Source organism: Coenobita brevimanus, chromosome 90 (genome assembly GCF_032717465.1).
Source record: "Coenobita brevimanus isolate Jiangsu-jjx chromosome 90, ASM3271746v2, whole genome shotgun sequence".
NCBI lineage: Eukaryota > Metazoa > Arthropoda > Malacostraca > Decapoda > Coenobitidae > Coenobita > Coenobita brevimanus.
The window spans coordinates 22,804,557-23,092,914 of record NC_137043.1 but is presented as its reverse complement, the minus strand read 5'-3'; the positions used below and the strand labels follow the sequence as shown (position 1 = coordinate 23,092,914).

At 45.6% G+C, this 288,358-nt stretch overlaps 1 protein-coding gene, 1 non-coding gene and 2 pseudogenes across 2 annotated transcripts; 2 read left to right on the top strand and 2 right to left on the bottom strand.

The window, feature by feature from the left end:
* Nucleotides 1-54,239: 54,239 nt before the first annotated feature.
* On the top strand, nucleotides 54,240-230,478 carry LOC145411591 (selenoprotein F). Its single transcript, XM_080281600.1, has 5 exons — nucleotides 54,240-54,350; nucleotides 56,576-56,703; nucleotides 128,202-128,317; nucleotides 175,358-175,406; nucleotides 229,213-230,478. The coding sequence occupies exons 1-3, from the start codon at nucleotides 54,306-54,308 to the stop codon at nucleotides 128,287-128,289; spliced, it is 261 nt and encodes an 86-aa protein (XP_080137726.1). The 5' UTR covers nucleotides 54,240-54,305; the 3' UTR covers nucleotides 128,290-128,317; nucleotides 175,358-175,406; nucleotides 229,213-230,478.
* Nucleotides 56,114-56,232, bottom strand: LOC145411795 (5S ribosomal RNA; annotated as a pseudogene).
* On the top strand, nucleotides 177,064-177,182 carry LOC145411749 (5S ribosomal RNA). Its single transcript, XR_013899451.1, has one exon. It is a non-coding gene; the product is annotated as a 5S ribosomal RNA (ribosomal RNA).
* On the bottom strand, nucleotides 199,366-199,485 carry LOC145411740 (5S ribosomal RNA; annotated as a pseudogene).
* Nucleotides 230,479-288,358: the final 57,880 nt, after the last annotated feature.

Genomic DNA, 288,358 nt, shown 5'->3' with positions numbered 1-288,358 from the left:
CGCGCTCCCGGCCTGAGCCCAAAAAGTGGCCACGTATGGGTGACAATGGATGCATATGAATCTAGAAATGCGCCCAGAACACTGTCACTGCACTACACAACACTGTCGATGCACAACACTTCACTGAACACTAATCTAGAGGCCTTGTGGTGCAACGGGAGGCAAGTGGTAGGCGGGCGGTGACAGCGGTATCCCATCAACTCATCAATCACTGTGCCATGTATGGTGCTAACAGATTCGTCACCTTAGAGCAATTTCCTTATCACTAGGAGGGGACGGAAGGAAATGCGAAGTCACTTAAAGTAGGTCCTTATATTCAACTGAATGGGTACAAGATAAGGGGCCGCCACCGTAAGTCTGCACGCAGCTAGACTTGTAAACAAACTCTCATTTAGTTACATGACGCGCCGCTAGGGGTGGACAAAACATATAAGGCTAGGAATGCGTGGCCTATAGAACAAGTGTGTACACAGGCATATAGTAATGGCACACGTCAGTAATAAGTGGTACATGCATGCATTACAAATAAATTAATCACAGGCGTATGAGATCATGCATGCTATACATACAGGGCCCGGCTACTGGCTGTGGCCTGGGGGAGGGAGCAGCTACCAGCAGACCCAAGGGCACCTTCGGAGCAGCTACAGGCCATCTCCTGATTCCCCTCAGAGCGGCTACAGGCCATCTCCTTCAGGAGGCTTGAACGGCTACCGGCCGTCTCGAGAAGGGCACCTTTGGAGCGGCTACAGGCCATCTCCTTCAGGAGGCTTGAACGGCTACAGGCCATCTCGAGAAGGGCACCTTTGGAGCGGCTACAGGCCATCTCATGACGAAGGCGGGAGCAGCTACAGGCCATCTCCTGATTCCCCTCGGAGCGGCTACAGGCCGTCTCGAGAAGGGCACCTTCGGAGCGGCTACAGGCCATCTCCAGATTTCCCTCAGAGCGGCTACAGGCCGTCTCCAGATTTCCCTCAGAGCGGCTACAGGCCGTCTCCTTCAGGAGGGTTGAGCGGCTACAGGCCATCTCAGGGGTGCTGGCAGGAACTGGAGAAACCGCTCCACCCCTTAGCTGGTTGGGGAAGGCTTGCCAGGAAGGTAGTCTGGTATTCCTGCTATGGTGACGGCGGGCAAGCTCTGGGTTATAGGGGCGTGCGGCCTGGGCGGACTTATGCCGTTGTCGCTCCGAGTCCCGGCGCACTGTTGTTGCTCCTCCATAGGCTCTTTGTGGGGGTGTCAGAGCACCCCGTGTGGCATTATACTGCATTTTACCACCGTCGGCTGGGAAAAAGTCATGTCCCTGTGACTGGAGGTGGTAAACTTTGGAGTCATAGGTGTTGTAGACTGGCTGTAGGTGCTGTAGCAGGGTGTGCCAGGCTGTGGTGGCGGAGTTTACATCTTGTTGTTCGTCGCAGGTGAGGAAGAGGGTGGATGAGTTGGTGGAGGAGCAGAGGAGTTGGAGGAGGTGGTGAGGTCCTCGGACTCATTGCTTCCGTCAGGGACAGTGCCCATACAGCTCGTCGAATCTTCATGGTGCTGGTTGTTGTCCTCGGTGCAGGGATGAGTCGAATGCTGGAGATGGATGGTGAATGTGGGGTTTTATGCTGGGGTAATGCGGTCTGGTGTCTCTGGGGAGTGTAGGTGGCTGGGATTTGTGCTTGTTGTATCATGAGTGTGAGATGATTTAGGGCAGGGATAGGGGTGTGATTTTGCGGCGAGGTGGGTGGGGTGGGAGAGTGGGTGTATCGGGTGGGTGGGCGGGAGAGGCGACTGGAGCATGTGATGGCTGTTTTGAAGGTGGGTGTGGGTGGTGATGTGGGTGTGCGGGGTTGGCGTGGATGTGAGGCTGTGGGGTGGTAGGGGTGTGAGTGGCACGGCGTGGTTAGCGGGGTGCAGGGTGAGTGGGTGGTGGTGTCGTGGAGATGTGGGTGGTGCAGGTGGGGTTGGGGGTGCGTGCGGGTGGTGGGCTGGGAGTTGCGGGGGCAGTGGTGGGTGGCAGCTTGGGCGGGGGCGTGGTGGGTGTGGGGGTGTGGGCAGGACACTCGGTGCTAGGCATGGGAGAGGAGGTGGCGGATAGTGAGGAGGCGGGAGAGTGGCGAGGAGTTGGTGGTGTCGGTGGGTTGTCAGGTGGGGTGCAATGCGGCGTGACAGAAGATGAGGTGGAGGCAGCGAGGGAGGGGGAGGGAGAGAGGGAGGGGGAGGAGGAGATGTAGCAGTCATAAGTGGTAGGGAGGGTGCAGGGGTAGGGGGGGGACGGGGCATGGGGCCGGGGTGGTGGAAGCAGGAGTGCAAAATGGGCGCACATGACGGTTTCGGAGGGTGGGGAAGTACCGTGGTACTCGTTGGTTACCTGATAGAGGTTAGGGATGCGGATGATGGTGTGGGGTCCCGTGAAACGCGGCGCGAGTTTGTGAGGGGTGGGGAACTGGGCTATCATAACCGTGTCACCCAACCTATAGGGGTTGGAGGCAGTGCCAGGGTGGAGGTCCAGGTTGTTTTGGAGGTGGGTCAGGCGGCATTTGAGATGGTGTAACGGGTCTGTTGTGGGGGTTGAGGTGGGGGGTTGCAAATGCTGCTGAAGGGGCAGTAGGAGAGGTGTTTTCCCAAACACTTGTTCATATGGTGAAATGCCGTCCTCTCGAGGGCAGGAGTTGATGCCCCATTGCACAATTTTTACATGGGCGGGCCACTCGTCGTCTTTGGTGGCTTCTATCTGGGTGCGGAGCTGATTCATCAGTGTGCGATGGCTGTGCTTGCATATGGCATTTCCTTGGGGCCAGTAAGGGGACTAGTGGGAGATGTAGCCAAATATGTAGGCCAGCTCCTCCCAGATCTTACTGGTGAACTCGGATGTGTTATCTGAGTGGATCGCTTGTGGGATGCCAAAGTAGGGGAACATGTGCCGAATCAGGGCGTCAGCCACTGCGACGACGTGGTGTTCCTTTGCTGGGCAGGCCACAACTTATTTGGAGTACGTGCCGATGAAAGTTATCACATACCTGTAGTCTGACTTTGGAGGTAAGGGTACCACCACATCGATCGCCAACAGCTGCCATGGCTTGTGGGCGGTAATATGGCCTGATGGACCTGCGATACAGGTGATGTCTTTACCAAGGGCGCATGCACAGCAGGTTTGGATGGTTTCCTTGGCAAGGGCAGAAAGATTGGGTGCCCAGTAGGTGTCATTGAAGACCTGCAGTAGTTTTTTTATACCCAGGTGAATGCCGTTGGGGTGTGCAGGTGTCGTAAGACATCAAGGACGGTGTCAGGGGCTAGGAGGATATGCCCTGACAGGGTAAGTAGGTGGTCACCCTGGCGATACAGTTTCTTGAAAATGTGCTCGGGGATCCAGGGGGGTCACTCTTTGCAATGCCATTGCTGGAGGAGGTCTGGCTCCGGCTGGGCGGCGTTGATGGGGAGCCGAGAGAGGGCGTCCGCATTGCTATGGAGTTTGCCGGAGCGGTACAAGATTTCTTAGTTGAATTCCTCCAGGGTTTTGCGCCATCAGATGAGCTGGGCATTGTGGGTGTTAGACTGCAGCAACCACTGGAGGAACTGGTGATCAGTGATGATGGTGACTTGGGTCCCTCATAGATATGCCCGGAAGTGCTCAAGTGCCCAGATGATGCCTAAAGTCGTTCTGCTTTATGAAGGCAGTTTGGGTGGGGCACTCTGGGACCTCACTCTGTTAGCTCTGTTGCCACATTGTCGCCACACACGTGCTCTCTCTCTCTCTCTCTCTCTCTCTCTCTCTCTCTCTCTCATATTTATATTAACTACTACTAATTTTATTTTCTTTATTTTTCTCTTGTTTTCAACTTTTTTCCACACCACCCCTGAGGTAAAAGTCTATAGGTGCATTTTTTTTTTTTTATAGCTTCCATGGCGGGAGACTGACCGAGTACGACACGCTCACGCAGGGCTATCCCTCGTGTCACCACCTGACAACGTTGCAAAAGCAACGCTGACAAGTTTTATGAGACTTATACTATACTATAGCTTTTTTATTGAATTACATCTATACAGAGTGTTTAAAATTCATTTATAAGTAGTTACTAGCTTAAAATAGGACAGTGACAGAGAGAGAGAGAGAGAGAGAGAGAGAGAGAGAGAGAGAGAGAGGTGCACAAATAATTACACGTGTGTCGGCGGCGATGTGGCAACAGAGCAAACAGTGTGAGGTCCGAGATCGCCCCACCCAAACTGCCTTCATAAAATAGAACGACTGTAGGCAATCTATCATGGTGGCGACATATTTTTTTTTCCACCTGATTGAGGGTACGGCTGGTGTAGGCTATGATGTGCTCGTGGCCCTCTTGGACTTGCACCAGCACAGCGCCGATGGCAATTAGGGAGACATCTGTATAGAGCCAGAATGGGAGGGCATAATCGAGAAAGGCCACAATGGGGACAGAAACGAACTTATCCTTAAGCTGTTGGAAGGCGGCTCATCTCTCATCTATCCAGAGGAATGGTCCCCCCTTACAGGTCAGGTCGTGGGGCGGTTTGGCAATGTGGGTGAACCCCTTCACAAAACAGTGGTAGCAGGACGTCAGGCCGAGGAAGGCTCGGATCTCGTGAACGTCTTGTGGTGGGGGTATGTCCGCGATGGCGTGGAGTTTGTCTGGGTCAGGAGATATGCCAGCTTGGGAGATGACGTGCCCCAGGAATGAGACGGTTCTAGTGGCCAGGACGCACTTGGTGGGCCGGAGTTTGAGGCCTGCCTGTTGGATCCTGGTGAAAACCTGGCGCAGGCACTGCAGGTGGTCGGCCCAGGTCTGTCTGAAAACTATGACGTCATCCAAGTATGCGAGACATATCTCCCATGTGAGGCCGCTGAGGTCAGAATCCATTAACCTGGAGAAGGTGGCGGGGGCATTACGGAGGCCAAAAGGCAAAACATTAAACTCGTAATGTTTCCCATTGCTGGTGGAGAAGGTAGTTTTACCTCTGTCCTCCTGGCACACCGGACCTGCCAGTACCCTGACTGGAGGTCGAGGGTAGAGAACAAGGAGGCGCTGTATAGGGAATCCAGGGAGTCATCTATGCACAGGAGGTGAGTGGCTCCTTGGTGGTTACGTCGTTAAGCTGGCGGTAGTCGATGCAGAACCACATCGTGCCATCCTTTTTCTTCACGAGGACGACAGGGGAGGACCAGGGGCTGGTGGAGGGAGAGATGACTCCAGCTTCGATCATCTCCTGTACCTGGCGATCTTCCTCTTCCCGTTGTTTGGGATTCTTCCGCCGGGATGGCTGTGAAATCGGTGGACCCGTCGTATGAATCTTGTGAGCCAGGTAGGTGATGTGTCCAATGTCAGCTGGCCCTGCCATGAACAGATCCTGGAAATCCAGGAGGCGGTGGTGGAGTGTGTCTGATTGGTTAGCTGAGAGATGGTCGGGGATGGGGGGCAAGGGGGCGGGGGAGTGGGAGAGGGCGGGGGTGCAGGACTCAGCTTCCTCCATCTCTCTGATTATGAGCTCTTTAGGGAAAGTGAGGGGCGAGTTTGGCAATCCGGACTGCCGTGTGATGCGGGGTAAGGAAAGCTGGGGGCAGAAGGCAGGCCGAGAGGGTTCCACGCGGCAGGAGTGGGGAGAACAGGACAGAGGTGCCAGAGGGCCTGTTGAGGGGCATCCAGGCTTCATGGTGGGGGGGAATGGTAACGGCAGAGGAAATGGTGGCAGGAAAAGAAGGGGGGGAAGGGGCAGTGGGGGGGAAGGGGGGAGGAGGGGGGGCAGAGTCTTCCGGCTGGGGCTGTGGCATGCAGGTGTAGACGGCCCGAGGGGGGGGGGGTCGGGTGATTAACGGAACTGGAGCTGTCTGTTGCGGCAATCGATGGTGGCTCCTAACTTCTGCAGCAGGTCCAACCCCAGGTATCTGTCGTAATTGCGGCAGGAAGAGTCGAATATTATGAACTGATGCCGGGTCGACACCGGTTGATGGGTGTCGACTCGCAGGGCCCGTGTTTCCCAACGGATGGGCAAGGTTCCATCCCCCGCATCCACAAGGTGAGTACCCATTGGGCATAATGGGCCAAAGGTCGATTTGTGACGGGAGAAGTAGTTGCTATACAGGCAGGATCTGGCCGCTCCCGTATCGACCAGAAATCTGGCTTTCACCCCATTCAGCTTCATCTTGTGGTAAACTGGGGGGCGGTATTTGGGGGAAATGGCCCCTGCCACCGTGGAAAGGTGCGAAGGCGGTCCTAAAAATCCAACTGTCTGGGGCCTCCTTCTTCTTGCTCCAGCTCCTGTTCCCTGGGGTCAGTCTCCTCCACAGGTGCGGGTTCGTCCTCTGTTACCTCATCCTCTAGAGAGGAAACTTTGCGTTGGCCTAGGGTGGTGGTTTTCCGTTGTGCAGCTTTTAATTGATCTCTGATATCGTGCAGTGGGCACCTGGAGCTGCATGCGGAGAATTCCAAGGGGTTCACTAGGATGAGGTTCGGGTTCTTCTGTGGCTAGGGCGCTGGTGGGTGGGGTGTGCCCTAGGTAGATTGGGTGCTGGGGTGCGGCTGGTATGGGGCATAGGCGGACGTGGCTTGACTGGGGGAGCCGAAATCTTTGTTGGAAACTTTCTTACCACGTTGATTTGTTGGGGTGCAGGGCGGGAGGTCAGGAGGTGACGTATCAGTTGAACGTCCTTATCCATGTCTCCAGTCGGGTCATGGATCGTAAAATGTTCTTTGACTATGCTGGGGAGCACTCTCAGAAGAGTATTAAAGATGTGTTGTTCCCGGGTTTCATCGTCTGCCTCCGGGTAGGCAGCAGTGACCAGGCATCTTCCCTGGATTAAAGTATCGTCTAAGTTGCCATTGAATGTTAAACTATCCAGTTGGGATTGCACCACCACTTTACCTAGTGATGGGGTGATGGCTTGGATCACGAGTTTCGTGAAATTCTGCCAGGTGAGCCCCGGGACGATCTTGGGTGCTATATTAGCTGCCGCTTTGCCCAGTAGTGGGAGTGTGACTGCAATTTTCTGCTTGTCATCCTCGAAGCCGATATCTAGCAAATGTTTAGTGATTGCCAGGTATGTGTGAACATCATACTGTTCGGGGTCGAACTTGTAATTGCACATGCGATTTGGTTGCCATTTTTCAGTATTTCCTGATTACCTCTCTCGTATGCCCTGGTCAAGAACCACCGCTGTCTACCAGTGTAATCCTAGGTGTTTTAAGGGTCGGCTTCCCGTCCCGTAAACGCCTAGTGTGTAGCATGGCTCTTTTTAGACCGGAGCTTAGGCAAATAGGAGAGAGGTAGGACACAAAAACTTAAGGCAACAACCTTACACGTGTATTACTAAATTGGACAGGGGAACGAGTAGATGTCACTGATACAGATGCACTGGACAATTACAACCCTTATGTCTAGATATGGATTATCAGTATCGCACAGGATACTGCTCAGATCAAAATGAATAGCACTTGAGGCAGAGTATTATTACTTATAGGAAGTCCGGGCTTTATATATTCATGTAGTTGCTGATATTGTTCCTTGTTGGTATTTCTTTGGCACTGGGGTCTGGATATGGTTTTAATATTAGGAGGTATTATCTGGTGGTAGCGTATTCACTATGATAGACCCGTCTCTCACTGGGTGGCCGTATCTATGGTTACACTGTCACTGTTACTCACTCCACCACTTTGGTATTATCACTGACTTCCGTTAGAGGGTCAGCTCACTGTTCTGCCTCTTATGTTACTGGGTCACAGACACTGTATTATCACTGTCACTCCTTTCGGATCCGGGCGTCGAGGTGGTCAGGTAAAAGGTCGGTGGAGGTGTCACAACCTTACTGCTGATGGGGCTGGGTTCTGCCGGGGGTCTCTACATCCAGAGGCCATGGGATCATGCGCAGGGGCTTCCTCTCTCGTCCAGGGCTGTGTGTGGTGAAGGGCCTCGCGCTCTCGGGGCTGGGGGCGGGATTATGGCCCTCAGGGTTGGGGCCAAATAACTGCCTGAACCTTTCGCTCAGCTCATGACGGAGGATGGAGATCTCCGGCGTCAGGATGCGGGGAGTTCTCACCCGAGAGTCCTGGGGGCGGTTTGGGGTTCCCGAGGGCTGCGGTCCCCGGTTCTTGGTGGCGCCGTCAGGAAGGGGCAGTGACACCGGACTGCACTGGGGTCCATCAGGTGGGCTCTCTCCAGAGCCGGTTGCAGGGAGCAGAGGCCGGGGGTGACCACGGGGCCTCTCCAGTGCTCTTCTAGGCTCGGGACTCCCTCTGGGTCGTGGACCAGAGAACAGGAGCAGCTACAGGCTGTCTCCTGCCGTAGGGCCCAGCTACTAGCCGTGGCCTTTTATGGGCATGGCTACCAGTTGTCACCAAGGCCAAGCTACTGGCCGTGGCCTGGGGGAGGGAGCAGCTACCAGCAGATCCAAGGGTACCTTCGGAGCAGCTACAGGACGTCTCCTGACGAAAGCAAGAGCCGCTACAGGCCGTCTCCTGATTCCCTTCAGAGTGGTTACAGGCTGCCTCCTTCAGGAGGGTTGAGTGGCTACAGGCCATCTCGAGAAGGTCACTTTCAGAGCGGCTACAGGCTGTCTCCTGACGAAGGCGGGAGTGGCTACAGGCCGCCTCCTGATTCCCCTAAGAGCGGCTACAGGCCACCTCCTGATTCCCCTAAGAGCGGCTACAGGCCGTCTCCTTCAGGATGGTTGAGCGGCTACAGGCCGTCTCGAGAAGGGCACCTTCAGAGCCCCTTCAGACCGTCTCCTGATGAAGGCTGGAGCGGCTACAGGCCGCCTCCTGATTCCCCTAAGAGCAGCTACAGGCCGTCTCCTTCAGGATGGTTGAGCGGCTACAGGCCGGATCGAGAATGGCACCTTCAGAGCGCCTACAGGCCGTCTCCTGACGAAGGCTGCAGCAGCTACAGGCCGTCTCCTGACGAAGGCTGGAGCGGCTACAGGCCGTCTCCTTCAGGAGGGTTGAGTGGCTACAGGCCGTCTCCTTCAAGAGGGTTGAGCGGCTACAGGCCATCTCAGGGGTGTTGGCAGGAGCTGGAGAAACCATTCCACCCCTTAACTGGTTGGGGAAGGCTCTCCCGGAAGGTAGTGTGGTATTCCTGCTATGGTGGCGGCGGGCGAGCTCCTGGTTGCAGGGGCGCGAGGCCCGGGCGGACTTATGCCCTTGTCACTCCGAGTCCTGGCGCGCTGTCATTGCTTCTCCATAGGCTCCTTGTGGGGGTATCGGGGCGCCCCCTGTGTCATTATACTGCATTTTTGGTATAATATTTACAGAAAAAATGGCAATTACAGAGGAAAGGGTGATCAAATGCTTAAAAAAAATGAAAACTAAAAAAATATCAGGACTGGACAGAATTAAGCCAGGGATGTACAAAGCATTCCTCAACAACAAAAATAACAGGGATTGTTTAGTAATATGTTTAGAGAATGTAGTAGAAAAAGGAACAGCGCCAGAATAGTGGAAGGAAACAAAGACAGTATTGATACCAAAAAAAAGGAGACCAAAGATAGGCGAATTGAGGCCAATTGCATTAAACAATGTAGGATATAAAGTGCTGATGGCAGTCATGAGAGAGAGTACTGAAGAACATTTAATGAGAAATAATATGGGGAAAGAAACACAGGCTGCATTCACAGAGGGGGGGAGGATTGAAAATAATTTGTTAATATTGAGATATTGCATCGAAACCACATTCCACAAAAAGAAACCACTTGTAGTAATATCAGTAGATTATTCAAAAGCTTTTGATAGTGTAAAAAGAGAGAAATTAATAGACATATTAGTAGAATATAAAATAAATCCAAAAGTAATCTAATTGAAATGCGTGCTCCAGCCGCCAGACCCCACACCCTGCTACAGAGCCGCAGCCCCACCCCCACCCCAGGAGGACACCACAGTGGGCCAGGTGAGCGAGACGCTGGCCCAGAGCGAGACAGGCTCAGGTGCGCCCCGACCTTGTGTTCCTCTTCCCCTCAACTTGCCCAACCACGACATCACAGGGATGCGAGACTACTTCTCGGCCAGACCAGCCCTCGTCAGGATCGGGGTGGGGCTGCTCCAGAATTAGTCCCAGGCAGCACTGCGGTAACGACCACAGGACGTACCGGGGAGGAAACGGCCTCTGTACGTCCCTCAGCTGTTTCCCCCTGCAGCATCGTGACAACTGCCACTGTACGCATCGGGGAAGGAACAGCCACTGTACGTCCTTCTGCTGCAGCCACATCTGGAGCCCGCCTCAGTGTGACGGCCACTGTATGGACACCGACAGGCAAAGGCACGAGGAGTGGAACTGTCACAACGGCCACTGTACGCATCGGGGAGGGAACAGCCACTGTACGTCCCTCATCCACCTCCTCCTCCTCCTACGGGAGTAGCAATGCTGTAACGGCCACAGGATGTACTGGGGAGGGAATGGCCACTGTACATCCCTCAGCTACTTCTCGTCGGGCAGGCAGACCCGCGACAATGGCCACTGCACGTGCCGGAGAGGGAATGGCTGCTGTACATCCCTCATCTGCCTCTTCCCCCTTCGGGAGCAGCACCGCGGCGACGGCCACTGTACGTGCCGAGGAAGGAAACAGAGTGCTGTGTTAGTACCTAAGTTCCCAAGACTAGAGCAATATACAAGTGTGTGTCGATACCTAAGTGCAAATAGACCAGTGTACTATGCAGAGTCCAAAGGACAAAGTGTATGAACAGTGTCACCATACCTATGCGATATTCTCTTGTATAATAACTCAGTTGTAATCACAGTGTCTATGTGACGTAATGTACCAATAATAACTAACCTGTCACTATACCCATTCCACATTCAGTGTACCATTGTACGTATATTGTAAGGAAATTGGATTAAGGCAATATATGTGTTAAGTCCTCTTGCCAAGTTTTTATGCCCTGTTCCTTTGTGTTCTATTTCTGGTCTAGAAAGAGGACCCTGCTCAGTCGCTGGAGTCTTTAGAATGAGAAGTCGGTTTAAAAGCAGTGGTTCTGGATCCGATTAGAGCACGGTGGAACAAATAGGGAAATCTAGCACAGTGGCGGCCAAACCACACATCCAACTGCTTAAATTCAACCCCGAACAATACAACATCAATGTGTACTTGAATATGGTAAAACCCATACTGGACATAGAGTTTGAAAACGACAGGGAGAAAATTGCCGTCACACTGCCATACCTGGGCAAAATATTGGCAACCATAGCCACGAAAATCGTCCCCGAACTAAAATGGGTCCAATTCACACATATCGTGAAACAGGCAGTTACGCCTTCCTTGGGCAGGGTTGTCACTCACTCGCAACTAGATGCCTTCACGTATGATGGTAGCCTCGATGATACATTCATCCAGACACAGCGACTCATCACTGCCGCCTATCCCGAGGCCAACACAGCTACCCGGGATCAACATATATTCAATACCCTGTTGAGGATCCTCCTGAGCACAGTCAGGGAACACTCCACAATTTATGATCCATCGGGAGACATGGACCAAGACCTACAGCTTGTATGACGCCTCCTTGCCGCCCACCCCACACCTCAACCAATAAATGCAGTTAGCAAATTTCCCACAAACAAGGCAGCGCCGCAAAAGCAACGGAAGCCCCCACCACAACCCACTATGGAGCCGTAACCAGCCATACCCAGGCCACACCCTCCAAAGAAACGCCCCAACCCCAGAGAAAACTCCAACCTGATATTCATAAACCCGTGGGAATTCACCGCCTGCAGTCACAGCTGTCCTCTGTATGACATACGTGAGCAGCTGAAAGCTGCATGATGCAGGGCGGCCCCACAAGGGCGCCGGATGGTGTCATCCTCGGATGACGATGCACCAGAAGACAATGCTCCACCTCTGTCCTATACAGACCCCGGGGAAGTGGAGCCCGACAAGGAGAGCACCGTACAACAGATGGATTTTTAGGTCTGCCCCCGCACCTCCCCACGATGGCGGAGGCCACTTCACACAAATACAGACCCCCAGTCTACAAGATGAGGCTGAATGAGGTCTAGGCAAGACTATTGGTTGACACGGGAGGGGCCAGATCCTGCCTCTACTCACATTATTACTCCCGCCACAGCTCCGCCTTCGGCCCCCTTCTCCCCACTTCAGCCCCCCTCACAGATGCAGGGGACGGCCCCCTGCCTATCCGTGGGGAAACCTGGGACCTGCAGACTAAAACCCACTAACAAGTATCCGGAAGACACCCCTTCATCGTCTTCGATTCTAAATGCCGTGCATACGATGGCTACTTGGGGCTGGACTTCCTACAGAAATCCCACAGCAACATCGACTGCCACAAGCACCGCCTCCAGTTTCGTCCAGCCTCCCCCCCAGACCAGCCACACAACACATGCATACCTCCACCCTCGACACCACCCCTTCCTCCCCACCCTCAACCACTCTGCACGTGCGCCTCTTCTCCACCCGTGCTCCTCATTCACCCACCACTGCACCATCCCACCTCCATCCTTCTTCTTCTTCCCCTCCTACCTCCCCTCCACCTCCAACTTTTCCTGGCACCATTGCTTCTGTCGTTACCATTCCTCCACACCACGAGGCTTGGTTGCACTTAAACAGGCCCAGCGATACCTCTGTACTATTCTCCCCCAACTTACCATCCGGGGCCCTTTCATCATATTTACTCTCTCCCACAATCCTGCCTCCCCACGTCCAAGCAGTGCGAATCACCAACCTTGCTGCCACAACCTCGCTCGAGGTTTAGTAGTAGGGGATATGGAGGAAGCCGAGCCTTGTGACACACCCTACCCCTCTCCCGCCACATTACCTACTCTACCTGACCACCTTTCCACCCACCAAGCAAACAGTCTCCGACAATTCCTCCTGGACTTCCAAGACTTTTTTTCATCTGGCCCAGCGGACATTGGACACACCACCTACCTGAGCCATGAAATTCACACCAAGGGACCACCCATCCACCAACCCTCACGACGAAAGAACCCTAAGCAATGGGCAGAGGAAGACCGGCAGGTCCAGGACATGCTCGATGCTGGCGTCGTTTCCCCCTCCACCAGCTCCTGATCCTCCCCCGTCATACTCGTTAGAAAAAAGGATGGCACCATGCGGTTCTGTGTCGACTACCATAAACTCAACGATGTAACCACCAAGGACGCCACCCCCCTAGCCAGAACAGACGATTCTCTCGACTCACTACACGGCTCTTCATGGTTTTCCACCCTCGACCTACAGTGAGGGTATTGACAAGTTTCCGCCCACCCAGAGGACAAACAGAAAACAGCCTTCACCACCAGCAACGGCAAACATTATGAATTCGTCGTCCTCCCTTTCGGACTTTGCAGTGCCCTAGCCACGTTCTCCCGTCTAATGGAGTCAGTCCTCAGCGGCCTGACCTGGGAGATCTGTCTGGCGTATCTGGACGATGTCATCGGGTTCAGTCGAACCTGGGCCGACCACCTCTGCCGCCTCAAACAGGTATGCCAGGCTGGACTAAAATTCAAACTTTCAAAGTGCGTCCTAGCCGAAACATCCGTCTCCTTCCTAGGACATGTGATTGGAGGTGAGGGCATCTCTCCTGATCCTGACATATTGCTCGCCGTCGCTGACCTCCCTCTTCCCAAGGACGTCCACGAAATGTGCGCCTTCCTCGGACTGACCTCTTACTTCCGGCGTTTTGTCAAAAGTTTCACCAACATTGCCAAACCCTTGCACGACCTCACAAGGAAAGGCAAGCCTTTCGTTTGGACTGAAACCCGAGTCGCAGTCTTTAACACTCTAAAAAACAAATTTGTCTCAGCCCCGATTGTCGCTTTCCCCAGGTGCAGGACGGGCGGGAACACATCATCGCCTGTGCCAGCCGCATCCTCAACCAGGCTGAGAGAAATTACTCCGCCACTAACGCGAGTGCCTGGGCATCATTTGGACTTTAGACTATTTTCGATCATATATTTCAGGCACCCATGTAGGCATCATCACTGACCATCAATCTCTCCAGCGGCTGTGACAATCCAACACCACCAGCGCACAACTAATTCGATGGAGAGAAGTGCTAGAGGAGTTTGATTTTGAAATATCATACCGACCCGGGAAGCTGCATACAAACGCCGACGCTCTATCCCTCCTACCCATTAACTCCATCTGCAGCAACACATACTTCATCCTAATGTGGTAGGCCAAGCAACGCCCCCCATGGATATCATCGCACACCTTCGCCAAATTATACCAACACGGCAAACACCTGTTTAACCAAGACGGCCACATTGTTCTAGACCCCAACACTGCACGCAATGCCATGGTTCACCTCCACGCGAACGACGGCATCCACCTCGGCACCAAAAAACTACTACAAGTTTTCAGTTATATTTATTGGACACCCAATCCCTCCACCATTGCCAAAAACATCATCCAAACATGCCGAGCCTGCTCCTTGGGGAAGGATATAATGCGCACAGCAGGACCTGTGGGAAAAATCACCATGCACAAACCATGGCAATTACTGTCAGTCGACGTAGTCGGGCCCCTAGCACCCAAAGTAGGCTACAAGTACATCATTACTTTTGTAGATGTTTACTCCAAATTTCTCATCGCCTGCCCCACGAAAGAACACAACGCAGTGACTGTAGCTGACACATTGGTCCACCACGCTTTCCCCTTTTTCTGGATTCCCCAGGCCCTACATTCTGATAATGCACCAGAATTCACTGGGAAGGTCTGGGATGAATTAGCCACTCTATTCGGCTACCAAATATCCCACTCCTCCCCATACTGGCCCCAAGGAAATAGCGTGTGCTAGAGAAGCCAGCATTCGCTCCTCAACCAGGTATGGGCCCAAATTTTACAAACAGGTAATGAAAATTGGCCAGCCCATGTGAAAATCGTTCAGTGGGGTCTGAACATATGCCCTAGGGATGATGGGGTCACCACCCACGAGCGAGTCTTCAGGGAAGCCCTGCTCCTTCTGCCGCTCCTCCAGCACCTTCAACCCCCTTCCCCGCCCTCCATCACCAACCCCCTACATCACCTCAAGAGGCGCCTCCACCACCTCCAACAACAACAACAAGATTTACAGCCAGACACAATCACCTCCAACCCCTACAAACCAGGAGACTCTGTCATCGTGGCCCGCCTACCTACCCCAGACAAGTCATCTCCCCGATTTGAAGGCCCCTTCACCATCATCAAAGTCCCCAACCAATACCAAGTTATCATTCAGCATCATGGGCATGCACACACGTATCACAACCGACACATGCGGCCCTTCCAACCCACTGACGATAACACCCTGCCAACCCACACGCCCCACACCTCCTGCCGCGCAACGCTGCCCTCTCCTCCTTCCAAGAATCCACCCACTGACTCATACTCATACTCCTTCTCAGCTTCCCCCTCCACCTCACCCGCCACAACCCCCTCCCCCACTGCACCCTTACCTGACCCACCACCAACCTCCTCTGATTCCGGGACATCACCAGCCTCCCCACCTAGCACACCCCACACTCCCGCCTCACCATCACCTCCTCCAAGCCACAACCTTCCATCACCGACCCACGTCCCTAACAACTCACCAACAACACATCGCTCCGCAACAACTCCCGCTCTAGCCACCGCGGAAACAACCATCCGCACCACACCACCACAACACACACCCTGCCCCACCCCAGCTTTCCCCATCTCCACCTCCCACACCGCCTCACCTACGAGCTTCCCACGTGCAGCAACACCGCCCACACACCCTCACCTTCCCACCCCTTACCCACCGATTGCACCCACTATACACGCCACCTCTCACCACACACACCACCAACCCAAACCTCCCACACCCAAAACCGAACACCCACACCACCATGTGGCCTCACAGCCTCACCCCCCACGCCCATCCTCACTACCACCAACACTAGATTCGGACGCCTCTCACGCCCACCAGTCAGATACACCCCTACACCCGCTCCTACATCACCGACATCACCACACTCATCCCCACACACGACATCCCCCCCCCCCAATACTACCCCAATCACACTCAGCCTACAGCAGGCAAGGTGGAAATTTCCACCAATCCAATTCCCCAGGGGGAGCCACTGCTCCTACCCTAACCTTCCCCATAAAAGGCCGAGGACCTCACCCCTAGCCAGCATACAGCTACGAGCCCCACACTGAGGACCACCACCAGAGATGAGGGTCCAAAGCATCGTATGGCATCCCCCACACGGACCTGGACAGAGAGTACGAGGGACACATCAACTCCTCTGCAGCCTCCACCACACTTCACACACTTGCACACCCCACATTACATTCAACCCTCACCAAGAGCCAAACCACATAACTCAACACTGGACCGCCCTCCTCCAACACCTCACACCTACACACCAGACCTCCACCACAAGCACATACCACCTCCAGTCACGAGGCCGTGACTTTTTCACCACGGACGGTGGTGAAATGCGCGCTCCCACTGCCAGACCCCACACCCCGCTATGGAGCTGCAGCCCCACCCCCACCCCAGGAGGACACCACAGTGGACCAGGTGAGCGAGACGCTGGCCCAGAGCAAGACGGGCTCTGGTGCTCCCCGACCTTGTGTCCCTCTTCCCCTCAACCTGCCCAACCACAAAGTCACAGGGATGCGAGACTACTTCTCGGCCGAACCAGCCCTCGTCAGGATTGGGGTGGGACTGCTCCAGAATCAGTCCCAGGCAGCACCGTGGTAATGACCACAGGATGTACCGAGGAGAGAACGGCCATAGTCTGTCCCTCAGCTGTTTCCCCCTGTAGCACTGTGATGATGGCCACTGTATGCATTGGGGAAGGAACGGCCACTGTACGTCCTTCTGCTGCAGCCACACCTGGAGCCCGCCTCGATGTGACGGCCACTGTACGCACACCGACAGGCAAACGCAGGAGTGGAACCGCGACGATGGCCACTGTATGTGCCAGGGAGGGAACGGCCACTGTATGTCCCTCATCAGCCTCTTCCTCCTTCAGGAATAGCACCGCGGCAACGGCCACTGTACACACCGGGGAAGGAATGGCCACTGTATGTCCTTTTGCTGCTAGCCCAAGGGCCTGTGGAACCGCGACGATAGCCACTGTATGCTTCTGGAAAGGGACGGCCACTGTACGCCCTTCGTCCACAGTCCTGAGGGTTCTTCCAGGGGAGAAGGTCCCTTGCGCAGCCCACTCTCCACCCTGCGACCGCGTGGGATGTCCCTGTGTCTCTCCCTCCAGGTGTGGTTCCCCAGAGGTGCTGCCATTCCAGGAGTGGTGGCAAAACCCTGTCGCTGAAGGCGGGATCCACGCCCTCCAGCCTGCCCCTGGACGCCAGGTCCTGACGGACGCCCTGCGGGTGAGGTGCCGCAGTCAACCCCTGATGGCGCCCCAACCTAGAGGTGACTGCAGTCCCAGGCCTCCCAGGGCCAGTCCTCGGACCCCAGGCCGGGACCGCCCTGGCCCCATTCACTGTCGGTCTTCCGCCCGGAGTAAGAAGCAGCAGGCCTGACTCCTGACACTGTTTGGCCCCAATCCCAAGGGCCCCTCACCAGGTCGAGGCCCTGACAGGAAAGGGCCTCCCTACACCCCAGACCAGAAACGAGCCCGGGCTGTGATGCCCCCGAGAGCTGTCCCTTGCCTTCTGCAGGAGGGCTCACCAGTAGGGCTCCCTCCGACTCCCGGGCGCCACCTTGAATGAGCCCAGACCTGGGCAGTCCAGTCACGACACAATGAGACCCCAGTGTCGTATTAGAGACTTAACAGTGACAGTGTCTGTGTATTCTAGAAACGGTGAGACAGAAGCACCACCCGTAGAGTGTCTCTAACCCAGTGTCCTCAGAGTGCTGTGTTAGTACCTAAGTTCCCAAGACTAGAGCAATATACAAGTGTGTGTCGATACCTAAGTGCAAATAGACCAGTGTACTATGCAGAGTCCAAAGGACAAAGTGTATGAACAGTGTCACCATACCTGTGCAATATTCTCTTGTATAATAACTCATGTGTAATCACAGTGTCTATGTGACGTTATGTACCAATATTAACTAACCTGTCACTATACCCAATCCACATTCAGTGTACCATTGTATGTATATTGTAAGGAAGTTGGATTAAGGCAATTAATGTGTTAAGGTGTCTTGCCTAGTTTTTATGCCGTGTTCCTTTGTAAGTGTTCTATATCCGGTCTAGAAAGAGGAACCCGCTCAGTCGCTGGTGTCACTAGAACGAGAAGTCGGTCTAGAAACATCCAGCATAACAGTAATAGAAGAAGTTTATAAGGGTGACAGAAAAAAATTGAACTAGAGGAAAACTTTATGATGATATTACCAGTAACAAGCGGGATACGCCAGGGATGCACTGGCTCAACCACCCTATTTAAATTAGTTACACATAAAATAATGCAAAGGTTAGAAGAAATAAACAAGGGCTTTAAGGATGATAATTTTAAGATCACATCTTTATACAATGCAGATTAAGGTATACTTTTGGCAGGTAGCATTGGGGAGGCTGAAGAAGTCATCAGAGAAGTTACAATAATAAGTAGGGAATACGGATTAGAAATTAACAGACAGAAAAGCCAAGCATTGATATTTAATATGAAAAACAGACCAGAACAAATAGGAGGAATATAAATTAAAAATAAGATATAATATCTTGGAGTGGTAATAGAAGACACAAGAAACTTCTATAGAGAACAAAAGAAGATTATGATTGAAAAAACAAGAAAACTGGCTAACACAACATACTCAGTAGCCTAATTGCTAAAAGTTGTTCCAGATTACTTATTGGTAAAACTTTTTGGAAGAGTATAGTGTTACCATCAATATTATATGGAGTTGGAGTGATAGATTACAGAATATAGAAAATGGAGTTGCAAATTATGGGGACACCAAGGTATGCACAGAAGGCTGCTTTGAGGGGAGAGTATGAGAGCTAGGATAATAGAAACACAGTGGAAGTATGTAAGGCATGGTATGAAGGAGGATGGAAATGATTTGCTTAGAAGAATAACAGAGAGGATGAGGGTACAGAATGTAAGTAAATGGATGAAAGGTTTGGAGAAAAGGATTAGAATGATTGGGCACAGGGAGGAATGGATGAAAGTTACGGATGAGAAAATAAAAGAGAGAGTGCAAGACTGGGACACAAGAGAGTGGACAAGAGAGATGGAGAGCAAATCAAGTTTGAAGATCTACAGAGAGTGGAGACAAGAAATTGGAGGACAAGACAGCACATACGACAATAAGCAAGCATTATCCATACTATACAAATGCAGGACCAACACTTTGAACCTAAACGACAAGAAGAGATTTAGTGGTGAAGAAACTAAGTGCAAGATGTTTGAAGCAGAATACGAAGACCTGAAGCATTTCCTCTTATGGTGCCCAGGATACAGTGAAGAAAGAAAGAAAATTGTGAAACTACAACAACCATACGTGGAAAATGAAGATTATGTAACTGGTGATTACATATTTGATAATAACACCGAAGAAACTAAAGAGAAAGTCTATATCTTTTTGGAAAAATAGAGGAAATAAAGCAAGAAATAGGTTAAAAGAAATGGAAACTTTGTAGTTTCTGGGTAAAGCGCTAGCCAAAGCTCAAACCATAGACGGCATCAGGGAGTGCCGTTGCAAAGGCAAAACTCCCGAACACCAACTCAACTCAACCTTTCCCAACCAAGTGCGGGCTCAGATACACGAAACGGACAACGAGAATTGACCAGCACATGTTAAAATGATACAATGGGGTATAAACACCTGCCCAAGAGACGATGGGATCACTCCCCCACGAACGGGTGTTTGGAGAAACCCACTCCTCCTAACCCTCCGACACCGCCTCCAACCACCCTCCCCACCCCCCACATCCGACCCCCTTCATCACCTCGAAAGATGATTGCACCACCTGCAAAAGCATCAAGACCTACAGCCGGACGTCACAACACCCACCCCATACAAGACAGGAGACTCGGTAATGGCAGCGCCCCTACCGGATCAGTTGAGTGACGTCTGAATGATGAATGGCCATGTGAGAGTCGATGCAGGCATGAGGACTTAGTTGCTCATTTGATTGCCATAGGTGGTAAAACGCGTGAGCTGCAGCATAGAGCCCCCGGAAACTCCCCGACACCCCCACCAAGACCCCACGGAGGAGCCACAGCCGAACTGCAAGACGTGGTGCAACAACGGCACAAGTCAGCCTGGGCCGTGCGCCCCCTATGACACGCAACCGCCTCACCGTCGCCCTAGTAGACATAGGACACTACCTTCGGAGAGAGGTACCGTTGGATCAGATCGGGGTGGAGCTGTCTATCCAGCTCCAAACAGTGCCCCTCAGGAGTTGGCCTGTAGCCACTCCCGCCTACAACAGGAGTGTGCCTGTAGCCTCTCCGAAGGTGTCTTCCTCTTTGGGACGGCCGGTAGCCCCTCGTAAGGGAATCGGTGAATCACTGACCTGAAGGTAACCAGGAGACAGCCGGTAGCCTCTCCTGCTTTCGTCAGAAGGTGTTCTTCCAGGGACGGCCTGCAGCCGCCCTACACCCCCTCCTGCAGGAGTCGGCCTGTAGCCGCTCCTCCCCCTGGCAGAAGGAGACAGCCTGTAGTCGCTCCCACCTTTGTCAGACGGCCGGTAGCCGCTCCGAAGGTGTTGCCCCCGAGTCAGCCTGTAGCTGCTCCTCCCTCCAGCAGAAGAAGACGGCCTGTAGTCGCTCCCACCTTCGTCAGACGGCCGATAGCTGCTCCGAAGGTGCCCAGAGGCGCGCTGATTCCCCCACTCAGGCCACGGCCAGTAGCCGGGCCTTGGCGCCTTGGCGCCTCATAACCGTGCCCTTGGGGAGCCACGGCCAGTAGCCAGGCCCCATGGCCTGGAGACAGGTGAGAGCACTACCACCACCCCAGCGTGAGACAAGGGCCCAGACTCCCGATGCAGGGGACGCAGGAGGATTCCAGAGAGGCCCTAATGCCTCCCCTGGCCTCTGTTCCCTACACTTGGCCCTGGAGAAGACCCACCTGATGGTGGGTCCGGTGCTGCAGTCCCTCCCTGACAGCGCCCCTTGACTATGGGGGCCGCAGCCCTAGGGCACTCCAGGCCCTCCCCAGGACACCCGGGCGAGACCTCCCTACTCCGCGACGGCGGAAGACCTCCACCTCCGGCCGAGACCTGAGCCAGAGATTTCTGGACCTGTTTGGCCCCAGTCCTGAGGGCCACACCCCTGTACCCAGTCCGGAGAATATGGGCCCCTTCGCCACCTGCAGCCCCGGACGAGAGAAGACGCCCCTGTGAGTCGTCCAGTGCCCTCTTGGCACGCCCTCCCCTGGCAGTGCCCCAGTCCTGGCAGAATTGTCACCGGCGTGTCTCCCCATCACCCCCACCATATAAGTGACTCATGTTCAGTGTGATATTGCCCCAAGTTAGTGTAACACAGATATAGTGACATAGTGCACCCTGAACAACAGGTCAAGTGTTCACGAGAAGTTAGAGGGGGAATGAATGATACCATGAGGCGGACTAATAATAACGAGTGCAGAGTCTAAGTGTTGGTGAATCAGACTCACGGAGTGACCCCCTCGTATGAAATCAGTAAGACGCCCAACCCGAGAGATTCACATTAGTAAAATATCCAAATGTCCCTTGCTACCAGAAAGTAGTGAAGAGAAAGTGTTAATAATACCTTCCCTCTCATATTACTATAAACACAACGAAACTCTCAGTGCCTTACACCCTCCCTTTAAATCTCCTCTCGGCATTCGACGTGTATGTGAAAACCTGGACTAGTGTTATAATAAATTACCAAAACCCCCTTGCTACCAGAAAATAACAAGTCAAACTCCTTAACATCAATTCCCACTCGATACTACTATAACTATAATCAGACCCTAAGTGCGTCACCCCTCCCCCCCCCATGTGAGACTCACCCGGCTCCCCCACTTGCACCGTGACCCTGTGTTCTAAGTAAACCTGTACACTAAACCTAGAGTGTTAGCATCAGTGCCTGTTAAGCTAGTATCCTGCGAGATACTGATTATCTAGTTAAGGTTTTATCATCCACCAAATACTGTGTTGTATTATCTGCTGTTTTGTCCTGTGTCTGACTGAAGTAATGTACATGTAAAGGTTGTTGCCTGGAGTTTTTGTGTCCTATCTCTCTCTTATTTGTACTAATCCCTGGTCTCGAAAGAGGATCCCGCTACACGTTAGGTGTTCTAGGACCGAGGAGTCGGGCCTTTTTCACCTAGCATTACACTGGTGGCCAGAGGTGGTTCTTGACCTGGGCATAAAAGAGAGGTAGTGAGGAAATATTTGGCAAAATGGCAACAAAAGCACACGTGCAATTACCCAAGTTTGACCCCGACCAATACGATATACACACGTATCTGGCGATCATTAAACCCTTACTGGATATTGGCTTTGATAATGACAAGCAAAAAGTCGCAGTCACACTTCCACTATTGGGCAAAGCGGCGGCAAACATAGCACCAAAAGTCGTCCCGGAGCTCACCTGGCAGAACATTACAAAGTTCATTGTTCAGGGCATCACCGCATGATTAGGGAAAGTGGTGGCTCTATCCCAACTGGATAGCTTCTCATTCGACGGAGATTTAAATAATACCCTGATACAGGCAAGACGCCTAGTTACTGCTGCCTATCCGGAGGCAGATGAGGAAACCCAGGATCAGCACACGTTCAACACTCTTCTCCGAGTGCTTCCGAGTGTTGTTAAACAACACTTTACCTTCCATGACCCAACTGGAGACATGGATAGAGATGGCCAGCTCATACAGCGCCTCCTGACCGCCTGCCCTACACCCCAGCAAATTAATGTGGTGAAGAAATTTCCCCACTCAACCCCCGGCTCCCCCGATCATGCCACGTCTGCCCTTGCCTCACACCAACCCCACGCTGGCGCCGAGCCCGCCTAGGGCACACCCCTCCCACCGGCACCCCGCCCACCGGGAAAACCCGAACCTGATCCTAGTGAATCCATGGGAATTCACAGCCTGCAGCTCCCGGTGTCCCCTGCATGACCTACGGGTCCAGCTTAAAGCTGCCCACTGCAAGCCCACGGGCCTGGGTTCACGTAAGGTGTCCTTTCTGGAGGACGAGGCCCCAAACGATGAACAGGCACCCATAGAGGAGCCCCATCCTGGGGAACAGGAGCACGAGCAGGAAGATGGAAGCCCCAGACAGCTGGATTTTTAGGCCCGCCCCCACACCAACCCACGGTGGTGGGGGCCATTACCCCTAAATATCCCTCCCCAGTGTACCACAAGATGAAACTGAACGGCATGAAGGCCAGACTGTTAGTCAATACGGGAGCAAACAGATCCTGCCTTTACAGCCACTATTTCTCCCGCCATAAATCGACCTTTGGCCCACTTCGCCCCACTGCCACTCACCTTGTGGATGCGGAGGATGGCCCCCTGCCCATCCATGGGGAGACACGGGCCCTATGGGTCGACACCCATCAGCCGGTGTCAATCCAACACCAATTCATTATTTTTGACTCCTCCTGCCGGAGCTACGACGGGTACTTAGGACTAGACCTACTCCAGAAGCTAGGAGCTACAATAGACTGCCGCTACCGGCAGCTTCAGTTCCGTGCCCCGCCCAACCCCACCCAGGCCGTTTGCACCTGTAAGCCCCGGCCGGAAGATTCGCCCCCTCCTCCCCTTCCTTACCTCCCTCCTCCCCCCGTGCCCCCCTTCACCACCCCTCCTCCCTCCTTCCCCGCCACCATCTCTGCCGCCATTACCATTCTTCCCCACCATGAGGCCTGGGTGCCCCTTAACTGGCCCTCCAGTCCCTCTGTCTTATTCTCCCCCTTCCTCCCGCCGGGCGCCCTCTCCGCCTGCCTGTTATCTCCCACTTTCCTCCCCCTACATCACACCACCCTCCGCATCGCTAACCTTGCCCCTTCCCCCATGACCCTCCCAAAAGGGCTCATCATCGGAGAGATGGAGGAAGCTGAACCCTGCACCCCACCCTCCTCCCACTCCCCCGCCCCCTGCCACCCATCCCTGACCATCTCTCCGCCCAGCAGTCAGACACCCTACACCACCTTCTCCCGGATTTTCAGGATCTGTTCACAGCAGGACCAGCAGACATAGGACACACCACATACCTGTCGCACGAGATTCACATGACAGGCCCACCCATTAGACAATCTTATTGACGGAAAAATCCCCGACAAAGGGAAGAAGAGGACCACCAGGTACGCGAAATGATAGAGGCCGGCGTCATTTCCCCCTCCACCAGCCCCTGTTCCTCCCCTGTCGTTCTAGTGAAAAAGAAGGGCGGCACAATGCGATTTGGCATCGATTACCGCCACCTGAAAGACGTCACCATCAAAGACGCCACCCCCCTCCCACGAATCGACGATTCCTTAGATTCCCTTTACAGGGCGTCTTGGTTTTCCACCCTCAACGTCCAGTCTGGATATTGGCAGGTCCCCGTGCATCCAGAAGACTGAGGCAAAACGGCCTTTTCAACAAGCAACGGCAAACATTACGAATTTAATGTCCTGCCGTTCGGCCTCTGCAACACCCCCGCCACCTTCTCCAGGCTGATGGAATCTGTCCTTAGCGGCCTCACCTGGGAAATATGCCTGGCTTACTTAGACGACGTCATCGTCTTTAGCCAGACCTGGGCTGACCACCTGCAGCACCTCCGCCGAGTCTTCACTAGGATTCGCCAGGCAGGCCTCAAACTCCGGCCCTCTAAGTGCGTCCTGGCCCCTAGGACTGTCTCATTCCTTGGGACACATTATTTCCCAGGCAGGAATCTCCCCAGACCCCGACAAGCTCTGCGCCATAGTGGACATACCTCCCCCACAGGACGTCCACAACATCCGTGCCTTCCTAGGACTAACGTCCTATTACCGTTGCTTCATGAAGGGATTCGTCCACATTGCAAAGCCCCTTCACAATTTGACTAAGAAGGGCGAACCGTTCCTCTGGACGGAAGAGAGGCAAGCTGCTTTTCAACAGCTCAAAGACAAGCTCGCCTCTGCCCCCATCGTAGCCTTTCCCGATTATTCCCCTCCCTTCCGCCTCTACACCAATGTTTCCCTCACTGCCATAGGTGCCGTGTTAGCCCAGGTGCAAGCCAGCCGGGAACACATCAACGCCTGTGCCAGCAGCACCCTGAATCGAGCTGAGAGGAATTATGCCATAACCAAGCGGGAATGCCTCAGCAGTGTATGGGCTCTCCAGCACTTCAGGGCTTATCTTTCTGGGACCCAGGTCACTATCATCACGGACCACCAGTCTCTCCAGTGGTTACGTCAATCTGATTCCCATAATGCCTAACTCATCAGATGGTGCGAGACCCTGGAGGAATTTCATTACGAGATCTCCTACAGGCCCGGAAAACTCCACACTAACGCGGATGCCCTTTCCCGCCTCCTCGTCCACGCCATACAGCCGGAAACAGACCTCCTGCAACAATGGCGCCACAATGAGTGACCCTTTTGGATCCCCTCCCACCTGTTCAGCAAGCTATACTGGCAGGGTGACCACCTCCTAACCCAATCCGGTCATATCCTCCTGGCCCCCAAGATGGTGCTTGACACCTTACACCACCTTCTTGCCCAAAACGGCATCCATCGGGACACCAAGAAACTAGTGCAGGTGTTCAACAACACATACTGGGCACCAAACCCCTCCACCCTCACCAAGGAAATCATTCAAAGTTGCCGCGCCTGTGCACTGGCGAAAGATATCACCTGAACCGCAGGACCCTTGGGCCACATCACCGCCCACAAGCCCTGGCAACTCTTAGCAATTGATGTAGTGGGCCCCCTCCCTCCAAAATCAGGGTACAAGTATATGATCACATTCGTGGACACATATTCAAAATTTGTCGTAGCCTGCCCAGCCAAAGGGCATCATGCCGTCGCCATCGCTGATGCCCTCCTCCGACACTTGTTCCCTTATTTTGGCATTCCACAGGCCATCCATTCGGATAATGCCCTAGAGTTTACCGGAAAAGTCTGGGAAGAGCTCACCAAATATTTGGATACAGGATCTCCCACTCCTCTCCTTACTGGCCCCAGGGAAACACAGTGTGTGAATGTAGCCATCGCACCATCATGAATCAATTGCACACACGCATCAAGGCTACAAAAAACGACGACTGGCCTGCTCACGTAAAAATTGTTCAGTGGGGCATAAATTCCTGGCCCTGAGAAGACAGGGTTTCCCTCTACAAGAGGATATTCGGTGAAGCCCCCCTTCTATTGTCACTTCGCCAACACTTACAACCACCCACCTCTGCTCCAACCACAGACCCATTACACCATCTGAAGGGCCGACTGGTCCACCTACAGAGAAACTTAGACCTCATCCCCGACACAGCCCCCAACCCTTTCCACCCTGGCGACACCGTCGTCATCGCCCAACTCTCCACCCCACGCAAACTTGCCCCCTGCTTCACGGGACCCCATACAATCACCCACGTCCCCAACCCCTATAAAGTTGTCGTCGACTATCACAGTGCCCCACGCACCACCACATGCGCCCCTTCCACACCCCCGCCCCTGCTGCCCCAGCCTCACACCCCCAACCTCCTCCTGCCCCCGCGCCACCTGCCACTTCCACATACGATTGCTACATTTCCTCCTCACCCTCCCCTCCACCCCCCCTACCACCTCAGCCTCCCCGGCCGCCACCACCGCCCGCACCTCACCTGACATCTCACCTGCCACACCAGCTTCCCACTGCTCTCTATCACCACTTCCTCCCGCCACCCCATCCTCGCCACCCAGCCCCCCGTGTCCCGCCCACGCCACCACACCTTCACCACGCCCAACTACAACCACCTCCTGCCCATCACCCTTACAGATGCCCACTCCAACGTCGTCACACCCCACCATGCCTCCCACATGCCCAACTGCATGAACCGCTCAACTGTGCCCACCCCGCACACTCACCTCCCCACCCACTTCCACCCTCAAGACCACAATCACCCACTCGGGCCACCTCTCATGCCCACCCGCCCGATACACCCATTCCCCTACACCACCCGCCTCCCAACAACTTCACACTGTCATGCTACACCAAGCCCAGATCTCCACCACCTATATTCACCAAAGACCCTACGCCGCATTACCACGGCACAAAACCCGGCTCCTACCCTCGGTGTCCAGCATACAGCACCACACCACACCAGCAGCGACATCCACCAAGATGAAAGTGCGACGGGCAGTATGGGTGCCTACCCTCAGTAGGAACCACCGGCTCCGAGGACCACGCCACCTACTCCACCTCCTCTGCTCCTCCCCCACCACCTCCACACTCTTCCTCACCTGTGATGTGGAACAAGAAGAGAACCATGCCACCACTGCCTGGCAGGCCCTTCTCCAGGACCTCCAACCTGTATACGCCACCCATGACACTCACATCTATCACCTCCAGTCACGGGGACGTGACTTTTTTCAGGAGGAAGGTGGTAAAATGCGTGAGCTGCAGCATAGTGCCCCTGGAAACTCCCCGACATCCCCACCAGGACCCAACGGAGGAGCCGCAGCCAAACCGCAATACTCAGTGCGACAACGGCACAAGTCAGCCCAGGCCGTGCGCCCCTATGACACGCAGCCGCCTCACCGTCGCCCTAGTAGAAATAGGACACTACCTTCAGGGAGACATACTGTCGGATCAGATCGGGTTGGAGCTGTCTATCCAGCTCCAAACAGTGCCCCTCAGGAGTTGGCCTGTACCCACTCCTGCCTTCAACAGGAGTGTGCTTGTAGCCTCTAAGAAGGTGTCTTCCTCTTTGGGACAGCAGGTAGCTGCCTACCCCTCGTAAGGGAATTAGTGAATCACCGACCTGAGGGTAACCAGGAGACGGCCGGTAACTGCTACCACCTTTGTCAGAAGGTGTTCTTCCAGGGACGGCCTGCAGCCGCCCTACACCCCCTCCTGCAGGAGTCGGCCTGTAGCCGCTCCTCCCCCTGGCAGAAGAAGGCGGCATGTAGTCACTCCCACCTTCGTCAGACGACCGGTAGCCGCTCCGAAGGTGTTGCCCCCGAGTCGGCCTGTAGCCGCTCCTCCCTCTGGCAGAAGGAGACAGCCTGTAATCGCTCCCACCTTCGTCAGACGGCCGGTAGCCGATCCGAAAGTGTTGCTCCCAAGTCGGGCTGTAGCTGCTCCTCCCTCCGGCAGAAGGAGATGGCCTGTAATCGCTCTCGCTTTCGTAAGACGGCCGGTAGCCACTCCGAAGGTATTGCCCCCGAGTCGGCCTGTAATCGCTCTCGCTTTCGTAAGACGGCCGGTAGCCACTCCGAAGGTATTGCCCCCGAGTCGGCCTGTAATCGCTCTCGCTTTCGTAAGACGGCCGGTAGCCACTCCGAAGGTATTGCCCCCGAGTCGGCCTGTAGCCGCTCCTCCCCCTGGCAGAAGAAGATGGCCTGTAGTCACTCCCGCCTTTGTCAGACGACCAATAGCAGCTCCGAGGGTGCTGCCCCCGAGTCGGCCTGCAGCCGCTCCCCCTCCCTCCTGCAGGAGTTGGCCTGGAGGCGCTCCCACCTTCGTCAGACGGCCGGTAGCCGCTCCAAAGGTGCTCAGTGGCGCGCTGATTCCCCCACTCAGGCCACAGCCAGTAGCCGGGCCTTGGCACCTCATAGCCGCGCCCTTGGGGAGCCACGGCCAGTAGCCGGGCCCCATAGCCGGAGACAAGCGAGAGCAGTACCACCGCCCCAGCGTGAGATGAGGGCCTGGACTCCCAACGCAGGGGACGCAGGAGGATTCCAGAGAGGCCCTGACGCCTCCCCTGGCCTCTGTTCCCTACGCTTGGCTCTGGAGAAGAAAATCCTGACGGACCCTGATTCGGGCTGATGCTGCAGTCCCTCCCTGACGGCGCCCCTTGACTCTGGGGACCGCAGCCCTAGGGCACTCCAGGCCCTCCCCAGGACGCCTGGGCGAGACCTCCCTATGCCCCGGCGGCGGAAGACCTCCACCTCTGGCTGAGACCTGAGCCAGGGATTTCTGGACCTATTTGGCCTCAGTCCTGAGGGCCACACCCCTGTACCCTGTCCGGAGAATATGGGCCCCTTCGCCACCTGCAGCCCCGGACGACAGAAGACGCCCCTGCGAGTCGTCCCGTGCCCTCTTGGCATGCCCTCCCCTGGCGGTGCCCCAGTCCCGGCAGAATTGTCACCGGCGTGTCTCCCCGCCGCCCCCACTGTATAAGTGACTCATGTTAAGTGTGATATTGCCCCAAGTTAGTGTAACAGAGATATAGTGACATAGTGCACCCCGAACAATAGGTCAAGTGTTCACGAGAAGTTAGAGGGGGAATGAATGATACCATAAGGCGGACTAATAATAACGAGTGCAGAGTCTAAGTGCTGGTGAATCAGACTCACGGAGTGACGCCCTCGTATGAAATCAGTAAGACGCCCAACCCGAGAGATTCACATTAGTAAAATATCCAAATGTCCCTTGCTACCAGAAAATAGTGAAGAGAAAGTGTTAATAATACCCTCCCTCTCATATTACTATAAACACAACGAGACTCTAAGTGCCTTACACCCTCCCTTAGTAAAGCTTCTCTCGGCATTCGACGCATGTGTGAAAACCTGGACTAGTGTTATAATAAATTACCAAAACCCCCTTGCTACCAGAAAATAACAAGTCAAACTCCTTAACATCAATTCCCACTCGATACTACTATAACTATAATCAGACCCTCAGTGCGCCACCCCTCCCCCCCCCGTGTGAGACTCACCCCCGGCTCCCCCACTTGCACCGCGACCTTGTGTTCTAAGTAAACCTGTACACTAAACCTAGAGTGTTAGCATCAGTGCCTGTTAAGCTAGTATCCTGCGAGATACTGATTATCTAGTTAAGGTTTTATCATCCACCAAATACTGTGTTGTACTATCTGCTGTTTTGTCCTGTGTCTGACTGAAGTAATATACGTGTAAAGGTTATTGCCTGGAGTTTTTGTGTCCTACCTCTCTTATTTGCACTAAGCCCCTTTCTCGAGAGAGGACCCCGCTACACGTCAGGTGTTCTAGGACCGAGGAGTCGGGCCTTTTTCACCTAGCATTACAGGTGGCAATAGGTGAACCATTTGGTGCTATGAGGTTGAAAGCGGGGTGATTTCCGGGGGGCTGACCCGGGGCTGGGGAGATGATACTGCAGGCAGCGCCTATGTCAGTAAGGTACTGCGTCCCCGTCAGGTAGTCCCCCACCCAGAGCAATGCCCGATCCCCAGGTAACATTGCTGTGGGGTGCTCCTGGAACTTGGGGTGTTTGGAAAATGCACTCTTGTTTGGGTGTGAGGGTTTTTTCGGGGTCGCCGCTTGCGGTATTTACGGGTAATGAGGCGGGACACACTACAGGGACTGTCTCCTGTGGGCACCGTTTCCCAAGAAGATGCAGGAGGGGGTGGAGCGCCTGACCGAAGCACCTATGATAGACGCACAACGTATATTCGCTCGAGAATGGGTTTGCACTGGGGGGTAGGGCGTTGGTAGCACTGGGAAGTGTGTTAGGAGATGCATTGGGGTCGTGGTGGGGAAAACACGGAGTGGTTCACTGTGGGACTTAATCTGGGAGACACTAGGGTTAGTGGCGGTGAGGCGGTTAAGGGTACTTTCCAACTACTTAACTCTATCTGTGATTTGTTCAAGCATGGCACAGACTTCAGATACTTGACGGCTTTTCTGATTCACTGCACTAATATTGCCTTGGGAAACTGAACTAATGCCACTTACTTTCTGTACGTCTGGTATGTTGTTTTGTGTAGATACTTTGTAAAATTGCTGTGTCGTAGAGGACGTCCGCTTTCGTTACGAAGTCCCTGAGAGTTGACTCTGGTGATAGGCTGGCCAGGTGCAAACTGAATTCGAGCAGCATGAGCTGTAGAAGGTGATGACGAAGGAGGTTGTTGGACAGAGTAGTACCTACCGCCACTAGAGTTGCCTGTATTTACGCACAGAGAGCTGAAGGTCGCTGGTCCAATGGTTAGATGTTGTCCAGCTTCACCAGAAATGCCTGTTTAGATTTACCCAGAACCTGAAGCAGACTGTCTTTTAGTGCTTCATACTTGTTTGTTTCTGGCGTGTTGGTTAGGACAGGCTGTAGCAGTGCCGCAACTTGAGCTGGTATCGCTTGCAACACTGCCCTAAATTTTTGTTCGTTCTTTTTGTCCTTTGGCCAGGTTGCCTCGATGTGTGTGAACCACGTGTTAATTATATGTGAATGTGGGAAGTTTTTGCTCGATAATGGATTCCACTGTAAGTGTTATGCGGGGTGTTTTTAGTTCGACATCTCATCCTAAAAACGCCCGCGACTGAGCGGGGTCCTCATTCCGGACCAGAAGTAAAGCACCCACAAAGGAACAGGGCATAAAAACTCGGCAGTATACCTTAACACATCTATTGTATTAGTTCAACACACCTTACAATATAAGAACAGAGAGACACTGGATATGGCATAGACAGGAAGACAGAGTTGGTTTTCCAACACAAAATATACACAAATACACAAGGGTGTCAAGGGCAGAATTCATATATACACAGATGTTGATAGTTACTAGTACATGACATCGGTATTATAAGCAGTGCATAATTGTTATTTAATGTTCTGGACCGGATGCACTATGTGTGGGTGTAATAAATGGCCAGGTTGGCTAATATTTCTATACGCTTGTTATAGCGTGAGTCACGGCACCAGGAATTGTCACTTAGCCGCGGCGACACTGTTTCACTAGTTTTCTCGTTCTTTTGCCACTAGTATCCAGTCATCTTATTATGCATGTTCACTGACCCTTACTTTCTGCCTTGGTGTTCACTTATATACGGTGTCAATGCATATCATTAGCCTCACTATTTCACTGTCATTTTCATTCCTGTCTCTGGGGTCTGCACTTATGCTCGACGTACGAGATGCATTGAAGTCGCCACTAACCCCCTGGTTCCTGGGTTAGCAGAGAAGGCGCCCGGGCGTGGGAGGGGGCCCTACTGGGGAGTCCTCCTGCAGGAGGCAGTGGACCACCCGCAGGGGCGTCGTCGCCCAGGCCTGCTTTGACAGGGGGGTGCAGGGAGGCCTTCTCGTCTGAGCCTCGACCTGATGGGTGGCCTTCGTGCTGGGGCCTCATCGGTGGGGTGCAGGGAGGCCCTCCTGTCTGGGAGCCTCGACCTGGTAGGTGGCCCTCAGGACTGGGGCCAAATAACTCCAGGAGCAGGGCCTGCCACCTCTTACTCCTGGCGGAGGGCCGTGGGGGAGTGGGGCCCAGGCGGCCCTGCTCTGGGGCCTGTTGACTGGCCCTGGGGGTCCGGGTGTTGTGGTTGCCTGCAAGGCGGGGCGCCGTCAGGAGTGAGCTGCGGCACCTCTTCTGCTGGGCATCTGTCAGGGGTTGGTGTCGTCCAGGGTCCGGCTGCAGGACCGGGACAGGACCATGCCACCACTCCGGGAACGGCAGCACCTCCGGGAAACCACACCTGGAGGAAGAGAAAGAAGGGCATCCCACACAGCCGAAAGGTAGTGAGCCGGCTGTGCAAGGGACTTCCCCTCCAGGAGAACCCTAGGAACTATGGATGAAGGGCGTACGATGGCCGCTCCTTCCCCCACATGTACGATGGCCGTTGTGGCTGTTCCGCAGTTCCTAAGGGCAGCAGCTGAAGGGCATACGGTGGCCGCTCCTTCCCCCACACGTATGATGGCTGTTGTGGCAGTGCTGCTCCCGAAGGAGGATGAGGCAGATGAGGGGCATACGGTGGCCGCTCCCTCCCCTGTACGTATGATGGCCGTTACCGCAGCTCTGCCTGCCCGACGGGAAGTAACTGAATGGCATAAGGTAGCCGCTCCTTCCCCAGTATGTACGATGGGCGTTACCGCGGTGTTACTCCCGTAGGAGGAGGAGGAAGTGGATGATGGGATTTGGCTACTCCCTCCCCAAAACGTACGATGGCCGTGTTCGTGGTTCCACTTCTCCTTCCTTTGCCAGTCGGAGCGCGCTCAATAGCTGATGCTTCGAGGCTGTCTCCAGATGGATCTGTAAATGAAGGGTGTACGATGGCCGCTCCTTCCCCCACACATACAATGGCCGTTGTGGCGGTGTTACAGGGGGAAACAACTGAGGGGCGTACGATGGCCACTCCCTTGCCGGTACGTATGATGGCCGTTACCACGTGTTGTTTGGGACTGTTTCTGGGGCAATCCCACCCCGAACCTTGTGAGGGCTGCTCCGCTCGCAGGGTCATCTCTTCTTCCTGTATGGTTGTTGTTGGGTCAGTTGCACGGAAGAGGGACTCAAGGTAGGGGCGCCCCGGCACCCTTCTCGCTGTGGGTCAGTCTCACCCTGACCTGGCCTGCCATGGTGTCCTCCTGGGGTGGTGGTGGGGCTGGGAGTCGGCAGTGGGGTGGGAGGTGCGGGGTGGCTGGTCCGGTGGCAGTGGTGTGTATTTTACCACCTTCCGCGGTCGAGAAGTCACGGCCCCGTGACTGGAGGTGGTTTGTGCTGCTGGTGGACGTCTGGTGGGCCGGTTTGATGTGCTGGAGGAGTGTGGTCTAGTGGTAAGTTGTGGTGTTTGGTTCCTGGTGGGGGTTGAGGGTGAGCCGGAGCGACGAAGGTTGTGTGGTGTGGCATAGGATACAGAGGAGCTGTTGGGTTCCCGTAGTCTGATGGGTGGGCAGTCGTGGGGGCACCATAGTATCCGGTTGATTCTCATCTCTGGTGGTGGTGTTTGGTGCAGAGGTAGAGGCTGTATGCTGGCGAGGGATGAGGGTTTGGGCTTTTTATGCAGGAGGATTTGGTGGGAGGAGCGTTGTCCTTTGGGAAATTGGGAATTGGGAACTTTCCACCTTGCTTGATGGAGGGGGAGCGTGATGGGGGTGGTGTTGGAGGTATGGGTGGTATGTGTTGGGGAATGTGAGGTAGTAGGGGAGGTAGGGGTTGGTGTAGGGGTGTATCTAGATGGTCGGCATGAGAGGCGTCCTGATCTGGTGGTAGTGGTGGTGAGGGTGGGTGTTTGTGGTGAAGGTGGGGAGGCACGAGGTGGTGTGGACGTCCTATTGTGGTTGTGGGCAGTTGTGGGTGGAGGTGTGGGGTGTCGTGTGTAGTGAGAGTGGTCGGTGGGTAAGGTGTGGCCAGGAGTGGATGCATGGGTGGTGCGGTTGGCAGGTGGAGTGGGTGCACGTGGCGGGTCAGTAGGTGGTGTGGCGGGTGAGGTGGTGCGTGGAGGGGTGTGGGAGGGGTGTGGGGGTGGTTATGGTGGTGTGGCGGTGTTGGGTGAGGTTTCTGTCTGTTGATGGGGTGTGGGGTGGGTGGTGGGCACCATGGGTGGTGGTTGAGAGTTGTGTGGTGGAGATGGTGGGGTGGGTGTAGGAGAGTCATGGATAGTTGGAGGTGGTGAGGGGTCAGGATCGGAGAGAGTTGGTGGTGGGTCGAGTGTGGGCATAAGGGGCGGTGGTGTGAGGTGGGTGAGGTGGAGGGGGGGGTGAAAAGGAATAGGTGTATGAATCGGGAGGGTGATTCTCGGAAGACGCGGAGGTGGGTGGTGCGTGGCGGGAGGTGTGCGGCGCGTGGCTGAGTGTGGGTTCATTGTTGGTGGGTTGGACGGGACACACACGTCTGTTGCGTTATGTGCGTGTTTGTCCCTGGTGATCGATAGTGACCTGGTAGGGGTTAGGGACTTTGGTGATAGTGAAGGGACCGTCGAATCGGGGAGAAGTTTTGCTTGGGGTTGGCAGACGTGCCACGATGACGGAATCTCCTGGTTTGTAGGGGTTGGAGGGATGGTGTCAGGTTACAGGTCCTGTTGTGCTTGGAGGTGGTGGAGACGTCTTTTGAGGTGGTGTAGGGAGTCGGTGGTGGAGGGTGGGGCGGGGGGTTGGAGGTGTTGACGGAGGGGTAGGGGGAGCGGGGCTTCCCCGAAGACTCACTCGTGGGGGGTTATGCCGTCATCTCTGGGGCATGTGTTCAGGCCCCACTGCACAATTTTGATGTGGGCCAGCCAATCAACATTGCCCATTTGCACAATTCTGGTTCTTACCTGGTTTAGGATGGATCTATGACTTCTTTCGCAGATACCGTTTCCCTGTGGCCAGTATGGAAAGGAGTGGGAAATATAGTAACCAAAGATTGTTGCTAGTTCCTCCCAGATCTTGCCCATGAATGCTGGGGTGTTATCTGAATGTAGAGCTTGGGGAATCCCAAAGTAGGGAAAGACATGGCGGACTAAGGCGTTGGCGACTGTGACGGCATTGTGGTCTTTAGCGGGGCAGGCGATGCTGAATTTTGAATAAACATCAACGAAGGTGATGATGTATCTGTATCCCTCTTTAAGTGTACGTGGGCCGACGACATCAACTGGGAGTAGCTGCCATGGTTTTTTAGCAGACAGTTTCCCCAGTGGTCCAGATGTGCATGTGATATCCTTGCCTAAGGAACAGGCTCGGCACGCTTGAATGATGTTTTTGGCGATGGTGGAGGGGTTTAGTGTCCAATATATGTCACTGAAGACTTGTAAAAGCTTATTTGTGCCGAGGTGGATGCCATTGTCGTCGTGAAGGTGTAGCATGGCATCGTGTGCAGAGCCAGGGTCGAGGACGATGTGGGCATCTGGGTTGAAAAGTTGATTGCCATGCTGGTGTAGTTTGGCGAAGGTGCGTGGCGGAATCCAGGTGTGGCATTGCTTATTCTGCCACATTTGAATTAGGTCAGTGTTGGGGCGAATAGCGTTGATGGGGAGGCGGGAAAGGGCATCGGCATTGGTGTGTAATTTTCTGGGCTGGTATGATATTTCAAAATCGAATTCCTCTAGAGCCTCTCGCCATCGAATGAGTTGGGCGTTAGTAGTGTTAGACTGACGTAGCCATTGAAGTGACTGATGATCTGTAATGATGACCACGTGGGTGCCGGAGATGTACGAACGGAAATAGTCCAACGCCCAGATGATGCTAAGGCACTCGTGCTTGGTGGCAGTGTAATTCCATTCGGCTTGATTGAGGGTGCAGCTGGCGCAGGCGATGATGTGTTCTCGCCCATCCTGCACCTGAGCAAGTACAGCCCCTATGGCAATGAGGGAGACGTTGGTGTAAAGACGGAAGGGGAAGTTGTAGTCTGGGAAGGCTACAATGGGGGCTGAAATGAGTTTTGATTTGAGGGTGGTAAATGCTGTTTTTCTTGCATCTGTCCACACGAACGGTTCGCCCTTCTTTGTGAGGTCGTGTAGTGGTTTAGCGATGTCCACTAAGCCTTTGACGAAATGTCAGTAGTATGAGGTTAGGCCTAGGAAAGCTCGCGTTTCGTGGACGTCCTTGGGTACAGGGAGGTCGGCTATAGCGCGGAGTTTGTCGGGATCGGGAGAGATGCCCTCGGCTCTGATCACGTGTCCTATGAAGGAGACGGATCTTTTGGCTAGGACGCATTTGGAGGGTTTCAGTTTAAGTCCAGCCTGGCGTATATGTATGAAGACTTGTTTGAGGCGGTTGAGGTGGTCGGCCCAGGTATGGCTGAATACTATGACGTCATCGAGATACGCCAGGCAGATCTCCCAGGTAAGACTGCTCAGGACCGATACCATGAGACAGGAGAATGTAGCTGGGGCATTGCAGAGTCCGAAGGAGAGGACATAGTGTTTGCCGTTTGAGGTTGAGAAGGCCGTTTTTTGTTTGTCTTCTGGGTGGACGGGGACTTGCCAGTAACCCAATTGCAGGTTGAGGGTGGAAAACCATGATGAGCCGTGTAGTGAGTCGAGGGAATCGTCAATTCTGGGTAGGGATGTGGTGTCCTTGGTGGTAACATCATTGAGTTTGTGGTAATCCACACAGAACCACATTGTGCCATCCTTTTTTATAACTAGCATGACGGGGGAGGACCACGGGCTGGTGGAGTTAGAAATAACGCCGGCATTGAGCATGTCCTGGACCTGCCGGTCTTCCTCTGCTCGCTGTTTGTTTTTTTTGTGGTGTGAAGGTTGACGGATGGGTGGGCCGGTGGTGTGGATTTCGTGGTCGAGGTAGGTAGTGTGGCCGATGTCTGCTGGGCCTGATGAGAAAAGGTCTTGAAAGTCCAGGAGTAACTGTCGGAGGATGTTAGTTTGGGAGGTGAAGAGGTCGGAAGGTAGAGTAGGTAGAGTGGGATGGGTGGAGGGAGGTGATTCACAGGGCTAGGCCTCCTCCATGTCGCCTACAATCAACCCTCGTGGTAGGGTAAGTGGTGTGGCGTCGAGGTTCGCGATGCGGACCTCACAGACATGGGGGAGGAGGAAGGTTGGGGACACTAAACAGGACGAAAGGGGTCCGGTAGGTAGGACTAGGGAGAAGAGGACGGAGGTACCGGAGGGTCTGTTTAGTTGTAATCAAGCCTTGTGGTGGGGTGGAATGGTGATAGCAGAAGCGATGGTGGCAGGAAAAGTTGGAGGTGAAGGTGGTATAGGTGAGGGAGAGCGTGAGGGGTGTGGGTGAGTAGGTGAGGTGTGGGGTGATGGGATTGATGGGCTGCATGTGTAGAGTGGTTGGGGGAGATGACTGGTGGGTGATGATAGTGCGTATGTGTTGCGTGAAGGGTTATGTTGTTGCTGTGTTTTTTCTGGGGGGGTGTTGGGGGCTGGACAGAAGTGGAGGTGGCGTTGGTAACACTTGATGGTGGTGTGCAGCTTTTGTAGGAGGTCCAGCCCCAGGTACCCGTCGTATGCACGGCAGGTGGAGTCAAAGACGATGAAGGGATGTCTGGTAGATGCTTGTTGGTGAGTTTCAGTCCGCAGGGCCTGTGTTTCTCCATGGATAGGCAGGGGGCCATCCCCCACGTCTACGAGGTTGGCTGAGTACGAGGTTGGCTCCATAGTACGCTGGGTAGGTGGCGTCCTAGGCTTAGGTGGTGGAGCCTTGGTGGTTGGGAATTTGCTCACAGCGTGGATAGGCTGGGGCGTGGGGCGGGAGGCAAGGAGGCGTCGTACAAGTTGCAGATCACGGTCCATATCGCCAGAGGGATCATAGATAGTAAAATGCTACCTGACTGTGCTTGGGATTATTCTCAGCAGGGTACTGAAGGTATGTTGATCATGAGTGGCTGTGGTTGCTTCGGGATAGGCGGCGGTGATGAGTCGCCATGCCTGGATGAAAGTGTTGTCTAGGCTGCCGTCGTAGGTGAGGGCATCGAGTTGTGAAAGGGCGACAACTTTGCCCAGTGAAGGCGTGACAGCCTGTTTCACAATGTGTGAGAATTGGTCCCATGTTAATTCCGGGACGATTTTTGAGGCAACAGTAGCGATTATTTTGCCCAGGTTGGGTAGTGTGACTGCTATTTTCTCTCTGTCAGTGTCAAACCCAATATCTAAGAGAGGTTTTACCATATCCAAGTAGATGTCAATGTCATATTGTTCGGGGTTGGACCTTGGCAGTTGGATGTGAGGTTTGGCTGCCATTGTGCAAGTTTCCCTTATTGTGTTCCTCCGTGCTTTAATTGGATCCAGAACCACCGCTTGCCACCAGTGTTATGCGGGGTGTTTTTGGTTCGACATCTCGTCCTAAAAACGCCCGCGACTGAGCGGGGTCCTCTTTTCAGACCGGAAGTAAAGCACCCACAAAGGAACAAGGCATAAAAACTCGGCAGTATACCTTAACACATCTATTGTATTAGTTCAACACACCTTACAATATAAGAACAGAGAGACACTGGATATGGCATAGACGGGAAGACAGAGTTGGTTTTCCAACACAAAATATACACAAATACACAAGGGTGTCAAGGGCAGAATTCATATATACACAGATGTTGATAGTTACTAGAACATGACATCGATATTATGAGCTGTGCATAATTGTTATTTAATGTTCTGGACCGGATGCACTATGTGTGGGTGTAATAAAGGGCTAGGTTGGCTAATATTTCTATACGTTTGTTATAGCGTGAGTCACGGCACCAGGAATTGTCACTTAGCCGCAGCGACACTGTTTCACTAGTTTTCTCGTTCTTTTGCCACTAGTATCCAGTCATCCTATTATGCATGTTCACTGACCTTTACTTTCTGCCTTGGTGTTCACTTATATAGGGTGTCACTGTATATCATTTTCCTCACTGTTTCACTGTCATTCCTGTCTCTGGGGTCTGCACTTATGCACGACGTACGAGATGCATTGAAGTCGCCACTAACCCCCTGGTTCCTGGGCTAGCAGAGGTGGCGTCCAGCGTGGGAGGGGGCCCTACTGGGAAGCCCTCCTGCAGGAGGCAGTGGACCACCTGCAGGGGCGTCGTTGCCCGGGCCTGCTTCGACAGGGGGGTGCAGGTAGGCCCTCCCGTCTGGGGGCCTCGACCTGATGGGTGGCCCTCTTGCTGGAGCCTCGTCGGTGGGGTGCAGGGAGGCTCTCCTGTCTGGGGGCCTCGACCTGGTAGGTGGCCCTCAGGACTGGGGCCAAATAACTCCAGGAGCCGGGCCTGCCACCTCTTACTCCTGGCAGAGGGCCATGGGGGAGTAGGGCCCAGGCGGCCCTGCTCTGGAGCCTGTTGACTGGCCCTGGGGATCCGGGTGCTGCGGTCGCCTGCAAGGCGGGGCACTGTCAGGAGTGAGCTGCGGCACCTCTTCTGCTGGGCGTCCGTTAGGGGCCGGTGTCGTCCAGGGGCAGGCTGCGGGACCAGGACAGGACCACGCCACCACTCCAGGAACGGCAGCACCTCCGGGGAACCACACCTGGAAGGAGAGAGAAAAGGGCATCCCACACAGCCGTGAGGTAGTGAGCCGGCCGTGCAAGGGACCTTCCCCTCCAGGAGAACCCTAGGAACTACGGATGAAGGGCGTATGATGGCCGCTCCTTCCCCAAACGTACAATGGCTGTTGTGGCGGTTCCGCAGTTCCTAAGGGCAGCAGCTGAAGGACTTACGGTAGCCGCTCCTTCCCCCACACGTACGATGGCCGTTGTGGCGGTGCTGCTCCCGAAGGAGGAAGAGGCAGATGAGGGGCGTATGGTGGCCGCTCCCTCCCTGGTACTTATGATGGCCGTTATCGCGTCTCTGCCTGCCTGATGGAAAGTAACTGAAGGGCGTAGTGTGGCCGCTCCTTCCCCGGTACGTATGATGGCCGTTACCGCGGTGTTACTCCCGTAGGAGGAGGAGGAAGTGGATGAGGGGCGTACGGTGGCCGCTCCCTCCCCGACACGTATGATGGCGATGTTCTCGGTTCCACTTCTCCTTCCTTTGCCAGTCTGAGCGTGCTCAATAGCTGAAGCTCCGAGGCTGTCTCCAGATGGGTCCGTAACTGAAGGGCATATGATAGCCGCTCCTTCCCCCACACGTACGATGGCTATTGTGGTGGTGTTACAGTGGGAAACAACTGAGGGGCGTACGATGGCCACTCCCTCCCTGGTATATACGATGGCCGTTACTGCGGTGTTGTTTGGGACTGTTTCTGGAGCAGTCCCACCCCGAACCTGGTGAAGGCTGCTCCACTCGCAGGGTCGTCTCTTCTTCTTGTGTGGTTGTTGCTGGGTCGGTTGCACGGAGGAGGGACTCAAGGTAGGGGCGCCACTGCGCCCTTCTCGCTCTTGGTCAGTCCTACCCTGACCTGGCCTGCTGTGGTGTCCTCCTGGGGTGGTGGTGGGACTGGGAGTCAACAGTGGGGTGGGGGGTGGCGAGGTGGCTGGTTCGGCGGTGGCGGAGGTGTGTATTTTAGTGAGCACACTGTGGGGTGTCACCAGTGTGGCGATTGTTATTTGTGTGCTAGTTGCTTACTAGTGTATAGAGCTTTAGGTATGTGCGTTAGTTACCTGTGTAGCGCTTTAGCGAGTGTGACAATTCGCTACTTTATATGTTCGAAACTCACAATGGGGATTGATATTAAACTGAGTTTGGGAGACTGAGGAGTGTATTAACAAGATGTATTAACACTGAATCCAACACAGTCACAGTTGGTTCACAGGGGAGAAATGCATAGTGTTTGAGCTGGAGCAAGTATTGTGTGAGTTAGGTAGCCTAATTATAAGTGCTTCAGTGTCTCTGTGTCTGATGTGTATGTGTAGGCGAGGGGCACATCTGTTGCCTGGATAGGATCAGGTGTAGGAAGAAGGCCTCAGGCAACTCCTCAAGAGCTCTTACACACATGATGCTCACATAGTCCTTTAGTGCCGTGTGCACACGACTAGGTCGACTGAGATTGGGTATCTAAACCTCTGGTCACAGGCAATTGGAAGACACACCTCACGGCGTGGCTTATATGTGACCTGATTGGATTAGGTGTTATGCAGCGTGTTCTGTGTCCCGACTTCTCGGGTCCAGTCACGTGCAACTCTGGGTCCTTAATTCCTGACTGGGTCAGCACTAGCAAGGAAGGGAAACACAAACACCACGAATAAACAAATACACTAATGTATTAATAGAGAATAATTACACACACAACATTCTATGACCAGAATCGAAATTACACAATGCCTTACACTGATATTGATCTCAATCACTGTCCACCTAGTTCAGCATCTTTGTCTCACATCTGGGTTATTTCCTCACAGTATCACAGGCAATATTTCATCAATATAGCTAGTACATCAACACAGATTTACCGACAACACAACCCAGTATACCCACAGGGACAGTTCTTAAGCCTAGGAGTTTGTATGACATAGACGGGTCATCATCTTCGCGTGACATGTACGGAAGTCCCTATCTAACTTAGCCTCTATACACGCGTCACACAGGCCGAGAATATACCGTAGGTCACACTGGGGGAAGTAGGGGGGAGAGGGGCTTAATGAGAATAGGGAGAGTTTCTCTCTGTGGGGCCGGGCTAGGGGTAGGGAGGAGAGGGGGGGGAAGGATATGGCATGGAGATACACTGAGATATTGCTGTGTTACGTGAGTGATACGGGCTCGACTGTGACCATCCAAGGGGGGGTTCTCAACCCGTGGCTGGGGTTATACACTCCGCACGTGATTCACAGGAGCTCGATTCATTGGCAAGGGGGGAACACTATGAGTGGGGGGGATTGTGTGCCGCATACGGGTATAGGGGGAAGGAACACAGGAGAACAGTTCCATGGTAGTTCACTGAGGGGGGGGGGTTCACAACACCGGGGAAGTATATAATCATGAGACCTGTTACTCACAGTTCTGATGGAGAGGGGACCAAGGCCCACGGGTGAGAGGGCCTATGCAGGGAGCTCCAGGTGGCGGCCAGGCGAGGGAGGCAGGTCGTCCAGGGAGCTGTGCAGGACGGTGGGGCCATTAGAGTTGCGACTAATCTGGGTGGAATGGGGCGGCGTCTGGGGCAGCTTTCCCACTGCGTCGGCCCTGTATGAGGCAGGGCTCTTGGAACTGGGACCGAAGAGGGCCAGAAGTTGGGCTATACGCCGTTGGACCTTGGTCATCTTTGGGGTCCGAGGGAGGGCCCGGTGGAGGCCCGGGCCCAGGGTCAGCTGGGAGGAAGGTGTCACCGGGGTGGAGCAGCCTGCACTCGGTCTGGGGCGGCTGTTGGGGAAGAACTGTAGCCACTCGCATCGGAGGAGGCCCTTTGGCCATGGCAAGCACCTGGGGAGGCCCGCTGGCCCTGGGGGCTGCGGCCTCTGCTGCAGGGGGAGGCCAACAGGGTAGGGCTGCGGTCTCTGGACCAGGCGGAGCCCATCAGGATCTTGGGTGGCCCAGGCTGGAGGGACTGGATTCCGGACCTCGGGGACGCCTCGTCTGGTCCAGACTCAGGTGGAGAGCCTGTAGGGGGAGAGACTCCAGCCTTCCAAGGAGAGAGCTGGAAAGAGTGGCACCTTGCTCTAATACCAGGATGGTGGGTCGAGTCAGAGGTGACTCCTTTTGTTACGCAGCCCCATCGGGCACTGCCTGTGCTCCTACATGGATCAGGGACGCGGGGACGCTCCTGTCATAGGGCTAGGGCCTCCTGCCCTTGAGACATCAGGAGGAAGAGGTTGGACATACTCTCTCAGCTTTTGTCACAGCTCTGATGAAGCGTGCCCTCCCTTCATCGGGTCAGAGTTACCTGTCCCAGGGACGTCAGGAGGACGAGGTCAGATGAACTCTCGCGGCTTACGCCACAGCTCCGACAGAGCGTGCCCTCCTTCCGTGTGGGAAGGTCATGTGCCTGTAACATCGGGAGGAAGAGGTCAGACGTACTCTCTTGGCTTTCGCCACAGCTCCGATGGAGTGTGCCCTCCTTCAGTCTCGGCAGGGGAATAGCAACCCTAGAGGCTTCTCCTGAGTCCTCAGTCAAGTGTGGAGCCGATCCAGAGGACTCGGCATCCGAGGGTGTGCTTGGGAGCTTGCCACTGCAAGTCCCACCCCGATTCTGGCGAGCATTCCCTCTGCTGGAGAGTAGTGTACTTTTTCTGTACACTGCCGGGTGGTCTGACTGCAAGGAAGAGGGGCGCCAGTCGCGAGGGAGATGCGCCGTTGTTGCTTAGACATTGGCCCAGGTAAATTAACCCCTCCGTCATCTCCTTGCGGGGTGGATGTCACCCCTCACTCTCTCCTCCTGGGGTGGTGGTGTCGGGCTCACCCCGCTGCGCTGGTATTTCATTAGGCATGAGCGACACCCTCAGTGTGGATTTGCGGTTTTAGGGGGATGACTGGGTCACATCAGCCTTGGTGTCACAGTGCCGTGTGCAAATGTGGAGGAAATGTGGTGATTATGTATGGAGGCTGTGTGGTGCACAATAAGGCTGTGTGGTGCATGTTATGCTATGTACTCAAGGCTCAACCTCTTGCTCCCTGAGTACGAGGAAATGATCTGGGATTATTTTCAAGACCGGGTCTAGAGCATGCAACCAGAGGAACTGGGCTCAAAAACACAGGCCAACCAATCTTACATGTATATTGTCATACAAACATACATTACTGGGTGCAATACAAATGGGCAGATTATACACCCCATGGTGGACACAAAGGACAGGAGTTGTGACTACAGGTGATGGGGTAGCTGTAGGTGTCATTCAGGTGTGGGAGGGGTCCCGTCAGGCGTGTGCTCTCCGAAGGGGCAAGGGGCCACTGTCATAGGCCGGATCGTCTGGTGTGGGCTTCGGGGCGACGTAGAGGGAGGCCTTTCCCTGGGAGTGCCTTGGTGAGTGTGTCAGCCCTCAGAACTGGGGCCGAACAGATCGAGTAGGCACACTGCCTTGCGCTTACGCTTGGTGGAGGATAGCTTGCTAGCTGGTCTGGAAAGGTCTCTGCCAGGAGTCCTAGGGGCCTCCCTCGGTGACTGGGGGCTGCAGCTTCGCCTTTGTCGAGAGGCCATCAGGGGCTGCCTGCAGCATCTCTTCTTCCAGGAGTCCAGCAGTGACGGGTGACGTAGGGGCGCTGGCTGCAATGAGTGTATCCCCAGGCTCGATATGGGGCCACTCCAGATCCTCTCCAGCTGTGACTTTGCTAGGGAGCTAGCTCCACCTCATGGGGTGTGGGGAGAGTGAGAGAGGCGTCCCACTTGGCCTCTGGAGGAGTGAGGTGAGCAAGGGGCATTGCCCTCGGTGGGTGTTGCAGGGGTAGCAGACAAAGGAATTACGGTGGATGTTCCCTCCCCGGTGGGCATGGTGGGCACTGCCATGTTTCCACTAAACCCTGGGATTGCAGGTGAGAGGAGTGTGGTGGCCCTCCTCTCCCCAGGGAGCATGGTGGGCGTCGCTGCGGTCCTGCTTCCTGTGGGGGCTGCAGATGAGGGAAGTATGGTGGACGTTCCCTCCCCGACGGGCATAGTGGGCACCGTTGCGATTCTGCCTTGCCCTGGGAAGACAGGTGAAAGGAGTACGGTGGCTGTCCTCTCCCTGGCCAGCACAGTGGGCGTCACCGCTGTCCTGCTCCCAGTGGGGGCGGCAGATGAGGGAAGTATGATGGACGTTCCCTCACTGATGGGCACAGTAGGCGCCGCCAAGGTACTGCTTTGCCCTGGGACTATGGGTGAGAGGAGTACAGTGGCCATCCTCTCCCTGGTGAGCATGGTGGGCATTGCCGCAGTCCTGCTCCCACCGGAGGCTGCAGGTGAGAGAAGTACGGTGGACGTTCCCTTCCCTATGAGCATGGTGGGCGTCGTCGTGGTCCTACAGGGGGCAGTAGGCGAAAGAAGTACGGTGGACGTCCTTTCCCCGACAAGCACGGTGGGCATTGTCACGGTCTTACTTGGGACTTAGGTTACACGAGTCCCACCCCGATCCTGGCGAGTGCTGGTCTGAGTAGAGAGTAGTGCAGTGGGGTGGAGTACCTCCTGTGGGCTCTGTTGAGGAGAAGAGGGGTTCATGGTGTGGGGACGTATGCCCGTCTTGCTTGGGCCCTTTCCGAGCTTCCCTGTGGTCTCCCCTTGCTGCTGATATTTCAGTGGACAATAAGTGAGCTACAGGGTGTGTTTGATTCGCGGCTGCTGATTGACCACTAATGATATCATTGAAGTATATGGAGGCATGTATTGTAGTGCAACATGCGGACGTGGGTGTACACCATAGGGGGATACTGAAATACCCACTGTGGCAGCATAGCACCACCAGGGCATAGTGACACCCCTCTCCCCGGGAGGAGACCACAGAAGGGCTCTGATGACGCGCGTGTTGCCCAGGCAGTACGGGCCTATGTCCCCGACTACCTTGCACCCTTATTCCCAGGAACAGACCCAGCAAGGACGATGCAGTCTAGGCGCATTACTCTCCAGCCAGACTAGCTCTCACCAGGTTTTGGGTGGGGCTGATTTTTCAGTCCCAAGCAGCACCCAAGTGATGGCCATCTGCTGCACAAAACCAGTGACGGCCATCTGGCACACAAACCCAGAGATGGCCATCACCCACTCAACTGCGGTAACCCTCTCCTCCCCTGCAGAAACCAGTGACAGCCATCAGCCACACTCGGGGAGAGACAGTACCACTCCCTCTCCTTCTGCAGCTGCCTTTGGGAGCTGGACTCCGGTGACGGCAATCAGCCACGCCTGTGGACAGGTAATGGCCATCAGCTGCACCTCGCCTATGGTCCTGTCTGGAAGTAGGGCCCCAGTGATGGCCATCAGCTGCACCTCGCCTATGGTCCTGTCTGGAAGTTGGGCCCCAGTGATGGCCATCAGCTGCACCGACAGGAAAGAGACGGCCATCAGCCGCCCTTCTCCGTTGCCCACGGGACCTCAGTGACGGCCATCAGCCACGTCAGGGAGAGACACCCCACCAAACGTCCCTCATCCCCTGTGACTTCCCCTGCGGACGACGACCCTTGCCTGGCTCAATCCTCCTGTAGCTGAGCAGAATGCCTCTCCATTTCTCCCCACGGAGGCAGCCCCCAGGAGGAACTTCCCCATCTGAAGGAGGTTTGGCGTGACCCCGTGGTGACCCCAGGAGTGTGTGAAGTTCAGAGGTGCCTGGGCATGACAATCAGCTGACGGACTCCCGCCAGAGGTGACACTGCAGACTACCCCTGACGATGGCCTGACGGGAGACCGCAGCCACTGGACTCCCAGAGGTGCCCCTGCGACCCCGGGGCGTGACCTCCCCAGCCCCAGACGATGATGACTTCCTCCCCAGGGTGGGCGTAGGCAAGCGCACCTGCTCTCTCTGTTTGGCCCGAGCCCTGAGGACCAGACCCCGACCCCTCATCGAGGCCCCACGAGAGGAGGGCTTCTGACTATGCCACCCAGCAGTCCACAGAAGACGCTGCCGCCCCCGAGGATTGTCCTGCGTCCCTTGAGAGAAGGAAACACCTGACGGGACCCCTCCTACACCTGGCCGACACCTGTAGAGCCCAAGACCTCAGCAGTCCAGTTGGAGCCCTCTAGTCTACCTAGTGCCTTTGTGACTGAATAGCGTACTGTGTTGTATTCATATTGTATACTGTGTGTAGAAATTAAGATAATATACGTATAAGGTTGTTGCCCACAGTTTTTATGCCCTGTTCCTCTCGTAGTGTGTTCTAGCTCCGGTCTCGAAAGAGAACCCTGCCTCAATAGCTAGTGTTTCCAGGACGAGAGGTCGACCTGAAAACACCTAGCATAACAGATATTATGGTGCAACATGCAGACGTTGGTGAAAACCGTGGGAGGATGCAGTGCAACATGCGGACATGGGTGTACACTTTGGGTGGATAATTTACTTCAAACGTCATTCATCTTTTTGTAAATCTATATAATCAACTTTAATTTTCTTTTATAATGGTAAACTTTTCAAGCTAATTTTGACCTCTTTAGCTTCGGAAATTACTTCATATTTAAACTGGCAGCATATGCTAACGTAAGTGTTATGCTAGGTGTTTTTAGGTCGGCTTCTCGTCCTAATAACGCCTAAGGTACAGCTAGGGTCCCTTTCTAGACCGGAGCTTGGACACAGTATGAGAGGAACAGGGCATAAAAACACAGGGCAACAACTGTTATGCTAGGTGTTTAAGGGTCAGCTTCCCGTCCCTTGAACGCTTAGTGTGCTGCGAGGTTCTCTTTATAGACCGGAGCTTAGACAAATAGAGAGGCAGGACACAAAAACTCAAGGCAACAATCTTACACGTTTGTTGACTAATTCTATATGTGGAACAGGTAGATGTCACAACAACAGGAATCTGGGTAATTATAAGTCATGTACTAGTATCGTGGTATCGCACAGGATGCTATTTAGACAATAGTTCAGGATAGCAGGTGAATGGCACAATAAATAGTGTTTGTAATGTTTTGGGCAGGGGAATAGATCACTGTCACTTGGAGGGAAATATAAACTGTGTTTAGGCTGGGCAATTATTTCACTGGTCTTTCAGTGCAGAGGTTTTATTTTATGAAGACCAAGTCTGATGTTCACTGAAATCACTGCACTCTTATTAGATCTTTCTTCTTGCTCTCACCGTGTCACTGTTTGCCCAAATCATATCTATCACACATTACTAGGCCTTGGACTTATGTTCCCTGGGATAATACACTGCCTGATATTCAAGTCACTATTACATTGTCACTGCACTCTTCACTGTCACTCATTGTCGGTGGGGAAGCGGCATGGTTAGTGGGGGGCGGTGGGAGGACTCACAGCCTGACTTCTGATGGGGGCTGAGTCCCGTCAGTGGCCTCTCTACCCAGCGGCCACGGGATCACTCGTAGGGGCGTCCTCTCTCGTCCAGGGCTGTGGGTGGTGAAGGGCCCTGCACTGTCAGGGCTGGGAGTTGGAGTGCAGCCCTCAGGGCTGGGGCTGAACAGCCTCCTGAAGCGCTCACTTAGGCGTCTGACGGAGGATGAGGGTCGTCTGCGTCGGGGTGGGGAGAGGCCTCACCCGGGGATCCTGGGGGTGTCCTTGGGGGCCCAGTGGCTGCAGTTTCCTACCATCAGGAACGCTGTCAGGAGTGAGCTGCGGCGTCGGTCGTCATCGGAGTCCGTCAGGTAGGGTCCCTCTGGAGCCGGCTGGGTGGAGTACAACCCTGGGGATAGCACAGGTCCTCGGGACTGGGACCCTCCTCCTGGAGGATGTTGTGTTGTGGGGGTGTGGCAGCACCTGACGGAGGAGTGGCTGCTGGCCGTCTTCTGCCGTAGGGCCCTGCTGCTGGCCGTGGCCTTTTAGGGGTGCGGCTTCCACCCATTGCTGAGGCCCGGCTACTGGCCGTGGCCTGTGTGGGTGAGCAGCTACTGGCCGTCTCCTGAAGGAGGGGTGAGCAGCTACCGGCTGTCTCAGGGGCACGTTCGGAGCAGCTACCAGCCATCTCTGGACAAAGGCGGGAGCGGCTATCAGCCGTCTCCTGAGGGAGGGGTGAGCAGCTACCAGGTGTCTCAGGGGCACCTTCAGAGTGGCTACCGGCCATCTCCTGAAGGAGGGGTGAGCAGCTACTGGCCGTCTCCTGAAGGAGGGGTGAGCGACTACTGGCCGTCTCAAGGGCACCTTTGGAATGGCTACCGGCCGTCTCCTGATGAAGGCAGGAGTGGCTACCGGCTGTCTCCTGAAAGAGGGGTGAGCTGCTACCGGCCGTCTCCAGGGCACCTTCAGAGCGGCTGCCTGCCGTCTCCTGACGAAGGCGGGAGTGGCTACTGGCCGTCTCCTGAAGAAGGGGTGAGCAGCTGCAGGCCATCTCAAAAAGGGCGCAGCTACCAGCCGTTGCTAGGGTGCTGCCTGGACCTAGAGTAATAGCTCCACCCTGATCCTGTCAAGGGTCATCTGGCCCACAAGGTAGTCTCTGTTTCCTGCTATGGTGGCGGCGGGCGAGTTCCGGGTCATAGGGGCTCACGGCCCGAGCGGACTTACGTCCCTGTCGCCCAGAGTCAGGCCGCACTCTCTTCACCCCTCTGTAGGCTCCTCCTGGGAGTGTCATGATGCCCTCAGTGATTATTCCCCATGTTGTAGTGCTGTCCGAGATTATTCCCGACATTTTAACAACCTTACACGTATATTGCCAAGTTATGGATACAGGAAACTAAACTTTCGTCCAAAAACAAGTAACTGAAATGGACAGGTATGTATGAGTTAATGGTATCTTGCAGGATACTGACAGACAGACAAACAGCTACTGCTCTGAAGATAAGTTGTGACTACACTTTTATTATAGGGCTGCTGGTTTCTTATATTAATTCTATGATTGTATTTATATTATTTCTATGACTGTCCCACTGTATGCACTGGTAATGTCTTTCTCGCTCCTCACTATATTCAGGCTGTTTTACCACTGTCCCTGCACTAGGCACTCGGGCAGTCACTTTCACTGTCCCTGCACTAGACACTCGGGCAGTCACTTTCACTGTCCCTGCACTAGACGCTCAGGCAGTCACTTTCACTACCATTCACGGGCAGGGAGAGGGGTCACAGTCACTATAGGGATATGGGGGGCAGGGGAGTAGACCAACCAGGGGGGGGTGCTGGCAGCTCACAGGCAGCGGCCTGGTGTTGGTGGCGCTCCTTCAGGTGCACTCTCAGTGAAGGGGCCATGGGACTATCCGTGGGGGCATTGTCCTCCGGGATGGGCTGCGGTCAGGGGTGTTGAAAGGCCCTGCACTGGAGGGGCTTGGTCCTTGGGTCTTGTCCTCAGGACTGGAGCCGAAGATTCGGTGAAAGTGCTCCTGCAGGGACCCGGTGGGGGAAAGGCATCGCTCCTCCTCCAGACTGGAGAGGTCACTCCCCGGGGTGCTGGGGGCGGCATGGGGGGCACACCAGGTGCAGTCTCACTCCCACTGCTTCGCCGTCAGGGTAGGGCTGCGGTGTTGTGGGCGTCAGGAATCCGACAGGCGTCGGTCTCCCGCCTGAGCTGGCTGGATGGAGTGTAACCCTGGGGTCAAGATAGGTCCTCTCCACCGGGCCCGGATGGGGAGGTGTTCCTCCTGGAGATTGCCTCGGGTGGGTAAGCCAAGGGTGAGACTTGTTTTGCCACAGGAGGGGCTGCTTGAACAGGGGTCTCCCTTAAGTAGGGAAGTCGTAGCGGGCGAGGGGGTTTTAGGGTGCTCCTCCCTGGCACGGCTACTGGCCATCGCTGAGGTCCCTTGGGCAACGAGGGGAGGGCAGCTACAGGCTGTCCCTTTCCCGTTTTCCGTAGGTGTGGCAGCTGGCTGTCACCTGGGCCTGACGTCCAGGGTCTCCCTCGAGTTATGGAGTCACAGGGGGTGAGGGGCTTTTAAGGTGCCCCTCCTTGACGTGGCTACTGGCCATCACCGAGGTCCCTTGGGCAATGGGAGGAGGGAGGCTACAGTCCGTCCCTTTCCCGTAGGTGAAGCAGCAGGCCATCACCTGGACCCAACTCCCTGACGGGACCACAGGTGGAGTGCGGCTGCGGGGCGGCTACCGGCCATTGCCGAAGTCCTGTATGAGGGGTGACGTACAGGCGAAGAGCGGCCACAGGCTGTCTCTTGCCTGCTGGTGTGGCTACCAGCCACCAGTGTCGTGCCCCTCAAGGCAACTGCAGAAGGAGAGAGGGCATACCGTTCTCTCCCTGCATGCAGCAACTGGCCATCACGGGTTCTGCAGGGGGGGATAACAGCACTATGAGCAGCTACTGGCTGTTGCAGGGGCCCGGCTACAGGCCATGGTCTTAAGTGTGCAGCTACCAGCCATCACAGATGCACGGCTACAGGCCATTGCTTTAGAGGCACGGCTATAGGCCATTGCCTAAGATGTGCGGCTACTGGCCATCACTGGGGTGCTGCTTGGAGCTAGTTTTATAGCTCCACCCCAATCCTGATGCAGGCTAGTCCGGTGAAAAGGTAATGCACCCAGACTGATGTGTTTACACCGGGTGCATTCTGGGGAATAGGGGCTTGCGGCTCTATTGGACTTATGTTCATTTAGTATGGACGTTGCACGCGCCCTGTCTACCTCTCCATTGTCGCCTCCTGGAGGTGTCATGGTGTTGTCTGCTGTTGTCATTTCAAAGAGGAGCTGTGGATTTACATCATCGGCGGCCAATCAGCAGCTGCGAATCAAACACACCCTACTTGCCCCATACTTCTCAGCTGCACAGGTCAATCAAATAGGGCATAACTATATTTAAGTGTATTGACTAAAGAAGGTGTGTGGTAAGACCCACCACCTTTGTTATGCTGCATATACTGAGTCCCGACTTCTCATTTTCAGGTACGGTGCGACCTTGGGTTCTTTGTTCTTGACCGGGGCAATCATAGGCAAGGAAGGAAAGTCCAAACATGACTGGTCAAAGGCACACTTATATATTAACCAATAACAACTACATACACACCCGTGATCAAAACTATTGGACATATAATTACCAGATAATCTCAGAAGGCTAGCCCTTACAATAAATACTGTATCTCCACCTAGTTCAGCGAGTTTGACCTTTATGCAGTTTGCTACCTTTCCTTACATATGATAATTTCCACACAGAGTCGTACATATGGTTTACACAATACAACAGGTACGCTTGGTTTCGGATATATAACAGAGACAGTCAAGTATACCTCAATATACCCAAATGCATGACATAGACGACAGTATATACTCAAGTCCCTATACATATATTAGCATAACATAAATGGCCTCCTATGCTAGTTATATGCACCCGCGTGACATAGGCGATATCCTAGCTAGCCTTATGCTACGTGTGCATTACAAAGGACGAGAGAATATAGCACTCATACATAGGATGAGAGAATATAGCATTCATGATCTATCCGCGCGTGGGGCAGAGGGGGGGGGGGAAGCGGGAGGGGGGAGTGGTGATATAGACTTCCTTACGAGACAGGGAGATGGGAGTACACCTCTTATATCGCTTTCTATTCACTTCATATGGCCAAAGCAAAAGGAGGGGGAGGGAACGCAGCACTGATGTTGTCTGTCTGAATGTAACACTAGGTGGGGATAGTCATACATGAGGGCAGCCCGTGACCTAGCACCATGCACTCCATGCGTGAGCTTATTCTTGAGAAGTTCACTATTCCACATGGGGAGGTAACACTGGGGGTGGGGAGACACTGGGGCGAGGGGATGAGTCCACTGGGGTAAGGGCTTCCCAGACACTAGGGGACAAACAACCTCAGCGTCTTTTACTCACAGAACAGGCGGAGGGGAGTGCTTGGGCCATGGGCAGCAGGAGGCCCTGCGCCAGGAACTGCAGGCAGTGGCCGGGCATTGGGGGTGGGCAGTCCAGAGTGTATTCCAGAGGTGGGTCGCCCGTGAGGTCGCCACGAGTCCCGTAGGAGTTGATGGGTGGTGAGGTGGGTGGCCCTCTTTCTGTAGAGGCCTTGGGTGATGCAGGGTTCTCTGTACTAGGGCTGAAGAGGGCCAGGAGGCACATCACACAGCACTAGCCCTTAGTCACTGTTGAGGTACTGGAGGAGGACCTGGGGAGGCCCGGACCTAAGGTCAGCCTGGAGGAGGGCGGCACCCTGGCTGGACGACTGTCACGGATGCAGGGAGGAATTGCGGCCACCTGTGCCGGGGGAAGTCCGGCTGCCACAGCGAGCGTCTGGGGAGGCCTGCTGACTCCGGGAACTGCGGTCTCGTCTGTGGGAGGAGGTCGTCAGGGCTGGACTGTGGCCTCTTGTCCTGGCAGAGTCCATCAGCAAAGGGCCGGACACCTGGCCTCGGGGATGCCTCGCCCAGTCTGGTATCGGGTGAGATGCCTGTAGGGAAGCAATTCCTACTCTCTCAAAGAAAGACGGGGATAGGGGCACCTCGCTCTGCTGCAGGAGGGGTGGGAGGAGCAAGAGGTGTTTCCCTCAGTAGGAGCTTGGGGACTAGCAGAGGGAGGACGGCCGAGGACCAGTCCTCCTACTTGGTGGGCCTGTGAGGCACCAACGAAATTCCAGTCCGGGGTGTGTGGGGGAGGTCCGGGAGATGTTCCCGTCATCAGGCAGCCCCATTGGGCACTGCCTGTGCTCCTACGAGAGACAGGGGTGCCGAAGGAGTCGGGGGTGACTCTCCTGGACAACGCCGGCCCTGGCGGCTGGGAGTGGGCGCCTGTCGGGCTCTCCCACCCACAGCCACGGCTCCGGTGGAATCTGCACTCCTGCCGTAGGGCCTGAGACTCCTGCCCCAGCAACATCGGGAGGATGAGGTCGGACATACTCTCTCGGCTTGTGCCACAGTTCTGACAGAGCGTGACCTCCTTCTGCTGGGGTAGGGATTCCTGTCCCTGCGATGTTGGGAGGAAGAGGTTGGACGAACTCTCTCGGCTTACGCCACAGCTCTGACGGAGTGTGCCCTCTTTCCATCAGAGAAGGGTTTGTCCCAGGGACGTCAGGAGGAAGAGGTTGGACAAACTCTCTCGGCTTATGCCACAGCTCTGGCGGAGCGCGCCCTCCTTCCGTCGGGGTAGGTGGATAGCAACCCTTGAGGCTCCTCCTTAGTCCTCTGTTAAGTAGGAGGCCGATCCAGGGGACTCGGCATCCGAGGGTTTGCTTGGGACTTTGCCACTGCAAGTCCCACCCCGGCTGAAGAGTATTGTACTTTTCCGGTACACTGCTTGGTGGTCTGGCTGCAGGGAAGAGGAGCGCCGGGTCACGGGAGAGATTTGTCACTTTTGCCTGGACGATGTGCCAGGTAAGCCAGCCTCTGTGTCATCTTCTTGTGGGGTGGGTATCATCCCCTCATTCTCTCCTCTTGGGGTGGTAGTGTCGGGTTCACCCCTCCGCGCGGGTATTTCAACCTTCTTTTGTTGTATTAGCGCTGTGTACCTTTTACAAGAATAAATATTTCATTTCAAATCATGGGTGTGATATATTTTATCAACAAGTATTTTAGTGACATTAATGGTCTATAGTTTTGCTAATTCGCGTAAGTTTATCCAGTCATATAGAATAGTCACAATGGTCTGTTTGTGCTCAGCTAGGTAGCAGACGAAAATCTAAAACTCCCTCATTGTTTTCAACCAATGGGAGAACGGAGCGTGGACGGAATGTTTTCGACAGTAATAAAAATATATTTTAAATATTGCAGAAATGTGTGTAAATCTATTTTTGAAAAGACAGTTAATAATAATGAGCTTTTATAAGTTTAACAGAATTATTATATGCTGTGTACGTAGCGTCGAAGTATAGTGACCGTGTTGTTGGCTCGTTGACGTGTTTTGATGTTAACACATAGCTAGTGGCGATGGGTGATCCGGGAGGCTTGTGCCTCTTGATATTAGGGACTCTGGTAAGTTTCTCATATATATTGTATAGCTGTCTAGAACTTGGCATGACTCAAAAGGTATAAAGATAAAAATATAGCAGAAACCACAACTGGAATTCAAGTTGTGTTGTGATCTCTGTACACTTTCGCCATTTGCACTTGTATGTCGGACGTCGCCGATTAACCTCTTCCTCATGAGGTCATTAATACCTCCCAATGGGTCATGAATGACCCTCTGGGTCAATGATAACCCCAGGGATCATTTGCGACGAAGTGTCATCGAAGAAAGGCGTTAGCAAATGAGGTATCACTATACTCAGACGCCATTGTCCTGTAGGAGGTGGTCTTTTTTGAGTTGTTTTATGAGAAGGGGCGATAAACCTCCGCCAACCCAACTGCTGACACGTAGGGAACAGATATGGGTTGGTTAAATGGTTACTACCCAGCATTGTAAATGGTTTCCAGGCTTACAGGAAATCATTACACTCACTAAATGAATACCACCTGAAGTGGAGAGTAATAAAAAATGACAGGAAAGATCTGAGAAATAGGAAGAGAGAAGGGTGGATAGAAAAAAAGTGCTAAAAGTGAAGGAAGTAGGTAACACTACATCGTGAATGGATGATGGACTGAAAACTTAAAAATGCTTGAATGTCCAGCCATGGTTGTTGCTAAATATCAGAGAGAAATCCCTTGTGTGTGGATGAATGATGGTAGATCAGATGAGGTTTACCCATGTCATGTGCATGGAGTGACATGCTGGAAGTTACTGTTCCGCTCTGTGGATGTGCAGAGTGCCCTTTTGGCTGCTTTGCTGAAAGTATCCGCATGTTATCTCAAGTATTGTGCCACTGATCAACATTTTATCAAATACATGTGTCAGGAAGATAGTTGGATATCTCATCGACCAATAGGTAAGTATAGGTCGATATATATATATATATATATGGAGCCTCTGTGATACAGTGGCAAAGTGTGCGTTTTTGTACACTGAAGAACGAGGGTTTGCGCCCCGCCAGGGTAATAAACTTTGGGGGCGTTCTTCAGGCCATGTACTGCATTGGCGGACACGAGGGGTACTGTGGTTGAACCAGTGTTGCATACTATAAAGTCGGCTTGCACGGGCCGATTACACTTGGTTCACAGACTACATACACATCCAAATCCTCTCCAACACTACATTACACTTACAAGCACTTCTCACCCTACATGCAATCTCTACTAGACAGCCTAAGCCACTTGGTAGAGATACATTGGCTGTATCGTCCCCCTTCAGTCAGGATAGGCCAGTCCTGCAGTGGACACTCAAACGGCTGGTGAGATGATAGTGTATATATATATATATATATATATATATATATATATATATATATCTATATATCTATATCTATATCATCATCATCATCCGGACCTCTTTTCCCACCCAAGGTCAGGGTGAGGAGTAGCAATGTCCAGACAGCCCAAAATTGCCCAATCCAATGGGCCACGCTTCCATTCACTCATCATTCAAACCCCGGAATCCTGGCTCTATCGGATACACCAAAAACATTCACCACGTTCTATATATATATATATATATATATGTAATACATATATATATATATATATGTAATACATAAATATATATATATATATATATATATATATATATATATATATATATTCATTCATTCATTGCCAGACGCCATGTATCCCAAACGGGGTGGCCAATGGCTTAGAGTTAATTGTTTTACAGGGAGGGGCACTAATCCTCCACCAACCCCACTTGACACGTAGGGAGAACGTTATGCCAACAGCATCTGGTGTTCCCAGGCGGTCACCCATCCAAGTACTAACCAGACCCAACGTTGCTTAACTTCGCTGATCGGACGGGAAGCGGTGTACTCAACGTGGTATATATATATATAAATTATACAGTATATATAATGTTACAGGCAGATTGTGAAATCAGTCATTGCGTGAATTAAGGTTAGTTTAGTTTAGGTTTATATAGGTTGATCTAGGATAAAGTTAGGTTAGGTTAATTTAGGCTAAATAGAGAAGGGAACGGTAACTTTCAGCATGTCACTTCATGCATGCGACACTGGTAGACTGAAGGAATTACAAAAAGCCTTAGGATACATAAGCTTCATACTTTTGCTTGGATTGCCTTTTTTTTTTTTTTTTTTTTTTTTTTAATTGAAAATGGAACAATAGTTTAAAGAAACAGTGACCATTGTAATTAGTTTTTAAACAAGCAGCTTTTACAGGTGTCCCTGGTAGAGGCTGGGATTCAAGAACTGTCAACTGAGGAGTGCTTTGCTGTGGGACTGAACAAAGCCAACCTGTTATGTTCTTCATGTGACACACTGAAGGAATTTAATCTTGATATCCTCCAGTGAGTATCACGTTTGTTCTTTACGGTAAACTTATGTTTTATTTGAGGCAGTAGAAGCACCATACTAAAGCAGTTCTTCTTCCTGATACGGTAGGCTGTTATATTTTTCTGATTATTTCTGGGGTGGTAAATGTTTCATGTGAAATCTGTTTCCCAGTTGTTTTTAGATGTTTCGTTGTGACAGCTTGTTTGATCCATCAGCGTAATGGCGGAAGGGACTGTCCCAGCTCTAAGTGTTTATCTAAACCCAACCTAACCTAGTGTAACTGTTCCTATCTATTTCTATTGCCAGACGCCATAATCCCGTATGGGGTGGCCATTTGACTCTGAGTTATTTGTTTTACAGGGAGGGGCACTAACCCTCCACCAACCTACTTGACACGTAGGGAGCACGTATGGTTTGGTTGTATGGTGACTAATAATTTAATCTAACCTAACCTAGCATCCAGTTGAGAAGCTGGGAAACGAAATCCACCTTTGAGTACGTTGAGTAAGATTCTTCCATTACACTGAAAATAAGCAACCATAGGTTCAGTTTAAAGAACACAATAAAAACAGTGGGAAATTTTTCAGCAGGAAAAGGTTATTTACCTTTCTGAAAATAGTCAGAAAATACACAAAACAAACTGGAGGAATATGAATTGAATTGTTAAGGTCCTTCTACTGCCTCAAGTAAATTGTACTTGTACTGTACCTTCTTTAATGTAACCTTTATCACTTATTAGCTTTTTGTAAATATGTAAACTGATCAGTGTGTTCATGGATTTCATCCTTTCTAGCAGCATAGCCAAGGCAAGTTATTCACTGATCAATATTTTTTTTTCAGTACATTTTCCCTGCAGATCAGATTCCTTAACCTCTATGCACCGGTTGACGTGTATGGCCGTCATGATTTTGGGTGTGGAGCAATGCCAGTTTCCTTGTACAGCTGGAAGCGTCTTCCTGCCACCCTTTGAACTTTAATTTATCCTTACTCATCGATGGGACCACTTGGAGACGTGAGGATACTTTCATTTGAAAGAGGAAGAGTTGATGAGTCTTTTGTGTCCTTAATTTTTTCTCTAGCTGTTATAGTTCGGCAGATATTAGGGTTTGGAGTAAGGGTATTTTTTTTCTGTTACAGATATCCTCCTTAGGGAGGAATGTGGGACATTGGAAAACCCCAGGCACATAGAGGTTAAGCTAACCTAACCAAGCCAGACTGAACCAGACATAACAACTTAATGTCTTCAGGAAGGGCTGGTATTGTGACGAACTTGTGGCACAGTGGCACTCTCTGTATTGTGTCATTCCATCATGAGGAATGTAATTTTCAGAGACAAGTTATTGAACTGCTCTCAGTTACATCTGCAAAAAAGTATGGAATATAAATATTAATGGTTTGTGCAAACTATATAACCAGCACATCACCCTACATCATACCACTGTTGGATTGTTTATATGTTTTTATTTGGATGTTTTATGGTTTTTCAAGAGTTGTGTGAGGAACATTACCATGATGCTACCTCCTCTTGTAGTTGGCATAAGGTAGTTCAGTAAGTCTGTGTTTAGACTGGTTCAGTCAAGGAGTGCTTAACATCAATAATATGTCAAGAGATAAGGATCTTAACCATACTCAGCAGATTTGATTAATCCTGATAAACAGTTGTGCTGTTAAGAAAAATGTGACAGTCACACATGTTACTGGAAAAATGAGAAAAATTAGCTAGTTTTGTGATTTTTATTGAAATACGATTTTACAGTTAATCCTTTTTAGGGATTTTTTGTGTTATATCACAAACAAAACATGTACTTGCGTGAAATTAACAATAACTAACCAGAAAGTGGTTGGTGAGGGCGGTCAACATGCACCCACTCGATGTACAATAGTACTGCTGTCAGGTGCCTGCCCTTTCCTCTCTTCCTTCCTTCTTTCCATCTTTTCTCTTCTGTCTTTCCTTCCTTCATTCTTTCCTCTTCCTTTTGTCTGTGGGTGACTCTACACTGAGTGACAGGCCAAGTGGTTTCTTGTACACCTGGAAACCATTTATTATGCTGCGTGGTAACGATATACGGTAACCAAATTATGACGCCTGGTGGTTTATTGGGCAATTAAAGCGCTCCAGTCGGATTGAGCCAGTGCATGTTTATATCCAAGGGGTAGTTGAGGTTTACTGCTCACATAATGCCACTCAGGGATGGGTGAGGCCGGCCACAGCCAGCACGAATGTCAGGACCAACTTGCCTAGCCCCGGACTCCTACGTGCCTCATGGGGCAACACTGGATTAGATAATGAATGAACTAACCGAAAGACAAATCCTGTTTACGTGACATCAACATATTCAAATGTGTGTGTGCAGCATGTTGAGGAGAGCAGGTGGAGGTTGTCAGGTGTGAAAGGATTGTACTTGCATGTTAATCTCTTGAGTGTGTGGAAGAGTTTTATTTAAGACATGTTATGTGCTGGAGGTGGAGTTGGAGCTAGCTCTGTGGCTAGTGTGAAGTGGTTGGAAGAAGTTCAGGGAGCTGTTGCCTCTTGTGACACTGAGAGGACTATCTCTAAGTGCTAAGGGATCTTTGAATGCAGCATATGTTAGGAGTGTAATACTGTATGGTAGTGAGACCTGGGCAGTTAAGGAAGAGGATATTTGTAGGCTCAAACATACAGAAATGACAATGATTAGGTGGATGTGCAGTGTGTCCATGCATGCAAGGCCTGGGGGGGCTGGGTTTATGATGGAAGAGTTGAGAGGTAGGATGGGACTGGAGTGAATTGGTGTTGTGATGAGGAGAGGTAGATTGAGGTGGTTTAGGCATGTGGAGAAGATGGGGGATGATAATTGGGTGCAGAAAGTGAGAAGCATTAATTTTGGGGATGTGGTTGTTAAAGGTAGACCAAAAAAGACATGGGACGAGGTTATTAAGCGTGACCTCAGGGTTAAGGGACTGAACAGGGAGGCTGCCATAGATTGAGCAGCATGGAGAGCCGTCATTAGGTGACCAAGGCCGACACATGCAAGCATGTTGGAGCCTTCAAAAACGAAACGATCAACAGCATGACATCAACGTAGGCAATTTGATCGAAGAGAGAAAAGTCACACCTTTGATTGTATTTACCATTCTTGATATTTGAGACAAGGATTGTGGAAAGTATTAAGAGTATATGGAGTAGATGAAAAGTTGCTGAATGCTGTGAAGAGTATGTACGATGGTGCTAAGGCTGCAGTGCATGTGGATGGTGAACTGAGTGAATTTTTCTCTTTGAAGGTTGGGTTGAAACAGGGATGTGTCCTGTCTCCATGGTTGTTCAATCTGTACATGGATGGGGTAATAAAAGAGGTACAAGGTAGGGTAGTGGGTGTTGGAGTGGCCCTGGTGAGAGAGGGTAGTGTTTGGAAACTCCCTGTACTGCTGTGTGCAGATGATACTGTGTTGTTGAGTGAAGACGAAGGAGAGCTGCAAGGCTTGGTGGATGAGTTTGGGTGAGTGTGTAAGAAACGGAATCTAAAGGTGAATGTAGGGAAGAGTAAAATGATGGTCTTTGAGAGAGGTGAAGTCAGTGAATGTACAGCGAGGTTGGATGGTGAGGAATTGGAAAATGTGAGTACGTTTAAGTACTTGGGTAGTGTGATGAGTAAGGATGGAGGTTTGGAGGGTGAAGTGCTTGAAAGGGTACAGCAGGGAAGAAAGGTTGCTGGTTCCTTGAAATCAGTGATAAGAAGCAGGGAAGTGAGCATGGAAGTGAAAAAGTTACTACCTGACAGTATTGTGATACCAAATCTAACATATGGAAGTGAAGCTTGGATGTTGCTGGAAGGACACAAGTCAAGAATGAGAGCAGTGGAAATAAGTTATTTAAGAGGAGCCTGTGGAGTCGCATGGAGAGAGAGGCTGACAAATCAGGATATAAAGGAGCGTTGTGGTGTGGATGTGGATGATAGGAAACGTTAGGCGGAGTACACTGAGGTGGTTTGTCCATGTGGAGAGGATGGAGGGTGAAAGACTGACGAAGAGAGTGTATGTGAGTGAGGTGGAGGGGGGAAGAGGGAGGGGGAGGCCGAGAATGAGATGGAGGGATGAGGTGGAGAGGTATTTGAGAGAGGGGGGTGTGAGTTGGGAGCAGGGCAGTGAAATGGCGGGGGACAGGGGGACGTGGAGGCAATTTGTTTGTGGCCACCCCGAACGGGATTGAGGCATCTGGCAATAGATAGATAGATAGATATTTGAGGTGTTGGCAAAGCCTGCACAACCATGTCCTTTGCTATCTCATATCTGTCTGGGTTGTCAGGGAAATGAAACTGAGTATGACCCATTCTGTTGATGTCCCTCTTTCTAAGGTAATTAACTTTGATCGTGCCCTCTTCAGGCACTGAGTCAGTGACTTCAGTTCACAATGTTTAGACAACTTCTTGGTTGTATAATGAACCAATACAATAATGAACATAAAGGGCACAGGGTAGTCTGCCACCAAAGGGCAGTTTTTGTGTGTGTGTGTGTGTGTGTGTGTGTGTGTGTGTGTGTGTGTGTGTGTGTGTGTGTGTGTGTGTGTGTGTTCAACTCTGTGCATAGGCTTCACAGCCTGCTATCAAGGCCCAGCAGTCCTCCTACATACCATACACCTCTACATGGTTAACCCCTACATGCCGGGGGTTTTCCGATGTCACACGCTCCTCCCTACGGGGGATATCCGTGACAGAAAAAAAAATCCCTTACTTCAAACCCTAATATCTGCCAAACTATAACAGCTAGAGAAAAAATTAAAGATACATAAGACTCATCAACTCTTCTTCTTCCAAATGAATGTATCCCCACGTCATCGGGTGGTCCCATTGATGAGCAAGGATAAGTTAAAGTTCAAAGGGTGGCGGGAAGACGCTTGTGTCTATGCATGTCAACCGGCGTTGCTCTGCGCCTAAAATTGTGACGGCTTTACATGTCAGCTGGCGGTTAGGGGTTAGTTGCACACGTCCACCCCCCCCTCACTCCCCTTACCCCTACAAAACTGCCGATTTGTTAGGCGGATGGATTGGAGATCTACAGCTTTGCTTTCTGTCATGTCTTGCCGCATGTAATATACAGTAGTATAATTTATTCTACTATTAGCTACGTGGCCATGTGGAGAGGATGGAGGGTGAAAGACTGATGAAGAGAGTGTATGTGAGTGAGGTGGAGGGGGGAAGAGGGAGGGGGAGGCCGAGGATGAGATGGAGGGATGGGATGGAGAGGTATATGAGAGAGGGGGGTGTGAGTTGGGAGCAGGGCAGTGAAATGGCGGGGTACAGGGCGACTTGGAGGCGATTTATTTGTGGCCACCCCAAACGGGATTGAGGCGTCTGGCAATAGATAGATAGATAGATAGCTACGTGTATTACGAGTATACAGTAATCCCTCCAATATCCAGTGTAATAGAGCCAAAGGCATGTCCGGATAGTGGTCCTGTCCGGATATTGGGCCCCAGCCTCCTGGACTTGTACTTATGGACCCTAACTCAGAAAAACACCTATACAACTCCCTCTGGACATGCATTGCACCTATTTAAGACCCAAATCACACCAGTAAGGGATATAAAAGACTGAAATAAATGCAAAAGAACCATAAAATGAGGTTTTAGAGGTGAGTTTATACAATATTAAACATTCTGGGTACTTACAACAAGTCCCTGGCTCCTGGACTGGTTTGAACCGCCAGTTTGCAGTCCACAGCTAATTCTTTCGTTTCGTTTCGTCTCGTTTCGTTTTTAAAGGCTCCAACATGCTTGCATGTGTCGGCCTTGGTCACCTAATGGCGGCTCTCCACGCTGCATGATCCATTGCAGCCTCCCTGTTCAGTCCCTTAACCCTAAGGTCACACTTAATGACCTCGTCCCATGTCTTTCTCAGTCTACCCCTCATAACCCCACCCCCAATATTAACAATTCTCACCTTCCTCACCCAATTATCATCCCCCATCCTCTCCACATGTCCAAACCACCTCAATCTACCTCTCCTCATCACAGCACCAATACAATCCAGTCCCATCCTACCTCTCAACTCTTCCATTGTAAACCCAGCCCCTCCAGGCCTTGGACGTAGGGACGCACTGCACATCCACCTAATCATTGTCATTTCTGTACGTCTGAGCTGGCGAATATCTTCCTCCTTCACTGCCCAGGTCTCACTGCCATACAGCATTACACTCCTAACACATGCTGCATACAAAGACCCCTTAGCACGTAGGGAGAGCCCTCTCAATGTCAGGAGAGGCAAGAGCTCCCTGAACTTCTTCCAACCACTTCTCACCCTAGCCACAGAGCTAGCTCCAGCCCCACCTCCAGCACACAACATGTCTCCTAAATAACAAAACTCTTCCACACACTCAAGAGATTCACCAGCAAGTTCAATCCTTTCACGTCTGACAATCTCCACCTGATCACCCCGGCACGCCGTACACATAAAATCAGCATTATCTTGCAGTCTACCTCTGATACCACTACATCTCTTATGCACCCATTTGTCACACACACCGCACAAGATGGAATTACTTCCCACTCCCTTGTGGCAAACTGCACATGGCCACTCTCCCTCGTCTTTGACAGTACCGCCACCAACCCTAGATATCATCACTTTTGTTTTATCTGCATTTACCCTTAAACCCTTTTGCCCCATACCATCTCTCCACTTCCTAAACCTTTCCTTCGCCTCCCTTTCATTCTCTGCAATCAACACCAAATCATCAGCATACAACAACTCCCACGGGAGTCCGTTTCTAAAGTCACGTGAAAGGGCTTCAAGTACCATGATAAACAACATGGGACTCAAGACTGACCCCTGATGCACACCAACATTCACGGAAACTCATCACTCAAATCTCCATTCACTCTCACCTGGGTGTGAGCACCCACATACATGGCCATAACCACCCTAACCAGCCACTCCTCCAAGCCAAGCTTTCTCATTGCCCACTTCACCACCTCTCTAGGGACTCTGTCAAAGGCCTTTTCCAAATCAACAAAAACAAAATAAAGATCCCTTCTCCTACCAATATATTTTTCCTGAAGCTGTCGAACAATGAATATGGCATCAGTGGTCCCCCTACCTGGCATAAACCCAAACTGCATCTCATCAATATTCACTCTTTCTCTACTCATACCTTGTAAAACTCTCTCCATTACCTTCATTATCTGATCTAAAAGCTTTATACCTCTATAATTTCCTCTTTCCAGGGCATCACCCTTCCCTTTATACACATTTACAATTACACTCTTCAGCCAATCATCTGGGACAACACACTCATAAATAATCCTATTTATCAGGTCAGTGACTAAACTCACCCCTATATCGCCTGAGGCCTTCAACATTTCGGCAGTCAACCCAGACACACCTGCTGCCTTCCCCACCCTCATCCTGCCTATTGCCTCACTCACAGTAGCAGTATCAATCAAAGGCCAAGGGCCAGACACTGGATCTGCTGGCTCCAAACCTTCCCTGTCCCAGTCAAACTCCTCATTCAACAACCGGTTATAATGCTCCCTCCATGCATCTTTAATATCCTCACTGTTCACCACTACCCTTCCTTCATCATTCTTCACACACTGCTCACCTATGCTAAATTCTAATTTCTTAACACTGAACAACACTATAAATTTCCGTGTGTTCTAGTGGCGAGGTATTGCAGTTTATTCACTGTTTATTCACAAAAAATGAGCACCTGTGGCTTGCATTGCTATAAGCATCTGCTCTCAATCGGAGTTAGGCTGTGACAGTTGATGATGGCGGGGTAACAGAGTTGCCAGATCGCAATGGCCACATTACCAAACTCATCAGTTTTCATTACCATTTTTAACTTTCATTACCAAATTCGTAAAGCGAGCATCTGTTCTTCACTAATTATATACACAAGTGGAAATACATGTAATCACACTTCTTATAATTAACAGCATTTTGATTATTATCATGCTATATAGGCTACCAAATTAATCAGAGAGAGCAAACAATCCACCATCTCCATCCTGTGTATCCTCATACATGTGAAATATCTGTTTGGTATTGTATTATTCTGATTCATTACCAGAATTAGGATTCAAGTAAGATGGAGGAATAGAAGAAGGGAAAGACGAGAGGAAGGAGTAGTTGCAAGGAGAGTGGAAAGGTTACAAGAGGATGAGAAAAAGGCAGAGTATAAGAGAGAAGTGGAGGAACGATTGGGCAAATATGAATTGGAGCAGATGGGAGATGTGGAAGGTGTGTGTAGGATATTTACAGAAGAAATATGTGCAGCATGTGATGTGGTGTGTGGAAGGAAGAGGAGATGGATGGGGGTGCAAGGAACAGCGTGGTGGACTGAAGAGGTGAGACAGGCTGTAGCACAAAAGAAAGCATACAATGAATGGATGAGAAATTGGGGCGTGGAAGAAGTTGAGAGGCGGAAGAGAGAGTTATATGTAGAAAGAAAGAGAGAGGTGAAAAGATTAGTCAGAGAGAGTAAGAAGAGAGTGGATGAGGAATTTGGAAGGAATTTGAGTGTAAAGTGGAGGGACTGTAAGAAAATGTTCTGGAAAGAGGTGAAAAGAGTAAGACAGGGTGGAAGTGAAGTTAGCAGGGGAGTGAAAGATAAAAATGGTAGATTACTAGTGGAGAAGGGAGAAAAAGTGAGCAGATGGAGAGAACACTTTAAGGAATTGTTGAACAGAGAGGATGGAAGTAATGCGAGTATAAGTGGCTGGGGAATGGCTGGGAGGAGGAGGGAGGTGAGAAGACAGGAAGAAATCAGTAGGATAGAAGTTGTGGAAGCAATGAAGAAAGTTAAATCGGGGAAAGCCCCAGGAATTGATGGAGTGTGTGGTGAAATGCTGAAGCATGGGGGAGAGATAGTAGTAGAATGGATGTGGAAGATGTGCAGATTGGCCTGGGAGGAAGGTAGAGTCCCGGAGGATTGGAAGTCAGGTATAATTATTCCCTTGAACAAAGGAAAAGGGGAAAAAGAAGTGTGTGGTAATCATAGGGGCATTTGTCTTCTTAGTGTAATAGGAAAAGTGTATGGTAGGATACTTATTGACAGAGTTAGAGGAAGAACAGAGAAATTAGTTGGAGAAGAACAGGGAGGCTTTAGGAAGGGAAGAGGTTGTGTAGATCAGATATTCATTCTTAGTTCTTTAGTGGAAAAGTTTCTAGAGAAGGGAAAGAAGTTGTATGCGGCTTTCATAGATTTGGAGAAAGCATATGACAGGGTGGATAGACAAGGATTGTGGAAAGTGTTAAGAATATATGGAGTAGATGGGAAGTTGTTGAATGCTGTGAAGAGTATGTACGATGGTGCGAAGACTGCAGTGCGTGTGGATGGTGAACTAATTGAATTTTTCTCTTTGAAAATTGGGTTGAAACAGGGATGTGTCATGTCTCTGTGGTTGTTCAGTCTGTACATGGATGGGGTAATAAAAGAGGTACAAGGTAGGGTAGTGGATGTTGGAGTGGCCCTGGTGAGAGAGGATAGTGTTTGGAAACTCCCTGTACTGTTGTTTGCAGATGATACTGTGTTGTTGAGTGAAGACGAAGGGGAGCTGCAAGGCTTGGTGAATGAGTTTGGGAGTGTGTGTAAGAAACGGAATCTAAAGGTGAATGTAGGGAAGAGGAAAGTGATGGTCTTTGAGAGAGGTGAAGTCAGTGAATGTACAGCGAGGTTGGATGGTGAGGAATTGGAAAATGTGAGTACGTTTAAGTACTTGGGTAGTGTGATGAGTAAGGATGGAGTTTGGGAGGGTGAAGTGCTTGAAAGGGTACAGCAGGGAAGAAAGGTTGCTGGTTCTTTGGAAGCAGTGATAAGAAACAGGGAAGTGAGCATGGAAGTGAAAAAGTTACAACATGACAGTATTGTGATACCAACTCTAACGTATTGAAGTGAAGCTTGGACGTTGTTGGAAGGACACAAGTCAAGAGTGAGAGCAATGGAAATGAGTTATTTAAGAGGAGCCTGTGGAGTCACATGGAGAGACAGGCTGACGAATGAGGATATAAAGGAGCGTTGTGGTGTGGATGTGGATGTGGATGTGATAGGAAGCGTTATGAGGAACACACTGAGGTGGTTTGTCCATGTGGAGAGGATGGAGGGTGAAAGACTGACGAAGAGAGTGTATGTGAGTGAGGTGGAGGGGGGAAGAGGGAGGGGGAGGCCAAGGATGAGATGGAGGGATGGGGTGGAGAGGTATATGAGAGAGGGGGGTGTATATTGGGAGCAGGGCAGTGAAATGGCGGGGGACAGGGCGACTTGGAGGCGATTTGTTTGTGGTCACCCCAAACAGGATTGAGGCGTCTGGCGATAGATAGATATACAGTATATATATACAGTAATCACTCCAATATCCGGATCAATAGAGCCATCGGTAGGTTCGGTTATTGGTTTCGTCCGGATATTGGGACCCAGCTTATGGACTTGTACTTATGGACCCTAACTCAGAGAAACACCTATACAACTCCCTCTGGACATGCATAGCACTTATTTAACACCCAAATCACACCAATAAGGCACATAAATGACTGAAATAAATGCAAAAGAAACATAAAATGAGGGTTTAGAAGTATGTTCATACGTTAATAAACATTCTGGTACTTATGGACCCTAACCTAGCCTAACTCTGAAAAACACATTCCTACTGCACATGCATGAGGTAAGTATAGTATGGAAAAAAGTACAGAATGAAACATTCTGGTAAGTATAGTATGGAAAAAAGTACAATATGAAACATTCTGGCTACTTACAGCAAGTCCCTGGCCACCTCGATGAGTAACCGCCTCCTCTCGGACTTTGACAGTAAGAACGATTTCTTGAAGCACTTGCAGTACACTCTTCCTGAAGTCTTGCACTGAACTTAGTCAATAACACACAGAAGTCCGTTCTCTTCACAGTGTTCACTTTAGTCCAAATAATGTTCCAGTAAAATTTAGTGTTGCACATTAACTTTTCCCAATCTTTTCATCAAAATTTCCCAAGCCAAAACAAAGAAGGTTAGTTTCGTTAAATTTTGTTTCCACTGAGTCTTTTCTCTCATTTCGAAAACCTTAACACAACACATCGTTTTTTTCACTGCACAACACTCAAAATTCCCGTGTGGTGTAGTGGAGAAGTTCTTGCTGTTTATTCACTGTCAGAGTCCGAGAGTATCACTGGCAGGCGACCAAGGGGTGCATCGCTGGGTCGTGGTGATGGCGTACTGACTACAGAAGACTCTGAGGAAAGCCGCAAACTCACATCGAGCGGTGACTCCACTGTAGCTGATGTGCTGGGCTGTGGCTCGGAGCATGAGGGCCTGTCTTGGGGAGGCAACGGAGTGGAGCCAGGGCTTGGCACAGCGGGGGTCACGGGCCTGAAAAAACTGTCAATCGTTGACAGACGCAAGTACCGACGATTCTGGCGATTGATGATGCGCTGCCGGAAAGCACGCACTTCCTCCACGAGTCCCAAGGGCCCCATCTCCCTGTCGCAGTCCGGGTGTTCCAGGTAGTCTAGGACGAACTCTAGATGTTCCCGGAGTGCGCTCAGCTTGGGGATGGCTGGAGTAGTGTCCTGCTGAGAGGAGTCCGCATCATCGTCGCCTTCGTCGTCGGAATCTTCAAGTTCAGGACTGACACCAGCAACCGAAGACGCGATCTCGATATCAGACAACGTCTGATACCCAGGATCGCCCTCGTCGTCGTCCAACCACTCACGTACATCGTCCACATCAACAACGTCGCCGTGCCTACGTAGCCGTGCATGGAAGTCATCCACGTCAAAGCCCAGAAAATCGTACTCCACATCTGTTCCGAGAAGCAGACGAGACCAACCATTTTCAAGAGTTTTCACAGGGACTTCCTTCCATGCACTAGCCCAATTGTACAGTGCAGACTTGATGTTGTAGCGGCGAAGGTTTTCCAAAGTCCGCTTGCCTCGAGTGTCACGTCCTTCCCTGCGCTCGTCCTCGTCCTCGAGAACAACCATCACCTCGTCCAGGAACTTCCGACGGTACAGGCGCTTTGTTGCCACGATCACTCCTTGGTCCATTGGTTGAATGAGAGCAGTCGTATTAGGTGGCAGAATCATGCACCTAATACGGCCATTCTCAGCAACCAAGTCCTTGTCGCACGGGTGGGCAGGTGCATTGTCGAGCAGAAGGAGAGCCTTTACCTGGTCGCGAGGGATTCCCAGTGTCTTCGTCTGGTACTGGATGACCTCCTTGACGAAGTGACGGTGAAACCAGTCTTTGAAAATCACAGCTGTGAACCATGCTTTCAAAGAATGGTACCAGACGACAGGAAGGACATCCATCACCCCACAAAGGCACCGAGGCTGCTTTGCACGGCCAACAACAACGGGCTTAAGCCGGTGCATGCCGTTAGCACTGGCACAACACAAAGCAGATATCCGTTCCTTAGAAAGCTTGCGGCCAGGTACACGCTTCTCCGTCTCCTCGGCTAGAGTGTTCGTTGGCAGCGAGTGATAGAATAGGCCAGTTTCGTCTGTGTTATAGACTTGACCGAGAGTGAGGCCCTCCCTGTCGATCAAGCCTTTCACCTTGTGCCGAAACTCGTGAACTCCATCCTCGTTAGCGTCCAATGCTTCGCCATGTGCTTTACGGTTAGTAAGGCCATGTCGCAACTTGAACTCGAAGAGCCAACCCTCGGATGCCTTGAAGTCTAGGGTGTCGTGAAGCCTTGCAAACTTCTCAGCAGCAGCCTTCAGCTCCGTTCCACGTACCATCACACCAGCTGCACGTTGCTGTCGGTACCAAATCAACGTGGATCGGTCGATTTCTGCAAACTTGGGGGTAAACATAACCTTCCTTTCCACGTTGCATTTGCTTCTCAACGAGAAGTCAGCTGTGTACTGCATGAGTTTGTCTCGGGAACGTTTGATATCGAACAAAGTCGACCGGGCCAGGTTAAACTCTCGGAGAATGCGTGAAGAAGACCAACCCGCATCAGCTTTCTCCAATATCTCCCTCTTCTTTTCCAGAGTCAACACCACTCTCTTCCTTTTCTCAGGTGGCGGGGCCATCATCACACACACTAAGAGGAGGGCCGAGAGCAGCAGGAGGCCTTGCAGCAAGTACGGCACCACCACAAAAGCAGGCACGTGGGCAGCCATTGCGAAGAGCGTAGGTCCAGTCGCGGTGAGAGACAGGCGGGAAGTGGGGAGGATGCAGCGGCGCTCTATCGGACGTCGGAGGAATGACGAACCAAAACAATGCTCTCCCGTGGCGCGTGCGGCAAGTTCAAATTACGGACGCAAAAAAATCGATTTTTTTTTTTTAAATTTTTTGGGTTTTCGGACTATTTTGGGAATGTTGGATCCCAGGACAATAAGGTCCGGGTAGTGGGGATGTTCGGTTATTGGGCGTCCGGATATTAGAGGGATTACTGTATATATATATATATATATATATATATATATAGATATATACATATATGTAGATATATACAGTAATCCCTCTAATATCCGGACGCCCAATAACCGAACATCCCCACTAACCGAACATTATCGTCCTGGAATCAAACATTCCCAAAATGGTCCGAAAATCCAAAAAAATGGAAAAAAATCGATTTTTTGCCGTCTGTAATTTGAACTTGCCGCGCGCCGCGTGAGAGCATTGTTTTGGTTCGTCATTCCTCCGACGTCCGATAGAGCGCGCTGCATCCTCCCCACTTCCCGCCTGTCTCTCACCGCGACAAGACCTACGCTCTTGGCCATGGCTGCCCACGTGCTCGCTTTTTGTGGTTGTGCCGTACTTTGCTGCAAGGCCTCCCTGCTGCTCTCTGCCCTACTCTTAGTGTGTGTGATGATGGCCCCGCCTCCTGAGAAAAGGAAGAGAGTGGTGTTGACTCTGGAGAAGAAACGGGAGATATTGGAGAAGGTTGATGCGGGTTGGTCTTCCTCTCGCATTCTCCGCGAGTTCAACCTGGCCCGGTCGACTTTGTTTGATATCAAGCGTTCCCGAGACAAGCTCATGCAGTACACGGCTGACTTCTCGTCGAGAAGCAAACGCAACGTGGAGAGGAAGGTTATGTTTACTCCTGGGCATGCAGAGATCGACCGCTCCACGTTGATTTGCATCGACAGCAACGTGCAGCTGGTGTGATGGTACGTGGAACGGAGCTGAAGGCTGCTGCTGAGAAGTTTGCAAGGCTTCACGACGCCTAGACTTCAAGGCATCCGAGGGTTGGCTCTTCGCGTTCAAGCTGCGACATGGCCTTACTAACCGTAAAGCACATGGCGAAGCATTTGACGCTAACGAGGATGGAGTGGACGAGTTTCGGCACAAGGTGAAAGGCTTGATCGACAGGGAGGGCCTCACTCTTCGGTCAAGTCTATAACACAGACGAAACTGGCCTATTCTATCGCTCGGGTGCCAACGAACACTCTAGCCGATGAGACGGAGAAGCGTGTACGTGGCGCAAGCTTTCTAAGGAACGGATATCTGCTTTGTGTTGTGCCAATGCGTTAACGGCATGCACCGGCTTAAGCCCGTTATTGTTGGCCGTGCAAAGCAGCCTCGGTGCCTTCGTGGGGTGATGGATGTCCTTCCTGTCGTATGGTACCATTCTTTGAAAGCATGGTTCACAGCTGTGATTTTCAAAGACTGGTTTCACCATCACTTCGCCAAGGAGGTCATACATTACCAGACGAAGACACTGGGAATTCCTCGCGACCAGGTAAAGGCTCTCCTTCTCCTCGACAATGCACCTGCCCACCCGTGCGACAAGGACTTGGTTGCTGAGAATGGCCGTATTAGGTGCATGTTTCTGCCACCTAATACGACTGCTCTCATTCAACCAATGGACCAAGGAGTGATCGTGGCAACAAAGCGCCTGTACCGTCGGAAGTTCCTGGACAAGGTGATGGTGGTTCTCGAGGACGAGGACGAGTGCAGGGAAGGACGTGACACTCGAGGCAAGCGGACTTTGGAAAACCTTTCGCCGCTACAACATCAAGTTTGCGCTGTACAACTGGGCTAGTGCATGGAAGGAAGTCCCTGTGAAAACTCTTGAAAATGGTTGGTCTCGCCTGCTTCTCGGAACAGATGTGGAGTACGATTTCCTAGGGTTTGACGTGGATGACTTCCATGCACGGCTGCGTACGCACGGCGACGATGTTGATGTGGACGATGTTCGTGAGTGGTTGGACGACGACGAGGGCTTATCCTGGGTATCAGACGTTGTCTGATATCGAGATCGCGTCTTCTCGGTTGCTGGTGTCAGTCCCGAACTTGAAGATTCCGACGACGAAGGCAATGATGATGCAGACTCGCCCAGCAGGACACTACTCCAGCCATCCCTAAGCTGAGCGCACTCCGGAACATCTAGAGTTCGTCCTAGACTACCTGGAACACCCGGACTGCGACAGGGAGATGGGGCCCTTGGGACTCGTGGAATAAGTGCGTGCTTTCCAGCAGCGCATCATCAATCGCCAGAATCGCCGGTCCTTGCGCCAGTCAACGATTGACAGTTTTTTCAGGCCCGTGACCCCCGCTGTGCCAAGCCCTGGTTCCACTCCGTTGCCTCCCAAGACAGGCCCTCATGCTCCGAGCCACAGCCCAGCACATCAGCTACAGTGGAGTCACCGTCGATGTGAGTTTGCGGCTGTCTTCAGAGTCTTCTGTAGTCGGTACGCCATCACCACTACCCACCGATGCACCCCTTGGACGCCTGCCAGTGATACTCCTCGGACTCTGACAGTGAATAAACAGCAAGAACTTCTCCACTAGACCACACGGGAATTTTGAGTGTTGTGCAGTGAAAAAAACGGTGTGTTGTGTTAAGGTTTTCAAGTTGGGAGAAAAGACTAAGTAGAAAAGAAATTTAACGTAACTAACCTTCTTTGTTTTGGCTTTGGAAACTTAAAAAACTTGGGAAAAGTTAATGTGCAACACTTAAATTTAATGGAACATTATTTGGACTAAAGTGAACACTGTGAAAAGAACGGACTTCTGTGTGTTAGTGACTAAGTTCAGTGCAAGACTTCAGGAAGAGTGTAGTGCAAGTGCTTCAGGAAATCGTTCTTACTGTCAGAGTCCGAGAGGAGGCGGTTATTCATCGAGGTGGCCAGGGACTTGCTGTAAGTAGCCAAAATGTTTCATGTTGTACTATTTCCCATACTATATTTACCAGAATGTTTCATATTGTATTTTTTCCCATACTATACTTACCAGAAAGTGTCATACTGTACTTCTTTCCATACTAAACTTACCTCATGCATGTGCAGTAGGAATGTGTTTTTCAGAGTTCGGTTAGGTTCGGTTAGGTTAGGTTCGGTTAGAGTCCATAAGTACCAGAATGTTTATTAATGTATGAACATACTTCTAAACCCACATTTTATGTGTCTATTGCATTTATTTCAGTCATTTATGTGCCTTATTGGTGTGATTTGGGTGTTAAATAGGTGCTATGCATGTCCGGAGGGAGTTGTATAGGTGTTTCTCTGTGTTAGGGTCCGTAAGTACAAGTCCATAAGCTGGGGCCCAATATCCGGACAAAACCAATATCCGAACCTACCGATGGCTCTATTGATCCGGATATTGGAGTGATTACTGTATATATATATATATATATATATATATATATATATATATATATATATATATATACAGTACCCTCGCGTCCAACACGTGTTAGTCCAGCACGATTCGGGTCCAGCACAGAGAGCAATTAATTAGTATTATTTAATACGATTTAATTACTGCAACACGAGTGTTTTAGCATAACACGCACAGAGCTCCGAGAAATGGGTGAAATCCGCAGAGTTCACTCTAGCACGATCACCCCCGGTCCAACACGTTCATACTGGACATTTCCATGATGATGATAGCCAATGAAAACTTCTGATCAAGTAGCCTTCCCTGCCCGCTATCGTGACGTGATCGTGATGCCGCCCAATTAAAAACACTTCTGGTGTCACGTGATGTTTTGTTTAAATTTCTCCCGCCACAGCGCCACTCAGTCGCATAATTGCATTTGAAGGTGCTTTTTTCTTGCTGCATTTTCTGCCCTTGTTACTGCATTTTACCCTGCTCATGATGCCTAGTAAGCCTTCTGAGAACCCCAAGAAGCGTCGGGACCTCCCTCAGGCCACCAAGCTAGAAAGCATCGAGAGGAAGAAGAAAGGGGAGAGGAAAGTTGACATTGCCAAGGCCTATGACATGAATGAAGCCAACATGAGGATCATAATAAAAAACTAAGACAAGATCCTGGCAGCCGAAGGCTATCACACGGCACTTCATACCAGGTTTGCCGAGGATACAATGGTAAATCGGAACGGTAACATGGTAAAATTGCCGACGATACCACGGGCATTTGGAATTCATCTGGATGGATTCCTACTGAGGATACGACGGGCAAAACAGTGTGACCAAAACCCAGGCGACTCGACAGAGAATGTATTGTACTACAGCATTGAACATTTAGCCTGACACTGAATACATATTAATATTTTAGAATAAATATCAATCGTTTTGAAACCCTTCTCATCGGCGTGCGTACCAGTTCATAAACAAAGTTGCTTCTTCTTATTCTCTACCGAGTCAGCGACAGCGATCACTTTCCACAGTCACGAGACGGGGCTCTGGCAACAGTGTGAGAAGCATGCACTTTGCCGAGGATTACAGAGTGCTAGGACAGGCAGAAGCAGGACCTTCCATGGCTGTGGACGAAGATAGTGCTTCTGAGTGTGATTTCGAAGGATGTATGAGGGAGGTTGAGGAGGAGCAACAGCCATTACCCGCTAGTGACGCCAGCAGCCATCCTCTGGGGACCCGGTAGGACTAACTACAGCCTTGGATACCACCTTCCATTCCCAGCAAGCCCACCAACACTATCCTAAAAGGTTAGTTATCATTCATAGCACAGTACCATATATTATAATTACAGTAGTACCAGTATATGTATAGGTATATGGTAGGTATGTAGGGTGACTTTTCCTAGGGTTGCTGACATAATTCATTTTTCCCCATAAGCTCTATTGTTAGTCCAACACGTTTTTGGTCCAACACGTGACTCATGCATGACAATATTACCGTGCTGGACGCGAGGGTACTCTATATATATATCTATATATATATATATATATATATATATATTACATATAAAATGTAATATATATATATATATATATATATATATATATATATATACAGTATATATATATATATATATATATATATATATTATTTTTTTGGACGCGAGGGTACTGTATATATATATATATATATATATATATTTTCTCTCTAAGACCAGTTTTATGAGTACCGTATATTATTGAACAGAACATGCTGGAGTGTGAGCGTGCAAATTTTCAGGTCAATATCTACTGTAGTTTGGCGGTAAAGAAATCTGATATTTTCATTATTTTGACGGTGGGACCTAGGCAGAAATGCAGCTGCTGGGAATGTTCATCATAAATTAATTTTTTGAGTACCACATAAAGAATACTTGCATAAATGTAATGCTGCACAAAATCAGCCCAGTATCTACCTTGGTGTAGCAGTGGTGAATTTTTTAAAAAGTTTAGTAGGCCAGACCTTGACCTTCCATTGTATAAAACAGGGACTAATGAGGTGCATAATAAATAGGCTGTGAGTGGCTGAAAGGGCTCCATATGCCTCCACATGACATTTCAAGTAATTAGTAATTAGTCCATCTCAAAACAATGTGCAGAAATTTAAATACTCAACCTGATGCTGGAGCTTTATGGTGCGGTGCACCTTGAAACAGCTATGGCTGCTCGTCATATTTCACGGGTTAAGTATGGGTTGGAAGAAAAGACTAGAGAAAGGAAGAAGTAGTGCTTTTATTTGGCAGATTCATTGCACCATACAAAAACCGCAAACCTTGAATGTACCTCTGCAGATTTGTCTTGTTTGAGGAGTGGGGGGGAGGGGAACACTTTTCTGCAGGAACAAATTGGACAATATCAAGGAAAGCGCCATTTATGAATTTCTTGTTCCACAAATAATCATGAGAGTGGTAGTGCTGACAGCAAAGGTATGATTCTCACCTTTCCAGCAACTTCTCATTTTTAGTTATATCACTGTTGGTCCATGTTTCGTTTCATTTATTAAGGTTCCAATATGCTTACATGCGTTGTCCTTAGTCACCTAATTGTGGCTCTCCATCCTGCTCGATCTCTGCTGACCTGCCTATTCAGTTCCTTTTCCATGAAGTCATACTCTGTGACCTTGTCCCAGGTCTTTTTCAGTCTACCTCTCACAACCTTACCCCCAGCATTCATGCTTATCACTTTCCACACCCACTTGTCATCTGCCATCCTTTCCACCTGGTCAAACCATCTCAATCTACCTCTTTTTCTTCACAGTGCATTTAATACATAGATATTTTCACTTTTTCCGTACCATCTAGTTTTCCAGACAATAATTCTCTCTCTCTCTCTCTCTCAGATGTTAGAAGCAAGGGTTCTTTAATTCTTGTGGATAAGTACTGTAGTAAGAGCAGTATAAGTGTTTGTGATTTTCATTTTCATTTTCACACACAGAACACTGTAGACTTCTCTGTAAATAATTGAGTAAAAACCTTTTATAATACTAAAGGTTATAACATTTTAGTTGTAGGTCACACATCTTCAGTTGGTATGAGAAGCTCTTTTTCATTGCTCTTGGGATTTTCATCTGGTTTTCATAGAGGTCCTTGCCTTTCTTCTTCCTGATTGTCCTTTCTCTGCTCCTTAGTACCAGGTAGTCTATTGCTATATATGTTATGTTGTCCATGTTTTCGTATTTTTTGATAGTTTTTTGTCTGGTTTCTGTTGTTAAAATTATTTCATCCATATTTCTTTCTTTGGCTATAGTCATGTTTAACATTCTCCACTAATTATATTGTGCTGTAGGCAATTTATAAGGCACATCTTTGTCATCTTTATTCTTGCATCCATCAGCTCCTAGTGCCCTCAGGCACACTCATAGCAACATTCAACAGCATTCCATTTACTCTGTACATTTTTAATATTTTCCACATTCCTTGTCTGTCATTCTGTCATATGCTATCTCCAAATCCATGAAGGCAGCATACAACTTCTTTCCCTGCTCCAGAAACTTTTCCACTGAACACCTGAGAATGAATATCTGGTCTGCATAACCTCTTCTCATACTTAAACCTCCCTGTTCTTCTCCAACTAATTTCTCTGTTATCTCCCTTACTTTGTAAGTATGTATCCCACCATATGTCTGTTATACTAAGTAGACAAATGCCCCTGTGATTACCAGCCACTTTTTTCCCATTTTCTTTTGTACAGGGGCACAATTACACCTAGCTACCAATCCACTGGGACCCTACCATCCCCCCAGGCCAATCATCGTGTCTTCCATATACATTATACTGCTATCACTTCAATGCTTCATCAGTTCACCACACACTCTGTCATACTGACCTCTTCCTCCCATCTCATCTCCCTTCTCCTCCTCCTTCCAGCCATTCCCCAGCCACTTATACTAGCTGCTGTCATTCTCTGTATTTAACATCATCATCATCATCATCATCCAATCCTATGTCGCCCCACAGAGGAGCGTAGGAACCCGGGGCTAGGCAAGTTGGTCCTGACATTTAAGTTGAGAGTGACCAGCCTCACTCATCCCTGAGTGGCATTACATGAGCAATCAACCCCAACCATCCCTTGGATATAAACCTTCACCTGCTCAATCCGATTGGAGCGCAACAATTACCCACTAACAATTCCTTAAAATGTTTTCTCTAACTGCTTACTTGCTCATTCATCCCTACCAACAATCTGCCATTTTTATCTTTCACTCCCCTGCTACCTTCTTTATCATCCTGTCTTAACCTCCTTCCAGAACATTTTTCTAACATTCCCTCCACTTAACACTCAAATTCCTTCTAAACTAATTATCCACTCTCATCTTACTCTCTCAGTAATCTTTTCACCTTACTCCTCTTCTCTACCTATGACTCTCTGTTCCATGTCTGAACATCCTCCATTTGTCTGCATTCCATCTGCTCACTATATGCTTTCTTCTTTTGTGCCACAGCATGCCTCCTCTTGATTCCACCATGCTGTTGTTGCACTCCTTTTCATCTTCACTTCATCCCACACACCATCTCACATGCTGCACAGATTTCTTGTGAGTGCCTTGCTCACACCTTCCACCTCCCCTATAATTCTGCTCCAGACCCTATCTGTCCAATCACTTTTCTGCATCTCTTTTATATTCTGCCCTTTTTACATCTTCCTGCAACATTCCTTCCCTCTTTGTATGAACTGCATCCTCTTTCCGTTTCCCTCTTTATCTGTTTATATAGCACATTTATTTGTACCTTGACTCACCGCAACTAAGTGGTGGTCAGAGAGTCCACATCCCCATCATCTGTATGTTCTCACATCTAGCATGTATCTTCTCATTCTCTCATCCACACACCCACTGCCTTCCATTCTTCCTGCACACCACCCACACTACTCATCACTCACCATGTATAACTGTAGATAATTGTGTGCCTAAAGAGGGTATTGGTTATCACCAGTCCCCTTTCTGCACAAATTTCCACAGGCTCACCCCACTCACCAACTACTTCAGCCACCTTGCATTCCTCACTTTTCTGTTCATATCTCGTTTCTCGAACAAACAAGACCCTCATACTCCTCTCGGACTTCTCCATGCATGCTTCCACATTTGCCTAGAACTCATCTGGAATTGCACTTGCATGGTCTTCTGCTGGCGCACATACACACACAGTCACCCTCACTTGTATTCCTACTTTTAATCTTAGCCCACACAGAGGAGTAGACTGTAGCACCAGTCGAGCAGGGCAGTACTCCCGAGGTGGATGGAAAGCTGATGACAGGGAGTGCTGGAGCTCCCGTTTCATCAGCCCTCAGGACTAGTTCCTGACCATCCCCCTTTGCTGAACTTTTTCAGTGTCTCAGTTACACAGAGAGTAGGCCAGCATGCTCTCCAGTACAAATTTCTCTAACTATATTCACCAAACTACATGTGCAGTACACACTACACTTCCTATTCAAAATTCACCAAAAATGGCGTCGATTCACCAAGCCTCGGAGTCCCCATAGGGGGGGGGGACCATAAATGCCCCCGCCATCTGCCCCTCTCCCAGTGACGACTCGAGGTGCCTGGAACCACTGTCTGACTCTCTTCTTCTTCATTTCTGCAACATTCGCGACCTTTCATCTAACTTTCGCTCTGTTGAGCACCACCTCTCCTCCTCTAAACCTCACCTTCTTTTTCTAACAGAGACTCAGCTGTCTGAGGCAACTGACAGCAAACCCTTTTCTGTATCTTCCTACTTTCTCTATACTCATTTCAAAGCCAAAGGTGGCTGTTGTGTATACATACGCAATGACTTATCTTGCTCTCGTCTTCCTGAGCCTGATTCTTCTGAATTCTCCACACTCTGGCTTTGGCTTTCCTGTCATTCTCTGACTAAATATATCTGTGCTGTTTACTTATCCCCTAATTCTACTGACTATCAAAAATTCTTCGACTGTCTTACTTCTACGATGGAACACATTCTGTCCATTTCTCCTTTCTCTGAAATCTCCATTCTTGGAGATTTCAATGTTCACCACCACCTTTGGCTCTCCTCTCCTTTCACGGATCCACCTGGTGAACAAGCCTACATCTTTTCTATCCTTAATGACCTAGAGCAGCTTGTACAGCACCCTACCCATATCCCTGACCGCCTTAGAGAGAGCTCCAACATACTTGACCTCTTCCTCACAACTAATCCTTCTGCTTACTCTGTTAATCTTTTCCCTCCGTTGGGCTCCTCCGATCACAACCTTATTACCTTAACCTGTCCTATCACTCCGGTACGGCCTGTGGGCCCTCCAGGGAAACGTTGTCTGTGGCATTTTGGAGCCGCGGACTGGGAGGCCCTCAGGCAGTACTTCTTTGATTTTCCCTGGAATGATTATTGCTTCCATGGCCGTGAGCCATCTGAGTGTGCCTTGCGCATTACAGAGGTTATTCTCTCGGGCATGGAAGCATACATTCCTTTCTCATATCCTTTGACTAACGCAAGAAAGCCTTAGTTTTATCACGCTTGTTCTAATGCTGTCCGCAACAAGGAGAAGGCCTACAAAAGGTTACCGGAGCCAACCCACCCCTGAATCACATCATCTTTACGTTTCTGCCTGGAATCGTGCTAAGTCTGTTCCTCGCTCTGCTAAAAATAATTTCATCCTTACTAAATGCTCTCAACTCGAATTCTTCCCGCTCCTTCTGGCACCTTGCCAAAAATCTTTCTAACAACTTTACCTCATCATCCTTCCCTCCTCTTTTCTACTCTGATGGTTCTGTAGCTATTTCTTCTACTGATAAAGCAGATCTCTTCGCACAGACTTTCTCCTCCAATTCCACCTTAGACGATTCCGGTGCTGTTCCTCCATCACTTCCCCCCTCTGACTTCCTCATGGCTGACATTAAAATTTCTTCAGTTGATGTATTTTCTGCCATCACTGGCCTCAGTACTAACAAGGCATATGGGCCTGATGGGGTCCCTCCTGTTGTTCTCAAGAACTGTGCTTCTGTGCTTACACCCTGCCTAGGCAAACTCTTTCGCCTTTGTCTGTCAACTTGTACCTTTCCTTCTTGCTAGAAGTTTGCTCTTATTCAGCCAGTCCCAAAGAAGGGTGACCACTCCCAACCCTCCAACTATCGTCCAATTGCTTTAACGTCCTGTATTTCAAAAGTTTTCGAGTCAATTCTTAATAGAAAAATTTTAAGGCATCTTTCCTATCACAACCTTCTTTCCGATCGTCAGTATGGGTTCCGTCAGGGATGCTCCACTGGCGATCTTCTCACCTACCTTTCAGACTCCTGGTCATCCTCCTTTCGGGACTTTGGCGAAAGCTTTGCCATTGCACTTGACATCTCAAAGGCTTTCGATTGAGTCTGGCATAAATCTTTAATTTCCAAACTGCCCTCCTACGGTTTCTATCCTTCTATCTGTGCCTTCATCGGTAGCTTCCTTTCTGGTCGTTCTATAGCCGCTGTTGTAGACAGCCATCGTTCTTCTAGATCTATCAACAGTGGTGTTCCTCAGGGCTCTGTCCTATCACCAACTCTCTTCCTTTTATTCATCAATGATCTTCTAAGCTGTACATCTAACCCTATCCACTCATACGCTGATGACTCCACCCTTCACCTTTCCATTCGGTTCCCGCAACGCGCATCTCAAGTTACTTCAACCATGAAGGGATGAGGCTATGGCACACCTAATGTCTGACTTGGCTCGTATCTGACTGGGGTAAAAATAATATGGTTGTCTTTAATGCATCTAAGACTCAGTTCTTACACCTATCAACCCGACAAAATCTTCCACAGGTATACCCACTAATGTTTAATAATATTCAGCTTAATCCTGCATCATCCTTGAACATGCTTGGGGTTTCATTTACTCGGGACTTATCTTGGAAAGATCATATTACATCTTTTGTAAAATCTGCTTCCAAGAGATTGGGTGTGCTAAGCCGACTCCGCTCTTTCTTTACCCCTGCACAATTGTTGACTCTATACAGGGGTTTTATCCGCCCCTGTGTGGAGTACAACTCTCATGTGTGGGGAGGCTCCCCACATACAGCTCTCCTCAGTAGTGTGGAGTCAAAGGCTTTTCGTCTCATTAACTCTCCTCCTCTTACTGACTCCCTTCAACCTCTGTCTCTTCGCCGCACTGTTGCATCTTTATCTCTTTTGTATCGCTGCTTTAATGGTCACTGCTCCTCTGAACTGTCTGCTTGCATTCCTCCACCTCTATGACGGGCGCGTAGCACCCGTCTGGCAGCAAACTCTCATCCCTTTTCTGTCCAACTCTCTAATGCAAGAGTTAACTGTTACTCCCAGTCTTTCATTTATGCAACAGGTCAGCTCTGGAACCATCTCCCTCTGTCTGTATTTCCTGCTGCCTATGATCTCCAGTCTTTCAAACGCAGTGTGTCCAGGCATCTCAAAATGATCGGATCTTGAATTTGGCTCTCTATTGTATTTTGTTTTTCTCTTGGAGGGAACTGTTACTGCGGGCTCATGGCCTTTGGTTCCTTCTTCCTTGCATAAAAAAAAAAAAATAAAATAAAAAAAATAATCCGTGAACCAACGATCCATACTCTCTTGTATTCTCCATCCATCTCTTGCATACAGCAGTATAAACACTTTCCTTTGCGCTCACATTTTCACCTGTTCCTGCACATGTACCCAGTCCTTGCTCCCACTATTACCTACCATTTGGTCTCAGTCAGTCCACATATGTCCACTTTGCATCCTGAAGCACCTAAACGAGCTCTCTTTCACCTCATCCAGTGCTGTTTTAGCCTTTTGGGAGCCCTATGCGAAATGCTGTTTGGGGGCCCCTTACTTACATTGCTCACTTTATGGCACTTACAATAATTGGCTGGTCCATCTTACCCCCTACAAAATTTATTTCATGAATATAGAGTGACGACACACATCTTAATTAAAAAAAAAAAAAAGCCAATAATGGCAGCTCGGGGGCCCTCTGGTGGCTTCAGGGGCCCTATGCAACCATGTAATTCGCATATACAGGCATACCCCAGTTTAACGATCTAATTGGTAAGGTAAAACCCCATCGTTAGGCGGGGTATCGTATATCGGGGTACTTTTAACATGTATTTCAATGTGTACCATTTACCAGAAGAAGTCACTGCATGATGGTATTGTGATCCCTACCCTGACGTATGGAAGCGAGGCGTGGACCTTGCAAGAGGGGAACAAGTCAAGAGTGAGAGCAGTGGAAATGAGTTACTTGAGAGGAGCATGTGGAGTGACGTGGAGGGACAGGTTGACGAATGAAGAAGTGAAGGAACGTTGTGGGGTAGATGTGGATGTGGTTGAAAAGATTAGGAGAAATACACTGAGGTGGTTTGGACATGTGGGGAGGATGGAGAATGAAAGACTGACTAAGAGGGTGTATGTAGGTGAGGTGGAGGGAGGGAGAGGGAGGGGTAGACCGAGGATGAGGTGGAGGGATGGAGTTGAGAGGTATATGAGGGAGGGGGGGGTGAGTTGGGGGGAGGGGAGTCAAATGGTGGGTGACAGAGTGACTTGGAGGCGTTTTATCTGCGGCCACCCTTTGCGGGATTAGGGCGTCGGGCTATAGATAGATAGATAGACCATTTACCAGCCTTGGGTTTCCCCCCAAACCAAGTCCAAAACCCACCCAGATGAGCCCAAAACAAGTTTAAAGGCAATCTAAATGGCCTAACAGCTGTCAGGGAAGCTAACCCAAGCCTAACACCTGTAAATAACTCACTGAAAGCAACAAATAAAACCTGAAAATCATAAGGAATAGGTTAGAGAATATTAAACACCTCTCATCACTTCTTGTAAGTCCATGTCCAGTCCTGGACATCATCCTTGCTATCCCCCCTGAGGCTAGTGGACATATGGTGCTCCCCAACACTCAGTCCTCCTCCTCAAAGCCCTCAAACCCAATCTCCAGGGGGGGATCAGAGGAGGTTGGCGATGAAGTGCAATGCGATGACTCGGGCGAAGGTGATGGAGTGCGATGCGATGACTCAAGCAGAGGCGGTGGGGTGTGATGTGCTGGCTCAGGTGGTGGCGATGAGGTGCGATGTGATGGTTCAGGGGGTGGTGATGGAGTGCGATGCGATGATTGAGGTGGTGGTGTGGGAGACAGCTGCAATGTCCGGTGAGGTGGTGAGGGAGACCGCCGCGATGAATGATACAGTAGTGATGGAGTCAGTTGCAGTGGCTCTCGTTGTGGTGAGGGAGACAGAGACAGTGGCCAAAGTGGTGTGGGAGATGGAGGGTGGGACAAGGAAGGCAGCGATGGATGGCAGAGTGCCCCAGTGGAGACACAGGTGACACGGGAGACGGCGATCGGCTGGAGGTTAGGTCCAGCACAACGTCCCAAGCACGTCCTCGGCGGGAGGTGTCCCTCGGTGTTTCTCTGCTGGTTGAAGGTTGGGGAGATGCTCTGCTTGTCGAGGGCTGGGGAGATCCTGTGCGACGTGCTGGCCTGGTGGGGGCCAGCTTAAAGAACGATGTGATCGTTGTTTGCCTGGGTGCCCTCTTCTTCTCCTCCAGCTTCATCTTGCACACTTTCATACCCTCCTCGAGCCGATCAGCTGTGTCCCTGCTTCGTCCTGGGAGGGGGTCGTGTGTTTTCATAAGGTCTGTAATCTTGTCCAGCTTCATTTGCATCTCCTTTAGGATCTTAATGATGAGAGCTCGGACCTCATGCACAACCTCCTCCTCTTCCTCTGCCTCCTGGTGCGCCCGCTCGATCTCCATATTGAGGAGCTCCTCGTTGCTGAGCTCCTCCCTGTGGCTCTCAAGAACCTGCTCCATTTCATCCTCGTTGTCCTCCCCAAAGACCGCCTCGTGCGACAACTCGACAGTGTCCTGCTGCACATGCTAGACAGGTGGGGGTTGCATGCCCTTGGGGAAGCCGTTGACGGAGTGAACACATTCTGGCCACAGCTTCCACCAAACACCATTCATCATTGCCTGGCTCACCTCGTCCCATGTTGCAGTTATATTCTCCAGGGCGTGGCATATGTTGTACCCTCTCCAGAACTGCTGTACAGCTGTTCTGTCGTCACTGTCGCTGGCCCTTACCAACTGCTTCATCGTGCGGCGGAGGTAGTAGGCCTTAACGTTAGCAATCACCCCTTGGTCCATTGGCTGCAACAAAGATGTGTTGTTGGGGGGTAGGAACACCACCTCAATATTGCTGGCCCATTCCTTCATTGCGGGCGGGTGGCTAGGCGCGTTATCCACCACCAGGAGAAAATCCGTTCGCCAGATTTTCACGAGACGCATACCTCTTCAGCACACGAGAGAGGTACGAGTGAAAATACGACGAATAGATATCTGAAGTCAACCAAGCCTTCTTGTTTGACTTCCAGATAACCCCAAGGTTCTTCCTAACATACCCCACCAGAGCCCTGGGGTTCTCAGAGTGGTAGACTAGGAGCTGGTTCAACTTGAGGTTGCTCTCGGCGTTGACCCCCAGCAGCAGTGTCAGCTGGTCCTTTGAGGTCTTGAATCCTGGTGTAGACCTTTCCTCCATTGCATGATATGTCTTGAAGGTCATTCTCTTCCAAAAGAGCCCAGTCTTGTCAAAATTCAAGACCTGCTTCGCACTATAGCCACCCTTCGTGATGATGTGTTTCAGCTCATCAGGAAATGCTGCTGCTGCCACCGTATTTGCACTCGCCGCCCCACCATACATCTTCATGTGGTGGATTTGTCCACCTCTTAAACCGGTCAAACCACCCATGGCTAGCCTTAACCCCTTAACCGCTGGGCGTCACTTTCGTGACGCTTGGGAGCAAGGGATCATACCGCGGGGCGTCGCTTTTGTGATTCTGTGTTATTTTGAATTCACCCGGGCTTCCAAGTTGGGGCTTGTATCAACTATCAGTACTGCCAATGTCCAACACTAGTCAGCACTCCTAATCTCATCTGTACTCCCATCCATTGTTGACAATTTAGCCATTTCTCCCCATTCTTGACTCCCCTCCCTACCCCCCCTCAATTACCCTATCCTCTCGCCTGCCTGGCCGTGCTACGCTAAGTAAATATTCCCTGGAATTTTTCACTGATTTCATCCATTGAAATAAGCCCTATGCCCTATTCTTATACCAAATAATATATACAAGAAAGAAATAAGGTAAGTGAGAGTGCCGTACACCTGGAATTGGCTAATTATCACCTGACAACACTTCACGTCCACTCGTTCGCTAATTTTCGCTGTTTATTTCCCCTTGAAATATGCCGTATAATTTATTTTCGTAATAAATATACATATAAGGAGGGAAGGGAGAAGCCTAAGTGATATTTACATTCACCTGGAACTACCTAATTTATAATGTTTTGTCTAGATTTCCTGCCAATCATTTCAGTACTATAAATAGCTGTGTCAGGAGGCTAAACGTTGGCAGTACTGATTTCCCTAGGTAGGCCTCCACCCCGGCCCACCCTTATCAGTTCACTTTCATCTTCCAGTGTGGGGTTACGTCTGTTTGCTCTTGCTAGCTTCAGGGCCTTTTCACCCCCATGCAAAGGGCCCTGTGACCTTTACCCCCTACTAAACCTCGTGTAGAAAGAGGTAAAGGGCTGACAATTGATAAAAGAGTAACTACAATCTTTCTCTTGAGTAAAACAGTGCAAGTGGAATTGTAAATAATGTGTAAATAATGTGTAAACAGCAAGTGAAAGTAATGAATGTAAATATACGTGAACAGTGGAAAATAGTTTTATAAGTTACTTCAAGTGACAGTGCATAACACAGTGTAAATAAAATAGAAATGTAAATAACGTAAATAAAATGGAGAACGTAAATAGAAATGTAAATGAGTAGTATTATAAGAATACGAGTATATACCCTAGGAGTAATGAAAGTGAAAGTTTCACTCTAGCATGTCTGAATACTATGAGTTATGAGAGGGAAATTGAAAGTGACATTCACTCTCAGTGCCAGCATACAGGACGAGAAAGTGAATGCTATGTATTTTACTGAAAGAAATTGAATCCCTACAGTGACAATAAACTAATACTACTGAAGGAAACTTATGGATAAAGACTGTAGATATATATATAAGTGTTATATAGAAATAGAAATATAAAGTGTGAGGGGTTTTATGAATAATAAATGACAGAGTACCAAGAGCGAGCTAGCGCAAGTGCGACGGTCAGACGCGCTCGTAATTTTCATTGCTTTCACAGTTGTTGTTTTTTTGGAGTATGGATCCCAAACTACTTGAAAATCATAGAGTAGTGTTTATAGTGTTAATATCTGGCTGTGGTAATCATATTACGGGTTGTCGGGAAGTGTAAAGTGGAGACTTCGTTACCCAACTTCAGAGGTCTCCACAAGTCCTACGGTAACCGACAAAGGCTCAACAAACATTCCAGGAGAAAGCTGAAGGTATGTGCCATAAGCATATGTAATTTTAATATTCTAGGACTAATAACTGATTTTTGGCAAATATTTTTTGAGAGTGTGTCAGAGCCCGAATAACCCTGCGGCACACGCAAAACATTGGTAAACATGCCCGCGGTGTAGGGGTTAAAGGTCTCTTTCATCAAGCTCACGCCATACCTTGAGCTCGTCCCAGAGCGAGAGAACCTTAATATAAATAATAGCCTAGCACATGAGTGCCTTGCACCGGTTCTGATCTTCCACCTACGTGCGCAGCATCCTCTCCAGCTCCTCCATTGCAGGCTGTCACTGGTGGGTGATACGGGAGGCGGATAAGGTTGCAACCTCCCCAGCAGCAGCCCTAATGGCCCTGCTTCTTTTTGATGATGGCAGAGATAGTCGACTGGGCCAGGTGGAGAGCCGAGGCAATAGAACACGCACCTTCGCTTTTGTCATGCCGCTTAAGGATTTCCAATTTCACGTCCAGTGACACAGTCTTATGGACACGCTTTGTGGGAACACCACCAGCACCATCACTAGCAGGACGCTTACCACCACGACTAGGGCCTCTACTAGCACCACCACATGCAGCACCCTTACCAGACATGATCACATTTATTTTGGCCAATATTCACACAATATCGCACTGCACACATGATTAGAATCACTGCTCGGACAGTTATGATGCACTACAATAGCAACTTGTGTAATGCTGGTGGTGCAATACAATATGTGGCGGGCGAGCGTAAGGGAGATCCTCACTCTGAGATGGCCTACTGCCAGTACGAGAAGAGCGATATGGGTCAGCGCAGGGTGAGTGATGGGTATGGGGCCTGCGCGAGTGTTTCTGCGCATCCTGGGAGGCAGGCGGGCTCAGCTGGCTGCGGGAACTCACACGATTCAAAATTTCGGCCTGTCGTCTGCGGGTGCGACAAAGGAGGGCCTATCATTAAACTGGGGCTCGCCCATCAGATATTGGGGCCTGGTGCAATTTGTACCTCCATCACTAAGCCGAGGTATCACATCTAGGGGTATCGTATATCGGGGTATTACTGTAGAAAGAAACGGCACTGACCTCATCATTTGCACCCCGTACATTCTGTGTTGCCATCCTCATTGTGTCCCTTGTTACTGTCCCCTTACTGCTCCCATCTACTGTCTTCTTGCAATTACATGCAGGAAATCCCATCTTTAGATTCAGCGAGATAATGACAAAATAAAGAATGTAAGAACTAATGATTTCTGGCAGTTTGCTCTTATGCTGACAGCATGTGTATACTCCATTAATGTAGAGTCAAAGACAAAAGTTGTGTCATGAAATTTGGTGAAAATATCTGCCGGAAGACTATTAATTTGGTGCGATCTGCTTTGTGTTGAATAGATGGTTGGTATCACTGACTTGAGTTGTCATTTACATCAGGTGACCGGCCTGTGAATGCCAGCATATTTTTTGTAACTAAACGAAACTAATCCACATATTGATTTTTTGTGACTGCTGTTTTTATTTATATGTATGAAGCATTTCTCATTGTTTCTTTTTTATTTCCACGTCCGCAATGTTACAATTTGGTTAGGATAATACTGTAAGTGTTTGGAAGTCAGTTCTCCATCTTTATTAATTGTAAATTAGCTGATCAAGTTGATAATTATGGCCAGGGACTGACATTATTTAACAGTGTTGCAAAACAAAATGGACCACAGTATTCAGCACCTGAGAGCAGAGTTACTGTGTATTATGATTTTTTTTTTTTTTTTTAAATAACTGGCAGACTGAATCCCACAGACAAATGTGAACACACAAACAAGACGACCGAAGTCAACAGACAACTGTTCATGTCCTTCATTCTAGGTGCAGTTTGTTTCCTATGGTGTAAGCACTGCTTGCAAGTGCTGCCTCCATTGTTGTGATAATTTCCTGGCCCTATGTTCATGAGGATGACTTGAGTGATGGCAGTTCTCCGTTGTACCTTCCTCCTGAATTCATCTAATCTACCTTTTTATGGTTATTTTTATGCCAAAATTATGTTTGAGCTCTGTGTTCGGGATTGGATTCACTTCCTGTATATATAGGGAGCTTATGCTACCTCTCGTCTCCCTGATTGTTGCATGCATGTTGCTCTCCCTCTTCATATCAAGAAATAGTAGGTCTGCTTGATGTTTTGTGTTAATGCGTAAGATGAAATGTCCAGATAATCATCGTTTAACCGCTGACATTTCATTTCTCATACGAAATTCGGATTCAGTAATTCTTGCTAGTTGCTCAACTGCTGTAGTGCTGCTCTCAGGTGTCTGCCCTTTCCTTTCCTTCCTCCATTCCTTCCTTCCTCTTCTGTCTTTCTTTACTTCATACTTTTCTTGTCCTTCTGCCTACGGGTGACTTTACACTCCCTCTTTTGTCTTTCTTTCTTTCATTTTTTCCTCTTCCTTCTGCCTATGGGTGACTCTACACTGAGTGACAAGCCTAATGGTTTGCTGTACACCAGGAAACCATTAGTATGCTGGGTGGTAACCATATAACCAAGTTATGGCACCTGGTGGATTAGTGGGTAATTACAGCGCTCTAATCGAATTGAGCTGGTGAAGGTTTATATCCAAGGGGTGGTTGTGGTTATTGCTCACGTAATGCCACTCTGGGATGAGTGAGGCTGGTCACTCTCATCTTAAATGTCAGGACCAAATTGCCTAGCCCCGGGCTGCTACGCTTGTCATGGGGCAGCGTAGAATTGGACGATGGATGGATGGATGGATGATGTTAAGGCTTTGTAAATTCTTGGGGCCATTTATACTGTCAACCAATCAGCAGTAGATATGAATCTTGAGGAAATCAGGCTAGGCAATCACGGAAGTGTAATTGTGGCAGAGCCGTCATAATGTTTCAAGTATTGCTCTTAATCTTAGGACAAAATTGCAACATAACTTTTGTCTTTGGCTGTACATAATCCCACTTGGCTACCATACTTACACACCACCAATACAGTAAGCCCAGTATACCTCACTCTTAACTCAGCCTTCAACATTGACTTTTTTTCTTTTCTTTTTTCCCTACTCCCCTACAAATTACAGTATTCTGAACCTTTGGTTTTCAGTAAGACTTCATTATTAGGCTAAAACAGTTTCAGGGTAACAACACTCTTTCACACAATAGGGCTAAGCAGCAAACAGAAATCTTGAATTACGTACAGTATTAATGTTTGTCCATCCATATCTGACATGCTGATATTGACATTAAAAATCTGTGTGGGTTTGGTAGTGAAAAAAAAAAAAAAAAAAAAAAATGGCGATACATCGGTTCGATGAATCACATCGGGTACAGTAACTATAGTGCATTATCCCGTGCCATGCCACTGTGCACTTTCAGATGTTTGTTGTCTTGGTGAGCAAAGGTGCTTGAACTAGATGTGGGCCATAAGGGTTTACTTCCAAGAGTGCTTGGAGTTTAGTAATGCCACGCAGGGACATACACCTATCACTTTCTTAAACATCTGAACTAACCAACCATGATCTGAGTCCTTATGCTCCCCAAGAAGCATTATTAAGTACATGATAAATGGATGTATGGATGAAATGTCTCTTGTTGTAGCAGTTCATTGGTGTGCACAGCCTAGCAAGTATCTTGGTTAAAAAAAATCTAAACGAGGTGACTTTTTGGGAGGGAGGGATGGGAGAGGGTAAGAGAGGGAAGGGGTAGAAAGTGGTGAGGGGAATGCAGTAGAAAAGTACAGTACCGGTGGGTAAGAGAGGGAAGGGGTAGAAAGTGGTGGGGGGAATGGAGTAGAAAAGTACAGTACCGGTATGTTAACCCATACCATGCTGGACCAAAAAAAAAAAAAGAAAAAAAAATCTGATGCCTCTCTATGCCGGCCAATTTTGGATTGTCTTTTTTGTGGCTAAATGGGCTTAATACATCAGTATAAGATCGCTGGCACTAATAAAAGTACAGCAATCCCTAATGCCAGATAGTTGGTTTAATCGGGTTAGATTGATGCCACTATACCTCTGAAATCTTCAAGGTTACTGAGAGAGCAGAGTGGCTGTGAGCTTGTGAACTGATTTTGGATATTTTTTTTCTGGCTAAATGGGTTTAGTGCATCAATATAAGATCAGTGGCACTAATAAAAGTAATCGCCAAAGGCAGAAAGTTGGTTGAATTGAGTCAGGTTGGTGCTACTCTACCTCTGAAATCTTCGAGGTTATTGAGAGAGCAGAGCATCTGTGGGCTTGTGAACCTTTTTTTTTGGGGGGGGGGGGTAAATGGGCTTCATATATCAATATAAGATCCCTGGCACTAATATAAGTGATCACCAAAGCCAGAAAGTAGGCTGAATCGAGTCAGGTTAGTGCCACTCGACCTCTGAAATCTTCAAGATTATAGACAGAGCAGAGTGGCTGTGAGCCTGCTAAGATTCTCTTGCCTCCCTTGATCCTAAATCAGTGTTGTATGTGTAGTGGAGAAATGTCTGAAGTTAACGAGATACAATATTACCTTCCATTTTACTTCGATTGCATGTAATGACTTTTCAGTGCTGCAGGATGTAGATCTATGTCACTGGCATTTTTGAAGAGGACGTAGATCTATGTCGCTAGCGTGGTACCGGTTAATACTATTAACTACAAGCAGTTGAGTAGATTTTGTAAGACTGATCTTCCATTAGCCTTATGCCTCCCAAGCACATAACACTTAATCCTTTTGTTCATTTTTATGTTGGTAGTGTCTGGATATTGGTGAAGGGTGTGCCCCAGGTTTCTGCTTTGGATTGTATTCTTCGGTTCCAAAATGAGACCTTAAGAATGACATCATTTTAATGTTAGGTGACAAAGGTTATTTGGCACTAATGTGTGGAAAAGTACGGTAATGATAGAGAAAAGGTAAAATCAGAGGTTAGCCAGAGGAGATATATTGTGTTGTAGATGGTGAGGATGATTTCTAAACCAGAATGAACATTAAATAGACTGAGAAAGGAAATAAAACAAGTAATGGAGAAGGAGGGATATTAACATAGAATGTCACAGACATTTGGTCCTTTGGGGTCTTACAAAGTTGATCCAGGTGTAGGAAGAAGTTGTGTACTATGTTATTGAGCAGGGGACATTGTAGAAGTACTGTACAGTTAGTCTTTGAAATACGAAAACCCGAAGTACGAATTTTCGATGGTACGAAAGTGATGAATATAGGAAAATTCCACAATACAAAAATGTCTCCATACGAAAATAGATACGAAAGGAAATACAGAGATAGCCTGATTATCCAGACTATGTGGTGTGAAGAAGTGCCTTAATAGTCCGAAGTCATTATTAATCCAGCGGAAACAAAAACAAGTACTGTTAGATTGATTTTCTTACGGGTAAATGTACCCCTGGGGATAGGTTTTTTTTTCAAGAATACTCCCCCAGTATCCCTGCTTGTCGTAAAAGGCGACTAAAAGGGTTGGCGGAGGGTTAGTGCCCCTCCCCGGAAAACAACTAACTAAAAAAACAAACAAGAAGCCTCGGACAAGGACTGACCAAACGATGACGACCCAGGACCGGACAAAGGACTTGGTAATGAGTACATGGAATGTAAGAGGAGTGAATGATGAGGTGAAAGAGAGAGAGATTGTCCAGGTGCTTGAGGGTGCGAAAGTGGATGTATGTGGAATAACTGAAACAAAATGGAGAGGAGAAAGTGTGAGAGAATGGGAGTATGGATGGGGTATATGTGCAGGAGTAGGTGAGAATGAGAGGGCAAAGGAAGGAGTATGTATAGTTGTGAGTAAAAGATGGAAGAAGAGCATAAGACAGTATGGATCAGTTGGGTCAAGGATTGTGTGGATAAAGCTGAAAGTTGGAATACAAATGTGGGCGATTGTGTGTGTATGCACCAACGCAAGATCGTGCTAGAAGAGTGAGAGAAGAGTTCTGGACAAATGTAGAAGTGTGCATGGAAAAGTTTGGAAGGAATGAGAGAGTGTTTTTGATTGGTGATATGAATGGTAAAGTTGGGAATGTGAAGGTGGATGGAATAGTTGGTGAGTGGGGTGTGCCTGCTGAGATAGATGAGAATGGGAGTGCATTAGTGGACATTTGTGCTGGGAGGGGGTTGGTGATAGCCAATACCCTCTTCAGGCATAAAATGATCCACAGGTATACATGGCGAGTGATGAGAAGGGTGGGTGGTGAACTGAATGAAAGGAAGGCAATGATTGATTATGTGTGTGTGGATGAAAGGATGCGAAGATGTGTAAAGGATGCAAGCGTGTATAGAGGTTGGGGGAGTGGACTTTCTGACCACTACTTGGTGGTGGCCAGAATTAGAATGCAAGTAAGATGGAGGAATAGAAGAAGGGAAAGACGAGAGGAAGGAGTAGTTGCAAGGAGAGTGGAAAGGTTACAAAAGGATGAGAAAAAGGCAGAGTATAAGAGAGAAGTGGAGGAACGATTGGGCAAATATGAATTGGAGCAGATGGGAGACGTGGAAGGTGTGTGTAAGATATTTACAGAAGAAATATGTGCAGCATGTGATGTGGTGTGTGGAAGGAAGAGAAGACGGAGAGGGGTGCAAGGAACAGCGTGGTGGACTGAAGAGGTGAAACAGGCTGTGGCATTAAAGAAGAAAGCATACAATGAATGGATGAGAAATAGGGGCATGGAAGAAGTTGAGAGGCGGAAGAGAGAGTTATATGTGGAAAGAAAGAGAGAGGTGAAAAGATTAGTAAGAGAGAGTAAGAAGAGAGTGGATGAGGAATTTGGAAGGAATTTGAGTGTAAAGTGGAGGGACTGTAAGAAAATGTTCTGGAGGGAAGTGAAAAGAGTAAGACAGGGTGGAAGTGAAGTTAGCAGGGGAGTGAAAAATAAAAATGGTAGATTACTGGTGGAGAAGGGAGAAAAAGTGAGCAGATGGAGAGAACACTTTAAGGAATTGTTGAACGGAGAGGATGGAAGTAATGCGAGTATAAGTGGCTGGGGAATGGCTGGGAGAAGGAGGGAGGTGAGAAGACAGGAAGAAATCAGTAGGATAGAAGTTGTGGAAGCAATGAAGAAAGTTAAATCGGGGAAAGCCCCAGGAATTGATTTTTTTTTTTTTTTTTTTTTTTTTTTTTTGTGACCAACTCTGGGCATAGGCTTCACAGCCTGCTATCAAGGACCAGTAGTCCTCCTACGTACCGCACACCTCTGCATGTCACCACTTCGGCGCTAACACCCACCGTCCATACTGAATACATGCTAGGGCTGTCTCATACAGGACTGGTGTATTGGTATTAGCGGGGGTATTTTTACGACATGTCGGCGGGTCTTCTGGTAGATCAGTAAAGCCTGATTTTTATGAAATTCAAATCCTTAAACTGTTCCCTGCCCCAGCGGGATTTGAACCTGGGTCCGGTAGGACCGCAAGCCACCTCTCTACCGATTGAAATGCTGAAGCATGGGGGAGAGATAGTAGTAGAATGGATGTGGAAGATGTGCAGATTGGCCTGGGAGGAAGGTAGAGTCCCGGAGGATTGGAAGTCAGGTATAATAATTCCCTTGTACAAAGGAGAAAGGGAAAAAGAAGTGTGTGGTAATCATAGGGGCATTTGTCTTCTTAGTATAATAGGAAAAGTGTATGGTAGGATACTTATTGACAGAGTTAGAGAAAGAACAGAGAAATTAGTTGGAGAAGAACAGGGAGGCTTTAGGAAGGGAAGAGGTTGTGTAGATCAGATATTCATTCTTAGATCTTTAGTGGAAAAGTTTCTAGAGAAGGGAAAGAAGTTGTATGCGGCTTTCATGGATTTGGAGAAAGCATATGACAGGGTGGATAGACAAGGATTGTGGAAAGTGTTAAGAATATATGAAGTAGATGGGAAGTTGTTGAGTGCTGTGAGGAGTATGTACGATGGTGCGAAGGCTGCGGTGCGTGTGGATGGTGAACTAAGTGAATTTTTCTCTTTGAAAGTTGGTTTGAAACAGGGATGTGTCATGTCTCCGTGGTTGTTCAGTCTGTACATGGATGGGGTAATAAAAGAGGTACAAGGTAGGGTAGTGGATGTTGGAGTGGCCCTGGTGAGAGAGGATAGTGTTTGGAAACTCCCTGTACTGTTGTTTGCAGATGATACTGTGTTGTTGAGTGAAGACGAAGGGGAGCTGCAAGGCTTGGTGGATGAGTTTGAGAGAGTGTGTAAGAAACGGAACCTAAAGGTGAATGTAGGGAAGAGTAAAGTGATGGTCTTTGAGAGAGGTGAAGTCAGTGAATGTACAGCGAGGTTGGATGGTGAGGAATTGGAAAATGTGTGTACGTTTAAGTATTTGGGTAGTGTGATGAGTAAGGATGGAGGTTTGGAGGGTGAAGTGCTTGAAAGGGTACAGCAGGGAAGAAAGGTTGCTGGTTCTTTGAAAGCAGTGATAAGAAACAGGGAAGTGAGCATGGAAGTGAAAAAGTTACTACATGACAGTATTGTGATACCAACTCTAACGTACGGAAGTGAAGCTTGGACATTGTTGGAAGGACACAAGTCAAGAGTGAGAGCAGTGGAAATGAGTTATTTAAGAGGAGCCTGTGGAGTCACGTGGAGAGACAGGCTGACGAATGAGGATATAAAGGAGTGTTGTGGTTTGGATGTGGATGTGATAGGAAGCGTTATGAGGAACACACTGAGGTGGTTTGGCCATGTGGAGAGGATGGAGGGTGAAAGACTGACGAAGAGAGTGTATGTGAGTGAGGTGGAGGGGGGAAGAGGGAGGGGGAGGCCGAGGATGAGATGGAGGGAGGGGGAGGCCGAGGATGAGATGGAGGGAGGGGGAGGCCGAGGATGAGATGGAGGGATGGGGTGGAGAGGTATATGAGAGAGGGGTGTGTGAGTTGGGAGCAGGGCAGTGAAATGGCGGGGGACAGGGAGACTTGGAGGCGATTTGTTTGTGGCCACCCCAAACGGGATTGAGGAGTCTGGCAATAGATAGATAGATAGTAAATGTACACTTGAAGCAGCAGAAAGACCTTACCAATTCAATTCATAATCCTCCAACTTGTTTCTATAATTTTCTGACAACATTCAGTTTGGCATATTACTTTTTGTTGCTGAAAAATTTCCTCTTCCTCCCTGTTATTATTGTCACTTTCCTCTACGAGTGTTTCCAACGCAGTGGAAGAAACTCAAACATGCCTAAAGGTGGATATTGTTTCCCAGTTTCCCAACCGGATGTTAGGTTAGGTTAAATTATTAGTTACAGATTAGCTCGGTTAGGCCAGGTTTAGTTAAACACAGTCCTGTCTGCCATTATGTTAACGAAATAAACAAGAGTTGTCACACCAGAACAGCTAAAAACGATGGGGAAACAGATTTAACAAGAAACGTTTATTTGCCAACCCAGAAATAATCTGAAAAATATAACAGACTATCAGGAAGAACTGATTTGGTAGGGTGCTTTTATTGCTTAAAGTAAAGTGTATGTTTAGCCCCCTCAGTGGCTGTGGGTTCAGAAATTTGTGTGCTTTCTTTGTCTTCCTCAGGACCATTTTTTCAGAGTTCTAAAATAATTTCTTCTTACACATGTGAAAAGACTTGTCTAGCATCTGGCTTTTTCTTTTCTTTTTGTTTCCCCTAAACCCATCCTGTGATTTGCTATGATTTGTGAAAGAATTAATAAAACAATGATGCTTGCTACATCAGCATGTAAACATTGGCGAAAACATCTGGGATGAAGTGAACTGTGAACACCTGACTGCTTGGGATGGTAGAGTAGGGTTGTGTTAACACACCAGTGACCTTCGTTCCCTACCCATAATTGCTCGCAGTTTTTTATAGCTCGCCCTAACTCAATTTCCCTGACACCGGAACAGTAAAGCATTGTTCAAGGCCAGCAGCTATGGAAGGGATAGTTGAATACATTATTGTTTGTATCAGTCCTCTCTCTCTCTCTCTCTCACACATACAGTAAAACCTCGATATAACAGACTTCAGTATAGTGGAATTCGCTTTTATCGAACTTGAGGAGCCAAGTGGACTAAATTCTTATGCATCAGGAAAAGTCCAATAAAGCCAGAAGCAGTCCTCTCTTGGAATAAATGAATAAACAAACAAACGGAGGAGATACCATAACATCAGTCCCTCCTCTCTCTCTCTCCTCCTCCATACCTTCCCTTCCTCCCCGTCCCTCTCCGGTGAGAGAGAGAGAGAGAGAGAGAGAGAGAGAGAAGTAAAATTGAAAATGAAAATAAGTGAAAATGAGTGTAAAAGTGAGGGTGAAAGAGAGCACACAAGTAAATATGGAATGTCACAGTCAACAGAGAGAGAGAGAGAGAGAGAGAGAGAGAGAGAAAATAAATACAGAAATGACAAGTGGCGTCTCCTTGGCATAAACAATGAGGGAGATAGATATAACCTTGGTCCCTTCTCTCTCTCTCCTTCTATATTTCCTCCCCTTCTCTCTCTCTCTGGAAGAGAGAGGTGAAAGTGAATGAAAAAGTAAAGGTAATGTGAAGGTGAAGGTGAAAGTGAATGAAAAAGTGAAGGTAGAAGGTGAAAGTAGAGGTGAATGTGAAAGTGAAGTCAAAAGTGAAGGTGAAAAAAGTGAAGGTGAAAGTGAAAGTGAGGGTGAAAGTGAAGGTGAATGTGAAAGTGAAGGTGCAGGTGAAAGTGAGGATGAACATGGTGAAAGTGAAGGTGAAAATGAATGTAAAAGTGAAGATGGTGAAAGTGAAGGTGAAAGTAAAGGCCAAGGAGAAATTTAAGGTGAAAGTGAAGGTGAAAATTAATGTAAAAGTGAAGGTATAGGTGAAAGAAAAGTTGAAAGTGAAACTGAAGGTGAAGGTGAAGGTGTGAGTGCAGGTGGAGGTGAATGTGATAGTAAAAGAAAGGAGGGCAAAAGTAAAGGTGTGGGAATAATTGTAAAGGTAAATGTGAAAATGGGAAAGTAAGGTTGCAAGTGAAGGTGAAAGGGAAATTCAAAATGAGTGATAGTGAAAGTGAGCGTGAAGGTGGTGGTGAAATGAGCATGGAAGAGAATATGAAAGTGAATGTGAATGTCAGTGTGAACCGAAAGTGAAGGTAAAAATGAATGGGAAGGTGAAGATGAAGGTGACGACGAAGACAAGAATATGTGAAGTAAAATAGAAGTGCCCAGTGCAGGGAGAGAGAGAGAGAGAGAGAATAAATGCATGAATGACAAGCAAGCTTCTGTGCATAACAAAAGGAGGAGGAAGTCCAGGGGGGGAGTCCTGATGTCGCTTTTATCGGCCTTTCGTTTTTTTCGGACTGGCTTGAGCCCCAATTTGTCTGATATAGTGAGGTTTTACTGTACACATAAGAACGAACAAAAGAATGAGCAGTAAATGTACACTAACTTCAAGGAGCAGAAATAACTGTGCTCAGTCGGTCCGAAATATATTGGGAAGAGTGATACCGAATGAAGAATGTGGAACTGAATTCTAACCTACGAGAACATGTGGGACGAAAGAGTAATTTTTTTTCTGATTAGCAAATATTTTTGTTCCATATCGTCTCCTAAAATTGTGAAACCCATAATCTTTTGTGTAAGCATTCAGCCTAAAGACCTTACCAATTCATTTCATATTCCTCTAGTTTGTCTTCTATATTTTTCTGGCTATTTTGAGGTTGGGAAATTATGTTCTCTTGCTGAAAGTTAAATTAGAGCTCATGTGACATAAGCACGTAAACATCGGCAAATACATCTGGACTGAAGTGAGCACCTGACTGCTTGGGATGGTAGAGTAGGGTCTTGTAAACACACCAGTGACCTTCGTTCCCTTCCCATAATTGTTCGCAGTTTTTTATAGCTTGCCCTAACTCAACGTCGCTGACACCGGTACAGTAAAGTGTTGTTCAAGGCTGGCAGCAATGAAGGAGTTAATGGAATACTGTATGAGAAATTCAAAATGGGCGCGGTGCACAGCGTCACGCTCACTTGCAGAGAGAAAACAAACTAACCCCTCTCTGGTAAACAAATTTTCACGCGCTTCTTAGTTGAGTCCACGTCCCTTCTCTCCTCGCAGCTTCGCTGTACGTGAGGATATTTTCGCAGCTCTTCACCTTTTCTTATTGTTTCGCCATGCCTCCCAAGGGCCCTGCATCATCTCCGGCATTGGAGGAGCCCGCTGCAAAGAAGTAGCAGCACTGTACTCTAACTCTGGAAAGGAAATTGGAAATTATAAGTACTATGAAGAGGGGCAGGGAATCTCAAAGATTGGGTGTGCTTTAGGCCTTGCAGCTTCCACCGTGGGGACTGTGACGAAGAAAAAGAAGATGTACAAGAAAATGACCACCTCCTCCTCTGGAATTGTATACAGGTATTGCTTACTTCAAAATGGTGGGGAGGGTAAAGTTTAGGTGGAGGTCCGAGGGGGTCCTGTGATGCATCCCCCCATTTCTATGTATACAGTAGAGCAGGGGTGGCCAACCTTTTACATACCATGCGTCAACTTTTTAACATACGGTTTCAGATGCGCCATAAATCTCTTGTAACCGCCCCCCCGTCTACTTCTTGTAGAAATTATATATATATAATTTTTTACATGATAAAGATATTAAGTAAAAAACAAAAAAACAATATTTGATAAAGCTGATCAACTTTACGTACCTTAATGAGACTTTTGAGGTTGTTTTGATTTCGCCAGTTTTTCAATGTTTGGAGTTAAATTTGTCACTGAGAGCAGCAGTGTATTCTTCAAATTTGAATCAGTCAGTCGTGACCTCGTTTTGCTTTTAATCAGTTTCATGGCAGAAAATGCTTGTTCACATCTATATGTCGTTCCAAAACGACATATAAAATTCTGGGCAAATTTTCTTAGTTCTGGGAAATTTTCACATGGTTATGATCGCCAGAACTTGATCATGTCAGAGGCACTTGGGACTGAGGAAAGCTCATCAAATTTCATTTTCAGTGATGAATTTGTTTTCAAGTCAATAAGTTCCATTTGTATGTTACTTGGCATCTTCATTATTTTTTGTTCACTAAGTGAAAATGGGTTTATAAAAGCTAGTATGCAGTCTTCTTCTTTAGCAAAATCATGAAAACGACTTTCAAATGACTCTTGCAATAACTTGATTTTTTCTGTATATTTTGCCAAATTGCCAGCACATTCACTCTGTTCTTTTAAGTGTGGAAATTGGCTCAAATCCTCATTTTCCAACTGGGAGATGAACAGTTTTAACTTCATCTTGAATGCATTGATGTCATTTACTAAGCTTGGAAACAATTTGCTCTTGCCCTGCAGTTTCAGATTTAGATCATTGAGATGGCTGGTAACATCAACTAAAAATGCCAAATCAAATAGCCAGTTGTTATCACATTAAAGGGCTCTTTCCTCAGGTAGCTCATTTTTCTCTTCAAGAAAGTCATGAACAGTATTTTTCAGTTTCCAAAACCTATTTAGCACCTGTCCTCTAGAAAGCCAGCGCACCTCACAATGAAGGACAAGGTCGCCATATTCCTAATCTAACATTTCACAGTATTCTCTGAATTCTTGTCTGTTTAATGCTCTTGCTCTAATTTTATTCACACATTTCACAACTGGTAACATAACATGCTGCAAATTTGAAGTTTTTCCACACAGTGGCTCTTGGTGTATAATGCAGTGATATTTTAGAAGAGGACTATTTAAAAATTTCTCAAGCAAAGTGGTAGTCCCAGCAACTCTACCGATCATTGACAGGGCTCCGTCAGTACACACACTGATGAGTTTACTAGAATCTATTTGTAAATTTTCCGGGCATGATTTTACTTTGTCAGATATGTCTGATCCTCTTGTTTTTTCATGAAGCGACTCGAAACTGAGAAGTTCTTCAAAGACACTGAAATTATCATCAATTCCTCATATAAATACAGTAATCACTCTAATATCCGGACGCCCAATAACCGAACATCCCCACTACCCGGACCTTATCGTCCTGGGATCCAACATTCCCAAAATGGTCCGAACCCCCCCCCCCAAAAAAAAAAAATATCGATTTTTTGCCGTCCGTAATTTGAACTTGCCGCACGCGCCGCGGGAGAGCATTGTTTTGGTTCGTCATTCCTCCGACGTCTGATAAAGCGCCACTGCATCCTCCCTACTTCCCGCCTGTCTCTCACCGCGACTGGACCTACGCTCTTCGTAATGGCTGCCCACGTGTTCGCTTTTGTGGTGGTGCCGTACTTGCTGCAAGGCCTCCTGCTGCTCTTGGCCCTCCTCTTAGTGTGTGTGATGATGGCCCCGCCACCTGAGAAAAGGAAGAGAGTGGTGTTGACTCTGGAAAAGAAGAGGGAGATATTGGAGAAAGTTGATGCGGGTTGGTCTTCTTCCCGCATTCTCCGCGAGTATAACCTGGCCCGGTCGACTTTGTTCGATATCAAACGTTCCCGAGACAAACTCATGCAGTACACGGCTGACTTCTCGTCGAGAAGCAAACGCAACGTGGAAAGGAAGGTTATGTTTACCCCCAAGTTTGCAGAAATCGACCGATCCACGTTGATTTGGTACCGACAGCAACGTGCAGCTGGTGTGATGGTACGTGGAACGGAGCTGAAGGCTGCTGCTGAGAAGTTTGCAAGGCTTCACGACGCCCTAGACTTCAAGGCATCCGAGGGTTGGCTCTTCGCGTTCAAGTTGCGACATGGCCTTACTAACCGTAAAGCACATGGCGAAGCATTGGATGCTAACTAGGATGGAGTTGACGAGTTTCGGCACAAGGTGAAAGGCTTGATCGACAGGGAGGGCCTCACTCTCGGTCAAGTCTATAACGCAGACGAAACTGGCCTATTCTATCACTCGCTGCCAACAAACACTCTAGCCGAGGAGATGGAGAAGCGTGTACCTGGCCGCAAGCTTTCTAAGGAACGAATATCTGCTTTGTGTTGTGCCAGTGCTAACGGCATGCACTGGCTTAAGCCCGTTGTTGTTGGCCGTGCAAAGCAGCCTCAGTGCCTTCGTGGGGTGATGGATGTCCTTCCTGTCGTCTGGTACCATTCTTTGAAAGCATGGTTCACAGCTGTGATTTTCAAAGACTGGTTTCACCGTCACTTCGTCAAGGAGGTCATCCAGTACCAGACGATGACACTGGGAATCCCTCGCGACCAGGTAAAGGCTCTCCTTCTGCTTGACAATGCACCTGCCCACCCATGCGACAAGGACTTGGTTGCTGAGAATGGCCGTATTAGGTGCATGTTTCTGCCACCTAATACGACTGCTCTCATTCAACCCATGGATCAAGGAGTGTTCATGGCAACAAAGCGCCTGTACCGTCGGAAGTTCCTGGACGAGGTGATGGTTTTTCTCGAGGACGAGGATGTGCGCAGGGAAGGACGTGACACTCGAGGCAAGCGGACTTTGGAAAACCTTTGCCGCTACAACATCAAGTCTGCGCTGTACAACTGGGCTAGTGCATGGAAGGAAGTCCCTGTGAAAACTCTTGAAAATGGTTGGTCTCGTCTGCTTCTCGGAACAGATGTGGAGTACGATTTTCTGGGCTTTGACGTGGATGACTTCCATGCACGGCTACGTACGCACGACGACGTTGTTGATGTGGACGATGTACGTGAGTGGTTGGACGACGACGAGGGCAATCCTGGGTATCAGACGTTGTCTGATATCGAGATCGCGTCTTCGGTTGCTGGTGTCAGTCCCGAACTTGAAGATTCCGACGACGAAGGCGACGATGATGCGGACTCCTCTCAGCAGGACACTACTCCAGCCATCCCCAAGCTGAGCGCACTCCGGGAACATCTAGAGTTCGTCCTAGACTACCTGGAACACCCGGACTGTGACAGGGAGATGGGGCCCTTGGGACTTGTGGAGGAAGTGCGTGCTTTCCAGCAGCGCATCATCAATCGCCAGAATCGTCGGTCCTTGCGTCAGTCAACGATTGACAGTTTTTTCAGGCCCGTGACCCCCGCTGTGCCAAGCCCTGGCTCCACTCCGTTGCCTCCCCAAGACAGGCCCTCATGTTCCGAGGCACAGCCCAGCACATCAGCTACAGTGGATTCACCGCTCGATGTGAGTTTGCGGCTTTCCTCAGAGTCTTCTGTAGTCGGTACACCATCACCACGACCCAGTGATGCACCCCTTGGTCGCCTGCCAGTGATACTCTCGGACTCTGACAGTGAATAAACAGCAAGAACTTCTCCACTAGACCACACGGATATTTTGAGTGTTGTTCAGTGAAAAAAACGGTGTGTTGTGTTAAGGTTTTCGAAATGACAGAAAAGACTCAGTGGAAACAAAATTTAACGTAACTAACCTTCTTTGTTTTGGCTTTGGAAAATAAAAAAAACTTGGGAAAAGTTAATGTGCAACACAAAATTTTAATGGAACATTATTTGGACTAAAGTGAACACTGTGAAGAGAACGGACTTCTGTGTGTTATTGACTAAGTTCAGTGCAAGACATCAGGAAGAGTGTACTGCAAGTGCTTCAGGAAATCGTTCTTACTGTCAGAGTCCGAGAGGAGGCGGTTATTCATCGGGGTGGCCAGGGACTTGCTGTAAGTATCCAGAATGTTTCATATTGTACTTTTTTCCATACTATACTTACCAGAATGTTTCATACTGTACTTTTTTCCATACTATACTTACCTCATGCATGTGCAGTAGGAATGTGTTTTTCAGAGTTAGGCTAGGTTAGGGTCCATAAGTACCAGAATGTTTATTAATGTATGAACATACTTCTAAACCCTCATTTTATGTTTCTTTTGCATTTATTTCAGTCATTTATGTGCCTTATTGGTGTGATTTGGGTGTTAAATAAGTGCTATGCATGTCCAGAGGGAGTTGTATAGGTGTTTCTCTGAGTTAGGGTCCATAAGTACAAGTCCATAAGCTGGGGCCCATTATCCGGACGAAACCAATAACCAAACCTACCGATGGCTCTATTAATCCGGATATTTGAGTGATTACTGTATGCCTAACTGGGCTACATCACATATGTCAGTTGATTCATCCAATGCTAGTGAATAAAAAGTACAAGAATGGACAAGGTCTTTCAATTGCTGAGACACGTCATGAGAGAGTTCCTTGTTACGCCTCGTAACAAGTCTGCTTTGACAGAGCAATTTCATCTGCTTTCCTTTCAATACTTTTATCACCAAGACGTCTTGCAAATATCTGGAGACAAGGCTTAACAATTTTTTCTCCATCAGAGAAAGCTTTCTTTTTTTTGGCCAGCGCTAAAGCAATTTCATAGGAGGCTTCTGTCATCACCAGACTTTCACAACTTCTTTTAGTGAATACATTTTGTCTTCTTCTGATTTCTTCCTTTTTCTTAATCACATATTCTTTCCGTAACTCAGACCCAAGCACGAGCTTCAGTTTTCCTTCAATTTCAGTCTGATGCTGTGTTTTATAGTGTCTGTTAAGATCATGTCTTCTGTTCTGTGAAAGAGTGTTTTCACACACAATGCACAACGGTTTTCCTGACGGACCCGCTTTATATAACAACTCATTTTCCCACTGTTCATTGAATTCATGCCTACTTTCACTTTCTGCCTTTCTTTTGCTCATTTTCTTTTGCACTGTGAGTCTGTGATGAGTAACTGAAATATAAAAACAAGGCTTTTTTTTTTGAAAAGTACAATACTGCAAATGCTCGCAAACGAAAAACAGAACACAACTTCGTACCGTACTGGACCGAGCCTCAGTTGTAAACTGGCAAAAACGGTGGTGACTCACTGCTGGGGCAGACGCCTGGCACCTCATGGTCACACAAGTATGAGACGCGTATTGAACAGTTACGGGACAATTGCAGAACGAAATTCCATCTTTCCTAATTTGATTAATTAAGCATATTTTTAACTGAAAGCAGATTAATGTGAAGGAAGATAACATTCGCTAAAAAGGATGTGCACGAAATAAGAAAATCACTAAAAGTAATGAGTAGGCTTATTTTATCATTATCACAGGGATGCAATGCACCACATTTGGCGCATGCGCCATAGGTTGGCCACCCCTGCAGTAGAGTTTTCATGCAACACAAGGTAGGTTATGCAGAACCTCGTGCAAAATCAAATTCGCGCTAAAACGTGACATGTATTTACATGTAAAATACGGGGTTAGGTTTTAGGAGCCTTAAATTTTTCATTAAAAATATAGATTATTACTAATGTCTGCCTTAAGACACCCAAGACAGTGTGTTGTAGGTACGATTTCACCGATTGGACACATCGGTGCATACTACTTTCTAACCTAACCCAACCGATTAGTTTTGCCCCCGAATACTCCCCATAAGAATTTCAATCACCAAGGATTGCCACTAAGCCTCTTTAAGTCCTCGTTACCAATCAGGCAAAAAACTTTTTACCTAAACAACCACTGAGCTCAGTGTAAACAACACATAAACCATGGCTGCTCAGCATCGGGCATATTTTGCCAAGAATCACTTTCGGCTGTCATGAAAAAAAAAAATGCAGTGTGAAACTATTTTTGAAAGACATTGGTCATCAACAAGAAAGGAAAAAAAATGCTATAAAGAAGTTGTCAGCATGGAGTGATTGTGTATTTCTTACTTCTCGTATACACACGAATGCAGCAATAATGAATAATAAGCAAGTCAGCCACATAGTATAATTTGTATGACAGTATAATTCACAAGAACTGAACTTACGTAATTATCTTACTTAACTAGGTACGGTATGTCAACATGTAGTGTCTTCATATATCGTAAGATCCGAATTTTCTCAACCAAAAATTGTCAGTTCATAAACATCAGGCACGAAGCTTGTTTATTTATTTATTTATTTTTTTGACACATTGCACTAAAGGCAAAAACATGAATTCTACTGCTCCTTCATCATTAATTTTTTTTTTTTCCAACATAGAAAACTCTGCACATCATAAACACCCACCGCACTCATGTCTGTCTGTTTGCATTATGCCACACACCACTTTGTCCGACAGTTTTACATTTTCATAGAAAATAAGTGCTTTTCTTGTGTTCATAGCACTTTCAGGGTGTTTAGGCATAACTAAGGTTGCTTTGGAACCACATGCTCAGAGTTCTGGGAGGAAATGAGGAGCAAGGAAATAAGCAAATAAACTTCTCATCACAGCCACCGTCTACACGATACTGAGGCAGGCCCTGGAAGGCTGGTATTGGACATGGGTCATGTGGGTTGGGTTGGGTTGAGAAAGTCAATCAGTGACCAACAGAATCATAACACATGAGTTGTATCTGGAAATCCAATACCTAAATGCATCCATTTCCCACAGTTTCATGCAATTGGGTGGTATTACCGTGCTATTATGTAATTATGGGAGAAATTAAATGTCCATGTTATTGTAAGGTCGTTGTTTCGTTTTGTCTTAAATCACGACTCTATTTCAGTGTGGAAAATCATTCCGATATATGAAATTTCGAATTACAAAAGTTTTTTTTGGTCCTTATCCTTTTCGTATATCGAAGACTCACTGTATGTGCGAGACGCTGAGACATGGCAGACAGCTTGAATAAATGGGACCTGATCATTGGTCACGTGGTGACCATAGGTAAGGTGAACATGGCTTTTTCGAAGTTGAGCATGTGCAGTTTCCCAACGCCTGTGTTTGTGTCCATTGGAACCCCCAGTGAGAGGGATGTTTTTACAGTTTAGAGTTTGTTGTGTATGGCTTGTGACCAGAAGGATTGCCAGTTTTGTAATGGGAAGGCTTTAAACCCAGGGAAAAGATCCAAAAATGGAAATGGGAGGTAAACATAATTGTTAAGGGAAATGGCTGACCGGTCTAGGTGATCTTCCTTTTCATTAGTTGTTATGCTTGTATGTCCAAGAACCCAGCAAAACTGGACAGATTTATGATGGATAGATAAGCAGAAAAGTCTCTTTCAGATCATAAGTACTAAAAGATGGGTACATTTGGTTGAATGAAAGAGCCAGGGTGCAATAAAGGTGCCACAGAAAATGGTAAATGAAGAGAAAGGTAAGATGTAAAGCCATTGCTGGGCAAAAATGAAGGCCTAGAGTTCAGCTGTCTGTACACAGGCAGTTGGTGGTACATGGTATTGAAACGAAGTGGAGGAAAAGAGAACAGCACGACATGTTCCACAAGATGTCCTGGATCCATCTGTATGAGTATAGATGGATATTATAAGAGAGTATGGAAACAAGTGTGTAAGAAATAGAGAGCAAAATAAAATGATAGGGAGATGACTTTGAGTAGGGCAAAACAGACAAGCAAATACAGGGATGTGGTAAAAGCCATGTACCGTAGCATGAAGTCAGGAATGGAAAGGTAAAATACTAGGTAGTGATAGGGAAGAGGAAGAAACAAGAATGGGGCAGAAGAAAGAGGAAGGAAGAAGCAACAGAAGAAAAATAGCCTTGCATAGTTAGTTGAGGCACCAGTGAGGACCCTGGGTGATGGGAGAGGGGCTGAAAGGCCCTGTCCCACATCAGGTCCTACGGTAGGACAAATCTAAACTGGCGGCTAGGGTGGGGCACGAAGCTCTGTACAGTGTTGCCACGTTTTCCATACGCTCGATGCCCCCCTCCCCCTCTCTCTTTCTCTCTCCTGGGGGAGATGTGCGTCACCCTGGGGAATTTTGTTTCTTTTATGAGTGACTTATAAACTTATGCTTTCATTTCTTTATTTTTTTTATTGTATCTAATTATATTTAAAAATATTTATTATTGTTCTACATTTGTTGCCAGATGACCTCGCTGGTGCGGCGCCATGATTTGTTTTCATTCAGTCACTCTCTCCCTCCTTCCTTCCCTCTCTTCCTTCATCTCTCCTTCAACACCTCCCCCGGCCTCCCTTTCCCCCCTTCTCTCTCTCTCTCTCTCTCTCATCTGTGGTGTTTTAGGATACATTTTGGTTATTTTCTTTTACATTACATTGTACATATTGTAAATCTGACTATATTTCCACACCACCCAGTAGGTAAGGACACAAAGGAAAGTGACACAAGGAAGCTCTGGCCTGGTTAGTCTGGGTCTGTGTGAGTGTTGCGGCTCACGAGGGTTTAACGTATTATTTTTTCTTTTACTAAGAAACTGGCATATTTTTACTTATATTCCTGCACATTATCTTATAATTATAATTGTGACATTATCACCCATCCCAGAAATACGATAAAAGCCGATGAAAGTGACTACATTTTTTTATAGCAACACTGTAAAATATTTATGCCACGTTTCTGTATTGCCGCATAAATATTTCATGCATAATAAGTTTAGTGTACTTTCATATATTATAATACACATGTTAACATTGTATTCATTTGTGTTTATCTTATTTGTGATGCCTTTTACATATATAACAGCCATTTCACATCGCGGGTTTGGGAAACATAGCAACACTGTACAGAGGGTCGCGCCACACCCTATCTGCCAGTTTAGATTTGTACCACCATAGTTGTTGTGAATGAAGCCCCCTCCCCCATGGCAACAAGGGGCAAGGAAAATAGGGGGGACCAGAAGACTGAATAGGTAAAACTTTCTTCCTTTAAGTAACAGGTTGTGGACAGACTTAACTAATTTCCCATGCTAGGTTTCATTTGACTCACTCTGCCACGTTACATCACCGTATCACTGGATCTAAACACATTAGACATACGATTTATACTTGAGATTGGTTTTAACACCAATTAGGGGATTGGTTCCAGACAGTCTAGGCTAGGTGGCTGACTTTTTTTCTGAGTCCTTGTTTGTGTCCTTGAAGCTGCGTGAAGCTGCTGGGGCAGTTCATTTGCCCAGTACAAGCACTGGAGTTTTGGCACCTCACAGTCTGATTCCTGGATGGTTAAAGTGATCTTTGCCGCCTTGCTTGCATGTAGTGGCCAAAGATGGCTGTTGCTGCTGCTACTCAAAATTTTTGGTTCTGCAGTAAATGTTTATTGTGGTAAATGCCATATGATTTTAATTAGCCCAGGAGAAAGTTTTTGTAGTGGAGTGGTTAATGAAAATTATAACTGCCAAATCCCATTTTGCCTGCTTCTGAGCATGGGGGTCCAAGACTAGGGTACAGTTGCCCCAAGAAGTGATGGCAGAGTTTTAGATTGCTTTGGTCACTCTGCATTGCCATACTTTCAGTGAAAACTTATTGAATATAAGGTAAAAATTCTGTGCCTTCATCATGTCACATCAAATAAAATATATAGTATGTCACGCTAAGAATTACCGGTATGTAATTTTTAGGAAAGGAAGAGGTTGCTTAGGTCACACATTCATTTGTAGATCTTTAGTGGAAAGGGTTCTGGAGAAGAGAATGAAGTTGTATGTGGCCTTCATGGATTTGGAGAAAGCATATGACAGAGTGAATAGACAAGGAATGTGGAATATATTAAGAATATATGGAGTAAATGGGAATAGTGAAGAGTACATATGAGGGGGCTAAGGCTGCAGTGCATGTGGATAGTGAATTGAGTAAATTTTTTGTTTTTGAATGTTGGATTGAAATAGGGATGTCATGTCTCCATGGTTGTTCCATCTGTATATGGATGGGGTTATAAAAGAGATGCAAGGTAGGGCAGAGGATGTTGGAGTGGCTTTAATGGGAGGGGACAATGTTTGGAAACTCCCAGTACCATACTGTTTTTTGTAGATGATACTGTTCAGCAAAGACAAAGGGGAGCTGCATGGATTGATGAATGAGTTTGAAAGAGTGTGTAAGAAACAGAATCTAAAGATGAATTTTGGGAAGAGTAAAGTTATGGTCTTTGAGAGAAATGAAGTCACTGGATGTACAGTCGGCCTAAGAAGTGACGGCGGAGTATCCAGAAATTTTCGGTCAGCGATGTTGCACATACTCTTGCTTATATCTCTACGAGGTGAAACCTAATACGTAAAACTGTTACAAAAAACAATAAAGCAAAGCCAAAGTACCTGTATATTTCAAAATTGTAGGAAGCAGTTCATTAGTTACGATAATAGGAAATCCTAAACGGAACTAATTGAAATTTCACAACTATCGCTCAGGGACAGTCAGGAATAATTTGCGGAGTTCAAGTCTAGTATGGTAACGCGCAATAATTTTTCAGTAGCGTTAGACTGAACAAAAGGGAGCTTCAATAAACAATAAAAATTAGTAATTATTACTTATAAAATAATTTCTGTTACAATACCAGGGAATAATTTAAAGTCGTTTATTTCTGTTTCCAATGTCTCCATGGACGACGACAGAAAGCGGGAAGACGGCGTAGGCCAGCAAGCTATTTTAAATGTTTCGATCAACACGCATGAAAAGAGATAACAATTACTCAAAGACATGCAGTTATTACACTGCCTTTGGCCAGTTTTCCATTAAGAAAAATCTCTGGATTATTTAATATAAGCCAGAGGGCTGTCAGTGAAAGAAGTATAAAAAAAAGAACCTCGATGTTTGCCTAGAGTTGGAGATCCTTGCAGAATGCTAACTTCTGTCGTGGTCTGATATCTTCGGTCAATCGTTTAGCAAGAGTAGTAAAATGCAGAGGTTCATAAACAAATAATTGAGTTCAAAACTTCAAAATCAGCATTTTCTGTTCAGCAGGACATTACAGTTTATTTAAAAAGACAGATATTAAAATTAAAAGATGGAGTAAAGAGTGTGTGCTTTTGCACTGCAAAAGTTTATGAACTCATGTTTTGGTCCTGTTGATTGTTTAGTTAAGAGAAAAAAGCATAATCTGTCATACCTCCTTACAGCTAATAATAATTTTGCATCAATTTGGAATAAAGTTGCTAATTATAATTATTATTGGAGAGAGGAAGACGGAATAAAAGGCAGTATGGTCTTGCTGCTACCGCAGATAGGGCATCATTACGAAGAATAATTTCATTGTTATGGAATCCATATTGTTGCTGGATCATCACCATAGCATTTGAAAATAAGGCAGTGTATTGCAGTCACTATAATTTTCCTTAACTGGTCATCAAAACTAGAGCATCTGTATTTGAAATCCTGGGAAACATTTAAATCAGGAACACGGAGTTATAGGCCTACTGCCCACCGCGCCGGAGTAATACACTTCACATTCATTCAAATCGGGAAAGGTAACTAAGTGTTAACTTCTAATATCACTGCCTCCTGTTATTCATTTTACATCGTTCTTAGTGCAATATAATATATACTGTAATTTATTTGATATGACCTGATGTTGGCATTGAATGTTTACCTTATATTCACTGTTTTCACTGAACGTATGGCAGTGCAGAGTGACCGAAGCAATCTGAAACTCTGCCATCACTTCTTGGGGCGACTGTACAATGAGGTTGGATGATGAGGAAATGGAAAATGTGAGTGCATGTAAGTACATGGGTAGTGTGATGAGTAATGATGGAAGTTCGAAGGGTGAATTGCTTGAAAGGGTACAGCAAGGAATTGCTGGTTCTTTGAAAGCAGTAATAAGAAACATGGAAGTGTGCATGGAAGTAAAAAAGTTGCTGCATGACAGTATTATGATACCAACTCTAATGTATGGAAATGAAACTTGGGCCTTGTTGGAAGGACACAAGTCAAGAGTGAGAGCAATGGAAATTAGTTATTTGAGAGGAGCATGTGGAGCTACATGGAGAGACAGACTGGCAAATGAGGAAGTGAAGAAGTGTTATATTGTGTATGTGGATGTGATAGAAAGTGTTAGGGAAAATACACTGCGGTGGTGTCGCATGTGGAGTGGATGGAAAATGAGAGACTGTTGAGGAGAGTGTATGTGAGTGAGGTGGAGGGAGGAAGAGGGAGGCCAAGGATGAGTTGGAGGGAGGGAGAGGGACGGAGAAGCCAAGGATAAGATGGAGGGAGGGGGAGGCCAAGGATGAGATGGAAGGAGCGAGAGGGAGGGGGAAGCCAAGGATGAGATGGAGGGATGGAGTGGAGAGGTATATGAGAGGAGCTGGGAGCAGGGCAGTGAAATGGTGGAGGAGTGAGTGACATGGAGGCAATTTGTTTGTGGTGTCTCCCTTTTGGGATTAAGGCATCTGGCAGTAATTGATAGATAGATAAAATGGGGGAGAGAGTAGTGGAATGGATGTGGAAGATGTGCAGATTGGCCTTGGAGGAAGGGAGAGTCCCAGAAGATTGGTAGTCAGGTATAATTATTTCCTTGTACAAAGGAAAAGGGGGAAAAAGAAATATGTGGTAATCATAGGGGCATTTGTCTTAGTGTAACAGGAAAAATATATGGTAGGATACTTACTAATAGAGTTAGGGAAACAACAGAGGAATTAGTTGGAGAAGAACAGGGAGGTTTTAGGAAGGGAAGAGGTTGTGTAGATCAGATATTCATTCTTAGATCTTTAGTGGAAAAGTTTCTCAACAAGGGAAAGAAGTTGTATGCGGCCTTCATGGATTTGGAGAAAGCATATGACAGGGTGAATAGACAAGGAATGTGAAAAGTATTAAGAATATGTGGAGTAAAATGGTAAGTTGTTGAATGCTGTCAAGAGTATGTACGAGGGTGCTAGGGCTGCGGTGCACGTGGATGGTGTGTCATAAAGACTTTGTAGTTAATTGTAGAGAAGTATATGTTAGACTTGTGGTCGAGCGGCTTTTATATCTTGTAGTAGTTTCCCCACCAGATGTCATGTAGTGACGGGAGAGGTAAAGAATAGTATGGGACTATCTTTATTTGTCTTGGAAATATTAAACAGGTATAATAGTATAAGTCCTGGGTAGCTACCTCCCTGTCTCGCTATCTCTCTCTCTCTCTCTCTGTTCTCAAGCTAATCTCCGTCTCGACCTCTCTATAGGGTCGCTTGTCTCCTTCTAAACTCTCTTTCCTGAAATCTCGTGTAGTAGGGTGTGTGTGTCCCGCACCTTCCTCATGGCAACAGAACCTTCTCACGAGAGGACTGCTGACAGCTATGAATCATCTCCTTACTGGCCGCTGTCGTCAGCTTTCCCCCGTGTAAGCGTTTAGCGCTGCTCGCCTCTCGCAAACACAACACCTTCTCATCATTTGACTTCCTGCTTCTATCTGTCTCTCTATCTATCTATTTATCTATCTATCTATTATGTAGTCCTATATTTGCTCGGCCGCGCGAAAATGACGTACCATCGACATTTAATAGTTATAATATATTAATACATACTACATACACATTATAATGAACTTATAAGCTAATTAAGTGAAATACATAATATTGTAAAGTAACATAATTGTATGAATATTGTATACATATATTATGCATAGTAAATAGTGATTATTCAGTAATATTACATTTTAAATAAGTTGAATACATATTGGAATAAATGCATTAAAGTAAATTATTTAACTGTAATACAGTATGTACTTGGGTTATTATAGTGAATTGCATACATGCAAGAATAAAAATAGTTTAAAATTAAGAATATTGTAAGAGTTACTAATATTTCATTTAAAGATAATGGTACTGGTCTGCCATATATGGGTCATTCTTCTTTGTGTTATTATTATTATTATTATTATTTTTTTTTTTTTTTTATATATATAATTAATACTATATACAAAATATATACACTTCATTCAGGGTGGTTAACTGTGATGTTAACTCTCCCCCACTAAACAATGACTCCAAATTAGCAATTCTTGCATGCATTCTGTGCATGGCCAACAGCAATACTGCAACAACAATGCAGATAATTATGAAGACAGAAGGTGCTTGGCTATACACATAATATGGGTTGAACATACTCAAACTCAAATCTTCCCAGGGCTTCATTGTTTCATTGATCAGCTGCATAGTTTCAAACTTAGGTGAAGTCAGCTTAATACTTGTGCTCATGTTTAAGTCCATATCAGGCAGTGGGTGGAAATGTTTGTGTGTATGATTGAGAATGGCGTAGTGATTGATGGTGGAAAAAGTAGACATGGATGGTGTAAATACCGCACAGTAGTCTGGTGCTATGTATAATCCTGAGGCTGATGTATGAGATGGTGGTATATCTGGACAGACTATGTAAACTGATGTGTTATGAGGGAAATAAAAAAACTGCGAGTGTCCAATGCGTTGATGGTGTACAAGTTTATCTGGAGCAAAAGTGAAGTTGCAATGATGATGAATATTGTTATTGCTGATGATAGCCATTTCACAAGGGACCGTATCAGTAGGCTGAAACGTGAAAATGTACGCAGGACAAAGATGAACAGCATGTAAGGATGTGCGGCACTTTCGCTCAATCGTTGACTCACTTGCGAAAGTGACAGTGTCTCGTCTCTTGGAGACCATGATGAGTTCGGTGTCTGTGTTGATGTTGATGATGACTAAAGTGTTGTTGTTTCTATAGGGGAAGGGGTGGATTTGGTATACTGTGAACAGGTCTTCCGTGATGAATGGTACATGAACTATCACTGATGTTGGTGTTAGTGTTGCTTCCAAGTACGGGTAATATTGCATAAATTCCCTACTGCGGAACAATGGCTTCAATTTATGTTTATGTATGCCTTGACTAACTATCTGACGTAGCTCATGAACTGGGAGTAAGTCATTTGTGATCTTGCCATCACCAGCATTCGAAATTCCTTGCATAAGTGCCCTGAAATGATCTCTAGTGTTCTCTAATTGTAGTAGAATCGTGTCAATATGTTCTGTGATGATGGAGAAGTGCTGGAAAAGGGTAACGTTACCCTCCAAGTTATTTATTTTATCTATACTCTCGAGAGCTACGTTTTCTGCTTGTTTCAGATTTTTCACAATTGTTTTCATTGCTGAGTTCTGTCCTGTGATGAATTTATCTTGGTATGTTAGTACCTGAGCTATCTTATTAAATTTTTTGTTTATTTCGTTAAGGTCATCCTCTGTAGCCAATCCAAAGATGTTCCCAAGAATTGCGCCGCCCAGATCGAACAAACCGCGCTTTTGGCGAGTACGTGTGATGTTGTTCCTGTCGCTCAGCACCTCTGTTCCAGAAGATGGGAGATCTTGGATCATGACGAGCATAGTTGACTTCGCCTGTTCTAGTTTCCATTTCGCTAACTTCACCATTTCATCCACTTCCTTGGTGATATGTGATTGTGAAACATAATTCCCTATCTTGAAGTCCAGAGTTCGCATCGGCGTCGCAAGTCTTTCTATATAAGTAGGTAAGTCATACAAGTAATCTAGACTTATTTCAGTACTCATGACATCCTTGACGATTGTAGTCGTGGCCGTTGGAGCTATGAGGCATCCTTGTCGTACTATATGCTTGGGGTCTAGGTGCGCATATACTCTTACTATGTATAGGAGAATCCATAGCATAAGTCCCTTCATCGTAACCTACCGAAAAAAATCTATTAATTTCCTATAAAGCTGTGGTTGATGATAGTGATGATGTGCGTTACGGTTGGCTGTTATTTCATTTATAGAAGGAGTTTAAATCGATATTTAATTCTCGTAAATGATGTACTGTAGATTTCATTGGAATAGTTGCACCTATGTTCGATTGTTTGGTATATGACCTTAATTTCTTTTGTAATCATTGTTGTGTTCTTGCTTGGTTTCTTGAGGTACGTTCACCTGTTCGGTTGTATCCGAGGCTGAATAATTATGTGATAATTCCCTTGAAACTCGTTTTAAATGGTCAATATGAACTTGTTTTTCCTCGCCACTTGAAAGTGACTTAATTAAAACTTTGTTTGCCTTTATGTTAATTACTCTGTATGGGCCCTCAAATTTAGGGGATAATTTATTGTCTCTCGTATGAATGACTCCGTAAACAATGTCTCCTAAGCTGATAGGTGAATCTTTTGCCTTTTTGTTAAATGCCTCCGTCATTTCTTCCTTGGACATCGTTAATTGTTTTTGCACTCTTTTGTGAATGTCCTGGAATTCACGTAAACGGAGTTTAGAGTAATCATCGTAATTGTATATAGGCATGCTGTCACCTTCTAGGAGCTCATATGGTAATTTTTTATCCGTGCCATATATAATGAAATGTGGTGTGTCACCAATGGATTTATTTATAGACCCATTAATGGAGGCCTCTACTCTGGGAATCCAATCATCCCAGCTTGCATAATTTTCACTGAGAATGTGTCGTAGCACATCTAATACCTTTTTATTTTGTCTCTCTACCAACCCATTCGATGCTGGGTGATAGGCCAAAACGTTAACCTTTTAATGTTGTATTGTAGTGTATTGAGTGAATTCTTCTGTTTGAAGATTGGATTTAAACAGGGATTTGTCATGTCTCCATGGTTGTTCAGTCTGTACATGGATGGGGTTATAAAAGAAATACAATGTAGGGCAGTGTATGTTGGAGCTGCCCTAGTGAGAGAGGGCAGTGTTTGGAAACTCCCTGTACTGTTGTTTGCAGATGATACTGTGTTGTTAAGTGAAGACGAAGGGGAGCTGCAAGGCTTGGTGGATGAGTTTGGGAGAGTGTGTAAGAAACAGAATCTAAAGGCGAATGTAGGGATGAGTAAAGTTATGGTCTTCGAGAGGAGTGAAGTCAGTGAATGTACAGTGAGGTTGGATGAGGAGGAAATGGAAAATGTGAGTGCATTTAAATACAGTACCCTCGCGTCCAGCGCGGTAATATTGTCATGCATGGGTCACGTGTTGGACCAAAAACGTGTTGGACTAACAATAGAGCTTATGGGGAAAAATGAATTATGTCAGCAACACTCGGAAAAGTCACCCTAAATAGCTACCATATACCTATACATATACTGGTACTATTGTAATTATAATAAATGGTACTGTGCTATGAATGATAACTAACCTTTTAGGATAGTGTTGGTGGGCTTGCTGGGAATGGAAGGTGGTATACAAGGCTGTAGTTAGTCCTACTGGGTCCCCGGAGGATGGCTGCTGACGTCACTAGCGGGTAATTGCTGTTGCTCCTCCTCAACCTCCCTCATAAATCCTTCGAAATCAAACCTCCCTCATAAATCCTTCGAAATCACACTCAGGATCACTATCTTCGTCTGCTTCTGCCTGTCCTAGCCCTGTAATCCTCGGCAAAGTGCATGCTTCTCACACTGTTGCCAGAGCCCCGTCTCGTGACTGTGGAAAGTGATCGCTGTCGCTGACTCGGTAGAGAATAAGGAGAAGCAACTTTGTTTATAAACTGGTACGCACGCCGATGAGAAGGGTTTCAAAACGATTGATATTTATTCTAAAATATTAATATGTATTCAGTGTCAGGCTGTAGTACGATACATTCTCTGTCGAGTCGCCTGGGTTTTGGTCACACTATTTTCCCCGTCGTATGTCGGCAGGAATCCATCCAGATGAATTCCAAATGCACTTGGTATCATCGGCAATTTTACCACGTTACTGTTCCGATTTACCATTGTATCCTCGGCAAACCTGGTATGTAGTGCCGTGTGATAGCCTTTGGCTGCCAGGATCTTGTCTTAAGTTTTTTATTATGATCACGTTGGCTTCATTCATGTTGTAGGCCTTGGCAATGTCAACTTTCCTCTCCCCTTTCTTCTTCCTCTCGATGCTTTCTAGCTTGGTGGCCTGAGGGAGGTGCCGACGCTTCTTGGGGTTCTCAGAAGGCTTCCTAGGCATCGTGAGCAGGGTAAAATGCGGTAACAGGGGCAGAAAATGCAGCAAGAAAAAAGCACCTTCCAATGCAATTATGCGACTGAGTGGCTCTGTGGCGGGAGAAATGTAAACAAAACATCACGTGACACCAGAAGCGTTTTTAATTGGGCGGCATCACGATCACGTCTCGATAGCGGACGGGGAAGGCTACTTGATCAGAAGTTTTTCATTGGCTATCATCATCATGGGAATGTCCAGTATGGCCGTGTTGGACTGGGGGTGATCGTTCTAGAGTGAACTCTGCGGATTTGGCCCACTTCTCGGAGCTCTGTGCGTGTTATGCTAACACATTCGTGTTGCAGTAATTAAATCGTATTAAATAATGTTAATTAATTGCTCATTGTGCTGGACTAACGCGTGCTGGACGCGAGGGTACTGTACTTGGGTAGTGTGATGAGTAAGGATGGAAGGTTAGAGGGTGAAGTGCTTGAAAGGGCACAAGGAGGAAGAGAGATTGCTGGTTCCTTGAAAGCAGTGATAAGAAACAGGGAAGTGAGCATGGAAGTGAAAAAGTTACTACATGAAAGTACAGTAAAAGTCCAATATTTCGGCATCCAATTCCCCGGCAAATCTGACATTTCGGCAGTTTTGAGAAATAGTCCCATTTACGAAAATCTCCGATCGTTCGGCAGATTCTCCGATTTTTTTCGTCAGTCTTGAAATTCTCCATGAGGCTCGCCAGCTAGCTACCCGCCTTTACCCGCCTTAGTGAGTGAGATAGTGAAAGTGATGGAACGAGTCTACCACTGCCATGAAGCTCAGAGGCTAGCTCTTTCTCCTATAGCATAAAGAGAGGACAAACTGTTAGACTGATTTATTTACCGGTAAATGTACACTTAAGTACCAGAAAGACCTTTCCAGTTCAATGTATATTCCTCCAGCTTGTTTCAGTATTTTTCAGACTATATTCAGTTCGGTAAATCATGTTTTCTTACTGAAAGATTTCCTCCCTGTTAGTATCGTCACGTTCTAAAGCTGTACCTACGATTGTTTCCAGCACAATGGACGAAACTCATCGTACTCAAATGTGGACTTCGTTTCCCAACTTCCCAACTGAAGATTAGGTTAGGTTACATTATTAAGTGCAGTTAAGCTAGGTTAGGCCAGGTTTAAACACTTAGATTAGAACAGTGTCTTCTGCCATTACGTTAACGAATCAAAGAGTCGTCACACCAGAACAGATAAAAACAGTGGGGAAAGATTTAACAAGAAATGTTTATTTACCAACCCAGAAATAATCAGAAAAATATAACAGACTATCAGGATGAACTGATTTGGTAAGGTGCTTTTACTGCTTACAGCAAAGCGTATGTTTACCCCCCTCAAATACTCAATGTTCGTGAGTTCAGAAATTTGTGTACTCCCGTGGCAGACCTTGAAACCATTTTTTCAAAGTTATAAAGTCAGTTTCTTTTTCTTACAGATGTGAAAAGACTCGTCTGGTACACCTGGCTTTTTCCCCTCCTCCCTAAACCCATCTTGTGATTTGTTATGATTCGTGAAAGAAAATTAGGGGGCATGTTACATTAGAATTTAAACATAAAGTTAGGGTGCATGTTACTTTAGCATTTAAACATATCGGCGAAAACATCTGGGATGAAAGGACCGCCGAGCTGTTTGGGATTGTAGAGTAGGGTCGTATAAACATACCAGTGACCTTGGTTCCCTTCCCATAATTGTTCGCAGTTTTTATGGCTCTCCCTAACTTAACGTTACTGACACTGGTACAGTAAAGCATTGTTCAAGGCTAACAGCCATAAGGGGTTAATGGAATACATTATTGTTTGTATCAATACTCTCTCTTTCACACATACACGAACGAACAAAAGAATGTGCAATAAATGTACACTTAACTGTAAGGAGCAGAAATAACTGTATGCTCTGTCGGTCCGAAATGTGTTGGGAAGCGACATCGAACAATGAATGTGGAACTGAATGCCACCTTACAAGAACACTTGAGATGAAAGTATTTTTTCTTATTAGTAAACATAATTGTTCCATTTCGTCCCCTATAATTGTGAAACTCTTAAATTTTCGTCCAAGCATACAGCGTAATAACCTTACCAATTCAATTCATATTCTCTAGTTTGTTTTTGTATTTTTCTAGTTTGTTTTCTTATTATCATAACGTTCCTTAAGCCTTACCTACGTTTGTTTCCGGCATATTGGAAGAAACTTACTCATAATTAGGGTGCATGTTACATTAGCATTTAAACATATCGGCAAAAACATCTGAGATGAAGTGGCAGGCCGCCTGACTGTTTGAGATGGTAGAGGAGGGTCGTGAAAACATACCAGTGACCTTCGTTCCCTTCCCATAATTGTTCGCAGTTTTTTATAGCTCTCCCTAACCCAACATCCCTGACACCGGTACAGTAAAGCATTGTTCGAGGCTGACAGCTATGATGGGGTTAATGGAATGCATTATTGTTTGTATTAATTCTCTCTTTCACACATACAGTACACTTAGGAACGAACAAAAGAGTGAACAGTAAATGTAAGAGGAAGAAATAACAATGCTCTGTTGGTCCGAAATGTGTTGGGAGGCGCGATACCTAACGAAAAATGCAGAACTCAATGCTAACTTACGAGAACACATGAGATGAGTATTTTTTTTTTTTTTCTGATAAGCAGACATTCTTGTTTCATTTCGTTCCCTAAAACTAGGAAACCCATTACTTTTCGTCTAAGCATACAGCCTAAAGACCTCACCAATTCACTTCATATTCCTCCAGTTTGTTTTCTGTGTTTTTCTGTTTTGAGGGTAGTAAATTACCTTCTCTTGCTGAAAGATTTTCTCTTTTATCACGTTCTTTAAGCCGTACCTACGATTGCTTCGGGCATAATGGATGAAACTCATCGTACACAAAAATGGATTTAGTTTCCCAATTTCCCAACTGGAGCCCAGGTTAGGTCAGGTTAGGTTAAATTATTAAGTAGTTAAGCAAGGTTAGGCTACGTCAGGAGTAACAGTTGCCTCACCAAACTCCATCCTACCACCCTTATGATCGAGTTAGCAAGGTTAGGCTACGTCAGGAGTAACAGTTGCCTCACCAAACTCCATCCTACCACCCTTGTGATCGAGTTGTGAGCAGGAGGTGTGGGTGGGGGCAGGGTGAGCAAGACTCTCTCTGGTTTATCCATGCCTCTCTCCCTAGAAACTGGATGCTTCCTGTTTAAACCGGAGCTATCGTACGGATAATTCTATGAATTACTATACCACTGAACCATTGGGTCAGGGCCTGGATATACCGAAAGCTGGATAATCGAGCTTCCACTGTATAGTACTGTATTCATTACAGTATTGTACAGTATCAAACAGTATACAGTACTCTCTCCAAACACATTTGTAATGATATGAGTAATGATGATAGTGTTCACCGAAACATATAAGGTACTGAGTGGGTAGGGTTTTCGATAATTCGGCAATTTTGATATTTCGGCACTTGCCTGGTCCCATAGATGCCGAAAAATCGGACTTCTACTGTATTGTGATACCAGCTCTAATGTATGGAAGTGAAGCTTGGACCTTGTTGGAGGGACAGAAGTCAAGAGTGAGAGCAGGGGAAATAAGTTCTTTGAGAGGAGCCTGTGGAGTCACATGGAGAGGCACTCTGACAAATGAGGAAGTGAAGGTGCGTTTTGGTGTGGACGTGGATGTGATAGGAAGCGTTAGGAGGAAGAGAGATTGCTGGTTCCTTGAAAGCAGTGATAAGAAACAGGGAAGTGAGCATGGAAGTGAAAAAGTTACTACATGAAAGTATTGTGATACCAGCTCTAATGTATGGAAGTGAAGCTTGGACCTTGTTGGAGGGACAGAAGTCAAGAGTGAGAGCAGGGGAAATAAGTTCTTTGAGAGGAGCCTGTGGAGTCACATGGAGAGGCACTCTGACAAATGAGGAAGTGAAGGTGTGTTTTGGTGTGGACGTGGATGTGATAGGAAGCGTTAGGAGAAACACATTGAGGTGGTTTGTCCATGTAGAGAGGATGGAGAGTGAGAGACTGACAAGGAGAGTGTGAGTGAGGTGAAGTGGGGGAGTGGGAGGGGGAGGCCAAGGATGAGATGGAGGGATGGGGTGGAGAGGTATATGAGAGAGGGGGGTGTGAACTGGGAGCAAGGCAATGAAATGGCAGGGGACAGGGCGACATGGAGGTGATTTGTTTGTGGCCCCCCCGTTACGGGATTAAGGCATCTGGCAATACATAGATAGATAGATAGATAAAATATGATAGATAAAATATGATATATTGTAAATAGATATGATATATTGTAAATAGATAAAATATGATATATTGTAAGTTAACACTTAGATACATTTCCCAATGTGAATGAATGTGTGCTTCCCAGGATATCAAATACAGATACTGTAGTTTCAAAGACCAGTCAAGGAAAATTCTTGTGACGCAATACACTACTTATGCAGAGGTGATGATATAGCAGCAATAAGATGTCACCACAATAAAATTATTCTTCATAAGGATACCCTACCTGAAATAGCAGCTAGAACTTTCAGTTTGTTATTCCTGGTCTTCTCCTTGCATATAATAATTATAATTAGTTACTTCATTCCCAATTGATGCAAATTTATTTTCAGTTTTAAGGAGGTGGGGGTGCCCATCATCAACCCACTCACTGTAGTGGTACTCTGTTTTAGGGTAGCCCAACACAAGCCAAATGATTTCCCATTAACCAGGAAATCCTTTACAACTTTGGGTGGTAACCTTAAAACCAACCAACACATGTTCCTTGCGTAACAATAAGTGGGTTCGTGGAGGGTTAGTGCCCCTCCCCAGAAAACAACTAACTAAAAATACGAACAAGAAGCCTTGGACCAGGATTGACCGACAAGTGACAACTGAGGACCGAACAATGGACATGGTACAGATTGCGACATGGAATGTAAGGGGTGCGAATGATGAGGTGAAAGAGAGAGTGTCCAGGTGCTTGAGGATGCAAATGTGGATGTATGTGGAATAATGGAGAGGTGAGACTCTGAGAAAATGGGAGTTTGGATGGGGTACTGTGTATGTGTGGGATTTGGTAAGAATGAGAGGGCAGGAGGTGGAGTTTGTATTGTTGTCTGCAAGAGGTGGAAGGAGAATATAAGAGAGTATGGATCCATTGGCTCAAGGATTGTGTGGGTAAGATTGAAAGTTTTAACTACAAATGTGGGCAATTGTATGTGTGTATGCCCTAATGCAAAGTTGTGCAAGTAGAGTGGAAGAAGAGTTTTGGACAAATGTGGAAGCATGCAGGAAAAAGTTTGAAAGGAATGAGAGAGTGTTTTTTTATTTGAGATATGAATGGAAAAGTAGGGATTGTGAAGGTGGAAGAAGTTGAAGAGAGGAGTGTGCCTGCAGAGGTGGATAAGAATGGCATTGCCCTAGTGGACATTGTGCAGGGAGGGGGTTGGTAATAGCGAATATCCTCTCTACACACAAAATGATCAACAGGTATATGTGGCAAGTGATGAGAAGGGTGGGTGGTGAACTGAATGAACGGAAGGTAGTGCTTGATTGTGTGTGTGGATGATAGAATGAGAAGGTGTGTAGTGGATGAAAGAGCATACAGAAGTTAGGGGAGTGGGCTTTCTGGTGGTGAAAGTCAAGGTTCAAATGAAATGAAGGAGTAGGAGAAGGGAAGGAAAGGAGGAAGTAGTCAAAATAAGGAGGGTAGAAATGTTGCAAGAGGATGGAAAAAAGGCGGAATATAAGAGGTAAGTGGAGGAGCGACTGGGTAAATATGATATGGAGCAGCTGGGGGACATGGAAGGTATGTGCAAGATATTCACAGAAGAAATCTGTGCAGCATGTGAAGTGATGTGTAGAGTGAAGAGAAGATGAAATGAGGTGCAAGGAACAGCATAGTGGAAAGAAGAGCTGAGACAGGCTGTGGCACAAAAGAAGCAAGCATATAGTGAGTGGATGAGAAACAAGGGTGCAGAGGAAGTTGAGAGACGGAAGAGAGAGTAAGAAGAGAGTGGATGAGGAATTTGGAAGGAATTTGAGTGTAAAGTGGAGGGAATGTAAGAAAATGTTCTGGAAAGAGGTAAAGACTGTTAGACAGGGTGAGGAAGTAAGTCGGGGAGTGAAAGTTAAAAATGGTAGATTGCTAGTGGAGAAAGGAGAAAAAGTGAGCAGATGGAGAGAACGCTTTAAGAAATTGTCGAACGTAGAGAATGAAAGTATCGTAATGCGAGTTTAAATGGCTGGGAAATGGGTAGGAGAAGGAGGGAGGTGAGAAGAGAGGAAATAGTCAGTAGGATGGAAGGAGTGGAAGTATTGAAGAAAGTCAAAATGGGGAAAGCCCCAGGAATTGATGGAGTGTGTGGTGAAATGGTGAAGCATGGGGGAAAGAGTAGTAGAATGGATATTGAAGATGTGCAGATTGGCCTTGGAGGAAGGTAGAGTTCTGGAGCATTGGAAGTCGAGTGTAATTATTCTCCTGTACAAAGGGTGAGGGAAAAAAGAAGTGTGTGGTAATCATAGGTGCATTTGTCTTTTTGTGTAATAGGAAACGTATATGGTAGGATACTTATTGACAGAGTTAAGGAAGTAACAGAGGAATTAGTTGGAGAAGAACAGGGATGTTTTAGGAAGGGAAGAGGTTGTGTAGATCAGATATTCATTCTTAGGTCTTTAGTGGAAAAGTTTCTAGAGCAGCGAAAGAAGTTGTATGCGGCCTTCATGGATTTGGAGAAAGCATATAACGGGGTGGATGGACAAGGAATGCGAAAAGTATTAAGAATATGTGGAGTAAAATGGTAAGTTGAATTCCGTCAAGAGTATGTGTGAGGGGGCTAGAGCTGCAGTTCATGTGGATAGTTAACTGAGTGAATTTTTCAATTGAATGTTGGCTTGAAACAGGGATGTGTTATGTCCCCATGGTTGTTCAGTCTGTACATGGATGGGGTTATAAAAAAGATACAAGGTAAGGCATTGGATGTTTGAACGACCCTACTGTGAGAGGGTAGTTTTGGAAACTCCCTGTATTGTTGTTTGAATATGATACTGTATTGTTGAGATGTGGATGTGGTTGAGAAGATTAGGAGAAATACACTGAGGTGGTTTGGACATGTGGAGAGAATGGAGAATGAAAGACTGACTAAGAGGGTGTATGTAGGTGAGGTGGAGGGAGGGAGAGGGAGGGGTAGACCGAGGATGTGGTGGAGGGATGGAGTTGAGAGGTATATGAGGGAGGGGGGGGTGAGTTGGCGGGAGGGTAGTCAAATGGTGGGTGACAGAGTGATGTGGAGGCGTTTTGTCTGCGGCCACCCTTTGCGGGATTAGGGCGTCGGGCTATAGATAGATTGTTAAGTAAAGATGAAGGGGAACTGCAAGGCTTGGTGAATAAGTTTGGGATTGTGTATAAGAAATAGAATCTAAAGGTGAATGTAAGGAAGAGTAAAGTTATGGTCTTCGAGATAAATAAGCCACTGAATGTGCAGTGAGGCTGGATGAGGAGGAAATGGAAAATGTGAGTGCATTTAAGTACCTGGGTAGTGTGATGAATATGGATGGAAGTTTAGAGGGAGAAGTCCTTGAAAAGGTACAGCATTGAAGAAAGGTTGCTGGTTTTTTGAAAGCAGTGATAAGAAACAGGGAAGTGAGCATGGAAGTATAAAAATCGCTTCTTGACAGTAATGTGATAACATCTTTAACGTATGGAAGTGAAGCTTGGACCTTGTTGGAGGGATGGAAGGCAAGAGTGAGAGCAGTGAAAATGAGTTATTTGAGAGGAGCATGTGGAGTTCCATGGACAGACAGACTGACAAATGAGGAAGTGAAAAAGCTTTGTGTTGTGTATGTGGGTGTGATAGAAAGCGTTAGGAGAAGTACATTGAGGTAGTTTGGCCATGTGGAGAGGATGGAGAGGGAGAGACTTATGAGGAGAATGTATGCAAGTGAGGTGGAGGGAGGGGGAGGCCGAGGATGAGATGGAGGGATGGAGTAGAGAGGTATATGTGACAGGGGGTTTGTGAGTTAGAAGCAGGGCAGTTTAATGGCATTGGACAGGGCGACATGGAGGCTATTTGTTGGTGGCCATCCCCTACGGGATTTAGGTGTCTGGCAGTAGATAGATACCATAGATAGATAGATGTAAGGAGGTATGACAGATTTTACCCTTTCCTCCTACACTAGGGAATAAAGAGGACCAGAACATGAGTTTATAACCCATTGCAGTGCAAAAGCACATAATTTTTCTCTAGCTTTTAATCTATAATATCTTTCTTTTTAAATGAACTGTCATGTCCTGCTTAATCCCTTAAGCGCGGGCATGTTAGAGGCGGTCCGTGCTCCTCATGTGGGGATATTCGCTTTCCGACTGACTTTTTAAAAATATTTGCCAAAAATCAGTTATTAGTCCTAGAATATTATAATTACATATGCATATGGCACATACCTTCAGCTTTCCCCTGGGATGTTTGTTGAGTCTTCGTCGACTACCGTAGGACTTGTGGAGACTTCTGAAGTTGGGTAAAGAAGTCTCCACTTTACACTTACCGACACTCTGTAATATGGTTACCACTGCCTGATATTATAACTACAAACACTGTTCTTTGAATTTCAAGTAGTTTGGAATCGATACTCCCCCCCAAAAAAAAAACTGTGACAGCAATGTAAATTATGAGCGCATACGAGCATTCCTCCCATGCTGGTTCCCCGATGGTATTCTGAGACAGAGCTGTCATTTATTATTTATAAACACACTCACACTTTATACTCCTAGTACTTTATTACACTTATTTATATATACAATATTTATCTATAAGTTTCTTTCAGTACTAGTAGTTTATTTTCACTCCAGGCATTCACTTTCTCATGTATACTAGCTTAGAGAGCGAAGCTGTCACTTTCATTTTCATTACTTTCACTTTCACTTTCATTACTCCTAGGATATATACTCGTATTCTTATATTACTACTTTACAATATTTATTTATAAGTCTTTCAGTACTAGTAGTTTATTTTCACTCCAGGCATTCACTTTCATGTGTATACTAGCGTAGAGAGCGAAGCTGTCACTTTCATTTTCATTACTTTGACTTTCACTTTCATTACTCCTAGTATATATACTCGTATTCTTGTATTACTACTTATTTACATTTCTATTCACATTCTTTATTTTATTTACATTATTTACATTTCTATTTTACTTACACTTTTATGCACTGTCACTTGCAGTAACTTATAAAACTATTTTCCACTGTTCAGTTATATTTACATTCATTGCTTTCACTTGCTGTTTACACATAATTTACATTTTCACTTGCACTGTTTTAGAGACCAGAAAGATCGTTGTCACTGTCCATCATTATCATTGATAAATTAGCTAGTTCACATTCCACAGCAGAGTCACTTAGCCTTTACCCCTTCCCACACGAGCTTTAGTAGGAGTAGAGGTCACAAGGACCTTTGCATGGGGCTAAGAAGCAGCGGAATTGGACAGGCGCGAATCCAACGTGACTTCACCTTGAAAGACGAGAGTAAACTGACTGCTGGGTCTAGGGGCAGTGAAGGGTTGCCAACGTCAGCGTGGTGACAGCTGCTAATATATACGCTATGAAATGATTGGCAGGAAATCAAGACAATACGAAATAAATTAGGTAGTATATTTTTATTATGAGAACAGGTCATACAGCATATTTCAAGGGGAAATGAACAGGGAAAATTAGCGAACGAGTGCACGTGGGGTATTGCCAGGTGATAATTAGCCAATTCCAGATGCATGGCACTATCAATTACCTTTTTTCTTTTTTATATATATTGTATGAGAATAAGGCATAGGGCTCATTCCAATGGATGAAATGAGTGGAAAAATCCAGGCAAGATTTGCCTAGCGCTGCGCAGCTGGGGCAGGCGGGAGGAGAGAGTAATGGAGGGGAGTCAAGAATGGGGAGAAATGGCTTAATTGTCAACAGTGGATGGGAGAACAGCTGACAATAGCAGCACTGACTATTGTTAAACACTGGCAGTACTGACAGATGATACAAGCGACCACTTCAAAGCCCGGGCTAATTCAAAATAACACAGAATCGCAAAAGTGACGCCCCACGGTATGATCCATTGCACCAGAGCGTCACGAAAGTGATGCCCCGCGGTTAAGGGGTTTACTGAAAATGCTGATTTGGAAGTTTTGAACTTGGTGATTTGTTTAGGAACCTCTGCATTTTGTTATTCTTGCCAGTTTTATGGACTGAGGATACCAGGCTATGACAGGTTGGCCTTCTCCATGGAGCTCTGACTCTAGGCAAATTTTTGAGGTTCTTTATCTTTCATTGCCTGAGAGTCCCCTGCCTTATACTAAATTTTCCAGAGTTTTTTTTTTTTTTTTTTTTTTTTTTTTTTTTTGCCAGATGCCATGTATCCCAAATGGGGTGGCCAAGTTTTTATTAATGGAAAACTGGCCATAGGCATTGTAATAACAGCATGTATATGAGTAAAAGTTGTCTCCTTTCGTCCTCATTGACCAGGCCATTTAAAATAGACTACTAACTTACTCCACTTTCCCATATTTTGTCGTCGTCCATGGAGACAACAAAAACGGAAATAAAAGCCTATAAATTATTCCTTAGTATGGTAACAGAAATTATTTTATAAATAATAATGATTGATTTCGGTTGTTATTGAAGCCCTTTTCTTTTCAGTTTTACACTACTGAAAAGTTATTGCTTGTTACCTACAAGATTTGAACTCTGCAAATTAGCCCTGACTGTTCCTGAGCAATAGTTCTGAAATTTCAAATACTGTAATTCCATTTAGATTTCCTCTTAACTAATGAACTGCTTCCCACAATTCTGAAATATACCAGTACGTGCTTTGGCATTTACTTACTGTTTTCTGCAATAAATTAACATAATACATTTCACCTTATAAACTTATAAGGAAGTGTACAGTATGTGCATCATCGCTGACCGAAATCTTCTGGTTACTTAGCCGTCACTTCGTAGGGCAGCTGTACCATTAATCCAGAGCATTTGAGGTTAGGAGACCAATGTTCATCCCTGGTAGTATCTACATGGTAGAAAATCCTCTGGCCACCTCTTGGACTCAAGCCATTGTGCTTATGCCATATTACGCTCTGACCTGGGTTCTCTGTTTCATTTTGGTTGATGCCCCCCCCCCCACACCTTTTTTCTTTTTTTTTATCAGTTAATGGGCTAAGCTTCACTAATTGTGTTAAATGGAGCAGTAGAGCTTCTCCTCAAACCTTGATTGTTGGTTAGATAAGTAATATTTAACATTATTTATTTTGCAGAGCCAACTGCAGGCAGTGCTGTAACATTGATGATGTAAATGCCATTCCAACGAAATATCCTCGAGCACAGCTTGAAGTGTGTGGGTGACGTCTTGGAGCTTTTCCTCAGGTTCAGGGTGAGTAAATTTGATCTTCTGGTGCATCGAAGACAGACAGTCTCTGTCTTGTGGTGAAGTGAAGACAGACATCATCTTAGAATGCTATTATTGTCTTGAAGTTACCCATATCAGTGCTGATTTATCCAGACTTAACCTAAATTTTCATCACACAACCCAGCCTACTGTATTTCCCGCCATATAAGGCATGCTTTTTTCTCAGAATTTTGCTTCAAAAATACCCCTGCACTTTTTATACTATGAAGGTCTTGGTTTGGGGTAGGCCTACCAGTATAAGTTGAGGTGGCTGGTACAGAAACCACCTATGTTTGGAAGCATATCACTCGATGGCCTTAGTAATTAACAACTGAAATTTATCTTCATAACTACATCATAAATAAACAGCAAACGAAGCATTCTGTGGGTTAGATATGCACACTCATGGAGCATCGAGTGATTGCACCGTGTCAAACACATTGATAAATTGTAAACAGAGTTGGCTGATTGCTTGTTAACGAATGTAAGGCAGTGATGAAAGATTTGTATGTTTGTGTATTTCCACTTTAAATAATTTACTGCAAAGTTATGATTTAATGCAAAATTATTGTCCTAACCTAACTTAACCTATTTTGTGCTATTAAAGCATGTTTGATTAAGTTGGTTAGGTTAGGTTAAATTGGGTTGGGTTATGGTTAAGTAAAGTTAATTTAGACTAGGTTAGGTGGTAGGTGGTGGAGACCATCATCCACTCACATGATGGAGTGCTGCCACTTCTTCCTTCACCTTTATCACTCTTTTTCTGTGTCTGCCCTCTCTTTTCCTATTTCTCCCAACTTTTCTGTCACTCTATATTAGTCATATTTCCATTTCAGGTGGTTTTACATTGATTGATAAGCTTAATAGTTTCCTGTAAGCCAGGAAACCATTTACAACACTGGATGACAAACATATAACCAACCCACACATGTTCCCTACGTGTCAGCAGGTGCGTTGATGGAGAGTTACTACCCCTCTCCATAAAACCACTAACTGAGAGACAAATGGCCACTCCCTACGGGATTATGATGTTTGGCTGTAGATAGATAGATAGATAGGGTTTGGTTTCCATTGTCACTTTAAAAATAAAATCTTCACTCCTGCTGTTATAGTGCATTTTTTCGACACTAAAGCATCATTATCGCATGCCTGAGTTGGGCTAAGCATGACTCACAAACTTTGGACTGGCTCACCAGCCCACATCATCATCACATGACTGAGTTTTTTTTTTTTTTTTTTTTTTTTTTTTTTTTTCTCCAGGACCTTTTAGCCATGAATGCTCATTATTTATTGGCCCATGCCATCAGAACTGGGGTAGAAGGTGAGTTTCACGAAGTACAGTACCCTCGCGTCCAACACACGTTAGTCCAGCACGATTCGGGTCCAGCACGAAGAGCAATTAATTAGTATTATTTAATACGATTTAATTACTGCAACACGAGTGTGTTAACATAACACACACAGGGCTCCGAGAAGTGGGCGAAATCCGCAGAGTTCACTCTAGCACGATCACCCCCGTTCCAACACGGTCATACTGGACATTCCCATGATGATGATAGCCAATGAAAAACTTCCGATCAAGTAGCCTTCCCCGCCCGCTATCGTGACGTGATCGTGATGCCTTCCAATTAAAAATGCTTCTGGTGTCACGTGATGTTTTGTTTACATTTCTCCCGCCACAGAGCCACTCAGTCGCATAATTGCATTGGAAGGTGCTTTTTTCTTGCTGCATTTTCTGCCCTTGTTACTGCATTTTACCCTGCTCACGATGCCTAGGAAGCCTTCTGAGAAACCCAAGAAGCGTCGGCACCTCCCTCAGGCCACCAAGCTAGAAAGCATTGAGAGGAAGAAGAAAGGGGAGAGGAAAGTTGACATTGCCAAGGCCTACGACATGAATGAAGCCAACGTGATCATAATAAAAAACTTAAGACAAGATCCTGGCAGCCGAAGGCTATCACACGGCACTTCATACCAGGTTTGCCGAGGATACGATGGTAAACCGGAACGGTAACGTGGTAAAATTGCCGATGATACCACGGGCATTTGGAATTCATCTGGATGGATTCCTGCCGAGCATACGACGGGGAAAACAGTGTGACCAAAACCCAGGCGACTCGACAGAGAATGTATCATACTACAGCATTGAACATTTAGCCTGACACTGAATACATATTAATATTTTAGAATAAATATCAATCGTTTTGAAACCCTTCTCATCGGCGTGCGTACCAGTTTATAAACAAAGTTGCTTCTCCTTATTCTCTACCGAGTCAGCAACAGCGATCACTTTCCACAGTCACGAGACGGGGCTCTGGCAACAGTGTGAGAAGCATGCACTTTGCCGAGGATTACAGGGCTAGGACAGGCAGAGGCAGGACCTTCCATGGCTGTGGACGAAGATAGTGATTCTGAGTGTGATTTCAAAGGATTTATGAGGGAGGTTTGATTTCGAAGGATTTATGAGGGAGATTGAGGAGGAGCAACAGCCATTACCCGCTAGTGATGCCAGCAGCCATCCTGGGGACCCAGTAGACTTAACTACAGCCTTGTATACCACCTTCCATTCCCAGCAAGCCCACCAACACTATCCTAAAAGGTTAGTTATCATTCATAGCACAGTACCATTTATTATAATTACAATAGTACCAATATATGTATAGGTATATGGTAGGTATTTAGGGTGACTTTTCCGAGGGTTGCTGACATAATTCATTTTTCCCCATAAGCTCTGTTGTTAGTCCAACACGTTTTTGGTCCAACACGTGACCCATGCATGACAATATTACCCTGCTGGATGCGAGGGTACTGTATTGCCCTCACCTGGAAGTTGTGGACAGCAATAGGCTAATCGGGGTCAAATATATGCTAATATTTTCAGTTAATTGTAATGCTCATTTTTGTGCCTTATAAACTTGTAACATATTAATGAAATTATGGATAAAATTCTCAGCTAGTTTAGTAGCATACAGCTGATGTTGGTTTAATCAGCTTTTGTTTACAAGCCCACCACTGAAATTCACAGACTTACACTATAGTCGCGGCCCACAACTCTGAGGTTGTCACTATCGGATCCTGACAACCTCCCTGTCATCTGTGCTTCCGATTTCGTGCCTAATATGATACACATGTAATTCGTGTATATTATGTTTGTATATAAAATATTCATGTATAATAATATGATTCATGTATAATATGATATGTAATCGGATGCACTGGTTTCCAGGGTACAATAATGGCAACCTCAGAGTTGTGTGCTGCGACTATAGTTAGTTTAAGCAGAAGTACCTTACCAGTTTGTTTCTTCTCCTTGGTTGTTTTCTTCATTATTCTAATCATTTTTTTGGTGGTAAATGGTTGTTTACTAATGATATTCTTTTTTTTTTTTTTTTTTTTTTTTTATCATTGTTCATCCCAATCCACCAGTGTTTGTTTATCAAGTGTAATAGCAGACTTTCTAAACTCTATTCAGATCTGCTGAAATTATTACAAATCTAACCATCCATTTCCATACCCAGACTGTAGTTAACCTAAATTGTCTAAACTAACAAAACAGTACAGCAGCCTAACCAAATATAACAACCCCAACCATTCAACCAAATGAAACCTAACCACACCTAACCTAACTTAACTAACCAAACCGAGTGTGATTTAACCCAGTGTAAACTAATCTCAGTGCTAAGCTGACTTAGTCTGACCTAACCTAACGATTGAAAACTAAACTAAACACGCTGAAATAGAAACCCAAATGAATTTCGGTTAATCTTCGCAGAGATATAGACCACCTCTAAAATATATACTGTATATATTTTTTCCTATGTTTGAATTTATTCACTGACTTAGAAAAGGTGCGCTGAAGTTCATTTTCAAGTATGAAGAAGATCCATTCATAAACGAGGAAAATACAGTTATACAAGGTTAGCATAAAGCAGGTTATTATAATAACATTGTAACAAAGAATTTGTTTATTCAATTTTTTTGGTCTTGTCAGACTCAGTTTTCCACAGTGATTCCAGTGGTGTATGTTTTGTTTGTTTGTCTCTGGGTTGTTGTCAGCAACTGGCAATTGTTTATTTCCAGTCATGTTACTGTGCACTAATGTAATGGCTGGGGTATCACTTACCACATCACGCACGCATGCACGCGCGCACGCACACACACACACACACACACACACACACACACACACACACACACACACACACACACACACACACACACACACACACACACACACATATATCCTCTGCATCCATGCAGATGTCACTGATATGACCATTATTGTTTCATGCAATGCAGATTGAGTTGGTTCATTCAATGAGCTAGTCTCACGTTGCTAGTTTTGCTGGTCGACGTGTTTTTGAGCTGTTCGTAAAGGTGTTTCTTTTGATGAGAATGACCAGTAGATGTTCTTGCAAGCAGTCAGCTGATACATTGTGTTATGTATGTGGAGAATATATTGGACTGAAGATGATCAGACACAAAATCCAACTTGATACTAAATTTGCTCGTGCATACAAAGCATATTATGGCCAGGCAATGGGCGATCAAGATAAGGATTGGGCTCCGCACTACACTTGTGGTAGCTGTCATTCTGCACCCGAAGTTCGGCTACGAGGAGTAAGAAAGAAGATGCCTTTCGCAGTTCCGAGTGTGGCGAGGACCTTTGAATCACTATGGCAATTGTTTTTTTTGCATGGTTGATATAAGTGATGTGAAGAGCATTAAGGGCAGAAAGAACATTGTATATCCAAATTTGCCTTCTTCGATCTCCCTGGTGCTTCACAATGATGAGCTGGCAATTCCTGTCCCTCCTGTGGACACGGAAGTTGTCTCTGACCATGAGGACATCGTCAATGATGGAGGGGAATGTGATGATGAATCATATGTTGGAGAATGTTCTGGAGACACACCACATTCCCAGTCAACAAGAACTGGATGACTTGGTGTGAGATTTAGGACTCGCAAGTCTAATGCTGGTGTCACGTCTAAGTGAGTGGAACATGTTGGATCCCAGTTGCAAGTTGAGTTATAGGAATTGCCACGGCAAGTTTGCATCCTTCTTCAATTTTGTGAAGAAACCTCATTGTGTTATTGTTTTGATGTTAAGGGTTTGTTCCAGTCAATGGGAGTGGATTACAAGGTCTCAGAATGACAACTCTTCATAAACAAGTACGTGAAGAGCCTGAAAGCTGTACTTTTGCATGACAGCAATGAACTCCCATCAGTTCCAGTTGTGCATTGTGTGGAAATGAAAGAAGGCTATGAGAATGTGAAGATTTGTCTGACAGAGATAAGTACTCATATCACGATTAGGAGGTTTGTGGGGATTTCATAATTATTTCATTCCTACTTGTAATGGAAGATGGTTATACGATGTACTCATGTTTTTTATGCTTGTGGGACAGTTGGAGCGATGAAGAACATTTCATGAGGAAAGACTGGCCTCTCAGAGAGAGTCTAACACTAAGCTTGTGCAACATTCTGAGAGCTCCACTGATCTCCGGAGAAAAGGTATTGCTGCTGCTGCTACACATAAAACTTGGTCTTGTGAAACAATTCATGAAATTCTTCGACAAGGATGGCGATTTGTTTCTGCACATCCGATCAATGTTTCCCAAGTTGAGCATGGCAAAGGTGACGGCTGGCATATTCGTCGGGCCACAGGTTCGAAGTATGCATGCAGGTTATAAACTCCAGGGTAGAATGACTGATGATCAAGAGTGCACTTGGAATGCTCTCAGAGGGGTTGTGCGTACGTAGCCATGCATGGAAGTCATCCACGTCAAAGCCCAGAAAATCGTACTCCACATCTGTTCCGAGAAGCAGATCAGACCAACCATTTTCAAGAGTTTTCACAGGGACTTCTTTCCATGCACTAGCCCAGTTGTACAGCGCAGACTTGATGTTGTAGCGGCGAAGGTTTTCCAAAGTCCGCTTGCCTCGAGTGTCCCATTCTTCCCTGCACTCGTCCTCGTCCTCGAGAACAACCATCACCTCGTCCAGGAACTTCCGACGGTACAGGCGCTTTGTTGCCGCGATCACTCCTTGGTCCATGGGTTGAATGAGAGCAGTCATATTAGGTGGCAGAAACATGCACCTAATACGGCCATTCTCAGCAACCAAGTCCTTGTCGCACGGGTGGGCAGGTGCATTGTCGAGCAGAAGGAGAGCCTTTACCTGGTCGCGAGGGATTCCCAGTGTCTTCGTCTGGTACTGGATGACCTCCTTGACGAAGTGACGGTGAAACCAGTCTTTGAAAATCACAGCTGTGAACCATGCTTTCAAAGAATGGTACCAGACGACAGGAAGGACATCCATCACCCCACGAAGGCACCAAGGCTGCTTTGCACGGCCAACAACAACGGGCTTAAGCCGGTGCATGCCGTTAGCACTGGCACAACACAAAGCAGATATCCGTTCCTTAGAAAGCTTGCGGCCAGGTACACGCTTCTCCGTCTCCTCGGCTAGAGTGTTCGTTGGCAGCGAGCAATAGAATAGGCCAGTTTCGTCTGCGTTATAGACTTGACCGAGAGTGAGGCCCTCCCTGTCAATCAAGCCTTTCACCTTGTGCCGAAACTCGTCAACTCCATCCTCGTTAGCGTCCAATGCTTCGCCATGTGCTTTACGGTTAGTAAGGCCATGTCGCAACTTGAACGCGAAGAGCCAACCCTCGGATGCCTTGAAGTCTAGGGCGTCATGAAGCCTTGCAAACTTCTCAGCAGCAGCCTTCAGCTCCGTTCCACGTACCATCACACCAGCTGCACGTTGCTGTCGGTACCAAATCAACGTGGATCGGTCAATTTCTGCAAACTTGGGGGTAAACATAACCTTCCTTTCCACGTTGCATTTGCTTCTCAACGAGAAGTCAGCCGTGTACTGCATGAGTTTGTCTCGGGAACGTTTGATATCGAACAAAGTCGACCGGGCCAGGTTATACTCGCGGAGAATGCGGGAAGAAGACCAACCCGCATCAATTTTCTCCAATATCTCCCTCTTCTTTTCCAGAGTCAACACCACTCTCTTCCTTTTCTCAGGTGGCGGGGCCATCATGACACACACTAAGAGGAGGGCCGAGAGCAGCAGGAGGCCTTGCAGCAAGTACGGCACCACCACAAAAGCGAGCACGTGGGCAGCCATTGCGAAGAGCGTAGGTCCAGTCGCGGTGAGAGACAGGCGGGAAGTGGGGAGGATGCAGTGGCGCTTTATCGGACGTCGGAGGAATGACAAACCAAAACAATGCTCTCCCGCACCGCGCATGGCAAGTTCAAATTACGGACGGCAAAAAATCGATTTTTTATTTTTTGGGGTTTTCGGACCATTTTGGGATTGTTGGATCCCAGGACGATAAGGTCCGGGTAGTGGGGATGTTCAGTTATTGGGCGTCCGGATATTATATATATATAATATATATATAATGACTATATATATATGTACACAGGGGGGTTTCAAGAATACTCCCCCAGTATCCCTGCTTGTCGTACGAGGCGACTAAAAGGGTTGGTGGTGGGTTAGTGCCCCACCCCGTAAAAAGAACTAACTAAAAAAGCAAATAAAGCGCCTCGGACCCGGACGGACCATACGATGACGACTAAGGAACGGACAAAGGACATTCTGAGGGTAGGAACATGGAATGTGAGAGGAGTGAATGATGAAGTGAAAGAGAGAGAGATTGTCCAGGTGCTTGAGGATGCAAAAGTGGATATATGTGGATTGACTGAAACTAAATGGAAAGGTGAAAGGATGAGAGAATGGGAATACGATGTAGGTATATGTGCGGGAGTCAGTGAGAATGAGAGGGCAAGAGAGGGAGTATGTCTGATGATAAGCAAGAAGTGTAAGGAGAATATAAGAGAGTATGGAACAGTGGGTGCAAGGATTGTATGGGTGAGGATGAAAGTAGGTATACAAGCATGGGCGATTGTGTGTGTGTATGCTCCAACAGAGGATCGAGTGGCAAGAGTGAAAGATGAGTTTTGGGCGAGAGTAGAAGCATGTATGGACAAGTTTGAGAGGAGCGAGAGAGTGCTGTTGATTGGAGACATGAATGGCAATGTTGGGAATGTACGAGTGGATGGAGTGGTTGGTCAGTGGGGTGTGCCAGCTGAAGTAGATGGGAATGGTAGTGCTTTGGTGGACATCTGTGCTGGTAAGGGGTTGGCAATAGCCAACACCTACTTTCGTCATAAGATGATCCACCGGTATACATGGAGAGTAATGAGGAGGATGGATGGTGAACTTGTTGAACAAAAGGCAATGATAGACTACGTGTGTGTGGATGAGCGAATGAGAAGACAAGTGTTGGATGCAAGGGTGTGGAGAGGGTGGGGGAATGGAGTCTCGGACCATCACTTAGTGATGGCCAAGGTAGAGCTGCAAAGAAAGTGGTTGAGGAGACGAAGGGGAAGACAGGAGGAAGCAGCTCCTGTGAGAAGAGTGGAGAAATTGCAAGATAGTGAGAAAAGGACAGAGTATAAGAGCATAGTGGAAGAAAGATTGGGAAGGTATGAGCTAGAGCAGATGGAAGGGGTGGAAGATGTATGCAAGATATTCACGGAAGAGATAAGCGTAGCGTGTGAGGCGGTTTGTGGAGTGAGGAGGAGATGCAAGGGTGTGCAAGGGACAGCATGGTGGAATGATGAGGTGAAACGAGCTGTGGAACAAAAGAAGAAGGCATATGGTGAATGGTTGTGAGTAGAGGTAGGGGAGAAGATGAGAGAGAGAAGAGAGAGGTATATGTGAGCAGAGAAGGGAGGTTAAGAGACTGGTGAAGGAGAGTAAGAAGAAAGTGGATGAAGAGTTTGGGAGGAATCTGAGTGTGAAATGGAGGGAGAGTAAGAAATTGTTTTGGAAGGAGGTAAAGAAAGTAAGGCAGTGTGAAAGGGGAAGTAGTAGGGGAGTGAAAGATAGGAATAATAGATTGTTGGTGGAGAAGAGAGAGAAATTGAGGAGATGGAAGGAGCACTTTGAGGATTTGTTGAATGTAGAGAGTGAGAACAGTGTGAGTATAAGTGGTTGGGGAATGGCTGGGAGAAGAAGAGATGAGAGGAGGGAGGAAGAGATCAGTAGGGCGGAAGTAGTGGAAGCGATGAAGAAGATTAAGCTGGGAAAGGCCCCAGGAATTGATGGAGTGTGTGGTGAAATGCTTAGGTATGGGGGTGAGATTGTTGTGGAGTGGATATGGAAGTTGTGTAGATTGGCTTGGGAAGAGGGAAGGGTTCCAGAAGACCAGAAATCAGGTATAATTGTTCCTCTGTACAAAGGAAAAGGGGAGAGAGAAGTATGTGGTAACCATAGGAGTATTTGCCTTCTTAGTGTGACTGGTAAAATATATGGTAGAATACTCATTGATAGGGTTAGGCATATGACAGAGGAGCTAGTTGGAGAAGAACAAGGGGGATTTAGGAAGGGAAAAGGGTGTATAGATCAGATATTTGTTCTAAGATGTTTAGTGGAGAAGTATCTAGAGAAGGGAAGGAAAGTGTATGCTGCCTTCATGGACTTGGAGAAAGCTTATGACAGAATAGATAGGCAAGGTATGTGGAAGGTATTGAGAATATATGGAGTGGAGGGGAAATTGTTGAGTGCTGTGAAGAGTATGTACGAGGGAGCTAGGGCTATGGTGGGAATGGATGGTTAGCTGAGTGAGTTCTTTGATCTCAATGTGGGACTGAAACAGGGGTGTGTGATGTCTCCATGGCTGTTTAATATATATATGGATGGGGTTGTAAAGGAGGTGCAGGGTAGGGCAGTGGATGTGGGGGTGGCCCTAATGAATGAGGGTGAGATTTGGAAGCTTCCGGTGTTGCTGTTTGCTGATGATACAGTATTGTTGAGTGAAGATGAATGGGAGTTGCAAGGTTTGGTGAATGAATTTGGGACAGTGTGTAGGAGGAGGAAGCTGAAAGTTAATGTAAACAAAAGTAAAGTTATGGTGTTTGAGAGGAATGAAGTCACAGAGTGTGCAGTGAGATTGGATGGTGAGGATATGGAGAATGTGAGTGCATTCAAGTACTTGGGTAGTGTGATGAGTAAGGATGGAACTTTGGGGGATGAAGTACGTGAAAGGGTACAGCAGGGAAGAAAGGTTGTTGGTACACTGAAAGCAGTGATGAGAAATAGGGAGGTGAGTATGGAAGTTAAGAAGTCACTGCATGATGGTATTGTGATCCCTACCCTGACGTATGGAAGCGAGGCGTGGACCTTGCAAGAGGGGAACAAGTCAAGAGTGAGAGCAGTGGAAATGAGTTACTTGAGAGGAGCATGTGGAGTGACGTGGAGGGACAGGTTGACGAATGAAGAAGTGAAGGAACGTTGTGGGGTGGATGTGGATGTGGTTGAAAAAATTAGGAGAAATACACTGAGGTGGTTTGGACATGTGGAGAGAATGGAGAATGAAAGACTGACTAAGAGGGTGTATGTAGGTGAGGTGGAGGGAGGGAGAGGGAGAGGTAGACCGAGGATGAGGTGGAGGGATGGAGTTGAGAGGTATATGAGGGAGGGGGGGGTGAGTTGGGGGGAGGGGAGTCAAATGGTGGGTGACAGAGTGACTTGGAGGCATTTTGTCTGCGGCCACCCTTTGCGGGATTAGGGCGTCGGGCTATAGATAGATATAAAGTAATCCCCCTAATATCCGAACATCCTCACTAACCGGACATAATCGTCCTGGGATCCAATATTCCCAAAATGGGCCAAAAACCGCAAAAAATTTGAAAAAAGTCTGACTTTTTTCCCACCCGTAATTTGAAATTGCCACCTGGCGCCGAACAGCTGTTAAACCATGGTCCCTTCACCCCTTCCTTCCTCCCCCCTCCCCTGTCAGGGTTACCATTTGGTATTTTTCATTACCAAGTGTGGCCCAATTTGGTAATGAAAAATTCGTTTGGTAATGAATCAGAATAATGCATTACCAAATGGATTTTTCACATGCATGAGGATACACAGGATGGAGATGGTGGATTGTTTGCGCTCTCTGATTAATCTGCTACCCTACATAGTGTGAAAATAATGAACGTGGTGTTAATTATAAGGAGAGTGATTACATGTATTTCCACTTGTATATATAATTAGTGAAGAATAAATGCTAGCTTTAAGAATTTGGTAATGAAAAGTTAAATTTGGTAATGAAAGTTGAGGAGATTGGTAATGTGGCTGTTGCGATATGGCAACTTTGTTACCCCGCCATCATCAACAGTCACAGCCTAACTCCGATCGAGAGCAGATGCTCATAGCAGTGCAAGCCACAGGTGCTTATTTTTTGTGAATAAACAGTGAATAAACTGCAATACCTCGCCACTAGAACACACAGGAATTTACAGTGTTGTGCATTGTTAAGAAATTAGAGTTTAGAGTGCAAACTCGACTGCAAACTGGCGGTTCAAACCAGTCCAGGAGCCAGGGACTTGTAAGTACCCAGAATGTTTAATGTTCTATAAACTCACCTCTGAAACCTCATTTTATGGTTCTTTTGCATTTATTTCAGTCTTTTATGTCCCTTATTGGTGTGATTTGGGTCTTAAATAGGTGCAATGCATGTCCAGAGGGAGTTGTATAGGTGTTTCTCTGAGTTAGGGTCCATATGTACAAGTCCATAAGCTGGGGCCCAATATCCGGACAGGACCACTATCCGGACCTGCCTATGGCTCTATTACGTCGGATATTGGAGGGATTACTGTATATATATAATTTTATTTAAATTGAAACAAAACGGAGCTCACTGGGTTCGGATGTGTGGTTGCAATTTCATTTTAGTAAAAATGCTACTTACCATAACAAAATATTCTTTGTGCCTGTAGCTCCATTTGTGGAAAATATTAAATACAGTAAAATCTCAAATTTCGACAATTCAGAATTCGATGAATCAAATTTCGATGCATTTTGGAGTGGTCTGCCTACCTTACTTTTCGATGCAAATTCGCGAATTTTTATGCTGTCAGGGCCAGACTCCAACCAAAACAAGCAAAGATAATATGTTGGATGCGAACCAAAATGCTAGAAGTGAAGAAAAATTATAAGAAAAAGTATGAACCTAACCTAATATTGTCTGTAACATGTGCTCTCATGGCCAGACTCCAACCAAAACAAGCAAAGATGATATTTTTGATGTCAACCAAAATGCTAGAAGTGAAGGAAAATTATAAGAAATAGTATGAGCCTAACCATATGTGGACATGCATTTCACTGCAATTTAGTTGTATGTATTTTCTTTGTATTTTCATCGCAACTTACCTGTTTCAAAATGGCAAGCAAGAGTGGTTCTTTGGGTAGCAGTGGTGATGTACGAGAGCAGCCTGGCACCTCTAAATCTTTGCAGCCCAAGGAGAAATGGCAGTACAGGAAAGGGCAGAAATACACCAAATATACACCTGCTGACAGTATGGCAATACAATGCAGAAGTACAGTTACTTAACCACAATTATAGTTCATAAAGTTTACAGGGGGTGTGGGCAAAAAATCATGATTTTAGGTAGTTAGGTTTGGAGGCCCCAGACAACTAATTTTTCTCATGAGAAGTTCAGTTTAAATTTCGATGTTTTGAATTTAGATGCAGTTTTTGGGTACACATGTCCATCGAAATTTGAGATTTTACTGTATTTGCATAAATATGCACTCAGTTGGGCATGTGGTGCCAGCCTGTCTCCTTTGAGTTACGCAACTTAAATGGCTAGTCGCCTGCTTTCGGTTCTGCTGATTTGTCAGTGCACCTTACTCTCACTTTTACAGTTCATAATGCCTGTAACTGAACAAGCATTAAGTCCAGATGAGACAGACCTATGGTGGAATATGTATAGAGGAACCTTATTTTTAATAATTAAAATCAAGTGAACATAACTGGTTGTACAATAGAACGTTGATTTAACACGAGATAGGTTGCTCAAGAGGTTGCCTAAAATAGATTTTTTACAGTAGAACATTGATTTAACACAAGAGAGGTTTCTCAAGAGGTTTCCTAAAATCAGAGTCATTCAAATCAAAGTTTTGTTTTATTGAAATAAAATAGTTTGGTACCTGGGAGAAACAGAGAATAGTGAAAATGCTTTTATTAACTAGTAATTACGAAAAGTATTATTCAGAATAATGAATTAGCATCAGTCACTCCTGCATTGAAGTTGGGAGGTGAAGGTATATTAACTTCATGATATGTATGAGTACACTGCCATCTGCCTCATGCCACTTACAGTGCCTCACGCCACTTGCACCACCTCATGTCACTCATGCTGCCCCGACATTACTCGTGCTGCGTCATGTCACTCGTGCTGCGTCATGTCACTCGTGCTGCCTTATGTCACTCGCTCTGCCTTGTGTTGCTCGCTCCGCCTCACATCACTCGTGCCCTCCCTCTGCTCCAAACTGGCACCCAACACTTGAAACGCCATTGCCACGTTGCAGAGCATCCGGCACCTTGATTTGCTGCTACAGTGTAATCAGTTGCCTTCATTTCTTCGTATTTGGAGTAGCTAATGAAGAAATGACTGGCCTCTTGGACATGCAGTAAAACCTCACGAGAACAGACTAATTGGGGCCCAAGCAATTTCGAAAAAAGTGAAACTCCAAAAAGAGCAACGTTTGGACTTCCCCCACCAAGATATTTTCATACTATTCATGAAAAGCAATTGGGCCACTGTCCTGTTCACCCCACCAGTTCCTTCTAACTCGGGTCAATATCCCATTTGTCTCTTCACTTTTCTCAGATGCCACTATAAATAATTTATTGCATAACAGTATAATTTTAGCGAGGTTTAGACTCGATAAAGGCCATATGTAACACAGACAGGAAGATATTTTCACACATGAAAAGTGTCTTTACCACAATCCTGCTCCACCCCACAAGTTCCTTCTAACTTGTGGCAATGTCCCATCTGCATCTTAACTTTTCAAAAATGCCACTAAAAATACTTTGTTGCATAACACAGAATAAACTTAGCAGGGTTTAGACTCGATAAAGGTCATATATAACACACACAAGAAGATATTTGCATTTATGAAAAGCATCATGGCCACCATCCTGGTTCAACCCCCACCAGTTCCTTCTAACTTTTGGTAGCGTCCCATTTGCCTCTTAACTTTTCTCAAATGCCACTATAAATAATTTATTGCATAACACAGTAAAATTTAAGCAAGGCATGGACACAATTAAATTCATAATAAAAAATATATTTTCTTACGTAACCATTCCGACTCACTTGGCTCACCCTACTCCACCCTCCCACCATGCCGAGTGTTTTTCATCATTCAGCACTTGATGAAGGATCCTTCAGAGCAAATACAGTGGTTCAAAATCATTACCCATTATCTTCAGGGTCATCGTCAATGAACAGTGAATCATCCTCTTGAATGTCTTTATGCCCCAGTCACACTGCAGGTACGACTTGTCGCAAACCTGAAAATCGTGAACCCAGTCCCCGACCACAGAGGTCTCCGAGCAGTCGTGCCACTGATCGGCCACTGGTGGTCGTCCAGTGTCCGTCCAGCGGGCGGCCGAATGGAGACCATGGCCAGGCACACACAGGTCAAGACACCGACGGGTGGCCAGCCGGACTGCTTCCTGTCGCAGTTTAGACCGGGACATCTAGGTTGCCACTAGACCGACACCGGCTGCAGATTGGCCGGTGGCTGGTCTCGGTCCAGCCCACCACCTGTTGCTCGACCAATCGCCAGCTGGACGGTGGCCGGACTTCAACCACCACCCCGGACATGAGGCTTGTGGCCGGCGGCCGCTGCAGTCCAGTCGTCACCTTGACGGAGTGTGGATGGCCACCGCACAGAGCGGGCGGCGACCAGCCTCCGTCCGGATGGCAACCACTGTTTAAAAATCAGGTGTCGCTGACCGGTCGCAGTCCGTAAGCCGGCCAGATGCAGTCCGGCCACCCACTGGGTGGCTTCCATGCCACAACAACGGTGGTCGCGGGGAGGTTTTTCGTGCTGCACGAAAAACCTCGCTACGACTTTTTGGTTGCCATGGTGGCCGAGACATATGAAGACCGGTCGTAAACCTCACCAAAACCACCCACAACTTGCAGGTCGCGGGTGGTTTGGGATTAGTCGTACCTGCTGTGTGACTGGGGCCTTACTGGCAGCTGAATAATGGACAGGAATTAGAGATGTATCTTCTACCTTGCGTGCCATGTGGTGTACTTAATTTTAATCGTTTTTCAAATACTGTACTGTACACTTTATACACCATATTTTTTATAATCTTACAAAGGAAAGATGTTTACTTTCTGTATATTTCACTTATTATTCGTCACCCTCGAGCAGTGTATCAGGGACTTCTGGGGAAATGATGTGGGTTGACTGAGGCAGAGCACAGGGAAACAGTAGTAACGCTGCCAGCCCGCCACCAACCGACATACGAATACACAAACCACTCGCCGTGGGATTAATGCTTGGTGTCTTGAATTTATATTAATATTATTGCAGACCCCTTCTCTAATTCTTTAGCATTTAGAAAGTACTTTATAAGTATAACTTAATTTTAAACACTTTTCAAATACTGTACTGTACACTTTATGCATCTTATTATTTACGATCTTACAAACTGATGTTCACTTTGTGTAATTCACTTGTCACTCGTCATCCTCGAGCAGTATATCAGGGACTTTCAGGGAAATGTTAAGTGTTGACTGAGGCCAGAGCACGGGGGAACAATAGCGACGCTGCCAGCCCACCACCAACCGACGCACGAACACACAAACTGCGCGGACAATAAGGCCGCCCTGAGCTGAGGTTTGGCAGTTTGGACCGCTTCTAGCATTTTCGGAATTTTCCCGATATATTAGAAATTATTCCAGTCAGGTCCCCAACTCCAAAAAAGGCAAATTCCTGTCTTTTGATGTCTGTTGTAGTGAGGTCATACTGTAGTGACGGTGGTTGATGCACTTGTGGTGGTAATGGTGGGGGAGAGTAAGTCACACAGCACTGTCCATCCACTCACTAGAGAAACAACATGTGAACTGGGAATGCTTTGTGGCAGAGTTGCCATGAAATCCACTCTGGTTGTGATGTCATTATTCCACACATTTTCATCTTGTATTCAGGATGACAGAGGATGTTTTGTTGGTACAAATGAAATAAAATCTGGCATACTGTGAATATGAGAAAAGAGGATATTTATAATGATGTCATACCTACAGTAAAACTTCGATATCATGGACTTCAGTATACTGGAATTTGCTTTTATCGGAGTCAAGGAACCAACCAGATTAACTTCTTATGTATCGAGAAAAGTCTGAGGGTGACGAGTGGTAAGTGAAATATACAAAGTGAACATCTTTAGTTTGTAAGATCATAAATAATAAGGTTTATGAAGGGTACAGTGCAGTGTTTGAAAAATGTTTATAATTAAGTTGTAGCAATAAAGTATTTTCTAAGTGCTTCCCCTCTCCCTAGGTTAGAAACAAGCACGTCTGAATGTAGATGTGGGGGTGTACGCAGCTCTCCCTGTCCTCTCTCCATCCCCTCTCTTCTCCACCCATCCCAGCTATGGGAGCTTTTGCCCGTGTACCAAGAAAAAATTCGATGACCAAATTTGCCTTAGAAATTGGTTATATTGGTATAAATTCTATGCCATCATCTTTGGTGGTGTTTATACTACAAGATTAGCTAATAAAAACACACAAAGCTGATGAATAAAAGTACAGAAATGCAGTGAGATTAAGACTTGTTCAAATGTAAATACAGTAAAAGTCCTATTATTCGGCATCTATGGGACCGGACTGATGCCGAGAAATTGGATTTTCCAAATAATAAAAAAAAAAAACTACACAGTACCTTAAATGTATTGGTGAACAGTGTCATCACCACTTATGGTATTACAATTGTGTTAGGAGAGAGGACTGTATATTATACAGTCCTGTACTGTAATCAATACAGTATTATACCTGAATCAGAAATATATATATATATATATATATATATATATAGTAATCCCCGTACTATCCGGACGCCCACTTTTCGCACACCCCACTTACCGGACATTGTGGGCCTGGACCTTCAGAACCCAAAAATGGCCAAGAAAAAGAAAAAAAATTCCCCCTAAATCTGAATTTTTTCCCACCTGTAATTTGAAATTGGCGCTCGGCGCCGAACAGCTGTTTACGCCACGGCCCCCTCACCCCTTCCTTCCTCCCCCTCCCCCCCTCCCCTATCAGGGTTACCATTTGGTGTTTTTCATTACCAAATGTGGGCCAATTTGGTAATGAAAAATTTGTTTGGTAATGAATCAGAATAATGCATTACAAAACAGATTTTTCACATGTATGAGGATACACAGGATGGAGATGGTGGATTGCTTGCTCTCTCATTAATCTGCTAGCCTACATAGCATAAAAATAATCAACATGCTATTAATTATATGGAGAGAGATTACATGTATTTCCGCTTGTATATATAATTAGTGAAGAATAAATGCTAGCTTTACGAATTTGATAATGAAAAGTTAAATTTGGTAGGTTAGTGTCCCACCCCGTAAAAAGAACTAACTAAACAAGGAAATAAAATGCCACGGACCAGGACAGACCATACATTGACGACTAAGGAACAGACAAAGGACATTCTGAGGGTGGGGACATGGAATGTGAGAGGAGTGAATGATGAAGTGAAAGAGAGAGAGATTGTTCAGGTGCTTGAGGATGCAAGAGTGGATATATGTGAATTGACTGAAACTAAATGGTAGGGTGAAAGGGTGAGAGAATGGGAATATGGTTTAGGTATATGTGCGGGAGTTAATGAGAGTGAGAGGGCAAGAGAGGGAGTATGTCTGATGATATGCAAGAAGTGGAAGGAGAATATAAGAGAGTAAGGAACAGTGGGTGCAAGGATTGTATGGGTGAGGATGAAAGTAGGTATACAAGTGTGGGCGATTGTATGTGCGCATGCACCGACAGAGGACCAAATGGCAAGAGTGAAAGATGAGTTTTGGGCGAGTGTAGAAGCATGTACGGATAAATTTGAGAGGAGCGAGAGAGTGCTTTTGATTGGAGACATGAATGGCAATGTTGGGAATGTACGAGTGGATGGAGTTGTTGGTCAGTGGGGTGTGCCAGCTGAAGTAGATGGGAATGTTAGTGCTTTGGTGAACATCTGTGCTGGTAAGGGGTTGGCAGTAGCTGACACCTACTTTCAGCATAAGAGGATCCACAGGTATACATGGAGAGTAATGAGGAGGATGGATGGTGAACTTGTTGAACAAAAGGCAATGATAGACTACGTGTGTGTGGATGAGCGAATGAGAAGACAAGTGTTGGATGCAAGAGTGTCGAGAGGGTGGGGGCATGGAGTCTCGGACCATCACTTAGTGATGGCCAAGATATTCGTAAAGTTGCAAAGAAAATGGTTGAAGAGACGAAGGGGAAGCCAGGAGGAAACAGCTCTTGTGAGAGTAGTGGAGACGTTGCAAGATGGTGAGAAAATGGCATAGTATAAGAGCATAGTGGAAGAAAGATTGTGAAGATATGAGTTAGAGCAGATGGAAGGGATGGAACACATATGTAAGATATTCACAGAAGAGATAGGCGCAGCTGTGAGGTGGTTTGTGGAGTGAGGAGGAGATGCAGAGGTGTGCAGGGGACAGCATGGTGGAATGATGAGGTGAAACGAGCTGTGGAACAAAAGAAGAAGGCATATAGTGAATGGTTAGCGAGTAGAGGTAGGGGAGAAGATGAGAGAGAGAAGAGAGAGGTATATGTGAGCAGGAGAAGGGAGGTGAAGAGACTGGTGAAGGAGAGTAAGAAGAAAGTGGATGAAGAATTTGGGAGGAATCTGAGTGTGAAATGGAGGGAGAGTAAGAAATTGTTTTGGAAGGAGGTAAAGAAAGTAAGGCAGTGTGAAAGGGGAAGTAGTAGGGGAGTGAAAGATAGGAATAATAGATTGTTAATGGAGAAGAAAGAGAAATTGAGGAGATGGAAGGAGCACTTTGAGGATTTATTGAATGTAGAGAGTGAGAGCAGTTCGAGTATAAGTGGTTGGGGAATGGCTGGGAGAAGAAGAGATGAGAGGAGGGAGGAAGAGATCAGTAGGGTGGAAGTAGTGGAAGCATTGAAGAAGATAAAGATGGGAAAGGCCCCAGGTGTTAAAGCTTTGTAGCCAACATTTTTATATATGTAACTCTTAATTCTTGTAATAGGTGAGTCTTGAGTTAATTGAAGAGCAGGAGGAGTTAAAGATGAATACAGGGAGTTGATCTTGATTTATTATCTTCAGAGAAAGTCTAAGTTGAGCAGCATATGTATTACAGAGACTTAATATACTAAGTAAGTCTAGTTGGACCCCTCTTCTTATTCACACTCTCCACTTACTGTCGATTCTAAGGCTAACCTCCTTCTGACCTCAGCTTTCTAGATTCCTATTTTAGCAGGGGTTGTGTCACGTGGAATATACTGATGTGAAGTTTCTAGAAGCCTGTGTGTGAGTATGTGTGTATGGTCACGAGGCACTGCTCGTGTGCCTATCAAACATTTCTTGAGTTAGAGTGTGTAAGCATGTTTACCATTGCTCGTTTCTCACTGACACACTACCTATCTCATCCCCTGTCTTGCTGCTTCTATCTGTCTATCTATCTATCTATCTATCTATTATGATTTGTAATTATAATATGGAGTCCTGACATTGCTCGGTCACGTAGTTGGTGGTCCTCCGACAGCAATCATCGTCGACATATGCTAATCTGTTAATACATAATAGTCTTCTTCTTCAATCTTAAGACATAATATTGATTATAATATTGTATAGGTACAATATTGTAATGATTCAGTAATATTACATTTTAAACAAGTTGTATACATAATTGAATATGGTTAAATTGGTTATTGTATTACATTTTGTAAAATGTGTATGTATAATAGTAAAATGCATATATGCAAAAAAAAAAATAGTTCAAAGTTAAGATTATGGTAAGAGTTATTAATATTTCATATTGAGATAATGAGGCGGTTTGTGGAGTGAGGAGGAGATGCAAGGGTGTGCAAGGGACAGCATGGTGGAATGATGAGGTGAAACGAGCTGTGGAACGAAAGAAGAAGGCATATAGTGAATGGTTAGCGAGTAGAGGTAGGGGAGAAGATGAGAGAGAGAAGAGAGAGGTATATGTGAGCAGGAGAAGGGAGGTTAAGAGGCTGGTGAAGGAGAGTAAGAAGAAAGTGGATGAAGAGTTTGGGAGGAATCTGAGTGTGAAATGGAGGGAGGGTAAGAAATTGTTTTGGAAGGAGGTAAAGAAAGTAAGGCAGTGTGAAAGGGAAAATAGTAGGAGAGTGAAAGATAGGAATAATAGATTGTTGATGGAGAAGAGAGAGAAATTGAGGAGATGGAAAGAGCACTTTGAGGATTTGTTGAATGTAGAGAGTGAGAGCAGTGCTAGTATAAGTGGTTGGGGAATGGCTGGGAGAAGAAGAGATGAGAGGAGGGAGGAAGAGATCAGTAGGGCAGAAGTAGTGGAAGCGATGAAGAAGATTAAGTTGGGAAAGGCCCCAGGAATTGATGGAGTGTGTGGTGAAATGCTTAGGTATGGGGGTGAGATTGTTGCGGAGTGGATGTGGAAGTTGTGTAGATTGGCTTGGGAAAAGGGAAGGGTTCCAGAGGACTGGAAATCAGGTATAATTGTTCCTTTATACAAAGGAAAAGGGGAGAGAGAAGTATGTGGTAACCATAGGGGTATTTGCCTTCTTAGTGTGACTGGTAAAATATATGGTAGAATACTCATTGACAGAGGAGCTAGTTGGAGAAGAACAAGGGGGATTTAGGAAGGGAAAAGGGTGTGTAGATCAGATATTTGTTCTGAGATGTTTAGTGAAGAAGTATCTAGCGAAGGGAAGGAAAGTGTATGCTGCCTTCATGGACTTGGAGAAAGCTTATGACAGAATAGATAAGCAAGGTATGTGGAAGGTATTAAGAATATATGGAGTGGAGGGGAAATTGTTGAGTGCTGTGAAGAGTATGTACGAGGGAGCTAGGGCTACGGTGCGAGTGGATGGTGAGCTAAGTGAGTTCTTTGATCTCAGTGTGGGAGTGAAACAGGGTTGTGTGATGTCTCCATGGCTGTTTAATATATACATGGATGGGGTTGTAAAGGAGGTGCAAGGTAGGGCAGTGGATGTGGGGGTGGCTCTAATGAATGAGGGTGAGATTTGGAAGATTCCGGTGTTGCTGTTTGCTGATGATACAGTATTGTTGAATGAAGATGAATGGGAGTTGCAAGGATTGGTGAATGAATTTGGGACAGTGTGTAGGGGAAGGAATCTGAAAGTTAATGTAAACAAAAGTAAAATTATGGTGTTTGAGAGGGATGAAGTCACAGTGTGTGCAGTGAGGTTGGATGGTGAGGAAATTGAGAATGTGAGTGCATTCAAGTACTTGGGTAGTGTGATGAGTGAGGATGGAACTTTGGGGGATGAAGTGCATGAAAGGGTACAGCAGGGAAGGAAGGTTGTTGGTACACTGAAAGCAGTGATGAGAAATATGGAGGTGAGTATGGAAGTTAAGAAGTCACTGCATGATAGTATTGTGATCCCTACCCTGACGTAGGGAAGCGAGGCGTGGACCTTGCAAGAGGGGAACAAGTCAAGAGTGAGAGCAGTGGAAATGAGTTACTTGAGAGGAGCATGTGGAGTGACATGGAGGGACAGGTTGACGAATGAAGAAGTGAAGGAACCTTGTGGGGTGGATGTGGATGTGGTTGAGAAGATTAGGAGAAATACACTGAGGTGGTTCAGACATGTGAAGAGAATGGAGAATGAAAGACTGACTAAGAGGGTGTATGGAGGTGAGGTGGAGGGAGGAAGAGGGAGGGGTAGACCAAGGATGAGGTGGAAGGATGGAGTAGAGAGGTATATGAGGGAGGGGGGGGTGAGTTGGGGGGAGGGTAGTCAAATGGTGGGTGACAGAGCGACTTGGAGGCGTTTTGTCTGCGGCCACCCTTTGCGGGATTAAGGCATCGGGCTATAGATAGATAGATAGATGGATGGATAGAGATAATGATACTTTTATACTTCTATATCATGGGTCATTCTTCTTCTTTCTTTCCTTTTTTTTTTTCTTCTATATCATGGGTCATTCTTCTTTCTTTTTCTTTTTTTTTCTTTTTTTTATAATAAAATTAATACTACAGTAGGATCTCACCAATAATGATTTTGATGATAACGTTTTCAGCAATAACGGTAAGTTAGAATAGATACCCAATTTCTATAATAACGTTTGGATTCACTTGAATAACGGTTATTTCGTGAATGCCAAGTTGTTATAGTGCAAATATGTCCATATAAAGATGAGGAATGAAACATACAAATAAGAAAAGATGAAGGAAATTTGCTAAAAATGTGAGCAGTAGCAAGGAGGAGATGGAGGATCCTCCCCTCGCCACCTCCCCTGACTCGCCCACTGCCATCCCCTCCACCTCCACTGCCCTACCTGACTCTCAATCTGCCTCCCCCTCCACCTCCACAGCCCCACATGACTCACCTGCTCCCCCTGGCATACCTGCAACCCCTAACATAATGACTGTTGCTGCATTCTGGAAGAATTGTAACATTCAACAGCCCGTAAATTTCTTCGTCAAGCCAAGAATAATACAACATTGGTAACCATTAACCCCCCCCATCCCGACGTTTTCTGGGCAGTGGTACGCCCCAATCCTGACAATTTTAGACCTTTGTTTTTTTTTTTTTTTTTGCTCAAACATCCGCTTTTGGTGAGATACTAAGGAAAATCACAAAGAAAGTGGTCACCAGGGTCGATAAATGGCCCTAGCGGACGCAGGTGAGTTCCACCTGTACTCCCATTCTCTCACGGTAGTCTGGTCCTCTCACGTTTTCTATGGTTGCTTGGGCTATCTGAAATGATACTGTTTACGTACACTTTCATTTATTACAATGTTGAAAACATGTATAACAGAAGCATATTGGGTATTAAACAGAAAAACATGAGAAATAAGGAATGTACCACTGTGCGAACCTAGCGAAATCGGTCGATTATGTCACCGATGGATAACAAACATCGTTATTTCATCAGCTATTGTATTCTTTCAAGTTCCATATTACTTCCACAATGACATCATACCATTTTCTACTTTACATAATTGTTTGTACATATTTTGAGGCATTATGATAATAATTAGCATTTACCAAGTGAAATCATGTTCTGTCATTATTTCCTCAACTCAGAATCTAATTATTCACCTTTTATATTACTTCTAACATAACATATAACCCATTTACATGTTATACAATTGGTTTCATAGATGTTCATGCTTTACGAAAAGAATTAGCATAGAAATAGCGCTTATTTACCAAGTCACTTCATGTTCCCTCATGATTTCTTCAACTCAGAATCTATTTTTTCACCTTTTATATTACTTCTAACATAACATTTTACCCATTTACATGTTAAACAATTGCTTTCACTTTCTGCTGCCCTAACCATCCCCACACCACTAGTTCCTGCCCCTCTCCCCTTTCCTTTTCCCTTTCCCTTTCCCTTCCCTTTCCTTCCTTTCCCCACATCCTGGGGCTGTGGGGAGGAAGTAAGGGAATATTGGGGGTCGAATGAAGTGCTAGGGAGTGGCTGCTCCTCCCCTCCACGCCACACACGAACACCACGTGCACGTGTTGCCTCCCCCACACCACTCTCGCTTTCACGCATCTCTCTTCGCTCTCCCGCCCCACCACTTTCACTTTCTGCTGCCCTAACCATTCCCACACCACTACTTCCTGCCACAGAACACATAGGAGGACCATACCTGTGGAACAGTGGCGATGTTACCTCTGTCCCACGTGGCGATATCTTCTCCTTCCCCAGCCATGAAGATACGCCAGGTCCTGCTTCATCGTCATCGTCATCGTCATCGTCCTCATCCTCATCCGATTCTCTGTGTTGTGGTTGGCTAGGTGTCAGGGATGCAGCACATGGTGCAGGCTGGCTGTCCCTTGCCTTTCGGTACGTGATGTATTTCACTTTCCTTGGGGAAGGGACCTCCTCATCACTGCTGCTGGTAACCTCATCAGGCTGCACGTAATCCTTGTCAAGGGTGTCGTCATCCAGTGTGGAATCACTGTCACCTGTAAAGGCATCCAGGGCGGCTTGTATCTCCTCCTCTGACAGACCACGACGCGCCATGTCTGACCTTGGTGACTGCTGAGAGGTGAGTGGACGAGACAAGGGGCAGGCGGGGTCACGCTGAGTCTAGGAGCTTGCCCGCCTGGCGGCGAGTAGGTGAGGCTTGCGTAGGCGGGCGAACTGAAAATCAGGCGCGAAATTTGAAAATTGTGAAAATTATGCACCTTGCAATGTTGCCGTGTTAATTTACGTCTCCGGGATATGAGTGCATATCACGTGAGGACGTGAATTCACGTCTACGGGACGGGGCGGGTTAAACATGCCTGGTCGGCACTCCAGCCACAACTCAAGTCTGCTGAGACAGAGAGAGAGCAGCCATCAGAATTAATGACTAATGATTGGACTTGTAAATCAGATTTCAAGAAAATACCAGAAACAGTATCACGATCGAGTGAATGCCCACCATCAGTCACTCATCGCTCACTTTCTTTCATAAAGCTAGCCAGCCGAGGAAGAACAACAGAGAAGGGTTGAATAGATGATGACATTGGGGACTTTTCTGAAGATTTTGACTTTATGGGGTTTGATGAAGTGTTGATGGAAGTGGGTGACCCTGGCGTGAGAGGCAGGAGTGGGGATGAGGCCAGCAGGGGGTCAGGGGGTACGATGCAGTAGCATCCATAACACAAGCCTCGAAACAATCATCATACCAAACACCTCATAACTCCATTAAGGTGAATTTTATATTACTCATGATGATTTAATAACTAATCTTATTATTTCTGCTAAAAAATAGTAGTGATAGGAGGACTCCAGGTGGGAAAAGTGGATAAAAGTCCTGGAGTGGTGGCACCAATAAACCCTTTATACATGTATTTTAATCTCACTCAAATAACATTTTTGCTAATAACGGCATTTTTCTGGCACCAATTAGGCGTTATTGGTGAGATCCTACTGTATATACAAAATATATACACTTCATACAGGGGGGTTGGCTTGGATGCTATTCTATCCCCACTAAATACTGACTCCAAATTTGCAATTCTTGCATGCATTCTGTGCATTGCAAACAACACTACTGCAAATACAATACAGAAGATTATAAAGACAGTAGGTGCTGGGCTATACACATAATATGGGTTGAACATACTCAAACTCAGATCTTCCCAGGGCTTCATTGTTTTATTGATCAGTTGCATAGTTTCACACTTAGGTGAGGTCAACTTAATACTTTTGCTCGTGTTTAAGTCCATATCAGGCAGTGGGTGGAAATGTGTATGTGTATGATTGAGAATGGCGTAGTGATGGATGGTGGATAAAGTGGACATGGATGGTGTAAATACCGCACAGTAGTCTGGTGCTATGTATAATCCTGATGCTGAAGTATGAGATGGTGGTATATCTGGACAGACTATTTAAACTAATGTGTTAAGAGTAAATAAAAAAACTGCGAGTGTCCGATGCATTGATGGTGTACAAGCTTATCTGGAGCAAAAGTGAAATTGCAATGATTATGAATATTGAGATTTCCTATGATAGCCATTTCACAAGGGACTGTATCAGTAGGCTGAAACTTGAAAATGTACACAGGACAAAGGTGAACAGCATGTAAGGATGTGCGGCACTTTCGTTCAATCGTTGATTCACTTGCGAAAGTGACAGTGTTCTGTCTCTTGGAGACCATGATGAGTTCGGTGTCTGTGTTGATGTTGATGATGACCAAAGTGTTATTATTCTTAGAAGGGAAGGGGTGTATTTGGTATACTGTGAACAGGTCATCAGTTATGAATGGTACATGAATTACTACTGATGTTGGTGTTAGTGTGGCTTCTAAATATGGATAATATTGCATGAATTCCCTACTTTGGAACAAGGGCTTCAATTTATGTTTATGTATGCCTTGACTAATTATCTGACGTAGCTCATGAACTGGAAGTAAGTCTATTGTGATCTTGCCATCACCGGCATTCAAAATTCCTTGCATAAGTGCCCTGTAACAAACTCTAGTGTTGTCTAACTGGAGAAGAATTGTGTCAATGTGTTCCGTGATGATGGAGAAGTGTTGGAAAAGTGTTATGTTACCTTCCATGTCATTTATTGTATGTACACTTTCGAGATCTATGTTTTTCACCATTTTCAGATTTTTCACAATTGTCTTCATTGCTGAGTTATGTCCTGTGATGAATTTATCTTGGTATGTTAGTACCTGAGCTATTTTATTAAATTTGTTGTTTATTTCTTTAAGGTCTTCCTCTGTAGCCAATCCAAAGATATTCCCAAGAACTGCGCCACCCAGGTCGAACAAACTGTGCTTTTGGCGAGTACGTGTGATGTTGTTCTTGTCGCTCAATACCTCCGTTCCATGAGATGGGAGATCTTGGATCATGATGAGCATAGTTGACTTAGCCTGTTCTATTTTCAATTTTGCTAACTTCACTATTTCATCCACTTCCTTTGTGTTATGTGCTTGTGAAACATAGCCTCCTATCATGAAGTCCAGGGTTCTTATTGATCTTCCGATATTTTCTAGATAAGAAGGTAATTCATATAAGTAATCCAGACTTATTTCAGTACTCATGACATCTTTCACGATTGACGTCGTGGCCGTTGGAGCTATGAGGCATGCTTGCCGTACTATGTGTTGGTGGTCTAAGTGCCCATATCCTCTTGCTATGTAGAGGAGAATCCATAGCATAAGTCCCTTCATAGCTACCTACTGACAAAAAAAATCTATTAATTTTCTATTATGGTTATGCTGTGGTCGATGATAGTGATGATGTGCATTACGGTTGGCTAACGTAGAACAATAACTTGATTGTTATTTCATTTATAGAAGGAGTTTAAATCGATATTTAAATCTCGTAAATGATGTACTGTAGATTTTATTGGAACAGTTGCACCAATGTTTGATTGTTTGGTATATGACCTTAATTTATTTTTGTAATTATTGTTGTTTTCTTGATTGGTTTCATGAGTTACGTTCGCTTGTTCGGTGGTATCCGGGGCTGAATAATTATTGGATAGCTCCCTTGAAACTCATTTTAAATGATCAATATGAACTTGTTTTTCTTCGCCACTTGACAGTGACTTAATTAAAACTTTGCTTTTATGTTAATTACTCTGTATGGGCCTCAGATTTTGGGGATAATTTATTGTCTCTCATATGAATGATACCATAAACAATGTCTCCTAAGCTGATATGCGAATCTCTTGCCATTTTATTAAATGCCTCTGTCATTTCTTTCTTGGATATCGTCAATTGTTTTTTGACTCTTTTGTGTATGTCCTGGAATTCACTTAAACGGAGTTTAGAGTAATCATCGTAATTGTATATGGGCAGGCTGTCACCTTCTAGAGCTCATATGGTAGTTTTTTATCTGTCCCAAATATAATGAAATGTGGTGTGTCACCTATGAATTTATTTATAGATCCATTAATTGAGGCTTCTACTCTAGGAATCCAATCATCCCAGCTTGCATAATTTTCATTGAGCATGTGTCGTAGCACATCTAATACTTTTTTGTTTTCTCTCTCTACTAATCCATTAGATGCTGGGTGATAGGCTAAAACGTTAACCTTTTTGATGTTGTTTACATATTTCTTGTAGGATATCATTTATTATTTATTCTTAGTACCTTTGGGGTAGTAAAGCAACATATTACATTATCTATTATTGCCTTTGCTACTGTCTCTGCTGTTTTATCTTTAATTGGAGCTAAAATTACATAACGGGAAAAATGATCCGTTGCTACGAATAGGTATTGGTTATCATTGTATGATAATGGCATCTTCAGTAAATCAACAGCGACAGCATTCCATGGTTGATGTGGTACAGAGTAATTACCCATCGGTGCAGGTGTGATTGGGTATCTTTTGTGTTTTGCACATGATTCGCATATGTTTATATGATTGTTTATATCTTTTCATAATGAAGGCCAGTAATATAACAACTGGGCTTGTTTGAATGTCCTATCCTTTCCAGGATGTCCTGCATGTGGGCTGTCATGTATCATTCATAAAACCTGGGGTATCATGTCATTAGGTACTACCAATTGGTTAGTATTTCTTTGGCATTTTGGTTGTTTCGGGTTGATCTTGTATAAAGTATTATTGACTACAGTAATCCCTCTAATATCCGAACACCCAATATCCGAACATCCCCACTAACCGGACATAATTGTCCCGGGATCAGACATTCCCAAAATGGTCCGGGGGGGGGGGGAATTTTTCCCGCCCGTAATTTGAACTTGCCGTGCGCGGCGCGGGACAGCATTGTTGTGGCGCGTCATTCTTCCGACGTCCAATAGAGCGCCGCTGCATCCTCCCCACTTTCCGCCTGTATCTTGCCGCAAGTGCAGCTCATCGTTATGGCTGCCCACGTGCTCGCTTTTGTGGTGGTGCCTTACCTGCTGCAGGCACTCCTGCTGCTCTTGGGCCTCCTCTTAGTGTGTGTGATGATGTCCCCGCCACCTGAGAAGAGGAAGGATTGGTGTTGACTCTGGAGAAGAAACGGGAGATATTGGAAAAAGTAGATGCAGGGTGGTCTTCTTCCCGCATCCTCTGCGAGTTCAACCTGGCCCGATCTACTTTGTTCGATATTAAGAGATCCCGAAACAAACTCATGCAGTACACGGCTGACTTCTCGTCTAGAAGCAAACGCGATGTGGAGAGGAGGTGATGTTTACTCCCAAGTTTGCTGAAATCGACTGCTCCACGTTGATTTGGTATTGACAGCAAAGTGCAGCTGGTGTGATGGTACGTGGAACGGAGCTGAAGGCTGCTGCTGAGAAGTTCGCCAGGCTTCGCAACGCCCTAGACTTCAAGGCATCCGAGGGTTGGCTCTTTGCGTTCAAGTTACGGCATGGCCTTACCAACCGTAAAGCTCATGGTGAAACGTTGGACGCTAACGAGGATGGAGTTGATGAGTTTTGGCACAAGGTGAAGGGCTTGATCGACAGGGAGGGCCTCACTCTCGGTCAAGTCTACAACGCTGACGAAACTGGTCTATTCTATCGCTCGCTGCCAACGAACACTCTAGCCAAGGAGACGGAGAAGCGTGTACCTGGCCGCAAGCTCTCCAAGGAACGGATATCTGCTTTGTGTTGTGCCAATGCTAACGGCATGCACCGGCTTAAGCCCGTTGTTGTTGGCCGTGCAAAGCAGCCTCGGTGTCTTCGTGGGGTGATGGATGTCCTTCCTGTTGTCTGGTACAATTCTTTGAAGGCATGGTTTACAGCCATGATCTTCAAAGACTGGTTCCACCGCCACTTCGTCAAGGAGGTCATCAATTACCAGATAAAGACACTGGGAATCCCGCGCGACCAGGTAAAGGCCCTCCTTCTCCTCGACAATGCACCTGCCCACCCGTGCGACAAGGACTTGGTTGCTGAGAATGGCCGGATTAGGTGCATGTTTCTGCCACCTAATACGACTACTCTCCTCCAACCAATGGACCAAGGAGTGATCGTGGCAACAAAGCGCCTATACTGACGGAAGTTCCTGGACGAGGTGATGGTTGTTCTCGAGGACGAGGACGAGCGCAGGGAAGAATGGGACACACGAGGCCAGCGGACTTTGGAAAACCTTCGCCGCTACATCATCAAGTCTGCACTCTACAACTGGGCTAGTGCATGGAAGGAAGTCCCTGTCAAGACTCTGGAAAATGGTTGGTCTTGTCTGCTTCTCGGAACGGATGTGGAGTACAGTTTTCTAGGGTTTGACGTGGATGACTTCCATGCACGTCTACGTACGCACGGCGACGATGTTGATGTGGACGATGTTCGTGAGTGGTTGGATGACGACGAGGGCGATCCTGGGTATCAGACATTGTCTGATATCGAGATCGCGTCATCAGTTGCAGGTGTCAGTACTGAGCTTGAAGAGTCCGACGATGATGCGGACTCCTCTCAGCAGGACACTACTCCAGCCATCCCCAAACTGATCGCACTCCAGGAACACCTAGAGTTCGTCCTAGACTACCTGGAACACCCAGTCTGCGACAGGGAGATGGGGCCCTTGGGACTTGTTGAGGAAGTGCGTGCTTTCAGGCAGCGCATCATCAATCGTCAGAATCGTCGGTCATTGCATCAATCAACCATTGACAGTTTTTTCAGGCCCATGACCCCCGCTGTGCCCAGCCCTGGCTCCACTCCGTTGCCTCCCCAAGACAGGCCCTCATGCTCCAAGCCACAGCCCAGCACATCAGCCACGGTGGAGTCACCGCTCGACGTGAGTTTGCGTCTGTCTTCAGAGTCGTCTGCAATGGGTACGCCATCACCACAACCCAGCGACGCACCCCTAGGTCACCTGCCAGTGATACTCTCGGACTCTGACAGTGAATAAACAGCAAGAACTTCTCCACTAGACCACACGGGAATTTAGAGTGTTGTGCAGTGAAAAAAACAGTGTGTTGTGTTAAGGATTTACAGTTGTGAGTGAAAAGACTAATTTGGAACAAAATTTAACGTAAATAGACTTGTTTGTTTTGGCTTTGGAAAATTATTAGAAGAATGGGAAAAGTTAAAGTGCAGAGTGCAACACTTAGTAAGTTACAATGGAGCATTAATTAGACAAGAGTGCGCACTGTGAAGAGAACGGACTTCTGAGTGCGATTGACTAAGTTCAGTGCAAGACTTGATGAACAGTGTACTGGAAGTGCTTCAGGAAATCCTTCTTACTGTCAGAGTCTGAGAGGAGGCGGTTATTCATCGAGGTGGCCATGGACTTGCTGTAAGTAGTCAGAATGTTTCATACTGTACTTTTTTCCATACTATACTTACCTCAAACACCTCATTTCACTCTTTAATGTCCTTTATTGGTGTGAATAAGGTGTTAGGAACTATGCATGTGCAGTAGGAAGGTGTTTTTCTGAGTTAGGCTAGGTTAGGGTCCATACGTACCAGTCCAGGAGCCAGTCACCAGAATGTTTAATATTGTATGAACCTACTTCTAAACCCTCATTTTATGCTTCTTTTGCATTTATTTCAGTCATTTATGTGCCTTATTGGTATGATTTGGGTCTTAAATAGGTGCTATGCATGTCCAGAGGGAGTTGTATAGGTGTTTCTCTGAGTTAGGGTCCATAAGTACAAGTCCATAAGCTGGGGCCCAATATCTGGACAGGACCAGTATCCGGACCTGCCTATGGCTCTGTTACGTCGGATATTGGAGGGATTACTGTGAATTGTTTGAGTGGTACATGCAGTTTGGGTAATTGTATGTCATCTTCACTTTCTAACTTGTATATATCTTTAGACCGTATTGGGTCAAGTCTTTGTGCTTTTGCGATATCATTATGGTTTGGGATGTCCCTTTTGAGATCTAATGCCGCGACCTGAATTGTGTTCAGGTTCCTAGATAATGCATCAGCTACTATATTCATTTTGCCTTGTATGTAGTGTATATTTACATTGTAGTTTTCGATTGTACATTTCCATCTTGCTTTCCTCCCAGAGAGGAGTTTTTCTTTAAACATACCCACTAGTGGTTTATGGTCGGTGAATAAGTGTATTTCGTAACCATATACCAAATCTCGAAACTTTTGTAATGCAAAAACCACTACAAGTGCCACTAAGTCTGTAGTGCAATAATTTTTCTCTGCTCCTTTTGTTTGTCTGCTGGCAAATGCAACTGGTTGATTCTTTCTTGTTTTATCTTCCTGCATCAGTACAGCCCCTTATCCTTTAACTGATGCATCTGTACAGATAATAAACGATTTTGTGATATCCGGATATGCCAAACAAGGTGCATTTGTTAGTTTAATTTTTAGTTTTTGTTCTTCTTCCCATTGGAATATAGCATCTTTTTTGAGTAGTTAATGTTAAAGCTTTGTAACATTTTTGTATATGTAACTCTTAATTCTTGTAATACGTGCGTCTTGAGTTAACCCCTTAAACGCGGCTGTGTACAGTCGTTTCCCCCCGAGTGGCGGGGTTGTATCGCGGTCTGAGTACCTGTAGGAAAATATTCGCCAAAAATCAGAGATTAACCCTAGAACATTATACTTGGTATGGCAGATAGTACTTACATTCAGCTTTCTCCAGAGACAGGTGTTGAGCCTTCGTGGACTACCCAAGGACTTGTGGAGACTTGCAAAGTTGGGTAACCAAATCTTCACTTTCACACCTCCAGCAACCCGGTTTCCCCTCTACCACAGCCTCATTCTGTCACAGTAAACTTTATACTGCAACATAAAGGTAGTTAGGATTCCGTATTTGTACAATAAGCACTGAAAATAAGGCTAAAATCAACGGAGCGTACGGCCGACATGCACTGTGGCGGCGGTCTTCCCGTCACTCAACAAACATTTCCATTTTCACAGATAAAAACATGTATACTACATTATTTTCAATCATATTACTTCCCAAAAGATCACCACGTCGCGCTTTTTATTCTGCCTTACGCCCGTTACTTTATTCTCGTTCCTGTCGGCCGCTTGCACTGACTGGGAAGAGCTAGAACTCGCCATAATGTCACTTTGAAAGCCTGCAGTAAACTGACGCTAAACAGGGGCAAACCGTGAGAAAAAAAGCTAGTGTTACAACTGGGGAAACAAGCGTTTCCTAGTAGCATAAACTGCTTGTGAGAGGAGAGCGCAGATTTACAGTTCTGAGCGCTCAGAGCGCTGCCATGTATCACAGCCAGGCTGGCCGGGCCGTGGTGGGGGGGGACGGGGGGAAAACGCGATACTTGGCAACAACTGAGGTCAGTAGTACAAAGGTAAAGTATGCTAGTTGTAGCTAGAGGGTGGTGGTACTGATAGACAATACCAGTTGGAGCCTGCTTGCCCGCGGTTATTCAAAATTTACTAGAATCGCAAATGCGACGATCCACCATTATGTCCTTTTCGCCGAGCATCGCAAACGCAACGATCCGCATTTAAGGGGTTAATTGAAGAGCAGGAGGAGTTAAAGATGAATACAGGGAGTTGATCTTGATTTATTATCTTCAGAGAAAGTCTAAGTTGAGCAGCGTATGTATTACAGAGACTTAATATACTAAGTATGTCTAGTTGGAACCCTCTTCTTATTCACTCTCTCCACTACCTGTCGATTCTAAGGCTAACCTCCTCCTGAGCTCTGCTTCCTAAATTCCTATTTTAGCAGGGGTCATGTCACGTGAAATATACTGATGTGGTTTCTAGAAGCCTGTGTGTGAGTATGTGTGTATGTGTGTGTATGGTCACGATGCACTGCTCGTGTGCCTATCAAGCATTCCTTGAGTTAGAGTGGGTAAGCATGTTTACCATTGCTCGATTCTCGCTGACACACTACCTATCTCATCCCCTGACTTGCTGCTTCCATCTATCTATCTATCTGTCTATCTATTATGATTTGTAATTATGATATGGAGTCCTGACACAGGAATTGATGGAGTCTGTGATGAAATGCTGAGGTATGGGGGTGAGATTGTTGTGGAGTGGATATGGAAGTTGTTTAGATTGGCTTAGGAAAAGGGAAGGGTTCCAGAGGACTGGAAATCAGGTATAATTGTTCCTTTATACAAAGGAAAAGGGAAGAGAGAAGTATGTGGTAACCATAGTGGTATTTGCCTTCTTAGTGTGACTGGAAAAATATATTGTAGAATATTCATTGATTGGGTTAGGCATATGACAGAGGAGCTAGTTGGAGAAGAACAAGGGGGATTTAGGAAGGGAAAAGGGTGTGTAGATCAGATATTTGTTCTAAGATGTTTAGTGGAGAAGTATCCTGAGAAGCGAAAGAAAGTGTATGGTGCCTTCATGGACTTGGAGAAAGCTTATGGCAGAATAGATAGGCAAGGTATGTGGAAGGTATTAAGAATATAAGGAGTGGAGGGGAAACTGTTGAGTGCTGTGAAAAGTAGGTATGAAGGAGCTAGGGCTAAGGTGCGAGTGGATGGTGAGCTGAGTGATTTCTTTGATCTCGGTGTGGGACTGAAACAGGGTTGTGTGATGTCTCCATGGCTATTTAATATATACCCCCCCCCCCCGGGGGTAAGGGGGTTTTCAAGAATACTCCCCCCAGTATCCCTGCTTGTCGTACAAGGTGACTATGGTGGTACAAATCTAAACTGGCGGCTAGGGTGTGGCACGACCCTCTGTACAGTGTTACTGTTTCCCAAACCCGCAATGTGAAACGGCTGTTATTCACGTAAAAGGCATCACAAATACGATAAACACATATGAATACAATGTTAATGTGTGTATTATAATATATGAAAGAACAGTAAACTTATTATGCATGAAATATTTATACAGCAATACAGAAACGTGGCATAAATATTTTACAATCACTTTTATTGACTTTTACCATATTTCTGGGGTGGATAATAATGTCACAGTTACGATTATAAGATAATGTGCAGGAATATAAGTAAAAATATGCCAATTTCTTAGTAAAAGAAAAATAATACATTAAACCCTCGTGAGCGGCAACACTCACACAGACCCAGACTAACCCGAGAGCCTCCTCGTGTCACTTTCCTTTGTGTCCTTATCTCCTGGGTGGTATGGAAATAAGTCAAATTTACAATATGTACAATATAATGTTAAGGAAAATAATCAAAATGTATCCTAAAACACCATAGATGAGAGAGAGAGAGAGAAGTGGGGGGGTGGGAAGGCAGGCCAGAGGAGGTGCTGAGGAAGGGAGGAAAGGAAGGAGGGAGGGAGAGAGTGATTGAATGAAAAATCACAGCGCCGCACCAGCGAGGTCATCTGGCGACATAAGTAAAACAATAATACATAGTTTTAAATAAAATTAGATATAATAAAAAATAAAGAAATGAAAGCATAAGTTTATAAGTCACTCTTTAAAGAAACAAAATTCCCTAGGGTGATGCACATCTCCCCCAGGAGAGAGAGAGAGAGAGAGAGAGAGAGAGAGAGAGAGAGAGAGGGGGGAGGGGGGGGCATCGCGCGTATGGAAAACTTGGCAACACTGTACAGGGCTTCGTGCCCCACCCTAGCCACCAGTTTATATTTGTCCTACCATAGAAGGGTTGGCGGAGGGTTAGTGCCCCTCCCCGGAGAACAGCTAACTAAAAAAACGAACAAGAAGCCTCAGACAAGGACTGACCAAAAGATGACGACCAAGGACCGGACATGGTACAGATCGCAACATGGAATGTAAGGGGTGCGAATAATGAGGTGAGAGAGAGAGAGATTGTCCAGGTGCTTGAGGGTGCGAAAGTGGATGTATGTGGAGTAACTGAAACTAAATGGAGATGAGAGAGTGTGAGAGAATGGAAGTATGGATGGGGTATAGGTGCAGTAGGTGAGAATGAGAGGGCAAAAGAAGGAGTGTGTATTGTTGTGAGTAAAAGATGGAAGAAGAACATAAGAGAGTATGGATAAGTTGGGTCAAGGATGATGATTGAAAGTTGGAATACAAACATGGGTGATTGTGTGCGTGTATGCGCCAACGCAAGACCATGCAAGCAGAGTGAGAGAAGAGTTCTGGACAAATTTGGAAGTGTGCATGGAAATTTTTGGAATGAATGAGAGAGTGTTTTTGATGGGTGATATGAATGGTACAGTAGGGAATGTGAAGGTGGATGGAATAGTTGGTGAGTGGGGTGTGCCTGCTGAGATAGATGAAAATAGCAGTGCGTTAGTGGACACTTGTGCCGGGAGGGGGTTGGTGATAGCCAATACCCTCTTCAGGCACAAAATGATCCACAGGTATACATGGCGAGTGATGAGAAGAGTGGGTGGTGAACTGAATGAAAGGAAGGTAGTGATTGATTATGTGTAATGGATGCAAGAGCTTATAGAGGTTGGGGGAGTGGACTTTCTGACCACTACTTGGTGGTGGCCAGTATCAAGATCCAAGCAAGATGGAGAAATAGAAGAAGGGAAGGATGGGAAGAAGGAGTAGTTGCAAGGAGAATGGAAAGATTACAAGAGGATGAGAAAATGGCAGAATATAAGAGAGAAGTAGTGGAACAACTGGGTAAATATGAATTAGAACAGATAGTGGATGTGGAAAGTGTGTGCAGGATATTCACAGAAGAAATATGTGCAGCATGTGATGTGGTGTGTGGGGTGAAGAGAAGACAAAGGGGGGTGCAAGGAACAGCGTGGTGGAAATACGAGGTGAGAAAGGCTGTGGCACAAAAGAAGAAAGCATTCAATGAATGGATGAGAAATAGGGACGTGGAAGAAGTTGAGAGGCGGAAGAGAGAGTTATATGTAGAAAAGAAGAGAGAGGTGAAAAGATTAGTAAGAGAGAGTAAGAAGAGAGTGGATGAGGAATTTGGAAGGAACTTGAGTAAAGTGGAGGGACTGTAAGAAAATGTTCTGGATAGTGGTGAAGAGAGTAAGACAGGGTGGCAGTGAAGTTAGCAGGGGAGTGAAAGATAAAAATGGTAGATTGCTAGTGGAGAAGGGAGAAAAAGTGAGCAGATGGAGAGAACACTTTAAGGAATTGTTGAACATAGAGGATGGAAGAAATGCGAGTATAAGTGGTTGGGGAATGGCTGGGAGAAAGAGGGAGGTGAGAAGACAGGAAGAAATCAGTACATAGAAGTTGTGGAAGCAATGAAGAAAGTCAAATTGGGGAAAGCCCCAGGAATTGATGGAGTGTGGTGAAATTCTGAAGCATGGGGGAAAGATAGTAGTAGAATGGATGTGGAAGACGTGCAGATTGGCCTGGGAGGAAGGTAGAGTCCTGAAGGATTGGAAGTCACGTATAATTATTCCCTTGTACAAAGGAAAAGGGGAAAAAGAAGTGTGTGGTGATCATAGGGACATTTGTTTTCTTAGTGTAATAGAAAAAGTGTATGGTAGGATACTTATTGACGGAGTTTGGGAAAGAACAGAGAAATTAGTTGGAGAAGAACAGGGAGGCTTTAGGAAGGGGAGAGGTTGTGTAGATCAGATATTTATTCTTAGATCTTTAGTGGAAAAGATTCTAGAGAAGAGAAAGTTGTATGTGGCTATCATGGATTTGGAGAAAGCATATAACAGAGTGGATAGACAAGGATTGTGGAAAGTATTAAGAATATATGGAGTAGATGGGAAGTTGTTGAATGCTGTGAAAAATATGTATGATGGTGCTAAGGCTGCAGTGTGTGTGGATGGTGAACTGAGTGAATTTTTCTCTTTGAAGGTTGGGTTGAAACAGGGATGTGTCATGTCACCATGGTTGTTCAATGTGTACATGGATGGGGTAATAAAAGAGGTACAAGGTAGGGCAGTGGATGTTGGAGTGGCCCTGGTGAGAGAGGGTAGTGTTTGGAAACTTCCTGTACTGTTGTTTGCAGATGATACTGTGTTGTTGAGTGAAGACGAAGGGGAGCTGCAAGGCTTGATGGATGAGTTTGGGAGAGTGTGTAAGAAATGGAATCTAAAGGTGAATGTAGGGAAGAGTTAAGTGATGGTCTTTGAGAGAGGTGAAGTCAGTGAATGTACAGTGAGGTTGGATGGTGAGGAATTGGAAAATGTGAGTACATTTAAGTACTTGGGTAGTGTGATGAGTAAGGATGGAAGTTTGGAGGGTGAAGTGTTTGAAAGGGTACAACAAGGTAGAAAGGTTGCTGGTTCCTTGAAAGCAGTGATATGAAACAGGGAAGTGAGCATGGAAGTGAAAAAGTTACTCAATGACAGTATTGTAATACCAACGCTAACGTATGAAAGTGAAGCTTGGATGTTGTTGGAAGGACACAAGTCAAGAGTGAGATCAGTGGAAATTAGTTATTTAAGAGGAGCCTGTGGAGTCACATGGAGAGACAGGCTGACAAATGAGGATATAAAGGAGTGTTGTGGTGTGGATGTGGATGTGATAGGAAGCATTGGGAGGAACACACTGAGGTGGTTTGGTCATGTGGAGAGGATAGAGGGTGAGAGACTGACGAAGAGAGTGTATGTGAGTGAGGTGGAGGGGGGGAGAAGGAGGGGGAGGCCGAGGATGAGATGGAGGGATGGGGTGGAGAGGTATATGAGGGAGGGGGGTGTGAGTTGGGAGCAGGGCAGTCAAATGGCGGGGGACATGGCGATGTGGAGGCGATTTGTTTGTGGCCACCCCATTCGAGATTGAGGCATCTGGCAGTAGATAGATAGATAGATTATAGACAGATACTACATACTCATTAGTTTAACTGTGAAAGGTCTGAATTACACTACATGTTGACTCCTCCCTACCATGATAAAATCTCCCTTATTCTTAAATAATAAGTTGATTCCCCCAACCATGGAAAAACCTCCCTTATTTTAAAATAATAACAGGAACGGGTAGTGGGGAAAAAGATTCCACGGTAGTGCAGAAAGACCTCTGCCTTCCCTTGACGGTGTTCGTCATTCATTTGTTTTTCCACATGAGTGATGAAATCCCACGAAACAGGAACACTGCTTTGTGGTGGGTGATGGAAGGCAGGATGGTGCGAGAGGAATGCCCAGAGAAGCTTTTGGCTGGAAACATTGGGCATTGTCCTTGTTTACATTGATGCGCCATATTTAGCTTGCATGATATGTTTGTCATTTGTTTGTTTTTCCACATAAACAGATGAAAGTCCATGATACAACAATGCTCTTTTATGGTAGGTGATGGGGTGTGGGCCAGGCTGTGGGAGGAATGCCCAGCGAAGCACCTGGCTTGAAACATTTGGCGCCAAACTTGCTTACATAGACACACCAAATTTAACTCTCATAAAATTGGAAGGATGGTGGTAGGTGGGGGTACTCCATCCACTTACTCGATGTAGTGCTGCTCTTGGGTGGCTGCCCTTTCCTATCTTCCTCCTTCCTTCCTTCCTCTTATGTCGTTCTTTCTTTTTCTTTTCTCTTCTTTCTGTCTGCGGGTGACTCCACACTGATTGACGAGCCAAATGGTTTCCTGTACACCAGGAAAGCATTCATGTCGCTGGGTGGTAACCATATAACCAAACTATGGCACCTGGTGGTTTAGTGGGTAATTACGGTGCTCCAACCGGATTGAGCCCGTGTCGGTTTATATCCAAGGGATGGTTGGTTTATTGCTCATATAATGCCTTTCAGGGATGAGTGTTGCTGGCCACTCACATCGTATATGTCAGGATGAATTTGCCTAGCCCCAGGCTCCTACGCTTCTCATGAGGCAACACAGATCTACAGTACATGATGATGAAGAAAATTGAAAGGATTTGCTTTAAATTGAAGCTATGTACATAATTGTATATGTTATTTTAAATTGATAATTTAAAATTAATTTGCCTTGTATTGATGTTCTGTCGTATAAAAATGATATAGAGAATATATAAAGGTAGCTATTGGATAATCAGTATGATTTGGGTTTGTATTGACAGGGGGACCTGTGTAGGGTTTTTATAGGGGTTGTACCCCCTGTAGAGGGATTAGGGATAGTATAGCTTTATCCAACAGGGCCTTGGCTTAAATGTGAGATGAATGGAGGATTACTATACTTGTAATAATATCTTGCATTTCAGCTTGTTGAAAAGAATTGAAAGGGTTTGCTTTAAATTGTATAATTGCATAATTGTATATGTTGTTTAAATTGATTTAAAATTAATTTGCATTAAATCGACCTTCTACCATGGAAGAATGATATAGTGAATATATAAAGGTAGCCATTGGAAAATCGGTATGATTTGGGTTTGTATTGACAGGGGGACCTATATAAGGTTTTATGGGGGTTATACCCCCTGTAGAGGGGTTAGGGATAGTGTAGCATTATCCAACAGGGCCTTGGCTTAGTTTTGAGATAAATGGAAGATTACTGTACATGTAATAATTTCTTGCATTTCAGCTTAAATTATGTTTTATAACAATCCATTCCTATATCATGCCTTTTAGGGTTTGTGAGGCTTGAGGTTAACCCTCTCGCGCACGATGATGCAAAACGAGTCAAAATGGTGTAAGGCTGAAGAGGAACTGATGACGCACTATGACACTTGTCAGTGTTGGTCTGAGGGAATGTCGATTAGGGAATTTTAGACAAAAATATTTACCAAAAATTAAGTTTTAGCATGACGTGCGTCAATCTTTGCTGCTTTGTAGGGGAGGGTGTCTAGTTCAAGGAGAACACTCTCAACCACACCTTCTCTTCCTGACAGAGATTCAGCTGTCTGAGGCAGCTGACAGCAAACCTTTTTCTGTTTCCTCGTACTTTATCTATACTCATTTCAAAGCCAAAGGTGGCTGAAGAGAGAAACCTGTACTGTACACAGGAAAAATGCTGCCTGGCTCTCACCTGAGAGTCCCAGGTTCGATTCCCGGCATATTGGTAATATATTGGATGGACCAAAGGTGGCTGTTGTGTTTATGTACACAAAGACTTATATTTCTGTCATGTTCCTGAACTTGATTCTCTGAATTATCTACTCTCTGGCTTCGACTTTCCTGTCATTCTTTGACTAAATACAGTAATCACTCTAATATCCGGACGCCCAATATCCGAACATCCCCACTAACCGAACCTTATCGTCCTGGAATCAAACATTTCCAAAATGGTCCGAAAATCCAAAAAAATTGGGAAAAAAATCGATTTTTTGCCGTCCGTAATTTGAACTTGCCGCGCGCGCCGCGTGAGAGCATTGTTTTGGTTCGTCATTCCTCCGACGTCCGATAGAGCGCCGCTGCATCCTCCCCACTTCCCGCCTGTCTCTCACCGCGACAAGACCTACGCTCTTTGCCATGGCTGCCCACGTGCTCGCTTTTGTGGTGGTGCCGTACTTGCTGCAAGGCCTCCTGCTGCTCTCTGCCCTACTCTTAGTGTGTGTGATGATGGCCCCGCCTCCTGAGAAAAGGAAGAGAGTGGTGTTGACTCTGGAGAAGAAACGGGAGATATTGGAGAAGGTTGATGCGGGTTGGTCTTCCTCTCGCATTCTCTGCGAGTTCAACCTGGCCCGGTCGACTTTGTTCGATATCAAGCGTTCCCGAGACAAGCTCATGCAGTACACGGCTGACTTCTCGTCGAGAAGCAAACGCAACGTGGAGAGGAAGGTTATGTTTACCCCCAAGTATGCAGAGATCGGCCGCTCCACGTTGATTTGGTATCGACAGGAACGTGCACCTGGTGTGATGGTACGTGGAACGGAGCTGAAGGCTGCTGCTGAGAAGTTTGCAAGGCTTCACGACGCCCTAGACTTCAAGGCATCCGAGGGTTGGCTCTTCGCGTTCAAGTTGCGACATGGCCTTACTAACCGTAAAGCACATGGCGAAGCATTGGACGCTAACGAGGATGGAGTGGACGAGTTTCGGCACAAGGTGAAAGGCTTGATCGACAGGGAGGGCCTCACTCTCGGTCAAGTCTATAACGCTGACGAAACTGGCCTATTCTATCGCTCGGTGCCAACGAACACTCTCGCCGATGAGACGGAGAAGCGTGTACCTGGCCGCAAGCTTTCTAAGGAACGGATATCTGCTTTGTGTTGTGCCAATGCTAACAGCATGCACCGGCTTAAGCCCGTTATTGTTGGCCGTGCAAAGCAGCCTCGGTGCCTTCGTGGGGTGATGGATGTCCTTCCTGTCGTATGGTACCATTCTTTGAAAGCATGGTTCACAGCTGTGATTTTCAAAGACTGGTTTCACCATCACTTCGTCAAGGAGGTCATACATTACCAGACGAAGACACTGGGAATTCCTCGCGACCAGGTAAAGGCTCTCCTTCTCCTCGGCAATGCACCTGCCCACCCGTGCGACAAGGACTTGGTTGCTGAGAATGGCCGTATTAGGTGCATGTTTCTGCCACCTAATACGACTGCTCTCATTCAACCAATGGACCAAGGAGTGATCGTGGCAACAAAGCGCCTGTACCGTCGGAAGTTCCTGGACGAGGTGATGGTGGTTCTCGAGGACGAGGACGAGCGCAGGGAAGGACGTGACACTCGAGGCAAGCGGACTTTGGAAAACCTTCGCCGCTACAACATCAAGTCTGCGCTGTACAACTGGGCTAGTGCATGGAAGGAAGTCCCTGTGAAAACTCTTGAAAATGGTTGGTCTCGTCTGCTTCTCGGAACAGATGTGGAGTACGATTTCCTAGGGTTTGACGTGGATGACTTCCATGCACGGCTACGTACGCACGGCGACGATGTTGATGTGGACGATGTTCGTGAGTGGTTGGACGACGACGAGGGCGATCCTGGGTATCAGACGTTGTCTGATATCGAGATCGCGTCTTCGGTTGCTGGTGTCAGTCCCGAACTTGAAGATTCCGACGACGAAGGCGATGATGATGCAGACTTCGCCCAGCAGGACACTACTCCAGCCATCCGCAAGCTGAGCGCACTCCAGGAACATCTAGAGTTCGTCCTAGACTACCTGGAACACCCGGACTGCGACAGGGAGATGGGGCCCTTGGGACTCGTGGAGGAAGTGCGTGCTTTCCGGCAGCGCATCATCAATCGCCAGAATCGTCGGTCCTTGCGTCAGTCAACGATTGACAGTTTTTTCAGGCCCGTGACCCCCGCTGTGCCAAGCCCTGGTTCCACTCCGTTGCCTCCCCAAGACAGGCCCTCATGCTCCGAGCCACAGCCCAGCACATCAGCTACAGTGGAGTCACCGCTCGACGTGAGTTTGCGGCTGTCTTCAGAGTCTTCTGTAGTCGGTACGCCATCACCACTACCCACCGATGCACCCCTTGGACGCCTGCCAGTGATACTCTCGGGCTCTGACAGTGAATAAACAGCAAGAACTTCTCCACTAGACCACACGGGAATTTTGAGTGTTGTGCAGTGAAAAAAACGGTGTGTTGTGTTAAGGTTTTCAAGTTGGGAGAAAAGACTAAGTAGAAAAGAAATTTAACGTAACTAACCTTCTTTGTTTTGGCTTTGGAAACTTAAAAAAACTTGGGAAAAGTTAATGTGCAACACTTAAATTTAATGGAACATTATTTGGACTAAAGTGAACACTGTTAAAAGAACGGACTTCTGTGTGTTATTGACTAAGTTCAGTGCAAGACTTCAGGAAGAGTGTAGTGCAAGTGCTTCAGGAAATCGTTCTTACTGTCAGAGTCCGAGAGGAGGCGGTTATTCATCGAGGTGGCCAGGGACTTGCTGTAAGTAGCCAAAATGTTTCATGTTGTACTATTTCCCATACTATATTTACCAGAATGTTTCATATTGTATTTTTTCCCATACTATACTTACCAGAAAGTGTCATACTGTACTTCTTTCCATACTAAACTTACCTCATGCATGTGCAGTAGGAATGTGTTTTTCAGAGTTCGGTTAGGTTCGGTTAGGTTAGGTTCGGTTAGAGTCCATAAGTACCAGAATGTTTATTAATGTATGAACATACTTCTAAACCCACATTTTATGTTTCTATTGCATTTATTTCAGTCATTTATGTGCCTTATTGGTGTGATTTGGGTGTTAAATAGGTGCTATGCATGTCCGGAGGGAGTTGTATAGGTGTTTCTCTGTGTTAGGGTCCGTAAGTACAAGTCCATAAGCTGGGGCCCAATATCCGGACAAAACCAATATCCGAACCTACTGATGGCTCTATTGATCCGGATATTGGAGGGGTTACTGTACATTTGTGCTGTTTACTTATCCCCTAAATCTACCGACTATGAAAAATTCATCGACTATCTTACTTTTAGGATGGAACACATTCTATCCATTTCTTCTTTCTCTTTATGACATAGAGCAGCATGTACAGCACCCTACCCATATCCCTGACTGCCTGGGAGTGAGCTCCAACATACTTGACCTCTTCCTTACAACTAATCCTTCTGCTTATACTGTTAATCTTTCCTCTCCGTTGGGCTCCTCCAATTACAACCATATTACCTTGACCTGTTCTATCGCTCTGGTATGGCCTGTGGACCCTCCAAAGAAACGTCGACTGTGGCGCTTTGGAGCTGCGGATTGGGAGACCCTCAGGCAGTACTACTTTGATTTTCCCTGGAATGATTATTGCTTCCATGGCCGAGAGCCATCTGAGTGTGCTTTGCGCATTAAGGGGGTTATACTCTCGTGCATGGAAGCATGCATTCCCTTCTCATACCCTTGGACTAATGCAAGAAAGTCTTGGTATAAGCACGCATGTTCTAATGCTGTCCGCAACAAGAAGAGGGCCTATAAAAGGTACCAAGAGCCAACCCACCCTTGAATCACATCTTGTTTATGTTTCTGCCCGGAATCATGCAAAGTCTGTTCTTCGCTCTGCTAAAAATATCATCCTTACTAAATGCTCTCAACTCTCCAACTCGAATTCTTCTCGCTCGTTCTGGCACCTTGCCAAAAACCTTTCTAACAACTTTACCTCATCATCCTTCACTCCTCTTTTCTACTCTGATGGCTCTGTAGCTATTTATTCTACTGATAAAGCAGATCTCTTCACTCAGACTTTCTCCTTCAATTCCACCTTAGACGATTCCGGTGCTGTTCCTCCATTACTTCCCCCTCTTTGACTTTCTCATAGCTGATATTAAAATTTCTTCAGCTGATGTATTTTCTGCCATCACTGGCCTTAATACTAACAAGGCATACGGGCCTGATGGAGTCCCTCCCATTATCCTCAAGAACTGTGCTTACATCCTGCCTAGGTAAACTCTTCCGTCTTTGTCTTTCAACTTGTACCTTTCCTTTTTGCTGGAAGTTTGCTCTCATTCAGCCAGTCCCAAAGAAGGGTGACCATTCCCAACCCTTTAACTATCGTCCAATTACTTTAACATCCTGTGTCTCAGAAGTTTTCAAGTCAATTCTTAACAGAAAAATTTTAAAGCATCTCTCCTATCACAACCTTCTTTCTGATCGTCAGTATGGGTTCCGTCAGGGACGCTCCACTGGCGATCTTCTCACCTACCTTTCAGACTCCTGGTCATCCTCCTTTCGGGACTTTGGTGAAAGCTTTGCCATTGCGCCTGACATCTCAAAGGCTTTCGATTGAATCTGACATAAAGCTTTAATTTCCAAATTGCCCTCTTATGGGGTCTATCCTTCTATCTGTACCTTCATCGATAGCTTCCTCCCTGGGCATTGTATAGCCACTGTTGTAGACGGCCATTGTTCTTCTCCTAGATCTATCAACAGTGGTGTTTTCAGGGCTCTGTCATATCACCAACTTTCTTCCTTTTTTTCATCAGTGATCTTCTAAGCTGTACATCTAACCCTATCCACTCGTATGCTGATGATTCCACCCTTCACCTTTCCATTCGGTTCCCGCAACATTCGTATCAGCATTTACTTCAACAAGCAAGGGATGAAGCAATGGCATGCCTAATGTCTGACTTGGCTCGTATCTCTGACTGGGGTAAAAAAAATCTTGTTGTTTTTAATGCATCAAAAACTCAGTGTTTACACCTGTCAACCCAACATGATCTTCCACAGGAGTAGCCACTAATTTTTATTAATATCCAGCTGAATCCTGCATTGTCCTTGAACATGGTTGGGGTTTCATTCACCTGGGACTTATCTTGGAAAGATCATATTGCATCTCTTGTAAAATCTGCTTCCAAGAGATTGGGTGTGCTAAGCCGACTCTGTACCTTCTTTTCCCCTGCACAGTTGTTGACTTTATACACAGTTGTTGACTTTTATTTGCCCCCGTGTAGAGTACAACTCTCGTGTGGGGAGGCTCCCCACATACAGCTCTTCTCAATAGGATGGAGTCAAAGGCTTTTTTGTCTTATTAACTCTCCTCTTACTGACTCCCTTCAACCTCTCTCTTTGCTGCACTGTTGCATCTTTATCTCTCTTCCATCACTACTTCAATGGTCACTGCTCCTTTGAACTGTTTGCTTGCATCCCTCCACCCCTACGACGGGTGTGTAGCACCCATCTAGCAACAAACTCTCATCCCTTTTTTGTCCAACTCTCTAATGCAAGAGTTAACTGTTACTCCCAGTCCTTCATTTATGCAACAGGTCAACTCTGGAACTGTCTCCCTCTGTCTGTATTTCCTACTTCCTATGATCTCAAGTCATTCAAACGCAGTGTGTCCAGGCATCTCGAAATGAACGGATCTTGAATTTGGCTCTCGTTTGTATTATTGTTTTTTCTTTGAAGGAATAGCTTGTGGGCTCCTGGCTTTTGGTTCCTTCTTTCTTGCATAAAAAATATGTCTGCTTTTTCTCGGTTTTCGGTGGGGGGCAGGGGTGCGCGCTTTTTTTTTTTTTTTTGCGATTTACTTGAAAACTATTGATTGTATCAAAATTGTGTAGACGTGACTTGAAAATGCTTTTTCTCGGTTTTCGGTGGGGGGCAGGGGTGCGATCTTTTTTTTTTTTTGCGATTTACTTGAAAACTATTGGTTGTATCAAAATTGCGTAGACGTGACTTGAAAGCTCATGAAATTTTGCATATAGACATATGCTTAGCTCTTGCATGGTGCAGGCAGAATATTGCAGTAGGGTGTTGGGAAGTCTTTTCACTGTGGAGACACATTATTCTCACTGCATTTTTGTACTTTTACTCATCAGTTTTGTGTGTTTTTATTAGCTTTTCGCATAGTATAACCATCAGCAAAAATGATGGTGTACAATTAATACCAATATAACCATTTCCTTGGGCAAATAAAATGAATTGGAATGTTTTCCTTTGTGCATGAGTCCAGCTGCCTTTGCATCATTTTTTCTGATCATGTCACACAAACTTACAGAAACTTAAAGTGAGCAAAGGGTTAAGTTGCCTGGTACAGTATGTTCGAGATCATTGATGATGAGGAGACAGACCTACTTCATTGACTTGATTGTACTTGATGGAAGAACCTCCAGTCATCTCATGAGGGTTGGAACCAGTTTTCATGGCACAGCCCTGATGTTCTACCACTAGGCCATCAGTCACCTTTGTTTTGTAATTTGTGAATTGTCATCATCACTTACTGGCTTTACCTAACTTTAAATCACTTGCTCCTTACCTTTTATCTTTTCATTGTCTTTTGTCCCCCATTCCCACTGATATATTTGCCAGCACCCAGTTCCTCGTATGTGAATCACCAAACCTAATCATTTGAACTATTTCTCTGCTCTCCACTCTCATTCATCAGTTAAAAAGTCATTCTGTTTTGACCTTTTATTATTATTATTTTAAGATGGCTAAGTTACCATTGAATTTCTTATGTTTCAGCATTCGTTAAGAGTGACCGACCTGCGGCGTTCCCCAACCTAACAATTAAGTGAGTTTTGGATTATTGTGATGTTAATATAGTAAATATAGTGCAGAGGTATATTGTTGTGTGAGGTTACTAATTTAACCAATTGAGCTCAGGGATATCTTTCATTTTATTCTTGCCTTCTCCTGACAGCTTTATTAAACATAGGCTAGACTTTCAAACTGGAGGGGTTAGGTATACTGTAATTATAATATACCCTCCAAATACAAGAGCCCTCTCCCAGTTTAAAAAAAATCTTCTGGTAGTAGCAAGAATACTCTAAAAAGGACATTACCTGACACAAGGGATTAAGTGATTGTAATATTCTTAGCAGTAGAATGTCACTGTTGATGTCTTTGTGAATGTTTTTGAACATTGCATTTATTTCATTTGTTTGGGTGGTGGTGGTGGTGGTGGCGACCATCATCCACTCGTTTGATGTAGTGCACATACTTCTTCCTTCACCTTTATCATTCTTTTCTGTGTGAATTCCTCTCTTCATATTTATCTCCTCTTTCCCACCACTTTATTACTCCTCTTTCCTTTTCACTTGGCTTTACATTGAGTGACAAGCCTGATGGTTTCCTGTAAGTCAGGACACCATTTGCATTGCTGGGTGGTAACCATATGGCCAACCCATATGTGCTCCCTGTGTCAAGAAGTGGGTTTGAGGAGGGTTAGTGCCCCCTTCCATAGAGCAACTAACTCAAAGACAAACGGTCATGCGGTATGGGATCATGGCGTCTGGCTATAGATTGATAGAAAGATTTTAATCAGTCTGCAGTGTTGTGATAAATGCTTGGTTTTTATCATGTTCAGTAACCATCCCATATATTTAAGATAATGACTTGTAGAAGTACTGGGTGTACATTCTACTCACTTCATCTCTGATTATTTTAAGTGCAATAAATCATCATTATTATTGTTGTTATTGTAACCCCAGGCCAGTGATTCCTCATTTTGTTATTATTATTATTATTTTGGCCCTAAATTGTAGACCAAAATAACCCTAAATTACCCTAAATTGTATTTTTTAAACTATGCAAGTAACTTACTTTTTTAGGACTGGAAACAGTAGCCCATAATGGTGATCATAAAATACAGTTGTTATAAGTTTGCAAAAGAGAATGCTAAAATAATTACATTAAAATAATGACATACCATCAATTGAGTAAGTGTGAGGCTTAATACAGGCTTAAAAAATACATAGGCTACATAAGTGCCTCTGTTGCTGCATTAACCCATCGTGTCCGGCATATATTCCCGCCACCCTTCTCCCAGCTGGGCATTTCTGAGAAAATCGTATATTTTCAGACTTTAACCCACTCAGGCACAGTCACGCGAATCTCGTTTCATGTGGATTTTCTCAATTTGCTCAGTCACGTGAATCGCATTTATAAGCACCAAAAATTTGCCAAAAATTAAGTTTCTGGCAGATTTGCGTCAAATTTTGACGCGTTTTAGCGATGGTAGTGCTTTCCAATGGTAAAGCATTGGCATCACTGAGCTGCCTGGCGGGACCCAACACGGACTGAGAAACCTCAGTCTCTTCCAAGCAGCCAGGCGGTGAGGTTGCGTCGCGTGTACTGTCCCCTTAAACTCCTACTAATTCTCCTCCTCCTGCCCGAGCCGAAGCCCCAGTGGACTCAGTGTGATAATGTAATATTTTTGAGCATATTTGGACAACGGCCATACCACGTTGAGTACACCGCTTCCCGTCCGATCAGCGAAGTTAAGCAACGTTGGGTCTGGTTAGTACTTGGATGGGTTACCGCCTGGGAACACCAGATGCTGTTGGCATAACGTTCTCCCTACGTGTCAAGTGGGGTTGGTGGAGGATTAGTGCCCCTCCCTGTAAAACAATTAACTCTAAGCCCTTGGCCACCCTGTTTGGGATACATGGCGTCTGGCAATGGATGAATGAATGAAAATATTTGGATGTGATATTGTCGATGGAACATAGATATATGTCACAAAAAGGAATTGTGTCTGTTATCAGGTGTTAGGCTTACTGGTGATATGGGTGTTCACTGTGGCGGGGTTTCGCCTCTCGCCCTCCTCAAGGCCCTATGGTGTGAATACAAATACGTATATAATGAAGCCAATGCCTAAACTGTTTTTTGTGTGAAAGATATTGTGCCTGGCTTGGTGAATATATGGAACTAGTTAGCATTGTGGACGCCATGAACCATAATGTGGAATGGGGCAGGCATCACGTACAGTTTTTATAGTCGGGAAGGGAGAATTAGAGGTACAGTAAACCCTCATTATACGATGGGGTTCCGTTCCTGAAAACCCCATCGTAAAGCAATCCATTGTATAGCAATCCCATTATAACATGGAGTCATTGGGGATACGTTCCCAGACGTGCCTCAACTCTCACATACACACACCTTAGCACTCACATACATGAAATATCCTTATGTTTAAACATTTAAAGTAACACATTAATAGTGAATAAAGAGAAAAAAGCACGAAAACTACAGTATACAGTAGATCTTACCTTTACTGAAGCAAGCAACTGTTGTTTATGTGGTTCCTAGACAATTCGCCATGAAGTCGACAATTCGTCGTCATAATATGGACGTTCCCCCGTCAGGACATTTCCCCGTCATTCTATAACATACTTATTACTGATTAACTGATACTTTAATAACTAATTCTCAGGGGGATCTATCAAAGTCTATTTTCATTCAATAGCATTGGCTTTGGATATCATTTGTAAGTTGCACTTTTAGACAATATTTAACTTGTTTCTACCTTGCTGTAGTTGACTTTGAATTATGTTCTAGCATCACCCACATCTGTTTTCATTAATTTCCATTGGTACTACAACATCCTGGGTATATTTTAAAACGACTTTGAAGAGGTACAAGTACAGTACTAAAAAACTAATGTACTGTACATCCTAAATAAACTGATATGAAAATAAACGATGGGGAATCATCCTGATGACGAAAAGTCCTGATGGCGAATTGTCTTGTTATTGTTGTGATGGCGAATTGACTTTATGGCAAAATATCCCGAAACATTTATATAGACGTAACATGAAGATTATTTGTATAATTCCAAAGTATGTCGATTGTTCACTTAAGGTAATGAAGCATTTATATAAATGCCAATGTCTCGTATGTAGCCTTATGCTAAGATGAAGGATCGATCATAAATCAGCTGATTCACGTTTCAATATATTATTATTTTTCATTTAATGCCTATGATTTGATGCCATATTTTACATTTACTATATAAACAATAAACCACCATCACTTTTATAACTTACATAATTAAAAAACTAGTGTACTTGCTAAATAAACTGATACGTAAATAAATGATGGGGAATCATCCAGACGGCGAATTGTCCCGACTCGGCCTCAGTCACAGGGACTCACAGCCTTCACTCATCAATGTCAGAACTGCCTGGCTGGGCAGGGCTAGCTAATGAGGCTGGACCGGTGGACAAATGTGTGTGATCTAATGCCAACAGTGTGAGGACATTTTTGTTGCGTTTGCACATTCACTGTTCACTGAACTGTGGATGATCCATCGTTGTTGCAAATCGTTCCCATTGTATAGTGGGCATAGGGTACTAAAATTTTGACATTGTATAAGTGAAATATCGTACAAAGAGGCATCGTAAAATGGGGGTTTACTGTATTTAGGGATGGAATTATTGTGATTCTGATAGTGAAAATGCGTATGGAATCGTGTGAAATATACGTCTAACATGCTGCGGGTGTTCGTGAAGGAGTGTGGTGTGTGCCAATACAATAGAGTTGCTTCGTACTCTCCCGGCGAAGGATGCTGCATCACAGTCACGTTGAACCGTAGCAAGGAAGGCAGTAATTGCGGAGGTTAGGTTGGATTCGTGGTGGTAGTCATGTATTTGTGTATAATATTGTGTCAAGTGTAAGTGAAATGTGCCACATATCCTCATGACAGCATAAATTATGGTGCATTGCGTAGGTGAGCGGGACCTTAGCGGCAGGTGTGCTGTGAAAGGTAATGATGGCAAGGAACGAGGGATGTCATTGAACAGGTGCTGTACCTTGGTCAGACATTTAGTGATAAATTATACTTTATGTAAAATATACGTGAACTGTGCCGCGAGTGTTCGTTTAGGTGCGTAGCATAGGTGAGCAGTACTTTAGCGGCAGGTGTGCTGTGAAAGGTAACGATGCCAAGGAATGAGGGACGTCATTGAACAGGTACTGTACCTTGGTCAGACATTGTGATAAATTATACTTTATGTAAAATATACGTGAACTGTGCCGTGAGTGTTCATTTAGGTGCGTGGCGTAGGTGAGCGGTACCTTAGCGGCAGGTGTGCTGTGAAAGGTAACGATGCCAAGGAACGAGGGACGTCATTGAACAGGTACTGTACCTTGGTCTGACATTTAGTGATAAATTATACTTTATGTAAAATATACGTGAACTGTGCCGCGAGTGTTCGCTTTGGTGCGTGGCATAGGTGAGCGGTACCTTAGTGGCAGGTGTGCTGTGAAAGGTAACGACGCCACGGAACGAGGGACGTCATTGAACAGGTACTGTACCTTGCAACGCCGGGCAACCACGGGCGTCAGTGGACAGGTAGTGTACCTTTCAAAAACAATTGTTGAAATTTATGATTCTTATCTAAAATGTTTGTGATATGTGCCACAAGTGTTTGTGGGAAATATTGTATCATATGTTGGGGGAATGTTTGGGGAAGGAGGGTAAAATGTGTGTCTATATATATATATATATATATATATACATTCATACATATATATATATATATATATATATATATATATATATATATATATATATATATATTATATATACTGTATATATATATATATATACAGGTAACTCGCACGGAACACGTTCTCACGGAATGCACTCGCAATTATACACGATTAGTGCTGGGATATGTATAAGATAACGTAAGATTAAAGAACCATTACGAAAACTATATATTTACGCAAGAGAGGCCTTTGATGGGCCAAATCCTCGAATGTCAGATCAGCACGCACGGTTTGTTTTGATCACGTGATGTGATTCGCTGTACTGCTTTTCCTCAGTGCTGTATTTGTAAGTTAAATATTTACAGTACTGTTCTGGTAAGTTTATGTGCAAGTTAAAGTATTATTAAATAATGTTCAAGCAAGAAATAAAGTCTTATAACCAGTTTTCTGATAGGCGTCAGAATATTACCTTTTTTATTTGTTTGTTAAATATTTGCTGTACTGCTTTTCCTCAGTAGTCTATGTAAGTTAAATATTTACTATTCTGGTATGCACTTGTAAGTTAAAGCACGTAAAGAAAGTTAAAGCATTAAATAAAGCCTAGTAACCAGTTATAGATTACACACGATCGGTGGGTTCCAAGACAGTTCGCCATCATGTCAATTCCCCGTCAAAACATGAACGATTCCCCATCAGGACAATTCGCACCCTGTATGATTCCCTGTCATTCTATAAATATATTAATTCATCAGTACTTTTATAAATATACTTATTATTAATTAATCAATACTTTAATAACTATATTTCAGGGGGATCCATCAAAGTCTATGTTGTCTTGTTATTGTTGTGACGGCGAACTGGCTTGACAGCGAATACTCCAGAAACCATTTTGCTCCCTAGACTCCCTAAACGTGATATTTTGCTGTTATCTGCCATTGGTAATCCATATGAAGCGCTTTAAGTGGTTAGAAGGTTTATTTAATGTTTTAACTTACAAATATAGTACTGCACAGCAAAACTTTGACATACAAATATCTAAACACAAGGCAACATTCCGACGCCGAAACCAGTCTGCGTCGGAATGTTGCCTTGTGTTTAGATATTTGTATGTCAAAGTTTTGCTGTGCAGTACTATATTTGTAAGTTATAACATTAAATAAACCTTCTAACCACTTAAAGTGCTTCATATTGATTACCAATGGCAGATAACAGCAAAAGACCACGTTTAGGAGATCTAGGGAGCAAAATAAGGAGTAGTTAAAACTTACGTGGTTTCGCGCCAAATGCTCCATGTTAGGAACGAAACCCAAGCGTTGGGGGCAAGCTTCCTGTGTGTATATATATATATATATATATACACATATATATACATAAATATACATATATATATATATATATATATATATATATATATATACACATATATATATACACATATATATACATACATATACATATATATATATATATATATATATATATACATACATATATATATATATATATATATATATATATACACACATATATAGTAATCACTCTAATATCCGGACGCCCAATATCCGAACATCCCCACTAACCAGACATAATCGTCCTAGGATCCAATATTCCTAAAATGGCCCGAAAACCCCCCAAAATTAAAAAAATTAAAAGAATTTTTCCCGCCCGTAATTTGAACTTGCCGCGCACGGCGCGGGACAGCATTGTTGTGGCGCGTCATTCCTCCGATGTCCGATAGAGCGCCGCTGCATCCTCCCCACTTTCCGCCTGTCTCTCGCCGCGCGTGCACGCTCGTCATTATGGCTGCCCACGTGATCGTTTTTGTGGTGGTGGCTTACCTGCTCCAGGCACTCCTGCTGCTCTCGGGCCTCCTCTTAGTGTGTGTGATGATGGCCCCGCCACCTGAGAAAAGGAAGAGAGTGGTGTTGACTCTGGAAAAGAAACGGGACATATTGGAGAAAGTAGATGCGGGGTGGTCTTCTTCCCGCATTCTCTGCGAGTTTAACCTGGCCCGATCTACTTTGTTCGATATTAAGAGATCCCGAGACAAACTCATGCAGTACATGGCTGACTTCTCGTCGAGAAGCAGACGTAACATGGAGAGGAAGGTGATGTTTACCCCCAAGTTTGCAGAAATCGACCAATCCTCGTTGATTTGGTATCGACAACAACGTGCTGCTGGTGTGATGGTATGTGGAACGGAGCTGAAGGCTGCTGCTGAGAAGTTCGCCAGGCTTCACGACGCCCTAGACTTCAAGGCATCCGAGGGTTGGCTCTTTGCGTTCAAGTTACGGCATGGCCTTACCAACCGTAAAGCTCATGGCGAAGCTTTGGACACTAATGAGGATGGAGTTGACGAGTTTCGGCACAAGGTGAAGGGCTTGATCGACAGGGATGGCCTCACTCTCGGTCAAGTCTACAACGCAGACGAAACTAGACTATTCTGTTGCTCGCTGCCAACGAACACTCTAGCCGAGGAGACGGAGAAGCGTGTACCTGGCCGCAAGCTCTCCAAGGAACGGATATCTGCTTTGTGTTGTGCCAATGCTAACGGCATGCACTGGCTTAAGCCCGTTGTTGTTGGCTGCGCAAAGCAGCCTGGGTGTCTTCGTGGGGTGATGGATGTCCTTCCTGTCGTCTGGTACCATTCTTTGAGGGCATGGTTTACAGCTGTGATCTTCAAAGACTGGTTCCACCACCACTTCGTTAAGGAGGTCATCAATTGCCAGACGAAGACACTGGGAATCCCGCGCGACCAGGTAAAGGCCCTCCTTCTCCTCAACTATGCACCTGCCCACCCGTGCGACAAGGACTTGGTTGCTGAGAATGGCCGGATTAGGTGCATGTTTCTGCAGCCTAATACGACTGCTCTCCTCCAACCAATAGACCAAGGAGTGATCGTGGCAACAAAGCGCCTATACCGAAGGAAGTTCCTGGACGAGGTGATGGTTGTTCTTGAGGACAAGGATGAGCGCAGGGAGGGACGGGACATACGAGGCAAGTGGACTATGGAAAACCTTTGCTACTACAACATCAAGTCTGCGCTGTACAACTGGGCTAGTGCATGGAAGGAAATCCCTGTGAATACTCAGGAAAATGGTTGGTCTCGTGTGCTTCTTGGAACGGATGTGGAGTACGATTTTCTAGGGTTTGACGTGGATGACTTCCATGCATGGCTACGTACGCACGGCGACGATGTTGATGTGGACGATGTTCGTGAGTGGTTGGATGACGATGAGGGCGATCCTGGGTATCAGACATTGTCTGATATCGAGATCGCGTCTTCAGTTGCAGGTGTCAGTACCGAACTTCAAGATTCCGACGAGGAAGGCGACGATGATGCGGACTCCTCTCAGCAGGACACTACTCCAGCCATCCCCAAGCTGAGCGCACTCCGGGAACATCTAGAGTTCATCTTAGACTACCTGGAACACCCAGTCTGCGACAGGGAGATGGGGCCCTTGGGACTCGTGGAGGAAGTACGGGCTTTCAGGCAGCGCATCATCAATCGTCAGAATCGTCGGTCATTGCGTCAATCAACCATTGACAGTTTTTTCAGGCCCGTGATCCCCGCTGTGCCCAGCCCTGGCTCCACTCCGTTGCCTCCCCAAGACAGGCCCTCATGCTCCGAGCCACAGCCCAGGACATCAGCCACGATGGAGTCACCGCTCGACGTGAGTTCGCGTAGGTCTTCAGAGTCGTCTGCAGTGGGTACACCATCACCACGACCCAGCAATGCACCCCTAGGACACCTGCCAGTGATACGATCGGACTCTGACAGTGAATAAACAGCAAGAACTTCTCCACTAGACCACATGGAATTTAGAGTGTTGTGCAGTGAAAAAAACAGTGTGTTGTGTTAAGGATTTACAGTTGTGAGAGAAAAGACTCAATTGGAATAAAATTTAACGTAAATAGACTTGTTTGTTTTGGCTTTGGAAAATTATTAGAAGAATGGGAAAAGTTAAAGTGCAGAGTGCAACACTTAGTAAGATACAATGGAGCATTAGTTAGACAAGAGTGCGCACTGTGAAGAGAACGAACTTCTGAGTGCGATTGACTAAGTTCAGTGCAAGACTTCATGAACAGTGTACTGGAAGTGCTTCAGGAAATCCTTCTTACTGTCAGAGTCTGAGAGGAGGCGGTTATTCATTGAGGTGGCCATGGACTTGCTGTAAGTAGGCAGAATGTTTCATAATGTACTTTTTTCCATACTATAGTTACCTCATTTCACTCTTTAATGTCCTTTATTGGTGTGAATAAGGTGTTGGGAGCTATGCATGTGCAGTAGGAAGGTGTTTTTCTGAGTTAGGCTAGGTTAGGGTCCATAAGTACCAGTCCAGGAGCCAGTCACCAGAATGTTTAATATTGTATGAACCTACTTGTAAACCCTCATTTTATGCTTCTTTTGCATTTATTTCAGTCATTTATGTGCCTTATTGGTGTGGTTTGGGTCTTAAATAGGTGCTATGCATGTCCAGAGGGAGTTGTATAGGTGTTTCTCAGAGTTAGGGTCCATAAGTACAAGTCCATAAGCTGGGGCCCAATATCCGGACAGGACCACTATCCGAACCTGCGTATGGCTCTATTACGTCGGATATTGGAGTGATTGCTATATATATATATATATATATATATATAAGTAATCACTCGAATATCCGGACGCCCATTATCCAAACATCCCCACTACCCGGACATAATCGTCCTGGGATCCAGTATTCCCAAAATGGTCCAAAAACCCCAAGAAAAAATAAATAAAAACGATTTTTTCCCGCCCGTTTCATACTGTACTTTTTTCCATACTATACTTACCTGATTTCACTCTTTAATGCCCTTTATTGGTGTGAATAGGGTGTTAGGAGCTATGCATGTGCAGTAGGAAGGTGTTTTTCTGAGTTAGGCTAGGTTAGGGTCCATAAGTACCAGAATGTTTATTAATGTATGAACATACTTCTAAACCCTCATTTTATGTTTCTTTTGCATTTATTTCAGTCATTTATGTGCCTTATTGGTGTGATTTGGGTCTTAAATAGGTGCTATGCATGTCCAGAGGGAGTTGTATAGGTGTTTCTCTGAGTTAGGGTCCATAAGTACAAGTCCATAAGCTGAGGCCCAATATCTGGACAGAACCAATATCCGGACATACCTATGGCTCTATTACGTCGGATATTGGAGTGATTACTGTATATATATATATACAGTAGGCTCGCATAGTACGCGAGAGATTGGGCGGTGCACGCGCTTGCGCACTGGGAATTTGCGTACTAGGAATACATAATTTTATGGGAATAATTACACATGGGCGGTACCCCCTCATACCTGGACATTTTTTGGCCCTTAGAGACATAATAAAGGTCATATGTTTCAGGCATTGTACTAAAGCTATAGCTACAATAACAAAAATATGGGTAGTCACCTTAACAACAGTAGACAACAGGCCTGATGACCTTACATAACAGGGGTTCCGAGGCGCGGCAACACTTACAGCGCCGCACTCTCCACTGCACCAACACTTCCCTCCACAGACTCCTCTTGATCACCTTCCCCAGGAGCATCCAAGTCACTCACTTTGGCCATAAACCCTTCAAAGTCGAATGCTGACACTTCTGACATTGCATCCTCTTCATCCTCAACAGGATCAGGAGCAGACGATGTCGATGGTTCCGCTATTTCACCAACTTGAGCCCGCTGTGTGTAGCTTGTTATGAGCGTCTGTCTTCTCCTGTTTATTTCTTCCCTGTGCCTGTCTGTGTAGAAACGGAAGAGTTTGTCGATACCAACCAGAAGTTCCTCCGTTCTTAGGTTGCTCACTTCCTGTCCCTTCACCTCTTCCTTGAGCTTATCCACGGCAGCAAGGATCTTGCTAATGTTTGACATACACAGCTCAGTCCTGCCTTCCATCACACTAGGCTGCTCAACTTGACTCTGTCTGGCGTCGGGCTCGGCGTCAGCCTCGTCTATCCGTTGCAATACTTCCTCGGGTGGTTGTTCCTCAGTAGCATTGTGCACTTCTTGTATGTCCGCCAATGTAACGTCCTCGAAACCTGGTACAGCGTGTGCTGCTGTCAATGTTGCTGCCTCAGCATCGGCCAGTGGTTGAATGGCTGTCTCCTGGGTGATGCATAGGTGAGGCACGAGCATTCGCCACGCATGGTTCACTGTTGCAGGTGTAATCTGGTGCCAGGCTTGAAGGAGAAATTCAACTGCGTCCTTCACCGTAAAGATACGTCAAAATGCCTCAACAGTCTTGGCATCTGTGGTAGGTCGGGATAGAGGTGCTGGTGGAGATGGAACGGGAGCAGATGCCTCATCATGGTCTTCATCGTGATCCTCTTGTAGGGCATGAAGCTCCTCTTGTGTGTCGGTCTTCCTGCGTAGGTAGTCGTACACTTCCCTGTGGTAGAAATGCTTCACTGTGGTGATTAGTTCTTGATCGAGTGGCTGCATTAGTGACGTTGTGCGGGGCGGCAGAAACACAAACACGACAATCCTTGTGAAGATATTCCAGATATGGAGGGTGACTTGGTGCATTATCAAGCACAAGGAGCATCTTAAATGGAATGCCCAGTTCCCGACACTCGGCTCTCGCATCATGGACACACCGCCTCGTTAACCAGTCTGCCATAATGTTCCCGGTCATCCAGCCATTTACGGACTTATACCAGTACACGCCACTTGCATCCATGTTCGTGAGGTTTTTGTAGCACCTTGGATGTGAAGCTGTGTGTACAACAACTGGCCTCATCTTGTGGCTCCCAGACAGGTTTACAGCGAACATTACCGTCATCTTACACTTCTGGAGCTTGCGACCATGGGCTTGTTTCTGTCTTTTAGCAATGTAAGTTGATTTTGGCATGGCCTTGTAATATAAGGACGTTTCATCGATGTTGTAGATCTGGTCCTTGGTGTACTGTCCCACTTCAATAATCGTTTTAAATATTGCAGGATACTCTCTTGCGGCCAGCTTATCGGCAGAGGCACGTTCACCAGACAGTTTCACGTAACGGAGTTCCTTGCGCTTGAGAAAATGGTCCAGCCATCCAACCGATGCCCTGAACGGTTTTTCCACTTTTAACCTTCGAGATGCAGCCTTGTAAAAGAGCTGGGCTTGGTTCCGAATAAATCTTCCATTGAGTGGAACACCTTCCTTTTCTTTCCGCATTATGAAGGTGGCAAGATAGCGCTCCATTAATATCATAGCACGATTTCCCACCCGCGAACGGCCGTCTAGGTCAGAGGCACCGTACGTCTTAACTACAGCCTTTATGGCTTCACGGTTCTTCTCACAGTTCTCACTGTAGATTCAGCCAGTCCCAGGGTTCTCCCGATAGCCGTGTTTCCTTGACCCTCCTCCTTCATCTTAATTATCTTTAACTTGGTGTCATGCATCAGAAGTTTCTTTACTCTTGGGGTTGGAGCCATGGTGCAGCAAAGTACAGGCAGCACAAAAAACACCACACATTGTACACGACAGGTTAGCTGTAGAGAGCGGATCCACACAGTGCACGAGCCGGGACTGTTATGGCGTGCCCGCTCCCTTGTACCCCAAGCTGCGCAGTAGAATGCCCGGGAATTTCTGCGCATCAACCTGACGACACGTGACACGCTTTGTGAAGGGTGGTCGCACACTAGTAGAAAATGGCATTTTTGAGCCACACCTTCCCTCTGCCTCGCGTTCTGTGCAGTAAACTCGCACATTAAAGGGTTTTTGGTTATGATTTTTGGTCACTCGTGCACAAGGCGAATTGCGCACTGCAGTGACGCGCACTGTGCGAGCCCACTGTATGTGTATGTGTATATATATATATATATATATTTTATATGTCCGACACTGGGCATAGGCTTCACAGCCTGCTCTTGAGGCCCAGTAGTCCTCCTGCATACCATACACCTCACTACATGTCACCACTTCAGCGCTGACACCCACCGTCCATATTGACTACATGCTAGGGCTGTCTCATACAGGACTGGTGTATTGGTATTAACTGGGGTATTTTTACGACATGTCGGGGGTTCTTCTGGTAGATTGGTAAAGTCTGATTTTATTAAATTCAAATCCTTTAATTGTTCCCTGCCCCAGCGGGATTTGAACCTGGGTCCGGTAGGACTGCAGGCCACCTCTCTACCGACTGAGCCTCCTCCTCCCCCCAAAGAAATACAGTAATCCCCGTAATATCCGGACGCCCAATTTCCGGACATCCCCAATTACTGGACATTTTCATCCCGGGATCCAGTATTCCCAAAATGGGCCAAAAACTGCAAAAAATTAGAAAAAATCTGACTTTTTTTCCCACCTGTATTTTGAAATTGCCACGTGACGCCGAACAGCCGTTACACCATGGTCCCTTCACCCCTTTCTTCCTTCCCCCTCCCCTGTCAGGATTGCCATTTGGTATTTTTTATTACCAAATGTGGGCCAATTTGGTAATGAAAAATTCGCTTGGTAATGAATCAGAATAATACAATACCAAACGAATTTATCACATGTATGAGGGTACACAGGATGGAGATGGTGGATTGTTTGCTCTCTCTGATTAATTTGGTAGCCTGTATAGCGTGATAATAATCAACATGCTGTTGATTATAAGAGTGATTACATGTATTTCCACTTGTGTACAGTGGGGCACCAATTTTCGCGCCTAAGTGGGTCCAAAAATAATGCGCGAATTATTTAGCGAAAGTTGGGGCATTGTCTTTATGGCAAAAAGGCTAATTGGTTCCCGGTTATCCTAAAGTAACATCAGATTTTCATTTTCACTTGCAATACAGTACATCAGATCACTGTTGTACATTGCATTGTGAGATACAAACAATAAAAACTGTACAGTACACATTATATGAGGAGAAACATACCACAGAGACCAGGTTGAGGTGTTTAATGGATGTTGGGGGTAAGTATCCGAGGCGCGTGGCGGGCTTATTTAGCCACGCCAGACGTATTGGCGCCACTTCTTGCTGCCTCGCTACCACTCTCTCTGCTTCCTCAGATGCAACTTGATGCAACACTTCCACTCTGTGCTGAATTTCCCTTTGTACTAGGTTCTCTTGAACAGATCCATCGAAATCTTCATCCAGGTTAAGCTCCTCTATGGCACTGGAGCTAGCACGCTCGTACACAATGGCGGGAATGGGTGGACAGAGTGTTGACATTCAAGATGGCGGTGGGTTGCGGGTGGGCGGTGCAGGAAATTCAAAGTTCAAAATATTGTCCCAAACCCAAAATTTGTGCGCGAAAATCGATTTTTTTCAAGCGAAAGTGGAAGTTAGGGAATATTTGGTGCATGCCGCGAAAGTGGATTCCACGAATCCTGCTGTAGCGAAAGTTGGTGCACTACTGTATATAGTTAGTGAAGAATACTAGCTTTACGAATTTGGTAATGAAAGTTAAAAATGGTAATGAAAATTGAGGGGATTGGTAATGTGGCCATTGCGATCTGGCAACTCTGTTACCTTGCCATCATCAACAGTCATAGCCTAACTCTGATCGAGAGCACATGCTTAAAGCAGTGCAAGCCACAGGTGCTCGTTTTTTGATGATAAACAGTGAATAAACTGCAATACCTCGCCACTAGAACACACGGGAATTTACAGTGTTGTGCAGTGTTAAGAAATCAGAATTTAAAGTGCAAAGGATTAACTGTGGACTGCAAACTGGCGGTTCAAACCAGTCCAGGAGCCAGGGACTTGTTGTAAGTACCCAGAATGTTTAATATTGTATAAACTCATCTCTAAAACCTCATTTTATGGTTCTTTTGCATTTATTTCAGTGTTTTATGTCTCTTATTGGTGTGATTTGGGTCTTAAATAGGTGCAATGCATGTCCAGAGGGAGTTGTATAGGTGTTTTTCTGAGTTAGGGTCCATAAGTACAAATCCAGAAGGCTGGGGCCCAATATCTGGACAGGACCATTTTTCAGACGTGCCTTTGGCTCTATTACATCAGATATTGGGGGGATTACTGTATATATATATATATATATAATTACCTTAGGATTTTCTCGATGATATGCTCATTATGTTTCCCAGGCAAAATTACAGAGGTTAGCTTTACCTGACCTTACCAAACCTAACCTGTCCCAATAGGACTGCTTGGCAAAGGTAGCCAACTATGGTATTGAGACGAATATCCACACCAAATGGAAGTGTATTGTACGGTATTGTAATGTACGTACACGCATACAGTACCATACTCTGTACAGTACGGTATTATCACATGCATTAGTGGAGAAATTGCTCTACTGATATTGTAATCATAGCATGGGAAGGAATCTCTCTCTCTCTCTCTCTCTGATGTGTGTGTTTCCAGGTGGCTGCGCGATTTTTGACTCGGTAGAGAGGTGGACAGGCACTGTCACTGAACATGTACTCGTGGCTTGTGGTCTCTGTTTGATGGTGGTGTTAGTTGGACAAGACATAGCCTGATGGCCACGTGACTTTTGATGTTCGGTGGAGAGGTGGACAGGTACTGTCACCGAACATGTGCTTGTGGCTTGTGGTCTGTGTTACAATCTCATTTGTGATGAGGAAGGAGCTAGCCAGGTGGCTGCGCGATACTGGACATTGGGTGGGGACGCATACGAACGTTTTGACACCACTTGCAGGTTACAGTCGTATTGCTCGGGTGCTGGAGGTTCATTGGACTTGATCGGACGATTGTGTGACTTTGACCATTAAGTACAGGGGTGGATGAACATTTCAGCTTCGGTTGTAGGTTACAGACTAATTTCCGATTACGGCTCAAGCCCAGCGGCCACGATACTGAATGTTTGGACATGTTGGCTGGCCGGCCGAAGTTCCCGGGCACTTTTACGTTCAGATAATAGCAAGTAAATTTGGATAATGGTTTAATAGAGCCAAGGTCCAGTGTCCTGATACTGAACATGTCCGGATAATTGAGGGATCACTTATTCCAATTTACTTGTTTTAAGACTTGGGTGGGTAGAGGGCAGGACAGTAGGTAACAAGGATGCCATATCACCCAGTTTCACTTATAAATAAGGACAGAAAATGGCCAGACACAATATAACGATGCCTGCCTCCTCACACACGGTCGTTATATAACGTTGCACACCTATTAGGGGTTAAAACAGGCATGGGCAATAATTAGTGAATTACAAGAACGGGCCTCAGAACAGGAAAAGGGCAATAAAGGAATTGAAAAATAAATTAGAGAGCATCTGCTCACACAGTGTTGACCAGGAGAGAAAGGTGTCTGAATTAAAAGTGAGTAATGAATCAGCCACAAATGAAATAAAATAGCTTAAATGGGAAAATAAGAGGCTGGAGGAGGAATGGGACAATATTAAATGTTAACTTGACGAGCATGAATTTAAAACTAAGATGCACGAGGAACATATCAAGGAAATCCAAGTGCATTATAAGGGGTGGATAAAAACTCAACTTCAAGATAAGTCTTAAGGAGATTTTAGAACAACAGAGAATGGAAAATCAGGAAAAGGTGGAGAAGGAAGTGGTGAAGGTACTAAAAAGTAGCGAATCTTTAGTTAGGGATGTAGCAGATGGAAAAAGTGTGATAATTTCAGGATTAAAAGAAAAACTTGTCACTAAGATCAGAAAGGGAAAGAGAAGAACTGAGAACGGCTAAAGAGATAATATCTTTAGTTATGGAGGGTGACAGTGAAGCTCAAGAAGAGATTAAAGAAGTCTAGCCTGGGAATATATGAGGAGGGAGGTGTGTGGCCACTTAAAGTTAAATTTCGGTCACAGGTTACAGTAAATGAGATTATTAACAAGACCAGGAAATTAGCAAACAAGGAGGGGTTCAAGAATGTTTGGACAAGAAGAGATGCAAATGAGGAAGAAAGAGCTAAAATAAAGGAGTTAGTCAAGGAAGCTAAGGGGAAACAACAACCAGAGAATGGAGGAAGAGAAGACAGAGTTCTATTGGAGAGTTATGGATCAGAAATTCAGAAAGTGGCACCGACAGAGAAAGGAAGGGAGAAGAACAGAATAAAATATAATGCATGTGGTAGGTAGGGGCATTCACCATCCACTCACTGGATGTTGTGCTGCTTCGGGTGTCTGCCCTTTCCTCTCTTCCTTCGTTCCTCTTCTGTTTTTCTTTCCTTCATTTCTTCCTCTTCCTTCTCTTTATGGGTGACTTCACACTTCCCCTTCTGTCTTCCTTCCCTTCATTCATTCCTCTATGGATGACTTAACACTGAGTGACAAGCCAAATGGTTTCCTGTACACCAGAAACCATTTACAATGCTGGGTGGTAAACATATAACCAAATTATGGTGCCTGGTGGTGTAGTGAGTAATCAAGGCACTCCAGTTGGATTAAACTGGTGCAAGTTTATATCCAAGGGGTGGTTGGGGTTTATTGCTCACATAATGCCACTCGGGGATGAGTGAGGCTGGTCACTCTCATCTTATGTCAGGACCAACTTTCCTAGCCCTGGCTCCTACACTCTTCATGGGGCAACATAGGAGTGTATGATGGATGGATGGTGAAAAGATTGAAAGTGACTTAATGTTAATATAGGTGGCTTAACCTTGGCAAGGCTAGAAACCAAAGCCTTCTTGAGGGTAAATGACCCAGATAATATGTTTTATAGAGACCAAGTTAAGAGAGGATATTGATATCCAAATGGGAGATGGTTAAAACAAATTATGGAGAGGAGATAGAAAAGAAAATTTTTGGAGGAGGATTGATGATAGTGAAGAACACCATACATGTGGGTGATGTGGAACTAGGAGAAGGTAGAGCAGAAGTGATAAATATGAAACTAGAAACCAGAGGGAAAGTCAAGAGAGACATCATAGTAACGTACATACCCCCCAAGACAAGGGCATGGAATGAGGATGAATACCAGATGTAGTAGTAGTAGTAGTAGTAGTTGTTCCCTAGGCAGTCTGGCCAAACAGCCCCGAGTCCCTTAGGAAGGCCATGGCTGAGACCGGGTTTTCCCACAGAGCTCTCAAAGAGTGTATGTTGTGTTGTTGACGTAGGTGATTGTGTGCAATGCATCCATAATGTGCTTAAATAAAGTATGGGGTGCTGTGTTGCATCCTGGACAGGCATCAGCAACGGAGTCATCCAGCCTCTTCTGGTAGCTTAAGAGGGCTGGATGGTGCCCACATCTCAGCCTGGCCAGGTGGACCCTGTCCTCACTAGGAAGATAGGATTCAGAAGGGTCGATGTCAGGAGGCCGTGCATGCAGCTGTATGTTGTCTTTAAGTGACTGAATGGAGCGGCAAGTGATCTGAGTGTGGATATGCTTCTGGAAGCTGGTCTGAGGTGGGCGAGGGGGGAGAGATGACAGTATTTGTGTATGGTATCGTGTGCTGGGTGTTGTTTTGATGTTCCTTGGTGTGGGTGGATGTGCTGCCATGTACTGTAGTGGATGTTGTGGGTTTGTGGAGGCTGCAGCAAGAAACTGGGTGCCTCTCATATCTAGGTGATCCTTGACTTTGAGGACTTTGGTTTCTTGATGTAGGTGGTCTGTGGGTGTAGTAGCTGTGCAGCCTGTGATTATTTTTAGGGCCTTGTTCTGTATGGTCTGTAGAGTGTTGTAGTGTGTTTTGGTGAGGTTAGAAGCCCAGGCAGGGCTTGCATAATTGTATACTGTGGTGGTGGTTTCTTTGTTGTGTCCAAATGTTGTATGGGCAAGTGACCTCAAGGCATTGAGTCTTGGTGTTATTTTATTTTTAATGTTTGTGATGTGTTGTTTAAATGACATTGATGTATTGTATGTTACACCAAGGATTGTGTGTGTGTGTGTGTGTGTGTGTGTGTGTGTGTGTGTGTGTGTGTGTGTGTGGTAGGGGAGTGTTGTTTATGGTGAGGTGTGGGATGTGACTGTGTTCTGCTGTCCAGTTTGTGAGAAGAGTCACTGTTGTTTTGGCTGGGGCTATTTTGAGCCTGTTTGTGGTGAACCATTCATGTAGTGTGTTGAGATAAGGTTGAATGATGTGTGCAGCTGTGTTTGCGTTTTGGTGCGTACATGTAAGTGTTATATCATCTGCATAGGAAGCTATGTGTATCTGTGGTGTGTGGGGTGTGGGTACGTCGTGCAAGTACAGTATAGGTTAAATAGTGTAGGGGACAAAACAGATCCTTGGGGGACGCTGTTTGTGAAGTTTCTGATGTTAGAAGACTGACCGGCAAATGTTATGTGTGCACATCTGCCTGCTAAGTAGTTTGCCAGCCATCTTTTGTGTTATTGTGCATGTTTGTGTTGAGTATTTTGTTTGTGAGGTTGTGGGGGGGGATGGCATCAAAAGCATTGCTAATGTCTAGTGTGATTAGGATTGTTCTGTGTGGTGAATTCATGCCATCGAAAACTCTCTGTGTAAGGTCTGTAAGAAGGGTGTTTGTGGAGTATAGTGGCCTAAAGCCATGTTGTGACTGGGCTAGGGGAATGTGAGGTGTGACTAGTTGTAGTACCAGTCGTTCAGTGACTTTAGAGGGGGTGCAGAGGAGTGTGATGGGGCAGTGTGAGGAGGGTAACGTGGGGTGTTTTTTGGGTTTAGGGATAGTGATGATATTGCCATGCTTCCAGATGTTGGGTATTATGTTGTGTGAGTAGCTGTAGTTTGATATGTTGGTGATTGCTTGTATGTCTTGTGGTCCTAGGTGTTTAAGGTGAATGTTGCTTATGTTGTCTGGTCCACAGACAGATGAGTGCTTGAGGTTGTTAATGATGTGCTTCGTCTGGTTGTAAGTGAAAGGTTCGTAGTCTGGGTCTGTGGGGAACTGTCTCTTACGTCGGATGATACGTCAGTCTTCGGGATGGGGGTTTAGATGGCTAACTTGTGAAAAGTGATTGATGAGAGTGTTTGCTTGTTATTTGTTTGAGGGTATGGTGTCTGTTGTTGTGATGGCAGTGTGTGATTGTGTGGTGTTGCTGTTGGCAAGTGCGATGCTGTTTAGTGTTTTGTAGAGTTTGCTGATGTTTGTTTTGTGGTCAAGTGTTTGGAGGTAATATTTCCAGTTTAGTGTTTGCTGTTCTGATATTTTATTGTTTATTTGAGTGTTCTTGTATTTATTGTACGGTGTCTTGTGTATGGGGTGTTGGGGAGTGTCGCAGTGTCCTGTTGTCTGATGAGGCCTTGAATTTCTGGTGTGAAGTTGAGGTTGTCTCTCTTTCTGTTGCCTCTAGGGATGTCTTTTGTCTGCATTTTGTATAATTGTATTGAAAGTGTGCACGGCGGTGTTGATGTTTGTGATGGGTGTACTGTTTAGTGTTTTGAGATGTTGTTCTGTTTCGGTTACAAAGGCCTACCAGTTGGCTCTCTTATAATTAGTGTATGTGTATTTGTGGCCAGCTGGGATGCTTCTGGATGTTGTTGTCAGACATGGTTCGAAACCTGCAGAAAATGATTGAGAAAAGCAACAATATGATGCTGGTGGGTGATTTTAATTGTAAAGAGGTGAACTGGGAAGAGTGGGACTTGGGAGATAGTGAAGATTTGTGGGGCAGTATAATGTTAAATACAGTATAGCAATGAATAATGTAATGACCCAGTGGGCTAAAGAAGAGACAAAATGTAGAGATGATGACACACCAGCAGGACAAGATTTACTGCTATCCAAAGAAACTGACATAATTGAAAAATTGAAATATGTGTCCTGTAGGAAAAAGTGATCGTGCAGTGATAAGTTCCAAACAATAGAAGGGAATGTGGTGACAAGAGATTAGCTATATAGACATGGAAGATACAACTTTGGGAAAGCAGACTTTACAGGATTGAGACAGTTTTTCGAAGAAGCGGATTGTAAGAAAATGTTCTGGAAAGAAGTAGAGTTAAACAGGATGTCAGAGAAGTTAGTCAGGAGCGATAGAAAAAAATGGTGGATTACTAGTGGACAAGGGAGAAAAGACGAGCAGATGGGGAGAACACTTTAAGGAATTATTGAACATAGAGGATGAAAGTAATGCAAGTATAAATGGTTGGATAATGGCTGGGAGGAGGAGGGATGTGAGAAGAGAGGAAGAAATCAGTAGGATGGAAATTGTGGAAGCAATGAAGAAAGTCAAAATGGGAAAAGCCCCAAGAATTGATGGAGTGTGCGGTGAAATGCTGAAGCATGGAGGAGAGAGAGTAGTAGAATGGATGTGGAAGATGTGCAGATTGGCCTGGAAGGAAGGTAGAGTCCCAGTGGATTAGAAGTCAGGTATAATTATTTCCCTGTACAAAGGGAAAGGGGAAAGAGAAGTGTGTGGTAATCATAAAGGCATTTGTCTTCTTAGTGTAATAGGAAAAGTATATGGTAGGATACATATTGACAGAGTTAGGGAAATCCATCCATCCATCCATCCATCATCCAATCCTACGTTGCCTCATGAGGCGCATTGGAGCCCGGGGCTAGGCAGTTGGTCCTGACATTTAAGGTGAGAGTGACCAGCCTCACTCATCCCTGAGTGGCATTGCGTGAGCAATAAACCCCAACCACTCCTTGGATATAAACCTTCACTGGCTCGATCCGACTGGAGTGCAATAATTAACCACTAAACCTCCGGGTGCTAAAATTTGGTTATATGGTTACTACCCAGCATAGTAAATGGTTTCCTGGTGTACAAGAAACCATTTGGCTTGTTACTCAGTGTAAAGTCACCCACAGGCAGAAGGAAGAGGAAAGAATGAAGGAAAAAATGATGGAAGAGGGAGTGTAAAGTCACCCGTAGTTAGGGAAATAACAGAGGAATTAGTTGGAAAAGAACAGGGAGGTTTCAGGAGGGCAAGAGGTTGTGTAGATCAGATATTAATTCATAGATCTTTAGTGGAAAAGTTTCTAGAGAAGGGAAAGAAGTTGTATGCGGCCTTCATGGATTTGGAGAAAGCGTATGACAGGGTGGATAGACAGGGATTGTGGAAAGTATTAAGGATATATGGAGTAGATGGGAAGTTGCTGAATGCCATGAAGAGTATGTATGAGGGTGCTGAGGCTGCATTGTTTGTGGATAGTGAACTGTGTGAATTTTTCTATTTGAAGGTCGGGTTGAAACAGGGATGTGCCATGTCTCCATATTTGTTCAATCTATATATGGATGTGCTTATAAAGGAGATAACAGGTAGGGCAGTGGATGTTGGAGAGGCCCTAATGATAGGGGGCAGTGTTTGGAAACTCCCTGTTCTGTTGTTTGCAGATGATAGTGTCGTTAAGCAAAGATGAAGGGGAGCTGCAAGGCTTGGTGGATGAGATTGGGAGAGTGTGTAGGAAACAGAATCTAAAGGTGAATGTAAGGAAGAATAAAGTTATGGTCTTCAAGAGAAATGAAGTCAGTGAATGCACAGTGAGGTTGGTTCAGAAGGAAATGGAAAATGTGAATGCATTCAAGTACATGGGTAGTGTGATGATTAAGGATGGAAGTTTAGAGTGCGAAGTGCATGACAGGGTACATCAAAGAAGAAAGGCTGCTGGTTCCTTGAAAGCACTGATAAGAAACAGGGAAGTGAGCATGGAAGTGAAAAAGTTACTACATGACAGTATTGTGATACCAGCTGTAACGTATGGAAGTGAAGCTTGGACGTTGTTGGAGGGACAGAAGTTTAGAGTGAGAACAGTGGAAATAAGTTATTTGAGAGGAGCATGTGGAGTCACATGGAGAGAGACTGAAAAATGAGGAAGTGAAGGAGCATTGTGGTGTGGATGTGGATGTGATAGGAAGCATTAGGAGAAACACATTGAAGTGGTTTGGCCATGTGGAGAGGATGGAGAGTTAGAGACTGACAAGGAGAGTGTACGTGAGTTAGGTGGAAAGGGGGATGCCAAGGATGAGATGGAGGGATGGAGTGGAGAAGTATATGAGAGAGGGGGGGGGTGAGCTAGGAGCAGGGCAGTGAAATGGCAGGGGACAGGGTAATATGAAGGCAATTTGCCACCCCTTACGGGATTAAGGTGTCTGGCAGTAGGATCGGAGATAATTCAGTGAAACATAAGACACGCAGAAGAGGTAGGATATCTTTCTAGGCTTTTACAACTCGAATGTGGAATATTGTGCCGAAAGCAAGTGGGAAAGAGAACTGGAAAAAGGATTTGTTCAACAGAAGGTGTATAATAGCTAAAAAGGAAAGGGATGCGGCATGGAACAAATGGAGAAAGTGAGGCAGCAATAGAACAGAAGAAGAGTACAAAAGAGCTAGAAATGAATGCAGTACATACAAGAGTCCGTAGAGAGGAAGAAAGAAACTTTGGAAGAGGTATAATTGACAAATGTAAGGAAGAACCTAAATTGTTTTATAGGTTTGTCAGTGGCAAATTTGAACATATGGAAGGAATCAATAAGCTGAAAGGAGGAAAGGTGTACTAAGATGCAGTAATGCAAGCAGAAATAGTGAATCAAAGTTTTCAGTTGCTTTTCACTAAAGAAGTGATTTTATGGAAGGGGAGGTTGTGAATAGAAATGTAGTGTTAAAAGATATAAAGTGGAAGTGCAGGAATTGTATAAATTACTGGAAACTCAAGATGTAAGGAAGGCCCCAGGGCCTGATGGGATCTCAGATTGGATACTGAAGGAATGGAGAGAACAACTGGCAGACAAGTTTCCTGGTTTAATGGTGAGTTCTCTGGAAGAAGGGAGACTGCCCCAGGAATGGAAGAGGGCCAGTGTGGTACCAATTCACAAAGGAGGGAGTAACAAAGAAACACTGAATTACAGTATAGACCAGTGTCCCTGACCTGCATGGTCGCAATTTTGTGCAAGAGAATCCAGAAAGATAGATAGATAAAATATCTGAAGAAGATGGACATCATGGCAGAAAGTCAGTATGGATTCAGAAATGGAAGGTCGTGCGTCTCAAATTTGTTGAGCCTCTACTCAAGGGTAATTGATGTCCCACAGGAGAGAGAGAGTTGGGTGGATTGTGCGCATCTAGATCTGGCGAAAGCCTTTGACAACGTACCTCATAAATGACTTATGTGGAAATTGGAGCACATAAGAGAACTAAAGGGAAACTCTTGGAGTGGATGGGAGACAGATGAGGAGAGTAATAAAAGACAAAATGTTTGGGTGGAGGGAAGTAACACATGGAGTCCCATAGGGCTCATTGCTGGTGCCTGTAATGTTCCTAATTTATGTAAACAGTATGGTGGATGGAATGAACAGTTGTGCAAGTCTGTTTGCTGACGATGCAAAGATCATGAAGAAAGTCAGAGTTTTCATTCATTCATTCATTGCCAGACGCCATGTATCCCAAACGGGGCGGCCAAGGGGTCAGAGTTAATTGTTTTTACAGGGAGGGGCACTAATCCTCCACCAACCCCACTTGACACGTAGGGAGAACGTTATGCCAACAGCATCTGGTGTTCCCAGGCGGTCACCCATCCAAGTACTAAGCAGACCCAACGTTGCTTAAACTTCGCTGATCGGACAGGAAGCGGTGTACTCGACGTGGTATGTACGTTGTTAAAGATCGTAAAATGCCAAAGGAATACCTAGACAGGATTTATGATTGGAGCCAGGTATGGGAAGTGAATTTCAATGCAAAATATTGAAAATGGGTATAAGTACCAAGAGGCCATCCCAGAATTACTTGATGGGAAAGGAACTCATTGTAAAAGTGAGAGAAGAGGAGGACCTGGGAGTGTTGGTCCAGGATAATTTGTCACCCAAAAAACACACGAACAAGATTGTCAGAGAGACATACAAGGTTTTCATAAACATTCATTCATTCATTCAACATCCAATCCTACGTTGCCCCATGAGGAGCGTAGAAGCCCGGAGCTAGGCAAGTTGGTCCCGACATTTAAGGTGAGAGTGACCAGCCTCACTCATTGCTGAGTGGCATTACATGAGCTATAAACCTTCACCAGCTCAGTCTGATTGGAGCTCCGTAAATACCCACTAAACCACCAGGCGCCAAAATTTGGGTATATGGTTACCACCCATCATAGTAAATGGTATCCTGGTGTACAGGAAACTATTTGACTTGTCACTCAGTGTAGAGTCACCCACAGGCAGAAGGAAAAGGAAAGACTGAAGGGTGGCATTTCATTACATTGACGAGAAGATGATGAAAAAGTTTATAGAAGTATACCTTGGTATGTGATACCCCGGCTTAGCGATTGGGGTAGTATTCCACCATACCCCCGCCTAACAATGACCAAACCCCGGTTTATTTTTTTTTTTATTTTTTTTTTTTTTTTATACCAATACCAATTTGGCTGATATTTTAGACTAAAATTATGTTTAGGTTGATTTACAAAGTGTTTTTAGACTTAGATTAATGTGTTTTAGTTATAGATGGGGTGAACATTGTCATTTTGGGATCCAGTTTGCTAAGTTTGATTTTTTCCAGACTTATATATATTTGACAATTTTCACATTTAGATTGGCTTTAAACTTGTTTGGTTGAGTTTAGGAATTGGTTGGGGGAGAAACCCAGGGCTTAAAAATGCATTTCTATACTTAACATGTTAAATCTGCCCCAATATACGATACCCCACCTATTGATGGGTCATTACTTAACCAATTGCATCATTAAACTGAAGTATACCTGTAATGCATATTATCCGCCCCAGGTTGGAATATGCGACACTGGTGTGGTCCCTACATTAAAAGAATTATATAAACAAGATTGAGAGAATACAAAGAACAGAAGCCAAGATGGTCCCTAGCCTAGCATATCTGTCATACAAGGAATGACTGGGTCTGCCTTTTTTAGAAGAAAGAAGAGGGAGGGGCGACATGATTGCAGTGTTCAGGATCTTGATGGGTTTAGACAAAAGTGACAGAGAAGATCTGCTTGTATGGGATGGGGGAGCAACAATAGGACATGGAAAGAAATTGAAAAAAGACAAGTTGCTTGAAAGATGTCAAGAAATACAGTTTTCCATGTACAGTACCCTCGCGTCCAACACGCGTTAGTCCAGCACGATTCACATCCAGCACGGAGAGCAAATAATTAGTATTATTTAATACAATTTAATTACTTTAACACGAGTGTGTTAGCATAACATGCACAGAGCTCCGAGAAGTGGGCGAAATCCGCAGAGTTCAACTCTAACACGATCACCCCCGGTCCAACATGGTCATACTGGACATTCCCATGATGATGATAGCCAATGAAAACTTCTGATCAAGTAGCCTTCCCCGCCCGCTATCGTGACATGATCGTGATGCCGCCCAATTAAAAACGCTTCTGGTGTCACGTGATGTTTTGTTTAAATTTCTCCCACCACAGCGCCACTCAGTCGCATAATTCGCATTGGAACGTGCTTTTTTCTTGCTGCATTTTCTGCCCTTGTTACTGCATTTTACCCTGCTCACGATGCCTAGGAAGCCTTCTGAGAACCCCAAGAAGCGTCGGCACCTCCCTCAGGCCACCAAGCTAGAAAGCATCGAGAGGAAGAAGAAAGGGGAGAGGAAAGTTGACATTGCCAAGGCCTACAACATGAATGAAGCCAATGTGAGGACCATAATAAAAAACCAAGACAAGATCCTGGCAGCCGAAGGCTATCACATGGCACTTCATACCAGGTTTGCTGAGGATACGATGGTAAATCGGAACGGTAACGTGGTAAAATTGCCAACGATACCATGGGCATTTGGAATTCATCTGGATGGATTCCTGCCGAGGATACGACAGGCAAAACAGTGTGACCAAAACCCAGGCGACTCGACAGAGAATGTATCGTACTACAACATTGAACATTTAGCCTGACACTGAATACATATTAATATTTTAGAATAAATATCAATCGTTTTGAAACCCTTCTCATCGGCGTGTGTACCCGTTTATAAACAAAGTTCATTCATTCATTCTCCTTATTCTCTACCGAGTCAGCGACAACGATCACTTTCCACAGTCACGAGACGGGGCTCTGGCAACAGTGTGAGAAGCATGCCGTTTGCCGAGGATTACAGAGTGCTAGGACAGGCAGAAGCAGGACCTTCCATGGCTGTGGACGAAGATAGTGATTCTGAGTGTGATTTCGAAGGATTTATGAGGGAGGTTGAGGAGGAGCAACAGCCATTACCTGCTAGTGACGCCAGCAGCCATCCTCCGGGGACCCAGTAGGACTACCTACAGCCTTGGATACCACCTTCCATTCCCAGCAAGCCCACCAACACTATCCTAAAAGGTTAGTTATCATTCATAGCACAGTACCATTTATTATAATTACAATAGTACCAATATATGTATAGGTATATGGTAGGTATTTAGGGTGACTTTTCCTAGGGTTGCTGACATAATTCATTTTTCCCCATAAGCTCTATTGTTAGTCCAACACGTTTTTGGTCCAACATTTGACCCATGCATGACAATATTACCGTGTTGGACGCGAGGGTACTGTAGATGCTTACAGCCTGGACAAAGAGATCGTCCAATCCAAAAACTTAAAAATAAGTTTGACCGGTTGAGACACAGAGACGGGACCCCACGAACGTAGCTCATTTCCTATATATCACAACTAGGTAAACACACACACACACACACACAAGAGAGAGAAAGAAGACGGCTGCATGTCTATTCGCTTCCGGTGCTGTCTACTATTGGCCACTACTGGCCACACTTAATACTATCTTTATGTGAGTCAAGCTCTGTGCTAGGCTAAAGTATGTGATGTTCTAATAAAGTAGAGAAAGTAAAAGCAAAAAAGTACAGTAATCCCTCTAATATCCGAACGCCCAATATCCGAACATCCCCACTAACCGGACATAATCCTCCTGGGATCCAATATTCCCAAAATGGGCCAAAAACCGCAAAAATTTAAAAAAAAATCTGACTTTTTTTCCCTCCCATAATTTGAAATTCCCGCCTGGCGCTGAACAGCTGTTACACCATGGTCCCTTCACCCCTTCCTTCCTCCCCCTCCCCCCTCCCCTGTCAGGTTGCCATTTGGTATTTTTCATTACCAAGTGTGGGCCAATTTGGTAATGAAAAATTCGTTTGGTAATGCATTAGAATAATGCATTACCAAATGGATTTTTCACATGTATGAGGATACACAGGATGGAGATGGTGGATTGTTTGCTCTCTCAGATTAATCTGCTACCCTACATAGTGTGAAAATAATCAACATGGTGTTAGTTATAAGGAGAGTGATTACATGTATTTCCACTTGTATATATAATTAGTGAAGAATATATGCTAGCTTTATGAATTTGGTATTGAAAAGTTATATTTGACAATGAAAGTTGAGGAGATTGGTAATGTGGCTGTTGCGATCTGGCAACTCTGTTACCCCACCAACATCAACAGTCACAGCTTAACTCCGATGGAGAGCAGATACTCATAACAGTGCAAGCCACATGTGCTTGTTTTTTGTGAATAAACAGTGAATAAACTGCAATACCTTGCCACTAGAACACAGAGGAATTTACAGTGTTGTGCAGTGTTAAGAAATTAGAATTTAGAGTGCAGAGGATTAACTGTGGACTGCAAACTGGCGGTTCAAACCAGTCCAGGAGCAAGGGACTTGTAAGTACCCAGAATGTTTAATATTGTATAAACTCACCTCTAAAACCTCATTTTATGGTTCTTTTGCATTTATTTCAGTCTTTTATGTCCCATATTGGTGTGATTTGGGTCTTAAATAGGTGCAATGCATGTGCAGAGGGAGTTGTATAGGTGTTTTTCAGAGTTAGGGTCCATAAGTACAAGTCCATAAGCTGGGGCCCAATATCCGGACAGGACCACTATCCGGACCTGCCTATGGCTCTATTGATCCGGATATTGGAGGGATTACTGTGTCCAAATAAAAGAATACGTCAAAGTCAGTGCATCAAAGGAATCTGCTGATACAATGCAATCATCAGCTAGGTGTCATCATATCACCAGGCGGGTAGCAGGGAGATGTCAATTTGTAAGTAAAAGTTATCTCTCTGTAAGATGGATTACCGTACTTTGGAAAAGTGTCTCTAGAGGGTGCAAAGAGAAGGGACAAAAGTAGAAAACAGAATGGAGAATACAGAGAACTGGTTGAAATGGAAACATATAATAAACTACAGTAATCTGTCATTTATCTGGACATAAAAGAGCAAAGGCATGTCCAGGTAGTGGCAACATCCTGATAATGAACACTATTCCCCTACCATACCCAGACTCTACATATACCCACCTCCAACCTATACGTAACCTATTTGTACAGTACCTATGCTTAATTTGACAGTGTTTTCCTGTCATTCAGGCATATTTAGACATCAAAACACACAAAGAAATATCCAAGTTAATGCTAAACACCAAGAAAATCATGCAGAAAAACCAGTGAAAACCAAAAAACACCTTACCAAAAAACTACTGTATATACAGTACCCCTCCTTATTTTGGCAGTATTTTCCAGTCATTCTGCATATTTTGACATCAAAACATACATAGGATTATCAAAAATAATTTTCAACACCAAGAAAACCATGCAAAAAAAAAAAAAAAAAAAGACCCCCCCCCCCCCCAAAAAAAAAAAAAAAAAAAAAAAAAAAAACTCCCTCTATATTGTATGTACAGTACCACTCCTAATTTTGGCACTGTTTTCAGGTCAGTCTACCATATTTAGATATCAAGAAACACATAGGAATATCCAAAGTAATGCTAAATACCAAGAAAACTATGAAAAAAGAAAAGTTGAACACATAAAAACACCCAACCTAAACACTACTGTATGTACTGTACCCCTCCTAATTTTGGCAGTTTTCTGGTCATTCTGCCATATTGAGACATCAAAACACACACCAAGAAAAACATGATAAAAAAAAAATATATTGAAAACCAAAAAACACCCAACCTATACAGTACTGTATGTATGGTACCCTTCCTAATTTTGGCTCTGTTTTCTGGTCATTCTGCAATATTGAGACATCAAAACACACATAGGATTATCCATATTAATGCTAAACATTAAGAAAACAATGCATAACCAACAAAAATCTACAAAAAACATGACGACAGTTTGAAAATCTGTTGTCTGTGACAAGTGATTGCTCCGAGGGCTCAGACTAAATTCAACGGCCAAATATGCCATCAGAAATTGGTTATATTGATATAAATAGGTATACTGTCATCTTTGCTGATGTTTATACTATAAGATAAGCTAATAAACACACGTAAAACTGATAAGTAAAAATGCAGTAATAATATCAGGAGTAAAGCTTACCTTCATAATTTCCCACCATCCTAGTGCAAAATTTTTGCCAGCACCTTCCAAGAGTTAAGCCTATATGTAGATGCAGAATTTCAGGAGCTTTCTCTTGGTCACTTTGGATATTCGATGCGGCCAATAATAGTCAAATAAATCACAGAAAACTTTGAAAACTAACAAGTCAGTGTTATCACCATGCAGGAGAGTAGGGACTGGGAGTGAAGGGGGGGAGAAGTGAGGCTGTGGGCAGGATTCTGCCTCTTCTGTCAACAGGTGGATGGCGCTTTTACCATACATTTACTCTTGCCTTGCAGTCTGTTAGACACCTAGTGGCCATGCGGAAACACAACTCACCTTTAGATTCAGTTTCTTACTCTCCCAGACTCATCCACCAAGCCCTGCAACACCCCTTCATTTCCACATAACACAGTATCATCTGCAAAGAACAGTACGGGGAGTTTCCAAACATTACCCTCTTTCATTAGGGCTGCTTCAACATCCACTGCCTTACCTTGCATCTCTTTTATAACCCCATCCATATACAGATTGAATAACCATGGAGATATGACACATCTTTGTCCAGCCTTGAAATAGGAAAATTCACTCATTTCACTATCTACACGCACAGCAGCTTTAGCATCCTCATACATATTCTTTTTATAACAATTTAACCAATTTCTGGTGGCATATTTGGCTGTGGAATGTCTTTTTGGCCCAGGAACAGCTGTCACTGATGTCAGATAACTGATTTTCCAACTGTCCTGAGTTTTTTTGTGGATGTTCATTGCTTATGCATTGTTTTCCTAGTTTTTAGCATTAATATGGATAATCTTATGTGTGTTTTGATCAGATATTCATTCTGAGATCTTTAGTGGAAAAGTTTCAAGAGAAGGGAAAGAAGTTGTATGCAGCCTTCATGGATTTGGAGAAAGCATATGACAGGGTGGATTGACAAGGATTATGGAAAGTATTAAGAATATATGGAGTAGATGGGAAGTTGAATGCTGTGAAGAGTATGTATGAGGGTGCTAAGGCTGCAGTGCATATGGATAGTGAACTGAGTGAATACTTCTATTTGAAGGTTGGACTGAGACAGGGATGTGTCATGTCTCCATGGTTGTTCAGCCGGTATATGGATGTGGTCATAAAAGAGATACAAGGTAGGGCAGTGGATGTTGGAGCAGCTCTAGTGAGAGAGGGCAGTGTTTGGAAACTCCCTGTACTGTTGTTTGCAAATGATACTGTGTTGTTAAGTGAAGACGAAGGGGAGCTGCAAGGCTTAGTGGATGAGTTTGGGAGAGTGTGTAAGAAATGGAATCTATAGGTGAATGTAGGGAAGAGTAAAGTCATGGTCTTCGAGAGAAGTAAGTCAGTGAATGTACAGTGAGGTTGGACGAGGAGGAAATGGAAAATATTAGTAAGTTTAAGTACTTGGGTAGTGTGATAAGTAAGAATGGAAGTCTAGAGTGTGAAGTGCTTGAAAGGGTACAACAAGGTAGAAAGGTTGCTGGTTCCTTGAAAGCATTGATAAGAAACAGGGAAGTGAGCATGGAAGTGAAAAAGTTACTATGTTACAGTATTGTGATACCAACTCTGACATATGGAAGTGAAGCCTGGACCTTGTTGGAGGGACAGAAGTCAAGAATGAGAACAGTGGAAATGAGTTTGAGAGGAGCATGTGGAGTCACATGGAGAGACAGACTGACAAATGAGGAAGTGAAGGAGCATTGTGGTGTGGATGCGGATGTGATAGGAAGCGTTAGGAGAAACACACTGAGGTGGTTTGGCCATGTGGAGAGGATGGAGAGTGAAAAACGGACGAGGAGAGTGTATATGAGTGAGGTGGAAGGGGGGAGAGAGAAGGGGAGGCCAAGGATGAGATGGAGGGATGGAGTGGAGAAGGATATGAGGGAGGGGTGTGTGAACTGGGAGCAGGGCAGTGAAATGGTGGGGGGCAGGGCGACATGGAGGTGATTTGTTTGTGGTTGCCCCTTACGGGATTAAAACATCTGGCCGTAGATAGATGGATAGTTTTGATGTCTAAATATGGCAGAATGACCTGAAAACAGTGCCAAAATTAGGAGGGGTTCTCTACACACAGTAATGTAATTTTTTTTTTTTTTTTTTTTTTTTTTTTTTTTTTTTTTTAGGTTGTCTTGGTGTTGAAAATTATTTTGGAAAATCCTGTGTATGTTTTGATGTCAGAATATGGCAGAATGACCAGGAAACACTGCCAAAATTAGGAGGGGTACTGTACATACAGTAGTGTACATATATACAGTAATCACTCCAATATCCGACGTAACAGAGCCATTGGTAGGTCCGGTTATTGGTTTTGTGCGGATATTGGGCCCCAGCTTATGGACTTGTACTTATGGACCCTAACTCAGAGAAACACCTATACAACAACTCCCTCTGGACATGCATAGCACCTATTTAAGACCCAAATCACACCAATAAGGCACATAAATGACTGAAATAAATGCAAAAGAAACATAAAATGAGGGTTTAGAAGTATGTTCATACATTAATAAACATTCTGGTACTTATGGACCCTAACCTAGCCTAACTCAGAAAAACACATTCCTACTGCAGATGCAGTAGGTAAGTATAGTATGGAAAAAAGTACAGTATGAAACATTCTGGTAAGTATAGTATGGAAAAAAGTACAGTATGAAACATTCTGGCTACTTACAGCAAGTCCCTGGCCACCTCGATGAATAACCACCTCCTCTCGGACTCTGACAGTAAGAACGATTTCCTGAAGCACTTGCAGTACACTCTTCCTGAAGTCTTGCACTGAACTTAGTTAATAACACACAGAAGTCCGTTCTCTTCACAGTGTTCACTTTAGTCCAAATAATGCTCCATTGTAATTTTGTGTTGCACATTAACTTTTCCCCTTCTTTTCAAAATTTCCAAAGGCAAAACAAAGAAGTCTATTTACGTTAAATTTAGTTTCCACTGAGTCTTTTCTCTCAGCTCGAAAACCTTAACACAGCACACCGTTTTTTTCACTGCACAACACTCAAAATTCCCGTGTGGTCTAGTGGAGAAGTTCTTGCTGTTTATTCACTGTCAGAGTCCGAGAGTATCACTGGCAGGCGACCAAGAGGTGCATCGCTGGGTCGTGGTGATGGCGTACCCACTGCAGAGGACTCTGAGGAGAGCCGCAAACTCACATTGAGCGGTGACTCCACCATGGCTGATGTGCTGGGCTGTGGCTCAGAGCATGAGGGCCTGTCTTGGGGAGGCAACGGAGTGGAGCCAGGGCTGGGCACAGCGGGGGTCACGGGCCTGAAAAAACTGTCAATCGTTGACTGACGCAAGGACCAACGATTCTGACGATTGATGATGCGCTGCCTGAAAGCACGCACTTCCTCCACGAGTCCCAAGGGCCCCATCTCCCTGTCGCAGTCCGGGTGTTCCAGGTAGTCTAGGACGAACTCTAGATGTTCCCGGAGTGCGCTCAGCTTGGGGATGGCTGGAGTAGTGTCCTGCTGAGAGGAGTCCGCATCATCGTCGCCTTCGTTGTCAGAATCTTCAAGTTCGGTACTGACACCAGCAACCGAAGACGCGATCTCGATATCAGACAACATCTGATACCCAGGATCGCCCTCGTCGTCGTCCAACCACTCACGAACATCGTCCACATCAACATCGTCGCCGTGCATACATAGCCGTGCATGGAAGTCATCCATGTCAAACCCTAGAAAATCGTACTCCACATCCGTTCCTAGAAGCAGACGAGACCAACCATGTTCAAGAGTTTTCACAGGGACTTCCTTCCATGCACTAGCCCAGTTGTACAGCGCAGAATTGATGTTGTAGCGGCGAAGGTTTTCCAAAGTCCGCTTGCCTCGTGTGTCCCATCCTTGCCTGCTCTCGTCCTCGTCCTCGAGAACAACCATCACCTCGTCCAGGAACTTCCGATGGTATAGGCGCTTTGTTGCCACGATCACTCCTTGGTCCATGGGTTGAATGAGAGCAGTCATATTAGGTGGCAGAATCATGCACCTAATACGGCCATTCTCAGCAACCAAGTCCTTGTCGCACGGGTGGGCAGGTGCATTGTCGAGCAGAAGGAGAGCCTTTACCTGGTCGCGAGGGATTCCCAGTGTCTTCGTCTGGTAATGGATGACCTCCTTGACGAAGTGACGGTGAAACCAGTCTTTGAAAATCACAGCTGTGAACCATGCTTTCAAAGAATGGTACCAGACGACAGGAAGGACATCCATCACCCCATGATGGCACGGAGGGCTGCTTTGCATGGCCAACAACAACGGGCTTAAGCCAGTGCATGCCGTTAGCACTGGCACAACACAAAGCAGATATCCGTTCCTTGGAAAGCTTGCAGCCAGGTACACGCTTCTCCGTCTCCTCGGCTAGAGTGTTCGTTGGCAGCGAGCAATAGAATAGGCCAGTTTCGTCAGCATTATAGACTTGACCGAGAGTTAGGCCCTCCCTGTCGATCAAGCCTTTCACCTTGTGCCGGAACTCGTCAACTCCATCCTCGTTAGCGTCCAATTCTTCGCCATGTGCTTTACGGTTAGCAAGGCCGTGTCGCAACTTGAACTCGAAAAGCCAACCCTCGGATGCCTTGAAGTCTAGGGCATCGTGAAGCCTTGCGAACTTCTCAGCAGCAGCCTTCAGCTCCATTCCACGTACCATCACACCAGCTGCACGTTGCTGTCGGTACCAAATCAACGTGGATCGGTCGATTTCTGCAAACTTGGGGGTAAACATAACCTTCCTTTCCACGTTGCGTTTGCTTCTCGACGAGAAGTCAGCCGTGTGCTGCATGAGTTTGTCTCGGGAACGTTTGATATCGAACAAAGTCGACCGGGCCAGGTTATACTCGCGGAGAATGCAGGAAGAAGACCAACCCGCATCAACTTTCTCCAATATCTCCCTCTTCTTTTCCAGAGTCAACACCACTCTCTTCCTTTTCTCAGGTGGCGGGGCCATCATCACACACACTAAGAGGAGGCCCGAGAGCAGCAGGAGGCCCTGCAGCAGGTAGGGCACCACCACAAAAACGAGCACGTGGGCAGCCATTGCGAAGAGCGTAGGTCCAGTCGCGGTGAGAGACAGGCGGGAAGTGGGGAGGATGCAGCGGCGCTCTATCGGACGTCGGAGGAATGACGCACCAAAACAATGTTCTCCCGCGGTGCGCGCGGCAAGTTCAAATTACGGACGGGAAAAAATCGTTTTTATTTTTTTGGGTTTTCGGACCATTTTGGGAATGTTGGATCCCAGGACAATAAGGTGCGGGTAGTGGGGATGTTCGGTTATTGGGCATCCGGATATTAGAGTGATTACTGTATATATATTTTTTTACACTAGGAAGAAGGAACCAAAGGCCACGAGCCCGCAGTAACTGTTCCCTCCAAGAGAAAAACAAAATACAAGAGAGAGCCAAATTCAAGATCCGATCATTTCGAGATGCCTGGACACACTGCACTTGAAGGACTGGAGATCAAATGAAGCAGGAAATTCAGACAGAGGGAGACAGTTCCAGAGTTGACCTGTTGCATAAATGAAGGACTGAGAGTAATGTTTAACTCTTGCATTAGAGAGTTGGGCAGAAAAGGAATGAGAGTTTGCTGCTAAACGGATGCTACGCACCCGTCGTAGAGGTGGAGGAATGCAAGCAGACAGTTCAGAGGAGCAGTGACCATTGAAGTAGCAATAGAGAAGAGATAAAGATGGAACAGTTCTGTGAAGAGACAGAGGTAGGGTGTTTTTGGCTTAGAGCATGGTTTTCTCAATGTTCAGCATTACTTTGGATATTCCTATGTGTGTTTTGATGTCTAAATATGCCAGAATGATTGGAGAACACTGCCAAATTAAGCATATGTACTTACGTACAGATAGGTTAGGTATACGTTGGAGGTTGGGTGTAGGTAGGGTTTCGATATAGTAGGGGCATAGTGTTTTATCCGGATATTGCCACTACTCAGACATACCTGTGGCTCTATTATGTCCGGATAAACGAGTAATGACTGTATAACCAATTTCCGGCGGAATATTTGGCCATGGATCCCTCCCCCCCGAACAGCTGTCACTCGTCACAGAAAGATAACTGATTTTCCAACTGTCTTCAGGTTTTTTGGTGGATTTTTTATGTACATGCATTGTTTTTTTGGTGTGTAGCATGAATATGGATATTCCTATGTGTGTTTTGATCTCAGTATAGCAGAATGACCTGAAAACACTGCCAAAATTGGAAGGGTACTGTGCATATAGACACAGGTAGTTTTAACTTCTTCTTTTTTTTTTAATGGTTTTCTTGATGTTTAGCTTTACTTTGGATATTCCTGTGTGTGTTTTGATGTCTAAATATGGCAGATTGACCTGAAAACAGTGCCAAATTAAGAGGGTACTTCACATACAGTAGTGTATAGGTAGTTTTTTTTTTTTTGCATGTTTTTCTTGGTGTTTGAGTATTTTGGATATTCCTATATGTGTTTGATGTCTAAATATGCCTGAATGACCAGAAAAATGCCAAAATAAGCAGAGATACTGTACAAATAGGTTAGGTAGGTCTGGGTATAGTTGGGGAGATATTGTTCATTATCTGGATATTGCCACTACCCGGACATGCCTTTGGCTTTATTACGTCAGATAATTGAGGGAGTACTGTATTGTGTTCTAGAAGAAGTCGTGTAATTTGAATTTCGTGTAATATAAGCATACTTTTCCCATGAAAATACATGTTAATTGAAGGAGTTAGGTTCTGTGAACTTTCTTGAGTACTATATGGTAACTAAAATATGGATTTTACTTCAGAGGTAGAAGGACGGTTGGAGGCCATGATGAATCAGACAAAATAAGTTAGGTAACAAAAAAATGGTGTAAAACACTGGTGAGGCTGCAAAGTGATGTTGACAAGAAACTGGTACATCAGTAAATGCATGTTTGGCAGCGTTTTTCATCCTCCAGCGTGGGAAGACAGTGTGAGACCTGTGGTGGCCGCATGTGAAATGCCCCATTGCGTTAGTTTCATTTTTCTTAAATCATGTTATTTTAAGAAAAACGTGTATTGTAAACAAAAAGACAGTTTTTTTACATAGTGTTATTTCAAAAACATGTAATTTTATCTCATGTAAACCAGGAAGTACCTGTACTTTCTGAACAGACCTCATTTATGGGCCTAGGTCCTCAGGAGGTGGTGAGGGGTGATGGGGAGAGCAAAGAGATGAGGCCAAGGGATAACAAAGTAGTGTGGCAGCTGGAGAGCACTGCAGTGAGGTGGTGGAGGAGCATAAGGGTGAGCCAAGCAGCAATGAAGATGGAACAGATAAGATGTAGGCAAGCGAGATAGGGTGTAGCTTTTGCATCCCACTCATTGATGGCCTGGACTCTTCCTCAGCTGATGGTTGCCACAGTGGGGAACAAGGCAGTGATGATGGTCTGCCATGCTTGTGCCATCGTAATCGCCAAGAGCTCCCTGTGTGGCCTGAGGTGTTGCTCTATCCTGTACTTAGTAGCATAACTCCTCACTAGGTTTGGGTCCTTTTCCTGGGTGTAAGGAGTAGTGTCATTGATCTTGGCAAGGAACTCCTTTAATGTCTTATATTCAGGACACAAATGGGCTCATCCTCCTCACAGTCCATGCCACCCTGCCTCCACTACCTGTGCCCTTAGCTCACTGAGCTTCTCTTGCATATGAGCCTCACCAATCTTGTCAAACCCTGTCCTGTGCAGTAGGTTGAGGATCTCACAATGGATGCCCTCAACCACTGAGAACCCTGTGAACTCCAGCCAGACTTTCCTGCAGATGGTGTTGAGTGTGCTCAGCTGTACCACCTTCCACACCGATGTGATGTTATCAGTGGCATTCTTGATGTTTTATTTTCTCCAAAACTGTCACAGTATGTCAGTCTTCCTAGAGTCACTTGCTCTCACCAGTTGCCACGTGATGTGATGGAGGTAGTGGGCCTTAAAGGAGGTAATGACACCTTGGTCCATGGGCTGGAGCAACAATGTTGTGTTGGGGGGCAGTCATCATCATATATCATTTATAAGGGCTCCAACATGCATTCATGCATCTGCCTTGGTTGCCTAATGGTGGCTGTCCATGCTGTTTGATCAGTGGTAGTCTCTCTGTTGAGTTCCTTATTCCTGAGGTCACAGTCTATGACCTCGTCTCAGGTTTTTCCGATCTGTCTCTCACAACCCTTCCCTTAACGTTAACAGTTATCACTTTCCACACCCATTTGTCATCCTCTGTACTCTCTACATTCCCAAACCATCTCATTAGTAGAACCCCATTCATCCTGAAGTTAAAGGACCGGCAATTTTTAAAAAACCGGCAAATTCAGTGTATAAAAATGTTTGACTTGCAAAAAGAATGAATAAATTTGAATTATGCACGCGTTTATGGCCGTGCCGTGTGGATGGTTCTAGTCTGTACTGGGAGGGTGGTTCTAGGTTGCGCTGGGTGGATGGCCGCACACATGGATGGCCTTCTACAATACACAGCAACGCGACCTTTGTTTGCACTGTCACCGACCCGAGTAGGTCACTGCTGCCGCTCCGCTACTATCTCTGTGTTTTGTGCCGCTTTTACAGGAAAAGTCTGTCACAAAATCATCCAGCAGTGCCTAAGGACAATTCTAACAAGAGAAAAAGGGTGGTGTTAACTCTAAAACAGAAACTAAAAATATGTAAGAAAATTGAAAGAGGTGTGAAACGCTGTGTGTTGATGAAAGAGTACAACATCGGTTCATCCACCATTTACGATATCGAAGCACAGTCACAGAAACTTAAAGAATTTTTCATGAAAACTGAAACATCTGATGGCATTGAAAAGCGACGAACACTGCACACAGCAAAGTTGAAGGACCTCAATCATGCTTTGTATGAGTGGTTCCAGACAGTGAGGTCTGAGGGCATGTGCATTTCGGGTCCTATGTTGATTGAAAAAGCAAAAGAATTTCATGAAAAAATGAACATAGAAGAGAAGTGTCTTTTCAAGCAGTTGGTTAAGTTGCCTCAAAATTCGTCACAGAATACGGCAGCTGGATATCTCGGGGGAACAGAAGTCTGCCGACACAGTCTCTACGGACGAATTTGTAAGCAAATTTAGTGCCATTGTTTCTGAACACGGATTGACTGCAGAGCTAATATATAACACTGATGAAACTGGGCTGATGTGGCGATGCTTACCAACATCAACTCTTACATGTGGCCATGAGATAGTTACACGTGGATTCAAACAAAATAAGGATAGAGTGACTGTGCTTGTGTGTGCAAATGTGGCAGGTACGCACAAACTCAAGCTGCTGGTTATTGGCAAATACGGCAAGCCACGGTGTTGTAAAGGGTTGTCTGATTTGCCAGTTTATTACAAAGCACAGAATAATGCCTGGATGGCCTGTGAAATTTTTCATTGGTGGTTTCACCACGTTTCTGTTCTAAGTGTTAAGAACCATCTTAAGAAAATTGGTAAGCCAGAGGACAGTAAAGTGGTGCTTGTGCTTGATAACTGCCGAGCGCATCCCCCAGCTGATCAGCTCGTAAATGGTAAACTTTTTGCAGTGTTCATACCACCCAGTATTACCAGCCTTGTTCAACCCATGGACCAGGGTGTCATTCAAAACATCAAGATGTTGTACAAGCGGGACTTTATGCATAAAGTCCTAAATGCTGATGGGAAAATTGGCGAGTTTCAAAAGGAGTTCAACTTAAGAGAAGCCATTTACACTCTGGCAATCGCGTGGAAAAATGTGAAGAAACAAACCCTCAGTAGGTGTTGGCGCAAGATGTGGCCTAGGGTTATGATTGAATCAGAAAGCTCTGACGATGACGAACAATTTGAGGGCTTCCCAACCGAAAAAAACATCGAGTGAGGATCGGCAGCAGGAGGTATGCAACTTGGCAGGCTGCATTGTTCCCCAGGAAGAAGTTGGGGAATGGTTGAAAGTTGATGAAAATATTCCTGTCACCCATAATTTCAGCATTGAGCAAATAATAGATGTAATGATGAACAGAGGAAAAGAAAACACCAAGGACGAAGAAAGTGATGGGGAAGAGCCTGAAGAGACTAAAATTTTGTGGAGTGAGAGAATAAATGCAATGAACACCGTCATCAAGTTTGCCAAGATGAAGCCGTTCTTCACAATCCTTAATCTTTCTACACCAACTCATTAACCAGATGATTACTGAGAGGCGCAAGAAAATTAAACAAAGTGACGTTCTCCCTACGTGTCAAGTGGGGTTGGTGGAGGATTAGTGCCCCTCCCTGTAAAACAACGAACTCTAAGCCCTTGGCCACCCCGTTTGGGATACATGGCGTCTGGCAATGAATGAATGAAAACATTAGAACGATGTTCCAGAAAGCTGCACAGCAGTCGTCAAAACCACCGCAGCAGCCAGAACCAGTGCCATCCCCATCAGCTGTGGATGTGGAGGATGACCGTCCAGCTGTCCTTCGACTCTAACAATGTTCGTAAGGATGAGTGAGTACTTACACAATATTTTATCAGGCTGCGGAGTTGCATTATATATTAACGTTATTCTTACCAGGTTTCTTGCTCAGAAAAGATTAGTAGACTAACACATTGTTACCCTAGTCACTTGCTTCCGCCAGCTTAAGTTACCGAAGTCACTCGCCAACAAAAATATCATTTATCTTAACGTATTGGTTTTGTATTTCTGCTAGCATGGGACTGTGATTGAAAATTCTCAGTATGAGGTGGGATATCAACTGCAGAGTGGAATGCTTAATTAAAGTTTTCATTCAGTGGGCTTCTTAGGAATGAGGATGGGTGCGGGGAGATGGACAACAGTCGCTCAGAAAAACATACGTAACCTGCTCCTGACAACATTCGAACATGTGTTCCAGCCAGCAGAGGTCCTTCCGTATTTTATTACGGTATTCCTGACAACATTCAGACAACGTGTGTTCCAGCCAGCAGGGATACTCAAGAAATAAATGTTCATGAGCCATTAGCACGGAAAAACATGCGTCCGCCTGGCAACAGTCGGACATGTGTTTATGGTTCAGAAACATACAGTATTTTATGAGCCATGTCTATGAATTATTGCATTTATTACTTTAAATAAATAGTGTGCTGCAGCATGTGAACATTTATTTATTCCAGACCTACCTTTTGATAAGACGTTAATGACTTCTCAACGTTAAGAATAATGAAATAATATACTTACTTACCCGAATCTGAGCAACAAATATTGGGTATGCAAGGTGCTGCAAACATTCAACTCGGTAGAGATACGTGGTAGGATGGTGCCATGGAGTGTTAGGTATACAGTAGGGTGCCAAACAATGTTTTAATAATATACCCACCGGAGTTTTTCTCATACATCCTGTAGAAATACTTAACTGGCACTTTAAAATTCCCATTAGTGCCGGTTGATGGGGGTTCTACTGCGCAGTGACAGTATCGTAACCAATGAGGTCTTGCCTAAGTGACGTATTTGCTGCTGCTATAAAGCTTCAATTGGGAAAAGTTTCAATACCATCTCAGGACTTTTGCGGCACCTCAGTTTGGGTTACCTTTCCTAGAAGGGTAGTCAAGTCGTACCCCACCTGCTTGTGGTGACCTCGCAGACACCCTGTTTTTTTTGTGTTTTTTTTTCTCTATTGCCAGACGCCTCAATCCCGTTTGGGGTGGCCACATACAAATCGCCTCCAAGTCGCCCTGTCCCCCGCCATTTCACTGCCCTGCTCCCAACTCACACCCCCCTCTCTCATATACCTCTCCACCCCATCCCTCCATCTCATCCTCGGCCTCCCCCTCCCTCTTTCCCCCTCCACCTCACTCACATACACTCTCTTCGTCAGTCTTTCACCCTTCATCCTCTCCACATGGCCAAACCACCTCAGTGTGTTCCTCATAACGCTTCCTATCACATCCACATCAACACCACAACGCTCCTTTATATCCTCATTCATCAGCCTGTCTCTCCATGTGACTCCACAGGCTCCTCTTAAATAACTCATATCCACTGCTGTCACTCTTGACTTGTGTCCTTCCAACAACGTCCAAGCTTCACTTCCGTACATTAGAGTTGGTATCACAATACTGTCATGTAGTAACTTTTTCATTTCCATGCTCACTTCCCTGTTTCTTATCACTGCTTTCAAAGAACCAGCAACCTTTCTTCCCTGCTGTACCCTTTCAAGCACTTCACCCTCCAAACCTCCATCCTTACTCATCACACTACCCAAGTACTTAAACATACTCAAATTTTCCAATTCCTCACCATCCAACCTCACTGTACATTCACTGACTTCACCGCTCTCAAAGACCATCACTTTACTCTTCCCTTCCACCAAGCCTTGCAGCTTCCCTTCGTCTTCACTCAACAACACAGTATCATCTGTAAACAACAGTACAGGGAGTTTCCAAACACTATCCTCTCTCACCAGGGCCACTCCAACATCCACTACCCTACCTTGTACCTCTTTTATTACCCCATCCATGTACAGATTGAACAACCATGGAGACATGACACATCCCTGTTTCAACCCAACCTTCAAAGAGAAAAATTCACTTAGTTCACCATCCACACGCACTGCAGCCTTCGCACCATCATACATACTCTTCACAGCATTCAACAACTTCCCATCTACTCCATATATTCTTAACACTTTCCACAATCCTTGTCTATCCACCCTGTCATATGCTTTCTCCAAATCCATGAAAGCCGCATACAACTTCTTTCCCTTCTCTAGAAACTTTTCCACTAAAGATCTAAGAATGAATATCTGATCTACACAACCTCTTCCCTTCCTAAAGCCTTCCTGTTCTTCTCCAACTAATTTCTCTGTTCTTTCTCTAACTCTGTCAATAAGTATCCTACCATACACTTTTCCTATTATACTATGAAGACAAATGCCCCTATGATTACCACACACTTCTTTTTCCCCTTTTCCTTTGTACAAGGGAATAATTATACCTGACTTCCAATCCTCCGGGACTCAACCTTCCTCCCAGGCCAATCTGCACATCTTCCACATCCATTCTACTACTATCTCTCCCCCATGCTTCAGCATTTCACCACACACTCCATCAATACCTGGGGCTTTCCCTGATTTTACTTTCTTCATTGCTTCCACAACTTCTACCCTACTGATTTCTTCCTGTCTTCTCACCTCCCTCCTTCTCCCAGCCATTCCCCAACCACTTATACTCGCATTACTTCCATCCTCTATGTTCAACAATTCCTTAAAGTGTTCTCTCCATCTGCTCACTTTTTCTCCCTTCTCCACTAGTAATCTACCATTTTTATCTTTCACTCCCCTGCTAACTTCACTTCCACCCTGTCTTACTCTTTTCACCTCTCTCCGGAACATTTTCTTAGTCCCTCCACTTTACACTCAAATTCCTTCCAAATTCCTCATCCAATCTCTTCTTACTCTCTCTTACTAATCTTTTCACCTCTCTTTCTTTCTACATATAACTCTCTCTTCCACCTCTCAACCTCTTCCACGCCCCTATTTCTCATCCATTCATTGTATGCTTTCTTCTTTTGTGCCACAGCCTGTTTCACCTCTTCAGTCCACCACGCTGTTCCTTGCACCCCCATCCGTCTTCTCTTCCTTCCACACACCACATCACATGCTGCACATATTTCTTCTGTAAATATTCTACACACACCTTCCACATCTCCCATCTGCTCCAATTCATATTTGCCCAATCGTTCCTCCACTTCTCTCTTATACTGTGCCTTTTTCTCATCCTCTTGTAACTTTCCACTCTCCTTGCAACTACTCCTTCCTCTCGTCTTTCCCTTCTTCTATTCCTCCATCTTACTTGAACTCTAATTCTGGCCACCACCAGGTAGTGGTCAGAAAGTCCACTCCCCCAGCCTCTATAAACTCTTGCATCCATTACACATCTTCGCATCCTTTCATCCACACACACATAATCAATCATTGCCTTCCTTTCATTCAGTTCACCACCCACCCTTCTCATCACTCGCCATGTATACCTGTGGATCATTTAATGCCTGAAGAGGGTATTGGTTATCACCAACCCCCTCCCAGCACAAATGTCCGCTAACACACTCCCATTCTTATCTATCTCAGCAGGCACACCCCACTCACCAACTATTCCATCCACCTTCACATTCCCAACTTTACCATTCATATCACCAATCAAAAACACTCTCTCATTCCTTCCAGACTTTTCCATGCACACTTCTACATTTGTCCAGAACTCTTTTCTCACTCTTCTAGCACGATCTTGCGTTGGCGCATACACACACACAATCGCCCACATTTGTATTCCAACTTTCAACTTTACCCACACAATCCTTGACCCAACTGATCTGTACTGTCTTATGCTTCTCTTCCATCTTTTACTCACAACTATACATACTCCTTCCTTTGCCCTCTCATTCTCACCTACTCCTGCACATATACCCCATCCATACTCCCATTCTCTCACACTTTCTCCCCTCCATTTTGTTTCAGTTATTCCACATACATCCACTTTCGCATCCTCAAGCACCTGGACAATCTCTCTCTCTTTCACCTCATCATTCACTCCTCTTACATTCCATGTACTCATTACCAAGTCCTTTGTCCGGTCCTGGGTCGTCATCGTTTGGTCAGTCCTTGTCCGAGGCTTCTTGTTTGTTTTTTTAGTTAGTTGTTTTCCGGGGAGGGGCACTAACCCTCCGCCAACCCTTTTAGTCACCTTTTACGACAAGCAGGGATACTGGGGGAGTATTCTTGAAAAACCCTCTACCCCCATTTCTGTTTTTTGTACTTGTTTTTCTTTCGGTTTTCTTTTTTCTCCTAAATTAGGGTGACACAAACGGGGGTCCGGGTAGTATTGTATATACATTTTGCTGTTGTTGTCATTTTGTTTTGTTTTTTTGTTCTCCCTTACCATGAGTAAACAACACCAGTGCCCTCGCTGCAGTAGGTCTGTAGCAAAAAGTGCACAAGCACTGAAGTGCGCCTACTGCAGCGAGTGGATTCATATAGTTTGTGAAAATCTGGATGCAGGCGACTATCCATTCATGAAGAAGAGCCACCAGCTGGGCTTTCGCTGGCTGTGTAGCCAGTGTGTTGCACCAGCAGACGAGGTCTTGGCTGGTGGAGGAAGTAGTACCAAGAAGGAGTTTGAAGATAAAGTTATTGGGCCGATCTTTCAAGCAATCAGAGACGTATCAAATAGACTGGAGGCACTAGAGACCAAGGTCTCATCACCCATGGCGGTCAAGCAAGATCAGGCCAAGTCATTTGCGGATGCTGTTCGCGGGTCTCTCGTGGGGGGAAGGAAGGATCTGCCTGGGGGTGTGATTGAGATCAGTGCTCATGGTCAGAAAAATGCCTTTCATAGTCAGCATGTACTGATTGTGAAACCAGAGAGTGGCGCTGGTGCCCTGACAAATCAGATGGGACCAGAAGACATCAGAGGCGTACTTAACTCCGTACCGGTTGATAGCTGCCTTAAGACCAAGGCTGGTGGGCTGGTAATGAAGTTTCCATCAGCTGAGGCCAAGGGTGAAGCAACTGGGGTGCTGACTGATCATTTTGGCACTGAGGGCACTTTTTGCATATGAGAGCCAAAGAAAATGTTGTCTAAAATGACCGTGACAGGCCTTTCCTCTTCCTTGGATGACTCTGACATCATCCCAAATAATTCTGAGAAAAAACAATAAAATTAAGATGCTCGTTGATCGAGGTTGTACCCTCAACCTTCTCTTCACAAGGACAAGGAATGACACCAAAACTGCTGTCTTGAAGATGTTGCCAGAGGTGAGATCCTCCATTGTAGAACAGGGCAATTACATCTACCGTATGTGGATCTTACAAGATGCTGTGCTTTTGATAGATTCTGGGTTACACAGTGTCATTACTGTCAAGGCTTTGGTCATACATTTGAGAGATGTTCTAGGAAAAGTGATGAACCTAAATACGTCTTTTGTGCTGGAGCCCATAAATCTAAGGACTGTAGTAACAGAAATTCTCCCAAATGCATCAACTGCTCCTTTTTAAGACATCAAGATGCTAATTCAAAGTCACAGTCGGTTACCCATTTTGCATCAAGTAGAGAATGTCCACTTATGATTTCTCATAGGAATAGATTGACTGAAAACACCAATTTTGACCATTCAAAAAACTGACTACGTCCCTCTTGAACCAGTTAAGGATGGGTCTTCTAAATATTCGTTCTATCCATAATAAGATAGACTATATTAATGAAACTCTAAATCAGCACGAGCTTGACATTTTGTGCTTGACTGAAACCTGGTTGTATGAGTCTGATATCGATATTATTCGTAATGCTTTGCCTAAGACACATTCTATTATTAGTATTCCCAGGCCTGCTGCTGACTGTCCGGGAGAAGGCATAGCACTCATCTACTCAGCAGCACTTGCAAACGTTTCTCTCATTGACTCAGACCTGACCCCATCTTCATTTGAATTTATGAAAGTATTAATAAATTTCCATCAGAATACCACTAGAATTGCAATTGTCTGTCGACCAGGTCATCCGGGCAGAGATCGAGGTTTTATGGAGGAGTTTGGGCAGTTTCTTGAAGTATTTTCTCTTAAACCTGGAGGATTTCTTGTTTGTGGTGATCAGTTATTGGGTTGACAGTCCAGAGTCAAAACCATTTTCTTCAGAATTCCTTGAGTTGATCACCCAGGACAATTTTTTCAATCATGTGAGTAATCCAATTCATGTCTCAGGACATGTCCTTGACTTGATCTTGTCCCTTGTTAGTTGCAGGCGCGTATCAGATTTGGAGGTTGACTCATTTGACCCCCTCATCTCTGATCATGCTCTGATCACTCTTAGTTTTGATATCCCGAAATCCCCTTCATATAAAAAGGTCATCAGGTTCAGAAATTACAACAGTGTTGACTGCCAGTTGATGTGTTTTGAAATTGATCAACGTTTAAACTCCATCGATTCTTCAAGTCTTTCTTCTGGTTAATTGGTTGATATTTACGACAGTGAGCTCAGGTCAATTTTTGACCATTATTGTCCTGAAGTAGTAAAAACTATCACTGTACGTGATGATTCTCCGTGGTATGGTCCATCCATTAATTCTTTGCGTAGAAGGGCAGAACGTGAGTGGCGCTTGCAGCGGACCGAAGTAACTCGTTTGCATTGTTTTTGCGAGAAGAGCAGTTGTTCACACTGTAAAAGCCCAAAAGGCTAGGTATTATCAAAATAAAGTTGATTCATGTGGTGGTGATAAAAAAAAACTGCCTGCAGTTGTGAACAATTTGGTTGGTCGGAGGAATTTAATTGTTAAACCAACTTCTGTATCTGATGCCCAATTGGCTTCTGATTTTGCTTCATTTTTTACGAGTAAGATATTTCGTATAAGAAGTGATTTAGACAGCAGTTCTCCTAGTGAAGCGTACTCAGTTGACTTCTAGCCATGGTGCACCGGGGATCATTTGCTTTCAACATTTCATCTGCTGGATATAAACAAAGTCAAATGTTACATCAGAGAACTTAATAAAACATTTTGCTCACTCGATCCGTGTAACATGTCACAACTGCCTGATGTGTATGAGCACGCTGCAGACTTTATCTGCAACATAATAAATAGATGCTTCTTAGAAAGTATTTTTGTGCAGACTGAGAAATGTGCTTTGCTTAGGCCCCTAATTAAGAAACCTGGCCTTGATGTCGAGGGCACGACAAATTATCGTCCCATCTCTAGCTTGTCTTTTTTATCCAAGATTATTGAGCGGGCCATACTCGATCAACTCTTACCACTACTGGAACACAACAGAGTTGTTCCTGTTGTTCAATCTGCATACAGAAAATACCATTCAACTGAAACTGCACTAACAAGGATTCAGAGTGACTTGGTGGCAAACACTTGTAGTGGGATGTCCTCTCTCCTAGTTCTGTTGGATCTGTCTGCAGCTTTTGATACAGTAGATCATAAACTATTGTTGGATGATCTGTATTTTTTTGGCATTCGTGATAGTGCCCTTTTGCTCCTTAAGTCGTATCTGTCGGACAGATCTCAGAGAGTGGTTGTTGATTACGCTAGCTCTGATTCTGCTCCCCTTCTATTTGGAGTCCCTCAAGGATCAGTTTTGGGTCCAATTCTGTTTACTATCTACACAAGTAGTTTGTCATCTCTACTTGATGCTCATGATGTGTCCTATCATTTTTATGCTGATGACACCCAGCTCAATGTTAAGATGTCAGATATCAACGATACTAAGACAGAGTTTGAATCTCTAATGTCTGATATTAAGATTTGGATGGCTAAGAGGAAACTTAAGCTGAATGATGGTAAAACTGAGATCACCATCATCAGAGGAAACAGAAGGGGTGATGACACTGACAATGCCCTGGCTTTGAACATTTGCGTGTCACAGCTGCATCCAGACAGTTCTGTTCGAAATCTGGGTGTTTATTTTAATTCTAAGTTAAATTACAAAGAACATATTAATCAGGTTGTAACAGGGTGTAACTTGCATATCAGAAATCGGTACTCTGTGAGAAAATTCCTGAATAGATGGTGCCCCTTAACATTGGTCCATGCAGTGGTCTTGTCTCGTGTTGATTATTGTAATTCACTGTGGGTTGGTCTTCTAAATAATATACTAACAAAAGTTCAGTCTGTGTTGAACAGGGCGGCACAGCTTATCTTTGGTCTCCCCCCGAGAACCTCAACTACCCCGTTTCTGATTGAGTTGCATTGGTTACCAGTAAAGGCTAGAATTGAATTTAAACTGTGTCTTATTACATTCAAGGTTCTTAAGTTTGGTGAACCGAAGTATCTTGCTGAATTGTTAAAACTCCCATCAGCACGCCCGGGTGTGATGTTACGCAGTGAAGATGATTCCTTGCGTCTTGATGAGCCAGGAGCCATTCACCAGTCATCTTTCTCTGATCGTTCTTTTGCATACAGAGCCCCTAGATTATATAACAGATTGCTATTGTCCATAAGACAACTCTCTACTGTTGAATCCTTTAAGAGACAGCTGGAAGCCTTTCTTTTTTCAAAATGCTATGACCTGGAGAGAGGTACTGTGATGGATGATTATAGGGTTTAATTATTGCCACTTTCATGTATATATGATGTAGCTTGTATTATATACAAGAAATGTCACAATTCTTGTAACTGTAAAAATAACGTATGTGTGTCAAGCGAGCACTAGTGAATTCCCAAAAGGAAGAACTGGCGCTTTTGAGAAACAAAAGGCCAGATTATTATTATTGTTATTATTACCCCTCTTCATCACAACACCAATACCCTAGGCCCATCCTTCCTCTCAACTCTTCAGTCATACACATAGCTCCCCCAGGCCTCACAGGATACATTACACATCCATCTGATCATTGTCATTTCTGTACATGTAACTCTGTGAATATCCTCTTCCTTTACTGTTCATGTCCCACTACCATACAGCATTACATTCCAAATACTTGCAGCATACAACGATCCCATAGCTTGAATTGAGAACTCTCTGTGTTGGGAGGCAACAGCTCCCTGAACTTCCCCCAACCACTCTGCACCTTAGCCACAGAGCCAGCTAGCTTCAACCCCACCTCAAGCACATAATAACTATGTCCCAAATAACAAAGCTCTTCCACACAAGTACCTAACCAGTAAGATAAATCCATTCACACCTGACAACCTCTTCATGCCCTTCCTGACACACTGCACACATGAAATCAGCATTGTTTTGTAGTCTACCTCTCCCACCTCCAGCACATAACATGTCCCAAATAAGAAAACTCATCCACACACTCAAGTGACTCACCAGCAAGATCAGTCCTTTCACACTTGACAACTTCTACATGCCCTTCCTGTCACACTGCACACACAAATTCAGCATTATCTAGCAGTCTACCTCCAGTACCATTACATCTCGTATGTAACTGTCAGTACTGCACACGATGGAGTTGCTTCTCACACCCTTGTGGCAGATCACAAGTGGCCACTCTCCCTCTGCCTTGACTGTACTGCTACCAGCCCTAGATGTCATCACTTTTATTTTATTCGCACTTACTCTCCAATTCTTGTGTCCCACTTGACCTCTCCATTTTCCTAAATCTTTCGTTTGCCTCCCTTTCATTCTCTGCAGTGAATACCAATCATCATACATCTCCCATAGGGGTCCATTTCTGAAGTCATGTGAGAGAGCTTCGAGCATTATGATACAGTACAAGGCTCAAGATGCACACCAATATTCACAGAAAACCCAGCATTCAGATCTTCATTCACTTTCACCTGGGGTGAGTGCCCCCATACATAGCCATAACCACTCTAACCAGACACTCCTCGATCCCAAGCCTTCTCATTGCTTACTTCTGCACCTCCCTGGGGACTTCCTAAATATTACCACAATGCCGGGAATCGAAGCCTGGACTCTCAGGTGAGAGCCAGGCAGCATATCCCTACATGACGACCAGCTTCATTCTGACGTGCCATAAGTGCTTGGGATAAATTAAAAGCATCTGTTTGCCTGAGTACCAGAGGGTTATCTCATCCTCTTCAGGCCCACAGTGGGGGCGGAGGGACACTGATTACAAGATTGTGACAATGTTAGATAACTTTAACTGGTCGTGGTGTAGTGGTCTGCTGCCTGGCCCTCACCTGAGAGTCCCGGGTTCGATTCCCGGCATAGTGGTAATATTTAGGATGATTTTTTATGTGTAAAGTACAGGTTTCTCTCTTCGTCCCTAGGGAACTCTTCTTCACCACCTTTTGCTCCCTTTAACTTTAACATTCCTCACCAACCTCCTATCAGCTGTCATGGCTAGGAAATCGTCAGTCTGGCTACTATTTTCCCGAGACTCATATAGAATCATGCTACTCTCTCTCTCCCTAAAATGTTTGTTGCATACACTCTTGTTCATCGCCTCCTCAAATTCGAGTATCCTTTCCCCCTCCACATTCTTTGTACCATATGTGCATCCTCTGTGTATCCTGTCATATCCTTGAACAGCTTTACCCACATCTTTATGTTGTCCACCCATTCCTCCATGCTTTCAGGGTGGCTTGGGTCATTGTCTGTCAGGAGGAAAAAGTGGGTGGCCTGATTGCTGTGGCTGTCATAGTCACGCAGGCAGGCATGGGTCGGCATAGTGCAGAGGTCTACCAGGTCTTGGAGTTACTCTTTCAAATAACCCCCAAGTTCTTGACGTATCCTGCTAGTGCCTGGGGGTTTTCTCAATGAAAGACCAGTAGGGGTTTCAGATTAATCTGCATTTGCACCAAGGAGGAGAATGAGGTAGTCCTTAACTGCCTTTAAGTCTGGCATACATTCTTCCATATTGATGTAGGTCTTCTGAGAGATGTTTTTCCAAAATAGACCGGTCATATCAAAATTCAGGACCTGTTTATGAGAGTGTTGCTCTCCTTCGGTGACCACCTTCAGCTTAGCTGGAAAGGCCTCAGCCAATACTTGGTCAGCACTAGCAGCCTTCCCATGCATGGTCTCAGGTTTGAGGCTTGAACGGACTTTAAACTACTCGAACCACCCTCTGTGTACCCTGATTGCTCCTTCACTGGCACTCTTTCGTTTCCTTGAGATCCCTCTACAGATCTAGTGCTCTTGGTGCAGATGAAGCTGCAGTGCAGAGGCTGCTTTGTTCAATTAGGTTCATGACCCACAGCACTAGAAGACACTCGATCTCCTCCATAATGGAATCCTTAGGTTTATTTAGGCACTTAGCAGTCAGTATAGGCATGTTTTGTGACAGAGCTAGGACAGCCTTGGATGTTTTTATTATGGTAAAGATTGTGGACTGGGGCAGCTTAATAACTTCGTTAACCCCCTGCCCATCTTTATGGCACTCGAACAGTGTCCAGTTTCACATTAAGGTAAAGGCTTGATCTCGGCATTCTCAGTAGCACCACACACTTTCCACTAGGGATTGCATCCATGCTAAACATGATTTCCAAGTCACAAGCTTCAGCATTTCATACACAAAAAGTCATCATGCCGCTTAATATTGCACACTGCACTATTCGTTGTGCACTTCTTTTTTTTTTTGTGTCCGACTCTGGGCATAGGCTTCACTGCCTGCTCTCAAGGTCCAGTAGTCCTCCTACATACCATACACCTCTACATGTCACCTGCATTGTTATGTGGCAATAGTGATGGTGTTTTAATGGCTTTCCACATGCGAGATGATCATGTAACACAGGAAAACGAACACCACTATGGGATACGTAAGCAAGTGGATTGAGCTAGACTGAGTTTTCAGAGGGGTGGTGCGAAGCAGGTTTCATGCGCAAACTAGGATTCTGTACATGTAAACACTGGGTGACCATCTTAGCCCAAATGTCTGACATGGCTTGTGTGGACGGCACTCTGTACACATGGAATTGTCATATGCGGCCACCATAGTTATCATATAAATAAATTCTGTAGTCGTTATTCTGTTGACTGATCACGTACTCTAAATTCTGTAATCGTTATTCTGTTGACTGATCACGTACTCAACCATCACATACCAGGGTGTGACTGTACTCTGTATAACCGAGCATCAGAGCTGCCTGGTTATATTTCTGTGCTCCCCCATGAGAGTGTCCCTATCCAGCTCCCTCACAGTTCTTTTTCAGCATTAGTGAATAGCAGGCCTTTCTGGTCTTTCCACTCCTACAGTGTTGATAATTGCTAACATAAGGCTAAGCAAAGTATGTGTAGATTACTTCAAAGGACAGTTTCTACAGCACTGTATCCTCTGCACACTGGGGACAAAACAAAATATGAGTATATTTACCATGCTTGCCACTATTCATCAAAAGCATGATTATTAAATGTTGTGGTGCAAGCAGAGGTACAAAACTGCTAAAATATTACTTTTAGTTCCCAGCAGAATTGCTGGTAGGGTCTAGCCCAAGTGTTAGCCCTTGCCGAGCTGCAGGCCTCATATGAGGTACAATGGGCCAAGCTGCAAGCCTCATATGAGGTATAATTTATCTATCTATCTATCTATTGCCAGATGCCTCAATCCCGTTTGGGGTGGCCACAAACAAATCGCTCCAAGTCGCCCTGTCCCCCGCCATTTCACTGCCCTGCTTCCAATATACACCCCCCTCTCTCATATACCTCTCCACCCCATCCCTCCATCTCATCCTTGGCCTCCCCCTCCCTCTTCCCCCCTCCACCTCACTCACATACACTCTCTTCGTCAGTCTTTCACCCTCCATCCTCTCCACATGGCCAAACCACCTCAGTGTGTTCCTCATAATGCTTCCTATCACATCCACATCCACACCACAACGCTCCTTTATATCCTCATTTATGTTGGTTATAAAACAATGACTTTGGGGAGCTAAACTACCTTACAGAGAATCAATCTGGCAAGGGTTTAGGATTTACTGTATTGAAACATCACTTTTTGTAGTGTATGTAGTTTGGACAACTCATCACTCATAGCACTTATTAATTTACAAAATTACCTAAATAATACCCTCCAAAATGTGCATACTAGGGGTGGAGCCAGGATTTTTTAGAAGGAAGGGTGGGCTGATGTCACCCTCAGTAGGTGGGAGGGGTGGAAACCACATTGAAATTATGCTATTCTAGATTTAATACAGTGCATTTTAGAGTTTATGTGGGCTAAAAGCTAATGATTGAGAAAGGGACAGATGAAACCCATTTTACTTCTATTAATTCATTATTTTGAGCCTGAAAGGGAGTATGTGCACATAGACATCCTGGACTTGCTCCGATAACCCTAAGAAGTGAATTGTGCTAAACTGTTCCCTAAACCAGTACCAGTGACCCTAGAATGGGATAGTTACCCTGAAAGTGGAAACACTGTCACAGGCTCATCTGAATGTTAACCAGGTGAACTGCAGGCTGAAGTTTCCCTTCTGTAGTCTACCATCCTCTGGAGAGCAGGGAGGGAGCTTAAGGCATTTTGTATAACTGGGCAGTGGTGCTACACTGTGAAGGTGTTCCATTCCCATACCAAGCTCTATACAACCAAAAGATGTGTCAGAAAGTGTCACAACTTTTTTCATGCAGGTGGTATCTGATGTAGGTGTCAAACAAAGCAAGATGTAATGAGAACTTGCTGTATAAAGATGATGAAAATGATAAAACAACCTTTTTCATTGAAGGTATGTGAGAGGGGCAGATCCTGTTATCAAGTTGATGGACGAAGATGGTGATGTGATGGAGACCCTGGCCATCGACAAATGGAACACCGATTCTGTGGAGGAGTTCCTGAATACCTACTTGATCCTCCCAGGACAAAATGAAAATGACAAAGAGGAACTGGATAGGTCTGAAAATGAGATATAAATACTCGTCCATATGTATGACAGTGGCCATTTTCATTTACACCTGGTATGAATGGGCAGCTCTACCATACAGATACGGTAAAATGTTGATAAGTCAGAAGATATGGGGCTTTTGCCTAAGTCAGAAGGTATGGGGCTTTTGCCTCTCTCCGTTAATGTTTAAAGGAAGCCGTGCTTCCTCTCACGGACTCTCCATATTGAGGTTGTTTGGACTTTCTGGCCTAACAAAATTTAATCATATCTGTGCACTTTTCCCTCAGTTGCTTTCTGCCACAAACAAATAGCTTAAAAATATTATTGGCCTATATACTTTTATAGTTAATGATAGTTAATTTTGACAAAGTAACTTTCACCATTATTGCAGGTGAGTATTGATGCTTATATTGACATTTAATTGGGCAATGTAGGTATTGCAGCACTTCATTAAACATGAAGTTCAATACATTACAGTCATAGCAAGCAATGCTGTTTAATTTGTTCAGACTCTGGCAAATATTTTGATGTCATAATTATATTTTAAAAAATTGTCTTGTCATAATATTCCTAATTTAAGAATCTGAGAATGTAATCATGCCACCCTATCAAATTGTGACATTAATTGTCAACTTATCAAGGTTTGATTGTCCGAGTAAACAAAGTAACGGTACTGTGCAATAATGAAATTGCATAGTTAATGTTGGAAAGTGTAAGTGAAATGTCTTGTCCTCAAGGCCCAAATTAGTTTATTCTGGTATTTTGTGCATGTTACTTATATGTGAACTTTGGTATACTTTTTTGAACTGGTGAGAATTGCTGTTTTAATACATGATTTACAAGGGAAGTTCTTTTTGGACAGAACCAGTCAAGTCCTAGAAGTGAATGTCAAAGTTATCTTACTGCCCAGTATTTCAGAACTTCCATTATATTAAGTATTAGGATGTAGGTCCATTTGTATACTGTGACCACTGAGTGTGACACCATAAGAGGTGAGTGAAACAGTGTGAAGCGCTGACCACAAACCCCCAGGGTGGGTCTATGTGGATGAAGATTCACTTGTCTTGTATGGTGGCATGCCCTGGAACTTGCATTAAAATTATATTTGTACCGAGTGTTTCACTTTACATGAAAAGAATGTCATGCTGGACCCTTACTTTACAAACTTTGCTTTCATTTATTGTGGAAGAACATTACTTTCATGAGCATTTTTAAGTTGAAGTTGTGAGAGTAATACTTGAAGTCCTTAATAGAGAGCTGAAGTGTGATGTCATGTAACCATGTACTGGTTCTAAACAAACATATCAAATGACGCTGCCATCTCCATAACAGCAAATTAAAAATGGTTAACTGATTTGTTAGAGATGAACAACCAGTCAGAAGCTTAAGTTTCTTTCACTCTCTAGAAGATGAAAAGGAAATAAAAGGTGGATAAAACTACGAAGTAGAGACGACAAATCTACTTCATTGTCATCAATATGTAGCTGTCATTTTAGTTGTAAGAAAGTAAATGGACCATTATATTTAAACGAAATACTGATGGAAATTTTCCGGTTGGAAAAGAGAGAGGGAGGATGGGGTAACCTGCAAAATCTAGTGTAAACCAGATTATGGGAGTGTACAACGTACCAACTCTTCTTAGATCAGAAATTATTGTCTCCAAGTTGCAGCATACTAAGAGGGAACTTGAATTTTGCAAACCTGTGAAACAGTGTATGAAAAACAGTATTCTGCCAAATTCATGCATGACATGATGGTATACAGAACTACTGTATATGGAGACTTGGCTTCCATTTTAATATGTTTGTCAGATATGTGCAGATGTTTTCTAATGCAGTAAACTGCTTTGCAGGCTGAAAGTTGAATCAGTCAATTCAGAGGACCAAATTTTTGTAACACTTATGAGTGTCCACTAGAATTCTTGTAACTTTCACTTAACCAACACTTTCACTGCAGTACATCAGTTGTGAGAATGTCAGTACTGTACATTATGTATGAAGACTATGAGGGTAACAGGAGCCCCCACAAACTGGAAAAACTTCCTCCGCTTGCCACATAATTTAATGCAAAAGTGTGGTCAGCTTGATTTACCTTCTATTACAGTATACAATTTTTGTGTTACTTTACTGAAAATAGGATATTTATTGGTTTATGTATAATATATATAATATTGGAGAAAAAATGCATATTTATCAAAATATAACAGAAATGGAAGGTTGTCATTTGCGTCTATCTCAGTTTTGGGACAGTTTACATGCGAGTATTAATATATTGCCTGAGTGTTGATCACTGTAATGTTTTTAGGTGTTGGATTTACATCTGTAAGGAAAAATGGAAAATGGGTAAAATGAAATTGTGTCTTGCATAACAAATGATGGAAATATGGTCCTTAAGCAATCGAAAATCGTATAAACCCACCGAGCTCATATGGAGGGGCTTTCTCATGGGTAACTCCACATAGTTTGTGTGCCCGCCTCCAGTGGCTCAGGGCGGCGCTGATGGTGTGTGTACACCACACCTGATGGCTGTGCCTTTTGAAATCAGCCAATGAATCTGGAAAATATAATGTCATGGTCCGCTGAGCGGCTAAAATATATGTGGAAAAATGGACTCTAGCAGCACTGAGATGTTTCCTCAAAGCTAAAGGAATACCATTTTTTTAGAAATTTGGGTTGTTGATATCAGTCCGGTAAGATTTCGGCCATACAATATTTAATATTATTTAGTGTATACTGGATAGAATCATGTCAGGATTTGCCAAATGAAAGATTACAGTCTATGGAAACTGTATGATAAATTTTTCCAACAACTGAGATTCCTAACACTTGGTAAAAATGTGCTGAATGCAAACACACAAGATTTCATGGTTTTTTGTAAACTTTATGAAGAACTTTTCAGCGCAGATCTTCCATTGAGCATCAGTACAATATGTAAGATGAATATAAGACTGGTGTAATATGCGTGAGTAATAATCCCAAAATGAATATTTTAAAGGAAGGTACACCAACTGTGAGTGGGTAGTGATCCCACGCTATTTTGTGATTCGACAAACACTGGCAACTTTCAGGAGTTTGTGTGGGCTCCGATTTCTACAGCAGATCTAGGCATCTCTTCAGGGAATTTTGTTTTCAGGAATTTGCATTTTTTTTTTTTTTTAATTGCACAGGCACAGATACTGAAACTGCTAGTCTATCCAAAGCATCTGATAATAAAAAACTATATATACGCATTTATTATGGTTATGAATGCATTAATAGTTCTAACTTGCAACAAAAGCCCTGTCAGTTAGTTAGTCCTTTCAAACCTAGTATACTTTTTTTTTTTTTTTTTTTAATGCGAGGAAGAAGGAACCAAAGGCCATGAGCCCGCAGTAACAGTTCCCTCCAAGAGAAAAACAAAATACAATAGAGAGCCAAATTCAAGATCCGATCATTTTGAGATGCCTGGACACACTGCGTTTGAAAGACTGGAGATCATAGGCAGGAGGAAATACAGACAGAGGGAGACAGTTCCAGAGCTGACCTGTTGCATGAATGAAAGACTGGGAGTAACGGTTAACTCTTGCATTAGAGAGTTGGACAGAAAAGGGATGAGAGTTTGCTGCCAGATGGGTGCTACGCGCCCGTCGTAGAGGTGGAGGAATGCAAGCAGACAGTTCAGAGGAGCAGTGACCATTAAAGTAGCGATAGAAAAGAGATAAAGATGCAACAGTGCGGCGAAGAGACAGAGGTTGAAGGGAGTCAGTAAGAGGAGGAGAGTTAATGAGACGAAAAGCCTTTGACTCCACCCTATTGAGAAGAGCTGTATGTGGGGAGCCTCCCCACACATGAGAGTTGTACTCCACACAGGGGCGGATAAAACCCCTGTATAGAGTCAACAATTGTGCAGGGGTAAAGAAAGAGCGGAGTCGGCTTAGCACACCCAATCTCTTGGAAGCAGATTTTACAAGAGATGTAATATGATCTTTCCAAGATAAGTCCCGAGTAAATGAAACCCCAAGCATGTTCAAGGATGATGCAGGATTAATCTGAATATTATCAAACATTAATGGGTATACCTGTGGAAGATTTTGTCGGGTTAATAGGTGTAAGAACTGAGTCTTAGAAGCATTAAAGACAACCATATTATTTTTACCCCAGTCAGAGATATGAGCCAAGTCAGACATCAGGTGTGCCACAGCCTCATCCCTTGTTTCTTGAAGTAACTGTTGAGATGTGCGTTGCGGGAACCGAATGGAAAGGTGAAGGGTGGAGTCATCAGCGTATGAGTGGATAGGGTTAGATGTACAGCTTAGAAGATCATTGATGAATAAAAGGAAGAGAGTTGGTGATAGGACAGAGCCCTGAGGAACACCACTGTTGATAGATCTAGGAGAAGAACGATGGCCGTCTATGACAGCAGCTATAGGACGACCAGAAAGGAAGCTAGCGATGAAGGTACAGATAGAAGGATAGAAACCGTAGCAGGGCAGTTTGGAAATTAAAGATTTATGCCAGACTCGATCGAAAGCCTTTGAGATGTCAAGTGCAATGGCAAAGCTTTTGCCAAAGTCCCGAAAGGAGGATGACCAGGAGTCTGAAAGGTAGGTGAGAAGATCGCCAGTGGAGCGTCCCTGACGGAACCCATACTGACGATCGGAAAGAAGGTTGTGATAGGAAAGATGCCTTAAAATTTTTTTTGTTAAGAATCGACTCGAAAACTTTTGAAATACAGGACGTTAAAGCAATTGGACGATAGTTGGAGGGTTGGGAGTGGTCACCCTTCTTTGGGACTGGCTGAATGAGAGCAAACTTCCAGCAAGAAGGAAAGGTACAAGTTGACAGACAAAGGCGAAATAGTTTGCCTAGGCAGGGTGTAAGCACAGAAGCACAGTTTTTGAGAACAACAGGAGGGACCCCATCAGGCCCATATGCCTTGTTAGTACTGAGGCCAGTAATGGCAGAAAATACATCAACTGAAGAAATTTTAATGTCAGCCATGAGGAAGTCAGAGGGGGGAAGTGATGGAGGAACAGCACCGAAATCGTCTAAGGTGGAATTGGAGGAGAAAGTCTGTGCGAAGAGATCTGCTTTATCAGTAGAAGAAATAGCTACAGAACCATCAGAGTAGAAAAGAGGAGGGAAGGATGATGAGGTAAAGTTGTTAGAAAGATTTTTGGCAAGGTGCCAGAAGGAGCGGGAAGAATTCGAGTTGGAGAGTTGAGAGCATTTAGTATGGATGAAATCATTTTTAGTAGAGCGAAGAACAGACTTAGCACGATTCCGGGCAGAAATGTAAAGATTATGTGATTCAGGGGTGGGTTGGCTCCGGTACCTTTTGTAGGCCTTCTCCTTGTTGCGGACAGCATTAGAACAAGCGTGATTAAACCAAGGCTTTCTTGCGTTAGTCAAAGGATATGAGAAAGGAATGTATGCTTCCATGCCTGAGAGAATAACCTCCGTAATGCGCAAGGCACACTCAGATGGCTCACGGCCATGGAAGCAATAATCATTCCAGGGAAAATCAAAGAAGTACTGCCTGAGGGCCTCCCAGTCCGCAGCTCCAAAATGCCAGAGACGACGTTTCCCTGGAGGGTCCGCAGGCCGTACTGGAGCGATAGGACAGGTTAAGGTAATAAGGTTGTGATCGGAGGAGCCCAACGGAGAGAAAAGATTAACAGAGTAAGCAGAAGGATTAGTTGTGAGGAAGAGGTCAAGTATGTTGGAGCTCTCTCCAAGGCGGTCAGGGATACGGGTAGGGTGCTGTACAAGCTGCTCTAGGTCATTAAGGATAGAAAAGATGTAGGCTTGTTCACCAGGTGGATCCGTGAAAGGAGAGGAGAGCCAAAGGTGGTGGTGAACATTGAAATCTCCAAGAATGGAGATTTCAGAGAAAGGAGAAATGGACAGAATGTGTTCCATCGTAGAAGTAAGATAGTCGAAGAATTTTTGATAGTCAGTAGAATTAGGGGATAAGTAAACAGCACAGATATATTTAGTCAGAGAATGACAGGAAAGCCGAAGCCAGAGAGTGGAGAATTCAGAAGAATCAAGTTCAGGAACACGAGAGCAAGATAAGTCGTTGCGTATGTATACACAACAGCCACCTTTGGCTTTGAAATGAGTATAGAGAAAGTAGGAGGATACAGAAAAGGGTTTGCTGTCAGTTGCCTCAGACAGCTGAGTCTCCGTTAGAAAAAGAAGGTGAGGTTTAGAGGAGGAGAGGTGGTGCTCAACAGAGCGAAAGTTAGATGAAAGGCCGCGAATGTTGCAGAAATGAAGAAGAAGAGAGTCAGACAGTGGTTCCAGGCACCTCAAGTCATCACCGGGAGAGGGGCAGATGGCGGGGGCATTTATGGTCCCCCCCCCTGGGGACTCCGAGGCTGGGTGAATTGACGCCATTTTGGTAAATTTTGAATAGGAAGTGTAGTGTGTACTGTGCATGTAGTTTGGTGAAGATAGATAGAGAAATTTGTACTGGAGAGCATGCTGGCCTACTCTCTGTGTAACTGAGACACTGAAAAAGTTCAGCAAAGGGGGATGGTCAGGAACTAGCCCTGAGGGCTGATGAAACGGGAGCTCCAGCACTCCCTGTCATCAGCTTTCCATCCACCTCGGGAGTACTGCCCTGCTCGACTGGTGCTACAGTCTACTCGACTGATGACTCCACGCATAGGACAAACACATTCCTCACGCTGTTTAAAAAGCGTATTTTTCTATGTTAAATACACTGTTGTGTGAAACTGTGAATCATGGTACTGTCATATACCATAATATAATTAAATTGCCTGCCACCGGACCTCCCACCTCACCACCCCCCCACCCCACCACCGGGCCGCCACCTCACCACCACCCCAGGAGGACACAACGGTGAGGTTAGTGACCCCATTTAAGAGGGTCACCAGGACATCACTATCCTGGGCCCTTGTTCCCCGCAATTGCCCCAACCCCAGGTGATCAGGGAAAGGAGACTACATTGCGGGCGGAGCAATGGTCGTCAGAATAGGGGTGGGACTGAACAAGTTTCAGTCCCAGGTAACACCGTATTGACGGCTTTGTTACACCCTCTAGGGCAGGAGGCCCAAGGCTACGGCCTTACAAAGTGTACGAATGGTAAGGCGACCGAAGGCTCAGGCCTTAGTACACCAGAGAGAGAGAGTTGCCTCAGTGCATCCCTCTCTTGCTGTTCTCCCCTTCAGGAGCAACTAAGCGCCGACAGTCCATATACGTGGCGGGGAAGGGACGGCCTAGTACGCCCGTCAGTTGTTCCTGATCGGACAGATCAGCTTCCGGCTACGGCCAGAGTACGGACCAGGGTAAAGAGCCCCTGCTACCGTACGTGTAGCCCTTCCCTATTACGGGAGCAACACCACGCCGACAGTCCATATACATGGCGGGGAGGGGATGGCCTAGTACGCCCTGCAGGTGTTCTCAGTAAAACGGGTAGGCACTCTGCTCCGGCCGGGGCATGTACCAGGGTAGAGAAGCCCCTGAAGGTAGTTTTAGTCCGTATTGGAGAGAGTGTGGCCTCTGTGCCCCTCGCTCCGGCTTGTCCCCTACTACGGGAGCAACACCGCGCCGACGGTCTATATACGCGGCGGGGAAGGGATGGCCTAGTACGCCCTTCAGTTGTTCCTCGTATGCCAGGCAAGTCCACGGCTACAGCCAGAGTACGTACCAGGGTAAGGCAACCCAAGGCTCAGGCCTCAGGACGTACTAGAGAGGACACGAGTGACGTGAGTCCTTCTCCAGCCTCTTTCCCTTGCGGGAGCCCTTCGTCACCACCTGGGAATATAGCCCCGGAGGAGACGCTAGAGTGGTGGCAAGGCCCGATATTGGACTTACCGCCTACGCCTGGGAGTTCCTAGTTCCTGTCCGAGCCCCGTAGGAGATGCTGCCGCAGCCCAGTCTTGACGGCGCCTCTCCCCCTTGGTGCCCGCAGTCCCAGGACGCCCAGGCCAGACTCTCCAGCTCCTGACGAAGGCAATCCGGGCTCCCTCACTCCACGGAGCCAAAGATGACAGGCCCGATTACTCCAGCTGTTTGGGCCACCTATCAGGTTGAGGCCCCCAGACCAGAGGGCCTCCCTGCACCCCACTGACGCGGTCCTAGCACGAGGGCCGCCTCCTAGGTCGAGGCCCCCAGACGGGAGAGCCTCCCTGCACCTAACCTACGAGTGTGACCTAGAGCGAACATTACCCAGGAGATATAGGAAAACAGTGACCCCTTCCCCCCCCTGTGTCAAGAACAAGTCGGGAAAAAGAACAGTGCACAGTGACTAAGTGAAGAACAGTGTAGTTGATAGTAGCCCACAAGAACTCAGTGTTGGCAGGGCAGAGAATGAACTTTGTTGTAATTATCCCAGTCCCCCCACATAAGAGAGTTTTCTGTGAACACTGAGGTGAGGGTGCACGGGCCAGTCAAAAGCCTGAGTGTGAGTGTCTCCGTGACAAGGTGACAATGTCGAGTGTCGCTATCCGCACCCTACCTCATTTATAGTAATATTTCCCATACAGACTCCCAATCTTGTGTATTCCCTATGTGAACATTTCTATTTATATCCTGCCTCAAAGTGACGTATAAACAATACTATAGATAATTCACGATCTCCCTGTATGAACATTGTAGTGTGTGCTAAGTGTAACTCTATTTTGTGGTGCTGAATATTAACTCTGTTCCCCTGTTTCTCAAATATCACTCTACGTGTATTGTTACGGTTAGAATTAAGGTAATAGATGTGTTAAGGTATACTGCCTGGTTTTTATGTCCTGTTCCTTTGTTGGTGCTTTACTTCCGGTCTAGAAAGAGGACCCCGCTTCAGTAGCTAGTGTTTTTACAATGAGAAGTTGCCTTAAAAACACCAGCATAACACTGGTGGCAAGCGGTGGTTCTGGATCCGAGTAAAAGCAAGGAGGAACGATAAAAAGGAAACTCGCACAATGGCAGCCAAACCGCACATCCAATTACCGAGATTCAACCCGGACCAATGCGACATAGAAGTATATTTAGATATGGTCAAACCCCTCCTAGACATAGGGTTCGACTCAGACAGAGAAAAAATTGCAGTCACATTACCTAACCTGGGAAAAATAATTGCCACTCGCACCAAAAATCGTCCCAGAACTGTCATGGGATCAATTCTCAAATAGTGAGACAGGCTTTCACGCCATCAATAGGCAGAGTTGTTGCCCTCTCTCAACTCGACGCCCTCACCTACGACGGGAACCTGGACGATACATTCGTCCAGGCTCAGTGCCTCGTCAGCGCCACTTATCCCGAGGCAGCTACAAATGCCCGAGATATACATACATTTAATGCTCTGCTGAGGATTCTCCCTAGCACAGTCGGGGAGCACTTCTCAATCTATGATCCCTCAGGGGACATGGAAAACGACCTGCAACTCCTCAGACGTCTCCTCGCCGCCCGTCCCATACCACAACCACTCCACGCGGTGACACGATTCCAGACAAAACAAAACCCTGCACCCAAACCTAAGCTACCGTCTCACCAGCCAATTACAGAGCCACCTCCTACTGTGCCCAGGGCTTACCCGCAGAAAAAGCGCCCCAACCCCAAGGAGCTAGGTAATCTATCTATCTATCTATCTATCTATCTATCTATTGCCAGACGCCTCAATCCCGTTTGGGGTGGCCACAAACAAATCGCCTCCAAGTCGCCCTGTCCCCCGCCATTTCACTGCCCTGCTCCCAATTCACACCCCCCTCTCTCATATACCTCTCCACCCCATCCCTCCATCTCATCCTCGGCCTCCCCCTCCCTCTTCCCCCCTCCACCTCACTCACATACACTCTCTTCGTCAGTCTTTCACCCTCCATCCTCTCCACATGGCCAAACCACCTCAGTGTGTTCCTCATAACGCTTCCTATCACATCCACATCCACACCACAACGCTCCTTTATATCCTCATTCGTCAGCCTGTCTCTCCATGTGACTCCACAGGCTCCTCTTTAATAACTCATTTCCACTGCTCTCACACTTGACTTGTGTCCTTCCAACAACGTCCAAGCTTCACTCCCGTACGTTAGTGTTGGTATCACAATATTGCCATGTAGTAACTTTTTCACTTCCATGCTCACTTCCCTGTTTCTTATCACTGCTTTCAAAGAACCAGCAACCTTTCTTCCCTGCTGTACCCTTTCAAGCACTTCACCCTCCAAACCTCCATCCTTACTCATCACACTACTCAAGTACTTAAACATACTCACATTTTCCAATTCCTCACCATCCAACCTCGCTGTACATTCACTGACTTCACCTCTCTCAAAGACCATCACTTTACTCTTCCCTACATTCACCTTTAGATTCCGTTTCTTACACACACTCCCAAACTCATCCACCAAGCCTTGCAGCTCCCCTTCGTCTTCACTCAACAACACAGTATCATCTGCAAACAACAGTACAGGGAGTTTCCAAATGCTATCCTCTCTCACCAGGGCCACTCCAACATCCACTACCCTACCTTGTACCTCTTTTATTACCCCATCCATGTACAGATTGAACAACCATGGAGACATGACACATCCCTGTTTTAACCCAAGTTTCAAAGAGAAAAATTCACTTAGTTCACCATCCACACGCACTGCAGCCTTCGCACCATCGTACATACTCTTCACAGCATTCAGCAACTTCCCATCTACTCCATATATTCTTAACACTTTCCACAATCCTTGTCTATCCACCCTGTCATATGCTTTCTCCAAATCCATGAAAGCCGCATACAACTTCTTTCCCTTCTCTAGAAACTTTTCCATTAAAGATCTAAGAATAAATATCTAATCTACACAACCTCTTCCCTTCCTAAAGCCTCCCTGTTCTTCTCCAGCTAATTTCTCTGTTCTTTCTCTAACTCTGTCAATAAGTATCCTACCATACACTTTTCCTATTATACTAAGAAGACAATTGCCCCTATGATTACCACACACTTCTTTTTCCCCTTTTCCTTTGTACAGGGGAATAATTATACCTGACTTCCAATCCTCCGGGACTCTACCTTCCTCCCAGGCCAATCTGCACATCTTCCACATCCATTCTACTACTATCTCTTCCCCATGGTTCAGCATTTCACCACACACTCCATCTATTCCTGGGGCTTTCCCTGATTTAACTTTCTTCATTGCTTCCACAACTTCTATCCTACTGATTTCTTCCTGTCTTATCACCTCCCTCCTTCTCCCAGCCATTCCCCAGCCACTTATACTCGCATTACTTCCATCCTCTATGTTCACCAATTCCTTGAACACAACAATTCCTCATCACTATTAATCCTTGGGAGTTCACAGCTTGCAGTCGCACCTGCCCCCTGCACGACATAAGAGAACAGCTAAAGGCTAGCAGGCGCAGAAACTTTCACCAAGGGCGCAAGAAAGTCTCCTCCCTAGACGACGACACCCCGGAAGACAACGCACCGCCAACACTCTACTCAGGAACGGACGACGACGACCACGACGATCCCACTCCTCAGCAGATGGATTTTTAGGCCCGCCCCCACACCTCCCCATGGTGGCAGGGGCCACCTCACTTAGCTACAGACCACCAGTCTACAACAAGATTTGGATGAACGGGGTCAAGGCACGATTACTGGTAGATATGGGAGCAGCCAGATCGTGCCTCTACTCCCACTTCTACTCCCGCCACACCTCTGCATTCGGCCCCCTTCTCCCCACTTCAGCCAACCTCGTCGACGCGGGGGATGGCCCCCTGCCTATCCGTGGGGAAACACGGACCCTTCAAACCAACACCCACCAACGAGTATCCACTAACCACCCATTCATCATATTCGACTTGACATGTGATCAATATGATGGATATCTTGGGCTGGACCTTCTCCAAAAACTCCACGCCACCACTGACTGCCATCAGTGCCGCCTCCACTTCAGTCCAGCCCGTCCCAACCAAGCATCAATCAACAAGAAAAAAAAATCTCGTCGAAGAAAAAGCAAGAACACCATCCCCCCCTCACCACACAAACACACACAACCCCCAAACATTCACCTGCCCCAACCCACCTGTACATCTTACCCCAACCCAACCTCACACAATGCCTCACTCCATCCCCCTCCATCACCACCCCCCACCACACATCATCTGGACCCCTCCCCATCTTTTCCTGCCACTATCGCCTCCTCAATCACCATTCCACCCCACCATGAACCTTGGGTAAAACTGAGCAAACCCTCAGGTACCTCCGTCCTCTTCTCACCATCCATCCCCAACGGACCACTTTCCTCCTGTTTAGTAAGCCCCACCTTCCTTCCCCCACATGCCCATGAAATCCGTATCGCCAACCTCGCCACAACCCCACTAACCCTACCAGAAGGACTCATCATCAGCAACACAGAAGAAGCTGAACCATGCCAAACACCACCACCCCCGACCATCCCACTCTCCCCGACCTACCATCACACCTATCCCCTTCCCAAACCAACAGCCTCCGACAACTCCTCCTGGACTTTCAGGACCTGTTCTCCTCTGGCCCAACCGACCTTGGCCACACTACCTATCTCAGCCATGAGATACACACGACCGGACCTCCAATTCGCCAACCATCACGACGAAAAAATCCAAAACAACGGGCAGAAGAAGACCGGCAGGTCCAGGATATGCTCGATGCCGGCGTTATCTCCAACTCCACTAGCCCATGGTCCTCACCTGTTGTACACGTACAGAAGAAAGATGGGACTATGCGCTTTTGCGTAGACTACAGCCAAGTCAACAACGTCACTATCAAAGATGCTACGCCCCTACCCCGAATCGACAACTTGCTTGACTCCTTACATGGGTCAACCTGGTTCTCGACCCTAGACCTGCAATCGGGTTATTGGCAAGTCCTTGTACACCCCGACGACAAACACAAAACCGCCTTCTCAACATGAAAAGGGAAGCATTATGAATTCAACATTCTTCCCTTCGGACTCTGCAACGCCCCTGTCACATTCTTCCGCCTGATGGAGTCAGTTCTCAGCGGACTAACCTGGGAGACTTGTTTGGCGTATCTGGACGACGTCATCGTTTTCAGTCATACCTGGGCCGACCACCTCCACCGCCTCAAACAAGTGTTCCACCGTATATGCCAGGCAGGACTAAAACTAAAACCAACAAAGTGCGTTTTGGCCTAGAGATCAGTCTCTTTCCTTGGACATCTAATTAACGCTGAAGGCATCTCCCCGGACCCAGAAAAACTACGTGCAATCGCTGACATTCCCCTACCTCGTGACGTGCACAAAACTAGAGCCTTCCTAGGCCTAACATCATACTACAGGCGGTTCGTCAAAGGATTTGCAGATATCGCCAAACCCCTACACGACCTAACAAAAAAAGGCGAGCCGTTCGTATGGACCGAACCAAGAAAAACTGCATTTACCACCCTCAAGTCCAAGTTAACCTCTGCCCCAGTAGTCGCTTTCCCAGATTACAACCTCCCATTCCACCTGTATACCGACATATCACTCATCGCCATAGGGGCTGTCCTTGCACAAGTACAAGATGGCCGTGACCATATCATCGCCTGTGCCAGCCGGACCCTGAATCCTGCAGAAAGAAACTACGCGGCCACCAAACGCGAGTGCCTGGGAATCATCTGGTCCCTCGAATACTTCCGTTCCTACATCTCAGGCACCCATGTGATAGTCATTACAGACCACCAATCCCTACAATGGTTACGTCAGTCAAACACCACCAACGCACAACTTATACAATGGCGAGAGACACTCGAGGAGTATGATTTCGAGATCTCATACCGACCAGGCAAACTTCACACAAACGCTGACGCCTCGTCCCATCTACCAATCAATGCAATCTCGACAGAGCCAGATCTAGTCCAAATGTGGCACAACAAACAACGCCCTACCTGGATCCCACCGAACACATTCGCTAAACTCCACCCACATGGCGAACACCTGTTCGATCCAAATGGACACATCGTCCTAAGCCCCACCACTGCCCACGACACCATGCTCCACCTCCATGCCCATAACGGCATCCACCTGGGAACTAAAAAACTCCTACAAGTCTTTACCGACATGTACTGGACCCCTAACCCATCCACCATCGCCAAGAACATTATACAATCCTGCCGAGCCTGTGCTTTAGGAAAGGACATCACCCGTACACCCGGCCCTTCAGGAAAATTAACAGCACAGAAACCGTGGCAACTACTTTCCTTAGACATCGTCAGCCCCCTCACACCCAAAGCAGGGTACAAATACATAATCACATTTGTGGATGTATATTCAAAGTTTATCATCGCATGCCCCGCCAAAGATCACAGTGCAGTATCAGTTGCCGATGCCCTCACCCGCCATGTCTTCCCATATTTTGGTATTCCCCAAGCACTGCACTCAGATAATGCCCCAGAATTTACTGGAAAAGTCTGGGAAGAACTGGTGAACATATTTGGATACCACATCTCCCACTCATCCCCCTACTGGCCCCAAGGTAACAGCATCTGCGAGAGAAGCCATCGCTCCCTTATGAACCAGGTCCGCACACGCATTATGCAAACAGGGAACGAAGACTGGCCTGCCCACATCAAGATTATCCAATGGGGTTTAAACACATGCCCACGAGAAGACGGGATCACTCCACATGAAAGAGTTTTGGGGGAATCGCCACTACTCCTACCACTCCGCCACCACCTACAGCCACCCACCCCACCCTCCACTACCGACCCTCTCCACCACCTCAAACGCCGCCTCCACCACCTACACTCTCAACAAGACCTGGCACCCGACACGACCCACTCCAACCCATACAAACCTGGTCAGTCCGTAGTCGTTGCAAACCTGCCCACCCCCTCCAAAACCTCCCCCCGATTTAATGGACCCTTCAAAATTGTTCGAGTACCCAACCCATGCCAGGTCATTATAGATCAACAGGGACAACACCGCACATACAGAAATCGCCACGTGCAACCCTTCCACCCACCCACCACTGACCACCCACGCGCCCAGCCAACCTGCACCCCTGCCTGCACACCTGTCCATCCCGACCTTTCTCAGAATTATCCCCCAAACTCCTACTCCTACTTCTCAACCCCTCCCTCCAACTCACCAATAACCAGCCCACCCCCCGACACCCCACCACCACCGGCTGAGACTGCCACCACTTCACAACTCACCTCCCTAACACCTGTCCACCCACCACCTCCCAACCCACACCACCCATACCACCCACATCACCACCACCGCCCAAAGCCACCACCCCCGAAAACCCCACCACTCACCATCCCTCCACCTCCACACCCACCACCCCCCTCCTCCTTGACCATTCTCATTATACGCGCCACACTGCACCCCCACCCGCCTCCCCCCCGAACAGCTGCACGCCCTCACCACCACCACGTGCACAACCACCATCGCCACCCACACCCACCATCACTACCACCACCACCAGATCAGGACACCTCTCACGCCCACCACGTGCACAACCACCATCGCCACCCACACCCACCATCACTACCACCACCACCAGATCAGGACACCTCTCACGCCCACCACGTGCACAACCACCATCGCCACCCACACCCACCATCACTACCACCACCACCAGATCAGGACACCTCTCATGCCCACCCTTGAGGTACACCCCAACACCTCTGCCCATCACATGCCCACCCCGGCACCCACCACCTCCACATACCCCCCTCGCCCCAAACACCTCCCCCATAACCCTCCTGCTCCACCAGGCACGATGGAATCTTCCCAAGTCCCAATTCCCCAAAGGACAACGCTCCTCCCACCGAATCATTCCCCATAAAACCACCAACCTCCCGTCACTCTCCAGCATTCAACTTTCATCTCTCCACCAGGCACCATTCCCCGAGATGAAGGTAACGAGAGTGCATTGGCGACCCCACGACCGCCCACAGGCCAGAATCCGGAGCACCCACCACCTGCTCCAGCTCCTACGCCGGACCGACCATCCGTCCTCCCTCCGGCTCACTCTCAACCCCCATCAGGAGCCCAACACCTTCACCACCCACTGGGTCAACCTCACCCAACACCTCACCCCGGCCCACCAGACATCCACCTCCACCACCTACCACCTCCAGTCACGGGGTCGTGTCTTCTATGACGCAGAGGGTGGTAAAATGCCCGCCGTGCCCGCCGCCGGACCTCCCACCTCACCATCCCCCACCCTACCACCGGGCCGCCACCGCACCACCACCCCAGGAGGACACAACGGTGAGGTTAGTGACCCCGTTCAAGAGGGTCACCAGGACATCTCGATCCTGGGCCCTTGTTCCCCGCAATTGCCCCAACCCCAGGTGATCAGGGAAAGGAGACTACATTCCGGGCGGAGCAATGGTCGTCAGAATAAGGGTGGGACTGAACAAGTTTCAGTCCCAGGTAACACCGTATTGACGGCTTTGTTACACCCTCTAGGGCAGGAGGCCCAAGGCTACGGCCTTACAAAGTGTACGAAGGGTAAGCCGACCCAAGGCTCCGGCCTTGGTACACCAGAGAGAGAGAGTTGCCCCAGTGCATCCCTCTCTTGCTGTTCTCCCCTTCAGGAGCAACTAAGCGCCGACAGTCCATATCCGCGGAGGGGAAGGGACGGCCTAGTATGCCCGTCAGTTGTTCCTGATCAGACAGATCAGCTTCCGGCTATGGCCAGAATACAGACCAGGGTAAAGAGCCTCTGCTACCGTACGTGTAGCCCTTCCCTATTATGGGAGCAACACCACGCCAACGGTCCATATACGCGGCGGGGAGGGGACGGCCTAGTATGCCTTGCAGGTGTTCTCAGTAAAATGGGTAGGCACTCGACTCCCGCCGGGGCACGTACCAGGGTAGAGAAGCCCCTGAAGGTAGTTTCAGTCCGTATTGGAGAGTGTGTGGCCTCTGTGCCCCTCACTCCGGCTTGTCCCCTACTACGGGAGCAACATCGTGCCGACGGTCTATATACGCGGCAGGGAAGGGATGGCCTAGTACGCCCTTCAGTTGTTCCTTGTACGCCGGGCAAGTCCATGGCTACAGCCAGAGTACGTACCAGGGTAAGGCGACCCAAGGCTCAGGCCTCAGGACGTACTAGAGAGGACACGAGTGACGAGTCCTTCTCCAGCCTCTTTCCCTTGCGGGAGCCCTTCGTCACCACCTGGGAATATAGCCCCGGAGGAGACGCTAGAGTGGTGGCAAGGCCCAATATCGGACTTACCGCCTACGCCCGGGAGTTCCTTGTTCCTGTCCAAGCCCTGCGGGAGACGCTGCCGCAGCCCAGTCCTGATGGCGCCTCTTCCCCTTGGTGCCCGCAGTCCCAGGACGCCCAGGCCAGACTCTCCGGCTCCTGATGAAGGTGATCCGGGCTCCCTCACTCCACGGAGCCAAAGACGACAGGCCCGATTACTCCAGCTGTTTGGTCCCAGTCCCGAAGGCCACCTATCAGGTTGAGGCCCCCGGACCAGAGTGCCTCCCTGCACCCCACCGACGCGGCCCTAGCGCGAGGGCCGCCTCCCAGGTCGAGGCCCCCAGACGGGAGAGCCTCCTTGCACCTAACCTACGAGTGTGACCTAGAGCGAACATTACCCAGGAGATATAGGAAAACAATGACCCCTTCCCCCCCTGTGTCAAGAACAAGTCGGGAAAAAGAACAGTGCACAGTGACTAAGTGAAGAACAGTGTAGTTGATAGTAGCCCACAAGAACTCAGTGTTGGCAGGGCAGAGAATGAACTTTGTTGTAATTATCCCAGTCCCCCCACATAAGAGAGTTTTCTGTGAACACTGAGGTGAGAGTCCGCGGGCCAGTCAAAAACCTGAGTGTGTCTCCGTGACAAGGTGACAATGTCGAGTGTCGCTATCCGCACCCTACCTCTTTTATAGTAATATTTCTCATACAGACTCCCAAGCTTGTGTAATTTTTATGTGAACAATTCTATTTATATCCTGCCTCAAAGTGACGTATAAACAATACTATAGATAATTCACAATCTCCCTGTATGAACATTGTAGTGTGTGTTAAGTGTAACTCTATATTGTGGTGCTGAATATTAACTCTGTGTCTCTGTTCCCCTATATCTCAAATTATCACTCTACGTGTATTGTTACGGTTAGAATTAAGGTAAAAAATGTGTTAAGGTATACTGCCTGGTTTTTATGTCCTGTTCCTTTGTGGTGCTTTACTTCCGGTCTAGAAAGAGGACCCCGCTTCAGCAGCTAGTGTTTTTACGACGAGAAGTCGCCTTAAAAACACCAGCATAACAATAATTAATACAAAAAGAACATGTATATATGTTACATCAGTCAATTCGTGAAATACCTAGTCAGTTCGTGAAATGAGTCTAAATTGGGATGGGTTAATTTAGCTTAGGTTAATTTAAGCTATGGTTAGGTTTGGCTGGGATAATCTGAGTTAAGTTTAGGTTAGGTTAGATTAGGTTAAGCTAGGTTTGGTTAGGTTAGGTTAGGTTAATTTAAATGAATGCTTAACATAATTTACGTTCATCTAAATTAACCCAGTCTAACGTAACTGTTATGCTGGGTGTTTTTAGTCCGACCTCTCGTCCTAAAAACACCATCGACTGAGCAGAGCCCTCTTTCCGGACCGGAAGTAAGGAACAGGACATAAAAACCAGGCAGTATACCTTAACACATCTATTGTCTTAATCCTTACACCGTTACAATATACTCAAAGAGATATTGGATATGTGTGGAGACAGGAAACCAGAGTAGCCTCTAATACAAATGATTATAGTCACACTCACAATATGTCACTCTTCACTTATACATGGATATTTGGTTTTAATATTACAATACCCGTATACTGTTTCTAGGCAGAGATGGCGTTTTATATATTAAGTTCGATACACTAGGAGAGGACGTGACTAAGAGTTGGGGGAAAGAATATTACCATAAGTGGGTAGGGTGCGGGTCGCGACACTCATGGAAGTCACTTAGTGGCAGTAACACTAGTTCACAAGTTTCTGATGATTCCCGCACACCTCTGATCCCAACCCACGATTTCTACAAGTCCTCCCGTATATAGTTATTGATCTTTTCTGCTCTGCTAAGTACCGAGTCACTATACACTGTGGGTAACTTTAGTCACTTATATATTACTTGGGCCTTTACTCTGTCACTTATCACTGTGCACTTCTATCTTGACTGTTCATGGCACTAGCGTTATTAGAGTCACTGTGTACCCGTATTTTTCCTGGGCATCACCTGTTGCGTATCCGGGGCGTGTGAGAGGGATCCTACGGGGAGCCCTCCTGAAGGGGGCAACACACTACCCACAGGGGCGTCACTGCCCGGGTCGTAGTCATTGTTGGGGTGCAGGGAGGCCCTCCTGTCTGGGGGCCTCGACCTGAGAGGCGGCCCTCACACTGGGGCCTCGTCGGTGGTGTGCAGGGAGGCCCTCTGGTCTGGGGACCTCGACCTGATAGGTGGCCCTCAGGACTAGGGCCAAGCAGCTGCAGGAGGTGGGCTTGGTGCCTCTGGCTCCGAGGAGAGAGAGAGCCCGGGTTGTCTGGGCCCGGGGGCTGCTGGCCAGACCTGGGAGTCCGGGGACTGCAGCCGCCTACAGGAGAACACACCGTCAGGGGTGAACTGCTGTGCCACCTCCGTTGGGTGTCCGTCAGGGAGAGGGACCTCCCAGGGGTAGGTGATAGGACTTGGACTGGGCCACGCCACCACTCCGACAGCACCTCCGGGGAACCGCTCCTGTTGGGAGACAAAGGGCGTCCCATGCAGCCGAGAGGAAAGGGGTCGGCCGCGCAAGGGACCTTCTGCTTCGGGAGGGCCTTCGGAATCATGAATGAGGGGTGTACTGTGGCTACTCCCTCCCCGTCACGTACAGTGGCCGTGAACGCGGTTTCATGACTCCTAGGGCTTGCAGCTGAAGGGCATACGGTGGCTGCTCCTTCCCCCACACGTACTAAGACAGTGCTGGCAGTGCTACTCTCGAAGGAGGAAAAAGCAGGAGAGGGGTGCATGGGGGCAGCGCCCTCTCCGGTGTGTGCTGAGGCCGTAGCCGAGGGTCTACTTACCCTTGCACACACTGTGGCTGTAGCCGTGGGTCTGTCTACCTGCTGGGAAGTAACTGAAGGGCGTACGGTGGCCGCTCCTTCCCCATCACGTATGGTGGCCGTGAATGCGGTGTTACTCCTGTAGGAGGAAAAGGCAGGAGAGGGATGCACAGGGGCAGCGCCCTCTCCCGTATGTACAGAGGCCGCAGCCGAGGGTCTACTTACCCTGGTACGTACAAAGGCCGTAACCGTGGGCTTGCCTGCCCTTCGGGAAGTAACTGAAGGGAGTACGGTGGCTGCTCCTTCCCTGTCACGTACGGTGGCCGTGAACGGGGTGTTACTCCCGTAGTAGGAGGAAATAGTGGATGAGGGGCGTACAGTGGCCACTCCCTCCCATCTCGTACAGTGGCCGTGATCACGGTTCCACTATTCCTCTCTCTGCTAGTCGGGGCGCGTTCAATAACTAACGCCCCGAGGCCGTCCCCAGAGGTGGCTGTGACTGAGGGGTGTAAGGTGGCCACTCCCTCCCCCTTCACGTATGGTGGCCGTGATGGCGGTGTCACAGGGGAAAACAACTGAAGGGCGAACAGTGACCGCTCCTTCCCTGGTACGTACGGTGGCCGTACCGCGGTGTTACCTGGGACTGACTCTGGATCAGTCCCACCCCGAACCTGATGAAGGCTGCCCCGCCTGCAGGGTCGTTGCCTCTTCCCGCTCACCTGGTGTTGTGACAGTTGCGGGGAAGAGGAACTCTGGACAAAGGTGTCCTGGTGACCCTCTTGTCCTGGGTCACTAACCCGGCCGTGGTGTTCTCCTGGGGTGGTGGTGTGGTGGTGGCTTGGTGGTGGGGTGGGGGGTGGCAGGGTGAGTGGTCTGGCGGCAGTGGGTATTTTACTAACCTCGGAAACCAAACCTAGCCTCACCTAACCTAAACTTAACCTATATCATCCCAGCGTAACCTAACCGCAGCCTAAATTAACCTTACCTAACTTAACTCATCCCAATTTAGACTGATTTCATAAATTGACTAGACATTTCACGAAATGTATGATTTTCACAGTCTGCCTGTAAGATATATAACGTAGCGTGAATTGTTTATATTTATCAGAAACGGAAATTAAAATATGACTGATGGCATGTGATGGCAACCCATCCTTTCAGTGGTCCTATATTATTTAATTTCTGCTACATTTAGTGAAAGTTTGGTTCTTAATACATTGTTTGTTCTGACTGTAAATTATGCCTAGTGGGTATCTTGACTCATTCAGTCTCTGTGGGCAGAAATTTAATGTTGGATAAATACTAGAACTCAACATTTTGCTCTTTCCCTTCACACATGCGCACCATAAGACAGTCCCGTGTTTAATTTTTTTCACATGAGATTTCTTTTCAAAACAAACGCACAAGGACCAGTGCTTAAAATAATAAATTTAGACTACTTGTGGTCTGGTTAGGTTAGATGAAGTATGGTACTGCTTCGGAGGGTTTGAGGGACAACACGGGACTGCCTTGTGTGCACTTAACATTAAATTTCTGCCCACATAGAGACTGAATGAGTCAAAATACCTGTTATGCTAGGCATTTTTAGCTCGGCTTCCTGCATTAAGCACACCTGGGATGCAGCTGGGTTCCCTTTCTAGACCGGAGCTTAGTCACAGTATGCGAGGACCAGGGCATAAAAACACAAGGCAACAACCTTACACGTACGTTAACAAATTCGTTGCGATGGAACAGGCAGACAGTCTTACACAATATGTACAGGAGTCTGGGTCTGAATCAGGAGGGCAAGGCACTACTTCACTGTCTTTGCATAGAAGGCTCGATCTCGGTGAGGAGGCAATAGCACGAGTCTCACAAAGCTCTTTCACTCTGGTACTTGGCTTGTGATGGTTAAAGGGTGGTGTCACTGAAACATTTCTGAATTTACGCAAAGAGAATGCACATTATTATTGAGTTATAGACACTGCACTTAGCTTTGCCTCGTATCTGCACTGAATGGATATGCACTGCCACGGACGTCTTTTCTTACTTCCCGGCCTCACTGTTCACTTGTAATGCACTGTCTTTACGCTCACTGTTATGTCACAGGTAGGGCAGAGGGGAAGGGGAGATCCGGGGACTCACAGTCGTTGACCTGGGGTGGGCGGAGTCCCTTCAGGAGTCCCTTCATCCCGCGGCCACGGGACCACTCTCAGGGGCGTCACCTCGTGTTCTAGGACTCGGGCTATGTGCAGCGAAGGGCCCCTCACTATGGGGGCTGGGGACTTGGGGTCTGGCCCTTATGGCTGGGGCCAAATAGGTTCTGGAGGCGCCTGGTGGAGGACGGGTGCCGCCTTCGTCGGGGAGGGGAGAGGTCATGCCCAGGGGTCCTGAGGGTGCCCTCAGAGGTCCGTCAGCTGCAGTCTTCTTCTGGCAGCGCCGCCATCAGGGTTGGGCTGTGGTGACATTCCCTGTCGGAGTCTGTCAGGTAGGTGTCCTCAGCTGACCAGATAGAGATTAACCCCGGGGATAGTATTGGGCCTCTCCACCAGTCCTCGGGGCAGAAGTCCTCCTCCTGGAGGTTGCTTCGGTCTGGGTGGACAGAGGAGCAGTCTGCTTTCTCGCAGATGGGCAGAACTGATTGCAGATTGCCCTCTCGTTGCGGAGTCACAGGAGGCAAGGGACTTTTGTGTGTTTCCCCAGTGTGGCTACCAACCGTCCCTGGGTTCCCATGGGCAACAGACGGAGGGCGGCTACAAGCCGTCCCTTCGCTGTAAGTGCCGTCACCTGGGCCCAACTCCCTGACGGGAACGCAGATGAAGTGCGGCTACTGGCCGTCGTTTGCCCGTCAGTGTGGCTACAGGCCATCGCCGAAGTCCTGCAAGGAGGGCGACGTGCAGATGAGGAGCGGCCACAGGCCGTCTCCTGCCTACTGGCGTGGTTACAGGCCGTCATCGGTGTTATGCCCTCTGAGGCAACTACAGAAGGAGAGGGGCCGTACCTGTCTCTCCCCGGCATGACTACAGACAGTTGCTGGTTTCTGCAGGGGGTGTGAGAAGCACCTGACAGAGCAGCTACGGGCCGTCTCCTATTTGGTGGCCTGGCTACAGGCCGTGGCCTTTTTTGTGTACGGCTACAGGTCATCAATGGTGTCCAGCTACAGGCCGTGGCCCTATGGTCAGAGCAGCTATAGGCCATCTCTTGATTTGTGTGACTACAGGCTGTCGCTGGGGTGCTGCTCGGAGTTAATAGGTCAGCTTCACCCTGATCCTGTTGGTGGTTAGCTCACCCAGGAAGTCGTGTACTTTGACTAGGGTGGTGGCGGCGGGTGAGCTCTGGGGAATCAGGGTTCGCAGCCCAGGTGAACTTATGTCCATATTGTTCTGACACATTCCACTCACCGTCTAGCCCTCCGTGGTCTCATGGGGGTGTGGTGGCGACCTGGGTTGCCACAGCCGGCATTTTACCACTGTTGTCAGGGAAAAATTCACGTCCCCGTGACTGGAGGTAGTAAGTCTTCGTAGTGCTGGTGACATGGGCCGATGTTAGGTGTTGCAGGGGGGTAGTCCATTTTGTGGTGTCCCGGTTTTTGTCGAAGTAAGGGTCGAAGGTGAGGATAAGGGTGGAGGGCTCGTGGGCTGTGTGAAGGAGGTGATAAGGGCCTCAGATGTGGTGTTTCCTGCCGAAGGTTGGTGCCCAGGTGGCGCGTTGTAGTCTCATGGTGGGAGGTGTTGGCTTCTGCAGAGGATCGAGTTGAATGCTGGACACTGAGGGGTGGCGGATATGCCGGTGTAAAGAGCTTTTGTATTCCCTCTGGGTAGGGGGAGGTGAGATTTGGGCTTGGTGTAGCATGAGTGTGATAGCGGTCGTACTGGGGGTGTGAGTGGAGGGGGAGGTCTGGTCTTGAGGTGGAGGTGAGGCAGGTGGTGTGGGGATGGTAGTGTATCTTATGGGAGGGCGTGAAAGGTGGCTGGAGCGGGTGATAGTAGGTTTTAGGTTGGATGTGGGTGGTGAGGTGGGAGTGCAGCCTCTTGGTGCTCTGGGGGCGTGTGGTGTGGTGTTGGAGGGGATGGGCTGGGGTGGGGGCCTGCGGGTAGGGTTGGTGGGCATGGGTGAGGTAGGGGTGGGGGCAGGAGGGGTCGGCATATGGGCATGTGAAGGCGTCTTTGTTCCAGGAGGTGGTGGTTGGGTGGCAGGTGATGCGGCATCGGGTGTGGGAGGGGAGGGGGGTGGTGGCGGGGGTGTAAGGGGTGGGTTGGGAATTTGTGGCGTTGGTGAATCTATGGGTGAGGTGCTATGCGGCGTGATGGACGGCGGGGTTGGGGGTGAGGGAGTGGGGGAGGTGGGTATGGAGGGTGAGGGTGAGATGTAGCAATTGTAGGAGTCGGGAGGAGGAGAGGGGGCGGCAGCTGGAGGCAGGGAGGGGCGGGGGGAATACGGGGCAGGGGTAGGGGAGGTGGTGGTGCGGAAGGGGCAACGATGTATCCTGAGGGTGCAAGGAGCGTTGTTGTAGTTCATGGTTACTTGGTATGGGTTAGGGACGTGGGTGATGGTGTATGGACCCATGAAGCGGGGGGAGAGTTTGTGTGGCATGGGGAGTTTTGCTATCATCACTGAATCACCCAGCTCCTAGGGGTTGGGGGCGGCATCTGGTTGGAGGTCGAGGCTGTTCTGCAGGTGGTGGAGGGGATCAGATGTGGGTGAAGTGGCGGGCGGTTGCAGGTGTTGTCATAGGGGCAGGAGGAGGGGCGTTTCCCCAAACACATGCTCGTGGGGTGATATACTGTCCTCCCAGGGGCAGTTCATTCTCCTTTGCACAATTTCGACATGTGCTGACTAGTCCTCGTTTTTAGTTTCCTCAATCCGTGTGCGGACTTGGTTCATGAGGGTTCAGTGGCTGCGTTCACAAACGGTGTTTCCCTGTGGCCAGTAGGGGGAGAAGTGGGAGTGGTGTTATCCGAATAAATTTGCTAGTTCTCACCAGATGTTGCCAGTGAATTCTGGGGTGTTGTCAGAATATAGGGCCACTACCCACTATGGGAGAAGTCCAAAACAGAGGAAGACATGACGGACCAGAGTGTCGGCTACAGTGACAGCATGGTGTTCTTTGGCTGGACAAGCAATGGTAAATATTGAATAGGTATCTACAAAGGCGATGATGTATCGGTAGCCGGACTTGGGTGGCAGGGGTCCCACAACATCTACTGTACGCTGCTGCCGGGGTTTGTGGGTGGTGATGTGTCCCGGAGGGCCGGCCGTGCAGGTGGTGTCTTTGCCTAGTGCACAGGCTCGGCAGGACTGGGTGATCTTTTTGGCAAGGCTGGAGGGGTTGAGGGTCCAGTATGTGTCGTTAAATACTTGGAGGAGGTTCTTCATACCCAGGTGGATCCTGTTATCAGAGTGGAGGTGTCTCATGGTGTTTAGAGCAGTGTCAGGAGCGAGAATGAAGTGTTCTGACGGGGTGAAGAGATGGTCACCCTGGAGGTGGAGTTTGTTGAATAAATGGGGGGATCCAAGAGGGTCTGTCCCTGTCGTGCCACCGTTGGAGGAGCTCTGTTTTGTGTTGCATGGCATGGATGGGGAGACGGGAGAGTGCGTCAGCGTTGGTGTGGAGTTTGCCGGAGTGGTATGATATTTCATAATTAAACTCTTCCGTAGTTTCTCATCGTCTGATCAGCTGCGCATTGTGAGTGTCTGATTGCCGAAGCCATTGGAGTGATTGGTGGTCCATGATGATCATCACGTTTGTCCCTGACAGGTGGGCCCGGAAGTGTTCAAGGGCAGATAATGCCCGGGCATTCTCGTCTGGTTGCTGCATAGTTCTGCTCAGCCTGGTTGAGGGTGCGACTGGTGCATGCGATGATATGTTCTCATCCCTCCTGGACTTGGGTGAGGACAGCACCAATTGCTACTAGGGAAATGTCAGTATATAATCGGAACGGTAAGGAGTAGTTGGGGTAGGCGACAATCGGGACAGTGATGAGTTTGTTCTTGAGTTCTTTAAAAGTGACCCATTGCTCGTCGGTCCAGGTAAAGGGCTCTCCCTTCTAAGTCAGGTCGTGGTGGGGCTTGGCGAAGTTGGCAAACCCCTTGACAAAGCGTCGCTAGTATGAGGTAAGGCCTAGGAAGGCTCGGACCTCATGGACTTCTCATGGTAGGGGGATATCCTCAATGCCACGGAGTTTGTCTGGGTCAGGGGATATTCCATCTCTGGAGATGATGTGCCCCAGGAAAGAAACATTTCTAGCAGCCAGGACGCACTTGGAAGGCTGGAGCTTGAGGCCGACCTAGAAAATTCGTTGGAAGACTTTTCTAAGGCGTTGGAGGTGATCAGCCCACGTTTTGCTAAAGACAGTCACATCGTCCAGGTATGCCAGACAAATTACCCAGGTGGGGTCACTGAGGACAGACTCCAACAATCAAGAGAAGGTGGCAGGGACGTTGCAGTGGCCAAATGGCAGGACGTTGAACTCCATAATGCTTCCCGTTACTGGTGGAAAAGGTGGTTTTTCCTCTGTCCTCTGGGTGGACGGGGACCTGACATACCCCAACCAGAGATCGAGGGTGGAGAACCAAGAGGCACATATAGGGAGTCAAGGGAGTCGTCGATCCTGGGGAGAGGGATGGCATCCTTGATAGTTATGTCATTGAGGCGGCAGTATTCCACGCAGAAGCACATGGTACCATCTTTTTTCTTGACAAGGATGGCGGGGGAGGACAAAGGGCTGGTGGAAGGAGAAACAACACCGGCATCGAGCATTTCCTGGACCTGCCGGTCTTCATCTGCCGGGATGGCTGGTGGATCAGTGGTCCTGTAGTGTGTATTTCATGCATCAGGTAGGTGGTATGGCCGATATCTGAGGGGACTGCATGAAGAGGTCCTGAAAGTTCAGGAGGAGATGTCCGATTGGTGAGGGGAGAGGTGATCGGGGATGCGGGGCAGGAGAGGAAGGGGGGGGTGATGGGGCATGGCTCGGCTTTTTCCATTTCTACCATGAGCCCCTTAGGTAGCGTGAGGGGGGAGCTTGGTGATGTTCACAATCCGAACTGCCGCAAAGTGTTGGGGGAGGAAGGTGGGGGACAGGAGACAGGCTAAGAGTGTTCCGGGCAGCAGGTCAGGGGAGAATAAGACAGATGTTCCTGTGGGCCTGTTTAGTGGCAGCCATGTTTTGTGGTGAGGGGGAGTTGTTACATTGAAGATGGTGGTGGCAGAGAAGGTTGGGGGAGGGACTGGGCGATGGGGAAGGTGGGGAAGAGGGTCGGGGTGGGTGGGGAGGGGGGTGCTAGGGTGAGGGGTATGGGTGTAAAAGTCCACGCTGCCTGGGGGGAGGTCAGGGAGGGGAGGGGGGATTGGGGGCCTCCGGAACTGGAGCTGCCACTTGTGGCCGTCGATGGTAGCTTGTAGTTTCTGCAGCAGGTCCAGTCCCAGGTATCCATCATAATTACGACAGATGGAGTCGAAGACTATGACCTTGTGTTGCGTGGATGCTTGCTGGTGGGTGTCTGTGCATAAGGCCCGGGTTTCCCAATGGATGGGTAGGGGGCCATCCCCTGCATCTATGAGATGAGCTGACGTAGGGAAAAGCGGGCCAAAAGCTGACTTATGACGAGAGTAGAAATGGCTGTACAGACATGATCTGCCCGCTCCTGTGTCGACCAGAAGCCTCGCTTTTACCCCGTTCGGCCTTATCTTGTCATAGACTAGGGGGTGATGTCAGAGAGGTGGTCCCTGCCACCGTGGGGAGGTGGGGGCAGCCCTAAAAATCCAGCCGTTCTTGGATTTTGTCTTCCTCCGGCTCCATATCCCCGGCATTGGTCTCTCCCGCTGGTGCGGGTTCATCCTAGGGGCCCTCGTTTTCTAGGGAGGACACTCTGTGTCGGCCTGGAGTGGTTAGCTTGCGCCTGGCAGCTTTGAGCTGTTCACGGATGTCGTGGAGTGGGCATCGGTGACTACACTCGGAGAACTCCCAGTTGTTGATGAAGATGAGATTCTGGTTCTCCTTGTGGCTGAGGCGCTTGTTTGTGGGGTGAGTCCTGAGTAAGCTGGATGTTGGTGTGGGGCTGGTATGGGGTAGAGGTGGTCATGGTTTGTTGTGTGGTGTGGGCTTATTCATGGGAAATTTGCTAACCACGTTGATTTGCTGGAGGGTGGAGCGGGAGGTTGAGTCACCATATCAGCTGGATGTCTCTGTCTAGGTCTCCCGTTGGGTCGTGAATAGTGAAGTGTTTTTTGACCATGCTGGGGAGAACTCTGAGGGTGTTGAATGTGTGTTGTTCCTGGGTTTCGTCATTTGCTTCCAGATATGCGGTGGTGACAAGTCGCCTGGCCTGGTGTTAGGACTCCATATTATAATAACAAATCATAATAGATAGATAGGGAGACAGATAGAAGCAGCAAGTCAGATGATGAGAAGGTATTGTGTCTGCGAGAATCGAGCAATGCTAAACATGCTTAAACATTCTTAACTCAAGGAATGCTTTATAGGCACACGACAGCGCCTCGTGACCATACACACACATACACACATACTCACACACAGGTTTCTAGAACTTTCCAACCACAGTGTAACACACGTGACACGACCCCTGCTACACCAGAATTTAGGAAGCAGAGGCAGAAGGAGACAGACCATAGAACCGGCAGGTAGTAGGGAGAAGGGCTTAGCAACATGGAAGAGAGATAGAGAGAGAGAAAGAGAGAGCGAGACAGGGAGGTAGCTCACGGGACTCTACTTAACTTCACTCGTGTGTGAGAGACTTTGTTAATATTTCCAAGACAAATAAAAATAGTCCCTGTTATGCTGGTGTTTATAAGGCGACTTCTCGTCCTAAAAACACTAGCGACTGAAGCGGGGTCCTCTTTTTAGACTGGAAGTAAAGCACCAACAAAGGAAGAGGACATAAAAACCAGGCAGTACACCTTAACACATCTATTACCTTAATTCTAACCGTTACAATACAACACAGAGTGATATTTGAGATACAGGGGAACAGGGACACAGAGTTAACATTCAGCACCACAAAATATAGTTACACTCGGTACACACTACAATGCTCATACAGGGATATCTTGAAGTATATATGGTATTGTCTATGTGTCACTTTTAGGCAGGATATACACTGAACTGATCACAAAGGAGATAAACAAGATTGGGAGTCCGTAGGGGAAATATTTAAATAAGATAGGGTGCGGATAGCGACACTTGACACAGTCACCTGGTCACGGTGACACTCACACTCAGGCTTTTGACCGGCCCGCGCACCCTAGCCTTATGCGTTCACAGAAAGTTCTTTTATAGGGGGGACTTGGATAATTACTCTAAGGTTCATTCTCTGTCCTGCCGACACTGAGTTCTTTTGGACTATTGGTAACTGCACTGTTCTTCACTTAGTCACTGTTCACTGTTCTTTTCCCCGATTTGTTCTCGACACAAGAGGAGTCACTATTTACCTGTATCTTCTGGGTAATGTTCACTCAGTGGCAAGGGCGTGAGGGTAGAGCCCTAGGGGGAGCCGGCCTGCAGAGGGCAAGAGATTACCCGCAGGGGAGTCACTGCCCGGGTCACACTCGTCGGTGGGGTGCAGGGAGGCCCTCCCGTCTGGGGGCCTCGACCTGAGAGGTGGCCCTCGAGTTGGGGCCTCGTCGGTGTGGTGCAGGGAGGCCCTCCTGTCTGGAGGCCTTGACCTGAGAGGTGGCCCTCGTGACTGAGGCCAAACAGCCTGAGTAGTCGGGCCTGTCGTCTCTGGCTCCGTGGAGTGAGGGAGCCGGGATCGCCTTCGTCGGGAGCCGGTGGGTCTGGCCTGGGTGTCCTGGGACTGCGGGCGCCTAGGGGGAGAGGCGCTGACAGGGCTGGGCTGCGGCAGCTTCTCCTTCGGGACTCGGGCAGGAACAAGGATCTCCCAGGCGTGGGAGGTAGGTCTGATATCGGGCCTTGCCACCACTCTAGTGTCACCTCTGGGGCTATATTCCCGGGTGGTGACGAAGGGCTCCCACAGGGGGAAGAGGCTGGAGAAGGACTCACGTCACTCGTGTCCTCTCTGGTACGTCCTGAGGCCGGAGCCTTGGGTCGCCTTACCCTGGTACGTATGTTGGCTGTGGCCGTGAGCTTACCCGGCGTACAAGGAGCAACTGAAGGACGTACAAGGCCGCTCCTTCCCCGCCACGTATAGAGACCGTCGGCACGATGTTGCTCCCATAGTAGGGGACAAGCCGGAGTGAGGGGCACAGAGGCCACACTCTCTCCAGTATGTACTGAGGCTACCTTCAGGGGCTTCTCTACCCTGGTACGTGCCACGGCCGGAGCTGGATGCCTACCCGTCTTACAGAGAGCAACTGAAGGGCGTACAAGGCCGCTCCTTCCCCGCCACATATAGAGACCGTCGGCGCAGTGTTGCTCCCGTAGTAGGGAAAAGCTACACGTACGATAGCAGGGGCTCTTTACCCTGGTACGTACTCTGGCCGTACCCGGGAGCTGATCTTTCCGACCAGAAGCAACTGAAGGGCGTACAAGGCTGCTCCTTCCCCTCCACGTATAGAAACCGTCGGCGCGGTGTTGCTCTTGTAGGGGAGAACAGCAGGAGAGGGATGCACTGGGGCAACTCTCTCTCTGGGGTGTACTAAGGCCGGAGCCTTGGGTCGCCTTACCCTCGTACACTTTATTAGGCCGTAGCCTTGGGCCTCCTGCCCTTGGGCCTCCTGCCCTAGAGGGTGTAACAATTGCCGTCAATACGGTGTTACTTGGGACTGAAGCTAGTTCAGTCCCACCCCTTTTGTGACGACGGTTGTTCCACCCGCAAGGTCACCTGGTGTTGGGGCAGTTGCGGGGAACAAGGGCCCAGGACCGTAGTGTCCTGGTGACCCTCTTGATTGGGGTCACTAACCACACCGTTGTGTCCTCCTGGGGTGGTGGTGCGGTGGCGGCCCGGTGGTGGGGTGGGGGGTGGTGAGGTGGGAGGTCCGGCGGCGGGCATGGCGGGCATTTTAGTCCCATTCTATTCTTTACCTCTCCTGTCATTGGATGACAAATGGGAAAGAAGATTATCTACTTACAAACTACTCACGTATAACAACAGCTCGTCCACAAGTCTAATATATATATAACTAATCTACAAAACATCTTTACAAGGTTATACAAAGTCTTTTATGAGATTTGGTAGCAGCGAACGTATACGAACCTCGTCTACGAATCAACAGTGAATTCCTATAAAATATCAAGATTGAAAACAAAATAATACCTCTCACAACCGACAACTCACAACCAACTCCTGACAGTATTCTCTCCAACCCCCCCTCCGTCTCCACGATCATCACGCTGATGTAGAGGTGAAGAGGTCACAGGACGCCTTGCCAGTAGTTTAACAATATATTGATACAAACAATCTTGCAATTTCTACGAAGAACCAACGAACTACAACCATCTACAGTCAACTACAAGTAACAACTCTACGAGTCGTCTGTATAATCTACACGCACCTACAAGTAGCGGCAGTCTTCATCCCACAACGAGTAAATCACAAGAGAAAAGGAACGAGAAAACCTCGAGAAAGAAAACAAAACAAACAAACGAAGAGTGAGATACGACTCACAACTCACAACCACCAGACCTCATCCTCCTCTCCCTGCTACATCCACCCAACCTCCACCGCTGACGCAGGAGTCAAGAGGTCAAGACAACGAAGCAAATACCAAGCCCATATTCACAACTCATCTTATTCATCTTCACTCAAATTACTCATCGCTACTCGTTTACTCACCACAGCTACCAGTGTGGGAAGTCGACGTCACCATACGTGTGCTGAGACGACGACAAGCCGTGTGTCTGACACCCCACAACACGTCAATCAACCCGTGAAGAACAACGCTATCACCACGTGCGACACCACTCACACCATTTCCACCACGGTAAAAATTAGTGAGTTACATAAGTACTTCATTTATACTATACACAGTGATAGATAACACATTTTGCACAAACATATAAAACGTGCTGTATAGTTACAAATTAAATACAAATACCTACATCAATTATCCTCATAATTCAATCATTAAACACTTGCACCAACAATAAATATTCTACACTGTATATATTCATTCATTTATTATAGCATTTATTTACTACCAACGAGTGTTACCATTTATACCTACATAAAATACGTGTTTCATACATACAGATATACATTATTACATCTACAAAGTGATAAAGAAAATATACCATCACAGTTACTCAGTGAGCGATCAAAAGAACTGTGTTAAACATTTATTAATTAAAGCTGCCTAGTGGAAACAGCTAAATTAAGTTACAAGGAAAACCAGGAAAAGAAAAAAAAATGGCCAACACAAATGACGTTAGCAAGAATGAACATCTTCAATACAATCGTGAAGACAAAGATTTCCACACAGTGCGACACATATATTGCCCACGATAGGTACAAGTGAAGAACAAGTCAGTGTATATAGTTAATACTGTATATATTGTATATATACATATTTTTTTATATAAAATAACAAAATATGGGACTATATAATATAATTTTCAGTAATATCTGTGCAATATAAACTAAACCTTACAAACGGGTCCCAAGGGAATTAACCAGCAATTATGCAACCATGAACAACACAGAAAAAGCGTAGACAAACGAAGAAAAACAAACTATAGAAAATCAATACATACAAAAAAAAAAAAAAAGAGAAAGAAAGAAAAAAAGAAAAAGAGTAAGATCACATAACAAACAAATGAAAATAAGCGTAAGTGTTACTACAAATGCCAAAATACCTCATAAACTCCTTCTATAAGTGAAACAAAAAGCAAACGGTTGTCTCCACAAGTTAGTGGCATGGCACATCATATCATCGACCGCAGCATGACCGGATTCAATGTCAGGACTGCAATTATTACAATTATGTAACTACAAACGATATGTAACAATTATGTAACGACAAACGATTGCATTATGTTACACTTGCTACAATTATGTAACTACAAACACTATGTAACAATTATGTAACAGTTGCATTAACAAGATGTAACTTTTATGTAACTTTAACTACAATTATGTAACTACAAACAATATGTAACAATTATGTAACAGTTGCATTAACAAGATGTAACTTTTATGTAACTTTAACTACAATTATAAGGCCAACACAATTATGTAACAGTTGCATTAACAAAATGTAACTACAATTATAAGGCCAACACAATTATGCATTACCACAATATTATGTAACAATTCATAAAATGTTACAATTATGTATTACTACAATGTTACTACAATGTAACAATTACAATACAATTATGTAAGAATTCACAATGTTACAATTATGTATTACCACAATGTTACTACAATATTATGTAAAGTCATACAATTATACCACAATTCTGTATTACCCTATCATCATACAAGTTAGGTGAAATATTAGACATTACTAAAGGGATACCTCAATATGTAATGTAATAACCTAGCAACGTTGGGTCTGGTTAGTACTTGGATGGGTGACCGCCTGGGAACACCAGATGCTGTTGGCATCCCTACGTGTCAAGTGGGGTTGGTGGAGGATTAGTGCCCCTCCCTGTAAAACAATTAACTCTAAGCCCTTGGCCACCCCGTCTGGGATACATGGCGTCTGGCGATGAATGAATGAATGAATGAATAACCTAGCAGTATTACCATTGCACAATTATATGCGTATGTCTGTTATACATACACATCTTACAAAATGTCATACAACAACCATTGCATTTATTCAAATATGTATACAACTTGTCTAAAATGTAATATTACTGAATTATCGCAATTTACTATGAATATTATGTGTATTATATTATAATCAATATTATGTACTAATAGATTAGCATATGTCAATGATGATTGCTGTCGGAGGACCTTCAGCGGCGTGGCCGTGCATTTGTTAGGACTCCATATCATAATTACAAATCATAATAGATAAATAGATAAATAGATAGATAGAGAGATAGATAGAAGCAGCAAGTCAGATGATGAGAAGGTATTGTGTCTGCGAGAATCGAGCAATGCTAAACATGCTTACACACTCTTAACTCAAGGAATGTTTTATAGGCACACGACAGCGCCTCGTGACCATACACACACATACACACATACTCACACACAGGTTTCTAGAACTTTCCAATCACAATGTAACACACGTGACACGACCCCTGCTACACCAGAATTTAGGAAGCAGAGGCAGAAGGAGACAGACCATAGAACCGGCAGGTAGTAGGGAGAAGGGCTTAGCAACATGGAAGAGAGAGAGAGAGAGAGAGAGAGAGAGGGAGGTAGCTCGCGGGACTCTACTTAACTTCACTCGTGTGTGAGAGACTTTGTTAATATTTCCAAGACAAATAAAAATAGTCCCATACTATTCTTTACCTCTCCTGTCATTGCATGACAAATGGGAAAGAAGATTATCTACTTACAAACTACTCACGTATAACAACCGCTCGTCCACAAGTCTAATATATTTATAACTAATCTACAAAACATCTCTACAAGCTTATACAAAGGCTTTTATGAGACTGGATCAGAGTATTGTCCAGGTTGCCATCGTATGCTAGACTGTCCAGTTGGGATAGTGCCACTACCTTTCCCGATGGGGGTGTGATGGCTTTGATTACTAGTTCTGTAAAGTTTGCTCGTGTAAGCCCAGGGACGACTTTTGGTGCAATATTGGCCACAGTTTTGCCCCGTAATGGCAGTGTTACAGCTATTTTCTGCCTGTCATCGTCAAACTCAATATCCAGCAATGGCTTATGATTGCTAGATATGCGTGGATGTCCTACTGTTCTGGGTCGAATTTTGGCAATTGTACGTGTGGTTTCGTTGCCATTTTTCCGATTTGCCTGTTTGCTCTTCTCTGTGTATGGCCGGTCAAGAACCACCACTGTCCACCAGTGTTATGCTAGGCGTTTTTAGTTCGGCTTCCCGCACTAAGCACACCTAGGATGCAGCTGGGTTCCCTGTCTAGACCGGAGCTTAGTCACAATATGAGAGGACCAGGGAATAAAAACACAAGGCAACAACATTACACATACAGTATATTGACAAATTCGTTGCTATGGAACAGGGAGACAGTCACAATATGCTAAGCAAAAATTAATACATAGTCTGGTATTTGGGAATTGGGTATCACACAGGATACTAGCTGTACAGGAGAAGGGCAAGGCACTACATAACTGTCTTTGCATAGAAGGCTCATTCTCAGCGAACAGGCAGTAACACGAGTTTCACAAAGCTCTTTCACCCTGGTACTTGGCTTATGATGGTTACAGGAGTGGTGTCACTGAACTCTGTTTCTGAATTTACACAACGACAATCCACCCCTCTCCCGGTGACGACTCGAGCTGCCTGGAACCACTGTCTGACTCTCTTCTTCTTAATTTCTGCAACATTCGCGTCCTTTCCTCCAAATTTCGCTATGTTGAGCACTACCTCTCCTTCTCTAAACCTCACCTTCTTTTTCTAACGGAGACTCAGCTGTCTAAGGCAACTGACAGCAGACCCTTTTCTGTATCCTCCTACTTTCTCTATACTCATTTCAAAGCCAAAGGTGGATGTTGTGTATATATACGCAACGACTTATCTTGCTCTCGTGTTCCTGAACTCGATTCTTCTGAATTCTCTACGCTCTGGCTTCGGCTTTCCTGCCATTCTCTGACCATATATATCTGCACTGTTTAAATATCTTCTAATTCTACTATCAAAAATTCTTTGAAAACCTTACTTCTACGATGGAACACATTCTATCCATTTCTCCTTTCTCTGAAATCTCCATTCCAGGAGATTTCAATGTTCACCACCACCTTTGGCTCCCCTCTCCTTTCACTGATCCACCTGGTGAACAAGCCCACACCTTTTCTATCCTTAATGACCTAGAGTAGCTTGTACAGCACCCTACCCGTATCCCTGACTGCCTTGGAGAGAGCTCCAACATACTTGACCTCATCCTTGCAACTAATCCTTCTACTTACACTGTTAATCTTTTCTCTCTGTTGGGCTCCTCCGATCACAACCTTATCATCTTAACCTGTCCTGTCACTCTGGTATAGCCTGTGGACCCTCCAAAGAAACGTCGTCTGTGGCAATTTGGAGCTGCAGATTGGGAGGCACTCAGGCAGTACTTCTTTGATTTTCCCTGGAATGATTATTGCTTCCATGGCCGGGAGCCATCTGAGTGTGCCTTACGCACTAAGGAGGTTATTCTCTCGGTCATGGAAGCATACATTCCTTTCTCATATCCTTTGACTAATGCAAGAAAGCCTAAGTTATGCAGAAAAAAATAATATCCATTTTATCTCTAAATTTCTAAGTTGGTTTCACATCCCTAAAGAATCGAGAGTATTTGGGCTTAAAACCCCTAAATGGCTGCCTTCTTTACCTGTGAACCGATTTCATCCTACGTATTACCTTATACAACCTGGGCAAAGATTTTGACACGGAATTTTCAGCCCTCAGAAATGTTTTCTGAATTTTTGATACAACTGATTCTGTTTCCCAGCTAGCAAGGAGAACATTGGTTTTGGCATCACTCACATGACTCTATTCATAACGTGAAAATAAAACAATCTTCAGACGACGCTAGTACAGTGTTCCTTCAACCTGCATTTTTTGTTGATGTCATGCATTACATGTCTACGTAGATTAGGAATTGTTATAAATGGTAATGAATAATATAAATCGGTATTACAAAAGTGTACGTTCTCGTATAAATTTATAAATCAGGGTCAAAAGCTCATCAATTCTTACGAGTAATCAGTTTTGAACAATTTTACCTAAGGAAATGTGGCTTATTGTGGATCACCAACGTTCATAATGTGCAAATACTCTTTTTTTTTCACATTATCATAAGGCTCGATATAATATTAAAGAGCTTCTACTAGGGTAAAAAAAAAAAAATATTCGAAGTTTTATGACTATTTCGATGACCCCACATCAATTGAAACTTGTCTTTCTTAAACCCTCACATGCCAGTTCTCTTTACGTGGCAATCGATTTTGTTATATGTTTTCTAAATAATTTTTTTTTCTCCCTCAGAAACGTCTTATGAGTCTTTGAAATAATTCTGTGACGTAGCCAATTTTAAGTACATTTGTGGAAGTTCCATATTTAGCGATCTCGACAAAAAAAAATATATATATATACAGCCATCATTCCAGTGAAATAGTTTTGAAGTACTCACAAGGCGGATGGTATCAGCCGCAAGTAGCTTACAATTGGCACCACCTTTTACCCGTGAAGTCAAGACTATAATAAACCCAAAACACTCATCGGGAATAAAAAATTATCTAAACACTGCAGACACAACAGTTCATGTCGACCCTCCTACAATCTGCATTTTTTTTAGACCCATGAACTGCATATATGATGAATCAAGAAATGTTTATAAATTGTGTATCTCGGTACAGCTGCGGATTTAGGTTTTCCTAATAATGTACATAACGATATACTTGTAAACGATTTATTGCCTTTCAGGGTGATTTTACCTTGATAAATATCGATAATGATATCACACGAACTGTGAAATACTCCATATTTTATATTTGATCACTAGGCTGAATGCGCCACTTTAAAGCCGTAGTTATGCAGATAAAAGTAACCCGTTTTATCTCTAAGTTTCCAAGTTGTTTCTACGTCCCTAATGAAACTAAACTCTTTGGGCTTGTAACCCTTAAATGGCAGCCTTCTTGTGAATCGATTTCATTCTTCGTATAACCCCATTTAGCATTGAGACTTTTTTTTTTTTTTGACATTATTTCCTGATATGAGGAAAGTTTTGTGGATTTTCGATACAATTGGGAGCGTTTCCCAGCTCTTTTGGAGTATGTTTGTGGAAGTTGCAAAATTTAGCGATTTCGCCCACAATTATGCTGTTTTTAGCTTTACTTTCATGACCCTCTTGATAACGAAAAAATACTAAGAATTTGGACAGGACATTAATACAGTTCATTCAGTGTTTTTTGAACCTGCATTTTTTTTTTTTGTAGCTGTAATGCACAATATATCTCCGGAGGCAAGGAATAAAGTAATAAATGGTTATTAATTGTGTTGTCTCGGTATTGCGATAGTATTTGTACTTTCTCGTATAAACTCATAGGTTAGAGTCAAAAGCTCATCAATATTCCTACTCACCAGGTGTCAGTTTTGAAGGATTTCACGTAAGAAAATGTGGCTCGTGGTGTAACACGAACCTTCACAGTGTGCAAATTTATATATTTTTTTTTTTAATGTTCTTTTACTGCAGATAAAATAGAACACTCATTCGAAGGGTCTCGCTTGTTTCGATGACCCACACATTAAGTGAATCTTTTTTTTTTTTTTTAACCTCAGATTCACCCTCGTCTTACGTGTCAATCGTTTCCGTTTTATATGTTTCCTAAATATGATTTTATCATCCTCAAAAGAATGTTCTGAGTTTTGGTAAAAATTAGGTGTGTTCTCTAATCAATTTTGAGTACATTTGTGGAAGTTGTATATATAAAGATTTGGTGCAAAAATACGTTTATAAAGCCATCACTGCAGAGAAATAGTTCTGAACTACCCCCAAAGATAATGATCTCAGCGATAGCACCAGTCGAGCAGGGCAGTACTCCCGAGGTGGATGGAAAGCTGATGACAGGGAGTGCTGGAGCTCCAGTTTCATCAGCCCTCAGGGCTAGTTCCTGACCATCCCACTTTGCTAAACTTTTTCAGTGTCTCAGTTACACAGAGAGTAGGCCAGCATGCTCTCCAGTACAAATTTCTTTAACTATCCACCAAACTACATGCACAGTACACACTACAAAAAAATTATGGCATCCGCCCCTCTCCCGGTGACGACTCGAGGTGCCTGGAACCATTGTCTGAATCACTTCTTCATTTCTGAAACATTCGAGGCCTTTCCTCTAACTTTCGCTCTGTTGAGCACCACCTCTCCTCCTTTAAACCTACCTTTTTCTAACTGAGACACAGCTGTCTGAGGCAACTGACAGCAAACCCTTTTCTGTATCTTCCTACTTTCTCTATACTCATTTGAAAGCCAAAGGTGGCTGTTGTGTATATATACGCAACGACTTATCTTGCTCTCGTGTTCCTGAACTCGCTTCTTCTGAATTCGCTACACTCTGGCTTCGGCTTTCCTGTCATTCTCTGATTAAATATATCTGTGCTGTTTACTTATCCCCTAATTCTACTATCAAAAATTCTTCAACAATCTTACTTCTATGATGGAACACATTCTATCCATTTTTACTTTCTCTGAAATCTCCAATCTAGGACATGTCAATGTTCACCACCACCTTTGGCTATCCTCTCCTTTCACTGATCCACCTGGTGAACAAGCCTACATCTTTTCTATCCTTAATGACCTAGAGCAGCTTGCACAGCACCCTACCCGTATCCCTGACCGCCTTGGAGAGAGCTCGAACATACTTGACCTCTTCCTCACAACTAATCCCTCTGCTTACTCTGTTAATCTTTTCACTCCGTTGGGCTCCTCCGATCACAACCTTATCACTCCGGTACGGCCTGTGGACCCTCCAGGGAAACGTCGTCTGTGGCATTTTGGAGCCGCGGACTGGGAGGCCCTCAGGCAGTACATCTTTGATTTTCCCTGGAATGATTATTGCTTCCATGGCCGTGAGCCATCTGAGTGTGCCTTGCGCATTACGGAGGTTATTCTCTCGGGCATGGAAGCATACATTCCTTTCTCATATTCTTTGACTAACGCAAGAAAACCTTGGTTTAATCACGCTTGTTCTAATGCTGTCCGCAACAAGGAGAAGGCCTACAAAAGGTACCGGAGCCAACCCACCCCTGAATCACATCATCTTTACATTTCTGCCCGGAATCGTGCTAAGTCTGTTCTTCGCTCTACTAAAAATAATTTCATCCGTACTAAAAGCTCTCAACTCTCCAACTCGAATTATTCCCGCTCCTTCTGGCACCTTGCCAAAAACCTTTCTAACAACTATACCTCATCATCCTTCCCTCCTCTTTTCTACTCTGATGGTTCGGTAGCTATTTCTTCTACTGATAAAGCAGATCTCTTCGCACAGACTTTCTCCTCCAATTCCACCTTAGACGATTCCGGTGCTGTTCCTCCATCACTTCCCCCCTCTGACTTGCTCATGGCTGACATTAAAATTTCTTCAGCTGATGTATTTTCTGCCATCACTGGCCTCAGTACTAACAAAGCATATGGGCCTGATGGGGTCCCTCCTGTTGTTCTCAAGAACTGTGCTTCTGTGCTTATACCCTGCCTAGGCAAACTCTTTCGCCTTTGCCTGTCAACTTGTACCTTTCCTTCTTGCTGGAAGTTTGCTCTCATTCAGCCAGTCCCAAAGAAGGGTGACCACTCCCAACCCTCCAACTATCGTCCATTTGCTTTAACGTCCTGTATTTCAAAAGTTTTCGAGTCAATTCTTAATAGAAAAATTTTAAGGCATCTTTCCTATCACAATCTTCTTTCCGATCGTCAGTACGGGTTCCTTCAGGGACGCTCCACTGGCGATCTTCTCACCTACCTTTCAGACTCCTGGTCATCCTCCTTTCGGGATTTTGGCGAAAGCTTTGCCATTGCACTTGTCATCTCAAAGGTTTTCGATCGAGTCTGGCATAAATCTTTAATTTCCAAACTGCCCTCCTACGGTTTCTATCCTTCTATCTGTGCCTTCATTGCTAGCTTCCTTTCTGGTTGTTCTATAGCTGCTGTTGTAGACAGCCATCGTTCTTCTCCTAGATCTATCAACCAGTGGTGTTCCTCAGGGCTCTGTCCTATCACCAACTCTCTTCCTTTTATTCATCAATGATCTTCTAAGCTGTACATCTAACCCTATCCACTCATACGCTGATGACTCCACCCTTTACCTTTCCATTCGGTTCCCGCAACGCGCATCTCAAGTTACTTCAACCATGAAGGGATGAGGCTATGGCACACCTAATGTCTGATTTGGCTCGTATCTCTGAGCGGGGTAAAAATAATATGGTTTTTAATGCATCTAAGACTCAGTTCTTACACTTGTCAACCCGACAAAATCTTCCACAGGTATACCCACTAATGTTTAATAATATTCAGCTTAATCCTGCATCATCCTTGAACATGCTTGGGGTTTCATTTACTCGGGACTTATCTTGGAAAGATCATATTACATCTCTTGTAAAATCTGCTTCCAAGAGATTGGGTGTGCTAAGCCGACTCCGCACCTGCACAATTGTTGATTCTATACAGGGGTTTTATCCGTCCCTGTGTGGAGTACAACTCTCATGTGTGGGGAGGCTCCCCACATACAGCTCTTCTCAATAGGGTGAAGTCAAAGGCTTTTCGCCTCATTAACTCTCCTCCTCTTACTGATTCCCTTCAACCTCTGTCTCTTCGCCGCACTGTTGCATCTTTATCTCTTTTCTATTGCTACTTTAATGGTCACTGCTCCTCTGAACTGTCTGCTTGCATTCCTCCACCTCTACGAAGGGCGCGTAGCACCCTTCTAGCAGCAAACTCTCATCCCTTTTCTGTCCAACTCTCTAATGCAAGAGTTAACCGTTACTCCCAGTCTTTCATTTATGCAACGGGTCTACTCTGGAACTGTCTCCCTCTGTTTGTATTTCCTGCTGCCTATGATCTCCAGTCTTTCAAACGCACTGTATCCAGGCATCTCAAAATGATCGGATCTTGAATTGGGCTCTCTATTGTATTTCGTTTTTCTCTTGGAGGGAACTGTTACTGCAGGCTCATGGCCTTTGGTTCCTTCTTCCTCGCATAAAAAAAAAAACTTTCACGTTTAGCACCACCATTTACCCGTGAAGTCAAGGCTAAAAATACTGCCAATTGAATCATCGGATATTATAAACCCAATTAAACTCAACACGGCATACACACCAGTTCATATCGACAATCCTGCAACATAATTTTTTTCTGCGTATATGAGAAACCAAGCAATGTTTTTAAATTGTATATCTCAGTATGGCTATGTATTTAGTTTTTCCTGAAAATGTTTATATGATAATATATCAGCAATTTTCTTGAAAATCATTTATTGCCTTTCGGAGCGATTTTACCTTGGCAAATATGCATAGTACCACATGAACTACGGAATGATCTATATAATATATTTCATCAGTAGGCTCAAGATGCCACTTAAAAGCTCTAGTTATGCAGATAAAAATAACATCCGTTTTACCTCTAAATTTCCAAGTTGTTTCCAAGTCCCTAATGAAACGAAACTCATTGCACTTGAAACGCTCTAATGGCAGCCCTCTTTACTTGTGAATCGAATTTATCCTACGAATTACCTCATTTAGCCCTGGAACTTTTTTTTTTTTCCTTTTCTTTCCCAAAACGAATCTTCTCATATTCAGAAATGTTTTCTCAATTTTAGATATAATCGGGAATGCTTCCCAGTTAATTTGAAGTACATTTGTGGAAGTTGCAAATATTACTATTTTCGACCTCACTTATGCTGTTTTCAGCCTCAATCACATCTCTCCAAAATGTAAAAATCCAAACAATCTGCAAAAGACATTAATACGGTTCATTCAGTTTTCCTTCAACCTGCATATATTTTGTTCTTGTCATGTTCTGTAGGTCTAAGGAAATTAGAAATATCCTTATAAATGGTAATTAATTACATATCTCCTTATTGCGAATGTGTTTGTACTTTCTCGTATAAACTCATAGATGAGAGTCAAAAGCTCATCAATATTCCATCTTACCAGGTATCAGTTTTGAAAGATTTTTCATATAGATATCTGGCTTATTGTGTAAATTGAACCTCAATTATGTGTATTTTTTTTTTTTTTTTACATAATTATAATGATTGATGAAATATTGAATTTCTTCTTGGGCCGAAAAAAAAAAATCAAAGTTTCTCGCTTGTTTCTGTGTCCCACGCATCGAATGAAGCGTGTTTTTCTTAAACACCACAGATTCCAGTCTTCTTACGTTTTATTTTTATTTATGTTTCCTAAATGTGATTTTTTCACCCTCAGAAGTATCTTCTGAGTTTTGAAAATTATTTGATGTGTTTATTAAAGAATTTCTAATACAATTGTTGACGTTCTGTATATTGGTAACAAAAAAAAAAAAAAAGTTTATTCAGCCATCACTCCAGTGAAATAGTTTTGAACTACGCCCAAAGATAATGTTACCAGCCGTAACTAGTTCATCTTTGGCACTATCTTTTACCGAAGTCAAGGCTAGAAAAGAAAACTCCAGTAGGCTTATAGGAAAATAAAAACCCAGTTAATCTCAACACGGCAGACACACCAGTTCAGGTATAAGCTCCTGCAACCTGAATTTTTTATATTAGGAAAAAAGTAAGATTCATAAATTGAATACCTCAGTACTGGTATGTATTTAGTTTTTCTTAAAATATATGTATGATAATAAGTAAATGATTTTCTTGAAAACTACATGACACGTACCGTTATAGTGCGAAAATATTCTATACCTTATATTAGACGACTGTTCTGAAAATGCCACTTTAAAGCCCTCGTTATGTAGAAAAAACTAAACCGTTTTATCTCTTAACTTACCTAATGAAACGAAACACTATTAGCTTAAACCCTCTAAATGGCTGCCTTCTTGGGAATCGATTAAATCCTACGTTTTACTTCATTTTGCCTTGTTAAAATTTTTTTTTTTTTTCGAGACGGAATGGTTTCACCCTCAAATATTTTTTGAATTTTAGATACAATACGGACTGTTTACTAGGTAGTTTAGAATGTTTTTGGAAGTTGCATATTTAGAGTTCTCTTCATGAATAATGACAATCTTCATAACGTAAAAATAAACAATCTTCCGATGACATAAATACAGTTCATTCAGTGTTCCTTCAACCTGCATTTGTTGTAGTTCTCATGCACTTTATGTAGATTAGGAATAAAGTTATAAATGGTAATTATTTTTTTCTGTTAGAAGAGTGTTTGTACTACCTCGCATAAATTTATAGATGTCAAAATCTTATCAATATTCCATCGCATGAGCTATAGGTTTTTAATAATTTTATTTAAGGAAATGTGGTCTTTGGAGGGGCACGAACCTTCACAATGTGCATTCTTTATTTTTTTTACATTGCCATGTCTCGATGGTAATTTAAAATTGTTCCTACTGCATTTAAAGAAATAATATTCGATATTACTTGACTGTGTCGGTGACCTTCACATGCCAGTTCTCTTCCCTTGGAAATCGATTTCTTATTGATTGTTTTCTAAGAAATTTTCTCCCTGAGCATCGTCTTTTGAATTCTCGAAATAATTCTGAGCGTTTGGTAGTCAATTTAGCGTAAATTTGTGGAAGTTGCATATTTAGCGCTTTCGACAGAAACTAAGTTTATTCAGCAATCATTCCAGTAAAGTGGTCTGGTTATCAGCTAAAACTAGTAATAGTCACCACCATTTACCCGTGAAGTCATGGCTAAGATAAAATCGGAAAAATGAAAAATTCAGCATATCTCAACACGACAAACAGAACGGATCATATCGGCACTCCTGCAACCTGATTTTATTTGACCCATCATGAAAACTAGAACTGCATGTATAAGGAGCCAAGTAATGTTTATAAACTGTATAATCTCATTACGGCTATGAATGTAGTTTTTCCTAATAATGTATATATGACAATTTTCTTATAAACGATTTATTGCCTATCGGAGTGATTTTATCTTTGTAAATATGGATAAGCATATAGCACGAACTGCGAGATAATCCATGTTTAATATTTGATCACTAGGCTCAAGATGCCACTTTAGAGCCCTAGTTATGATGATAAAAATAAGAACCGTTTTTTATCTAAATTTCCAAGTTGTTTCTACGTCCCTAATGAAACGAATCTCTTTGGGCTTGAGATCCTCAAATGGCAGCCTTCTTTACTTGTGAATCGATTTGATCCTACGGATTACCTCATTTAGCTCTGAAACTTTTTTTTTTTTTTTGACGGAATTTTCTGATATTCAGAAAGGTTTTCAGAATTCTCGATAGTTGGAAGAGTTTCCCAGCTAATTTCGAGTACAGTTTTTGAAGTTGCAAGTTTTAGTTTTCTCGTCCTCAACTATGTGGTTTTCAGCCTCACTCGACGCTTTTCATAACGTAAAAATCAAATCAATCTGCACACGACATTAATATACTTCATTCAGCGTTTCTTCAACTTGCATTTTTTGTAGCTGTCATGCATTGTATGTCTACGGAGATGATAAATAAAGTAATGAATGGTAATTAATTACATATCTTCGTATTGCGATAGTTTAATAAATTGTAATTAATTAAATATCTCCTTATTGCGTTAGTGTTTGTACTTTCTCGTATAAACTCAATTTATTGTGAAAAGAAAAAAGCGTACTTTATATATATCAGTGACTAAACGAATATATTACTTACGATAATGTATGGTGTTTTATATCCGATATTTATTTTTTCATTCAATAGGAAGATCATTTATTCATTTCTAACTTGTATCAGTTTCAAAAAATAGATTTAAAAATTAAGGCAGTGGAATGAAATGATTGTAATCATTTTTCGATGCCACACAAATCACTGGGTGAGGAATGTGAAGAGCGTGAGGTCTGGGTGGGCGAGAATGAAATGATGGGAAACAGTTCACTCAGAACGGCCAGGTGTGATGAACGACTATTTTTATTCCGTATGCCCTATGAAATGTTCTAGAATATCTAGAAGTGTCATTTTTTATTAAATGGATCGCAGATAAATACTCTACAATATTCTTTAATCATTGCCGTAATCTTTATATATCTATGTGTAAATCTTTTTTTTTTTTTTAGATATTTTCCTTCATTATAAAGATCAATCATTCATTTATAACATAAACCAGTTTCATATCAATACAATTAAAATTAAGGCCGGGGAATGAAATGATTGAAATCAGTTTCAGATACCGGAATAATCGCTGAGTGAGAGTGTGGGGAGCGTGAGGTCTGGGCTGTACTTGGAAGTGGTTGGACGCAAGTGGCGTCGAAATAGTGCGAGAGGGTTATATATCTCGGTATTACAAAGGTGTTTGTACTTTCTCGTATAAATTTCGAGATGAGAGTCCAAAGCTCATCAATATTCCCTCTCCCGAGGTAACAGTATTAAGAAATTTTGCCCTATGAAATGTGGCATGTTGTTGAGCATGACCCTTCAGATTGTGCTTTTTTTTTTTTTTTTTACATTGTCATGATATTCGATGGCAAATTTAAAGTGCTTCAACTACAGATAAAAAAGAATACTCATTCAAAGTTTCTTGACTGTTTCGGTGACCCCCACATCATTTCATTCTCTTTACGTGTCTTTCGATTTCTTGTTAAACGTGTTCTAAATAAGGTTTTTTCTCCCTCACAAACGTCTTCTGAGTTTTAGAAATAATTCTGAGTGTCTATCAGTAACTTTTGAGAATATTTGTGAAGGTTGCATATTTAAGCCGTCATTCCAATAATATAGTCTTGAACTACGACCAAGGAGGATGCTATAAGCCATAGCTAGTTTACTGTACAAGTGACACCATTCTTTATCCATGAAGTCACGGCGAAAATAAAGCCAATAGACTCATCGGGAATTAAAAATCCAGTTTATCTCGACACTGCGGACCCAACAGTTGATGTCAAAGCTCCTGCAACCTGATTTTCTTTAGGCCCATCATGAGCGAAAAAATACTGTATATATCCAAGTAATGTTAAAAACTTGTATATCTCAGTACGGCTATATATTCTGTTTTATCGAATAATGTATATATGATGTTCAAGAAATAAACGATTTTCTTGTAAACGATTTATAGTCTTTCTAAGTGATTTTACCTAGGTGAACATGGATAATGATACAAACGAACTCCGAAATAATCCATATTTTATACATGATCGCTCTTTGGGATTGAAAACCTCAAATGGCAGCCCTCTTTACTTTTGAATCTAATCTCATCTGACATATTGTGTGTGTGTGCGCCAACGCAAGATCGTGCTAGCAGGGTGAGAGAAGAGTTCTGGACAAATGTGGGTGTGCATGAAAAAGTTTGGAAGGAATGAGCAAGTGATTTTGATCGGTGATATGAATGGTAAAGTAGGGAATGTGAAGGTGGATGGAATAGTTGGTGAGTGGGATGTGCCTGCTGAGATAGATGAGAATGGCAGTGCGTTAGTGGACATTTGTGCTGGGAGGGGGTTGGTGATAGCCAATATTCTCTTCAGGCATAAAATGATCCACAGGTATACATGGCGAGTGATGAGAAGGGTGGGTGGTGAACTGAATGAAAGGAAGGCAATGACTGATTATGTGTGTGTGCACAAAAGGATGCGAAGATGTGTAATGGATGCAAGAGTTTATAGAATAGAGGTTGGGGGAGTGGACTTTCTGACCACTACTTGGTGGTGGCCAGAATTAGGATCCAAGTAAGACGGAGGAATAGAAGAAGGGAAAGACGAGAGGAAGGAGTAGTTGCAAGGAGAGTGGAAAGGTTATAAGAGGATGAGAAAAAGGCAGAGAAATGGAGGAACGATTGGGCAAATATGAATTGGAGCAGATGGGGGACGTGGAAGGTGTGTGCAGGATATTTACAGAAGAAATATGTGCAGCATGTGATGTGGTGTGTGGGAGGAAGAGAAGACGGAGGGGGGTGCAAGGAACAGCGTGGTGGACTGAAGAGTTGAGACAGGCTGTGGCACAAAAGAAGAAAGCATACAATGAATGGATGAGAAATAGGGGCGTGGAAGAAGTTGAGAGGCGGAAGAGAGTTATATGTAGAAAGAGAGAGGTGAAAAGATTAGTAAGAGAGAGTAAGAAGAGAGTGGATGAGGAATTTGGAAGGAATTTGAGTGTAAAATGGAGGGACTGTAAGAAAATGATCGGAAAGAAGAGAGTAAGACATGGTGGAAGTGAGGTTAGTTGAGTGAAAGATAAAAATGGTAGATTACTAGTGGAGAAGGGAGAAAAAGTGAGATGGAGAGAACACTTTAAGGAATTGTTGAACATAGAGGATGGAAGTAATGTGAGTATAAGTGGCTGGGGAATGGCTGGAAGAAGGATGGAGGTGAGAAGACAGGAAGAAATCAGTAGGATAGAAGTTGTGGAAGCAATGAAGAAAGTTAAATCGGGGAAAGCCCCAGGAATTGATGGAGTGTAGTGAAATGCTGAAGCAAGGGAGAGAGATAGTAGTAGAATGGATGTGGAAGATTTGCAGATTGGCCTGGGAGGAAGGTAGAGTCCCGGAGGATTGGAAGTCAGGTATAATTATTCTCTTGTACAAAGGAAAAGGGGAAAAAGAAGTGTGTGGTAATCATAGGGGGATTTGTCTTCTTAGTATATTAGAAAAGTGTATGGTAGGATACTTACTGAGAGTTAGAGAAAGAACAGAGAAATTAGTTGGAGAAGAACAGGGAGGCTTTAGGAAAGGAAGAGGTTGTGTAGATCAGATATTCATCCTTAGATCTTTAGTGGAAAAGTTTCTAGAGAAGGGAAAGAAGTTGTATGCGGCTTTCATGGATTTGGAGAAAGCATATGACAGGGTGGATAGACAACGATTGTGGAAAGTATTAAGAATACATGGAGTAGATGGGAAGTTGTTGAATGCTATGAAGAGTATGTATGATGGTGCTAAAGCTGCAGTGCGTGTGGATGGTGAACTAAGTGAATTTTTCTCTTTGAAGGTTGGGTTGAAACAGGGATGTGTCATGTCTCCATGGTTGTTCAATCTGTACATGGATGTGGTAATAAAAGAGGCACAAGGTAGGGTAGTGGATGTTGGAGTGGCCTTGATGAGAGAGGATAGTGTTTGGAAACTCCCTGTACTGTTGTTTGCAGATGATACTGTGTAGTTGAGTGAAGACGAAGGGGAGCTGCAAGGCTTGGTGGATGAGTTTGGGAGAGTAAGAAACGCAGCGAGGTTGGACGGTGAGGAATCGGAAAATGTACGTTTAAGTACTCGGGTAGTGTGATGAGTAAGGATGGAGGTTTGGAGGGTGAAGTGCTTGAAAGGGTACAGCTGGGAAGAAAGGTTGCTGGGTCTTTGAAAGCAGTGATAAGAAACAGGGAGTGAGCATGGAAGTGAAAAAGTTACTACATGACAGTATTGTGATACCAACTGTAACGTATAGAAGTGAAGCTTGGACGTTGTTGAAAGGACACAAGTCAAGAGTGAGAGCAGTGGAAATGAGTTATTTAAGAGGAGCCTGTGGAGTCACATGGAGAGAGAGGCTGACGAATGAGGATATAAAGGAGCGTTGTGGTGTGGATGTGGATGTGATAGGAAGCGTTATGAGGAACACACTGAGGTGGTTTGGCCATGTGGAGAGGACTGAGGGTGAGACTGACGAAGAGAGTGTGAGTGAGGTGGAGGGGGGGAAGAGGGAGGGGGAGGCCGAGGATGAGATGAAGGGATGGGGTGGAGAGGTATGTGAGAGAGGGGGGTGTGAGTTGGGAGCAGGGCAGTGAAATGGCGGGGGACAGGGCGACGTGGAGGCGATTTGTTTGTGGCCACCCCAAACAGGATTGAGGCGTCTGGCAATAGATAGATAGATATTACCTCATTTAGGCTTGAGACTATTTTTTATCGACAGAATTTTCTCATATTCAAAAATGTTTTCTGAATTTTAGATACATTTCGGAATATTTCCCAGATAATTTAGACTAAATTTGTGGACGTTGCAGAATTTACCGTTTTCTCCCTCAGTTATGCGGTTTTTAGCATCATTCACATGATCCTCTTCACAACTTAAAAATCCAAACAATCTCCAGATGACAATAATACAGTTCATATAGTGTTCATTGAACTTGCATTTTTTGTAGCCGTCAGTCACTATATGTCTACAGAGATGGGGGAATAAAGTTTTTTTTTTTTTTTTTTTTTTTTTTTTGCCTATCGACCATTGAGGCCGAAGCCTCTGGTCATTAAGGCAAATATATATATATATATGTATATATAGTGACACATATATACATATATATACAAACATATAAATATACATACATACATACATACACACATCCATGCATATGAACATACACACTTTCATGCACACGTACATATATATATAATAATTTTTATTTTATTATTTTTTTGTAGTTTTATTTTTATTTTTATTTATTTTTTATATTTTTAACCTTATATTACTTATAAACAAAATACCTAATCTAAAGACCCTAAAACTAACCACCTAACAGACAAATCGCTAACCTATACTAAATCCTAAGAGACAAATAACTAGACCTACACTAATGTTCAAAAAGCCTCGACCAAGAGCATTAGTGTAGGTCTAGTTATTTAAAAATCGTAATTAATTATATATCTTGGTACTGCGATAGCGATGGTACTTTCTCTTATAAACTTATAGATGAGAGTCAAAAGCTCATCAATATTCCATATGGATTAACGAGAACCTTCGTAACGTTCAAATATTCTTTTTCTTTTTCTTTTTTCACTCAGGATGCCGATGTAATTTTGAAACTTTTTACAGCAGATAGAAAAGAATACTTATTCGAAGTTTTTGTTTCTTTGACCCACACATCATTTGAAACTTATTGTTCCTAAAGACCTAAGATTCCAGTTCGTCTTACGTGTCAAACGATTTATTTTGTTTCCTAAATGTGATTTTCTTCACCCTCATAATTTCTTCTGAATTTTAGTAATAATTAGGTGTGATTCCTAGTCAATTTTGTGTACAGTTTTGGAAGTTGCATATTTAACGATTTCGACCATCACTGCAGAGGAGTAGACTGTAGCACCAGTAGAGCAGGGTATTACTCCCAAGGTGGATGGAAAGCTGATGACAGGGAACTCCCGTTTCATCAGCCCTCGGGACTAGTTCCTGACCATCCCCCTTTGCTGAACTCTTTCAGTGTTTCAGTAAGACCAGCATGCTCTCCAATACAAGTTTCTCTGACTATCAACACAGTACACAACTTTTTTTTCAAAATTAAATAAAAGAAAAATGGCGCACTACAACAATGCCTCAGAGTCCCCCGGGGGAGGGGGATCAAGTCCCCCCACCATCCGCCCCTCTCTCGGTGACGACTCTTTGAACTGCCTGAATCGACTGTTTGACTCACTTCTTCATTTCTGCAAAATTCGCGGCCTTTCCTCTAACTTTCAGTCTGTTGAACACCACCTCACCTCTTCTAAACCTCACCTTCTCTTCCTTACTGAGACTCAGCTGTCTGAGGCAACTGACAGCAAACCCTTCTCTGTATCCTCCTACTTTCTCTACTCATTTTAAAGCCAAAGGTGAATGTTGCGTATATGTACACAACGACCTATCTTGCTCGTGTTCCTGAACTTGATTCTTCTGAATTCTCTACTCTCTGGCTTCGGCTCTACTGTCATTCTCTAAATAAATATATCTGCTCTGTTCTTCGACTACTTTACTTCTACGATGGGACACATTGTATCCATTTCTCCTTTCTCTGAAATCTCCATTCCAGGAGATTTCAATGTTCACCACCACCTTTGGCCCTGCTCTCCTTTCAATGATCCACCTGGTGAACAAGCCTTCATTTTTTCTATCCTTATTGATCGGGAGCAGCTTGTACAGTACCCTACCCGTGTCCTTGACCGCCTTGGAGAGAGCTCCTAACATACCTGACCTTTTCCATACAGCTAATCCTTCTTCTTTGTTAATCTTTCCTCTCAGTTGGGCTCCTCCGATCACAACCTTATTACCTTAACCTGTCCTATCGCTCCTGTACGGCCTATAGACCCTGAGGCAGTTTGGAGCTGCAGATCGAGAGGACCTCAGGAAGTACTTCTTTAATTTTCCCTGAAATGATTATTGCTTCCATGGCCGGGAGGCATCTGAGTGTGCATTACGGAGGTTATTCTCTCGGGCATGGAAGCATACATTCCTTTCTCTTATCCTCTGACTTATGCAAGAAAGCCTTGGTTTAATCACGCTTGTTCTAATGCTGTCCACAACAAGGAGAGGGCCTATAAAAGGTAACGGAGCCAACCCACCTCTGAATCATATCTATTTTATTTCTCTGCCCGGAATCGTGCTGAGTCTGTTCTTCTCTCTGAAAAAAATAATTTCATCCTTTCATTTAGTTCAGATGAAATAATTTTTTTCAACTCTCCAACTCGAATTCTTCCCTCTCCTTCTGGCACCTTGCCACAAATCTTTCTAACAACTTTACTTCATCATCCTTCCATTCTCTTTTCTACTCCGATGGCTTTGTAGCTATTTCTTCTACTGATAAAGCAGATCTGTTTGCTCAGATTTTCTCCTCCAATTCCACCTTAGTCGATTCTGGTACTGTTCTTCCCTCTCTTCATCCTTCTGACTTCCTCATGGCAGACATTAAAATCTCTTCAGCTGATGTATTTTCTGCCATTACTGGGCTCAATACTTTAGGACGCTCCACTGGCATATGGGCCTGTTGTCCTCAAGAACTGTGCTTCTGTGCTTAAACCCTGCGTAGGTAAACTCTTTCGCTTTTGTCTTTCTACTTGTACCTTTCCTTCTTGCTGTAAGTTTTCTCTCATTCAGCCGGTCCCAAAGAAGGGTGACCGTTCTATCGTCCAGTACCTCTCACATCCTGTTTCAAAAGTTCTTGAGTCCATTCTTAACAGAAAATTTTAAAGCATCTTTCCTATTACAACCTTCTTTCTGATCGTCAATACGGGTTCCGTCAGGGACGCTCCACTGGCGATCTTTCAGATCCCTGGTCATCCTCCTTTCCGGACTTTGGCGAATGCATTGCCATTGCATTTGAAGGCTTTCGATCGAGTCTGGCATAAATCTTTAATTTCCAAACTGCCCTCTTACGGTTTCTATCCTTCTATCTGTGCCTTCATCTATAGCTTCCTTTCCGGTCGTTCTATGGCTGCCGTTGTAGACGGCCATCGTTTTTCTCCTAGACCTATCAACAGTGGTGTTCCTCAGGGCTCTGTACTATCACCAACTCTCTTTAATGATCTTCTAAGCTTTACATCTAGCCCTATCCACTGGCACGCTGATGATTCCACCCTTCATCTTTCCATTCGGTTCCCGCAACGTCCATGTCAGCAGTTACTTCAACAAACAAGGGATGAGGCTATGGCACACCTAATGTCTGACTTGGCTCGTTTCTCTGACTGGGGTAAAAATAATCTTTAGTGCATCAGACAATTTTTACACCTTTCAACCCGTCAAAATCTTCCGCAGGAGTACCCACTAATGTTTAATAATAACCAACTTAATCCTGCATCATCCTTGAACATGCTTGGGGTTTCATTCACACGGGACTTATCTTGGAAAGATCATATTTCATCTCTTGTTAAATCGGCTTCCATGAGATTGGGTGTGCTAAGCCGACCCTTTACTCCTGCACAATTGTTGACTTTACACACGGTTTTTTTTCGCCCTCGTTTCAAGTACAACTCTCATGTGTGAGAAGGCTCCCCACATAAAGCTCTTCTCAATAGGGTGGAGTCAAAGGCTACTCGTCTTATCAACTCTCCTTTGTCTCCGCAGCACTGTTGCCTCTTTATGTTTTTTCTATCGCTACTCTTCTGAACCGTCTGCTTGCATCCCTCCACGTCTTCGACGGGCGCGTAGCACCCGTCTAGCAACAAACTCTCATCCCCTTGCTGTCCAACTCTCTAATGCAATAGTTAACCGTTATTCTCAGTGTTTCATTTATGCAACAGGTTAACTCTGGAACTGTCTCACTCTGTCTGTATTTCCTACTTCCTATGATCAGTCTTTCAATCGCAGTGTGTCCAAGGCATCTCGAAATGAATGGATCTTGAATTTGGCTCTCTTTTGTACTGTTTTTGTTTCTTTCTTGGAAGGAACGTTAATGCGGGCTCGGCCTTTGGTTCCTTCTTAGTCGCATGAAAAAAAAAAAAAAAAAATAGTCCACCTTTGGCACTACCTTTTATCCGTGAAGTGAATGGAGACTCATCGGAAATAAAAAATCCAGTTAATTGAACACGGCAGACACAACATTTCAGGTCGACGCTCCTACAACCTGATTTTTTTAGAGCCATCATGAATATTGAGCCTGCATATATGAGCAACCAAGTAGTGTTTATCAGTTGCATATCTCAGGACAGCTATGTATTTAGTTTTTGCTAATAATTTTTCCATAATAATAAATATACGATTTTTTTTCTAAACGACTTATTGACTTTCGATGTGGTTTTACCTTCGTAAATATGGATAATCATTTCACACGATCAGCAGATCCTTTTTTGTATTTGATCACTATGCACGATTCATATTTAAAGGCCTAGTTATGCAGATAAAATAACCAGTTATATCTCTAAATTTCCAAATTTCCACGTCTCTAATGAAAAGAATCTCTTTGGGCTTGAAACTATCAAATGGCAGCCTTCTTGTGAATCGATTTCATCCTACGTACTGTCTGATTTAGCCTTGAGATTTTTTTTTTTTTTTTTGAGACCTAATTAACTCATATTCAAGTTTCCTAATATTTTTCAAAATTTAGCGTTTTCGCCCTCAATTATGCGGTTTTCAGCTGTACACACATGACCTTCTTCATAACGTAATAATCCAAACAGTGTTCTCTCAATCTGGATTTTTTGTAGCTGTAATTCACAATATGTTTATGTAGATGAGTAGTTATAAATCATAATTATATACCTAGGTAGTGGGATAGTGTTTGTACTTTCTCCTATGAACTCATAGATGAGAGTCAAAAGCTCATCAATATTCCTTCTGACCATAGGGAAATGTGGCTTATGGTGTAACACAAACCTTCATAATGTGAAAATATTTTTTTTTCTACTTTTTCTTTTACATGCAGTCAGGACGACCGATGTAATTTAAAGGATACTTTACTGTAGATAAAACAGAATTCTCAATCGAATTTTCTCGCTTGTTTCGGTGACCCACAAAACAATTGAAACTTTTTTTTTTTTTTTTAACACAGAAGAGCTTATCTTGTGTGTCAAATCAATTTCTTTTTGTTTCCTAAATATGCCTTTTTCATCCTCAGAAGTATCTTCTGGGTTTTGGTACTAGTTAGGTGTGTTTCCTAATCAATTTTTAGTCCATTTGTGGAAGTTGCGTATATATCGATTTCTCCCAAAACTACATTCATACAGCAATTACTCCTATAAATTAGTATTGAACTACACCCAAAGGGAATGCTATCAGCTGTAACTAGTTCACCTTTGGCATTATACTTCATCAGTGAAGTCAAGGCTAAAAAGAAAGCCGGTAGACTCATCAGCCATTAAAAATCCAGTTAATCTCAACACGGCAGACACAATATTTCAGGTCGACTCGCCTACATCCTGATTTCCTTTTTTTTCCTGCCATGATGATGAAAAAGCTGCGAATATGAGGAACGAAATAATATTTTAAATTGTATATCTCAATAGGGATATGTATTTTGTTTTTCCTAAAAATATAAATGTAATCAATAAATAAACGATTTTTTTATACACAATTTATTTCCTTTCGGAGCGATTTTTCTATCGTAAATATGGATAATGATACGACACGAAGTCATATTATGAAATAATTCTATATTTTTTATTTGATCACTATTCTGAAGTTATGTAGAGAAAACTAACCCGTTTAAATCTAAATTTCAAACTTGTTTGCACATCCCTAATGAAACGAAACGCTTTGGGTCTTCAAACCCTTAAATGGCTGCCTTATTTACCTATGAATCGATTTCATCGTACTTTTTACCTGATTTAGCTTTGCTAATGTTTTTTTTCGAAACGTAATTTTCTCACCCTCAGAAATGTTTGGTGAATATTAGATACAATTATGATAGCCTCCAAGCTAGCTTGCAAAATATTTGTGAAAGTTATATGTTTGTGTTTTTATTCGTCAAGTATGCGGTTTTCAGCATCACTCACAAATGATCCTTTTTATAAGGTAAAAATAAAACAGTCCAAACGACATTAATACAGTTCATTCAGTGTTCCTTGAACTTACAATTTTTGTAGCTGTCATGCACATGTCCACGAAGATAAGGAATAAAGTAATAAATGGCAATTAATTATATATCTCGGAACTACAAAATTGTTTATGCTTTCTCATATCAATTTATAAATAAAAGTCAATATTGCTTCTCACGAGTTGTAGGTTTGGAGAAATTTTACAAAAGGAAATGTGGCTTACTGTGGCGGGTGACTTTCACAATATATATATATATATATATATATATACAGTCATGAGGCTCTATTGTAATTTAAAAGAGCTTCTGCTGAGGATAAAAAAGAATACTCAATCGAATTCGCGTGACTGTTTCTATGACCACCACATCAGTTCAAACTCACATGCCAGTTCTCTTTTCGTGGTAATTAATTTCTTATTATATGTTTTTTCTTAATAAGATTTCTGACCCTCAGAAACGTCTGAGTTGAAAAAAATTCTGAGTTTTTCACAGCCAATTTGAAGCGCTTTCGACCAAAAATAAGTTTATACAGCCATCGTTCCAATAAAATAGCTTTGAACTAAGCCCAAACGGATGCTATCAGCCGTAACCAGTTCACAAATCGCACTACGTTTTATCCGTAAAGTCGATTAAAATAAAGCCAATAGACTTATCGGACATTAAAAATCTAGTTAATCTCAGCACGGCAGACACAACAGTTCATGTCGACGCTCCTGCAACCTATTTTTTAGCCCCAACACGAACGGTAAAGCCCCATATATTAGGAACAAAGCAATGTTTATAAATTATAAATCTCATTACAGCTATGTATTCAGTTTTTTCTAAAAATATGTATATGGTAATCAATAAATAAACAATCATCTTGTAAACGATTCATTGCCATTCGAAGGAATTTTACATGGGTAAATTTGGAAAATGATGTCACACGATTTCAAATAATTTGGATTATCTATTTGACTACTTGGCTCAAGATGAAACTTTAAAGCCTAAGTTATGCAGAAAAAACTATCAATTTCATCTCTAATTTCCAAGTTGGTTTCACGTCCCTACTGAAAAGAAACTATTTGGGCTTGAAATGCTTGCCATCTTTACCTGTGAATTGATTTCATCCCTCATATTACCTTATATAACCTTGATAATATATATATATATATATATATATATATATATATATATATATATATATATATATATATTTTCAGCCATCAGAAACGTTTTCAGATTTTTTTTATACAATTGGTTCTGTTTCCCAGCTATAATGGAGAACTTTCGTGGAAGTTGAGTATTTAGTGGTTTCTTTGTGAATTATACGGTTTTGGCATCAAACATGACTCTTCATAACGTAAAAATAATACAATCTTCAGACGACATTAATTCAGTGCATTGTGTTCCTTCAACCTGCATTTTTTGTTGCTGCCATGCATTATATGTGTATGTAGATTAGGAATTAAATTATATATTTTAATTAATAATATAAATCGGTATTACAAAAGTGTTTGTACTTTCTCGTATAAATTTATAAATAAGCGTCAAGAGCTCATTAATCTTCACGAGTTATCAATTTTGAAAAATTTTACAAGCAGATTTATTTTTTTCACATCGATTGTATTTTTGAAGAGCTTTCGACGGCGTATAAAAAAAAAAAAATTCTCCGACGTTTCATGACAATATCAATGAACCCACATCAGCTGAAGTTAGTCTTTCTTAAACCCTCACATTCCAGTTCTCTTTCCATGTCAATCGATTTCTTGTTACATGTTTTCTAATTTTTTTTTTCCCCCCTCCAAGAAGTGTTATGTGTCTTGGAAATAATTCTGTATGACGCAGCGAATTCTAAGTGCATTTGTGGAAGTTTCATATTTAGCGCTTCCGACCAAAAATAAGTTTATACAGCCATCATTCCAGTAAAATAGTTTTGAAGTACTCCTAAGGCGGATGGTATCAGCCGCAAGAAGCTTATAACTGGCACCACCTTTTACAGGGGAACTACTGAGCTTTGAAAGCAGGCTGTGAAGTCGGTCACATAATATATATATATATATATATATATATATATATATATATATATATATATATATATATATATATATATATATATATATATATATATATATCTGTGACTCTTTTTTTCGAGACCGAATTTTCTCATATTTAGGAATGCTTTCAGACTTTTGGATAGAATTGGGAGTGTCTTCTAGCGAATTTGGAATACATATGTGGAAGTTTATGCGGTTTTTAGCATCACTCACATGACACAAACAATCTCCAGACAACATTAATACAATTCAGTTGGTGTTTCGTGAACCTACATTTCTTGTAGCGGACATGCGCTATATGTCTACGGATATAAGAAATAAAGTAAGAAATGGTAATTATTTTCATATTTCAACCAAAAATAAGTTTATACAACCATCATTCCAGTAAAGTAGTTTTGAACTACGTCCAATGTAGATGGTATCAGCCGTATCTAGTTCACAACTGGGACCACTTTCTGTTCGTGAAGTCAAGGCTAATATAAAGCAAATAGACTTAGGAAATTTAAAATCCAGTTAATCTCCACACGATAGACATAATATTCCTTTTCAACGCTCCTTCAACCTGATTTTGTTTTAGACCCAATGTGAACAATGAAATTTCATATATGAGGAATCAAGTAATGTTTATAAAATATACCTGAGTACGGCTGTGTATAGATTTTCCTAATAATGTATATATGATAATCAATAGATAAACAATTTTCTTGAAAACGGTTTATGGCCTTTCGGGGTGATTTTACCTTGGTAAATAGGGATAATATCAACCGAAATTCGAAAAAATCCATACTCTATATGTGAACACAAAGCTCAAGATGCCACTTTAAAGGCCTAGTTAGGGAGATAAAATCAATTTCATCTCTAATTCTCCAAGTGTTTCCACACCCCTAATGAAACGAAACTCCTTTTGCTTCAAAACCTCAAATGGCAGCCTTCTTAACTTGTGAATCTATTTTATCGTACGTATTACCTCATTTAGCCCCCTTTTTTTTTTTTTTTTTTCCGAGACGGAATTTTTCGTATTCAGGAATGTTTACTTGATTTTCTACACAAATGGGAGTGTTTCCCAGCTTATTTTGAGTACATTTGTGAAGTTGCAAAACATAGCGTTTTCGTCATCAATTTTGCGGTTTTTCGCATCACTCGCATGACCCTCTTTATGACGTAAAAATCCAAACATTCTGCACACGACATT

Bases quoted from the DNA above. Each gene is read 5' to 3' on its own strand.
- LOC145411591 (XM_080281600.1), top strand. From the start codon at position 54,306: ATGGGTGATCCGGGAGGCTTGTGCCTCTTGATATTAGGGACTCTG. The intron at 54,351-56,575 runs GTAAGTTTCTCA...CAGCTTTTACAG, and splicing joins TCTTGATATTAGGGACTCTG to GTGTCCCTGGTAGAGGCTGG. The intron at 56,704-128,201 runs GTGAGTATCACG...TTTATTTTGCAG, and splicing joins TTTAATCTTGATATCCTCCA to AGCCAACTGCAGGCAGTGCT.